Genomic DNA, 288358 nt, shown 5'->3' with positions numbered 1-288358 from the left:
AAGGTGACCCGTTGGCCCGCAAACAAATATGTTTGATGTATCTCTTGCGTTGCATCGAGGTCAAGGAGGTCATACATCTTTAGTTAGAGACAACCCAAGGGATACCACAAACACATTTGTTTCCGGGCCACCGGGTCACCTTGACCCAGAAACCGCACAAGGGTTAAAGAAAAGGTCAGGCAACCATTTACAGCAGAGAACCACCAACCTTACTTTACACCACAGCCAAGTATCATGTAGGCATTATTTTCATGAACTGCCTTCTGATAAAAAATGTAAAAAAGTATGACTTTAAATGAAAAACCATAACGCTGACTCAGCAGGAACCATGAACCGGTTTCTATGCAAAAGGACAGTCACATTTAGAGTTTATTTCTTATTCGCTACAGAATTATTAACCCTTACCGCAAAGAAAGACCACTCAGACAGTAATAATTTGTACAACAAAAATGATTAATTAATCTTTCATTTAGTATCAAATGCCTCACAAACTGGTACCTCTGCTACAGTGGAATCGTATCCATGACACTTTGACTTTGATCCGGAGACCAGAAACGTCTGACTCTACTTGTCAATCAAAATGTTGATTAACTTGTTTTGTCTCGCAGATAAGGCAGCATTAATGAAGCACATGAACAGTTAAAATATATCACAGTGTATATTATATTTACAGTCGATTTATAGACTGGAAAGTCCAAAGTGAGGCAACACAACAAATACATATATCATCTAAAAGAAAGACATGCTACACTATGTTTTAAACACAGTTAAACCCAAACATATAAGGCTGGATTTAGTATGATGTTCTTGTTTTTTTTTGTTTTTTTTTAACATAATGATATAATAATACATTTTATTTTGGGGCGAAAACACTGGCCCCAAAAAGGACAGCGTACAAGACAAGGACGAAAAAACTATATATTAGCCTACATTTGTTTTATAAAGTTATATAAATATAGAATAGAATGGTGAAAAAAAACCCTGATATAGAGTGAACAATTGCTTTTACTTAAGTATCAAGATGTTTTTTTTTTAACATTTCATTCATTGAATTGATTGTTAAGCAGTTTTTATACCAGCTTGACTCACTGTGAAAGGTTTTGTGTGTTTTACTTTTCTTCCCCCATATTCTGTAAGTCTTTTATATGTCGATGACGAACTAAAGACTTTCCTTTTCTCTACGGCCACAGCTTGCAGGCCCGGCTCCTTCAAGGCTTACGCTGGAAACACCAAATGCTCCAAGTGCCCTCCTCTGAGCTCCAGCCACGACCAGGCCGCCACCATCTGTCACTGTGACAAAGGCTTTTATCGAGCCATCAAAGATCCTTCCTCGACAGCTTGTACAAGTTAGTGGAGTTTACTCATCAACCAAACAGAAATCTGCAGGAATAATCATACTTTCTATTACTGTGTATCCTGATTTGCATGATCTCCTGCCCGCCTTTTCTCTCCATCTGTTGTTTTGTTTCCTGTTTCAACAACAGGATACTTTATAAATCACTTCCTTTATTCATCTGCATATATTTGCCACATGCACAAGAGGAAAAGCAACACATGATATCGACGACATTGAGTGACGTGCGATGAGATAAATATCTTTCAGGGCCTCGGATTTAAATCACTTGCAGGAGAAGATTTAGTGGTCCAGGTTTTCTTAAAAAGTCAACCTCCAACGCAGCATCCCACGCTCAGATGCCGATTAAAATGTGTTCACTTGCAGCTGAAGGGCTCGGAGTCGACCCCTGGCTGATCATACACATGCGGTATTGGCCGGTTCTGACGCTTAAATATGCACCACAATCATAAAAGTATCCACGGTTATGAAACAGTTCTTTCATAACAGTTCCAAATATGTATCAGCAACACATTTGGATTTAAATTAAGTAAGTAAGTAAGTAATATTTATTTATATAGCGCTTTTCCAGACCAGGGTCACAAAGCGCTTAAACAATCAAAACAATACTCAAAAAAGTATATACTTTAAAGATCAAGATAATACTGAGAACAACACAGGAGTTCCAGAAAATCAAGGAAAAGCCTGAACAAATAGAAACGTCTTAAGATGTTTCTTAAAGGAGTCAGTAGATCCATCAAGCGCAAAGAGAGAGGAAGATTGTTCCAAAGCTTAGGAGCAAAAGCCTGAAAAGATTTCTCTTCTCTGGTCCTGAGCCGTGTGCGAGGAACCATCAGAAGATTCTGATCCACAGACCTCAGAGTCCGAGCTGGGGTGTAAGGCTGGATCAGATCAGTGATGTAAGGAGGAGCCTGACCATGAATAGCTCTGAAAGTAAGAACCAGAATTTTAAAGTTGATCCTGAAAGAAACTGGAAGCCAGTGAAGAGTTTTAAGGATCGGAGAAATGTGAGTTCTTCTACTAGAGCGGGTTAGAATTCTCGCTGCAGAGTTCTGAATCAACTGCAGGCGAGACAGATCCTTCTTGTTAAGACATGAAAACAAACTGTTACAATAGTCCAGACGAGAAGAAACAAACGCATGGATTACAAGCTCCAGATCATGTTCCGACAACATTTTCCTAAGTTTAGAGATTTTTCTCAGTTGAAGGAAACAGTTTCTGGTCAGTTTTCTAATTAAATTAATTAAATCTTTTTATTTCCATTTCTTCTCCTCCAAGAGTGAGATGTCATCACTAACCTTGTCTTTCTCCCCTCAGGGCCCCCGTCTCCACCCAGGAACCTGGTGTCCCTGGTCAACGACACGGCTCTCTTCCTGCAGTGGATGCCCCCGAGCGACACGGGAGGCAGGAAGGACGTGACTTACAATGTGCTCTGTCAGCGATGCGATGGCGACGGCGTTCTGAGACAGTGCGATCCTTGCGAGCCGGACCTGCGCTTCATCCCGCGGCCGCTCGGCCTCGCCGGGACTTCGGTGGCCGTGCTGGATTTCGCGATGCACGTCAACTACACCTTTCACGTGGAGGCCGTGAACGGCGTGTCGGGTCTCGGAGTCGCTGCTCGCTCGCTGGCAAACGTCACCGTCTACACGCACCAGGCTGGTGAGTTTTCTTAAGACCATATCAATGTGTCTAAACAGTCGGATTAGAAGTTGACAATCTTTTATAATACATGTGACATTTCCTCCACCTTTATATGATTATTCAGATATTTTATTTGGGCTCTGCTACTGTGTTATGGGATGTGTATTCATGATTTACAGGACTGCTATTTATCAGGCTGTTAGTGGACAGATGGCTTCGGTTTGAAAAGTGTTTCTGTGTGAGAAATATGGAGCAGTTTTAACATTTGGTCTTTGTTTTCCATTCCCTTTTATGTAAATCAATGCAATGGATTTTTACTAAACTTTGCTTGCTAGAAAAAGTGCTTGTCAAAAATAAAAAACACAGATTTGTTTCGTGATATCAACATCCATTGGATTTATTGGTTGACGTTAAATGACAATTGACTTAATTGTATTATTTTGAGTTTATTATTAAAGCAACATGAAATGACTTTGCGGTCCAGATTTGAGCTCAGTGGCCTTTGGTTCGCAGTTCATGATTGAATTATGACTTGAAGCTTCTCTTGAACCAGTGGCTTCTTTTCATAACGTGACTTTTTTATCAATTCATATTTTACTCACTACCTGTTTGGCATCGTCATTAAGGCTAGTGAGTGACTAACACTATCACTATCACTAACCCTGACCCTAACCCTTACCCTTACCCTAACCCTAACCCTAACCCTAACCCTAACCCTAACCCTAACCCTAACCCTAACCCTAACCCTAACCCTAACACTAACCCTCACCCTAACCCTAACACTAACCTTAAATCCATCCCTAACCCTAACACTAACTCTAACACTAACACTAACACTAACACTAACACTAACACTAACACTAACACTAACACTAACACTAACACTAACACTAACACTAACCATATACCTCACCCTCACCCTCACCCTCACCCTCACCCTCACCCTCACCCTCACCCTCACCCTCACCCTCACCCTAACCCTCACCCTAACCCTCACCCTCACCTTAAATCCATCCCTAACCCTAACCCTAACCCTAACCCTAACCCTAACCCTAACCCTAACCCTAACCCTATACCTATACCTAACCCTAACCCTAACCCTAACCCTAACCTTAAATCCATCCCTAACACTAACACTAACACTAACACTAACACTAACACTAACACTAACCCTAACACTTAAATCCATCCCTAACCCTAACCCTAACAGGGTAATAACCTTAAATCCATACCTAAACCTAACACTAACACTGACACTAACACTAACACTAACACTAACACTAACACTAACACTAACACTAACACTAACACTAACACTAAAAATCTAAATCACTTATGATTTGACATTAATAGCTATGCCATTGTATTCTTAAAATTAGTGTTTTAGGCTTTCTAGTTTTAGGGAAATGGTCATTTGATGTTCTTGAATTCTGGTTTTAAATACGGAATTGACATGTATTTATAATGAACTGATTTGTTAATAAAAAGTCAAACGAGTGATGAGTGAAGACATTTAAAGTAATGGTTGTCGAGAGAGGCCAAGGAAAGAATGTCAGGCTGAGGTGATAAAAGCGTAAATTATAAACTCCAAAGAACAAACAATCGCTCAACCTCATAGCAGGAGACCTTGGTAAAAAGTGTAATGTGTTCAGGGTATGATTTGAATGCATTTCATGACTTATTTGTTTATGGAAATCCGAGTTACTCACCAATAGATGCAGTAAGGAGGAGGCAAGGGAGAGGGTAGGGGATGGTTCAGGAGGAAAGCAGGCAACATTTCAGGTCGGCGTGAGTCCCTGAGGAATGAAGTGCAATAAGGGAATGGCAGGTGAACAATTGCAAAGATGAAATGCTGAAAATAGTGTCCAAGATGACCTGCAATGTTGCCAACACAAAGAGGCAAAAATATGAAGTGCTCAGTGTCAGCTGGTTTTCTAGCTAGCATGGAACAACACAATGAAGATACACATTTAATTCCATTACATTTTAAGATAAGCATAAATTCTCTACAATTTAATTCAATTAGTTAAAATATGTGTTTTAACGACAACGTTGTCGACAAAGTAGTCGTTCCGTCCTTCAACAGGCTCAGAGCCGGTGACGCTGTATTTCATATTTTCTGGTCGGAGTTTGTGTTAGAGTTAGTCTTAAGCCCGAAGTTCCCAACACAGACACCCAAAGGGGATTTTGGCATCAGAAGCGAATCGGAGATCCGCCAGTGAAGGGGTGTGACAAAGCATATGTAATACATCATAAATAATGAACGCCTGCTGAGCGCTCGGTTGAAGAAATGCCGCATATGAAGATCTATCAATCGTCTGAAACATATGGAAAATATAGAAGTGATGCTGCTTCACATCACTTTCAGTAAATGAACGTCTCTCCGCCGTCGATTTGTTAATAACAAGGATGGTTTCTGGCCCCATATAGTCATATTATAAATGAGTTTTCTTTAAGCCACATTTCTTTTTCTAAGGTATGGAAAGAAAAATCTAAGTAAATCATCAAATAATCGTCGCTTCTTCAGCTATAATGTCTCCATTGTGCTTCTCTGATGTGTGATAACGTTGTATAAAAACAACACTTTAACAGGTTATGAAACACATAATGTCTATTTATATTCCATGTCTTTATGTAAGTTTCACGTTGTGTGCTTATCTATGGCCGTTAATGTGTTTCTCGATGATAATGGTTGACTTGCTTTGCCGAAATCAGAAGGAATTCTCTATTAAATCCTGCTGGAGTCAAGATTAATAAATTAATTTAAACTAATATTCGTTTTCGGACACATATATTACAATTGAAGTGGACAATAAATTAACTTTTTTTTTTTTTTTAATATTTCCTTCATTGAACTATCATTGTAGATGATCTGTGTGCTTAGTTGATTAAATGTTACCTGACATTGTATTGAACTGCGACACATTTTGAATAAATTGTACATTTTATCTTTAAATCCCAGACCAAATTAATATAAATGGTCAATCAGGAATCCCCAATATAAGGCCCGCAGGCATCAGGAAACCCTCAGGGAATGTGAAAGGGCACTTTCCTATACATTTGCTATCTTATAAAATATAATCTATTATTAAAATAAATATAATTTAAAAAGCAGGGTACAAGGTTGCACAGGGGTTAGCTCAGTCGCCTCACAGCAAAAAGGTTGCTGGTCCGATTCCATGCCGAGCCAACCTTTCTCTGTGGAGTTTGTTTGTTCTCCCCGTGTTGCTTGGGTTTACTCCAGGCACTCCGGTTTCCTCCCACAGTCCAAAAACATACAGAGTTTGATTGAGAACTTCGAAAAATTGTCCAAGGTATGAGTGTGTGTGTGAATGGTTGTCTGTCTTTGTGTGCCCTGTGAGAGACTGGCATACTGTCTCTCGCCCTATGATACTGGGATTGGGGTACAGTCTCCCCGCGACCCCCGGTAAGGGATAGAAGCTTCTATCAAACTGTTATTGCTCAGTGTTCCAAAAATGTTGGTCTTTATTTCTATTTAACAGCAACAACAGCATATTTAACTCAATATAATGTAGAGGTACTGTTTGTTTATAATGAGAACCACATGTGTAAATACTGAAGGGTTGCTATACAATTATTATTACGAACACTGCAGTGGCAGAGAGACAATTAGAGATGTAACGCCGGTAAATCTGCAGTCACTTCCGTCAACTCCTCACAGTCTCGTTCTTCATTCAGCTGAAAAAATTCAATCCATTTTCCTCTTAATATGACCTTTCATATGCAGGAACTTCTGCGCTGACAAGAATTATGAACCAATTTAGCCGACCCTGAGGTCAACCAACTAACGGTCCTGAAGGTTATATTGTCATGGGCTCCGATGACGGAAGCAAAAGTTCAAGTGGAGAATGGACCTTATGTTCTCATGCCAGGAATATTGATAGAATAATAGATAGTAAGGAATAAAAAAAGAAGAGAAGCCGGAGAGCTAATTAATAAGTAATAGTGTGGTATATGCAGTGTCGGCAAGATGGATGGATTTAGTGAGGAAACCAGACCTGAGAGATTCATAAATCCATAATACTGAATAAACGAGGAATTCATTGTCTCAATTTGGAAATCAGATCACTTGCGTAGTGGTCAAATATTTGAAATTGTAGTTGTTAAATCTAATTTAGAAAGACTTAGATAGAAATCAAAATCTTGATTAACTGCACTGACCCATTCTTCACAGTCAATAGTTCTTCAGTTACGTTTCAACGTCAACTTGCAGTTTATACACTGACCTTTATAAACACTCAAAGTAAAGCCTAGACAGTTTCTAAAAATCAGTTCATAAAGGGAAAAAATGTAGGTTTAAGAATGTTGTTTCTGGCAACCCTGAGTGTCATAGAAGTGTAACTGGAACGCCATAAAATCTCCAATGCGCCATTGCCAAATACAGCATATATTTGTTCCACATAAATGCTTGTTTACTCTCCTATTTTCTTCCTGTCAATTAAAAAAAAGGTCTTAATATGAAAAAAAACAACTGTCTCTGACTCGCTACGGTGAAGTAGTTTGGTGGTCACATGACACTGGACGGGTCGTCGTCAAGACAAGAACAAAAGCATTGTAGTCTTATCCCAGCTCATTTTCTTGGTGACTCACTTTCTTTTTGTTCCATTCAAGTATGAAAATAGAAGTGAGGCTGACAGGCTGAACTGGTGAAATAAGACGTCAGGGTAAAGTGTGTCTCTAAACCACCATGCTGAGGCTCATGGAAGGAAGTCAGGATGCAAAATCATCCGGGCTAGAGGAAGAGATGCAGCCTGTGGGCATGTTTGTGTGTGCTTGTGCTGGATTAACTTGTCAACCTGTCACTGTTGCTCCGCAGACACACACACACACACACACACACACACACACACACACACACACACACACACACACACACACACACACACACACACACACACACACACACACACACACACACACACACACACACACACACACACACACACACACACACACACACACACCCACACACACACACACACACACACACACAGCTAGAAGTGAATATAAACAAACATGTATGACATTCAGTTCCAGCCTCATATAGATATCCATGCTGTCTAGTCTTTATTGTGTTGTCTTGACGCTGCAGACGAAACCTTTCTGCCGCTTGTCTTAGGTCTTGTTTAATCTTTGAGTTGATGTTTGTTGTATGTCTTTTCATGTTTTACAATCATGATATAATTATATGTTTGTTGGCAGCAAAAGTATATTTTCAGGACTATTTCAGAACAGGATTGAACAGTAATTGGTTGACTTATAGATGATTAGATGTTGATGTTGTTCTGTTGGTTTTGACCATTTTATCATTTTGTTTAGCAGCTCTTTAGAATAAGAACATGATGTAGAAGTATTTCTTGCCCTTCGAAATAAATAGAAAAAAATCAATATATATATACATTTTCTTTATTTTTCTTTATGGCACTCTTCGACATATATGATTAATGTAATGGTCCAACATTTATTTATGATTTATATTGACAACATATTAAAATAAACATAATAAAATGTAACTATTATTGTGAAATATTAAACAAAGAAATTACCATTTCACCTCAGCTTTATAACATAATGTCGTGATTACATTTTTTGATATCCCTACAAATATAAATGACTTTAGAATAAGAACATGATGTAGAAGTACTGGTGATTGCTCCTGATGATAAGGTTCCAGGGTTGAGTCAGTACTTGGGTGACTTAGGTCAGTCTGTCAAACTGAGCCTGAGAAACCTGGGTGTTGTATTTGATAAAGACATGTCTCTTGTTCGACACTGCAGAAAACTGACCAGAACAAGAAGGATCTGTCTCGCCTGCAGTTGATTCAGAACTCTGCAGCGAGAATTCTAAACCGCTCAAGTAGAAGAACTCACATTTCTCCGATCCTTAAAACTCTTCACTGGCTTCCAGTTTCTTTCAGGATCAACTTTAAAATTCTGGTTCTTACTTTCAGATCTATTCATGGTCAGGCTCCTCCTTACATCAGTGATCTGATCCAGACTTACACCACAGCTCGGGCTCTGGGGTCTGTGGATCAGAATCTACTTATGGTTCCTCGCACACGCTTCAGGACCAGAGGAGAGAAATCTTTTCAGGCTGTTGCTCCTTAGCTTTGGAACGATCTTCCTCTCTCTTTGCGCTTGATGGATCTACTGACTCCTTTAAGAAACATCTTAAGACGTTTCTATTTGTTCAGGCTTTTCCTTGATTTTCTGGAACTCCTGTGTTGTTCTCAGTATTATCTTGATCTTTAAAAGTATATACTTGTTTGAGTATTGTTTTGATTGTTAAAGCGCTTTGTGACCCTGGTCTGGAAAAGAGCTATATAAATAAATATTACTTACTTACTTACTTATCTTACTAGCAAAATTTGTTTCTTTTTTTTGCCCATTAAATTTAACCATAATATTTAGGCTATTTTTAACAGCCACTGTATAAACAGTTCCTAGCTCAACTAGGTAAATAATAAAAAGAAACACTAATATATAAAACACAGAATAATGTGAAAATAAAGCCATATGCGATCAATAACTTGATGGACTGAGGTATCTATTGACTTTTCCAGTTTTCGAAACGATTTTAAAATCCCAGACACTCAGATGTGTCTTCACGTTCAAATAACCCATTTATATATCACCTCTTTGGCTGGTGGTTTTTTTACAAGGGAAGGTAAACATCGTCTTTTGTGCGCATCGAATTCCAGATTGAAATAATTGATTTCTAATATTGACCCAACAGTAAAGTGATTGCCAATCAAACAGGGAATTAGTAGTCACTTTTATTTCTATTGTAGAGGAGGCAGACTGTTTGTTTTCCATCACTTCTGTTTATAAATTGCATATTAATACTTCATTAGCTGCGTAATTATGCAAAACTCATTAATCAGGAAGAGCATCTCATTTCAATTGTCTGATTGTCTAACCTTGAAATATTCATCCGTTCATTTAAAGCCATGTGGTCGCGGAGGGACAGAATCAGTGGGATCTTTATATGTTCAAAGTTTCTGTTTATGATTCAACTGTGAATTCAGAGAACAGATTTACTTCGTAATCATTCATTTTGATAAATATCTGATTGTTTACATCATTGAAGCTACTGAGCTGAGCTAGCAGGAAATCAACAAACAGCATATAAACACGTTTATTATGTTTCTATGCTGAATAAGTGAAGCACATTAATAAATTATAGACTAATACATGCTCAGATTTATTTACCCTTGACTCAAAAAACATGAATGGTCAAAAACATTTAGTTGAAACTTAATGAAACCACACACCTTTAATTAAGTAATAAACGTGGAAATGTGAGTGTATACATGTAATTATGATCAACTGATTTCATACCAAGTTTAGACTTATTGTTACCAACATACTTGTATCACCCATTTCACTAGTATTATAGTATTATATGTAGGTCAGCATGATCATTACTTTGATGATCTTTATTTTAACTTTTTAGTAATTACAATGAAACTTAGTCACAAATGTTACTTAGGATTCTTAAAACTGGGCAACTTTTTTCCAGTTTGTTATTTAATAACTCAAATATAAAATAGAAAAAAATCAATATGTTCACGCACTAAATCTATTCTATGCAAAAACAGTATGTTTTTATAAGTAATAGTTTTTTTTTGGAGTAACTGTATATTTCTGAATGACGGATTGATGAGCCAGATGATGAGGTTTCATAATACAGTTCATTACAGTTCTGCTCTATCATTTCTGGCTTTGGAACAATAATTTGAAAAAAATCCAATAATTTCTTAAGCACCAACGATGAAGCTCTGAAAGTTGCATTACTGTATCATGAAACTTCATCAGGCGTATCATGAAACACCATCAACCGTGAGTTGTTCTCTTTTAATCTTTTGACTAAAAAACTGGTAGTTAATAACACAGGTCTAACCTTAATTTTAAAGTATACCTATTTTAAGAAGTGTTATTATTAAGTATTAATAGTATTAATAGTATATTAAGTAGTATGTAGTTATGGGTTGACGAAGCTTCATGAAGCAGTGTCATATTTTTTTCAAGTCATAAAGTGGGAGTCTCATTTTAAAGAAGATGTAAGGGCTCATTAAAACAGCTGTTCAAAACAATAGATTATAGTGTCATCTAGTAAAATAATAATAATGTTTCATGAAGCTTCATGAAGCCATCGCAGCATGTACAGTATTTTTGCTTGCATCCTCTTCCTCTTGAGGCCCTTAAGGGAGATATTATACTGAGAAAAGTTGTGCTTCTATATTCGCCAAGCGAGAGTTAAAGCTGTGTAACACTTGTTCACCCCAAGTAGCTGGGACAGAGGGAATATAATAGTGTTGTTGTGTTCCTGATATCGCACACATCAGTTCAAGCCGCTGTACACAAACACTCTACACAACAATGTGTCAATTATCTTTCCTGATTAACACGTCATACTGTTGTGATGGCCTTATTTCCTCCATTTCCTCTATCTTTACATTTGCAATCCCTCTTTTCCTCTGTGTATCTTTCTTTCTGTCTTCATCTCCCTCGCTGTGGGAACAAGGCTGGCTTCTATTTATAAGCCGGGATGCTGGGGATATGTATCCTCTCGGGACGTCTTTACAGCACTCCATGTTTCCTCCCACCCTCCCGCCTCTCCGCCTCTCAACTCTTTATCTAGCCGAGCATATATTATGGAGGTTAACCTATTTTCCCATGTTTCTCAACATACATGTGGCTTCCGGTGGGATGCGCGGTGAAACGTACTGACAGGTGTGTGTCACCTGCAGATGTGTTCATCTCAGGATGAGTCATAAAGCTGCGCTATTATTTCCCCGACCCCACTTTCTAAAAGACGGATTGTGAAAGATGTAAAACTCCAGTAAAGTGGAAGAAAATATGCAAGCAAGGTGACCGCTGGATGCTGCAACCGAAAGATGAAGACATTTCTAACAACGCACTGGAGCTTGTGCGCACACACAGTTGTGTTAGTGTGGGTTTTTTTCTTCACTAAGTAGGAATCGTGTTGGGGTTAGTTGATCGAAGGTTTCTCACGCTTGCTCAAGGAGTTATGATTGGAAGGTCGATGTTTTCATGCCTTGCTCAAGGGTTCGACAGGGATTTGGAAAATAAACATAATCTGTTTTCTTGTAAGACAATAACATAAATAAAGAGCAGCAGTGTTGCTTCATTGAATTATTAATTCTTGCTTCCTTTCCTCGTACAACATTTATCTCATAATAAAGTCATTTCGTACGACTTTAATCTCGTCTTAAATTCATTTTTGTGCTACTTTGATCTCATAATAAAGTATTTTGGTATGACTTTTATCTCAAAATAAAGTCATCTTGTGTAACTTTAATCTCGTAATAAAGTATTTTCGTATGACTTTAATCTCGTAATAAAGTATTTTTGTACAATTTATCTCGTAATTAAGTAATTTCGTATAACTTTAATCTCATAATCAAGTATTTTCCTACGACATTTATCTCATAATAAAGTAATTCAATTTTACTTTAATCTTGTAATAAAGTATTTTCATACGACTTTTATCTTGTAATAAAGTATTTTCGTATGACTTTTATCTTGTGATAAAGTAATTTCTATCAACTTTAATGTCGTAATAAAGTATTTTCGTATGACTTTTATCTTGTGATAATGTAATTTTGTTTGACTTCAATCTTGTAATAAAGCATTTTCATAAAACTTTTATCTTGTAATAAAGTGATTTCGTAACACTTTAATCTTGTAATAAAGTATTTTCGTATAACTTTAATCTTGTAATAAAGTATTTTCATACGACTTTTATCTTGTAATAAAGTAATTTTGTTTGAATTCAATCTCGTAATAAAGTATTTTCGTAAAACTTTTATCTTGTAATAAAGTATTTTCATACAACGTTTATCTTGTAATAAAGTAATTTCGTACTACGTTAATCTCGTAATCAAATATTTTCCTACAACCTTTATCTTGTGATAAAGTAATTTTGTACGTCTTTAATCTCGTATTAAAGTATTATTTTTTGATCAACAGTTTCTCACACTTGCTCAGGAAGTTATAATAAGAGATAAGTAAGTAAGTCATTTTTATTTGTATAGCTCTTTTCCAGACCAGGGTCACAAAGGGCTTAAACAATCAAAACAATACTCAATAAAGTATATACTTTAAAGATCAAGATAAAACTGATAACACAACAGGAGTTCCAGAAAATCAAGGAAAAGCCTGAACAAATAAAAACGTCTTAAGATGTTTCTTAAAGGAGTCAGTAGATCCATCAAGCGCAAAGAGAGAGGAAGATCGTGATAATAAGAAGGTCAATGGTTTCATGCCTTGCTCAAGGGTTCGACAGGGATTTGGAAAATAAACAGCGTGTTGCCTGTAAGACAATAAGATAAATAAAGAGCAGCAGTGTTGCTTCCATTAAAGTTTATTCAGAAATCCTGTGGTTTATCAGTGTTGGTGCGAGTCCAACTGGAAGTCAATCAAGAAATCACTTCAGTAAATTGTATTTCCAAGCTTTTTCGCGGCGACTTATTGAGTTCACACTGTCTGGGCCGACCACAGACGCTAAGAGGAGATTGAAAAATAAAGAAAAACTCACAAAAAAAATAAAGAAATACTCACAAAATGAAACAGCATGAATAAATTATGATATGACATTTCTGTAAAATACAAATTCACACACTTATAATTAAATCAATATTGACGATTGAGTTTATCTTTGTTCTGTATTAAATAAATCTATTTATTCATGTTGTTTTGCAATGAAAGTGAACAAATATCACAGTCACAAGTTGAAGAAAAAATACACATTTAACTTGATAATAAAGACCTTCTCTTCTTGTCTTTAGCTACAATACATATATAACATTTTAAAGATAAACATTGTTGTTAAATGTATCTTTCTTGTTGGAAACATGTATTTGTCTCATTTCTGAAAGACAATGATGTATAAATAAACTTGCTTGTGGTGCAGTTTGACTACATTTTAATTGTATTCTATTGTTATAGTTTTTTTTCCAGAACTTAAGCGTTTTCTCTTTTGACTTAAAAATACTGAAGACATTTACAGGATTCTGAAATCGAACTCCAAGATCATAAACGCTGTTAATGTCCCAATGGCCTTTTTTTCTTTGAGCTGTGAAAATGTCAACTTAATATTAAATTTAATTGGAGTCTCAGTTGCAGTGGCTTAACAAATTCTAAATATCTGTGCTCACAAACTTTTGTGTGTAGATTAAGTTAAATGCATTTTTGATGTTTCGCATTGAGATGAGTTTATACCTTCTTGTGTTTCCATGTTCTATCAGATGAAATACATGTTTTCCTTTTATTTATCTTCTGTTAATGATGAAACATTAAAAAAACACTCAATATCAAATATTTCTAATGGAAATGTTAACATTATGAGGCTTAAAACGACTTTGCAACATCCCATAATCAGCTCCGGCATCATCCGTTTTGTTTCTTGACAGCCAAAAAGCTCAACAGCCCAAATTGATGTATCTTATTTCAGAGCAGCAGCTTCCAGTAACTGCAGTCTGCTGCAGAGTAAATGTTTGTTTGCCAAATCATAATCTGCTCAACTGAAAGCCTGATTAATAATTAATCACGCACATTCGAATCTCTGTGGGACCGTTTTGTGTCTCGTCAGCAGTCTGTTCACAAGCATTTCCCCAAATTCTTACAAGATGGCATTCATGATTTCGTGAAGCAACTTTTTCATCAGCGGTGTTGCAGAAGTGATGCATTTATTTATGTGCTTTTTTTTTTGTGCAGGTCCTGTCCTGGTCGGACTAGTGAAGATGAACGGGGCCTCTGCCAACAGCATCTCGCTTTCCTGGTCGGAAAAGGAACAAGCACACGCAGAGATACTGGACTATGAAGTTAAATTCTATGAGAAGGTACTTCTATCTTCCAGTTCTTTTAACTCTTCAAACTGTGATTGAATGAACTATTTACGTACAACTTTAATCACAATAGGGTATTTTGGTACGACATTAGTCTCTTAATAAAGTATTTTAGTACCACTTTTACCTTGTTATAAAGTATTTTCATACGACTTTTACGCCGTAAAAAAGTAATTTCGTACAACTTCAATCTCGTAATAAAGTTATTTCATACGACTATAATCTTGTGATAAATACTTTTTTTTTCTACTTTAATCTCCTTATTAATGATTTTCAGACTTCTTTAAGCTTGTAATAAAGTATTTTAGTACCACTTGTACCTTGTTATAAAGTATTTTCATACGACTTTTACCCCGTAAAAAAGTAATTTCGTACAACTTCAATCTCGTAATAAAGTTATTTCATACGACTATAATCTTGTGATAAATACTTTTTTTTTCTACTTTAATCTCCTTATTAATGATTTTCAGACTTCTTTAAGCTTGTAATAAAGTATTTCGGTACGACTTTAATCGCATAATAAAGTATTTTAGTACCACCTTTATCTTGTTTTAAAGTATTTTCATACGACTTTAATCCCGTAATAAAGTGTTTTCATATTACTTTCATATCGTAATAAACTAATTTTGTACAACGTTAATCTCGTAATAAAGTATTTTCGTACGACTTTTATCTCCTAATAAAGTAATTTCATACAACTATAATCTTGTGATAAATACATTTTTGTACAACTTTAATCTAGTAATAAATGATTTTCTGATGTATTTAAGCTTGTAACAAAGTATTTTTGTACGACTTTAGTCTCGTAATAAAGTATTTTAGTATCACCTTTATCTTGTTTTAAAGTATTTTCATACGACTTTAATCCCGTTATAAAGTGTTTTCGTATTACTTTTATCTCGTAATAAACTAATTTCGTAAAACGTTAGTCTCGTAATAAAGTATTTTCGTACGACTTTTATCTCGTAATGTCTACATTTTTGTACTACTTTAATCTCGTAATAAATGATTTTCTGACGTATTTAATCTTGTAACTATGTATTTCAGTACAACTTTAATAAAGTAAGTTTCGTAATAAAATAGTTAAGTACCACTTTTATCTTGATATGAGGTATTTTCATACAACTTTTGTCTCGTTATGAAGTGTTTTCGTACCAGTTTTATCTCATTATAAAGTAGTTTCATACAACCTAACCTTGTAATAAAATATTTTCGTACGAATTTTATCTCGTAATAAAGTAATTTAATCTATAATCTTGTGATAGATACATTTTTGTTCTACTTGTTGTTATTAATGTTTTTTTGACGTCTTTTTGTAAACTTGTTACAAAGTATTTTGTTACGACTTTAATACAGTAATAAAGTAATTTTGTACAACTTTTAGTCTCGTAAAAAAAGTATTTTAGTACCACTTTTATGTTGTTATAAAGTATTTTCATACGACTTTAATGTTGTAATAAAGTGTTTTTCGTATGACTTTTATCGCGTAATAATGTAATTCCGTACGACTTTCATCTTGTAATAAAGTATTTTTGGACAACTTTAATCTTGTTATAAAGTTTTTTCGTACGACTTTCATCTTGTAATAAAGTATTTTTGGACGACTTTAATCTTGTTATAAAGTATTTTCGTATGACTTTCATCTCGTAATAAAACAAAATAAAAATTTAATTTGAGTGTCCCTCATAGTCGTACATTTTTCATTCACTTTTCCAACTAAAATTCGAATTAAAAAAAAATAAAAATTGCAATACTTTTTGGGGACAAGGAAACCTGACAAAATAACTGCAAGCTTACACAATTTTTAAACTAGTAAATGCAACAACAACAACAACTAGTTATGATAACTAGTTTAATCATCTTCTAGATCAGTGTACACATAGATAAAGTAAGGGGCGCAGCACTACCCTGGTGGATGAATGCGTCTCATTATTGTTGAAAAATTCATTATTGAATCATCAATTCTCGCTTTCTTTTTACACTTCTTCTCCAGGAGCAAGAGCAGCTAAGCTATTCATCAACACGGACCAAGAATCGAACGGTAACCGTGACCGGTCTGCAACCCTCCACGGTCTACGTCTTCCACGTGCGCGCCCGCACCACCGCCGGCTTCACGGCCTACAGCCCTTCCTTCCAGTTCGCAACCGTCGCTGAAGGTCTCGGAATGCAGCTTAACTTCTCCTGTTAAATGAAGTCCCATCCAGCTGAAATTAATGGGACCGTTTTGTTCTACAACAATGGAGAAGATAATGGGGAGAGTTTGCAAATTAGAAAGTCGCTGAATCACCTGCGATTGTCAACAGCACCATCAAATTCACAAAGGCATTTAATGGTCATCCTTTTCTTGTGGATCACTGGAAGCCATCAGTGTTTCCTCAGGCGTGAAATATCTATTTTTAATGTTTTATTAGCTCTGCAGTGAACTTTGTCGTCATGCATGAACTAAAGTCATGTACGAATCATCAGTTTTAAACTTGTCTCAAACTTTTATTGTCTTAATAGAATCTAATATTGGACATTTAACATGAAAACAAAATGGAATTGGTAAAAGAAGGGCTACAGAAGGCGACAGTTACTTCAGATGAATATGATCTGTGTTCCCATCGTGCTCCCATAGACACTCACATTTTCTCCCATAGTCCAAAACCATATTTTAGGTGTACTGTATGTTGAGTCTAAATTGTAAAGTTTTTTGTTTTAGGGTCAGGGTTAGGGTTAGGGTTAGGGTTAGGGTTATGGTTGGGGTTGGAATTAGAATTAGAGTTAGAATTAGTGTCATAGTTGGGGTTAGAGTTAGAATTAGGGTTAGGTTAGGGTTAGAGTTAGGGTTAGGGTTAGGGTTAGGGTTAGGGTTGGAATTAGAATTAGGGTTAGGTTAGGGTTAGGGTTAGGGTAAGGGTTAGGGTTGGAATTAGAATTAGGGTTAGGGTCATGGTTGGAATTAGAATTAGGGTGAGGGTAAAGATTAGGGTTAGAATTAGTGTCATGGTTAGGGTTAGGGTTAGAATTAGGGTAATGGTTAGGGTTAGGGTAAGGATTAGGGTTAGAATTAGTGTCATGGTTAGGGTTAGAATTAGGGTAATGGTTAGGGTAAGGATTAGGGTTAGAATTAGGGTCATGGTTAGAATTAGGGTAATGGTTAGAATTAGGGTAATGGTTAGAATTAGGGTAATGATTAGGGTTAGAATTTGGGTCATGGTTAGGGTTAGGGTAAAGTGTTGCCAAAACAGACCAAAATGGTTAAGGAGTTTTTCGCCTCTTTAATGAATTTTGGGTGAATTTTCCACATCAACAAAATAAAAGGTTGAGTCTCACGTATAACACAAATTGCTGAAGCACCCGTTTTTGGGGGAAATTAAAAAAGGTAGAAATGCATGAAAATGATTTTAAAGGAAAAATGCAAAGTCCATGTAATTTAGTAATTTAAACTGTTTTTCCCTATAACATGCTTGTTATAATAACCAATGGCGACAGATTCGGAAAAATGATGCGGAAAATGCAACAGGCTTAAAAGCTTTAATTTATTTAACATTTGAACTACAGAGATATAATTAAGCTTAAAACATTCCCTGGTTTTTACCCCTTTTTTCCTTTGCAGACAAAAAAGGTAAAAAATGAAAAATCAGGCTTAGTCCAAACACAGAGCATGGCAGTCATTTTGAGCTGAAGAACATCTCTGTAGGACCCCTGTAGCCCCCGTGACAGAACCAAACTTAAGTTCTCTTTGTAGATACATATATCAGTTTAATTAAAGCACATTATTTTAAACTCACTCTCCCAACAACCCCTGCTATAAGTTAACCATATACTGTCACGGACACAGAAGTATTTTAACCCACCATTAAACTGTTTGCTACCTAGTTATCACTGGTTTATGTTCTGTTTCATCCGTGCAGACGCTGACGCAGCAGATCAGGGTCAAGTTCTCGTCATGGTCACTGCGTCGGTCGGCGGCTTCTCTTTACTGGTCATTCTCACGCTCTTCCTTCTCATCACGGGCCGGTGAGACTTTTTTACCTTCTTCTTTAAGAGCTCTTCACCATATATAAAGACGGGCCGATAAATCTTCCACCTCTACACAATTGGATCCCTGGCTATATTTTCAGCTAATGGACTCTCCTTCACCACTCAGGAGAAACTATTTTCCAAATGGCTGCACCAATTTTCTGCCTAATTACTCAGCATGTAATGCATGTGTCTGCGGCTCGCTTCCTTCTATTTACGTCTGCAGGTTGGCACCAACTTTTGTCTCTTACAAGTCGTCGGTTCTCAGCGAACGCTCAGGACGACCAGCACTTCATCATAAATAATGTTATGTTATTATTGCTTTGAAGAACCAAGAGATGGGAAACTGACACAAGCTATAATTTCTGTGAGGAAAGGGAGAAAAAAAAAAGAATCAAACATTCATACCTGTACAAAAGGTCGACAATGATTGAAAATGTGTCCTGTAGGTCATCTGTCTGGGTATTGTGTGGTATCTGTTATACAGATGTTGTGTAATACGTGGGTTTCGCTCTTGTCTGCAGGTGTCAGGGTTTCATCAAATCCAGGATGAAGTCTGAAGAAAAGAGGGCACACTTCCGTAGCGGACACGGTAATTCTTGGTTCATTTTAGACTGAAGGGAGGATTTTCCTGATTGGTTTTCGCAACCAAAAAGTGGCAAAAATGTCCATAATAGTTTGTTACTTTCACAGGTTGTTTGTCGATTCACAGTATTGAGTGAGGCAATTAGAAAAGATCCATTAAAAAAGCAAACTCTAAAATAAACTAAACTAAATAATTAAAACCAACATACTGTTCGATAATCAATCATTCAATTCTAAACTTACTGTTTCTAATTCTAATCTTAAAACAAAGCTTCTCCTGTGATTCTGAGCAGTCAGTATCTCTGGGTCGAACGATATTTACTTCCACACAAAGTTGCTCCCGAACCCACGGGAGACGCAGGTAAATCCGAGTCTCTTCAAATATTTTGTAGACAACGCTTCTCGCCACCTACAGCGTGCGCTGACACAGCTCTAAAGTTCAGCTCAAAGCTTGTGTTTCCCCAAGTTGAGGGATTCCATCTGTGCCAGGGATGATGTTAAGTTCTCATTTGTGCCAGCTGTCTCTCCTTGATGCTCTGAGCCCTGCAGCTTCAGTCGGAGAGCCGGAAGCCTGAAGTCTTGCTGTGTGCATTGACTTCCTGAGTTTCTCTGGGCTTTTTTTTTTTACTTCCTCCGCCCTTTGCTGTGATGTTTATTTTTTTCTTTGTCTGAAAAATAAAACAAACGTCTTAAAAACATTTTTTTCATGCCTCAACGAAAGGAATCCGACTGGATGGAGACTCACGACTGTATATAACAGTGACGTTTAAAAATCAACTGAATATTTCAACCGAAACTGTCTCACATTCTACCCACGTAGAGTTGCAGACACATGCTAGGATACCTACTCGGTCACATCTTGAACTGAGATATATATATATTGTACGTTCTGAACTTATTGGTTCATATTATGTGATATGAATCGATACATTTACCACTTACTTTCTGATGAATGTATGACCGATGATGGTGTAATGATCTCAGTAGATGGCGCTCTGATGTGAGGCTTCATGAGAATAATAATAAATAAGTTAATGCATCAAAACTAGTTACAAATATTGTATAGTGATAAATGAAGATTGACTGATGATTTATTTTGGTGTCTCGAATAATCCCTGATTTTTTTTGGAAAATGCAGGCGAAGAAATGTTTTGAAAATCTGCGTATGCTGTGTTTTATATTATAATTCAAACGAATTATTCATGTATTATTATTGTGTGTTTGTATTGTCTGTAGTTTTTTCTCTGGCACAACATTAAAAACGGATTAATATAGGAAATACTGTAGTATTGCTGTATATATTTTAAAAGCCCAATCTGTAGGATTTTAAATAGGGTTTCTGGCTATCCCTAGCGTCAGTATAGCGTAACTACAATGTCTGAAATGCTCTGTTTTGTAGTTTTCATATTTGTTAATGTGTATTTTTTACATTTTTGTGAAAGAGAAAATAAGAAAAAAGCTCTTTTTGTGTTAAGTTTTATCTTCCTGGTGAGTTCTTCTGTAAATAAGTTCTGTGATCCCACTCACAGACATTGTTCAAATAATATCCAGACATGATTTTTCAAACTTGAACTCATCAGCGAGTATAGAATAAAAATGACAAGATTTGACTTAATGTTGCTTTAAGCCAGTAATTGAACGATATTTTGTGTTGTCTTTTCTTTTAGTGCCATTTTCTGGCATTAAGACCTACATCGACCCCGACACATACGAGGACCCCACGCAGGCTGTGGAGGAATTTGCCCTGGAGATTGACCCCTCTAACATCTGCATCGAGAGGGTCATTGGCACTGGTACCTCATTTTTTTAATTGGAAAACCATTAGTTATTTAACTATTCTATTTTTTAACAGTAAAATCAAGATATCAGCTTACTTACGCCTTAATTACACATATTTATCTTGAAAAGTCCATCAAGATGAAATATGAAACAACCCTGCCCTCTGGCGGTCATAGTTTGCTACTGTCTAAACTATAAAATAAATAGTTAACTGCCAGTGTATCCTGTTTTTTTAAATAAAATATCAGCGGTGAAGTATTTTTAAATTGATTGTATTTCTATTTACATTAACATTTGTATAACTACGATACCCGATTGACCCCTAGTGGCCACACTGTGCTATAACTTGGTAAATATCTATAAATAGTGGATAGGTGATCCCAGTAACTAATAGACATGGTTTGATCTTGATGATTGTTTTTAGAGGTTTTGTTTATTCTTTTCTATTTCTCTAGGAGAGTTCGGTGAGGTGTGTCGCGGCAGGTTACGTTTCCCCGGGAGGATGGACATAGCGGTGGCCATCAAGACGCTGAAATGTGGTTACGAGGATCACCAAAAGCGTGAATTTCTGCGTGAAGCCTCCATCATGGGACAGTTTAACAACCCCAACATCATCAGGCTGGAGGGGGTGGTCACCAAAAGTAGGTCACAAGCTAGTGAAAGAGATGTTTTCCTCAGCTTTAACTCTGAACTTTTGGTTTCGTCATCAGGCCGGCCGGCGATGATCGTGTTGGAGTACATGGAGAACGGAGCTTTGGACACGTTCCTACGGGTAAGAAACGAGATGTATTACATCTTTATTATGTATATTTTGATACATACTCGTATGGACATACAGTGGTGATGGGTTTGTGAAGCTTCATGAAACAGTGTCATGTTGTTTAGAGGTCAATAGGTGGCGCCATCAGTTTAAAAAATGTAATATTTCATTAAAAACAAAGGAAAATAGTCCAGAGACCGCCATCTAGTGGACTCTGAAAATAATTGCACTGCTTCATGAAGCTTCATGACACCATCACTGACATACAGTACAGAGCAGGGATAGGCAAGCACAATTCCTCAGGGGCCACTTTGACCATTGTGAGGGGTCTTTAAACCAGAAGAGGGGAAAAAATAAAAATAAAAAATATATAATGCTAAAATGTTATGTAAATATCCATTGGCATAACAAAATAAAACTAAATATCCTAAACTGTAAGTGCGTTGTGTTTTATATACCTTTGACTAAAAGAAACCTCAATATTCATGCTAATTATTTTGAGATCAATACTCAATAAGGAAAGATATAAAAATAAAAAGAAAGGTTGAAACAAAAAATGTTATTATATAAGTTATTAAATAGAGTTGAACTACTTATTATTCGTTTAAAAAAAATCAAATAATAAAAATGACTACATGATTGTTCTGATCAGTTCAAATGTGAATTAAAGAGGCTCCCATTAAATACAGTTTTAGGGCCACATGTGCCCCCTGGGCCAATTCCTCTAGCAGTGATAGTTTGATGAAGCTTCATGAATCCGTGCTGCTATTTTCAGAGTCCACTAGAGGGCGCTTTTTGCTATTTATTCTTTTTGTTTTTAACAGATATTCAAGTAAAACATCTCATGGTTTAAAAAAACTGATAGCGCCACCTACTGACCTCTAAAGAAATAAAACACTGTTTCATGAAGCTTCATCTCCTGCGTCTCTGTGTGTGTGCGTCTATACACGGAGTTGTTGTTTGTCGATTCCTTCCAGACTCGTGACGGTCAGCTGACGGTGCTCCAGCTGGTCGGGATGATGCGTGGCGTGGCAGTGGGCATGACCTACCTCTCAGATATGGGCTTCGTCCACAGAGATCTGGCGGCTCGCAACGTTCTTGTGGACGAAAACCTGGTGTGTAAAGTGTCCGACTTCGAGATGTCCAGAGACCTCGAGGATGACCTTGACGTGACATACAAAGCATCGGTGAGTTTTTTAAAATGACTGATTTTGTTGTAGAAGACTTTGCCTGACTCGGAACATCTGCTTTTAATCAGAGGGGGAAGGTTCCGATCCGATGGACGGCGCCTGAAGCTATAGCTTACGGAAAGTTTTCCTCTTCGTCCGACGTCTGGAGCTTCGGGATAGTCATGTGGGAAGTCATGTCTTACGGTGAAAGGCCTTACTGGGAGATGTCCAATCAAGACGTGAGTTTGCATCTACATCTTACCTTGTAGCGTCTTCACTCCGCCCGTCGTCCGCAGGTCATCTTGTCCATCGAAGAAGGTTATCGTTTACCCGCTCCGATGGGCTGTCCAGTGACGCTGCACCAGCTCATGCTGCACTGCTGGCAGAAAGAACCCGGGCCTCGGCCGCACTTCAGCGACGTGCTGTCGTTCCTGGACAAACTCATCATCAATCCCAGCAACTTGCTCAGCCTGGTGAACGACTTGCAGAGGTGGGTGTTCTGGTGGTGAGGGGGGGGGGGGGGGGGGTCGCAGGTTCCAGTCGCATGACACGGTTTAGTCAGGCTACAGACACAGGAAATAGTCTATCTTATCAATACATCTGTCTGTAGATTTTACTTCACAATACAGTACTCATGATTTCAGAGGATTGTTTTTTTCCCCTTTTACTTTGAATATATATATATTTTTTTTATATCTTTTTTTTCTTTTCCTGGACTTATGTAAAAATGAACAAGGTTTTTACCCTTGATTTGTCTCTGGGTCAATGTGACCTGTGACCTCGAAAACAAACATGTTTGGGGTACATGTTCATCCAAAGAAAACACAAGGGATACCTCAAACACATTTGTTTTCAGGCCACCGAGTCACCTTGTCCCAGAGATTACAGAAGGGTTAAACTAAAATAATACATTAACAATTATAATAACAATACAAAAGTAAACAAAATGTAGTTTTCTGCGGTACATTTAAAAAAATATCATAAATACTCGAAATATTCTGTTTGTATCTTCCTGGTAATTAAAAAAACGTACTCAGTACTTCATATTAAAAAACTGACCCACTAATGTAAAGTAGTTTGTGGTCCAGACAAAGTGTCCAGACAAACACTTTAACAAGACGCTTTATTTACACACTCGCAGATACGACAAAAACACAAACCCTTAACACAAGTTGAACAAAGGTAAATCCACGAGGAACGTATTAAATGATCAAGTGCACGTTTCTGCATACTCGTCCAGGACAGTTCCATCATCTGCAGCTGTCAATCATAGCAATGTAAAAACAATGGAAATGACACGGCAAACTGTGCAGACAAAAAAACACATGTTTAACATATTCATTTTAATTGAATGACTCTCTTCATCCGTTCCGTCAGTTTCACAGAATCCCCTGTTGAGATGCTGGACTATCCACTCTTCATCTCCATCGGCGACTGGCTGGACTCCATCAAGATGAACCAGTACAAGAACAACTTCATCGCAGCAGGATACACCACACTGGACTCTATTTCCACCATGACACTAGAGTAAGTAATTGATGAATAATACTTGTCTTGGCTGCGGATAAAACAAAGAAAGAGGCGATAATTTGATCATCTATAGAACAATAAAGTTTCAGAACCAGGATACAAAATAGAAAAGCTAAAAATTGTTGACTCTCTGGCCACATTAAGCAAAGAATCGACATTTTCAGTGCAAACATGCATGAATATCTACCAAAGACTACTTCAGCGGCGACTAAATACTAGTGATGGTCTGATGAAGCTTCATGAAGCAGTGTCATTATATTCAGTGTCCACTAGATGGCGGTCTCTGCACTATTTTACTTTGTTTCGAACAACTGTTCTAATGAAACATCACATTTTTAAACTGATGGCGCCACCTACTGACCTCTGAACAACATGACACTGCTTCATGAAGCTTCTTCAGATCATCACTACTAAACAATTAAGCAACCATATATATTTATGCAATTTAAAAAACGTTTCATATTTCATAAAAAACAACAGATATTAGTTAGTAGTAACAAGAATAATAAATTATGAATAAACTTAACAATTATTTTCTATATTTTTAAAGAACATATATATAAACAAATCGTTTAGTTTTTTAAACGTATTTGGTCAATAATACATACCAGAAAAGCTCTGGTTTCACAGAAACAAGAAAAAAATATAAAATCTCCAAAATCTGCATGGTAAAAAAAAACATTAAATAGAAATTTGGAAGAAGAACATGAAGTAAATTCTGCAAATCATAAATAAATAATGCTTATGTCATTGCTGCTGAGAAAACACAGCAAATCATTAAATGTCTTTTTTTTTAACGATCTTATGAGATACAGAAGTGGTGTTATATTTTAATTATTTTAATCTCATTGGAGAACAAACAAATAAATAAATTATACTTGTGTCATTGCTGCTGACAAAGCATACTTACACACTTAATTACAAAGAAAATAAGGTACTAATCATCTATTAAAGGTCTTTTTTTAACAATCTTAGGAAATACAGAAGTGGCGTTACATTTCGATAATATATATATATAATATATATATATATATATATATATATATATATATATATATATATATATATATATATATATATATATATATATATATATACATATATATATGTGTGTGTATATAGATGTGTGTGTATATAGATGTGTGTGTGTATACAATATATATACACATATAATGTAAGTGTCTAAATATTCGTGGCTATTCATTCTGCCCAAATTTAAGTGATTTCACAGAATAAGTTTTCTAAGAAGAAATAAAGGGATAAAAGGATTCCTGCTGGTTTGTTGACGTTCCTGCTGCAACATCAGAGTGTTTTTTGTCCTAATACAACGTTCTGATTGCTAAACTCGACCTGCCTCTAAAGAAATACAGCAGACAGATCGACATCGAGTGTGAGAGAACGAGAGAAGCAACATGTTTTTGTCGTTTTAACCCCCTGACCTTATCATCCCCCCCCCGCAGAGACATCAGACGAATTGGAGTGTGTTTGATTGGACACCAGAGGAGAATCATAAGCAGCATACAGTCTCTGCGCCTGCAGTTTCACCACATCCAACAGAACGGATTTCAAGTGTGAAGCAACCGAGCGAGAGAGAGAAAAAAAAAGAAAAAGGGAACCTGTGCTGAACTGGATCAAACCAGAGGGTTTACGTAAACTACTAGAATTTTCTTTCCGCAGGTACAAAACAATCTCTCACGCCGGGAGCTCCGAGACCAAACTGGTCGAAGCAGCCTCACCACAACCACCAACCTCTGTTGTCAGACGTGGAATTATAATAACATTGGCTTGAACGGTTCAGGTGTTCGATCATTACCTCTTTTTCTCGAGTGACAATCTGAGGAGTTCTGCTGCATCCAAAGGGTTCTCAATACCTCGTGACACAGGGAGGTCATGAACGCCACCGTGTGGGAGCAACATCTATCCAGGCTGGACGTGTGTTTGGTTGAATGGTAAATAAAATACAATCATGTTTTTAAGAATCGAAAGACCACTGAATGTCAAGAAAAAAAGACGTTTTTTTTAAAAGATGTGTTCAACCCCCTCAATAATGCAGTATGTCTTGTACTAAAAGTCTTGTGAAAGGTGTTTTACTCAGTAATAAACAAATCTATTTTAAGTGTTGTTTTTGGGGTTTGTTTGACTGACGCTGTCATGAAAACAGAGACCACCGGGTTGAAGGCCTCTTGGAAGAACAGGTGTCACCGACATCGAGAATCTTCAGGCGACAACTTGAGGCCAGAGACATGAGGAAAGACGAGTGAATGTATACAGAGATTTATATGAGAGAGTATCTGGCTCATGTCTTTATGATTTTGTTAAATATTGACTAGTTTAAGCTCATTTCATAATTGTTATCTAAGATTATTATAAAAACTGTTTATATATAGAAACTTAATATTATGTAAATTTTTTTAATACAACAGTCCATTTTCTCAATTAAAATTATTTGCAGTTAATTTTATGTAACTTTATGATTTTATTTTTCCCCAATTTACAGTATGTTAGTGACTTTTTTTGTGAGAATGTTGGATATAATGAGCTATATAATAATATAAAAACAACAGTAATAATTATAATAGTAATAATAATAACAACAACAACAACAATAATAATAAGTTTGACGAAATATAACAGTAATGATAATAATAGTAATAATAACAACAACAATAATAATAATATAACAAAATAATAATAACAACAACAGTAATAATAATACTAATAATAACAATAATAATAATATAGATGAAACTGCTAAAAGGTTTAACTGTCTTTGTGCAGAATTACTCACATCATATTGCAGACTTATGGCTGTATTTTTGTGGCCCTCATGAGGTCAAGATCATGTAGAATTGATTTCTAGTAACCATTACCAGTCTCTAAATATGACTGCAGTTGTTTTGTTTTATGACTGATGACCTCACAATTCCCCTCAAAAATGTTTTAAGTAAATATAACAAAATATTATGGGAAATACTGGCCTTTTATATCAGTTTCAAACCGAATAAGCGGATCAAAATACAATACAATAATCATTTTCAGCATGATTTTATTACTTTATTTTATACTTTTAGCCCCTGTATATAATGTGGCCCCTGAGAAAATGTAATTGCCCACCTCTGTCAAATTTGAGACTAAAGAGTCCATCATGATTCAGGACAAAGGGTTTAGATTGACAGTAACAGTCATAGCCGGTAATTACCGAATTGCATTACTTCGTGTGTCCTCGTGGGGGCAGACGAGAGGCGGCCCCCGGTCACCAAGCAACAGCGTCCATAAGCGTCTACAGACAACACTGAGATTTTCACTCACACAAACTTCCGCAACTTCAACTAGCTCTGGTCACATCGACGACACTAACCCGCAGGTAAAATGGTCCTTTTGTTGGCGCTCTCTGAGGATAAATGTCATGTTAACATTGTTAAGTGTTGCTGTTAGCTTCAGTTAGCTTTCATAGCTAGGATGTGTTAGCTTGTGTCGTCACTCATGGACGTGTTTTTACTTCCACGCGATTCCCTGCGTGTTGATCCGATACACGAGAGACGGAAAATAAAAAAGACAAACTTTTAAATGTCTACTGTCAACTACAACAAGGGTTAGCAAGTTGCTAGTTAGCGAAGCAACAAGAAGAGATTAACTGTAGCTGTTAGCAAGTGTTACACTAAGCGTGTTAGCCTAGCGCAAGATTTAACGGAGTCATTATTAGCTACTTATAGCATTTATCACGCCTTCAAGTTGCACTAAAACAAGACTTAAACATGCTCTTAACACGTTATTTGTATTATAATAGCATGCTTAGCTTCTATGATGTGTTGTTGTCAAAATAGATGTATTAAAAAATATAAATTGTTTTGCATTAGAATGAGGACGTGACGTCACCTGTACAGGGATTTAGTGACAAGTGTGAAAAAGTAAACATACTTATTAAAAAGTCATTCATTATCTTTGTCTTCATACATTCATGCATTCATAAATGATCTCACATGTGATCAATTTACGGCCGTTTATCAATCTTTGTTTTATAAAAACAAACGTGTTAGTGTCCTACATGTGTAACTGTCTGCTTTAATGCTTGAAAATGAAAATCTGAAAAACTTTGACAGACCCGACGACGGCGGATGGTTTTGCTGTCGATGGGGCTGTTCGACAAGTTGGCGGGATGGCTGGGTTTGAAGAAGGAGGTCAACGTTCTGTGCTTGGGTCTGGACAACAGCGGGAAGACCACCATCATCAACCAACTCAAGCCGACCAACGTGAGTCCTTCTCTCTATTCATGAGTTCAACAACTACGTTTATTGACTGAAAAAACCTTATGGTTTTTATTCAGAGTTGTATTTCAAATATTAATGTGATGAAACCTGACTTTGTTGGTTGTCACAGGCTCAGGCTCAAGACATCGTCCCGACCATCGGCTTCAACATAGAGAAGTTTAAAACGTCCAGGTAGATATTCCACCTAATATCTTTTGTATCATATTTATTCAACATTTATTCTCAACTATTAAGCATTCTAAATATATTTAAACTCAATCTACACATTCCTATAGCCACAGTACACTGTCCTTGAAAATAAGTTTTAAAAAATGGTTAAAATCATTGATTGATTGACATGGAAAACATTTATCTTTCTTTTCTAAACTCCTTTACTTCCTCGTTGTGTCCTTCAAACCTCTCTCGTCCTACAGTCTGTCCTTCACAGTGTTCGACATGTCCGGTCAGGGAAGGTACCGAAACCTGTGGGAACATTACTACAAGTGAGTTGAATAACTATCTGTAATTATTCCCAACAGCTGAATTCTTTTCACTCCTTCTGCTCCTTTGTTGGCGTCAGGGAGGGCCAGGCCATCATATTCGTCATCGACAGTGCCGATAAGCTGAGGATGGTCGTAGCCCGGGAAGAACTGGAGACTTTACTGAACCATCCTGGTAAGAACTTCATTTTGTCTGGTTTGTTGAAAAGTGAAATGACTATTTTATTGCCCCACGTTTCCTATTAATATAACATCGGAAGTAAACTCAAGTGTGTTTTCTCTCTCAGACATTAAACACCGGAGAATCCCAATCCTATTTTTTGCCAACAAGATGGATGTCAGGGACGCCCTGTCGTCAGTTAAAGTGTCCCAGCTGCTCTGTTTAGAAAACATCAAGGACAAACCCTGGCACATCTGGTGAGGACACATTCAAACTAGACAAATACAATACAATACATGGACATATACATAGTGTCTTTGACTGAATGTATTTGGACGTCATGGGGTCAAAGATTGTGTATAAAAAACGATTATTTAGTCTTCATTTCTATTACTCATAGCTACTTAAACTCTAAATGTAAAAAAAAACGACAATCCTAATTTTGTTTTAGATTTTTTTTTTTCATTGTTGTGAATATTTATTTCCCCTCAAAAAGTTTAGGTAAATATAAAGACATATTTATAGACATCTTGAAATAATGTAACGATTAAAGAATACACAAAAATATATATATTTGGCTTGATTTTAATTTCATTATTTCATTTATTATTTGTTTTTGTGTTGAAGTCTTTATTTTTTGCTTGAAGGCCCCTGAGGAAATTAAATTGCCCACCACTGGTTAAGAGCGTCTTGAACAAGCCATATTCTAATCTTTCTTGAAAACTAAAACGAATAAACTGGGATTACAAAATAAAAAAGGATGGTAAAATGCACCTTTTATTAACATCCACTAAAATGAGATGAGACTTTATATATTTTAGGTTTTTAAAAAAGGCTCTTTTGTTGCATCAGATAAGACACGGTGTGGTGCGTTCAACAGCGCGGGACAAATACAACTCCCAGAAAAACAAACGTTGACTTAACATCGAGAGACACCTGAAGGCATTCCATGATGAAACCGAGCTGCGACAACAACACGTTTCTTACTTTATATTTGCTCACTTCAACTTTCAAGGTTGTGTTTAATGAGTCATGTGTAGATTTGAACACGATCGTCTTTCAAGTTTGGAATGGAACTGGAGTTGAGTCGACTATACAGGAACAAAAGTAGAAAACATGTAGACATTTCTTGAAGTTATAAAATGGGTTATGCTAATAGAAAGTGGATTGAACTACACATTTGTGTAGCAGTGAAGCTTCATGAAGCAGTTTTGTGGTTTCCATGTCCACTAGATGGTGCCGTTTGCACCAGAATCTATAGTTTAAACGGCTATTCTATTGAAAACTTTCTGTATTATTATTTATTATGAGAGCGCCACCTACTGACCTATAAAAATCATGACACTGTTTCATGAAGCGTCATCAGCACATCACTAGGTAGTATTTTGATTGGTTTACAAACCACTGATCCATATTCCTTTAGTAAAACCATCTTAATATCTGTACGATAACAATTATAGTTTGTTGTGACGTCCTACCATTGTTTATGTGTCAATATTGTGTTTCAGTGATACCAATGCTTTAAGGGGAGAAGGTCTACAGGAGGGCGTAGACTGGTTACAAGGTACACTTTATTTCTGCACAGTCACTCATTCATCTGTTTTTCATTTATATTGTGAATTATAATGAACTTGTTATTCTTTTGTTTTTAGATCAAATCAAAGCCATGAAAACGTGAGATCCTGCTGGAGGAGTTGAACTGGAGCGCTCATAGAATTGTGTGACAAAATAACGTATATTTACGAGGTCATGTTCCAATCAGTTAGTTCAATTGTATCCATATTTATTGCAGGTTTTATGTTAAAGCCATGTGATGAAACAAATGAGCATCAACACAAACGGACTTTTAAAAATTATTATTTCCAAAGTTAAACATAGAATTCAATTCAACCCTTTTTTTTTAACCACATGTTTTATTTTTCAATGCATTTCTCAACATATCATTATTTTATTTATATTTTCAAAGAATGTAAAATATGTTCAGGACTATTCATCTGCTGTATTTTCTTAAATGTTAAAACGATGCTAAATAATGCATAATAATTATTGTAAATATAATGTAAACTAGTTGAATTTTCTGCCTTATTTAGTGCTTGATCAATAGAAAAGAATAACGACCCTTCAACATCTAATACTTTTTTCTAAGGATAGAGCTTGAAGTCGCTGCATAGAATTGTTTAGTATCTTCTGGTTTTAGTTTGTCTCACAACCTTGTGAGCTTCAAACTCATTTAAGAATATATTTTTAACTCCAGAAAATGTTATATTTGAAGCTGTTGAAGGAACAAACACAGAATATGTTGTGTTCAACGTGAGTGATTTAGGAGGTTATATTTCATTATTCTGGTGACGACAACTGTTTTTTTTTTGTTTTCTAACGGGTTGTCATATTTGTGATTTCCATGCGTTCAGTAAATCCTGTAGATCAAAGTACGTGTTTTAATTATTGCAAACAATCAATCGGTGAGTTCTCAAGTAAAATATCGAATTGTTTTGGCTTTATCATGTTGTTTTTACAGTGCGTTTCATGATTTCTAAACAATAAATTCACTGAATTAAAGAAGATTTTGCTCTTTTTTGTCTTAGTAATTATCGTTTTATTGTATTTTACAGTCACGGTCTCTGTGTGTCTCTTCTCTTTATCAGCCGCTGCTGTCAGTGACAGCTGCTCATTAAGTCACGACACCAGACAGGGTTTGACTCGAAACGTCTTCTTACTAAAATAAAACAGTTTTTTTGTTTGTACCGCGATCGCTGAGCCCCAAACCGAACAAGTATTTCTCCGGCAGAACATCTGTGCCATCACTCCAGCTGTCAGCCGGATGAATCCAGAGAAGTCCATGTTGCAGAAAGCAACACCCACCAGATGTCTTCTTCTTCTTCTCTGCTCCTCGTGTATATACTGGCCGTCACAGTGAGCTCCACTAATGAACCATCGCTTAATACATACAGTTATTTACAGACCAGCCGAAGAATCCTAATTCTGACCTTGTTGTGACAACATCATAAGAAGATGGACGTCATCTTATGGCTGCTCGTTGTTTCAAGACGAGGTCTTTCTGTCGACCAGTGATCACTGTCGCCCACAGTCGCCAATGAAAGTGTCGACCAGTGACCTGTCTCACCTTTTTTAGTTGATGTCATCGCCGTCTACAGTTTATGGTTTGCTAAACGCCCCCTCCAATCCTCCACCCCCCCTTTGTTTTCCGTGGTCAATAACATCTGTTTATGTGGAACATTACTAACACTATTAATCATAATTGAGTCTTAATATGAAGCCATTGTCTTCTGTGTTCAGGAAGCTTCTCAAATATGTTTGTATTTTTAACTATATTCAGTCAATTTAAATGGAATTCACCCCCTTTTTATAGTGTGTATATCTTGAAGATTATATTGTTAAATAACACATATTTTTTACATCAATTTGAGGACTTTTATTTTCAGAATAACCTGGGTCAATATAGAAAAAAAGATCCTATTTATATGGGTTTAAATAATGTGAAGTGGAAGTGGCGACCCGAGCATACATCTCAGTGCAGTTCCATAGCAGCTCCATGGACGTGAGAGAGTCTCCAGATCTTGTCCTGCAGTGACGTGCTCGGTACAAAGGCGCTCATTAAGAGGAACACTGACGTGCGCGTCCGGTCCTGTGACGGCACCTGCCCCCCTTAAAAAGACCCCCACTCCACTCCAGAGACCACCAGCACTTCAGCACACTCTGCTCCAGACGCAGGACGCAGGATTCTTGTTTTTTTGTGTGTCTCTCCTTCTGCTGTCCCAGCACATGAATCCAGACACACGCAAGGTAGGTTGAACTATTATTTATTCTTAATAAAGTTATGTCAGATTTTAAACGTATTTCCTGCGCAGTTTGACCTTTACGCACAGAGAAAAAAAGGAGGATGAAAATGTCATTGTGACGTTTAAATTATTTTAATCGTTTTATGTTTAGGTTTCTCAACGAAATTTGTTATATATCTTTGAAATTGAGAAAGTAAAACTATATTCACTTCAAATTGCTTTTTATTTATTTATTTACTAGAATAGGTTTTGTGCTGCATATTGATGTTTTTATAATATTTAACGCGTTAAAATCGTACTATAATTCCGTTTTAAGAATTTTAAAACAAACATGGTTAAAGGTTCGTTAAATTCGACGTATAATAAATTGCAGGGTGAGAATCCCTCATATTGACCAAATATAGATAATTTAAGTTTGCAAAAATAAGAAAATGTTAAGATTAAAAACAAAAAAAAACGTGTTTCAAATCGATTTTTCAGTGCGTAAAAATGTCCAAACCGTGCGTAAAAGCCACTTGGATTCAAAGGAAACTCAACATTATTAGCTCCAAATAAAAAAAGTCTTAGTTTAACATTATTGTGGGGAATAAAAAACGTGTTGATCTCTGGTGGGTCCACCTCGGTGCAGGTCTCCATGCCTCCCCGTTCCTAGCGGCTGACCCGCAGCGACGATGACCATCCATGTGGAGGGACTTGTGGCGATCGCGGTCTTCTACCTGCTCATCCTGGTCGTGGGCATCTGGGCGGCATGGAAGAACAAGCACTCGGGGGAGGCGGAGGGAACCGACCGCAGCGAGACCATCATGGTGGGCGGCAGAGACATCGGACTGTTCGTGGGGGGATTCACCATGACAGGTCTGCTGCTCCTCCACACTTGCAAACAGTCAGAAGTGCAAAGAAAACTGTTCACTTGACGACATATATTTGCTCGTAATAAACATTTATTATCAGAAAACATAATTTTATACTTTTGTTTTTGATTAAATATGTTGATCATGATTAGAAAATTAAGTTATTCTAAATACATTTATTTTCAACTAAAGACTTCTAAATATTTTATTGGCCTATTTTACTTTATGATATGTTGTTCTTTTTATTTATTTCTTACAAGGATTCGATCATATTTTCTATTTTCGCTGCTTTCTTTTGTCTTGCCGGCCCCTAACAACAGTCAGTATATATTGTGGCCCCTGAGGAATTTTATTGCTCACCTCTGGACAATTAAGACAATTTCATGAATTTATTTAAAAATATTTATGTTTTTTTTAAGTCTCATTAAAAGGATCTCAATTTTATAGGAGTAACATGTGAATTAATTTAAAGAATTTGATTTAAATCTTCAAAACACATATTCTTGGGTGGTTGTATATGTTACTTCTAGTAAACAGCAGCTAGCACTGCTACTAACCAGCTAAGCTAGCAGGTCTACTGTTAGTTTCATTCACTTTATATCACCGTTGTGTCATGTGTTGCAGCAGTGTTAAGGCATTGTTAAGATGAAAATACACTTTCTTAATACAAAAATACAAAATATATATTATTATTATTGAGTTTGTGTCATGTTCAGTTTGTGATGTCAATAAAAAGAATAAACCAGCATCAAAATTACACAAAGGGTGAAAATGTATATTTTTATGCAATGATTTTGATATTTTCAAATAAATACATTGTAACATACATATGCAAGGCAAATTAAACACCTAATAATGATAGAATTGAATAATAGACATATATTAATAGTTTGTGATTAAAAATGTTTTGATCCTAAAAATACATTTTGGAAAATGTTAATTTCTTTGAGAGCTCATTAACTGAAACAAAATGTTTTTGTAGAATAAACTTTTTATAATACAGATTAAACAAGAAAAACACTTTTGCATGATGTTAAAAATATATATATTTGTGATGTTTAAATACACAATGAAGCATCTACCTTTATCAACTCAAACGACAACTCAAGCTGCCATGAAAAAAAAAGGTTTAAGATAAGTTTGAATTGTATCTCATTTGTTTCCGTGACAGCTGTGCAACCTTTATTTTCTTTAAGGTTTTGTATTTTGCCCTTTAATCGATTGTTTTCAGCGACGTGGGTTGGAGGAGGCTACATCAATGGCACAGCTGAGTACGTGTACCTGCCAGATTATGGGCTGGCCTGGGCACAAGCTCCATTTGGATACGCTCTCAGTCTTGTCGTTGGTGAGTGCTTTGTGTATTTAAAGTGAGTTTATTGTGTTTAGAATTAAGGCACACACACACCTTTCATGGTTTCCTAACGTCAATGGGGACAAAAACATGAAACAAAATGTATGTTTAACACTTAAAAAAAAGAACGGTGGTGACTATAGAAACTCTTCTGAGGACAATATATTGGGAGACAGATGTTTCAACATCCACATGTGCTCTGGTTGTTATAGGTGGCCTCTTCTTCGCTAAGCCCATGCGCTCACGAGGCTATGTCACCATGCTGGACCCGTTCCAGCAGCTCTATGGGAAGCGCATGGGGGGTCTTCTCTTCATACCGGCGCTGATGGGCGAGATCTTCTGGTCTGCCGCCATCCTTTCTGCTCTGGGTGAGTTTCGGAACTAGAATCTGAAATGACGAGAAACAACATCCCATAATCCATGGTTTTGTCTCCAGGTGCGACCCTGAGTGTGATCGTGGACATCAACATCAAGATTTCAGTGGTCATCTCAGCTCTCATCGCCATCTTCTACACTCTGGTCGGGGGGCTGTACTCGGTGGCCTACACCGACGTGGTGCAGCTCTTCTGCATCTTCGTGGGGCTGGTAGGTGGACGGATCGCCAAAACAAATCTGGTCCATGTTAACCACTCGTCTTTTCCAGTGGATCAGCGTTCCCTTCGCACTCACCAACCCTGCTGTGTCGGACATCGGCGTGACCGCGGTCAAGCAGGTTTACCAGTCACCCTGGAAAGGCAGCATCCAAAGAGAGGACACCTGGGTCTGGTTGGACAATTTCTTCCTCCTGGTACGACGATGACTTATGTTTAACATACTCACACCGACACTGACTTTGTCCCTCTTCAATCTGAACCTCAGATGCTGGGTGGGATCCCCTGGCAGGTCTACTTTCAAAGAGTCCTCTCTTCCTCGTCTGCCACCTACGCTCAGGTCCTCTCCTTCCTGGCTGCTTTTGGGTGCCTCGTCATGGCGGTTCCTTCTGTCCTGATCGGAGCCATTGGAGCCTCCACGGGTGAGATGCGCTTCTCGTGTCCTCAGATCTTAGCGAGTAAATAGCAGATGGTTCACATCATTCATTATGAAAGAGCGATGGGCTTAATAATCAAGCTGCTCGGGTACAAACATGAGCAGGGATCGAGGGAGCAAATTAGGTTTGATCTCCAGATTTGTAGGCATCGCCGTCCTTTGACTACACACCTGCCTCAGCCATGGATGGTCACATCATGAACTTCCAAACAAATATTTGTAGGTTCAGGTATATTGCTTGAGAAGTGGAAGAGTTGCGTTGAATTTTGAAGGCTAACCAAACATGGTACGTTTTGGTTTTATCTAGCTTATTATTGGAGAGAAGGTAAAGAGGAAGAGTGAAGATACATTGTGAGTAAGTAAGTAAGAAAACATTATTTGTAAAGCACCTATCTAGACCAGGGTCACAAAGAGCTTGGACAATCAAAAGCAATATACAGTTAAAAACACCTACAGATTTAAAAAGTCTAAAAGGCAACCATATAAGTCAAACAAAGAAGTCTTAGAAAATCAGGGAAAAGCCTGCACAAATAAACATGTATTAAGATGTTTTCTTGAAGGAGTCAGTAGATCATTAAACAGAGGGAGAGGAAGATCATTCAAAAGCTTACGAGCAACAGACTGGAAGGATTTCTCTCCTCTGGTTCAGAGAACCATCAGTAGATTCTGATCCACAGACCTCAGAGCCCGAGCTGGGGTGTAAGGCTGGATCAGATCACTGATGTAAGGAGGAGTCTGACCATGAATAGATCTGAAAGTAAGAAACAGAATTTTATAATTGATCCTGAAAGAAACTTGCAGCCAGTGAAGAGTTTTAAAGATCGGAGAAATGCAAGTTCTTCTACTAGAGCGGGTCAGAATTTGTATTAACTGCAGGTGAAACAGCTCCTTCTTGTTTAGACACTAAAATAAACTGTTACAATAGTCAAAACGACAAGACGCAAACACATGGATAATAACCTCCAGATCGTGTCGTGAAAGAGAGTGAAGGTGGTTTGGATCAGTATAAAGGAAGGAAATGGTTCCACCTTCCGTCTTCCTTGAAAACTCTCCAAACTGAATTCAAATGTCAAAACCTTTCCCTGGGAGCTTTCCCAATCCATCCTAAAAACGGAATCCACGGAACAGTGCCGATATTCTTCAAATGTTGCTCTGACCACAACTCCTGAACTTGCACTCTTGTATTTCAGTGTTTGTTTCGTAGTTGTTGCCTTCATTTTTGTTCAACTATGACGTGTTCTGCTGCCTTTCTTGGCCAGGTAGCCCTTGTGAAAGAGATCTCAATGGGTTTTTAATCTGCTTATGGTTAAATCAAATACAACTAAACTGTGAACGTATAGTTTCCATTGGGTTTTAATTAGAAGAAAGGAATAAGCAATAAGACCATCAGAGGTAAATCTCATGCAGGAAGAAGTAAAAAAAATAAGTGAACAACCGATGAGATTTATTGCTGCAGTAAAGGAGAGTATGAAGTAGATGAGGTGCTATTCGAGAGGACCTACTGTGGAAAACCCTGATGGTTAATGTCGAAAGGCAATACGATGAAGATTATAAACCAAAGATCAGATGTGTTAAACTCAAGGACAGGTCGACAAGACTTGAGATGCTTATTGATGAAATTGCTTAATACTTAAGGTTCATTGAACAAAACCCGCTTATATTAATGAGAACCAAATCTCCCAAAAGTAAAAAGGTTTTTACCATCATTTATACAAGCAAACTATATTTGAAATAATAAATAAAAATCTACAAAGAGATTCTATACATGTTCTTAGATGTCTATCATGAGTCAGAATTTTGGTCGATCGCGAACTTTTATTTTTACACATTTTTACACCAAACAAAAAAAAGGTACCCAAAAACTGAAGTTGGATGTTTCATGCTGTATAGATAGATATTGATTTAGATTTGGCCCCATGTGTGCTTGAGTTTGACCCCAATGGTATAGGTTGCTGGTAGCTTTAATTCCCTAGAGTGCAGTGAAATGCAACGATCGCAGATTCAAGTAGCTTCTGTGAAGATTAGCGTTCAATACAAATATGACAGAGAAAGAGTTCTTCTAGCGGTCACACGTTTACCAGATCTATACCTTGACGACAAAGTATAAACCTGTGATCTATATAAGTAAGTAAGTAATATTATGTAGCGCTTTTCTAGACCAGGGTCACAAAGCGTTTAAACAATCAAAAAAATACCAAAAAAAATATACTAAAAAATTTAAGATAACACCAAGAAAAGCAAAGGTGTCCCAGAAAATCAGGGAAAAGCCTGCCTGAATAAGAAAGTCTTAAGTTGTTTCTTGAATGCTACTTATTCAACACTGTGGTTCGTCTTTCTTTATCTTCAACCACCAGATTGGAACCAGACCAGCTACGGGGCCATCCCACCTAAAGACCGGGAGCAGGCGGACATGATTCTGCCAATCGTCCTCCAGCACCTCTGTCCACCATTCGTGTCCTTCTTCGGCCTCGGTGCGGTTTCTGCAGCCGTCATGTCGTCGGCTGATTCCTCCATCCTGTCAGCGAGCTCCATGTTTGCCAGGAACATCTACCAGCTGGCCTTCAGGCAGTCGGTGGGTATTCAATTATGTGGAATGTTTTTGTTATCCAAGATGGACCGCGATATCTGATCTCTTGACATCTGCGTCCTCAGGCGTCGGATCGTGAAATCGTTTGGGTGATGCGTATCACAATCTTCGTCTTCGGCGGTCTAGCTACTGTGATGGCCTTGGTGACTGGGACGGTGTACGGCCTCTGGTACCTGAGCTCCGATCTGGTTTACGTCATCATCTTCCCCCAGCTCCTCAGCGTGCTCTTCGTCAAAGGTACCAACACCTACGGCTCGGTCGCTGCCTACCTCTTCGGGTTGGTACTGCGGATCGGAGGAGGGGAGCCTTACCTGCAACTGCCCCCCTTTATTTACTACCCCGGCTGGATCATCGAGCAGAGGAAGCACCACGTAACCGGGGAATTCGAGGATATCGTCATTCAAAAGTTCCCCTTCAAGACAGTGTCGATGGTCGCCTCCTTCCTGGGCAACGTCGCCGTCTCCCACCTGGCCAAGTACCTGTTCGAGAGCGGCAAACTGTCCCACAAGTACGACTTCCTGGACGCCGTGGTGTCCAAGGACAGCGGGGAGATCATGGACAAAACGACGCTGGTGACGCGCGGGAACAACATCGGCCTGTCGGAGATGGCGCCCGTAAAACCGCGGCTGAGTGTGACCTTGGCGGCCGCCTTCACTCGCCGCGACACCCTTCCGAAAGAACGAGTGGAGTTGGAGGAAGAGGAGGAGTCTAGCCCCGACACCTCCCAACATGACGATGAATAACTTGAAAACACCTTCGTGGAAAAAAAAAAGGGGGAACAATTATAGTCACGCCGGACTACGAGCTTTCGCGTTCGCCCAAAGACTCAAACATTCGTGTAGTAAAAACCATGTGTATTCATCAATCTTGGGTAAGACTTTCTATTTCTTGTCACCGAGTTCACGAAAAAAAAAAGGACATCACAAATAATTTCCTGCCAGAACTGTGAGCACAAGCCAAGTTCGCAAGGTGGGAAAAATCTACCTAATCGCCAAAAAGTAAGCAATAACAAACTCTACGGTTAAGAAAGCGCCTGAGAAAACATTCATTTTTGCTCAAATACGACAACGTCTCGTGTCTTGTGCGTCAAGTGTGTAAGTCTCATTTATTTAACACAGTCGACCTCGTACACAGCCATCTTTAAATACAGCTGAGGTGCGACTGAAAATATTTTGCACTGACAAATAGTTGTATAAATAATTGAATATAACTGTGAATCAAGAAGCCATGTTGTCATGCCAAGTAGAACATATACAAGCACTAGTGATCGTAGTTTACTTGAAGCTGATATCGTATTTAACGTGATTTTGTGAGGATCAATAGAAGCGACGCCGCAATAGTTTTAAATCAATCTTGTATTTCACTGCCTTAATAAAAAAGTCATCGAGCAATTTGTTTGTACAGTTGACCGTGATCTGGTCACGTGAACAACGTTTGAACATGAATGTAATCTCTGCAACTCGTCGAGTGGTGTCAACCAGCATCTACTGCTTCAATAGATGTACGTGGTATTTTAGGTCATTTTATGAATTGTATTGTAACGGTTTTGCTTCATGACTCTGTGTTGACCAAGTCCGCCATGTTTGTAAATGAATATAAGAAAACTATAGAACTATAAATGATGCTGTTACATATTATACAAATAAGTGTAAAAAATTTAAATGTTTATTTATTTTTGACGTAAAAAGAGATAAATAAATGAACTGATTCATGAGTGTGTTTAGACACGTCGTTTTTCTTAAGATTTCTTGGATTTTTCTCTTTGAAAAACAACGTCTTTTGTTGCGTTTAACTTTACATTTCCGTTCCGAAAAGATTTCTCGAGATTGTCCTACGAGTCGCTCCATCCCGCCGGCTACCAAAATGGCGGACAAAGAAAGAGAAGATGGCAGAAAAACGTGACTGAAATTACAATCGCATGACTTGCATCTTTGTCTACGTCTTTGGCCGCAGTGAAAGACGAGTTCTTAAAATAGACCCCCCACTTCCCCCCCCCCCGCCCCCTGGTTACGTACATTACCTTAAGTGCTGTTCTCTTGTCTGGGACTTGGGGAGGAGCCATGTCAGGTTGGGTGGGTTGAAGTCGTCGGTGATGATGCACTCGATCGAAGGGGGAGGGTCAGGGCATAGCACGCCGGCGCCTGTTGCCATAAAAACCACCAATGGTGCAAGAATGACGCGGCAGCCCCGCCCATCCCCGGCGCCTCCTCCTTCCATCGCCCTTGGAAACGCCCTTGAGAACTCCGACCAATCCCATAAAAAAAAAAAGAGCAAGAGAGAGAACATCTATATCCATTCATAGAAAGTGCCTGAGAAAGCACTCACCATAATGAACAATTATGAAGGGAAACTGTCGCGTGTCCAACTCAATCCATTTATTTAGGGCCACGCGGTACAAGAACACAGTTGGGGGGGATGGTCTCGCTCACGACTGTTGGATGCAAACCAAAAAAAAAGACCGACCCAGAGTGTCTTGGCCGGTTTAGTTCCTTTGTCTATATGATAATTTCAAACATTATGGGATGTCGAGGAGGGGCAGACCGACTGTTTAATACTGATTGTACTGATTGAGTCTGATTTCTTTTTTTCTTTTTTTTTTTAAAGATGACGTAATTTTAAAGGAATGAACAACGGCACCATTTTCACTTCGTACTTTTTTCTATGGGGACAAACCATGACAACACACCTCAAGACATATCTTTAGACGTCTATGTCGGACCAGACAGTTCATGACATTTGCTGTATGTTCTGGTTTATTCCGCTAAACCATTGCCGTTCCAAATTTTCATAAGACTTAACAATAGGACATTATGTCAGATAAATCCCTGTTAATATTACAATTTTTTTGTTGAAGAATCAAGTTGTGAAGTTGTTTTTCTTTCATTCATTCCAGAATAACTGCCACTATAACTGTTATCAACTAGTGATGGTCTGATGAAGCGAAACTCTGCAGCGACAATTCTGAGCCGCCCTAGTAGGAGAACTCACATTTCCCCGATCCTTACAAATAATACATAGCATTATATCTTTCCTTTCTTCTGTCTTAAAGGGCCCTTACAATGGTCAAAGTGGTCCCTGAGGAATTTTGCTCGCCTATCCCTGCCCTGTACTGTATGTTAGTGATAGTGAGACGAAGCTTAATGAAGCAGCGTAATTCTTTTCAGAGTTCACGAGATGGCGGTCTCTGCACTATTTTCCTTAGCTTCGAAGTCACTGTTAAGTTTTAAAGGACCCCATCTACATAGCAAATCGAATCATAACTATTATTCTATATAATGAACTACTTCAGTACTAGGCTAGAACATACATACAGGTTGGTATAAAAGTATTTATTTCTTTTTTTTTAATAAAACATGGTCAAATTCATATTTTGAATGAATAAAGTAGATGATAATTCTATGAGGGACGTTCCTTATGTGGGAAAATGACCCATGATCTTGGTAAAAATGACTGATATGTAAAGTGTATGTTTTATATGTCCATTGATGGTAAACCTGATTTACAACACATCAACAGGTTCGATGCAAAATACATGTCGATGCACGTTGACGGTTTTAAGAGCTCGTAAAAAATGGAAGACACTGAAAAAAGCACAATTTCATACAACGGCGCTCCCGGTGCCATCCTCCCACTGGATCATCGAGACACCTGGAGGCGAATCACAGACAAAACAAAGGTCCTGAGTGCTGCCATTCCTCAAATCAGTCTCGTCTATCCAGAGCTTTAATGGAAAAAGAAAACATTTTTGGTTTGGGAACATCAAAGGTCACGTGGGAAACCGCTTTCAGTCATGAGATTTAAGTAGTTCCTGCCTCGGAATAAAAGTCTTCCGGGAGCCTGGAACCGTGGATCCTCTTTAGATAAAGTGACATGTAGTGGATCGTATCTCATCTGTGGCCCCGCTATCATGATGACCCACCACTATTCATGTCCTTCTTAGCTAATGTCCTCCATGATTTAATCACACAGAGTCCATTTCAATCATCGCTCATGAGACGACGGGAAAAGAAAAAAGATATATATCAGGGATGCCGAGCGATATGTATGTACGTGACAATGTACACGTGAGCACGGAGTAAACAAGTGTTTTCCCCTCGAATCTCTACGTCACGTCGAGGAGCAGCAGCAGCAGCAGCTGAAGAGCGGCTTCAGCTAAATAAAGGAAGCGGCTTCTCTAATCAAATCAGCCCAGAAAACCTGATTATGGATCCGACTGGAACTGTGCTCGGCTGAAGGTGGAGCGTCTTTAAAGCGCAGGAATGAGACGCGGTACAGTCAGCAGAGCACTAATGAGCCGTGATGATGGAGAGTCCAACAGAACCCATGGATCCATAAACCGCTCCCTTGACTTTTTGACGCCATGTATATACATCAATACTAGGGGCCTGTATTGGCAAGAATCAATACGTATCACGATACATGGGTGACTATAATATATAGAGAGTTATATTGTGTTACTGTAGTTACAAAGATATATTTGTAGTATTGTCGAGTACTTGACTCTGGTTTTGCATAATTTACAGTCCACATGACTCTTCACAAAGTCATAACTGTTTTCATTTGTTTTAAAACCAAAATATGTCCCAGCATCAGCTTCAAAAGCGGCTGGAGTTGAATGTATCCTCTTGTCCTCAGTCATAGCCGGAATTTCATTGTTTTTTTTTCTAGATAGTAGAGGTGTGTATTGTCAAGAACATGCAGGGTCAATGATATGATATAACTTGATACTGTAGGAACAATTATATATTATTTGTAGTATTGTTCGAGTACTTGACTCTGGTGTTGTTGAATTTACAAACCAAATGACTGTTTTTTATTGCTTTTTTGAAACCAAAATGTCCAAACATCAGCTTAAGAAGCTGCTGGAAATCGACTGTATCCTCTCGTCCTCAGTCGTCACACAGGATTTCAGCTGCGGAGGACGTGATGACTGCTGCCATCTATTGGCCGGTAGTTGAGTTGTCACACAAAAATGAACAAACGCTGTAAATATTTGTGTGTTATTTTTTATTATTTTATTTTATACACACGTGACTGAAAAAGTTACCTGTGATAATGAGATAAATTAACAGCAAAATAAACAGTTTATCAAAAAATTAAAAGCCATTCAGCGATTTTAAACATCAATACATTATTGTAAATAAAGTCACTACATATCGTTGTATCGGTTTTACTGTCACCTCAAATGAACGTTGTTTCCTCTCCGTTCGTGATCACGTTTGGTTCCTACAGTGACTTCCTTCGTCCCATTTTTCTCTTATATAAGCCGAAGCCGAGGAAGTCAGTGGGCAAGAACAAAGTCGTGACGACACAAAAAGCAGCGTCGCCCTCAGGGGACCGGTCCACTCTCAAGAGTGACACCGAGGATGGATGGATGGATGGATGGGACCCTCGAGAACCCTTCGCAATCACATGATGATGGCGCTGTTTTTAAGTTAAAGAAATATTATTATTTTGAATTCATGATACGGTCGTGCTGCGTGACTGCGGTGGGATCAATGGGTTGTCGTCACGACGCCAGCCCTTGTAGCGTTTGTGTGTGTGTGTGTGTGTGTGTGTGTGTGCCTGTTGAGTCTGAGCCAGAAGATCCATTAGAGCTGATTGAGGAGCACAAGGGTACAAGCTGAGAGAAGGTGATGGTAACACACACACACACACACACTCACAGACACACACATGCATGCACGCACGCACACACCTACACACACACACACACACACACACACACACTCACAGACACACACATGCATGCACGCACGCACACACCTACACACACACACACACACACACACACACACACTCCAGTCATGGAAAGCATGAATAGGAAACGGCATCAACTCTGTGCTGAAGGTGGACACACCTACATATCCGGAGCTACTTCATTCTCTGCCATTTTGTCGAATCAGCCGAAGATTCCAAGTGTCATTTTGGGGCGGAGCCAAGATAAGACGCTACTTTGCGTCAATGCTGAGGATGAATTACATTCATCGAACAAAAATAGCTGCATTATCAGGCGATCACTTCCTTTCTCAACCGTGCTCAGTGTGTGTGGAAGCTACAGAAATATGTCTCTCTGGTTATATATTTTCAGTAGTGTATTAATACCATATTTCAAAATAAAATGTACTTAAAATTAAATATAACACAACTTATCTTATAATAACAATAATAATAATAATACAAATATATATATAATAACCTTACTTTGAATAGTCAAATGTATAAAAATATATTAAATATATTAAAACTAAATAAAAATAAAATCTATGTACAATCAAATATAGACTTATTTTCTAATGAGTTTTTCCATCATATCAGATTATTTATTTGACCATTAATTCTTATGGCCCCGTCAAACAGTCACAGTATATAATGTGGCCCCAAAGGAAATTTAATAGCTCGGCTTTTTTTTAGCAGCTCCTTAGGATTTAATTACATTTGTATTTACCGATTTTTATTTTTCCTAAATGTATTTACCCACATTTAATATGAGCAAAATGTTCACATCAAATGTATTTTTCTTATACTTTGGGTGAAAAAAGTGCTGCTTCTTGTCTCTCAAAATGAACAGAAAAAAACTATTATATTTATGATTTGCCTGTAGTTATTTAAAAAGTATTAACATTTATATTGAGAATATCCAATTGAAATACAGCCATTATCATTATAATTTACAAGCAAATAACATATTTATCTTAAATTAATGATATAACTTATATATTTATTAATTATTTACTATATTACATTCACTCTGCTGTGTTTTTTAACGGTTGCCAAGCAACGGAATTTCGTTGCCAGTTTCACTGCTGTGTTTTCTGTGCAATGACAATAAAAGAAAGTATATTTGTTTTTACATTTTTCCATCAAATTATCAATGATTTTCTTATTCAGAACTCAGAACTATGCTGTGTCTCAAATCGCATACTTCTCTTAGTATACTAGAAGTTAGTATGCATCAGGATAGTGTACCACTAACTAGTATGCAAATTCTCAACAGATAGTATTTCTCAAATCAAACACTGTTGCAACGCAACTGGAATTGACGCGACAGCTTCTTCTTCTACTTCTATTTAACGATGATTTCAACCAACTGTTGGAACGCTATCGCCGACACCTGCTGGCAGCATGTTTTGCAAGTTTGGAAAAATAAATAAAGAAAAAATATGATAATCGAAATATTCACGAGATATTTAAGCTGGTATCAGCACTGAAGACGTGTCATCCTTCTACTGCTGCTGAAAATACACCTGTAAGTATATGAATATATATGCATATATATATATATATGACGTAACTTCCGTTTACAACGTCACTGAGATGGCGGGGGCATTTTAGTACGCCAATTTAGTGTGCATGGTGCAAGAATTTAGACGCACTTACGCACTAAAAATACTAACTTTGAGTACGCAAGTATGCGATTTGAGACACAGCACTAGTGATGACTTTATTAAGCATCGTTGGCGCCCCCTAGTGAGCACTAAAAAAAGGACAGTGCTTCAAGAAGCTTCATCAACACAGTATATATCGTGCCTCTCTGAAGAATTGCAGCCTCGTTGATGAAGCATTTATTCTCAACACTATGGCCAGACTGTGTTTACATGAAGCAGGAAAAATGGAAAAATGTCTCCGAGTCTCGTCTCTTGGATCAGACAGGAGCGGCGGACATCACGGGGGAGTCGAGGGGGAAAAGGAGAGGAAGGGAAACCGGTGGATGATGGCTGGAGGAAGAGCAGACACGAAGTCCCGCTCCACTAAACTGCAGACTGACAGAGTTTGACTGGCTGTCACAGCAGAGGCCAGAGTCTCTCTCATGCTGGGGTCAAACACACACACACGTTTAAGACGCTCCTGACTCTCGACGCTAGAGGGAGCCAGACGCCCTATAGGTTGAACGAGACAATAAAGGTTCATGTTTATTTATTTCTACCCTCGACGTAGATTTAGGGGTTTTGATCAAAACTGCGAGGCAAGTGTCCACAAAGAATACGTCTAGAGAGAGTATTCTGGTTCCAGCCAATAGTCTTTCTCCAATTATAGTCTAAAATAAGTGACCTTTAACAACAGGGGCTCCAATTCTGAGGCTGGGAAAGATCCAACAGAATATATTAAAACAGAGGGAGAGAAGAAATGAGAGAGAGAGAGAGAGAAAGAGAAAAAAAGAGACTTTGTCTATTTGTTCAGCATATTCGGGTTTTATCTTGTATGTCGTGCTGAATTAAGTACATCGAATAAAATACAATGATTATTAAAATAATATAAAATAATCTACCCTGTTAAATAACTAACAGCATGTTTTTTTAACTCTTTTATTATTTATAATTGTACTGTGTTTTATCTTATGATTTAAACATGTTGTTTTATAATATAAATGGAACATATACTGTATATATTTTTTCATCTTGTTTTACTATTGCGCTGTTTTCAATGTACTGGGTCATTTTTAAATAAGCTGAAGTTTGTTTTTATGTTAAGTACCTTGTGACTATCTTTGTCCTTAAGTGCTTCAGCAATATAGTTATTATAACATACATTACATAAGATATATAATGGAGGATATTGCAGGCAGAAAAAGGTTTGAAATTATTGTGATTTTTATTACAAAGTAAATACATATAAGGGGGTCTTTATCTATTTTTTAACTTGAAATATATACATATTCGAAAATCTGCGTATCATAATTTGTCCACTTGATGTCGCTGTCGACATTTACAAAGACTACAATACGTGTATCTGTGAAATCTGAGGCGGGAAATATGAAATAAAAAAGATGCTATGAACGTTGTTAATAAAGCTATTTTATTATTGTTATTAAAAAGTTCTACCTACCTAAAAAAAAATAGTGATATATTGTGATGGTGGTTTACCACTGATAGACAGCGACATAATGAAGTTTAATATATGGATTATTTATCAACACGAGGGACACTTTCAGTGTATAATGCAAAATCAAAGCAGCTTCAGATGTTCCCATTCAAATGATATTCCCGTGCGTGTGTACATGCACAGTCCTGGCAACACCACAATGCAAAACAAGTCATAAATATCACAACGTCATAGGCTGCAGAATTAAAAATACATTTTTGTTTTTGTGGTATTTTTTTTTATTTTTTTTTACTGCTCAAGCATGCAGCCATGAAACAATTAAATTCTGCTTTGTTCGGTGTTTCATCTCGGAAAGTGTCTTAGAGAGAATAAGAAGAGAAGTGAACATCTGAGGCGAGAGAAGAATCACACCTCCCACTGAGATGAGCAGAGATATTGTCAGCACTGGTGGGTGTGTGTGGCGTGACTGCAGCCAGGAGTGCACTCCAACACAAGATCAAACGGCTCTCTGGTGTTAAGCTGGAATCAATTCACTGTTAGGATTTACGTAGGTTTAATGGAAAGTGCGTCTTCTGGGATTCGAAACGCAACACATGTGAGGCTGCAAAAGCTTCCTTTTACTCTGAAAGAAAAACTCTCTCTCTCTCTCTCTTTGGCGTGTTTTTCTTCTCTGAAGGAAGTAGGGGAAATACTTTAAAAGCAGTCAAGTCTTTTGAAAATCGTTGTTTTTAATTTTTAATGGATCCACTTGTTTTTTTTTTACCAGGAATTAGTTATAAAAAACACAACAAACGTGAAAAGAAAACTTGAGTTCCACTTTATATTTCTGTTACAGTATATATTGTCATTAAATATAGGATCCATATTCAAGGTAGTATAGTGTATTATTAAAAAACAAAATCAAGGTTTGCTTGTTGTAATCTATCTATCTATCTATCTATCTATCTATCTATCTATCTATCTATCTATCTATCTATCTATCTATCTATCTATCTATCTATCTATCTATCTATCTATCTATCTATCTATCTATCTATCTATCTATCTATCTATCTATCTATCTATCTATCTATCTATCCATCCATCCATCCATCCATCCATCCATCCATCCATCCATCCATCCATCCATCCATCCATCCATCCATCCATCCATCCATCCATCCATCCATCCATCCATCCATCCATCCATCCATCCATCCATCCATCCATCCATCCATCCATCCTTCCATCCATCCATCCATCCATCCATCCACCTATCCATCCATCCATCCATCCATCCATCCATCCATCCATCCATCCATCCATCCATCCATCCATCCATCCATCCATCCATCCATCCATCCATCCATCCATCCATCCATCCATCCATCCATCCATCCATCCATCCATCCATCCATCCATCCATCCATCCATCATCCATCCATCCATCCATCCATCCTTCCATCCATCCATCCATCCATCCATCCATCCATCCATCCATCCATCCATCCATCCATCCATCCATCCATCCATCCATCCATCCATCCATCCATCCAGTTTATAAGTTAGTTAGAGTGAAAGTGAAGTTAATAAAAGATAAGTGTCAGCTGTCATATGGTAAAGAAACCATAGATCTGACATGAAGATTACAAGCAGAGATAGAGATTGACAAGAGATTGACAAGATCAAAAATGATTTTCCACATATTAGGTGATTTCTAAGAGTAACCTACAGGACCTTCTCCCTTGTCCCGACACCTTTAGATAGTTGGTGAAGATAGAATTTATTAGATCTTTTACATTTGCTGTTCAAGCTTCATGAAGCTTCGGAGTCCAATAGATGGAACTCTCTTCTCAGCAAGTATAATCTAATAAAGATATTCTAATAAAACGTCACATAGCGCATAACTCATGAAGCTTTAGCAGACCATCACTACTCCTGGTCTTCTGGTCACTTGTAAAAATGATAATTAATTTAAATTATAGGGTTTATTTCATCAGAGAATGTCGTCATCAGTAATTTCCCAGCTAATTTAAAAAATATTAACTGAACTATGTTTTCATTTCACCATACATGGGTAAGTTTTTCCAGATTTTATTATCTTGTTTATTGTGTGAATTACCTGTACCTGAAGAGTATAATTATTATATATTATTTCCTTTATTCCTCATGCAATTAAAATGTATTTTCAATACATTAACAATAATTTACCTTTAATTTATTATAATGGAATTCAAAAGTGAACATGTTCATTATAATTACTAGCCAACAAAATATTAGCAACAAAGAAAAAAAACAATGGATCAAAAACTAAATTAGAAGGTAATATATAGTCTTAGTGATGAAGCTTCATGAACCAGTCTCATTATCTTCAGAGTCCACTAGATGGAGGTCTCTGCACTCTTTTCCTTTGTTTTTAACAACTTTTCTAATGAAACATCACATCATATTTAAACTGGTGGCGCCACCTACTGACCTCTAAACAACATGACACTGTTTCATGAAGCTTCATGAGACCATCACTACTATATAGTAAGGAAACCATATATATTTACACTATTTAAAAAACGTTTTATATGGCATGAAAAACAACACACATTAATTAGTAGTAACACGATTAATAACTTATAAATAAACATAATCATTATTTTGATCACATCACATAATTTCATGGTAATATCATGTTATTACATGATAATAATCCTTTTTATACACCTTTATTCTTTCCACGTTAGAGAAATTTGAGATAAACAAAGCAAATTAAACATAGGGTTACACACATTATATTAAGACATACAGTAATGATGTTAAAAATAAACAAATTAAACATAGGGTTACACACATTATATTAAGACATACACCCCACAGCCGTACACCCCAGCTCGGGCTCTGAGGTCTGTGGATCAGAATCTACTGATGGTTCCTGAACACGGTTCAGGACCAGAGGAGAGAAATCTTTTCAGGCTGCTGCTCCAAAGCTTTGGAACGATCTTCCTCTCTCTTTGCCACTTGATGGATCTACTGACTCCTTTAACAAACACCTTAAGACGTTTCTATTTGTTCAGGCTTTTCCTTGATTTTCTGGAACTCCTGTTGTGTTATCAGTTTTTATCTTGATCTTTTAAGTATATACTTTATTGAATATTGTTTTGATTGTTTAAGTTACTTACTTACTTACATACAGTAATAATGTTAAAAATAAAAACAATGATAAAAAATGAATACTAATGATAATAGAATAATTTAACTAAATAAAATGAACAAAATAATAATTAAAAAAACAATGATACACAGATCAACTACAATAAACAGTACAAACAAACAAGTACACAAATGTATAAACATTATTCTTTTTTTTTTATTAAATAGCATGCAGGGAGCGGTATTTTTATTTTTATTTTTAAACCCATTGTGTGTGAGTGTGTTTTTTCTTATCTGTCAAAGACATGCATGAAGTCGCAGTGACAGACAGTGTGTGAAGTAACAGGATGTCACCACATTTTACAAAAAAAGGGAAACTGAGCCTTACATGGATCGGTTCCCTGGTTCCCCTTCCTTCCACCCACCCACCCACACACACACACACACACACACACACACACACACTCTCTTTATAAACCTCCCTCCTCTCCCCCCCTGGCGAGCATCGGATCCAAGGATGGCTCTCAGCAGCAGCGACGCGCCGGAGATCGTGGAGCTGAACGTGGGCGGCCAGGTGTACGTGACCCGGCGGGAGACCCTCGCCGCGGTGCCCGGGTCCCTCCTGTGGACCCGGTTCTCAAGCAGCTCCGGCGAGGACCTGCTGCAGAGAGACAACAAGGGCCGCTTCTTCTTCGACCGGGACGGGTTCTTGTTCCGCTACATCCTGGACTACCTGCGGGACTCCAGGCTCTACCTGCCGGAGTCCTTCAAGGAGAAGCGGAGGCTCCAGAGGGAGGCGGACTTCTTCCAGCTCCCGGAGCTCTCCAGCCGCCTGGCCGGGCTCGGAGACCCCGACTCCCCCCCGGAGGAGGACCCGCAGGAGGAATCCGGGTCCCCCAGCCCGATCACCTCCTCCTCGGACGGGGGCCCCCCGCGCCCGGGACCCGACGCCGGGTTCATCACGGTGGGGTACCGGGGCAGCTACACCATCGGCAGGGACATCCAGGCGGACGCCAAGTTCCGGAGGGTGGCCCGGATCACCGTGTGCAGCAAGATCTCCCTGGCCAAGGAGGTGTTCGGGGAGACCCTGAACGAGAGCCGGGACCCGGACCGACCCCCGGACAAGTACACGTCCAGGTACTACCTGAAGTACAACTTCCTGGAGCAGGCGTTCGACCGGCTGGCGGACGCCGGGTTCAGCATGGTGGCCTGCAACTCCACCGGGACCTGCTCCGTCAACGACCCGCCCGAGGACAAGCTGTGGACCAGCTACACCGAGTACGTGTTCTGCAGATAGAACTGAGACACCCGGTTACTTTAATTTTGCTTTTTTTTTGTTTTGGTCAGCTGTGAGTTTCTATTGTGTTGCTTCAAGATACACCATAAATACATGTTTTATTGATGTTGTGAATGAAATATAAACAAGAAATACATGTGAAGCATTAATAGACTATTTAATCACTTTTTTTTTTTTTTAATCAAAAATTACATTTATTTTTGCTTTCAACTGAAACATGTATGGTTCCAAATACACTTATTTTTTAAATTGAGTTAATCCTTGATAAGAATTCATACAAGGCTTTTATCGCTGATTCGTAGTACATTTTCCAGCTTTTTCTCCGCTGTATCGCCAGTAAAAAGTAAAATAGTGGATTTGTTTATTCTAGAAAGAAACAAAGAACGCTTCGCTCATTCTAAGACAGGGATGTTTGTACTTGTGTATCTTACTTTTAAGTAAAGTACACTGAAAGTTTCACTGTTATTAAGATTTAAAAATTAAATAAATAGATTAGTCTTATCGTAATATTAGTATTGACTGAAGATGCCTTATCTAGTTTTTGTTTAAAACTATTTCTTAATGAACTTACAATTGTAAAATGATCCCTCCCTTTCTAACAAGTATTGTTTGCCACATGTGCAATGGCAGCTGCTCCCCCGGCTAGCTGGGAAAGCCAGCTTATAATAAATATAAATTAAAAGTAATATCAAAATTTGAGTTTTTCATTAATACATTTTGTTGTGAATTACGATGAAAAATACGTATTTTTAGCTGATGTATGGTTAAGAAGTGTTAATGAGGTTTCATGATACAGCTGACAAGGTTTCATGATACAGTTTATGAAGTTTCATGATACAGCTGATGAGGTTTCATGATACAGTTTATGAAGTTTCATGATACAGCTGGTGAGGTTTCATGATAAAGCTGATGAGGTCTCATGATACAGCTGGTGAGATCTCATGATACAGCTGACAAGGTTTCATGATACAGCTGATGGGGTTTCTTGATACAGCTGATGATGTTTCATGATACAGCTGATGAGGTTTCATGATACAGCTGGTGAGGTTTCATGAAACAGTGTCATTATTTTCAGAACTTGGCAGGAGGTGCTCACAGTTTTTGAGTGTTTCTAAGACAATGAATATAAATCAGAGAGTGCCATCTAGTGGTCTCTGAAAAAGAGAACTGTATCATGAAACCCCAACCTCAAAATCGTAGGATTTTTCTCAGAGAATCTTTAGATGTTAATTATTTTTTTAAATGTTGAAAAAAAGCGTCCTGATCCTGCTATTTCTACTGTAAATGTTGGCAAACCCTAAGAACTTTGGTTAATAAATCTTTCTTACTTCGTCAAAAGGTGAATCAAGTTGTATTTGATGTAGTTTTGTGATATTTTTATTTTTATTCTGAAAGTCCGAAGAGTGCCCGAAGGTTCCTGGTGCCATGACAGAATGTTAAGTTAAACATTGACATCAAATATCATCGATCAGCACGGAATGTTCTAAGAAGAATCTTTTCTGACAAACAAAGGCTACGTTTGTGTCTGAGGGACCGAACTGAGCCCGTTTTGATGAACACACAGCAGTTTGTATTTTCTGAAATCTAACCGTGACAATTCTGTGGCTCAACTCTTCTTCATGTTGTTTTGCTGCCGGCCGTCGCAATGATGTCGTCCAGTGTTTTGACTCTCGTTCTGCTGCCTTGAAAATAAACTGATGGATGTTTTTTACCACATTATAACGTTGTCTAAACTCTCTGTACACAAGTAAACATCAAGTAATAATCTCCATGACTGGATCCAATGAAAGGAGACAATGTGTTTCTAAATATAAGTTAAGTCTTACCTCAAAAGAGTGACTGTTTCTAATCATTTTAGTGTTTGTTGTAAAATCTTGACTTAACAAAAACCCCCTGAGGTCATCGTCAAGGATCATATATGTTTCACTCTATTCATAATTAAATTGATATATTACATTCTATGGTTTATTAATAGGGAATCTTATGCAACATTCCAAGATGGTAGAAAATAATTAATCCAGGAAACCCACGAAGGCTTAACCACAAAATACACACAGTGATAGAGATACTGAGGAATGAAGTACACTTAAAATTACATCATTTCTGAAGTGGACAAACAACAGATGTAGAAAGAGCTTCCCCTCTCTTCTCACACGTTTTAGTTTGTTAAATTAAAAATACTAAAAATATATTTAGAAATAAATATTTAATTTGATGTTCTAACTTCTTACGAAACCCACTATTTAAATACAAAAACAAGCTCAACGACCTTCAAATACTCTTGATCTGTTCACATGGTTCTCAGTTTATATGTTTATTAAAGGTCTTATTATTATTTGTAAACACAACTTGGCGAGTCGTAAACTGTATTTTGGATTCTCCCTGTGCAAACTAAAACACAACTGAATAATATATTTGGAAAAATCTTGGTGAGACACTTAAGAATGTAGTTTCTTATCAAGATAAAAGTTTAACAATGTCCTCCGTCATGTTCAATCTTTTACGGCAGGGTTTATAAAACGATTTCCAGGAGGGAGCGATAACGAGAGTTATTTCATTCAGAATTTCAAAATAAAAGCACCGGCATCTTCATGTAACTCCTGGGCAAAGGCCGTCATGAGGTCAAAGCATGATCACATTTACTTTAATTAGTAATTATGGATTTTATTTTGAATTTATTTGTACTATTAATTTCCTAATATAACAACCCTATAACATTGTTTTAAACACTTTTTGCATTGTTTTCTCTTTTTTTCTTGTGTTTATACAAGAGTTTAGTTCTTAAAGTTTGGGAATAATGATCATTTTTTTTAAGGTTTTGTTCCTTCTTTCTAATGGGTTGACGGTCCCTAACAACAGTATATACAGCAGGGGTCGGGAACCTATGGCTCGCGAGCCAGGTGTGGCTCTTTTGATGATTGCATCTGGCTCGCAGATTTCGGCTTTTCAGATAAAACATCAAATATTATCACTTGTTTCAGGGGTGGACAATACGTCGATCGCGATCGACTGAAGCTGTTGCGAGTAGATCGCGTGATATTATAAAATATGATATAAGAAAATAGTAAAGAGAGCTCTGATTGGCTGCTGTGCATATTAATCAAATGGTTATTGTGCCGATTGGTTGAAAATTTGATTGACATGCACAGCAGCCAATCAGAGCTCCCGCCTCTTCCACTGAACGCACGGAAAAGATCATATGAATCGAGAATAAAAAGAGCAAAACGTGCGACAGTCATTTTACGCAATTCAGAAAAACGATATAGAATTTTAAGCTTGTTTTTTAAAAATAATATATCGAACAAAATAATGCGCGTTTGATCGCTTCAGGTTCTTCTCTAAGAGAGTCACAGAAACATGACGTCAGGTCCATCAAAGTTAAGCTGCAGGTTTCAATGAAAGCGCAACAAATGCTGGTTTTCCTTTTGTGATCGCGTCCTTAAAACACACTTGCATTAATACACCATCACATGATGACTATTTGTAAATTACCTTTATCTCACGAATGTAACAAGAATACGCACAAACACGTTAAACAGGTGCAGGTGAGCCACACATTCTAATGACGTCAGAGACGATCAGACAAAGCGATGATGATGTGAAGTTACTGATGAACAGTTTTATTCTCGTTAAACTTCATCTGAAATTTAATTAATCCACTTGTGTGATTCATATCAGACATGTTTAAAATGAACAAATATAAACTGTTAGTTTGAATTCATGTTTTCATTTGTTTTTGTTTTTTCATGATCACAGAAATGGAGAAATTTTAGTCTTGTGCTTCATTTGAATATGATGGACATATTGAAATGGAGGCATGGAAAGGGATGAACCTGTCTGAATTCTTTGTTGATTTTGATGAACAAAGGAAAAGGGCTTGAATTCGTGTCAAGCACAGATTCTTACATCGGAATATTATTTATATGGCTCTCACTGAAATAAATTTCCAAATATTTTGCTTTCATGGCTCTCTGAGTCAAAAAGGTTCCCGACCCCTGATATACAGTATATAATGTGGCCCCCTGATTCAGCTCAACAGAGACATTTGAAAAACGTTTTTTTTTTTGACAATTGAAATTATTTTTTAATATTCCCTGGTTGAAATACAATTCTAAACAACTGACTCGCGACAGGTATCAGATCTCAATCATGGTTAAAAACGCACTTTCCAGTAAATATTCCCACCGAAGCAAGAGTAGGAAACGGTGGTTTCCTGTCAGCGGCACTTAAAGTTCAGAGTAATCCCAGAGTGTTGAGCAAAAGCCTCTATTTATCCTCTTCACTCACACGGAGAGAGAGTGTCATCTCCGCTGGGCTGGACGTGGCTATGGGCTGTTCACCAACACTGACGGGCAGTTATCCAAGTCTGTGGGATCCTGGCAGAAGAACCAAGACCAGAAATACTTCCTCAAAAAACTCCTTGTTGCATGCAATATAAAATTAAATGATATTTATAGTTTTATAGCCTGACCCCTGGAGCGTTTCTAACCTCCCCTGTACTGCTCAATGTAGACTTTTCTCTCACATGCACTTTCACATGAGTCACTGAAGTGCCCACAAGAGACACTGTATTAGCTGTGGCTGACGAGACCATCTGGACCGGAAAGGAGGGAAGCTTCTGCAACCCGCAGAGTGACACTCTCTCTCTCCGGGTGTCGGACCGAAACTCATGATGATTAAAGTTGTGTTTTCACAGTCGGAACAAGCCTCATGAGGTTCTCCACACTTCACCGAAACTATCGACTCTCGAGTGTCGGAACGAGAAAAAGCACAGCGAGAGCGCATACCTCTGCCAAGAAGCTCTTCATAAATTGTTATAAATATGCACCAAACTCATGATTCATGAACCAGTGACGTGCGGTGAGGTTCATGGTTGGTGAGGCACTGACTCCTTCAGTGTCATATTTACAAGTATACAAACCCAAAAGGGAAACTTTTTCAATTGGCTATTGGTTAATATCTAATCAGCATCATAAATATATGATTTAATTAATAATTTCTTGGGGAATTTACCGTAAAGTTTAGGGAGAACTCTTTAGATTTAAGAGTGATTAAAAAGTGGTGCTGTAATGACACATTGACCAGCCTTTTGTTTCTTCTGGTTGGTTAATATTGCACGGTGTCTTCCGTCATAGACCCGCCTTTTCTTGCTTTTGATTGGTTAATATTGAGTCAGGCCTTCCATAATTGGCTAGATTTACACAAACCGGAACAATGTTTTTTATGGTGAAAAGATAAATATTGAGTATTAAATGGGTGAGTATAAGCATGAGAAAAACAAATAGTATTTTATTTAAAGCCAAAATGTAGTTTTTAAATATTCTATTGTATTTTTCTTATTCTTGTCTATTTTTAACGCATTATATTGGCGATTTTAAGAGATACGGCAACTGGCCTCGAATTGCATGTATCAACGCAATTTGTGATGGATTGCCCATCGAGAGGTGAGGCACTGCCTCCCCTGACTGCACGTCCCTGGTTTTGACTCACAGCAAACTAAATCATTTTTTCTTATTGATGATGCAAAGTTTGGCATTGCAACAGTAATAGTTGGATGAAGCTTCATGAAGTAGCGTCTTCATTTCTGAGCTCAGTAGGTGGCGCCCTTAGTAGAAAACTATCTAAGGTGTCATTATAAGATCTGTTCAAAGCGGTTGATTATGGTGCAGACTGCCACCTAGTGGGCGCTATAAACAAGGTTTTCAGGTGTCTAGCAACCTTGATGAAATTTTGAATGAACAATAATCATTTTATTTTAGTTATAAAATCCTTTACTATCTTTGAAAAAGATAAATACTAGCGGTAAAAATATAATTGAACAACAAAACCATTATAACATATATATATATATACAGTATATATATATATATATATATATATATATAATCCAGATAGAACTTCAGAGTAGTCTTCTCATCCGTTCCTAGTTGAGTGATTACCGTTTCCTGAATATGTTCAGAACCGTTCATGTTGTGTTGCTGAACTGAATTAGCACCAACACAAACATAATCCTCTTGTCAGAGGTAATAAAAAAAACTGTTTTATCTATGCTAGTCGAAGCTAATTTGTTTAGACTTGGCCACAAACATTTACACCATCCACCATGAAAGAAACTACACTGAGCAACTTCCTGTTCTACTGACCATTTCTCATTTTCCCAAATTAACTTTTTCCACTTCCCAAAACTCATTATTTACCCATACGGGGTTCAAGTGTCTCTGAATTCTCATAGGCATTTTTGTGACGACCAAAAAGTCGAAGCAACAAAAATAAACATTTTATTTGCTTAATATTGGAAACAATCACAGCTCCACTACCATCTAGAGACCCTTAGGGAAAGGGCCTTAATAAAAATGTCTTAAGATGTTTCTTAAAGGAGTCAGTAGATCATCAAACACAGAGATGAAGATCGTTCCAAAGCTTAGGAGCAACAGCCTGGAAGGATTTCTCTCCTCTGGTCCTGAACCGTGTGCGAGGAACCATCAGTAGATTCTGATCCACAGACCTCAGAGCCCGAGCTGGGGTGTAAGTCTGGATCAGATCACTGATGTTAGGAGGAGCCTGACCATGAATAGATCTGAAGAGAGAACCAGCATTTTAAATTTGATCCTGAAAGAAACTGGAAGCCAGTGAAGAGTTTTAAGGATCAGGGAAATGTGAGTTCTTCTACTAGAGCGGGTCAGTTTTCTCGCTGCAGAGTTTTGTATTAACTCCAGGCGAGACAGATCCTTCTTTTTTAGACACGGAAATAAACTGCTAGAAACAAGTTATAAGATATAAGTCAATTTGTCACCATCTGGCTGAAGACAAAAGAGTGATAAAACGGCCACATTTGACACTAACAAAGTAATCTAAAGGGTTAATAAAAACACATTTTAGAAAGTACATGGTTCCTTAACTTTGTGTGAAACTGAAAAATACAACTTTAGAGATAAAGGATTCATGCTCACACCATTATCTTACTACCCATGTTTAATAATCATGTCATCGTTACCTCAACTTCTCTTATCTTGTTCCTCATTCAGACAAAAACATGGCAGAATTAATTAGTCTCTCTTCTGGTCTCAGGTTTAAGTAACTAGGAGACGGTTGATAAGTGACAACAGGGAGTGTTTGCTTAATTTAAGGTCTCAAATGCCTCACTAAAACCAACAAGCAGCGTTTCATTAAGCCTGCACGCTTTCCATCTGCACACAACTTTTTACTGCTTTGAGTCTCCGCCGGTCATCAGAGCCTCGACACATTCTTTGGTTTCTCGCCGAGAGGAATTTGTAGAAACCTTTTTAAGACACTTATGGTGGGAAGCATTCCGAGGCTTCTCTAGAAACTCCTGTCCTTCCACAAACAACTGTTGCTGTTGTGATGGGAATCAAAAGTTTAATATCATGGCTCGCCAGAACCAATAAGCTTCATGGGAAAACAAACGACTCATCATATTAAATGTCAAGACGGAGGTCACATGTCTGCGTCTGTCTGAGCTTCGGGGGAAATCAGTTTATTGAAATTTGACTTCTGGGTAAATAATAAACACACAAAGCTGAGAGGAAATTGAGTATTACACGTTCAACCCTTGTGTTGTCTCTGGGGTCAAGTTAAAACTTGACAAAAAAAAACATGATACCACAAACACATTGGTTAAAAACCTGAATCCAACGCATCATTAGACGATTAATTGCCACATAAAAGTTTGCTTCATTTGTAAACAGGAAGTCACTTGAGATGTTTTTATCATGGTTTGATTTGCTTGATGCCCATTGGTCGATCTGCGTCATCTTCAGTCACACGCCGTGGCTGAATTTCAGCACATTGGTGCGAGAACTCTGACTTCGTCGTGCCTTCATGGGTTTCTCTACGAAATCAAGCACCTATTATTTGATCTTCAAAAGCCACTTTGTTTTTAATTCATTTGCCACAGTATTGTGTAATGTTGGTTCTTTGTTTTCTGTATTCTCGCAACTATTTCAAGGCATAGTTATCTAAGGGTCAGGGTGACCCAGAGGAAGAAAAACATGTTTTTGGTACCCCTCGTTTTGTCTCTGGGTCAAGGTGAACGACCTTGAGATAACACAAGGGTTCAAATAAATTCAAAGAGTGTTATAAGAGTAAAAATAAATAAAAACAAGTACAAATACATATATGGCTGTAAAATAAATAAATAACTTCTTTCAATTAGTCAAAAAATTAATAAATTCCTTTCCCAAAATGGAAAAAGTTGTCATTGACAATCCATTGTAAAAGAAAAAAAAGTCTTGTAAATACTACATAAACAATCTGTTTTTCATTGATATTTTCTTCTCCCCTTTAATCTGAGAAACTAATCTGACTCGACCGACCAATTTTCACGGCCACTTAATGTCAAAGAAATAACCTCTTTTTTTTCCCTCTCTGGCCTTCCTAGCCTGACTAGAAATACATTTTGAAAACAGCGGCTTCTTTCATTTATATTCAGCAGCGTAGCTGATAATAGCTCAAGATAACATGTTATGACGAGGATGGGTTTCCAATAAACAGAGCAGAGATCCTCCCACTCGAGCGTCTGCTGTGTTTGGTAGGACGGTTTTAGCACTGCTGGTGTTCTGGACTGTATCGAAGAGCAAGTGCCAGAAATCTGTCTGCACGGTTCGACTTCTGCTTTTCGTTCGAGTCCATTTCCTGTTGTAGATGTCGGACTGACGGTTAAAAAACAACTTGATTGAGGAAGAAACACCCTTGATCTGTTTCTCTTTTTTCCAACGGTTTCTCAAACTGAAGTTTTAATGCAAGAGTTGAAAAATACACACAGATAAGAGACGTGTTTAGACGGAGAGGCCCGGGAATTTTGAGGACGTAAACGTTAAGAGATGAGAATAATCTTCCAACAAAGATCCTCATCTGAACATGAGAGCAGAGCTGCAGAGGGAAACATGCATTTGATCTGTGGTCGCCGCCCGAGGACAGTGTGACATCAACGCTTCTGCTCTTCTTCATCCTCGTAGCGACTGCTGCATCATGTGACACATTTGGTTGACCTTGTGGCATTTAAGTGGGTCATGTGAGAGAGTCACTGGTCAGCGTGTGCAGATGGAACATGTCAGGAGGGTTCTAAAATGATCCGCCTTCAGGGAGATACGCTTCCTCTTCCATAAGAGGGCTCGGTCAAAGACATGTGTCGGAGTGACCAGCGTTCAACTCCTGCTTCTCTGGGATTTATCTGCCAGTGTCGCAGTCAGAGGCGTCTTTATCAGACTCTGCAGCTGCTTCTTCCGCCAGTCATGATGCTGAAGTAAATACACATTCATGAGAATGATTATTGTATTTGCAGACAATATTCAAACCAATATGAAACGTTTTTATATTGACAGTAAATACAATTAAATATATTTACTTAACCGAAGCTTCAGTAAGGACATTTAAAGTAGAAATTAAGCTTATGAAGCCCAATTTTAGAACCCACTAGATGAAAATCAGGAAACCGTTTCATGAAGCTTCACGAGTTCATCACTACTCTCAATACAGTAAATATTTATTTTTGACTCATCTTTGTGGTGTCAGGAGTGACTTAAGCATCAACGATACACATTTTGTTCAGCTTATATCTTTATTCATACTCTAATATATTTATTAAATTAATTCCTTTTTATGATTCTATTGATCCGGGATTACTTTGTTCTTCTGTCTGCAGCTGTGAAGGGACTGGAAGTTTCTATCAATATATTCATTTTTTAGGTTAATTTATAAATATATTCACTTCTGTCACAGAACATGCTTTTGGGCCTAATTTTGCTAACTTTACTAAATAAAGTTGGATCTTCACCAACTTGGATTGTTGATTTTTAATGTAAAAAAAAAAATCCAGTTTTTATTGTTTGGCCTTGAAAATAGCCCTTCACAAAATTAGTTACCACGTGACCTCTTAAAGATAACTCATCCACTCAGTCACCGCGTCATCATCATCATCATCTTAAGAAGCTCCTCATATGCATATGATTGTCAGAAGCATCAAAGACAAATCAAACAATGGCGCCACCATGTGGCAGTCATGAACACAAACCCCCATTAAGGTTTAAATCAGAGCTTTTTATTTTACGTTCTATTGCAGAAGATGTACATTAAAAACAGTATCAACACAATCCCAAAGTGCACCGTGTGAGCAGGAGTAACAACAAAAGTGAGTCGGTGAAACTTTACATTAACTGATAAACCAATCGTTTTGAATCCGTCTAACACACAAGACTTTGACCGATGCTAGAAATACTAACAGAAAATAGTTAAGCTCTACTCTTTACAACTTTATTTCATATTTATTTTAATGTTGTGGCAGCGATTAAAAACAAAACACTTCTTAAACAGACAATACATTATAATGCGGTTATTTTAATTCATTCATGTGGATTAAATCCTTCTGGTGAGGTGCTGGGAATGCCTGGAATAAAAGAGAACAAACCAAGTTAGCGTGACGCTTAAATATTGTCCATTTGCAAAATGTAAAAATTAAGTAAACATTTATATAAAAACAGAATAATTTACGGGGAGATTTAGACAGGAGATGAAAGTACTAGAACAGCGATTAATGTGGTAAAGAGGAGATTTTTAAGAGAAACAAGTGCTCATGTGAATCCTAAACCAGGCGGTGATGAAGAAGACTGAACTGAAAAAACATTGAGGCTAAAGAAAGAAAGATTTTGGAGGAAAGTAAAGGCCATTTTCACACGAGGAGCAGCACTCACACTTGAGCTGGAAATAGCAGGCCTCGCAGTATGGCATCCTGTGTCGGATCCGCACTTGGATTCCTGTTTCTGTTCTTCTGAGAGGTCTGTTGCAGCCCACACACTGTGGGGGGGGGGTGGCAATATTGATGTGTTAAAAATATACACACTGAAGCTTTTGTTAAGTCCTTAAAACCACAGTGGTACATTTTACACCAGCGCCACACAGGGCTCGAGAAAGATGAAGGTGAGGTGGAAAAGTTTTGAAAGTAAGGAATGAATCAACTTCCACGACGACGCGCTAATGACCCGCAGGAGAACTCTGGTCGGCAGTTTGCCTGCTGCTGAGGTTTTCACAATAACGTCCTAAAAGAAAAGATTGCAGCAGAGAACTGGAACTGACTCGGAAGAACGAGTGGGTCAATCCTTCTCTGATGTGTTTGTCTTGATCCACAGGACTTTGTTGAATTTCGGAGTTTAGGTTGTGATTTTTACTTTAATAACTAACATGCTGGTGTGACTTGCATTATTTTATAAATGGAAAAAAAAGATGCATGGACAAGTCATGCTTCAGAGCCGTCAGATTCAACGCTTTAACAAATCGATTGGATTGAATTCAAAACAAATAACTCAGCAACAACTCACTCAGAGGCACAATTTCCAACAGTAGATCTCAACTGAGGCTCACTGAAGCAAGTGGTGAAGAAAGTAGAGCACAGACCACCTGTTGAGTTTTGCAAAATTTAATTTAAAAGTTTGATTTCGATGAGTAAAAATACGGTTGTAAATTTTAGTTTTGGTTCCTTTTGTCACATGTCAAATGTCGAAATAAGGAAATAGGATCAAGTCTAAGACCAAATGTTTCCCTTTCTTTTGAGTTTGACATTCCATCTAACATGGAAATGTGATTAAAACAGACTCCTATTGAGATTATTCACAGAGTTACTATGAAATAGGTTTTATTGATGACATGATTAAAATGTTTCATTTTTATTGTTTATTAGCACCAGATCAAAGATAAATTCAAATAAATGTCAACTATTAAGGTTTTTCAAGTGGTTTGCAACATTTGATACAGGGCTGCAAAAAGATGGTGTTTTATTTTGAAAAATGAACAGATTTTCTCAGAGTTGATATAAGGCCGTTTTTGGTTAGTTTCCTAAAAAATGAATCCTCTTAAATAGTGAAAGTGGGTAAAACAAACTGTATGGATCCATCTTGTAGCTGATAAACCAGTCCAGGGCTTTACTAAAATGCACAACCAGTAAAAAAAAAAACGTTGTTTTAATCTGAAGGTCTGTCTGTGTAAATATATTTACATGTTTCGATCTTGGGTGCAAGAAAAAGGCTGTGGACCACTGGTTCTATTAACTCCCAAAACACCCACCACAGTGAGACAACATGCATCCGGTTATAACCAGTTCCTCCACACCTACGATCAGGAGTCTCTCACCTGGAAACAGTTCACGTGGAAGCAGAGATCAAGAGCCTCAATGACCAGTGACGGCCCACTACCAACGTCACGCTCACACACACTGCAACATCGTCCGCCACTCGCCGCCCTGAGGCGTCACATGTTGACACGTCACAGAAGCAACAACTCATCACACGCTGTGCTCCGAACTACCTGCTCTGCTCCGTGGACGTGGCTCTGGGAGGGAAGGTTCCTCCGATGCTGTAGCGGGAGAAGGAGTTCCTGCTGGGGCCGCAGAAGCCTCCGGCGCCAGAGTGCGGCCGTTGGTAGCTAAACGTGGTCGAGGAGACCGGATGACACGTCGAGTCGATGTTGTCGAGGGACTCGTACCTGCAGAGAATATACACTCAATGATCCCCACATCTAAACGAAACGCGATCCAAATCACCGGGACTCGCCTCTTCAGAGGAACGCCAACGAAAATGGGCTCTTTGTAGAAGGTGCTGCTGCGCTGGCGAATCCAGCTGCTGTCGGTCAGAAGCTGCGTCCGCTTCTTCATCTCCTCCAGAATCCGTTTTCGCTCCTGCTCAGCGTTCGACACGGGGAGTCTTCTTTTCTCATCACCTGAAGGAGTCGGGATGGTTTTTAGAACCAAAACACAAGGGATAAATCCCTGCCAACTGGGCCCGTGGGCATCCCTTCGAGGGAAGACGTAAGAAGGGTTCCTGCAGCTTAAGTTCAAGGACTTTGATTTTCAAGTTGGTCTTAAATTGAATTTAAAAGCCTTCAACTAAATAAAAAAAAAGAAAATGTATTTTTTATATATTTTCAAACTAAATAAGTTTTAGTCAACTGAAAAAAAAACTCACTTGTTTGTTAGCGACTGTCCTGATAATCTGCAAATTATATTCTTTTGATCAATCAAAGTTACCAACATTCTTGAGATTTAAAACAAACCGTCTCACTTTTTTTTTTTTAAACTTTTGGAAAATGGATTTAAGACACTGTAATGACAAGTTAAATGCATTAATGTAATGTATTTTAAGACCATTTAAGAATCCTTGGAACATGTTCAGTCTCTGAAAAGTTCAGCTCCAGTTATTTTCCATCTTAACCAAATAAGAAAATCGATTTACCTCTTGGATGTCTGTGGGGGCCGAGTAACACTGAAGTCGACAACGACTTTGCCCTGCAGAAAACAACCAAACAAACCATGACTTCATCTGTAAATGAATATTTAAATCCGACTTATTTTCCATCTCAAACGCGATCCGTCTGCGACCAAAGGCAGTGGAGGTGCAGACTGAGCAGAATCTGAGCCAAGCATCGTCTGACCTGTGAGCGGGAGACAGCTGAGAGAAACCATAGGAGCCGTCAGCCCTGCAGCATCGGCCGCCACAGGCAACACAAGCAGTGTGAAGAGCAGCCGAGTCGGCAGCAGAGCAGCAGGCAAAAAGAAGATCACAACAAGTCAGATAAACAGGGAGGCGTGTTGAATAAATACAAGTAGCATGTTAGGAAAGATTAACATAATCACCAGTCCTTCGCTTCACTTTTCACTGGTTGGATCTCTGGATGCACTTCTCTGTCAGGACCAGGCTCTTCTTTGATGGGGAGGTTTGTCAGGCCGTTCACATACAGACATGAATCTGTGGCGTCGACACCATTCCTCACATCAATGGTGCTCTGCACACATGCATGAAAAACAAGATCAAAATGAATTATTTATGATACAAAACGTATGTTTATTAATAAACTATGTACAAAGAAGCTATAGAATGACTGCATGAATTAATAGAAATTGTATGTTTATATTTCATTTTTATATTATGTTTTATTGATGAAGCAACTGAAAACTAGCAAAAAAGTAATTTAATAAAAACATTTTGTTTGAAATAGTGTCTTTATTTTGTATTTATTTAATTCTTAAAGCTGATTTGGCTACATCATGTTATATTGGATATATTTTAATGTACTTCAAAGTTTTTTTTTTTAATTACTTAAATTAAACTTGTTTATTTTGGTCTATATAAATATATAAATATATTAATGTTATATAGTTAAAAATATGCGATCTTTATTAACGGAGCAAAACAAGTTTAATTTTGTGCATCTTCGTAGTTATTTATTCAAAGATCAACAATAATAACTTGTATTATCATGAACTTGTAAACCAGTGCCTTCATACCTTAGTTTTTTGATACTCTTCTCTGACACTTGTGTCTTGTTGATCTTTCGCCCACTCTTCCTCCAGTCTCTGCTGGTCCCTCTGGTACTGCTCCTGAAGATGTTACAGGAAATAAAATAAATAAATGTTTTTTCCTCCACATGTTTTCGACTGATTATGTTGACCTGTAGGAGGCGCTCCTGCTCTTCCTGCCACTTCTCCTGCCGCCTGCGGTCCTGCTCATGGTCCCAGGACCAGCTGGAGGAGGAGGGGCTGAGCGAGGGGACCTGGAGCTGGTGAGCAACAAACAAAGTGTGCACTCGAGCAGAACCGCCGATGAACTCTTCACCACAAACAAGCAACAAATAGAGGGAGACTTACGTCTGATATCGCAGATTCAGAACCACCTATAGAAGGAGAAATGGTTCAGGTTTACGAACATCAAATAACCGATTAAAAACACGGCAAACGCACACTTGTTTAAAGGACTTAAATCAACAATCATGTAGCCATCAACATCAACACTTTACAAAAAGATAGTGGGATCAGCATCAATAAAAAGGTTTTATCTAAGTGTAAATGTTGGTTGAAAATTCCTCTCCTAAAAACCTTTTATTTCATCGCTAAAAGATTGATCATTTTAAATGTCATGTATTTGTATGTCATTGTTGAGGTACAGTCAGACACTGACAGTGTTTCACATTAGGCTGCAATTAAACATTTATATTCAACTACAATCTTCTACTCATAATTTCTCTCTAAATTATTGTTTCACACCGATTTAAGTTTTATACACAGGCTTGTATAATACACGATATTTAAACAATTTGAATCCAAACAATTACATTTTAGACAATACTCTAGAGAAAAGGGTTTTTAGTAAAAAAAAAAAAAATCAATATATTGTATATCGAAAAAATGTTTATGTTACAGTATTGATATTCAACAGCACTGTATCTATTTTTTTTTGTATCAGTTAGTTGCTGGTTCATATTTTAAATAAGTGTCAATTGTAACATAAAATATTTACAATTTACACGCCAATATTCACAGCGGTTGTTCATTTTTGTTTTGCATTACTACTTGTTTTACCTCTTCAGCTAAAAGAAAGATCTAATCCTGCAAGATCCCAAAAATGACTGAGAATGAGAGGATACAGTCAACTGCAGCTGCTTTTAAAGCTGATGTTGGGACATATTTTGACTTTTAGTTCCATTAATTTAATCAAAAGAGATCGAATTTTAGTGACATCTTGTTTAATTTTTTTGGAACCATTTTGGCTGGCACTGAAATGTATCGTAATATATGGTATCAAAAACTGAATATATAGTTTCGAGAGATTAGTGTCTTGCTACAGTCCTTGCAGATAGCTTATTCTTATCTTTTAAAAAAAATAAATATATATATACACACAAGTAAAGTGCAAAAGTTGAATGAATCCACTTGAAGAAACAAAAACTTCTCACACCAAACATTTACCACATAAGTAAACCCACGAGCTGATTCCTGTGGAGCCAGAAGACAGAAGTGGAATTAGCAGGAACCGCGATCAAATTAACAAATCAATAACGACTCCCTGAGTGATGCAAGGATTACATCATCCATGAAATGTATTTATGAGGTTCAAATGCTGGTTAGAGACTAGAACATTTCACTGCCGTGTCCACGAGTACTGCTTCAATAGAGTTTAATGTACTTATTGATAATTCTGTACATTTTTAAAACAACAAAACATGTTTCAGTTGATATTGATATAGTTTTCATTCGTAATCATTAATAATAAAGAATATATGTTGATCTTTTTCTACCTTTGGGGCTTGAGTTTGGATTTACTGCATCGTGAAGCAGCTGCAAGAGAAAAAAAAACATAAATATGTATCGACTTGATAACATCTATGATTTTATATTCAGTGCAACAAACGTCATCTTCAAGACGGAAAATGTAATTTCACTTTTAGCCAAATTTAAAGCGGTAAGATGTTCATTCTCTTCATAATAAATGTCATTAAGCAGCAAATGTGTGGTAAACATTATTCTGGCTCACACCAGCAAGAGAGAGAGAGATAGAGAGAGAGAGAGAGAGGACGACTTGCATTGTTCTTCTGCTTGCTGGATTGTTCAACAGTGTCTTCCGTCACAGCAGCAGGTGTAGAACGAGGATCCTGGAGACTTATCAGCGCCGGAGTCACCGCCGTCAGATTCAGGGTCATCCTTGTCTGACCGGATAGGTTGTGAAGATTCTCCTCACCGTTCCTCCAGTCTGATTAAAAACATCAAACACAGCTTTGCACAAGAAACCTCAATGAAAAAAAAAAAAAAAAAAAGGTTGTTTATATATTTTTACCCTTTTTGCCGTATCGCCGAATGTCCATGCTCAGACTGCCAGCTCGGAGGGCAGAGGTCAGTTTTTCCTCCCACTGCTTGTGGCTCAGATGTATCACAGAGACGCCATCGACGGCTACAATCTCATCATCCACGCGGAGCTGGCAGAGTTCTGCTGGACTGCCTGATAATAGCAAAAAGGAGACGTTTTACTCCTCCCGTGTGGTCGGACACTAGTCTGGGTAAAACAAAACTACACTGTGAGTAATTGACACCTCTGTCGAGCCACTTTAAATATTCATGTTTGCCTTTTAAATCACAAGCCTGCGAGTTTCCGCTTTATGACAGAGAGCGAAACCAACACCGTTTGAAAATATTTAATTTTCTGTTGAAGAATTTAAGTTTAACTTGTGTTATCTCTGGGTCAATGTGAACGTCATTCAGGCTGCAGTTAAAGGCTCTTTACGGGCTTCTCTGTGAACGGTGGGATCTGATGTTGTCCCAACTTGAAGTGGAAGTTGTCTGTGACATTCCACTTCCTCAGAACCAATGACCTGGACTTTGCATCCTTGAAGCTGGCAGAGTTAGTTCACCAAATTTGTTTTCGGGTCACTGGGTCACCTTGACCCAGAGACAACACCAGGGTTACTATTTGTGAGCATATATGTAAAAGTTGTATATCAGAATCAGAAGACTTTTATTCTCAGTGTTTCTCTTCCGGTGGTTACAGTTCCGAATAAAACAATGTAATAAAAAATATACAGCAAATAAAATGAGATCAATAAAGTAAGAGGTATTACAATAAAGTAACAAAAAATGCATATAATGCTCATGATTATATGCTCCATGAAACAATGTCCTTACTTTTATAGCTCAGTGGATTGTGCCCTTAATTTCTTTTGTTTTTCATCATTTTACAATTACCCTCACAGATGATCATTTAGTATTTAATTACCAATTTATTGAAAACAATTATATTGAAAAAACATTGACCGTGTTCTCTTCCTATACATGTATAGTTAAAATATATCTGATAAACGTATAGTCACTGATCATGTAGTCTTATTATGAACAATAATAATAATTGTATAAAGTTTTTTTCTAATGAATAATCCCTTAAGACCCATGTTTAATTTCTATTCTTTCATTCTATTTTATGTCATCACATAATCTTTACAACCACACAGCTCTATTATGCAGTTTGTCTTCTTTATACATTTAATTAGCAAATAACAATAATATAAGGAGAAAGTACATTTAAAAAAATGATCCTCCCTCATAAAGTTCTAAAAGGCCATTATATTGTCAAGCTTCCAGACAATCACACAGAAATGTTAGAATCCAAGTCGAGCAAAGCTTAAAGAAAAGACAATAAGTTTAACTCTACCTGGCTGGATGAAGTCGATTCTCACACCAGTAGAGCCCCAGTGTGTGTGGAAACCGAAGTCAGGTCTGCTGTTGGGTTTGAGACTGAGACTCACCCGCATGTCGCACTGACACGCCTGAAACACACACGCAAAGTTGACACCCATTGATCCAATGTCCTGTGCTTCACGGTGGAAACCAGATACACTGGACGGCTGCTCAGATAAGACGCAGCGAGTGATGATGGTGTTCGCCTCGCCGCGGTACATCATCGCTACATGTGTCGGGCAGCGCGGTGGTTTTGAAGCAGCGTTTGGAGTGTTCAATAAAACTATCCAATGATGGAGGTGAAAGTAAAGTTTGACAAGAGAACAATAATTGGCAATAAATTAATTGAAAACTAAATTTTCTTACCGTTTAGAGCTTAGGCTTTGAGAAAATGATTTTTGCTTTGCACTTTTATACACCACCCGATAATTTGTAATAATAATAATAATAATGCTGACATGTTCAGGCTATTCCAAAGACACCGTTTTCTTATGTGACATCACTTAAACATAGAGGTAAAGCAGGCAAGTGTCCACACTATTTTATATTATTTTCTCTTTGGGAATCGTTAAATTAAACTTCACCACCCATTTATGAAAATACAGTAGTTGAGGAGAATGCTAAAAATGTAAAAAAGACAAACTGAAATTTACCTGAACTTATTATTTGTGTTTTCAACCCTGATGTGAAGTGATATTATGTAGGAAATTATTTAAGTAGAACATCCATCAGTTAATGTCAAAGGAAAGTCTGAAATAAATACAGATCAATGCTTGAGGTTGAAAGGTTATGTCATCCATAAGAATAATCTTTTAACATACAACTTGACTTTTATTGGAGGTGAAAAGTGGGCATTTAAAGAGGTTTAAAAACAGATAATGACTGCTTTCTCATATAAAATCATCAACAAGATGATTAAATATCTCTTACTTTGTTTAATTGGATTAATTCAAATAATATACATGTGTAACAGTATAATGCTTCTTTTCTTGCTTGCATGCACAACATTTTATTCCTAATGTTCAACATTTAACAAAGACTTCATACCTGATCAATGGTGACATCATTTGGGGAAGTGTGGTTTTTGACATCAGTCTTCAGAACCTTCTGGATCGGGTGTCGAGCTGGAACGTAGTTCTGATGATGGTTTATCGACGACTGGTCGTCGGACATTGAACCCTTATCGTGGCCATTTTCCTTCAGTTGGTTTGTGTGGTAGAGCCTCTTATGATGGGAACTTTCATCTGGTCTTTTAAACAGCGAGCCTGTGGTGTGGTAATGAGACCCCCCTTTGTCGCTATTCAGACACTGGCTGTCGTCCCCCTACAAATAAAACAACAACAACAACACACTTAAAAAGAGGGCCCTGGAAGGATGGAAAGAAAAACTAACAGGGCAGTAATAGCACAAGGCGACAAAACTGAAACATCAACAAACAGATACACAGAAGTGTGAAACCATTTGCTACGTGTTGACTTTGGTCTGCAGCATCTCTATTTTTAATGAGCCAGCAACTCACAAACAACACACACAAATGTCCTAATTACAGCCACGGCTTATCCGACTTACCTCACCCAATTACACCAAACTGCACTAAGAGATCTTTAGGGAATATGCAAAGCAAAACAAGTAGCTGGGAAATCATTCTTCAGAGAGGGTAAGATGGAATGCTTGCCTCCTCTCCGTTTATATGCACATTAATTACACTAGAGAAAAAAAAATAGAAAAACTAGTACAAGTTCAAATAATTACCTCTGCCAAGGAGGTTATATGGTTGTCAGCATTCATATGTTGGCCTGCTCACAAAATAACTCAATTTAAGATGTCACCAACATATACCTTTTTTACCATCTGGATCCACAAATCTTTTTAATAATTTACCAATCAATGTGCAAGCGTTTTTTGGTGTATAAATGTTGCTAATTATGAATAACATTTTATATGATAAGAAAACAAAAGGAAATGAGAAAAATGAAAAGGGCAATAACATTGCCAAGAAGTTGTATTGTTGTCCGCGTGCATCTTTTTGAATTACCATCTGGATCCACAAATATTTTGAAGAATATGACACTGCTGAAAGCAGACCTTAAGCACATTTCCCTTGTTACTACTGTGAGTGTGTGGTGCAAGCAAGTTCATTGCTAAAAAGTAAATTAAATCAAATATTATTCGAGGTCAGCAATCCAGGATTTTCAAGTTGTCAAATATAAATAATTAACATTTAAAAAGGTATATACTATTCATTGTACTAATTTATTATAAATGTAATGAAACTTTTAAAATGACCTTTTATAGTTAAAGTCATCATTTTGTCTCATCAAAAACAAACGGGTTACAATATCAATCAATATTACACAGAATTTCCACCAAAACTTGTACGTAATTAAGTAAGTAATTCAAGAAAAGGAAAAAAAAAGATTCATCTTACATTAAACAGCCTCGGCATGGACGACCCTCTTGAGATGGTTCCAAACGGTCGTGCCGTTATGACAGAGGTCAGACGAGACGATCCCTCCGATCTGCGGTAACCACGAGGAAGACTGGCGGACGAAGACCAGACTCCAGATTTACATCTACGGCCTCGGTTAGCTTTGAGGTCTTCAATCTGTTGTGCATCAGTTTCCAAAGTCACGCCTCCGCCCTTCGCTTCAGACTTCGCCCGCTTACTGTCCGACAGGAAAACTCTGGGAGCTGCGTCGGTCGGACTTTTGGGCTTCATGTGGAAAGTGAGTTTGTTGTGACCCGACTCGGCGGCTGGGGTGTCGGTGACGGCCGTGCAGTTTGTTTTAATTGACAGCGTAGAGGTTATTAAAGATGGGGTTTGTTCTTGTAACGTGGTCTGGGAAGGAATGCCATCCATCATGGGCGGGAGAGAGGTTGAACTGGCGTGAGCCCTCTCTAGTGTCTGAGAGGTGAAAGGAGAATCCAAAGATGGAGTGGTCGCTTGTTTTCCACTTGAAGCCAAGGAAGGACAAAGGTTCTCCTCCATTGAAAGGTTCCCCTCGGAGGCGGGCGTAATCCCAGACATCAGCGCCTGGAAGCATCACAACATAGTCACGGTTACATTTTATAAAAACACATAAAGGACGCCCACCTACCTTTGGGGAAACTTGCGGGCCGAGAACTTCTACTGCAGTGCCGCGGTCCAGCCGACCTCGAAGGTTTGTCCGCAGTGTTGAGGATTTAGATGGAGGTGAGGAGGAGCTGGAGTGTGTCTGTTCGTGCAGTGACAGCTGGTCCCTGTGGCTTGGTCACGTAAGGGAAGAAGAGGCAATTAAATAAAAAGGAAAACGGGAGCAGAGTTGGATTACATGAAGCGACTACGGCAGGCTGCTAGCCCAGGATGAACCAACCTTGTATCTTTCAGACCAACATTTCTAAAACATTCGGATCATTACCTTTTTTGTTTACCGCCATTTTCAGCGCGAGATAAACCTCCATTGGTCATTTGATTGATAACATGTTCTCTGTCCTGTGACTTGCCGCGGCGATCTGACTTTGTGCTTCTGCGGCGGTTTTTCCACTTGGTTAGGTCCTGAAACGAGTGTGCAAATGTGTTTCATTACAGTTTATTTGACCAGCTGTTTTCCCTCCAACAAGCTGTTCTGAATTTAGGTTTAATCAACTTACATCTTGCCATTGAGCTTCACCGTCTGCATTCTTATCTTCGCTTATATCAAAACTGGCACTTCCTCCGGAAATTCTGCACGCAGGGTAAGCCCTTGGGATGTCACTCAGAGATTTGCTCCTTTTGAAGAATAAAGAAAACAGAAAATTAGTGTTTTAATTTCTATAATAGGTGAAAAAGTGTCTTGAGTTAAGATAAATTATTGTGGAAGTGTTGGCTTTGTACCACATCAAATGATTTATTTTCAAGTTACAAGAAAAAAAAAAAAGGGATCATTTTAAAATCCATTAAGATTCAAAGAAAACTCTTCAGATGATTGTCAACTGAAATGAGTCATTAGCCTTGATGTTGACCATGTGAACTGATCTAGATTTCTCTCCATGGCCGTCCCTGGACTCTTCTGCCCGTCTCTATACTCTTTTTTTCTGTCTTTATTTTCTCCATCTGCGGGTCCGGATTAGAAAGGTTTTGAACTTTTCATCATTCACTAGATCCTTTTCCAAGGCCTGCCAATAACTAGCAAAAATGGATAGACTCAGACTTTATATAACACAGACTTAATAAAATACTATCGACTCAATAAAGTAATTTAAACTTACTTAGTAAATAAATATATTCTACATTTCGATGATGTTTGAGACCTTAAGATATTGGTAAGATTTGAACATAATATGAATGAATATAAATGAACTGTCGATGGTGTAGTTGTTAAGACTAAAGTTGATCAACTATAAGCAGTTTTTTTTTTCCTTCTTTCTTTCTTATTTACTTAATGTAAAGGGAGCTCCTTGGTCAAGCTTTATCATTTTATTTTCGAAAAGAAAATGTTTAATCTAAATATAAATAATAATTTCTGTTGCTCACTGCATTTACTTAAAAAAAAAAAACACACACATTTCCCATTCAAATCCATTAGATTTCAGTTAATATTTGATTTCAGAAGCTTTATAATGTCATGTAACATAGCAAAAGTGATAATCGATGTGTAACTGTAAAGACAACAATTTTTTAGGAAAAATGAAACAACAACTTGGCAAGACAATGTAAAAAAAATTAAAATAAATTGTGTTTCCACAAGTCCACATCCCCATTTTTAGAACGTTATCAGTTTTATAACATCTCACTGGCAGAAGTATGTGAGTATACAAGTTTTTTTGTAGTATAAATCAAAATAAGTATATATTCAAAATCATTCAACCAAATAGATTTTTCTATCATCTATAGCTGCACGAACAAAATTGATGTGTATCCCAGTGTTGATAATATGCAGACTATTTATTGATTAAACATAGCTGCATAAATCAATATATGGCCTTTAGTTGTCAAAGTTAAATGCAATGATATTGCAAAGTGTGGAATGATTGACATGTGAACCACAGATAAACTCTGTTTAGCATCCGTGCCACAGAATTGCCAGTCAAGTGCAAGAGGTGAGTTGCAAGCTCGAGACAGTCTGGAGAAAAACACAATAACTTGTTATAAAATATTGCGCTGCTGAAGGCAGCGGAGCATTCCAGCAGCCTCCAGCAAGGTCTGACAGCCAAACTCATTTAACCACTGTGAAAATGTGAAGAATGAAACAGGCAGTAGGTGTCGTACATCTCTGACGCTAATGGAAGATCGTCGTCTCTCAGGGAGGAGAGGTAACGGTGACATGTTCTAACATGTAACATTTTCATAATTTCATTATTATTAACTTAATCAAATTGTGGAGAATTATCCGAAGAAAGTTTGTTGGCTCCTCATAAATGTACATTTGTATAGTTTGAATCAAATATTGAGACTTAACAGCATTTTTTTTGCTTAAATTAACAGAATTTAGTGAAAGTCTGAGTTGGATTTGCCAAAGAAAATATTTAGTTTTAAGACAAATTTGCTGTTTGCCAGATATTTTCAATTACAATATGGAAATCTGAATATTTGCAAATACAAGAAAGAAAAAGAAGAGGGGAAGAGACAATGAATAATAAAAAGAATCCCATCAGAGTTAAACAAGTTGGTATTCAGAAACAAAAACATTAAAAGCAGAATACAAAGCATGGACCAATTTCTGATAATTCATATTTTATTGAGCTCCAACAATGTTTGGTCAGCCGCAGCATGAGTCATCATCTTAAAACTATTGCGGTCAAGCCGAAAACCTCATTTCCAAAGCTAAATGAAAGGTGCAAATCCTGCATTTCAAAATGTAAAACATTAATTAGAAGCAATATATCGAGTCAGACTGGAGTCAGGGGTGAAGATTTTCAGAAGTAGCCACTTCCAAGAGGCGTTTAAAGCTCTTCAGATACAGCAGATGTTTACTTCTGCAGACGTGTCAACCCATTAGAGGAGGTCAAACATGACTCTTCAGTGGAGCATGAAGCTTGACACTGCGAAGGAGAGAGGGAATAAAAGGTGAACTTGGGTCAATATCAGATAAAGAAAACAAGCTAGATAGGTGAGTAAAGCATGCTCGGTTATGTTTTATCAAGCAATTTAAGATCACGTCAATAATCAAAATATTGTTCACTCCAATGCAGGAGTTAATAAAGGTTTGCGTTAAGTTCAAGCTAAGCAGAGTTTAGTGATGTGGGGCTGGTGAAGCTTCATGAAGCAGTGTCTTAATCTTAAGAAATCAGTAGGTGGTGCCGTCAGTTTTACATGTCAAATAAGCAAGTGCCTTAAACATAAACAAGCGTCAAATAAAGTGCCTTAAACTTAATACCATCACAAGTGTTAAGTCATGATTAATAGACATCAAATAAAGTTTAGCGAAACTTTAAGCCATAAGAGGAGCCAGAAAGACAACAAACCTTACTCGCAGCATTTTACGATACCACGGACGCTTCTGGGAGCCCAGGTAAATGGTGCGCACGTGAATCTCCTCCTCCGGCGTCCAAAATTTTGGCAGAAAGCGATCAAAGTTGACATTGGGGGAAGTCTGGCGGAGGGTCTGCTGAATACGACGAGCGTACCAATCGTCACATACGGGGTCAGCCTCGGCGCCGGAGTCGGAGTCTTCATCACAGAGCGCGTGAAGGAAGAGCTCTTCATCGAATTGAGGAAAGCGAACGCTTTTGCTGCAGTGAATTTAGAGTCACTTTATCGATGGCGATGGTTGAAAAGAGCGAGACAACGGTGTGTAAAGGCAGAACACAGACATGTTCGCATGCTTTCATACACGTGTACAAATTCAAATACATGTTCATTAAAAACCTGGGTTTAAGCAAAGCAGTCCATGCACACAACAACACAAATAAGCTATTGGACTCCAAACCAACACTAGATTTAATCATGCTGATCCATCTTCTGACTGAGCCGCGTTTGACCTTTTTAGGAAAAGCTGCCAAACATGTTCAATACCTTGAGAAAGGGCTGGTTTCGCCCTCCTTCCCCGCGCATCTCCTCCTCAGCAGAGGCGTCTGGATGCAACCTTTGGTCTGCTGGGATGACTGTTGGGTGGTCTGCATCCTAAACACCTGCTCAGCCTCGGCGTCACTCCCACAACCTACAGAAAAAAAAAAAAGCCCGACAATCAAACCAGAAGAATTAAACAGCACAGGGAAAAAAAAGGTATCAGGAGAGAAAAAGAGGAAAAACTTTTGCCGGAACCTTTTAGCAGACACACTTGACTCCTCATGCAGCTCGGGCTTAATGGATCATGGAGCCACTAATACAACCCTCTCAGGCCACAGCATTTCATTACCGCTGTGTGAAACTTGCAACAATCCATCAATGACGTCTGCAGCATGGCAGGGAGATGACAAGATGAGAAATGGATGCCAGTTGATAGAAAGTCTTGTTTTGCCTTATCGAGACATGTGATTATGGAAAAATAACACCGGTATTTATTAAGTGTTTAAAACAAGCTGGATATTGTGTTTTTGAAACCAGAAATGAGACAACAAGTAAGTAATCTATATTTTTTTCTAGTCTGAACTCACGTCGCACATGAACCCACAGAACAGGCAACGTTCAATCCAGGTATTAAGCTGGTAAGTAATGACACAAACTTCTAAAGAATGTAAACATTTTCATGTCCATCTGTGTAAAACATTTTTTAACAAGTGTTACACTTAAGCTCATAATAGAAAAACCATTAATTTACATTTTTAAAAAACACGCATATATAGAAGTATATCAGTACTTTTAGCATATTAAATGGTTCAACTTTTTGAATGAAATAATTTTTTAAGCACTGAAATTTGTCTCAAATAATTGGATTCAATAATTTATATATTGAAATGGTTGAATAGTTGGTTTATTTTCAATTATTTTATCGAATAGAAAATGTATTTGTGAATTATCTGGATTAGAAAAATCAAACAATGTGTAAAAATATATTTTTATATAAATTAAAAAAAAAAAAGAATATAGAATTTTGTGAATTATTAAAAACAATTATTCAATGCTTAAAAAACCCAAACAACATTTTAATACATTTAAAAAAAGTTTTAACACTGGAAACCTTAAATTCAATCATTTAAATTTCCAATTAAACTGATGTACTTCCATTCACATCATAGCAAGAATTAATGGCTTGTGATTTAGTTTGAAAAGAAGCTCAAACAGCTGACAATAATAATTTAAATATTATAATAGAATTGATAACAAAAAAATCTACCAATTACATTAATAGTGAAGCAGTGAGGATGATTTGCAGTCAAATTGATTTTTGAATGCAAAAATCAATCCTTCTACCACTTAACCAATGTCAAGTCCCGGGGGCAGCACCGAGAGCAAAGAGGCCCAGAAAAATAATCCTCAAGGCGGGAGACCCTGTCTCTCTTAAATGGCCTGGGTTTTCTCCGAGGTCTCTTCCCAGTTGGATATATGCCCGAAAAAGACGAACAAAAAGTCCAATTAGTGCAAGATTGACACGCCAGATCTGAGCAACACAAGAGTTAGATCCATTTATATTGCTAAATGCAAGCGAGCTGATGTGGGATCAGCACATACTATTGGCTGGTCATCAAACGGCTGCTTGTATTCTGTTGTTAAACTGTATAGGGTTCCCGTGTGCCAAGATTGAGGCATAAATTAAAATGCCTCACTGCTGATGAATAAAAGTCACAAACAGACCAGAATAATCGGTTGAAACTCAATAATGACAAGATTAAAAAATGCCTCTTAGAAATATTGATCTTAAAAAAAAGAAAAAAAAGGATCACTTGTTTACCAAATCATCAAACAAATCAATATTTGAAAATAACCTTCACTGTTGTTGTGGGGGAGCCGGAGCTCCACAGATTCAACGCTGTCCACAGAATTTTCCCTGGTAAAGCTCAGTGTCCGCCGCGAATCCTCAGTCTTTATAAACACATTACTGCTCTCGTCCAGGACCTAGAGTAAGATACAGAGGCAAATAAACTTGTGGAGAGCCGCAAACATTTGTTAATGAAGATGTAAATAAACAAATTACTAAAAGTAAAAAGTAGCAAACCTTCGACAACGCCAACCCAAGGAGCCCTTCGAAGGCCCTGAAGTTGAGCTGAGGACCATTATAGAACACGTCCAGGTGAGCTTTACGACCCAGCCAGTAGATTGTGATGAGAACCTGAAAGTTCAGGAAACAAACATGTATCATTTCATAAGATATGATGACTGATAAAAAATTAACACTAAAGCTCTTGACTAAACATCCATTGCTTCTTCTGATTTAAACTGGTTCAAAATAGATCACATGTAATCACCAAATGGATTAAAACCACATCACCAATACTAAAATAGGAACAGAAACAAGAAGAACTCAACATGCATCAACTTTTTTTGGAATATACAGGAAAGTAGGTACATGCAATATTATTCTTTAAAGCTCATTTTTAATGGAGTTTTGTCGGGATTCTACAGAATGATTCATTAGCAATGTTGTGTAAATGTTTTTTTTTGCCATGATTCCAAAGACTTCTGTCACAATTTTCTGAATTTCTCTGGACACCATATTTGACCCCGGTTGGTTTGTGGAAAAAAAAAAAAAAAAAAAGAAATCTCCAGTCCAGAGGAAGAGGAGATATGCAGCCTCATTACTGGCTCTAAATTGTCTGCTTTGTGTGATTCAAATGAGGCTTCCCATGATAATCGTACAACAACCTCCACTTGAATAGCATGTAAAATACCAGGGGGGCACACAAGCATGTGCAGCATAGGCTCATGCTCTCTAAAGCCCTCACCTCGTTCTGGTACACTAGGTAGGATAATGAGCGGTTTTAGCAAAGCATGATGGGAAAAATAACACTTGTAGTTCAGGATGTTAGCTTGTAAAGGTAGAAACATTGATTTCATACATGCTTTTTTCTTTAGTTAGGCTAGTACCCTTAAAGAGAAGAAGATTCTACCAACATTGTTAGTGGTCAATACTAGCAAATTAGAGCAAAACTGCTTAAAAAGAAGTTAGAGAACTGTGAAAATTGAATAAAACCCAAAACATACTACTTACGTTTTTCAGTCTTCGATTACTTTCATCTCTTCTGTGAATAAAAACAGTCTTTCATCAATGTGATTCTACAACTTGTTGCTCATGTCAATCTTAAGGAAAAAGATAAGATTAATTTGTGAAGTGACCAGTCTTGACAAGGCACTATAGTAAATCCATTGAGTACGTAACATGTAAAATTGAGTTTTTGGAAACCTAAGAAATGCCACAAAAACAGCACCTGAGAGTGACACGAGTGGACAAGTCCTGCAGGTCACCAGGGTGGAACAGTTGGGACTCGTTGAGTCCAAGTTTGTCGCACGCTTTTAAGAAAACACTTACATTGTCCTGTGAGAGAGACAGAGAGATTGATCACCTGGAGGACATCTGGAGGTCACTGAACACATTAATGAAATGTACTTTTGTTTGACTTTGACTGATGTAGCTTAAGAAAGATCGGATTGTCTCCAAGGTCAAGATCATGATGACTAACCCAATCAAAGGAATGATCCATCTATATAACTTTTTCCCCTTCATTTTACCTTTTATATTGCTACAGAAATATGCTCCAAAATGGATATATAAAACTTAAAACCGAACAAGTTTATTTTATGATCAGGTGAAATACCATAAAAACAAACAAAAAAACAAAAAACTTTGGTCTCAAGTCGGAAAACTCATTTCAAAAACAGGACGTTCAATTTAGAAGCTCTTTGTACCTTTTCAGAATGTCAACCTAAATCTGAGAAACAAATCGGTTGCAAACTTTAAAAGGTGCATTTCTTACATTTGTCCGATAAATGTTTGTTCTAGGCAGGATTTACATTCCAAGTAGATTCTCCCTGCCATTTATTTTACTTTTGACAAGTCAATTCAGCACTGAAATACGTTGCTCAGATGTACAGTAAAAACGTACACACAGTATCTCCAATAGACCAATGTCTGTTTGAATAATAAATCATGTTGTATGAGATTTTTGAGTCAGAATTTAACCAATTGTGTTCCTGAAAACTAGTGATGTCCGATAAAGTTTCATGAAGCAGTGTCATTACTTTCACAGCCCACTAGAGGGCGGTCTCTGCCCTATTTTTCATCAACATCGCATCATTTTCAAACTGAAAAACAACCTTTTTGGAAAGGAATGAACACTTGTACTCACCAGTCCTGCAATAGGTGTAGAAAGTCTGTTGACTCTTTTGATAATTCCAGGTTTCAATTGGTTGATCAGGCTTTAACACACAAATAAATTAGTTTTGTTCTTTTTTTTTTCTGTTTTGTTAGGCAACTCAGATAACGAGACTTACTTGCAAAGTAGAACTCCATTCTCTAGAGCAGCGCGGAAATCCCTGCACCCAAAAGATTTGCCAGTCACCTCCTAAAATTGAAAAACAAAACGAGTCTCAAGTGGGTTTTACCTTCTCACGCTGCTGTGCTATAATTGTCAGTTCACAACTTGAGCAGCTCGTTTCAAGTCGCACTTGTGTGGCCTATCAACACAAAAGTTTAATTTAATTAAAACCGACTAGAGAAAGGAATATCATTTTAATAAACTATATATAACCATTTGTGACGTGTAGATATTCAAGTCATAACACTGCTGACCAATGACGGAAGTATGGAGACGGCAGGGTTTGTAACGAGGGCATACAAACGGGCCTATTAAAGGTTGGGCTGTGCGACCAACAACGGGGCCTCATCTATTCTTCTCTCTAATTAGTCCCTCCAGGAATCTGCCGCCACAATACGTTTTTGGTAGAGTTGGCAATCAGGCTTCCTCTCAGTGGAATTATACAAACATTGCATTATGAGGACGTCCGAGTGGTTTAGATACTCTGAATGTCCGTGCTGTGGAACCTAATTATAATTGGTCATTTTATAAATAATCGTCCCCGTGAATCACGGAGGACTTTCGCCTCTTCCCTTTAAATTCTACCCAAACTTTGACAGATCTATTTTGGTATGTAATGAGATTGACTTTGGCATAAGTACACAATAACATGCAGGCATCATCTCTGGATACTAGCTTTGTGCATTGGCAAGAATCGATGAGTATCACGATACAGGGTCAACAACACCATATATAATGATTCTGTGGGAACAAGGTTGCATTTGTTGTACTGTCCGAGTACTTGACGCTGGTGTTGCAGAATTTAACAACTTATGACTCTTAATGAATTTGTAACCGCTTTCACTCGTTTTGAAACCAAAGCTGACTGTATCCTCTTGTTCTCAGAAAATTGCCGGGATTTCAATGTTCATTTAGCTGGGAGGGACGTAGTGACTGTGGCCATCTAATGGCCAAGTGTTGCACATTGCGATTTGTTCTTTTATTTGCACTTTGTTCTTATATTAAAGAAACTATCGTCTGCTTTGTACTAGAAATCCAGTTTCCCGAAAAAGAAATGCAATTACAAATTGCAACAGAATTAATTTCACACACATTATTGTACTATAAACCTCAAAAACAGTATGATTGTACAAAATATTATTTGCAAGCGAAAAAAGGAAACAAACATACATTCTAATCGAATATCGATACTGTATTGTGGAAAAGAATATCATGATATATCAATATTTTCTAACACCCCTACTAGATACCAGTAGAAATATCCAGCTACACAGGTCGTGACTCCATCACAGAACCCATTAAGGAAAGCAGTCTTACACCTGTGGACAACAATGAGCCATCAATCAACTGTTGTACGGTAGTGAGAGGAAACCAACAAGCACTAGGTAAACAAAAACACAGACATGACCCAGGTTTTCTAAAGGTGCATCAACTTGGAATTGAACTGGCTGCGCATCTGTGTGTGTGTCATTTTGATAAAGGTCGTTAAAATGTGCAAAACATTTTATTTTTCCTTCGGCTTATATAAAAAAAAACATAACCCTCCTATATCACAACAGCTGAAAGAACATTTGGATTTAATAGGCCATCAATGAAACCACTGCCTTTTATGTCCAGCCCATTAAAGAGCTCATCAAAAATGTCAAATTAAGTAGAATATTTTTTGCTAGCTTAGTTAGTTGAGGACAATTTATACCCCCTTAAGATTCTTAATACCCTAAATGTTTAATAAAATGACAAATCTATATTTTCTTATATGAGAGACAGGAAAACAAAGAATGTTTTGACATAATTTAATGAGGATTATTTCTGGAATTGAATGACTGAATTCATCTTCTGAAAGACAAATGGTTCAAATTAAAAAGGAGTTATGGCTGCGACTTTTGTTTATCGAAGGTCTTAAAATAGATCGTCTTTGCTCATCTTTTGGGGATTTTATGTTTTAAAATGCACCCGTTTTATAAAAAGAATGAATGGATTCATTAATTAAGCAGTGTTGTTTAAACCAAAAGTGAATATGTAAAAAAAAAAAAAAAACTGCCTTGAGTTTCTCTAACAGCAGGTTTATGGGAGAAGCATCAAAAGGATCCTCAAACCAGTTTTATCATTCACAGTACTAGTACAAAGTGTTTCATTAACACCTTAGAAATACTCGATGATCCTTTTTATAGTAACGATTTACTGAAAGAAATTAAAGATTTACTCATTCAAGGAAAGTGGTGTTTGTGTACTTTGTGAAGCTTATATCTTATTTATTCTAATTTGATCAAATGGAAATGGGCAAATATTGTTCAATATTAAAAATTTCCAATACTCCTGGTAAAACAATAGGCAACAGGTGACATTATCTTCATTTGCCATAATAAAGCTAAATAAAGAGACCAATAAATCCAAACACTGCACTTTAAGATAAATATTTTGTAAATTATTATCCAAATTACACAAAACTAAGAGATGATAGTGGGACGAGTAGATTATTGGCCTTCAATTAAATTAAAGGAAAAAAATTATATTATATTCTGTCTCGTTTATTTTATACATTTCATTGGACATTGGATTTGTATTTCCTCCTGCCTCCCTTTGAGCCATATTACAATGAACAAAATTGCTCAAATTCAACTTTGTTATAGTGACACAAAGTTTCCTTTGTATCACCTTCAATGAGCAGTCAGTTTTCTACGTGCTAATTTTCAAACAATTTAGTCAAGCAGTTCAGAAGTCGGTAAGACATGGTATAGTCGATATTATATAAAATGAATACAATATTATATACAAATATATACCCATCATTCAACATGTCCTTTAAAGTCCTCAATTACGCCAATATTAAATAAATATTTGATTCCACAAGAATACTTTTTTTTTCTATGATAACTATTGGAAGGGCTTTTCCGTTATTGAATTAGGAGGTGTTCGAAGAGAGACAGAATCATGTAGTGGTTATAAAGCACAAGGATGCATAACCAGTTTCAACCCTAGACTACACGTGTAGAAAAATATTGCACAAGTCGTCACCATCAGTGACAAATTTTTAGTGAGTTGGGATAATTCTTAATAAATGAGGCGATTGGATTGTTCGGGAGGAACCATCCAAGTAGCCTACAGAAAACCATACAAAATTCAAAAAGGCTCAACGAAAACTTCTTGGTAGAGTTCTTCTGAAATCATGCGTCAACTCAAGAATGCATGGACAGTTTCGTTATAACATTTGACTTACAACCTGAGGGATCAAAGAAGAGAAATCACTGAAAATTAGTCAGTTTTGCGCAAAATGGGAACTTGAAAAAGGAGTGCTTTTTATTCCACAGTCAAATATAGCATTTTATTATGCGAGACATGAGGAAGCATAACAATGAAACAATAGTAACTAAACTTGCCAGAGAGAAAAATAGTCCCCAAGTGTGACGACATGAATAAAACATAATCATATCACATATGCAAGTGTGTGCATATTCCTATTGCCTGTTGCTACTGGGTACTGTTCAAATCATTTGCCCAAATGCGCTGCGGATCACATCTCCGCTGCCATGTACGGACACGTCTATTCCCACATTTGGCAGGGAGGGAAGATGGATGGGCAAAATTGGAATGGGCCCACTGCCAAAAGAATTCTCATAATGATCCATTCAGGCACAATTGACATTAATGGGCCCATTTACAGTTGGCCAACATTGAGCGCTCACATTCTACAACTATTGTTCCCGGGTTATGATTTAAGGATTACAATTTGCTGCAGACGATAACGACCACAATTTATTCATTTTTATTTCCTTTACAACAACATCCTCCACAATTGCAGCAGGACAAAACCTCATAGCCGCTTCACATTAAGCAGTCGACGAGAGCCAACAGACGACTTCAACAAAGAAACGTGAAAATAAATGAGCCCTAGATTGCCAAGCTAAAGTGCTGCATTCACCCTGTTTTTACAGGCATTTATTTCTGTTAGGGACTCCAACATTTATGCCGTATAGATTCCAGCAGATACATTTTTCACCTCATCGTTAAAAAGTAAAATCTCTGAAAACTCTACACCGAGTGAGCGTTTCGAAAAACCTTTGCTCTAGCTATTGACACAGTTTAAAAGTCTATCTGTAAATACAACATGACCCTTCCGAGGATGCACAACTCTCAAACCACCACACGGACATTTTAAGCCGGTCAGAGGCTGTTAAAGGTTCTGAGACGTAACGACCCTCTTGTTGAGGTCTGTGCGAATGGATTTGAAAGCAGTGGCTGGTAAACAGGAATTGAAAGTGATACACAGCCATTATGTTGTTATGATTGAGTTTAATTTATAGTTTCATTATCACGGCAGAGTTGCTGATACAGCAACCAAAACATCATTTAGAGTCTGTGCTCAAGCAGCGCAAGATTGAAGCTTTGTTGTGCATTTTGAATTAATAACGGCAGATCAGGCTGGCGTACTTCTGAATTCTTATTTGCAGAGGTATTTTACGGCGCCCTTTCACTGAAAAAGGCAAAAAAGAAGATAACACAAAATAAGCGATAGAAAAACAGAACCAAGCACAAAGAAAACATTTCAGCGGCGCCAATGAAAGCACGTCCAGGGTTCCAATATCTAATGGCAAATTAAATACCTTTCAAGTAAGTAAGTAAGTAAGTAATATTTATTTATATAGCGCTTTTCTAGACCAGGGTCACAAAGCGCTTAAACAATCAAAACAATACTCAAAAAAGTAATGATTTAATTCTAAAATTAAATATAAGACTAAAAAAAAACATTTAGAAGAATTCTAGCAGAAAATATATGGTGCCTCATAAACGTTGTCTGGTACAACTTTAATCCTCATAGAATATGTTGATTGGAAGGCAAATCTCCATCACTGTTTTGTTAGTCCACTATTGGGATTGAGGGAAGTTGACATTAGAGTAAACCTGTAAATGATTTAAGGGAAAAAAAAAGTATAGTTATACAAAAACTAATTTTGAAAATAAATTAGATATAACTTTTTGATCCCTTCTAGATCTATAGTTACATATCCCTGATAGTTCAATTTGAACCCAATATCTTATTTATGTTTTCACATATTGAAAACTTAATTTAACCTTTGCTTAAATCTTCTTTACCATAACCACACCCATTCTGCTGTGATTGGTCAAACATTGAAGTTTGCCACCATGAATAATCGATCCAAGAATTCTTCACCTCCAGGGGACTCATTGTATCAAACAAAGTGGATGCGATAACAGCTGGCTGAAGGAGGAGTGAAGCCCTAATGGGATGCACTCTCGTAACCTCTCATTTGCCTTGATTTATGATGGAAAAGTTTATAAAGCAATAACTTAAAGATGCAGAATGTTCCTCATCGTGACGCATGTTTCAAGTCTTCCTCTCTAAAACATCGAGTATTTTAGGAAAGTGGAGTTTCCACTTTAGTTGTCCTTTAAGAAATATATAAATATACCTTTAAGAGAACCCTTTTGGGAAATTTTAAATGCGTATCAATTCTTACTTGTGTGTTCAGATTTTTTAAATCTTTTGAAACAAAATTGAAGAGATTTCCATGAGAATTAAGGCCTTGATTTTAGATTCATAAATTTAATGCCCTTTAATACTTTAAGGATCCAATGGAACCCTGATGACTTGTATCCCTCTTTCAGCTTTATCCAAGAAATCTTTTTTTTTTTTTTTAAAACGTCTGATGATTTTAATTGCGTACACAAGACTGTTTGGTCTGCAACAAGCCAACTGAAGTCAGTGTGTATTGTCCAGTGCCGTTCGGTGATGCAGCCGTCCTGATGTGGAAAGACAGCCGCCCCTCTCCACAGGCAATTATTTTCACTCCAGTCAACAATTCCAAAAGTTTTGATTGTTGTTTGTCTAGATCGTGGCTGGAGGCAGCGGAAGCGAATGAACCGCTGAGGTCTTCCACTCTTCACTGAAACTAATATTCTGCAGCCATTTGATGCAGCGCATCAAAAACTCTCAACACAAGCCAGTCCATTTGAAGATTAAAACTTGCGTAAAAAAATAGGATTCACATTTTTGTTGACACAAATGGCTTGTGCAGGGTGCATGTTGCTGAGGTTTTCTGTAAAACTCATTTAAATATGACATTTTCCACAGGAGTCGTTTATTTGACAAGTAAATAAAAGTTTCTTTGCATCTCCAAAATGTTGACTTTACCTCCTTTGAACCTCTTAATTCAGTGGCATCCTTTACAGTTCATCGGTCAGATCAATTTAAAAACATTCAGTGAGGTCCCCCCTGTGCCTCACTGACCTCTTCCACCTCCACATTCCTTAAAATATTTTTTTTCTGACAGAAACCATCAAGAAGCAAGCAAAGAACTTGGGTTGACAGAGAGTCCTCTGGTGTTGACCTCCAAAATTAACTACCTGTACAACCCCGTCAGTGCACTCGACTGTTCTCCTTCAGGGCGGGCTAAACACGAATACAGATTTTAAATGGGTAAGATCAACTGGGAGTGTATGAATGTCCGCCGCTGGACACACACACAGCTACACACTTACAAGGGTCAGCTCAAAACTACCAGGGGCCTCAGCATTATATTGACGGATCTTGTAATGTGGTGCCAGCGAACCTATTTAAATGTGAAAATCTGGTCATGGCACAGGTTATGAAAATATGTAATGAATAAATTGGAAAAGGGCATTTTAAGAATCTAAATATAATAACATGAATATAAAGTTGCTTTAAAGTAATTTAAAATATGAATTTATGAAATGCGTACTAATAAAAATAAAGAAGAACAGTCACTTTATCCAAAATAATATAGATTAATTCATAAACAAAGTAAATCTGCATATAAATCATTTGCCAAAATAATAAATTCATAAACTAAATTTGGTCTCATGAGGCATCCGTTTTTTACGACAATAAGCAAACATGTTTTGTGATGCTAAATGCTTGTACATATATGATGCTCTTTAAGACAAAAACTGAAATAACTGGCGATTTAAATGGTTCCGTCAAGAGTTTATAAGTTTGTTTACACCTCAAGCTTAGTTTTAGGATCATTTATCCATGATATTTGGGGAAATATAGTTGTTAGGAGCCGTCAATCCAAAAAAGAGGAGTGAAGAGCAAAACTATGTTGAAAAACTTTAGAAAACAAAGCAAGTAAGAATAGTAAATAAGTAAATATATCAACATAAAATAAACCTTACTATGGCAGAAATATATTTATTATAATTTTGTGTAAGAAAATTACCGAAAAATAACCCTTTATTCTAAATGATGTTAATATTGTATTTATTTATTTTGGGGGGCAAGACATTTTCACAAGTTACAAAAAGTTAAATAAATCTGAAAAAAAAATGTTTTAATAAAAATAAATACATTTGGTCTCATGTGGCTTCCGTTAGTTATGACAATTAGCAAACATGTTTAGTGATGCTAAATCCTTTACATATGACGCTCTTTAGGACAAAAACTGAAATACCCTGCGATTTAAATTGTTCCGTGAAGAGTTTATAAGTTCGTTTACACCTCAAGCTTAGTTTTAGGATCATTTATCCATGATATTTGGGGAAATATAGTTGTTAGGAGCCGTCAATCCAAAAAAGAGGAGTGAAGAGCAAAACTATGTTGAAAAACTTTAGAAAACAAAGCAAGTAAGAATAGTAAATAAGGAAATATCAACATAAAATAAACCTTACTATGGCAGAAATATATTTATTATAATTTTGTGTAAGAAAATTACCGAAAAATAACCCTTTATTCTAAATGATGTTAATATTTTATTTATTTATTTTGAGGGGCAAGACATTTTCACAAAAGTTACAAAAAGTTAAATAAATCTGAAAAATAATATAAAAAAATAAAAAAATAAATTTGGTCTCATGTGGCTTCCGTTATTTACGACAATTAGCAAACATGTTTTGTGATGCTAAATCCTTTACATATATGACGCTCTTTAAGACAAAAACTGAAATAACCGGCGATTTAAATTGTTCCGTGAAGAGTTTATAAGTTCGTTTACACCTCAAGCTTAGTTTTAGGATAATTTATCCATGATATTTGGGGAAATATAGTTGTTAGAAGCCGTCAATCCAAAAAAGAGGAGTGAAGAGCAAAACTATGTTGAAAAACCTTAGAAAACAAGGCAAGTTAGAATAGTAAATAAGGAAATATCAACATAAAATAAACCTTACTATGGCAGAAATGTATTCATTATCCTTTTGTGTAAAACATTGACCGATAAATGACCCTTTATTCTAAATATGATGTCAATATTATCTCCATTTATTTTGAGGTGCAAGACATTTTCACAAAAGTTACAAGAAGTTAAATAAATCTGAAAAATAAAAATAAATTTGGTCTCATGTGGCTTCCGTTATTTACGACAATTAGCAAACATGTTTTGTGATGCTAAATGCTTGTACATATATGACGCTCTTTAAGACAAAAACTGAAATAACCGGCGATTTAAATTGTTCCGTGAAGAGTTTATAAGTTCGTTTACACCTCAAGCTTAGTTTTAGAATCATTTATCCATGATATTTGGACACAAACACCGAGTTAGCAAACTCTTAAGTCTGTACCTCAATCCAGCGTCGCGCCTCGTTAAAAGCCTCCGCACAGCTGAACCTCGTCTTCTGGCGCCACTCCATACTTTCACAACTCTCTCTAATCCAGAACAAACAAACAAAAAAAAAATTCACTTCTTCTGCACCTGCAAGTGAACTTTCGTCCGTCTGTGACTCACCGTCGTGTGGCTGCAGATCTCCCACCTGTAGCGTTGACCTCCCTGTGGACCTCTGGAGCTCCTGCAGAAGCGCTCAAGTCAACAGGTCTCTGTCCACCCATTGGTCGGATCACAGCGTGACGCGTCCGCCCACCTGACGGAGGGATGAAGATCTGAAGGTGAGAGGAAGGGATCGTGACTCGAGAAGACCCACTGGTGGTCGGTCCGTCTTGGGAAGAGAGTCGTTCAGGAAGAAAAAACTAAATACATAAATTGATGTTTTTTTTTGTGGGGAAAACGTATTTTTAAAAGGAAAAAAGGGGGAAATACAGTTTATACCAATTATCTCTATTCATTTATTTTTGTCTTTTTATTATTAGTTTCAATTCTAAAAGATGTTCAAGAGTTCAGAAGTTTTAATTCTGTTTACTGGCTTAACTTATTGTTAATTATTCAAAGTAGAAATAATGACTAATCTTAACTTCTTAAGATCTTTATTAACTTCTCAAGATTGTTTTTAACTTCTCGAGATTGTGTTTAACTTCTTCAGATTGTTTTTAACTTCTCAATTTTTTTTTTTTACTTATCAAGATCTTTATTAACTTCTCAAGATTGTTTTTAACTTCTTAAGATTGTTTTCAACTTCTCAAGATTGTTTTTAACTTCTCAAGATTGTTTTTAACTTCTTAAGATCTTTATTAACTTCTCAAGATTGTTTTTAACTTCTCAAGATTGTTTTTAACTTCTTAAGATCTTTATTAACTTCTCAAGATTGTTTTTAACTTCTCGAGATTGTTTTTTAACTTCTTGAGATTGTTTTTAATTTCTCGAGATTGTTTTTAACTTCTTAAGATTACTTTACTTTACTGGCTTAATGTATTGTTAATTATTTAAAGTAGAAATAATGACTAATCTGGTCTCTTTTTCTCACTGTAAATATTATTTTCAATTTTTTTTTTTTTTTAAATGTATTCCTTTCACAGACTCAGCAGCCATTAATGTAAAGATCTTGAGAACCTCTGCCAAAAACATTTTTGAGAAGTCCACTTCTCAAGGTCTTTTTAACTTCTCAAGATGTTTGTAAACTTCTCAAGATTTCTTTTAACCTCTAAAGATTGTTTTTAACTTCTCGAGATGTTTTAATACTTCTCAGATTGTTTTGAACTTTTTAAGACCTTTATCAACTTCTCAAGATTGTTTTTAACTTCTTAAGATCTTTATTAACTTCTCAAGATTGTTTTTAACTTCTCAAGATGTTTTTAAACTTCTCAGATTGTTTTTAACTTCTCAAGATCTTTATTAACTCGTCAAGATTGTTTTTAACTTCTTAATATTGTTTTTAACTTCTCAAGATTGTTTTTAACTTCTTAAGATCTTTATTAACTTCTCAAGATTGTTTTTTAACTTCTTGAGATTGTTTTTAACTTCTCAAGATTGTTTTTTACTTCTCGAGATTGTTTTTAACTTCTTAAGATTGTTTTTTACTTCTCGAGATTGTTTTTAACTTCTTAAGATTGTTTTTAACTTCTCAAGATTGTTTTTAACTTCTCAAGATTGTTTTTAACTTCTTAAGATTGTTTTTAACTTCTCAAGATCTTTATTAGCTTCTCGAAATTGTTTTTAACTTCTTAAGATTGTTTTTAACTTCTCAAGATTGTTTTTAACTTCTCAAGATTGTTTTTAACTTCTCGAGATGTTTTTAAACTGTGCTGTGTTTTATATATTTATATATTGTATTTTAATATATTTATATTAAAAAATGTATGTCCTGGCAGATGTTAGTAAAGTAATTTCTAACTTACTAAATAAGGTTCAGAGGAGCAGTTTTAAATTATTGTAAGTAAGTAATATTTAGTAAGTAAGTAATATTTATTTATATAGCGCTTTTCGAGACCAGGGTCACAAAGCGCTTAGACAATCAAAACAATACTCAAAAAAGTACATACTTTAAAGATCAAGATAATACTGAGAACAACACAGGAGTTCGAGAAATTCAAGGAAAAGCCTGAACAAATAGAAACGTCTTAAGGTGTTTCTTAAAGGAGTCAGTAGACTCCATCAAGCGCAAAGAGAGAGGAAGATCGTTCCAAAGCTTAGGAGCAACAGCCTGAAAAGATTTCTCTCCTCTGGTCCTGAGCCGTGTGCGAGGAACCATCAGTAGATTCTGATCCACAGACCTCAGAGCCCGAGCTGGGGTGTAAGGCTGGATCAGATCAGTGATGTAAGGAGGAGCCTGACCATGAATAGCTCTGAAAGTAAGAACCAGAATTTTAAAGTTGATCCTGAAAGAAACTGGAAGCCAGTGAAGAGTTTTAAGGATCGGAGAAATGTGAGTTCTTCTACTTGAGCGGGTCAGAATTCTCGCTGCAGAGTTCTGAATCAACTGCAGGCGAGACAGCTCCTTCTTGTTAAGACATGAAAACAAACTGTTACAATAGTCCAGACGAGAAGAAACAAACGCATGGATTACAAGCTCCAGATCATGTTCCGACAACATTTTCCTAAGTTTAGAGATTTTTCTCAGTTGAAGGAAACAGTTTCTGGTCAGTTTTCTGCAGTGTTGAACAAGAGACATGTCTTTATCAAATACAACACCCAGGTTTCTCAGGCTCAGTTTGACAGACTGACCTAAGTCACGCAAGTACTGACTCAACCCTGGAATCTTATCATCAGGAGCAATCACCAGAGTTTCAGTTTTGTCCACATCTAGCTGTAAAGTGTTTTCACTCAGCCATTGTTTGATTTCTAGCAAACAATTGACTAAGCTGTTCAGCCTTTGGGGCTCAGTTGGGTCAAAAGAGCAGTAGAGCTGGATGTCATCAGCAAAAATGTGATACAATGTAAATGTGTAAATTAATTTAATGAATGTTAACATTAAACAGAGCAATTATCTTTGGCTTTTTTCATTCTAAAAAAAAGGGTGTGTTAGTGTTAATAACTAAATTAGATAAATGTTCTCTTCTTATATTAATTAAATATCAATTCAAGAACACTGATTACATTTCAATGTAATAATCCCATCAAATCTTTCATTAAGATTTTCATTGCCAGGATTAAATTGAATCAATTCATTTTGAAATTCCCAAAATGTCAATCAAAATAAAGGCTTAAAGAAAAGTAAAGAAAAGTATTTTGAATCCAAAAAGTGTGGGAGAAAAGTGCAGAAAGAGAGACAGAACAGTAGGAGGGAAAGCCTGTCCAAAACAGAGACCATTACCACAACTGGGTCCAATGATGCTGAAAACCAAAGCCTGTCATCCAAACTTCCACTGTATTATAGCAAATTCCTAAAAAAATGAATTCCTTAATGTGTGTTTGCATTACAGATGGGGCACTACAAAAAAAAATTCCCATGATTCAAAATTACTGCCATTCAAGCCATGTTTTTGCTTCTTCAACTGTGAAAAGAACATCCTTCTCCAGCTAATTGGTCCGTCCACTGGTGCTCCAACCACAGAGCTAGTCATGGTCAGTTATCTCAGCTTTTACTTTACTATGACTTTTTGTTAGCAAACATTCAGCAGCTTAAAACAGACAAAAGAAAACCCACAAGAGGAGTGGTGGAGAAACAAAAAAGATGCAGATGGACAATATATACAGTAATACAGCTGAACATTTTGTCAGGTGTTTTGTCAAGTGATGTTGAAAACATGGGTTTTGAGAATACAAGTTCAAGAATGAATCTACAAAATTTGAGAACTGCAATCTACATGTAATGTGATGTCAACCTGAAATGGAGATTATCTAGCTTTTGGTGTTTAATGTGTATTCACAATTTGTATTCCTGTATATACATTTACATCTCTCAGGCCACATTAAATTCGTTAGTGTGCCAGTTTAGTCCCCTAGGCCATGAGTTTGTCACACGTATGATTCATTACTACCAAGGCAGTAACAAAATAAGTTGATTGCTTCAGAATGCTAGCCATTATAAACAATGTTATTGTTACTTCCTGTAAACTTTTATTCACATTTTTAAGTATAACTGAGCCCACTTCAAGAGGTTCTGTTCCAGTGCCAGTCCGTGAGCCATTTGATACCGGGCCACAAAGAAAAAAATAAAATAAATAATAATTGATTGATTAATTCTGCAAGCAAGGGGTTTTATTTTGAAAGAAAAACAGATTTTCTCTAAAATAACATTAGCATGTAATCTAAAAATGAGTAAAATAACAAATATTTAGACACAAAACTTAATTAATTCCATATACATAAAACACAAACTCACATATTGGCACAAATAATTTAAAAGCAAGGAGACACACACATATAAAACACCATCATCAGCATACAATCAAATATACATAGATGCAAATACACAAACGTCTTGTCATAACCGGTCCAGAACCCTTGCTGAATCAGCGTTATGGTGAGATGTTTTTATTTTTTCATGCACTTAATTGTAGTTTTTTTGCAGGTCATGCTTTTGTATTTTTTCACTTTTTTATATCTTAATGTCGAATATAAACTTGACATGTAACCGGTCCTGCTCTAGACGTGGACCATTAAATACAGTCCTGTTGTCTGAAGCATGTGTGCAGCTCAATCCTTCAGAGCACGTCATAGTCAAAGTCAGTTTCTACGCACAGGAAGTTGTCAAATGTGCTTAAAAAGCACACAGCAATCAATCAATCAATCAATCCACCCCCCCTGTGGCCTCCTAGGGTGTATGTGCAGTCTTTGTAAAGTAAGTTTGTGATTGTGGCGCTCTCCATGTGTCCCCTGATGCCAACTGAAGTCGATCCATGCAGTCGTGGAGCGGCCTGTGAGACTTCAAGGTGAACCTTTCAAAGCTTGTCATGGTGTGAGTTCCAGGAGCTTTAGGACACGTCAGGTCTAGAAATGAAATTGTAGCTCAAGGGTTGCTCAAAGTTAAATTCCAGATAAAATGTTTTCTATTACAGTTTTCCTTTTAAATAATATAAATAAATAGAAGTATAAAAGATAATAAGCAGCATTCTTATCTGAGCCAATGCATTGGTTCAACACTGCCAGTAGATGCTGCTGCAACTCTGCATCTTCAAAGATTATTCAGTCACAAGGGGGGGGGACGCCGGGGGGGAGGCTGAAGGGAGGGGTGTTGAACAGGTTAGGGAGTCAAATGGATAGTGGCGACAATCTGCTCTGCAGCACTGAAGTGATGAGATCTGAATAAGATGTTTCCTATATTTCCCATTTGTCTGTTCCCCCGAGTCAGCTCTTATGGGATGATGTGATGCCGCTCAGAATGCTCTCTTTTCAATTACATTCTTCTCCATTGCTATTAGAGGCGTCAGTGGCTGTACTTGAGATCACAAGGCCAAATGAAAAGAGGACTTATCTTATGTGTCTTTTCAGTGAAATCCGTCTGCCTGAGTTTGTTGTTTTATTTTTTCTCTCATGCCAAGGTCTTATGCCTGTTCATATTTACATACTTAAAGTAGTTTTGCAGCAAGTTCATTCATCTTGGATTTAAATAAATACAAATTTAAAGAGATTTTTAGAACAGGAACATTTTTTTAAAAAGGGGACATGCATGCAATGATGCATTATGAAAATACAAGGAAAACAACATGAAAATGTATATTACAATTAAGTAAAATATGCAATTTAAAGGTAAGAAATCAAATGAAAGATGAATTTAATGTGTTTGAAATTGAGTGTGGCTGGTGCTCTTTTAAAAAAAATGCAACACTGCATAAAATCCCCTTATCACCCTGAAAGTAAAGAAATATTTTAAACAAAAATGAAAAGGTTTCGTCCTTTGTATTGTTTTAGTCCTCAATTATTTCAGCAGGGTGTTTAAAATGATTGCCTAATAACTATCAAACCCAATGCAAGAGTCATCAGTGTATGAGTGTATGTATTACTAAATATGTATTTTTATTGTTTAAATTCTCATGTGGATTTATCTGATGAACTATTATGGAAATGATGGTAAACTATTTCCCTAACACCGTCTTTTAGGAGAGAGTTTGGTCCACACGGCAACATTGACTGGATTTAATGTCAACATTGACACCGTATTAAGGCTTATTATCTTCTCTGGACACTGAAGTTGAGCTACTGATGAAACGTAATACTTACTGCAGAGACTGCATTAGTGAATCGTTAGGGTCATGGTACTCAAGATCATTAGCTGCCGGGTTTTCCCTCCAGTCCCCTGTGAACCGTGAAGAAAAACACTCGCCTCGAACCAAACCATGACTATTTTGTTAGGACACCATAGACCATATAGATTGGAATAATTAGTCATAGTTTTTACCAAAAATTGTATTGTATAATTAGACTCATTAACAAGATTAATGATAGAAACAAATCAAGATAATATGTATTTAAAATGAAACCTAAAATGTGTCTGTGTTATTGTGTTTTGATATAAGCAAAACTATAAATATATTTTAAGAGCCACATTTGCAGCTTCATTTGTGCTCTTTCTTTTTTGATATTATTCATCAAACTAATGTGGCAGTATGTGGAACAATAATGTTGACAAATGCTGCCGATATCTAGTTGAATTACGACTAGAAAATACTGTGTTAAAATATACTTCATCTCAACATACGCAGGAAAATATCCCCGTGTTGGGCTGTGAAATCACCCACGGGGGAAATATAGATTAATTATCTTGAATAAATGCCAGTGAGATAGCGTATTAATCCATTTTAGGAGGCACTGATATACATATTTTTGTTGCAGGGAAACACATTAATTATAACAAAATATTTACAATGATTTGCCTACCTCAGAGGTTTGGGATAGAACTGCATTTGGAGCTGAAGTGAAACTTCCATTGTTTGTTAAATACATTCATCATTTTTAATTTAAGATGATCAAGAAAGTGAAGGAAAACAGAGAAGTTAAATATTCATAACCATGTTTGCTCAATGTTTTTATTAGTGTTTGTATTTTTTTATGTGTAATAAATATCATTGTTTGTCTCTTATTTAACAACGGTGTAGTGAGGAAAACATGTATGAGATCAATAGGGACAAATAATGGTTGATTAGAATAGCATTCGGTGTCGTCTCACTTTAATAAAGAGCTGTAATTGAACAGATGGCAGCGATAATAAAATAGGTCTCTTCAGTTTCACACCTTTGCTACTTAATTAACACAATTTTTACGAATTCACCTTTAACTTAGTGATGCGCGGCAAAAAAAAGAAAAAAGTTCACAAGGCACAGGTTTACTTTTGAACGGACTCCACACAGATTAGTATGTGTGTGACATTTTGCAAAACCAGGGAAGTTGAAGACACTCAAATAAACTCTATTTAGCCTCGAGCTGAACCTGAAGTGGTGTTTTTTTATTTTTAAGGTAGAGGGGGTTAATGATGCATCCCACCTTGACTTACATCAAAGAGAAAAAACGACAGTAATAATTAAACATTTAAAATCCAACACCCTCATTTATTCAGTAGAATTATTCATTTGAAGTTTTCATTTCTTCTAATTCAGAACCTGCTCTTTCTTGATACCAACTTTCTTTGAAACAGGTTTGTGTAACACTACCATTTAAAAAATGACATTATATCATAAAATGTGTTGGTGACGAGTTCAAGACACTTAAGTAGTGATGGTGAAGATGAAGCTTCATGAAACAGTGTCGTTATCTTCAGAATCCACTAGATGGCGTTTTCCTTTTGTATTAACTGTTCTAATGAAACATCACATCATTTTTAAACTAGTGGCGCCACCTACTGACCTTTTAACAACATGACGCTGTTTCACCAGCCCATCACAATTGAAGTGTCATGCTTGTTGTCAAAGCATATGGACACTCGCCTCATTTTTTAAATGAGAGCGCCACCTGCTGAGCTTTTAAATGATGATCATGAAGCTTCATCAACCTGTCAAATGTTTTTTAGAGATGACCGGGGAAAAAAGACGTTCTCACTACTCTTAAGGTGCAACTGAGACGGTTGGATCTTCATGTGTGGAAGAGTCAACACACTAGTAAACACACAACATATGCACTGAGACGTAGTCACACACTGAGAAACAGCTGGCTTGAGTTTGTAAAGTTTTCTTCTAATGTGTGTTTTCTTCAATTAAATCTTCATTCAACTTTCTCTCAATGAAGCACATCTAACACCAGAATACCATAGAACGCAAAATATGTTTGCAGAGAGTAGAATGTGTGATATATATGATTGACAACATGATAAGAACATTGTCTAACAGGGCTGTTCGCAGCTGACATTACTGTCATCGTTCATATCGCCTAGTCATATGGCCCAGCAGGTTCCTGCTGCACCTCCTAGTTGTTCCAGAACGCTGTCTTCTACTTGCGACATTTCTGTAAGGACAATTCAGCTTCTCAAGTCAACTACAGACCTGCACAAAAAAAACAGTATTTGTTTCATGTTTCAGTTGGAATGATGGTTAAATCAGTTTTTTTTTCATCGACCAGGGATTAAAAATGAAAAAATTAAGCACTAAGACAGACCTGGGCAAAGTGCGGCCCTTTGACTGTATTTATGCGGCCCTCGTAATGTCAAAGTATGATCATGTATAAACGGTTCTAATGCATTAACAATTGTTTTTTGTATTTATTATTCATTTACATTTTCACATAACACTTCCCTCCTTTTTGTGTATATATTAATCCCCCAAAACATATACAAGAATAAAATTACATTTTATTTATCTTACGAAATGTCATGGCCTTATGACGCATGTCCTTTTTTTTTTTAGGGATTTTTTCGTCTTTCTTTTTGCTTGACGGCCCCTAACAACATTCACAGAATTTCATGTGGCCCTTGAAGAATTTTAATTTCCCACCCCTGCACTAAGATCACATTGATCAACTGCCGAGGTACAAGCGGAAGTTCAGCGGGGACAGAGCTTTTTCTGTTGCTGCTCCCGGTCTCTGGAATAACTCGCCCTTGGGTGCTAGAGAATTACCCTCTATGTCCATTTTTAAAACTTGTCTTAAAACCCAAGCTTTACAAATAACCTTTACTTTACTTTTACTCCCTGGCTTTAAACACACCATGAGCTGCCTTTTACTTGTTTTATTCGCTCTTATTGCATTATCCTAGTGTTTTTAAATGTACTTATATTAGGCTATATTTTATGTTCTTGTACAGGACTTTGTACCAACTGTTTGAACTGCTATATAAATAAAGTTGTGTCGAGCTGAGTTCCTTATGATCCACTCCAAAATTAAGTATTACTGTTTGAAGGAATTGCACTGGATAGGAGTGTATATTCAGAATATTGATGTATTTTTAAAATAAATTTGAAAAAAAGTAACTGCCTAACAGCAAGAAGGTTACCGGTTGGCTTCCAGGTCGGGAGGGAGCCAACCTGTGACCTTTCTATGTGGAGTTTCTTTGTTGCTTGGGTTTACTCCGGGCACTCTGGTTTTCTCCCACAGCCCGAAAACATACAGAGGTTGATTGGTATGTTGGTAAAATTGTCTTTAGTAAATGGTTGTTTGTCTTTTTGTGTCCTGCTAAAATGGTTTTAGGGTTTCCCCCGCCTCTCGCCCGAAGAAACTGGGATCGACCTCAGCCCCAGTAAAATGAATGAATGAACCCTATACAAATTGATAAGAATAAATATAAACATTTAAGATAAATAATTGAATGAAATCTTACAAGTCTGAGATAGTGACATGTAAAGAGGATAGTAGGTAACTGAAAATAAAACTCCCTTTCTAGGTGGTTTTCAATAATACAACTACTATTATTCTCTCTTTAGAACAAACTTGCGCATTCAAATTGATTGAATATCAATACCAACTCATTTTTTATTGAAGATCCAAACAAGATATTCATCCAGTTAGGACCAGTTCAAATGCAAAAAAATATAATATTACTGAACCACTTGAAACGAAGCGAGGTCGCTGGGCCAAGAGGAGCATCTCCCTGTGAGAGTGCACCAGTTGAATAGCAACAAAGGCCTTCAGCCTCAAGACAGTGAGAACCAGTTGATGTAAATTCAATATGATAATGACGACCTGGGAGAAGGAGAAGATGAGGCATTAAGATGCGTCAGCAAATTCGCCCGCGTCCTACAGACGAGGCAGGTCGTGCGGTTTACATAAATCCTCATTTATTTCACCTGCACGATGAAGTTTTGAAGACGGATGACAAATGTGCCTCTAATGAACAGCCAAATACTGTGTATCGTGGCATTTATGAACCCCTGGAACATAGGCTTGGAAGGAAAATGTGACACAAACGGTTGATTCATTTAAAAACATGATAGAATTTTCAATACATGAAGTAAAAAAATATATATATAAATAAAACCTTTGTGTCGATCACGCTCCAGCACACGGATGGAAAAGATAAAAGTGATAATGAAACAGGTTACACAGGTTCAGTCAGGCACCTTTGCGATAAATAACAGGAAATCTGCTCCTTCACATTTCACTTGCTAAAGACGGAATAAAAACAGAGACAGATGCAAGCAAGAATGTTAGAAGTTTAATCGCCTCAAGTAGAATCTGATTGTTTGAAAGTTCTTTGAAAAAAGTATTCATACCCAAGTCACTTCACAACTGAGACTTAAATATAATTTATTTAGATTTGATGTGTTAACCAGCAAAAAGTAACACATTATTATTATAAAATGGAACAAAGATTATTTACGGTTTTCCAAAAAGTTAGAATCTAAAAAATCTAAAAAGTGTGGCATGCATTAGTATTCAGCCTTTAGTTTTCAAAATTAAATGCACTGCAGTAATTTGCCTTCAACAGTCATCTAAGTGGTTTGTGAATTACTATCAGTACGGTGTATAAAACAACTGCTCTTTGAAACCCTCAGAGCTTTTTTGTAAGAGAACGCAAGTCAACCAACAGCAGAATGGAGACCAAAAAACTTGTAGAGGTGTTCAAAGTATGGTTCGGTTATAAAACAATATCTTTAAAAATGTCAAGGAGCATTTCATCATTAAAAAATGGAAGAAGTATGGAGCAACTACTATCATACAGAGATCTGGTCATACACTTAAACTGACAAACATGAGAGCACTGGTGAAGGAAGCAGCCAAGCAGCACATCATCACTCTAGAAGACTCGCAGGAATCCACGATTAGGCGGGAAAATCCGTTCATAGGAACACGATAATTATGTTTGAAACAAACCTGGCCTTTAAGGAAGAGTGGCAAGAAGAAAGACAGTGTTTAAAGAAGTTTGATGAACGGGACACATGTGGAAGAAGGTCTTTTGTTCAGATGCAAAGTGTAATCAAAAGTTTCCCCGAGTTCTTATTCATGTCACGTTTACTATGGAAATGAGGGGGAAAATGCACAAAATAAAAGTGGAAGTGCAACCGCTGTGTTTACCTACCTGCACACAGGAGAAGTTAATAAACAGAAAGTGCTCGCGGAACTCACTTCTAAATTTATGACTTCCAGAGATTCAGACGGATCAACAGAGGATTATATAATATTTGTCGGATCAGAAATATTCCACGGGTGCAAATGAGTCAGAAACCTGTGGAAAAAAGACAAACAATAATATCTTTTGATAACACAAAATATAAAGAACGTTTGATAAATTCCACTCACGTGCCACTAATGTTTTGATAATAATGACATTACTTGAATGACTCTCCATTCAAACCAGTGATACAAAGTCCGTGATAAGGTTTAATGGTTTAGAAACATTTTTTAGATGTTTACGAGTCAAAAAAAAAAAAATCACTTCGAGTTTGTGTTTCGCTCATTTTCAATTGTTCACAGGTTAATTATTTTGAGTAGAAACATTTATTATATGTAAATTGGAAACCGATGGTGGTTCCTGGACCGTGGGGTTGGGGACCACTTCATAAAAAAAAAATACAACATTGTATATAAGCAAACAAGTCACGGAAACTAGAGAAAAAAACATTTAATTAAGAGCAAATGGCAAAATTGAATCAATGGGCATCGTTCTCAGGATTGTGACGGGCGAGGTAACAGGGGAGCATTAAGGTCTAATTCTTAATTAGGGAGCGTATTGACAGGAAAGCACAGAGGACTCCACGAATTTAAGTCAAGGGTGCACAAACAAATGGCTCAAATGCATTCATCTGGTTCTTTAGTAAACAATTAAACATGTTTACGGTCAGTTCAGGACATCTATACAAATCAAATGAGGACATTTTGAGTTTTTTATGAACCAGGAGAGTATTTCTTGATTTATTTAAAAAGTAAGATTCATCTAGCAACTAAAGTTACTCATATCATGAGTAATATAATCATTGTATTTTGAACTTTGATTTTTTATTTTGTAATTGACCACACAAATGCTTTTTTGTTATTTTATGGATTAACATTTGAGTCATTTTTATATTTGCAAAGCAATAGACCCCTGAATGATGGATTTTATACATGATTATCACTGCAGAGGTGGTTACAGAGGTTGTCCATCTCTCCGTTTGTTTACAAAAATTACTTCAAAAGCTATAAACAGATGTCAGTGTAATTTTCAGGAAATGTTCATAATGAGAAAAAGAATGGATGATTATGTTAGGGGGGTGTTTCAGGATTACCATCTGGAGTCTTTTGAATGATTTTTCTCTATCGAAGTAGGGAGAGATACAAACATTTTCCTGTGTTCATTGTGAAACAAACATCAAATATGACGAAAACAATGATAGTAAATCAAGTAGCTGTGGTATAAAATGTTGTATATATATAGACATATCTCAAAGTACAGATTGGAATCCAGTAGGATCTTGAGTCTTACTACTACTCCTACTACTAGTACAGATTGGAATTCCAATCTGTATTAGTAGGATTCCATATCCTATTAGTAGAGATTGGAATACTACTGAACTGGAATCTGAATATTGGAATTCAAATGCAGTTGCAAGTTGTCACACCATCCTACGACTTGGGTGTTAGGAAGTGTTATCCAATCTGTCCTAGTAGGATTCCAGATTCTACTAGTGAATGCCAATCTCTACTAGGAGAGATTGGAATCCTACTACTGTATTGGGATCTGAATTTTGGAATTCAAATGCAGTTGCAAGTTGTCACACCCTCCTACGACTTGGGTGTTAGGAAGTGTTATCCAATCTGTCCTAGTAGGATTCCAGATTCTACTAGTGAATTCCAATCTCTACTAGGAGAGATTGGAATCCTACGATCTGAATATTGGACTTCCAATCTGTCCTAGGACAGATGGGAATTCTGTATATTGGGATTCCAGGTCCTACTGGATTCCAATCTGTACTGTATATATATATATATATATATATATATATATATATATATATATATTCAAAATTGTTTCTGGGTTGCTAAAGAAGAATACTTTTCTATTTATAATATTCTTATTTCTACATGCTATTCCCTTACGGTATTACACTAATTAAAACATGAGAAAAGTAGTGAGAAACAAATTCATTTTTACAGTGAAAATGTCTAACGAATCATAGATAAAACGAAAAATATTCCGTGTTATAACCTCACACGTGTCCAGGTTACTGATTATTGAAGCCGATCGGCTTCCAGAAAACAAACAGCTGCTCACAAGACCATCAAAGTAGCGAAATAGACACCGTCACCCTAAAGTCCGCCTCTCCATCATTCCACCACATGGTACTTCTGGCACAGGTTCTGTGTTTAAGGCTCGCATTACAAGGAAAAACATGACAACATCATAAGTGCAGAGCATTCGTCTATTTTTAGCCTTAACACTGCAACCTAAGACACAGACGTAACAATTCTCGAAGGAGATAGAAAGAAGTTATTTGAGATAAACATTGAGGGATTTTTCTGTTGTTTGTTTGGTGAGAAAATACCACAATATGTCACTGAAAATGTACAATCATACCCCAGCTTTTATGGCCAACAGTCACTCATATACAACCTTCATTATTCATGAAACATTGTGGCCATTTTCAATAAAAATGATCAATAAATTGCTCATTGATCTTTCATTTTAAAACGTCTTTGTTTGTGGTAAACAGAGCTGTAAAATCAAGCATACTCTTTGACACAATATTATTTAAGAACTGCAGAAGTTCAGTATCGATGAAAGTTTGTGAATTAAGTCTTTCCAAGTTGGCTTTGTTGTAAATCATCTGATCCAGACTCTCTTGTTGTGGAATGCTGAAGTCACACCCACATCTCTGGAGGAAACAAACTTGTAAATGAAGCCTATAAAGTGTTGTTTTCATTTTCGGCAATCACGAATCTAGTCTAGAGCAATCACGCGCTCACGAACTACAAATGGAAGCACTCACACCTACGCACAATTTAGGTTCATGAATTAACCTTCCATTATTTTATTTATTTCTTTTGGACCGTGGGAGGAGACTGGAGTGCCTGGAGAAAACCCACGCAGCCAAGCACGGAGAGAAGACATTTCAACACAAAAAGCGTGAATATATTTCAATGTTTTAGTTTTGTAAAACAAAGAACTTATAATTATTATAATTAGATATTGATACTGTTCTGGTCTACCGCCCCCGATGCACAAATCTTTTTAAAGAATCAGTCTCTTTCTCACAGACTCTAGTCTAGTCAGTGTTAGCCAGTTTTATAATATATGTATTTTTAATACTTACTAGAAATCAATGGAACGACTGTTTTCACTTCATGAGGCAGTATAGCTCTTTTGATGACTGATGTCTTGAATCCTTTTCTCTCGTACAGCTAATCCAATGAAATCTCACATAATGTAAAAACTGAGAGCGCCACCTACCGATTACTGTAAAGTAAAACACAGTTTCACGAAGCTCCATCAGCCCATTACAGCTGTAATCACGTCAGATAGTTCAGATAAAAAAAAACGTGAAACTTGTATCTCATCGTTTAGAAGTAAAAACAATAGAGAAATAGTACTTTTTTGATTTTAGAAATGGCTGCAAATAATTATCTAATGATCTAGACAATTAAATGGTTAAAAAGATCATAAATTGAAGCTTATTCCTAGATATTTTGCATTCCATTCCAATCAAATGTCTTTAATGATAGTCTAGTTATACAAAATGCTGTTTTTATTTAAATAGTTCATGTTTTCTTTTCTGTATGTAAGTCACATGATTCACACTGGAGTTAATACTTGATGGCAGCTCACACAGTTACAAGGCAGCTCTTATAATATTCTCCATGACAGTAGATGCAAAATAATTCAGAAGGGTTAGTTACTTATGCATTAGAATAATTGAATTTGTGGCTGTCATTTTTTTCTGAATACGGTCATTCTCGTGGTTTCCTTTTAAACCAACAATACTTCAAACGGTGGCCTCCAAGCTTAGATAACCCAATGAATATATATTCAATATTTAATTTCTTCTTTATATGCATCTGACAACTCAGGTTTTCTTCAAGCGTGCACTTAATTATTGATTAAGAATTATGATTCCATTGTGATCTGGGGTGAAAAACAGGAAATAAATGAGCACCATAATAAGAACCTGGATATAGGATTATGAATGATCATGAACCTTTTTGGGCGACAGTCAGACGCCATTAGTTACAGCTTTGAGTGAAAAATACAATATATCTGCAGTGTAATATTTTACCAGACAGGAGGTATTTAATACTAGATGACATTTATAATGTCGAGGAAATACCTTTAGGCATTAAATTAATAGTTAATTAGGCTTATAAATGTTTTATTCCATAGTAGCATTGAACATATTTTGATAATTATATATATCAACATGAAGGCAAAGTCAGGTGTCCATAACAGATGGTCAGGTTATTAGTCATCAATCACAGAAGTGTTGAATCCAGAACCGTGAGGCTATTTATATCTGAGCATAACTGCGTCATCAATTTTTATTCAGATTGAAAAGGACAAGTGTAGAGAACAAATATTATTTTTAGCTCCTAATTCTTTAAAAGCTGTAAAACAAGTTGAACATTTAACAATTTTGCAAACTTAAGAGCACGAGGGGCCCAAGATTTAAAAGATTGTCTTAAACGCTGTCTAAACAAAATCCAAATTTACTAAACAAAATTATTTATAATTTAATCAGAAAAGTATTTCAGTTTTAAATGTTGAAAGCTAAATTAGCCAAGAAAAATTATATTAAAGGATTCTATTACAACTTAATTTAACAGAATCAGAATCAACCTTTATTGCCAGTGTTTAACACAACTCTGCAATTGTTTGTGGTGGCAACAATTACATAAATATATATATATATATATATATATATATATATATAAATGAATACAAATAAAAGACAAAATAAATTGAGTTAATCAAAGGATATTCATGATCCGGACAGAAGTTCTTCAACTGTGATGTTCTGGTCCATATAGATCTCAGTCTCCTGCCTCCTGTTCACATTTTAACTAGTACAAAAAAGCCTTTTCAAAGATAATAATCATAATTTTTGATCGTTTCTTCTTATTTGTTTTAAACATGCGTTTCTATTTTTCTTTATAGTCTTGTTTTTTTTCTCAGTACACGATTTAACAGTCAATTATTTCAGATACAAACACAGATTGTGAAGGAGAAATTCAAAAAAGGTTCTGAATCATAGAGAAAACAAAGCACTTTAAACCATAACAAGACAAAAAAAACTCTGGCAACAGATGGTGTTCCACTGAGATGTTGCTCATCACATAAATATAGCAAATATGTTTTATCTGGCCAATCTGTTGTCTGTCTGTTGCGGTAAATTGGTCTCCATTATAACTCACCGTACTTGTGAAGTCTGTTCGTAATCGACAAGCATGCGTACCGTGCTGTGCGGAAATTTGCTTTTCAAATGTGATTAGAGTTTCAATGTTTTGCACGAGGACCTTTATCCCCGAGGAACACATGATCAATGCAGTCACCTTCCCGCAGCCTGCACCGAGCACGGCAAAAATCATCACAAGTTCTCGACGTAGAACTGACATGGAAGGCTGTTTCTGTCCAGAGGCGAGAAAAGAATCAAAGCAAAAGCCTAACAAGAGAACCACTGACAAACAACAGAGCTGCTCAAATTAACCTTCATTCTGTGTCTGACTTTTTTCTCCATGGAGAATTTTTCTCATTAGGAAAACCATGATTTAGAGATAATACATTCTTCTGTAAATACCAGTCTTGCTCATCCAATTGGATATATTTTAATTTATGATGTATTTATTACAAAGCCAGAGGCAACATGATCCATTTTCTTTTATACCACGAAGAAAAAAACTGTACACGTACTCATTAGAATAAAAAGGGGAACCTTTAAACACATACAGCCAATTTATATCCTGATGTTTTCTAGATTAAACTGGGCTGATAAAGCTTCATGAAGTGTCCTAATTATGAGAGAATTTTGAAAGAGATGTGAGTTCCCATTAGTTTTGAAGCGACATGTTCAAAACTTCAAAACAGTCTGCATTTCCATCATGCAGCTCAGCTCTCATCCCCCAATTTGTGTCTCTCCAACAAAACATTCTATATTTCTTCAAAAGAAGCGCATTCAACAAAACACAATGATATTTTCTTGCTTTTCTAGTTTCAAGTTTTGAATACCAAGTAAGAATTTAGTTTTCTTACAAAACTCTGAAGTGAGAATTCTGACCCGCTCTAGTAGAAGAACTCACATTTCTCCGATCCTTAAAACTCTTCACTGGCTGCCAGTTTCTTTCAGGATCAATTTTAAAATTCTGGTTCTTACTTTCAGATCTATTCATGGTCAGGCTCCCCCTTACATCAGTGATCTGATCCAGCCTTACACCCCAGCTCAGGCTCTGATGTCTGTGGATCAGAATCTACTGATGGTTCCTGAACACGCTTCCGGACCAGAGGAGAGAAATCCTTCCAGGCTGTTGCTCCTAAGCTTTGGAACGATCTTCCTCTCACTTTGTGTTTGATGATCTACTGACTCCTTCAAGAAACATCTTGAGACATTTTTATTTTTGCAGTCTTTTTTCTAATTTTCTTGGAGTTGCTATGTTTGTTTCTTTTTCATCTCTGTCTTTTAAAGTGTATATTTTAACTGTGTATTGTTTTTAATTTTAATTTTAAATTTTTAAAGTGCTTTGTGACCCTGGTCTAGAAAGGCGCTTTAAAAATAACCTTTACTTACTTACTTACTTACTTACTTACCTACTTACTTGCTTGCTTAATTACTTACTTTGGAAACACAAACAATCCCTCTAAGTAAAGATTCCACTTAAAAAAACACATGAATAATGTGATATTCAGACCCTGTCATCTGCTTTTGGCCGCATTTTCTTATTCGTACTATTTATTTTAAGGTCAATCATTTGATGCAATTTTTATTACTGTTTTTTTTTGTCACTTAGCTTTGAGTGTTTTAACTGTTTTTAACAAAATGTGTTGTTAAGGCAAGCTGTTTTGCAGGCGTCAACTATTTAATGATATTTCTGTGACTGTTGTCTCTCAATGCGTGTCTCTCGTCTGAAAGGAATGAAAATTAGTTGCTTTGAGTTGAGTGAGGCATTTTGAAAATTAAAAAGAGATTGTTATCTAGACGGCTTTAAACTAAGAACTTGAAGCTTCATGAAGCTTTATGACTTTGACGTTGCTCTAACGCTGTTGTTCAATTCTACTGGACTCACTATTTTGCTGTAAAGCATTTGATTGGTTCAGAATGATTATTTCGATACAATACAAGTAAAATCAGAAACTAAAACACATCATCTATATTGATGCTAATAAAGCTAATATTTACTATTATTATAATTTATGTATTTTTACAATTATAATTGTTGTGATCACTTATTTATATATATTTTTTTATAATTTGGAAATACAAGTTAAGTGGAAAAACACAACGCAGAAACAACTAAATAAATAAAAATAAATGCAAAAATATATTAAAAAATGTCTAAAATATTGGAGTTCAATTGTTTTTTCTTAGCAGACCGACTTATTCTCGTTGAAAACAAGGTAGAAGCGTTTTTTTCAATGGTTTTTTAAAGCAAGAAGTGATGAGTTTCCACTATTCAAGTGGAAAGATCACGTGAAAAAGTTCGTCAGTTCCATCTGTTGTACATCGGACGGCTGCTGAGCAAAGGGCAAACATGATAGATTCCTTCCTGTCACACCCTAATCCCTTCAGACTGCTGTAATGAGTGAATTTTCCTGAGAGCCCTCACACTCCGTTTCACACCCTCTTTCTCTCCCTCTGACATACAAACGCACACACACCATTACAGATGCACACTCAAATGAAGGCCGGGCTAAATGTGGCTCTCCATCAACTCTGACACCTTACAGGTCCCCGGGTTTCAGAGCTGGCACCGAGTCCGCTCCCTTGAGCGCAGTAAGAGGCCCTCTCAGAATCAACAATGTCAACAGAATGCCACAGTGAGCCCACACACTTTCACCGAGGCGCAGAAGTTTACTTTGCTGCAGATGTTGTTGTAACTAACTCAGGAGCTCTCACTGTGCTCATCCTAAATCGGACCAAGGTGACCCTTTGGATGATGTTCTTGCAGAACCTCATAAAGAATATCTATGTTTGGTTAGAGAGATAATTTTAAAACCACATACATTTATTTAAATGTTCACTCTATCCATTGAAACGGTCAATTTACTAGTGATGCCATGATAAAGCTTCATGATATACTGTCCTTACTTTTAGAGCTCTGTAGGTGGCGCCACCGTCAGTTTAAACATCAATTTTTTATTAGCAGCTCAATGGAGGATTAAATAGAGCGTCATCTAGAGGGCTCTGAAAATAAGGACATTGCTTAGGGAAGCCAATAAGTTAAAATAATAAAAGGAAACAATAATAATACATTTATAATAAATCAAACTAAAATAACAACGTAAAAATAGTACATATTATGATAATTAATAACATATTTTAAATTAAAAAAATATGTCTACAATAAACATTTTAGCAAGACAATAACTACTATTACTAGTTTTTTTTTTCTTTAAATGCTCACACTAAAGAAGTACAGAAAAGGGTACATGTTTTCATTTACCCTTGTGTTTTCTCAGGGTCAAGGTGACCCGAAGGCCCGAAAACAAATGTGTTTGTGGTGTCCCTTGTGTAGCCCTGACTCATTCAACACACGGGATACTACAAACACATTTGTCTTCAGGCCTCCGGGTCACCTTGACCCAGAGACAACACAAGGGATACCACAAACACATTTGTCTTCAGGCCTCCGTGTCACCTTGAACCAGAGACAACACAAGGGATACCAGAAACACATTTGTTTTCAGGCCTCCCTGTCACCTTGACCCAGAGACAACACAAGGGATACCACAAACACATTTGTTTCCAGGCCTTCGGGTCACCTTGACCCAGAGACAACACAAGGGTAAAAAGCCCTGGACAGTAGTTGCAGAACCTCTCCTTCCTGCAGCCGAGATATTTGACAGTCGTGTTCTTTTCTCTCAAAATAATGACAAGGACATTTTTAAATTCAAAAATCTGGAAATATTGTCGAAAGGATAACACGTTCTTTTGTTTATTTGTTGGTAAAAGGTTTTTGTCCTTGACTGGAATGGTCTGTAACGAATTCTGCTCACAGACTCTGGACAGTAAAAAACAAAAAAACAAAAAAAACAATGACTTTTAACCTCATAAAACAGAGCATGAATTGAATCACCAAAATAAATCGAAATCTATTTATAGATTTATAGAAATAATCAATATCGTTTTAGCATTATGGAATGTTGCTAAGCTAATGTTATTGATGGCTTATAGGTTAGGACTTTCACCTGAAGCCTAGATAATTAATTATTGATCATGGAGATGTTCTTATTGATTCAATATAATGTTTTGGTTTCATAGAATCATTTGTAACTCTCACTTAAAAATACTTCTACAAAGGCAACCATGTTATTTTTGTTATTGTGTGAAGCCTGTTAAAACCAAATGGACCACATGAATGAATAGTTAGCTGTGAAAAATGAATGAAAACATGTGTTTCCTGTGAGATATAGGATGGATTACTAGATGTCGTGTTTAGAAAATCCCATGCACTAAACAAAAAGTGATTCCAGATGTATAAAAATCTATAAAAATAGAACACATTTTACGGACATTGACCCAACCTTGCATTCCAGGGAACAAACACTTTGACATCTGCCATGGACGCTCCCTCTCCGAGTCTTTCCCCCCGTGAGCCGCTCGTCCTGACCTGATCTTAAATTAGTTGCTCAACAAACTCGGATTGTTTCTCTCCAGTGTGAAGGTTGTTGTTTTTTTTTACTCCATTGTGTTCAAGCTCTTTCTACACAAATGAGAAAAAAAAGAGTAACAATGTGCCTGTATTTCACATTCATGGCTCAACAGAGAAGACAAGACGTCTTTGTTCCGCCCAGTTAATCAGAAGCCTCGACAAGTGCAATAACCCAATAAAACATTTGTGTGGAGCAAATAACACGGCGGATGGAAGTCTCATCAGAGAGAAGCTGCTCTGTTTGCAGTGTTTTAGCTCATGGAGTGTGTATCTTTTATTTAAATCAGCGACAAGATCCCTCTTCATATCCATAACAAGTATGTGAAAATATCAACAACTCTCTACTTTTAGAATGAGCTTCTTGAATCTGCTCTGCTAACCTCAACCAGCTCCTCTGTGAGAGCAGCTCCAGAGCCTCCTGCACCCACACAGCTGCCGGAGTGCCCACACACACACACACACTTATACACACACACTCACACACACACATGGACGCACACCAACTAACAGCTCACTTGCCTTTACAGCACTGAGGGCACTTTGTTATTACTGCAACATTAGAAACTGTCAGCATACATTGCAGTGATGTGCTGGCGAAGCTTCATGAAGCAGCGTCCTTATATTCACCGCCCACTAGATGGCGCTCTATGCTCTACGATCCTTTGTTTTGTACAGCAAGTTTGGTGAAAATACATTTTAAAACTGAGGTCATCACCTACTAAAATTCGGACATAGTTTCATGAAGCTTCATGAAGCTTCATCAGCACATTAGTAGTGTATCACCATCGTATCACAGTTTTATTGCCTGTTTAATTAAATATTTTTTTAGGTCCTTCCTTTAGGTAACACGAGAGCTAGTGTGGACTAAGGGCCACATTTGCCTGTAGTAATACGGCCCTCAGAGTTAGGGCCACATATTCATGTTTTTTTTTACTGTTAAAATTGTAACTATTTTTGTCAATTGACCTTTTCATGAGAGTATTAAATAGCAATAAAAAATATATATAAATATAAAAACAATATTTAGCATTTTATTCATCTTCATTTTTATTCTTAAATAAATATGTATTACCTGAAAATAAAACCTTCACATTTTTTTTTGAGCTATAGCTGAACTTAGTTATTATTATTCTTATTCTTATTTGACCCTTGTGTTGTCTCAGGGTCAAGGTGACCCAGGGGCCTGAAACCTCACTGGTTTCTAGAAATACATATGCAGTGGTGGAGGATGTTCACTTTGGCCCTAGAAGCAACACCCGTGATACTACAAACACATTTGTTTTTTGGGCCTCGGGTCACCTTGACCCAGCGATAACAAAAGGGTTAAAGAATATGAATAAATATTCTATTATTTGCTTATTTCTTCCCACATATTAAGTATGGGTGTGTATTGGCCAGAACCTGGCGATACAATACATATCGTGACACAGAATCCCAATATATATATTTTTTTTTTAACTGCACTAGCTTTGTCTGTTAACTTTTTTTTCTCAATCCTTTTGTATTGGGGTCAATACACAATATTTTATTAACGTCCTTCTATAAAGGTGTAAAACCCCAGAGGTTTCCCTCGGAAAAACACATTCTTGATCAGTAATAAGTCCTCATTAATATTACTGTAAGGATTATTCATTTTAATTTCAATAAAAATATTTTAACATGGAAATATTTTCCCTTAATATTGCAATGATGTTCAGCCATTACCATCTTAAGAAGAGTGTTATAATGTAAGACCGTTAGTTTGAAAGACGAGTATAAAAGGAAGTAAATTACGGTGACGAACCACAATTACGAGAAGAAAAGAGCAGTTACATATGAACGTAAGTGCATATTCACGAAGCTAAAAGGACATTTACAATACTAGGCTCACTTTAACAAAATTCAAAGCATATTTATAAAATCAGATTTTCCAATTTCAAAACACATTTACAAAACAAAAAAAATTCAAAGCGCATTAACTGAGCTAAAACCAAGTGTAGAAAAGTAAATTGACATTTACAAAATCAAGGGCAATTAACAAAATTAAAAGTGCTTTAACAAAATTCAAAACAGATTTAGACACATAATACTAAACACACATTTACAAAGTTAGTTACAAAACTAAATACATATTCATAAAATTCAAAGCACTTTTACTTAACTTAAATAAAATGTAACTGACATTTACAAAACTAAAAATCCATTTACAAAACTGAATGAATATTTACAAAATAAAAAATACATTTACAATATAAACACACGTTAAAATAGCACAAATTGAAAAAAAAAAAAAAAACATAATTTAAATAAATGTAAAAAACTAAACACACATTTACAAAACTAAAAGCGCATTTACAAAACGTAAAGCACATTCACAAAATTTAAACGCATTTACAAAGCTAAAAGCACATTACCAAACCCACATTTACAAGACTAATTCTAATTTACGAAACTAAATGCACATTTACAAAAGTAAAAAAATATTTACAAACTTCAAAACACATTTACAAATGTAAACACACAGCACAAAAAGCACATTTTCAAAGCGAAATGCGATTTACAAAAGTAAAGCACATTTACAAAATTCAAAAACACATTTGCAAACAAAAAGCACATTTACACAAAGGAAAATGTGAGGGGGTCTGTCTATTGTACAAGCGATGATGCAAAATGCCTTTATTTTGACAGGCAATGTGTTCATAAACCAAGGTTATGGGGTAAATTTGTCACTAGGCACCTCCTGGGTCGTGTGGGTAAGATCCAGTACCTGAGCAGGAAGAGGATTTTAGTGTGTGGAAGATATAGATGACATCTGAGAGTGTTTTAATACCCACAGCAAAATGAACTGATCAACCAAACCTACATTCGATTCAGGTTAGGAACAGACGTGATACGAGCTTTCAATTGACCAAAGCTTGCCTTTGGTCTGATGTAGCTCAGGTGGTGCTCAGCAGGCTCTCTGTGGAGATAATTTTATCCATGTTTGAACCTGGACTCCAACTCATTTAGGATCAAGTAGTACTCGGCTTAACCTCATGTTTGGAAATGAGCACTCAGTCCACATAGCAAAGCCGTCTCTTGAAAGGTAAAGTGCAGGATAAAATCAGCTGCAGGTTTTTTTTTCGAAAAGTAGGACTCCAGATTCATTTGCTGGATTTTACCGACTTTAAAAAAAATGTTTCAAACACAGTTTCTGTGACGGTAATGGTCGATCTTAAGTAGTAGAAGCTTGTTACAAGTTAAGATTAACAACACATTGATTGTTTTAAGTTCAGACGCACACGTGCATGCACAATCACACACACAGGTGCACAAGCAGACACACAAACAACAAAGATAAGCTTGAACATAGGACACACACACACAGACCCACTAAAACATACACACAGACAGATGGACGCACAATCGTAAAAGAAGACACACAAATATCCGCTAACGCATAGACACAGAACCACTTACACACACACAAACAAAGACAGTCACAGACCCACTTACACAGGCCAACTAATACACAATCATAGACCCACTAACACACACACAGACCCACTTACACACACAGAGCCACTAACACACACACAAACAAAGGCAGACACAGACCCACTTACACACGGACACAGGCCAACTAATATACACACAGACCCATTAACACACACACAGACCCACTAACACACACACACAGACCCACTTACACACACACAGACCCACTAACATACACACAAACCCACTAACACACACAGACCCACTAACACACACACAGACCCACTTACACACCCACACAGATCCACCAACGCACACACAGACCCACTAACACACACACAGACCAACACACACAAATAGACTCACTAGCAGAAAAATATACACACGAACAGATGCACGCAAAATCAAACAAGAAGACACAAAAACCTGCTAACACATAAACAGACACAGACCTACTAACACACACACAGACGCACACACACAGACAATTAAAAAGTCTCAAGTAGGATTTAAATCTTTACTTCAAAAGGCGAAAGTTGTTTCTAAATCTTCTCCTCAATCAAATGATGTAAACTGTGACACAAGAAGCGCTGGTGTGTGTTCGCTGACAATGTGCAAGTCATTTAAAAGCTATTAAAGGCCGGTGTTTTCAACACGTTTTTGCACAGTAGCATGAAGCCGGGAACTAATTGGAAGTCAAACTCCATGTCCTTGATAGAAGCCCTTTGGCTAAATAACAAGCAAAGATGAGTCAGTGGGGAAGTGCCTCGATGAAGAACCGGTCTGCTGGAAATGTTGCAAACATGCCATAACTAATGAAAAGGATGTGACGACGCTCGTCTTGAGAGCTGCGAAGACACAATTTTCATGTTACAGGAGGACGGAGGAGCATCAGTGCTAGTGATGCTAGTTTATGTTATTTTCAATGATGAAATCAACACTTTGTTGGAAAATATTCAAGAGAAAATCAAACTCCATGTTTTAAAAGTTTGTCACATGCAGGCACAAATACACACACACACACATGCACAAACTTCCACACAAACAAAACTAATAAGCTATCACATAACACGCACAAAAACATACAGACGAGCATACACAAACACACATGTGCACAAATGTATGCACACAATCACACAAAATCATCCAGAAACAACCACACAGACACACACAAGGATCCACTAACACATGCATGCAGAAACGCACACATAGAATCGCATACACATGGAAAAACACGCAAAAAAATGTTGTGTTCATGCACAAACACACAAACAACTCACACACAACAGAGAAATGCCATCGCATAACAAGCGCAAACACACACCAACATGTACACTTACACACAATACAAACAACCACACACAAAGAGACACACATGCAAAAACAAACAAACAAGTACATTCACATAACTCAGATAGATTCATGCATAACACACACACATATCTGGTGTCCAAACACACACATGTATATTTGCATACACACACTGTCACACAACAAACACTCATGCACAAACAACTCACACACATAATCACACACACACTCAAAACAGATTGTCAAACACACACATAAAACAGATATACAAACATACGCACAACACCATATTGACAAACAGACACAAACACACGTGCATAATTGCATACACACACTGTCACACAACAAACGTTCATGCACAAACACACAAACATCTCACACACAAACAACTCACACACACAAACAGATTGTCAAACACACACATAAAACAGATATACAAACAAAGGGACAAAAACAGATTGAGAACCAGACACAAACACACACGTGCATATTTGCATACACACAATGTCACACAACAAACGCTCATGCACAAACACACAAACATCTCACACACAACAGAGAAACGCCATCGCATAACACGCACAAACACACACCAACACGTGCAAAAATACATTCGTACACTTAAACACAATACAAACAACCACACACAAAGAGACACACATGCAAAAACAAACAAACAAGTACATTCACAACTCAGATAGATTCATGCATAACACACACACATATCTGGTGTCCAAACACACACATGCATATTTGCATACACACACTGTCACACAACAAACGCTCATGCACAAACACCTCACACACATAATCACACACACACTCAAAATAGATTGTCAAACACACACATCAAACGTATATACAAACATACCCACAACACCAGATTGACAAACAGACACAAACGCACGCATGTGCATATTTGCATACACACAATGTCACTCAACAAATGCTCATGCACAAACACACAAACATTTCACATACAAACAACTCACACACACAAAACAGATTGTCAAACACACACATAAAACAGATATACAAACAAAGGGACAAAAACAGCTTGAGAACCAGACACAAACACACACGTGCGTTTTTGCATACACACAATGTCACACAACAAACGCTCATGCACAAACACACAAACATCTCACACACAACAGAGAAACGCCATTGCATAACACACGCAAACACACACCAACACGTGCAAAAATACATTCATACACTTACACACAATACAAACAACCACACACAAAGGGACACACATGCACAAACAAACAAACGAGTACATTCACAACTCAGATAGATGCATGCATAACACACACTGGTGTCCAAACACACACATACATATTTGCATACACACACTGTCACACAACAAATGCTCATGCATAAACAACTCACACACATAATCACACACACACTCAAAGCAGATTGTCAAACACACACATCAAACGTATATACAAAGATACGTACAAAAACAGATTGACAAACAGACACAAACACACACATGTGCATATTTGCATACACACACTGTCACACAACAAACGGTCATGCACAAACACACAAACAACTCACACACAGAATCACACAAACACACACAAAACAGATTGTCAAACACACACATCAAACGGATATACAAAGATACGTACAAAAACAGATTGACAAACAGACACAAACACACACATGTGCATACACAACAAACGTTCATGCACAAACACACAAACAACTCACACACACAAAACAGATTGTCAAACACACACATAAAACAGACATACAAACATAGGCACAAACACACACCAGGGAAACGAGAGACTCCAACGTCAAAGTGTGTTTTCGGAGCGTGAGGGAAGCCAGAGTTCGTGGCTTGATACGTTCGTTGCATCAAGCTTGACTCACATCGGGGACCTTCGTGCTCTGAGGCTCAGACACTCACTGCCGTTGTTCGATGAACCTGTCCAGAGAATGTGTTTAGTGTATATTGAATATTGTTACTTTATTAACAACGTACACTAGAGTATAGAGTTGAAAAAATAATTGAATTCCAAGTGCTACTTAACGTTGACGTGAGGATCTGTTTTATCTTGGGCTATCATATGTGTGATTGGTTTGCAAAACCAGCGGGCTACAAAAGGTTTTAATTTAAATGTAAATCAGAAGAGTAACAAATCCATTAGGGAAGAGAGACAGCTCCCCTCTTTTACCTTCTGGCATTTCATTGACATGGCACAGCGGCCCAGGTCTTTCCACTACTTCTTATTCTGAACGAGACGTCGGAAATCTGCCGCGGCGACGAACTACACCCGAGCAAGACAATCGAGCTTCTGAAGACTCACAGTCTTGGTACAACGATGCTGTGAAAACTGATGACTAGATAGAAAATGAGCTAAGTTTTATTTGAAGTTGTTCATCCTGGTGGACGCATGGAGATGGTTACAATAAGAGGGTTTGACATCTTGTCATGTTGGCTGCTAATGTTGGAGGAGCAATTAAAAACTTAAAATAATTGGCTAATATGATATCAAAAAAATAACCACTGCTAACCATCCCAATGTGTAATCTGTATTTTTTTTTAATTGTTCTATATATGCTGGAATATAAAATAAAGTGTAAGACCTTTTTTACTAGAAAACGTTTAAAATTAAATGAATTAATAGGAAGGAATAAATTATACACATAATAAATAATTATAAAGTAATTCTAAAAAGTGAAATAAATACAATAAAATAACAATTAAAACCATATAAAAAATAAAAAATTCTACCTTATTTTTTCATCTCAGCTGTTTAGGGGACACCCTGGACAGGAAACTGGCCCTTAAAAGGTCAACAAGATAGAAACAATCATTAAAACGTTCACAATATGGATCAATTTACTTCAGAAAGTTTATTGAATGTAAGGTAAGGTAAGGTAAGGTAGAACTTTATTGATTCCAAATTATCCACAGCAAATACAGCAATTTTTTCATTAAAAAAAACCCAATATAAAATAAGAAACAAGAACAAAGAGAAATAAAGAGAAAGAACAAGATGATAGATAAAGAGAAAGAACAAGATGATAATGATGTATTGAGGTAACTGGTGTCCTATGAGTAAACCTAAAACTCCACATAGTAGGAACGTTCGTTTCCTCAAGCTGGAAGTGAACCTACAACCTTTTTGCTGTGAGGCAGGACAAATGATAAAAATAATAAAAATTGAGATAAAATATATTATTATTATCTTTATAATTAATACAAATAATTATTAATTCACTGTTAAATAAATAGTAATATTATTATTATTATTATCATTATTAATAACATTTCTAAATTCAAAAGAAATAGGATTGTTATTCACAGAGACTGTACTTCCCACATCAAGTGCTCTGACTGCAGACTAAGGAGATCGGAGGAGCCGCCTGAAGGTGTTTGGAGAGTGTGTTTTTCTTTGCTTCTTCTAATGGGCTTATTGATCATTTTGCAGACTCCAACATTTCTATAAACCAAATGAAAGCTCTGTCCAAAAGTGTGCTGTGTCAGTGAAGAAATGCATTTAGATTGCTTTATTCCAGAGGAGGCCCTCAGAGACTTCTATCTCCTCACCTTTTGGAGGATCTCTGCTGAGTGATTGTGCGAGACGCGATGTTTTCGGAGAGAAAAATAAAGACTCTCCCTCACCAAACACTGCTTGACTGGCCATCAAACTGCTATAAGAATGGAAAGTGTTCTCACGTGCAGCTATGTTACAGTGGAATACTCAACTTTGTGCTCAATGATTACATTCACTTTTATTCCTAATGTATCTGGAACCAAAGCCACAAGACTAAAAAATCCATTGTCAAGAATAGAATATCAGGGAAATGACGTCCACGATGCAGCTCAGTTACATTTGTTAGCTGAGCAGCAGCAGCAACAACAATTACATTGACGTCCATTAACAGTCATTAAAATGTTTGCAGAGTGAAACTCAGCAAGCACTTTGTACAATAACACATCTAAATGTGTTTTTCATGTTGGTTATTCCTCTGTGGAAGTTTTGTTTACCATATGTACAGTATCTCTCTCATCTCTCTCTCTCTCTCTCTCTCTCTCTCTCTCTCTGTCTCTCTGTTTCTCTCCATTTTATTTTTCTGTTGATTTTGTTGTTTGCCTGGAGCAGGATCTGCTAATGACGCATTGCTGCAATCTGCAATCATTCAGCCTTCATATACACTGGATTTACTAGGAACCGGCGTTAGCTCGTTTCACAGTTCTGCCTGTAGTTGGTGAGTCTTGTCACCACTGCGCTCTGGATTATTGCTTTTTTGCTGGATCTAATTGTACATTTGAAACTCAAACTGAGAGAAATGACACATTTGGGGCCATCTTGAGGACCTTTTCTAGTATAGAACATGGTTTGGACTCCTATTAGTTCTTTTATGTATTCAATTATATTTGATAATGTCACCTTGTCTTCTTGTGAATTGACTTGGTTTCCTTGTCCCTGGAGCTCTAAGGAGAGCATAAAAAAAATACATCAAAATGGGGTTACCTTTCAATGGAAAACACTGACGACAGCAGGAGTGTCCAAATAATCAAACAGTAGGAACATCTACAAGAGTGATCCAAGACGGAGGTCAAAATAACAACGTTAGCAGGTCAGGCGCTAAGATTTTCTCGCTGAGTTCAGGAACCCTCGTTCGTAAAAGCGTCACTCAGTGCTGATTGTGAGATGGCCTGCAGCTGGCTCTCCACAACCTCTGTCAACAGAAAAGAAAAATGATAAAAGCTATCTTTAAAACAAAACACTAAGTGTACACAAAAGTGTAAACTTTACTTTGTTCTTGATATCTTAACACTTGTTACAGAATGTTCCTTAGAAAAATTGAACATATTGTGTTAAAAATACCTTTTCCTTGCTTTGTGTAAACAGAGTTTACGATGTCACTGTATTTTCCTAACGTTTTGGAAATTCTCGTAAACATTTTACCAGTGTATTACAATGAATACAAATTTAGTAATTCAATTTTTTGGTGAAGTTTGCCTTTTTATTCAAAAATAAGTTTAGTTAGCTACAATGGTATTGGTATCCCCGGTACTCAAAGCCCAGGTATTGGTACAGGTATCAGGACCATTAAATATAAAACTTTTATGTTATGGATAAAAGTTATTAAAGGCATGGGATGGAAAAGAGCATTTTGGCAAATAAAATGAAACTTTAAAATGACAGTCGCTTTAATTTTTCAGTGGAAACCTACAAAAAAACATTGTGGCGAGTCGACCAAAAGAATAGACCTGCAGTCTTTTAATGACGTAAACGTATCATTAACTGTTATTACAGTCAGACACCTGAATGGCGTCATGTTTCCTACAACAGGAAGAGGAAGCTGGAAACCGGAAGCGAAACGTGATCTCGCCTGGCTCTGGAGGTGTCATCCAGCTCTGGTCCATTCGGCAGACGCGAGGGCTGGTCCTGGCTCAGGACCTGCACTGTAAAAGATGTCCGCCAGACACATTGGCAGCAGGAGAGACACAAATCGATTAGCGGCGAGCAGGCACAGAAAGCCTGAGTGGAGGAGGGCCTCTTTAGCGCAGCTCTCATTAATTAATAGCCTCTCAGGAGGGGATTACATGATATGATCCTGCTTCTTCATCACAGCACAGCAACTAATGATATCTAAGGGAGCTCTTAGTTCTACACACGTCTGCCCAGCATCGTATATTAGCATTACAGAGCCGTCAGCAGCTCCAAGTGTGCCTTTTCACAGCTTCATCACTCGTATCAGGTGATCACAAATCCTGACTTTAAGTATTGAACGCTTATTCCTGTTTAAAAACAACTTTTTATTCATTTTTAGTGGAGATTTCTTTAGAAAAAATCAGCAGTTTGAAGAAAAACAATAGATTTTATTCATCAAGTTATTTATCGGTTGATTGTTGGACTTCTTAGTTAAATGCACTTCATGGTTTGCAAGAAATAATATTCTTCCTGTATATGTTGGATTTGTTTCTAGTTCTCAAGTGTGAGAGAAAAAATGTAAATATGAAATAAACCTCGCTCAGAAGATCTGGTGAGTCACCCTGGAAACAGTCTTGTGTAAGATGTATTCCTGTTTTATTTTGACATAAAATGTGTCAATATTACAATAAATAAAGAATAGTTGCATAACATTTTTTGGTGCATATACATGGTTTGAAGATCATTTCACAGAATCTCCTCAGTTAGTAAAATGTTACTCTTAAATAAATGTGTTGTTAAATAAACCAAAACATCACAATTCATCAAGATTGCGTTCATTGTATGAACATGAACATAATTACGTCGGCAATATTTATTAATTAAAAATCTTTAAACAAATCAAAACTAGTTTGCCCATTTCTATCATCCACACACATCCACCTGGGTTTGCCGCTGCGGCTCATTCCAATCCGAAGCCACTGTTGCACCGCTAAATTCACACTCCAGATTGTGTGACTGCAAAAATAATGTGTCAACGTGTCCATGTTGGGGCTCCCCCGGGTGCCAAGCCCATCTCACGTCTCAATGTTGCAGTGAAGATGAACTCAAACACGTTTGTTAGCTCGTTTCATGGTCCTGGCTTTGGTTAGCGCTTCTTGTCACCTCTCTGCTCTGGATTATTGCTCTTTTGCTGGATCTAGTTTTACATTTGAAACTTAAACTAATAGAGAAATGTCACATTTTGATACTTTTTCAAAGTACAGAGCATGTTTTGGACTCCCTATTTCTTCTTTTTTATATTATATTATATTTGATAATTTAAAAAACGATAACTTACAATGGAAAACACTGATGATATCATCATCATCATCATCATCATCATCACATCCACCTGGGTTTGCAGCTGCAGCTCATTCCAATCCATTTCACTGCTAAATTCACACTCCAGATTGTGTGACGGCAAAAATAAGGTGTCAACGTTTATATTCCGTCTCCACCAAGTGCCAAGCCTGTTTCACGTGTCAATGTTGCAATGAAGATGAACTCAAACAAATTCCTACATCTTATTGAAATGTTACTCTTTTGATGTGTCTTATATTAAGTATAATGCGATATACTACCTGCTGACAATCTGCAATCCTTCAGCCTTGATATACACTGGATTCACTAGGAACCAGCGTAAGCTCGTTTCACAGTTCTGCCTGTGCTCAGTGCGTCTTGTCACCACTGTACCTCTGGATTATTGCTCTTTTGCTGCATATAATTTTACATTTGAAACTGATGATGCCATCATCATCAACATCATCATAATCATCAACATCATCAGCATCACCAGCACATCCACCTGGGTTTGCAGCTGCAGATCATTCTAATCCGAGCCACTAAAATTCACACTCCAGTATGTGCGACTACAAAAATAAGGTGTCAACGTTGATGTTGCGGCTCCTCCGGGTGCCAAGCCCGTCTCACGTCTCGATGCTGCAAAGTTTCCCTTGAGTCACAGATGCTTGATATGACTTTGCACACTCTCACCTCAGTGACAAAAAAATAATTATAAAATAACTTAAACTAAGGTGGTTACGAAATGGTGTTTGAAAATTGTCCTTTTATGTATTTTTATATTGTTGACATATTTATTGTATAATAATGTATTGACATTATTTAATTCATATTCATAACGTTCTCTGTTTTTGCTTGTAATAATTAAAAAGTGATGATTCAATTTAATCAAGATGAAATATATCAAGTTCCTATATCTCACTGAAATGTTACTCTTTTAAATTGTCTTTTATTAGGTATAATGCGATATTCCGACTAGAAGTAAGAAACATATACAGCTAGATTTAATGTGTTTCACAGCTGTAATAGTTAGTATTTTTATGAAAAAAAAGATGAAATCACAAGAATGACGATTATTATTTATCAGTAGATTGATTATTAAAATAATGAAATATATTGGAACAAAAATGCACACTAGCATCATCTTTTGCAGCCTTTATTATTTGAGTTTAGTCTAGATTCGTTTCTAGCAAATAATAATCTTAAAAGCTCTTATATAATTATATAATTTAACAACCACCTCATCTATTAATAGTTTTAGAAAATAGTTTAAATATGTTCATAAATCAATGTAACTTTTTGAATTCCTTAAGATATCCATCGATGTTTCTTGTTTGCTTAGTTGCATTCAGTCAATCTTTTTCTTTCTGTGAATTGTATTCGTCCCACGCTATTGAATGCAACATAGTCCCTCTTCCTATGCTATTGAACGCACCACTACTATGTTGGTCAATACAAGGATACATGTCATTGTTTAAAGCGGAAAAATAATCAAGGTTCAGAGAACAAGACCATAGTCGTGAGACCGAGGCCGCAAATGAAACAAAAATGGTCGTGAGACCTTGAACACTAAATATAAGACTATTAAAAAACAAAGAAAAAAAAGAAGCAAATAAGCGGCGTCAGACTTGAACTGCAGTGCTGGAAGCGTAATTGGCTAAATATCCGCGGTGTTGAGGTTGTGTAGTTACTTGTGAGTCTGTGGCATCGATTGAGTACACTGGACAAGGACTGCGCTGAATTAGCATTCGAATGCTGCACCATAGGTCAAGAGTTTGATGAAAAAAGCCTCATCTATGATTCACAGGATGAAAACCGAATAAGATGTGTTTCATAATCGTTAAAAAAAAAAAAAAAAAAAAATCATCAATAAACGACCTTAAACAGATTTTTAAAAAGAACATGGTACCATTTAATAGAACCAGGCAATTATCTGATCACAGACCGTCAGATGTCTCTCTCTTTCCCTCAATCTGAATAGCCGAGAAGAAGATTAATCGTCATTGATTAAACACCCGCTGACGTCTACGTGTCCCTTCTCCAGATTAGTTGACCATTGATCTGTGACAGCAATTTCACGCCGGCGATCAACCAATCGACCTGGTCATAAAAGTCTGGCCTCTGCCTTGACCCGCTCGTTCATCAGGCTGCCACCTGCAGAAAATATTTACACCTCTTCTGTCCTGCGTTATGAATTATGTATTCCTTCATCACCCGTTTCACAACGTGGGAAGATATCGCCGTATTTTTGGAGCTCAATTGTGGATCAATTGTTTTGTTTTTTTAAATGTCCAGAGGGGTTTGACATCCCAGTCTAATAGTGATATACGGTGATCTAAAATGTGTCGGACATCGTCTTGAATGAGTTGAATTTCAGATGAGAGTTAAAATCTTCGGTTGTCACAGTCTGCCCAGTACACAATAAGAAAATGACGCTTTTTCTTATCTAGGGTTCAGAGTTAAAGCGATAGTCTAAGCAAAATTCAAACTTCACCCAGTTTTTTTTTCCACCTTTGTGTCGACTAAGGGTTGGGATTCATTTCAGAGCAGTAGGAGTTGAAGATGAATTTCTCTGTGAGATGAATAAAGTATCTATCTATCTATGAAGCAGACGTAGCAGCTAGCCTAGCAGCGTCGGCTAAAAACAGGCTTGAAATATAGACTTGCTAAATTATTCCGGAACATTTCCTTTTGTCAAGGCTTCAAACAAGAGTCTTTTTGAAAGGAAGTTGAAGATGAAGACAACCAAGCTCCAGTCGCTACATTAAAATGAACAAACATTTTTGCCTTTTACTCTAAAAAGCAACAGATTACTCAACAAAGAATCTTAATCATTAAATTGACATGAGGGTGAGAAGAAAATGAGTTTGAATTTTGGTTGAACATACCATTTAGAGTTGAATTATGAGGAGCCAGGAAATGAAGACTTGAGAATTTCGTAAACATCATTAGCAACTATTAGTCCTGTTGAAAAAATCTTCCTCAAGCATTTTAATTCCTGGATCTAATCCTGGGCATCTGCGATTGGTTTCCTGAACACATGTTTACTCTGTATACTTGTTTGGTTTATCTGCGTTTTCCTTCATGAATATATGTATTTACGGTTTCCTGGCATTAGCGTTTCACATTATTTATTTAAAAAGTAAAGGGATGACGCAGTAAACGTGAAGTCAAATGTATTTGAAATGAGAGAAATCCTGGAGGGAAAGAAAAAAAGCTTTTGAGTGCAAAGACATCGGCTAAAATCTATCAATAATTACAAAGTGATCCCAGCCTGTCAGTGCGAGTTAATATCAGCTGGTTCGGTAATACTGGACGACCCACAAATGGTTGTCACCAAGTGCCATGTGGGAACATCTGATGGCAAAAGCAAAGAGGGACATTTGATATAACATTTGGTGTCTGCTCTTTTCTTTTTAAGCTCTTAAAAAAGTAAAAATTGAAAATAATGTTAAATGTTATGAAGTATATCACTTATTTTTTAATACTCAGAAAATCCCACACAAAGTACCAAAAATGAAAATTTAAAAGAATCGTATTTTAAATTAAACCATCCTTTCAATACAAATCAAATAAAAAAACCTTACATGAGCCAGGGTCTCAAGTATACAAATATTTTGATGATTTATTAGCTGCTTTCCGTATAGGGTACAATTTAGATTTAGATATAGATTTAAATAATCTGTGGTCACTACGTAAAGATTATCCTCTGTCGTCACAAACTTCACCTCAGACTCTTGGCATTAAATTATATTTAAACTCCAACACATTTTCAGTTTCCACCCTCTGGAAAAGCAAAGCTCAAACTTTGAGTTATGATATCAGCATGCATTGGAGGTGACCTCTTTTTTGATGCACTTTAAATTACCATTTCAATATTTGTAGCCCAAACTATATATATTTAAATGTTGAAATCTTCCTCTCCAAGATGCAGTAAGTCCGTCATCATGACCATGTTTTGAACTTATTACTTTATAAAGTACTCCCCTGTCTGAAATCTGGGCAAACGAGAGGTTACGAGAGCAGTACATTACGACATAATCACTCCTCCTCCAGACAGCTATAATCACGCCCAGCTTTGTTTATACAACGAGTACTACTTTGGAGGTGGAGACTTCCTGGATTAATGATGGGCAGGGAAAAACCTTGATGCTTTACCAATCATAGCCGAGTGGGTGTGGTTATAGTAAACAAGATTTTATCTCCAGAAAAACAAATCATTTTTTAATGCAATTTTTTTATTTAAAAGATAGTTTTGTAAAAAAAAGACACATACTGATGATACAATAGATGCCCAACATCTATTTAAGACACACTTCAACACTTTAGTTGACCTTTAAATGTCACTCAAGATAGGATTGTTATTATTGATGAATACTTTTAATGACTGGTAGACATCCAGAATGGAACCTTTTCAGCCCACATATTTAAAGAACAACCCCTCAGATCAATTCCCCTGCGTTTGGAGGAAGACTAGCCAGAACCCCCCGCTATGCTGTCTGTCAGCTCTGCATTCACTTCACTCACACACACACACACACACACACACAGACACACACACACACACACACACACACACACACACACACACACACACACACACCCCCACACACACACACACACACACACACACACACACACACACACACACACACACACCAACCTTCAGTCCCCAATGTGGGATCAATAAAACACAACTCAAACTTCATAGACATGCAAAACTGTCGGGACACAATGAAAAAAAACACTGAGGTATTTAAAAGTAGGGTTTGTTTTTTTGTTGGATATTTGTCAGAAACCTCAAGACAACAAAACATGTACGGCTGAGTCACTTCTGTTTTTAGAATCAATCTGCAGGAATTATTTTGGGGTAAAAGTGAGAATACATATTATATAAAAGTCCATTAACGAGGACCTTTTTTCAAAAGATGTTAGACATCAATTTTAGACGTTGGAACCTGGAGTTTACTCTATGCATGTTATCTTATCTACTATGACAAAAAGCGAGCTACTCAGCAGGTAACCCACTTTTAAAAATCTGACTTTTCCCTGCAGTGTGAGATGGCAGACACTGAGCCGGCTGCTTATCACCTGCCTCTCTCTCCATATTCTGTTGCGTGAGGTGCTACTTTGGTACAGGGCGGTGTGCGGTGCGGTATTAAGCGGCTCAGTAAGCCAGCTGTCTCGCCATAATGAAGCTCCTGTTCCAGTCGTCCTCGTGGCGTTTCTCTTATCTCATTTGAATGAGTCGAGGACGAGTTGACAAAGCTTCTTAGCTCAGCCTTGTTCAAGAAAAATAAAAAATAAAAACACGACCACAACCTTGCTTTTATATCGCTGTGACCTGGATGTGCAGACTTGCCATTGTCGGCATATTTCATAAATATCCATCTTCATTCCTGAAGAAAAAAAACAACATTATTTATGAGAACCAATGACATGCAGGGACCGCCGGGTCATCTCTATGATGAACAGCTCCTCTCCTCACGGACCTGGCGGTTTCAATCAACGTTTGCATTAGTTGTGAAAAATCTGAAACTCTTAAGAGACAATAAATCCACACTTGAAAAAGTTCATTTAATTACTTGACTAAGATTGCGACCCTCGATGTGTTATCGTGTTAACTTATTCCTTACATTCTATTCAACATCTTATAGTGAGAACCAAAGGTATTGTGTGCGATCTTTTATTTATATATGAATATACTTCATTCTACAGTGACTATTATCTTATAAAAATCTAAGATCGTATGAAAAAAACAGATGATTTTTCTTTGCATTATGACTGATGTTGCATTAATATTGGTAACATTGTTCTACAATGTTCGCTGCATTTTACTTGCTACAAAATGTTTTCGCTTCTATTCATGGTAGAATCTTTACTTTGGTCACAAAAGTGAAGTTGACCTACAAGAACCTAACAAAATACAACTCTAACACTGCTGTTTAAACAATGTAAATCATTTGAAAATAAAGAACTGTTGATCTCACAAGTTTTGATTGTAATCAGAATTACAAACATTTATGTGAATGAAATAAAGAGATGAATAAAATGCAAATATTATAATAAAATCAATGAGATACATTACCACAAAATAGCATATGAATAAATAATGCCATTTAAAGAATAATACCTCATTTACATTTTAACAAATACTGTCGTAAGTTTTATCCGGCTTATGTATTTTTCATTCATTTGCACATTATTAACTCGTTGTTTTATTCTTTTGATTGTATTTCTATGTGACTATTTAGTATTTGATTTGATTGACAATTTATATTTGTATTTTAATAAATAGGTTTTTACATCTGGAAGATATATTTTATTTTTTAAATTTTGTATATCCTTGGTGTATCTAAAACCTTCTTGGTCTCCTTGTCGAGTTTTTGCAATTTACTTCTTTGACGGTCTTTTAAACCAATGATCCAAATGATTCAAAGTATCCTTAGTTGGAAAAAGTTCTTAATTTACCTCATTCGCCGGGAGTCAAACATCTGTTTCGGATCGTCTCTGATCACCAACTATTAGCATGGTGCTTTTAGTTTGGTGCTAATAGCATGGTGCTATTAGTTTGGTGCTAATAGCATGGTGCTATTAGTTTGGTGTTAATAGCATGGTGCTATCAAGAGGTGCAGCAAACGGTCTTAAGAGATCATATAACCACAAATAGTTTGAATGAATCTATGTGTGTTCATCAGGGAAAAAGGCAGTAGTCGGACTAAAACCGAGGCTCAATTAAGCCTCAGAGTGAAATAAGTATATGCTTGTAAACATGGTCAGTAATGCATTTTCTTTTCATTAAGTGTACAATGCTGTCCTTCTTTATATGACATCATGTAACGCGCCTCGTTTTCCTTACATCCTTGTTTTATGCGTTTGTCGCTGTTAACATTTTCCAATCACCAAATCTGATTTCCATACATACGAGGATGGCATGTCGTTGAAGTGCTGTCAGCTGTGCTGGTGGATAGTAATCAAAAAGATTGGGTTGGTTGAGAGGTTGGGGGGGGGGGTTTGAACGCAAACGGAAGACAATATTTCAAAGCTAAGCAAAGCAGCTCCTCGCACCTGCCAACACGCCCTACCCGTGTTAACCATGCTAATTTAAACATGATGTATGGATCCAAGACGAGATAATAATGGAAGGTGGTAAAAATACGATATTGACTCTCAGCTGATGTTCTTCCTTCTCTGGCCAACAACTTTAAATGAATCTTGAAATCAAGTGACTCATCAGTATCTCTATTGCCTGCACCACCGCTCCACTGCCGGTGATTAACCCGTTTAGTTCATTTAGTTTTTTATTTTACGAAAATAACCTTTAATACCAATCCTTATTTTTTACCATTTAGTACCATTTAGTAATTTGATAATTGTTGCACATAAATAGAAAACAGTTTCAGCTTAAGACTGTTTTTCAGCTATTCTGAAAAGAGTATTACACATTATTGGAGCTAATAAGAGTGTCTCCTGGTTTGCAACAGGGTAGGTTCGGAAATACACAAGCGCATAAAGCCACATAACACCTTTGTGTGTGTAAGCTTTTCTTTTCATTTCTTTTGGAAAATGGAACATGGCTGAAACCGATCTACAATCAGCACTACTGCTGCAGCAACATAAAGCTTCACGTTCCAGTCTGTTGTGTCAGATCCTCCTCATTCATAGTCATTCTGGTGACTTTGGCCTCCATTTTGACCTTTAATTATCTATTTTCTCCCCAGTGTTTCTGAACTTTTCTAGATGTTTTCAACGTGTGTGATTTTGATCATTGTGGTTTAAAAATTCCTCTTCCCTTGTTTTATTTAAAGGGTTACTAATGTGTTAATGCAAATGTGTCTTTAATAGATGTTGGATTCTATTGTATCATCAGTATGTTTCTGTTTGTACAAAACTGTCTTTTCAGTCAAATATTTATATTACAAAATATGCTTAAGCCCCGCCCCCTTAAACTTTTTTTCTTGAGATTAATTCTTGTTTACCATGAACACGCCCACTCTGCTGTGATTGGTCAAAAGTTTGTTCTCACCCAACATCAATCCAAGAAGTCTCCACCTCCAAGGGAGTCATTGTATTGAGATGTATTGCGATAATGGTCTCCGCTCTTGTAGCCCCTCGTTCGCTGAGATTTCAGAAGGGGTAGAACTTTAAAAAGCAATGACTTCAAAACATGGTCACGATGAGGGGATTTCAACATTTGTAGCTGTTCAGTAGTAATAGATAGATAGATAAAACTTGTAGGAGACAAAGTGAACACAAGACAGGGACGACCATTTTAGCACTTTGTTGTCACAAGAGTACACTGTTTATTCAAAATATAAATTAACAAAATGGGGGGTAAAAATAGCCGGGAACGGCTGACAAGCATCAAAGTAATTTAAAACTATTAATTTAAATTGCAGGAGCAGACGACAACTCGTGAAGCATGTGGCTACTTTACATGTGTGCAGTGACACATGAAGCCACCATTTTATATAGTGTACCTGTCAAATAAATGTCACTTCAGGCTTTTGTATGCATCGTTGCACTCCTCGTTCAAGTGAGGCCCTCTCTTCTTATAGACGCTAGAATCACAGCCCAACATATATGAATAAGTGAAGATTACATATATGAGTGGTTTGTTCCTACGAAAAAGCAACATCTGTTCTTCCTCTCGTTTCCTTATGTGCACTTATCTGTATGATAAACTATTATATCATTGGCTTTTTAATACTGTGCGGGAACAATTCCATGTTAAAAAGGTTCTCCACGTGAACGCAAACCGTATCTATATATGCGTATTTAGTATATAAACCCTGGCTTTAATCTTTTGAGCAGATTTCCTTTTATATTGTCTCCCTTTCATCAAGAAATCTGCGTGTCGCCCTTTGTGTTTATTGATGTTTGACAGATAAAAATTCATTGCCTCGGCTTGGCTCATCACTCTTCTGAAACAGTTAAATGGTTCCCATTGATTGAGCCTAGTCGGGTTCTATTGTCAGAAGACGTAAATGTTTACGGAGTGCTGCTTCCAATCACACAGAAGACCCAGGGTCTCGCAAGCAGATGGAATTTTTAATTAACGCAACACAACCGATTCAGCAGAAACAACAGGGAGGCACTAGGGAAGATGGATAAAAAAAAATAAAAAAAACTTCTCAAATAACTCAGGGTGACCAATATGCAGTGGAGTCTGAGGATCACAGAGAGCTGCACTAAATAGCTGATTAAGTTTAAATTCCTTTCAGTTTTGCATCCCAAAAGCAAATTCATGTTTGTTTATTTCGGCATTCTTCTTGGCGGCAGTGGTGTCATCGTGTTAGGGGTAACATTTTAAACTCAAAACAAGTTGTAGGGGATAGAAAAATAAACAAAAAAAATGATCAGCTAATTTTAAGTCGAATTAAAAATAAACTCATTGTTTAACACATTTTTTATCTCGGGGTCACGGTGACCCGAAGGTCCTAAAACAAATATGTTATGTCAAACCCCTTTTGTTGTTTCTGGTTCAAGGTGAACGACCTCTCTGGCTTCCAGAAATAGATATGCTGTGGTGGAGGTCGTTCAACTTGACCCAGAGACAACACAAGGGATACCACAAACACATCAGTTTTCAGGCCTTTGGGTCAGCTTGACACTGAGATAACACAAGGGTTAAGGCTGAAAATGTGAAAATAAGTTACAAAAACAATATTTTTCTCTTCTGGAAACAAAAGCATCAATTCCAGATTTACATTTACTCTGCATATTCGCATTTTACATGGTCCTGTAACCACTGGCCTTGGATTCCTTAAGACCATATTCTGTCCATCATTGTGACCACATCTGTTCATAAACCAAACAAAAAGATGGTATTAAAACAGTGGATCCAGTTAATAAAACACATCAAAATATATGTTATATAATTTCTTATGTTAGCTTTGACATATACTGTAGTTCTAACATTCTTAAAATACTTTTATTTCTCCAGTATTCCGTGTGATATCAATTTTTATTCACCTCTACAGAAGTCCTTCAAGGACAAATTGTGTTGTCCTCATAAGCCTGGGTTTTAATCGGTGGCAAGCTATTGTCTAAGGTATTGACCCGCGCTCGCTAAATGTTTCCTCAAGAATTCACCGGGACCTCAAACAAATCAATAAAGAACAATAAAAAAGGGAATACTATCTTTAAAACAATCGATATGTCTGTCTTTATTGTTCCCCTTGTAATTGAAAGAATCAATTAATGTGTCCTTATGAACTACAAGTTATTCAGAAGACTTCCAGCGACAGCACAGTTAATCTGACATTGAAGAAGAGAGTTTATCACTATTGAAACACCTGGTTGAAAGGTCAGGAGCTAACTATCAATGGGTCTCATCTGGTTTTCTCTCTCATTCTTACTCTCTTTTCTTTTCCCTCTCTCCGCACTTCACAACAGTGATGATGAAGCGTCATGAAACAGTCCTTATTTTCCATCCATCCATTAGATGACTGCTTTATAATCCTTTCTTTTATTATTCTATATATTGTTTTATTATTCCATTATTATTCTTATTAACACCTACTGAGCTACTAAAATAATAACAATACTTCATGAAACTTCATCACTTCTTTGCCACACACACTTTTTTAGTGTCTTCAGTTACACACACAAAGCTTTATTGAATCCGTGAACAGCCTTTGCCACTCACAGCGCACAAAACCCACTGCAGATTCTTGATAAGACCAGATATATGAGTTATATTATCCATAAACCTTGAGACAGAAAGCTCACGGGAGGATTTCTGATGACCTCAGGTGCAAAGCTGAGATGGAGGACATTAAGTTGTTGTGAGGCTGAGCCTTGAGAAGTGCACAGAGAAAAATCAAACGTATAGACAATCCACCTGTGTGACAATGAGAAAACATTCAAGTATCGTTGGGTTTAGAACATTAAAGCATTATTAAAATTATGTCTGTTCTGTTTGATGCTGCATATCTGTTAAATTCTGCAGTTATGAACCAACCTTGACCTTTAAAGCCAATTATAGTTTAAAACGAAACTACATATTTGGTTATTTTTTGAAACATTCTTTAACAAATTGTCATTTGATTCCTGTTTTCTCAGTCGTAGAAACTATTTCCTCTTTGTTTCTACCTCCTGGGAATTGTATCTAGTTGATTACAGGTTTTACAGACATTTATTTTTTTGAACTCTTGGATGCTTCACAGTTATGAGTAGATTTTTCGTAGCTTAAGAAAGATTTAAAAACCTGTAGTTGAAGCTTATTGCATTGGGATCAGGGGAACTATCAAAGTGGGTTATCTGCATGCAAACAAGAAACATCAAAGTCATGTTACATAACTTAAAATATATATATACAGTATATCAGCAGATAAAAATGCCGATAAAGAGTTACAAGTATAGACCCCACTCTTGCTTCAGATGATATATATATACTAAAGGGTCACGGTCACTAAGAAAGGAGCCACTTCTTTCCCTCTTTTCATGTTGTCCCTGCACTCTCGCTCTCTGGAGGATTTTCATCTCTTAGAAAAAAAGGAAAAAGAAAAGACCTCACAGCGGGAACATCGGCAGATAGAGAGGTTGAATCCTCCAATGGCTTGTTCGTTAGAATCCTCGGAGTACGAGTATCTGAAGTGGCCTGTGAAAAGGATGTTTTGGTTTTCCGAGCAAAGCACACTCGTATCTTCCACAAGAACTATGCAGAGACTCAAAGTCAAGACCTGAAAGATGTCATGATTTTGGATTGATGAAGATGCACATATCTGCATTGATATGTGCAGATGGAAGCACAATAAGATTAAAATATTTGTTATCTATTATTAACGGTTTCCGTTTCTAAAGAAAAAAATAAAATTAATTCCTTGATGATCCATTTTTCAAGGAAGACCTTGAATAAAGACTAGGTATTGTTGGGATATCCTAGTTTGCCCTGAAGCTAATTTACTCGTCACTCTGCAAAGAAATATTGTTGAAACACTTGTGCCTTTAAGCAACACCACGGATGACCGACATGAAAGTGACTATTCTATACTTTTTTCAAAGGAGAGTGGACGACACAAGGATGGGCATATCAGGGAGTTTCTGTGAAATAAAGATCTTGATTTATTCTGATGCATAATTCAAGTGTTTTACTGATCATCTAATCATATAGTGTGAATTAACATAGTGTAGCCACAGTCCTACCGTCTCTGTCTTTGGTTGAAAATATTTGAAAATATGTTTTTATTACCTCTGTTAAATAGACTCAGTCCAGTGTTGCCCCTTCAAACTTCAAATCTACTGTATTGGCATTACTTTCTACTTGGGCACTTTTTTAGGATATTAAAAAAAGAAGGAACTTCATATGAGTTTTTTTATTTGTGTGTGGGACGAGATTTGAGTTACAATGCTGTTAATATGCTAAATACACTTGCTTATCCTTCCCCGAGGTACAATTAATCTTCCTCTAAACATCACAAAACACTAAATTATAGAAAAGATGTGATAAAATGATAATTAAATACAAAAACAACCTCAAAATACAGAGAAGAACAGTGAAAGAGCGCAGCTCCTCACAATACACTTCTTTCAAGTTTGCTAACAAAGAGATGAATGTCGACGATCACGTAACCACCTTGGCAGATGTAATAGCAAAGCCCAGAGCATGAACAACCAGGGATATTGTCGGTGAAAATGGGGCAAGTTGTCATCATGACGTACTCTCAGCTGGATGCCACTCTCATCATCTAGAAAAGAATCGAATTGGTTGAATTAGTCCGAGGTCTTACAGAGGGATGTAGACAAGCACTTATGGTGCCTCCGGAAGAAGAACAGTTTAGCAAGTCTCTTGAAAAGGCTCAAGGAAGGGCTTATTCCAGCACCACGACACGGAGAATGAATCGGGAGGCAGAGGATAAAGAAGCTAATCGTGTCAGCCCAAAGCCTTTTCCTCCTTCTGAATAACACTGCAGTTTGCTTTTCTTTGTCCTGGCCATTTAAATTGAAATATTATGAGACGCGGGCCTGTTGAGGAACATTTCACAGCTGTCTCTGCCCTGAGAGAAGGCAGACAATTTCACATTAAGCTCTCTGCAAATGTGCTGCATGTGTTTATCTCTTCTAATGACCTTAAAAGCAGGGTTATTACCAGCATACTAATCACCTGGATGTGCTGCTGTCGTGCATCCAAATGGAAGTTCAGAGGGAAAAATAAATCCAAGCCCCCCTTTTTTTTTCTCCAAATAATCGCCAGGCTAATAAATGAAACTAAACTATATTAAAGTAAATGAATCAAGTGAGTACAATAAAAACACATTTCAAGTTTCAAGTCTCCAAGCATTCATTTTAAAAATAAAGATTGCGTAGAGTGGTTGCAAATAAAAACAAATTGAAATGGATGTATTAACCAGTTGAGCGAGAGCGTCGAGAGAGAGAGAGAGTGGGTTGTGTGAGAACACTGACGGCGTACAGACCATCTGTCAGACACAAAATTGCCGATTATTCTATTTCTGTGAAACATCCTGAGTGACATCTAAGAATGTAAATGCATTCACAGCGAGTCATTATTCTGTGCAATGGAGCGGTACTAGGCCTCCTGGACATTATTTGGCGACCACTTGAAAACATTAAATGCTGTGTGGACCTCCATTCGTCTGAGGCTGCTGAGGGACAGACTTTAACTTAAAACCAGTTCACCTGTACAAAGATAAAAATAGTGACTGACGGAAATTTTCTTTTGTTTTTCACTCAGTTGACTTGACTCTTTCTTTGATGGGGTCCAATAAATTGACCCTGAATTCATCCACAAATTGAGTCGCAGGCAGGTTACAGAATACAAATTCACTGTTCTGGTTCTCTTGGATCTGTCGTCAGCCTTTGACACAGTTGATCACCAGATCCTGCTGAGAAGACTAAGGGATGAAGTGGGACTGTCTGGGTCTGTGTTAGAATGGTTCTCATCTTACCTTTCTGGGCGCAGTTTTAGTGTATCTGCCAATCAAATGAGGTCTGAATCGGCAGATCTGTTGTGTGGAGTCCCTCAAGGTTCTGTTCTGGGTCCTTTATTGTTTTTGCTGTACTTGATTCCCCTTGGTAAAATCATTCAGAGATTTCCAGATGTTTCTTATCACATTTTTGCTGATGACATCCAGCTCTACTGCTCTTTTGACCCAACTGAGCCCCAAAGGCTGAACAGCTTAGTCAATTGTTTGCTAGAAATCAAACAATGGCTGAGTGATAACACTTTACAGCTTAATGTGGACAAAACTGAAACTCTGGTGATTGCTCCTGATGATACGATTCCAGGGTTGAGTCAGTACTTGGGTGACTTAGGTCAGTCTGTCAAACTGAGCCTGAGAAACCTGGGTGTTGTATTTGATAAAGACATGTCTCTTGTTCAACACTGTAGAAAACTGACCAGAAACTGTTTCCTTCAACTGAGAAAAATCTCTAAACTTAGGAAAATGCTGTCACAACATGATCTGGAGCTTGTAATCCATGCGTTTGTTTCTTCTCGTCTGGACTATTGTAACAGTTTGTTTTCATGTCTTAACAAGAAGGAGCTGTCTCGCCTGCAGTTGATTCAGAACTCTGCAGCGAGAATTCTGACCCGCTCTAGTAGAAGAACTCACATTTCTCCGGTCCTTAAAACTCTTCACTGGCTTCCAGTTTCTTTCAGGATCAACTTTAAAATTCTGGTTCTTACTTTCAGATCTATTCATGGTCAGGCTCCTCCTTACATCACTGATCTGATCCAGCCTTACACCCCAGCTCGGGCTCTGAGGTCTGTGGATCAGAATCTACTTATGGTTCCACGCACACGGCTCAGGACCAGAGGAGAGAAATCTTTTCAGGCTGTTGCTCCTAAGCTTTGGAACAATCTTCCTCTCTCTTTGCGCTTGATGGAGTCTACTGACTCCTTTAAGAAACATCTTAAGACGTTTCTATTTGTGCAGGCTTTTCCTTGAATTTCTCGAACTCCTGTGTTGTTCTCGGTGTTGTCTTGATCTTTGAAGTATGTACTGTTTTGAGTATTGTTTTGATTGTTAAAGCGCTTTGTGACCCTGGTCTCGAAAAGCGCTATATAAATATATATTACTTACTTACTTACTTACTTACTTACAAGTCTTGTTTAATCATTATCTGAGGGTGGCCCAAAAAAAAGTATCCCTTATGATGTCTCTGGGTCAAGGTGAACCACCTCCACCACTGCATATGTATTAATGAAAGCCAGGGAGGTCACCCAGAGCCAACAGAAGCTGAAGTAAAATGAATCGCTCAGGTATGTGCCTCACTCTTAAAGAAGAGTTATGCTTTTTAACTTCTGTATGTGATAACAGGACTTAAGTCATTCATTTTAGACCCCTTTTCAATTTTAATTAAATAAATCAGTCAGAGGCTTTTGCCATGTCGTGAAATGGGAAACTCTGCTAACCAAGTGTGTTTATGAAGCCAAGAGAAGGATTTCTGTTTGGTCTTAAGGGTTACATTTTGTTAGCTTGCACAGGAAAAAGCCATTTGCTAATTAAAGCTGAACAAAAAAAAATCCAATTTTATCTGCAAATGGTTTGTTGTGAAGTAGTTGCATAACAAAAAACCACTTTAAACATTATCAGCTGGTTAAGCCTTGTGTACTTTTAAATTCACACTTACATCATTCCCAGAAAATCAAACGCACTGTAGCAACAGAAGGTAAGTAAAATAATTTAGGTCCGCAATTCATGCTTGGCTGCCAGGTTTTCAGGTAAATTTAATTGGGTTCAGTAATGAATCTAAAATAAGAAGTAATAATATATATATATATATATATGTCAGAATATTTTCCTAACTGTTGTTGATGTTGATGTTTTTTAAACTGTTTTTAAATTGTATTATTTGTTTTCAAGAAATCAATTAGTTAAACTAAGAAGAATTGATATTAGGAAACTTGAATTATTGAATGAAAAGTGCTCTTTAAAATGTGGTTTTATCGACAATATGGTTGATGTTGTTTTACAGTGTGAGGGTCCTGATCTTTTTTTTTTCAATATTGAGTGTCATTCCAAGTTTAATCTTCTTAGGTGAAGTCCAATTAGAAATATTGGTTTAAGGAGCAGCTCCAGAGATTTTTGTTTGCCAGGGATGTTTGGCCTCTCAGAGCCTGTGTCGATAAATCAGGTGTTTCTTATTTTGCTGTCGAGATGAACACAAACACAGGAGTTCAACAGTTCAAGGTTTGCACTTTACATCTGATGTCGTGACTCATTCTCCTCGGTCGAGATCAAATATTAAAATCACGTATAATACTTAACAAGAACATGATTTATAAATAGGCTACTGTCTGCTCCAATTAACAAATAAATATATAATCAGCTCTCATGTTGCTGTGCAACTCAAACTTTGGATTCATTATTTTAATATTTGTCCGGATACAACTTTTGTTTTTGATTTTTTTTGTTTCCTGGAACCAAAAAACGGAGTGCACTTGCTTCAATGAATGGGCTCATTCTCATGTATTATTCATTGACTTTAGTAGCACGATAATCAATTTGTAGGTTTCATGCTGCCAATCATTGGAATTATTTAAGTGGTACGGCCAACGTTGAGTGGGGGGGAATACACATGGGTGGGTGTTCTATCTTGCATCTTTCTCTTCTAAAAGGCTCTGACATTTCTCCCTGGAGTCCTTGAGTCAGCCTTCTACTCGCTGTACACAGTTTAATGGCGCCTATCACTACACAACTCATCCACTCAGCACTCTACACAATTACCAGTCTTTTTTTGGACGGTTTTGATACACGTGGAACTTCGGAATACCATTTGAAAATCCAAACGTTTTCACAATAGATAGTCAATGTTGTTCTTAGTGGGCTCAAGAATCTGTTGATCATTCCTGGACCCGAGGGTTTGTATTCCGAAACAATTCAATGGACCCTGTGTGAAAAGTGTGAAATGGACCTCAACGTTGAAAGCGTTCAATACGATAAAAACTGTGCCCTCAAAAATATTTAATTCCTAATGTGCTGAAGATAATCATCTATGAATGTCTACATGATTTGGCGGCAGAGAGCGAAGGCTGAAAAATAAATAAGTGAGCTTTTGAACAACGTCTCATAAATACGTTTGCTGTGGTGAATGAACAGAGCCTCGGGTTCTGGTTGTTTCCGACACAATTGTGTGTGTGTGTGTGTCATGTATGACTGGGTGAGAAAGACAAATGACAGGACTGAGGCGGAAACAAGCTCAATACAAGAACACACTCAAGGAAATACATAATAGTAGTATTAAAAAAAAAGAGTTGACATGAAACACTCGTCAATTACTGCCCCAGTCGTTATATATATAAGTGTTGATTTTCACATATTTCAAAGACAACTGGTGCTGACTGTGACTCAATATTCGTTACATAAATACTATTAATCATCTTAGACGGAACTTGATGGTGTAATAAGGTGTGATGCAGAACCTGTGGTGAGTAACACAAATGCTGCTGCACTTCGGGAAACACATTTCAGATTTTCTTGTCATTATGACACAAAACTAAAATGTTCCTGTGACAAATACATCTGGTAGTTATAAGCTTACCTCATCAACCATAAATGACTGTTAAATGAAGAATATGAGGCTTTATAAACGCACCATCTTTCACTGTTAACCATAAATATCAGGATCAGAAAATAAACTGCCACTATTGTAAAGAAAAAACAGAATCATTTCTTGTGGTGTGGATGCATTTAATACAAAAGAATGCCATAAAATAAATAAATAATATAAAATGTACCACACATCAAAGTGGGAATCTATACAAATAAATAATTATATGACATAAAAAATAAATGACCAATAAAATATAAATCAACTGAAGTTTTTTTGATTCGGACAGACAATACAATACACTTATTAATTGCCAGTTCATGATAAATACACTTTGAGTTTGGAACTATGTTTTGAACTTAATCTACAATTATTTAAGACAGTGAAAATAAATCAGGCAAAAGTTTTTCAAACCACATTTGCGCCTCATTCAATCAGGTCCTTCTGAGATAAGACAAGTTAAAAGAAAAGAAAACAAATTATACGTATTGTGTCTTTACCAGTTCATGGTAAATCGTAATTGCTTATTTTGTAACTTTGGTTAAAAAATGCAACATTGAACATTTGCTGTGTATCTAATGTAGTGTCGTGATGCAACACTTACAACCTGAAAAATATATGATTTAAAGGAACAAGTCTTAAGTTAAGAGAGTGGGCTCTGAAAATAAAGACACTGCTTCACGAAGCTTCATGAAGTTTCAACAACCCATCAAAATGCAAAAGACATCAATTGGGTCACAGCTTGTTTGCCAAAGACTGAAGCTTCTGCCTACTGAGTGAGTGAACTGTCATCCATGAATGATAATTAATGCAAATATGTTTGTTTGTTTACCCTCGAGGAGTTATTGTAATTAAAAACTTTTAAATATGCTGAGTTATTTTAAATGAAACTGATGGAGAATGTCATTCATGTTAAGGTGATTTGACCTGAAGTGAAGTCAGTTGTAGCTGCCAAATCAGCTGCATCATTTATCAGTCTTTTAATATGTTATTCACAGATCATTTCACGTCCATATTCAGTTTTTAGCAATGACTACATACATTCGGTAAATCAAAGTATATCCAAAGAAATTGAATATTAACCTCAGAATATCCGGCCATATTCAAATATATTCGTACCATTTAAATGGCTGACTTGAGACCCCCTCGGCACAAAATCAATATTCAGTTCATTCAAGGCCACACTTTTCAGCCGCAGCTTACATTCAGTCCTGCTTTTTGGATGGATGGCTGCGATGAGGGCGAACACCTCTTGATGCAGAGAGTCTGCCGCATTTCATTGGTTTGAATCTCCCGATGTTTTCTCTTTCATGACAATATCTTGAGCAGCAACAATTCTTAACCTTGATGTGCTGAGCTCTTCAATCCTGTATTTCTTATGCCCTTTTGTGAACATCCCAGTTTTCAATCTAAAAAGGTGAGCACTCCCGAGCATGGTACGGTCGTAACCGTTTCATCAATGATGACAAGAAGAAGTTGGACATGATGAAATTATATTCATTGAATCACATCCAAGTCAAATAATCTCTGACAACGGTACTGCTCTGTATTTTAACACATATATAGGGATGGATTTCTTCTTGTTGTTTGCAAAATATTGGGCACCCCTCACTGTTCCCAATATTTTTATTTATACATCATTGACTGTTGGAATCAGCTATTTTATTTTGATAAATCAAATACTTGTGGCCGTCCAAATTAGTAATTTCAGAAGATAGAATATGTGAAATATGCTAAAGGTTTTCAATACATTTGGGCTCCCCAATGGAAAAAACAAATCAATACTTACCAAAGCTTCCTTTGAATGAATATGAATCCAATCATTTAAATGCGTCCTGGATGAAGATGATTTTAACATTCCTCTTTGGAAAACCTAGTTCGGACTGGTCGGATGTTTGCCGAGCATGGGCAGCTAGCTTCAAATCCTCCACAGATGTTCCTCTGCATGAATACCTTTGTGGATTTTGAGCTGTGTCTTTGTCTTCTTGAACATTATTCTCAGGTATGAGCTGATATTAAGTAGAATCTACCCTCAACTTAAAACAAGATTCCCAGTACCAGCACTGGCCACACTGCATCATTGACCCTCCACCAAACTGAACTGTAACTAGTAAGTCTTCTTCAAATCATACATAACCGACACCCTTTTTTTTAAACAACTGTATCTTTGTTTTATCAGTCCACAGCACCTTGTTCCAAAAGAAAGCTAGCGTTTCCAATTGTGCTGTTTGTTGCTGATATGTTTCTCATTCTTCCACTTCTGGCCTTAACAACCACTTTACCTTCCATTACTTCACTATAAACCGACGGCTGAAATCTCTGAGATAGCCTTGTGTAGCCATTCGCCAACTCATAATGTGAGCGACAGATCTTTGGTCATTAGAGAGTTGTTTTGACTTCTGCATGTTGCAACTCTTCAGAAAAACGACTTGCAATCGGCAATCCAAGAGTAATAGTTCACTCAAAATACTCACCTCATTTTCTCCTTTTTTGGAGTTCTAGGCAAAGACGTATGTTCATGCTAATGAAGCGACAGATTTGTTTAATTTTATTCAAGACACAAATCTGTGTCGAGGCTTTAAAACAAGAGGGGCTTTACATATAAGCAGCTTCTAGGTATTTGGATGTTTTGATGTGAAAAAATGAACTCTGGTTACAATAGCATGGATATACATGTTTGCCTATGAATCCAAAAAGGAACAAATTCCTCTGAAAATAATCCCGTGGGCGAGTGAGAATGAGTGAGATTTTGCACAGAAATTTGATTTTCAATCGATGGACACTTTCCATACTAATCTCAGTATATCAACGCCAAGAGGAAAAAATAAGTCACTGACAACGCGTTTTCGGAGCAAATATCGGCATAAATGTCTTGAGAAAATACTAATTTTACCATGAAACAACACAACAACAGTAATAACACAATAAAAAACAATTTAATAACTTGCTATAGGATTCCAACAGCTGGTTGCGATCAGCGTTAAAAAGTAGGAAAATAAGCTGTTGAGACAGTTCCGACAGTACTACCCTGTTGAAAATGTGTGCACTCACTAACACAGAACTAACCTTGTGTTCCAATAAATCAGTGCTCAGTAGTTACAGGTATTCAAGTCAATAAATCAATCTTTTTTACATTTGATTTATCTTTTATACATTGTAATACTTCCTCACTTTAAATCTTTAGAAAATGAACAGCAGGCCACTAATGATCATTCGCTGTGAAGACAGAGACAATTACTATGAAGTCTCAGAAGATTCCCCAAATGTTTGCAAAACCACTGTATATGACGCAACCTCTGATGAAATCAGTAACCATGAACCGATTCCAATGGACATTTATTCCCAATTTAAACCTAAGGTTATAACTTAACCGGATAAACACTACAGTGATTTAAAATAAATCTTAATAAATATTAGTAAAATCAATAAATAAAAGCAAGGAGTGATTCTCAACTGGTGGGTTGTGACCCTGAAAGACGGAATTTAAGGTCTTTGTTTGAGCAAAAGAAAACGAACATGCTTGTCTTCAGGTGAGGAGGATTGTGGGTCTGAAAACCAAGCTAGAGCTTGTTGCTGCTTGTCCAGCCTTCCTGTCTGTTATAACCAGATAAATTAGATTAAGTTGTTTTTTTAATAGCTGTTGGGGCAAGAGAGGGCAAATTGGCACCAGTTGCTGTAAACAGTTTATCAAGAGAAACCATAAGTCTGGGCACACCCCAACCTGCATTTGGGGTAGGCTGAATTATGATCGGGCAATGGAATAAAGACATTTAATTGAGGCTAATATGTTATTTATTGTTACTATTTAATTCAAGAATACTACTGAATGGGGACATATGAAAAAGAATAACATTTTAAATAATAAATAACACAGTTGGTGTGTCAGAAAAGTGCTGTCAGGTGTCGGCGATAGGGGTTCGAACGGCTGGTTGCCATCAGTGTTAAAAAGTAGTAGAAGAAGAAGCTGTTGAGTCATTTTTGGTTAGTGTGTTAGTGTTCGATTTGAGACAGTACTACCCTGTTGAAATTTGCCACACTGCGCAAGTAGGTACACTGTCTTACAGCGTACTGTAAAGCAGTGCACTGTCAAAATTATAGTCTAAGATTCAACCAGTTTTTTTAAACCAGGTAGTTCATATGTTTTAAAATTCTGTAAAACTGCAGATTCTTGCACTTGGTCTAAAAGTTTTCCGGCGATCATTCACGATATATTCCGAGGTCCACTATCTTGGAGGATTATGATGGTTTTTTTATCAAGCGATGTCCTGCTGCAGCTGCACTGCGGGTGTAAACACGAACGCCCTCCTATTATCTGGAGCTGGTGGCTGCTTGTCCAGAGTGCTGCCCTCCTGTCTGTTAACCCCAGATATATTAGATTAACGTATTTCTGCTTCCTGCTCAGTGTTTGTTTGCCCCCCCTCGCCCCCCCACCTAGATACAGTTTAGTGATGGTGCCTTCTGATAAATGCGGGGACATGCCAAACATTAAACCAAGAGGAAATTGAATTAACCAGCCAGTGAATGATGCTTACCGAGCCTGATGTCCTCTATTAAGGTTCTCGGAGGCAATCCTGTGTTACTAATTCTCTTGGGACCTTTTCCAGCAGGCATTTTTTTTTACTGATATCATTAGTTTTGGGGAAAGTAAAGTGACTACTTTTCCTGCAATATATTTTCTACAAGGAAGAAAATTGTCTTGGCTGAACTGTCTCCACTTAATCCTCCTCCCCGGCATCCATTGTGTTTACATTTCTCACTGAAGCACAGAGATAGTTGCTGCTGTGATGTAGGTTTTGATGGAATTTCTGTTATGCTTAGCAATGTTCTTGCATGATAAAAAAAAAAAAGAACAACACAGAAAATATCTGTCTTCTTGTTTAATCCGTAGTCATATGATGTTGGTGGAAATTTAAGCTGTTAAGACCCTTATCTTTCATGGTCAGACTCTTTTCATTGCCTCGCTAGAACCTACATTTGTTCACAGTCTCGTTTAGAAATACTTAAAAAAAATAAGTTTTTAGATTCATCACGTTTTGAACGTATATGAGGGAAAATGGCTCACTGTTCATCGCCATAGTACTTATGTTTAATACATTTCAAATCTAGAAATACATCAATCCATTAACTGAAGTTAAAGGCATTTTTTTACATATAAAAAGATCGATTATATGTTTTAGGATTTATCATCTATTTAAGTACTTTTATCTTCCTTCTTAAAGTGTTTAACGGAAGTTAAACATTTTTTTTTTAGAATAAGGATTTAAAGGTGAGCTTTGAAACCAGATTTATTGGATTTATATAATGTTTTTTTCAGAATACCCACATAGAGTACAAAAGTTTGAGTCAGGTTTATATAAAAAAGCTGTTACCAAGTATGCGTAAAATATAAATAACAATAGATTTTCTTTTCAATATACAAAATGACTCAATCAAATCAAAATGTTTGTGTTACTTTCTTTCAGTCAGTCAAGGGAACTTGCAGCTGTTGAAAAAACACATTAAACTTTTTAGCCTTTATATTCAGAAGATTTTCAGCTCTGTGTTGCAGGGAAATGGCAGCAGATGCTCAGGACTGAATTTGAAATATTTGGCTACAGCAGAAGGCAGTTTGTTTGTCGACGGACTGGGGAGATAATGAGTGTCTGCAGGCAACAATGAAGCACGGTGGAGGTTCCTTCAGTGTTTGGGGCTTCATTCATGCAAATTGAGATCTGGTCAGGATTACCCGTGTTCTCAATGACAGGCAGATACTTATCCAACAATGCCACCAGGAAGGTGTGTGATTGCACTCGGGGGTAATATTTGAAGGAAAAAAAATGTATGTTTGAGGGAGGTTATTGAAAAATGTTCGTAGAACCTGTAAGAAAATGTACAGACTTCAATGATGAATCCTACGACAGCTTGACTATAGAATGATTTTTGAATTACTTCAGGATGAAATCAGAAGTTGATCTTAAAGACAATGTTATTGATTTAATTCAAAATAGAAATGTATTATGGTCATCAGCCATGAAAGAAAATAAAGCAGCATTTTTCTCATAATGAAACTATTTTATTGGATTAAATTATACTTGATTAATCAGTGTATTATTTGTAATTAGATTCTTTCTATTCTATTATTATTCTATTTTACATTTTCTATACAATTTCGACAATATGAATTTTCTTTTGGTGGAGAAAGGCAGCTCTATATAAAATTGTGTAGCAGGCAGGTTCAGAGACAAAAAAAGGTGAAAGTAAAAAAAAAATGTTTAAAATGATCTTTTGGTGCTTTTCGAAGGGCTGGCCATAGTGGTAAATATAACTGTATTTGTACAAACAACGTGTGAATCAAGCCAGAGACCAGCATCAACCTAATTTTGGGGAAGACTCCTTTTTATTCAGAGTACAATAATCATTCAAAATATCCTCCTTCCTTAATCACAGCATGAGAATCATGTAAACTACTCTCACGCACACCTGACGTCAAAATACATGACATAGTAGCTAACATTTAGACATTTTAGACTAAGCGACATAATTTACCTCCCCCGCCAAAGGTGGTAGCACCCAATGACCTCACAGATGACATCATCCAGGTGTTAAAAACAGGAAATGAAATTATTTTAATCCTTTTGCCCCTGGACCACATGTGAGTAAATGATCCCTCCTTCAATATTAACAATATGAATTAAATGAACAATAAAATATCAAGGAGTGCATAGGATGTTACTTGAGGCAAAACTATCATTGACTCCTTATGTCTCTCTTTAGTTTTTTAAAGTTCACTTCACAAAGTTGAATGGATGTCGAGTCATATAAACGATTAAAGTTATCATGAGTTTGATCTCAATGTGGGTTGTCACATGGCACACCAAGTTCAGATAATGACACACAGAAGGAAAGATATTTACAGATTCTTCCACAAATACAATTGTCAGTTTCTAAAATATCCCCGCCCCGTGTTCTGGTGATACAATTTCTAGATTTGAGAAATTGGGCCAGCAACACCACTCACATGCTCAGCAGGCGGCGAGTGATTGTTTGTCCAAAATAAGATTTGTGAATTGTAATCGGTAAGACGTGAAAAATAAACGGAATGGTTTGACAAATAAACATAAATATTTATCCGGAACACTGATCCTGATTTCAGCCATTATCCCCTAACTCAAAACCTTTTTTTTTTTTTAATTCTGCTCTAGTGGTTCTTGTTAAACTAAACGGGTTCATTTTAGCAATTATTGATTTGGGATAAAACTAATACGGTGAATTTGTCTGGAGATCTTTCAAATATGAACAAAGGTATTTTGTCTTTTCAAAGCGACACGCCAGTAGACATGATGGCTACAGCCATTTTTCCCCCCCCTCTCTGTGTCGACGACAAAATGAGCGAGTGAGATGGGAAGTTGAGTTATGACTGTCTGGGGTTTGGTTCAGTGTAAAATCCCCAGGTGATTATATCAGGATGATGTAAAAGGAGAATCTTTCCAGGAAACGAATCAAACGCCTAAGCCTTAACTGGATCTGACATGGCCTTCTTCTCTTCCTGGAAGCCTGCACGGACCCAGAGGATCAGTGTTGGGTGTTTTAATAAAAGTCACATTACCAAAGTAAATGTTTCCAGAGGTTGCACGTCTAAAACATTGGATAATCTTTCATTGCAACTTGTTGCCATTGGGGGAGGAGTTGTGGCCTTTTTCAGTACGTTCAATACTTTCTTTCTTCTTTTGAAAGAGTTAATCGGTGTTATCTCTGGGTCAAGGTGACCCAGTGGCCAAGATCAACCATAAAGCAGTCGTGAAGCTTGACTCAGAGGAAACACAAGGGATACCACAAACGCGTTTGTTGTTTTCAAATTTTTGGGTCACCTTGACTCTGAGATAACGAGGGTTAAAGGTACAACTAATATTTTTTGAATGTGACACCTTGGATATTGACACAAATTTACAAAACGATGAAGGCATACTATGTTTAATGACATTTAAAGAGGTACAGATCCTATGCCTACTAGCAGTTGGTAGAAGATTTGTACATATTTAACTTTCACACCCATAATGTGATTATTAAGACGGGACTGGAAAGTCTGAAACGATTATTGTGAACACCTGGTTGCAGTCTAGAAAAAAGTAAATAAACACCCATGTTTATAATAATATTTAAGGTCGATTGTTACATCGATGACTGATTAATAAAGTCAATCTTATCTACTCTAATGATACACTAGGATCAGAGACAAAGTTGTAGTGTATGTTTGGAGTGCTGTCCGTCTCTGGCATGAATTACAAAGATTTTGAACCATTTTTCCATGTTGTCGTAAGGGGAAAAGAAAAGTAATGAAATTACCAAACTTTGTATGGAGTCCCTTGGAGCTGTATAGGTCTGTGATTGATGACACGTGGTGACACACCTTGATGCTTGACCAATCACAGCAGAGTGGGTGTGGTAATGGGAAACACAGTTTATTCTCTAGAGAATTTACAGTTTTCAGTGGGCGGGGCTTAAGTGTATTTTCTAATGTAAATATTTCAATAAGGAGTTTTGTACAAACAGACACATACTGATGATCCAAGATCCATTTAAGAGACACTTACATCAACACATTAGTAGACAGTCCATCAGAAGAGGCAGTTCATCAACAGCGGAATGTGATGTCTTCTTATTTATGACTTTTTATTGTGTTGAGTTTATGCAATTTAAGTCGTGTTGTCGGAGATCTTTGACGCCTTTTGTACCGTTTTCTGGCTGAACTTCATTCCTCATTCCAGGCCGAACTGCAGCGAGTAGATTTACCACAGAGGTAGATATCTCAAGCAGACAAACATGCCCTAATCCATTATTAAAACACATAAATAAAGCTACAGACAGAAAATCATTTTTTGATGAATTACCCCAGTTAAGCTCTGCGGTGTTGATGAACATTTACGCTGCACTTCCCAGAGTTTATGCGGCTTTCAACTGCACCACAGATTCATTTATCTACCTGGGCTTTTAGTATGACCAGATGTTGGTGCTACTTTGTAAACTACTTGAAACTCATGATGTTTCTATCCTGTCTCCAGTGCAGCTGCTGATTCTTATCCGCGTGAATAATGCGTGTGATTTATATTTGCTATTAAAAACCGTAAAAGTTGAAACAATATAAGCTATTATATTTGTGTTAATGCCTATGTAATGGAGAATAAATGGAATACATGTACATCATTTAAAGTTCATTGTGTTTTAATTCACGATATATTATGTAGAAGACTGAATCAATTGCCTATACTTATGTATTATATAGTTTATTTAAATGTATACTTACTTAAATATCGCTTAGAGAATCCACAGGAAGGTTTTTAGTCATGCCGTCTTGTCCTCCCACGACATTTATTCAATCTCTGATCTAATAATAGGCTCCCTGGTTGAGTCAAACATATTAAGGACAATTAGATTCATTTTTCCCAGATGCATGTTTCTTCTGCACTAGCTTGTCGGCTGTTTGAGTTCCTCCACATACCCGTCGTACATGTTGATGGGATAGCGACTTTGAAATAGTTTCCACCTGAAGGCGGTTTACAAAGCAAGAATCAGAGGAAGCTGTGCAAAGAAAGAACATTTGCTTTTACCGGCTATTCTGCGACAACTTGAAATACTTTTTCTCTCCTTGAACATAAAGCAGTTAAGTAGAAAAGTGTGTTCGTGGTAACAACTCTCGGACAAGTCGTCGGTCTCCTACGTGGTCCCGGTGCTAAGCTCTCAGCGTGGTACTGGAAACCTGTGGTTCAGACAAGCGTGCAAAGGTCAGGCAGGTCTGCCTGTTTATACCAATAGCACTTGTCAACAACGGATTGACTTCTCTGACGTGACCTTTTCTGACTTCTGTGGAAAATGATTAAGGAACAGGCGTACTGTGAATTAGCATTTGAACCAGCAGGCGCTCTATTGATCATGTCTTTACATCTGAAATCATTAGAAACCACAACCATTCCTTCAATATTCTTGATCCGTTGCCACCCAGCTGGAATATTTCCTGCTCATTGTACTATTGAACATGCAACTATCGAGTGTGATGAATGATTGTAATGATAGTCTTTCCTAATGGTGCGTGACATGCTGGAGTTTAGGAGGGTGTATTGGTTAGAATCTATAAATTACATATTATAATGCAGCGACCATGATGCAGTGTAATCAGATATATTGAGATGCTGTATTTGTAGTGTTGTCCCACTACTTTATTCTGGTGTTGCAGAATTTACAGACTACATGACTCCTGATGAAGTCGTAACTTTTTCATCTGTTTCGAAACAATATTATGTCCAAAACTCGGCTTTAAAGCCTACTGGATTTGACTGTATCCTCTCATCCTCAGATCGACAAACACGGTTTGCCTGTAAAAAAAAAAGTTTGAAAGGATAAAACTAGGCTAAAGAAAGTATTGTTGTTTAAATATAGTCCATTTTGAGTTCTTTATCTTAAAGTATTTTAAACTCAAGATAAATATGTACTCAATTTCAAACACGTTTTTAAATAAAGTACATGATATTGCAAGCTGACATGAATCTGTAGTTTAACTTTGACCTCATGAGGCCCATATGAATATTTCAAAGGGCTGTAATAATGGGTATGATTTGGCCCACAAGCCAGGACTTTGCCCTATTATATTGTCTTTATTTGGCAAATAAAACGATTGAAATTAAAAAGTACAATTTTTTTAACAAAACTGGCAAAGACAAATCGAGGGGCGACACATTTTATTTGTATTTCTTTTCAAAATATACATTCATTTCACGTTTTTTTCTTAAAAGGTTTTCAGAAGTTAGACTTGAAGACTCACTTATAGCCTTTTGTTTATTAACTTTAACAGTGCTTAGTCAAACATTCCATTAGTAGCGTTTGTTTAAAGGTGCAGAAGAAAAGGTGAGGAAGTTCGCCGTAATCGTTCACCAAGCAGGGATTCACACATTGAAAAGTGTTTTTCAGTAATTGTCGGCATTTGTGCTAAACACCCATGCATCATGTATGCGTCTTCAATAATTAATGGCTTCGCTAATGTGGACCAGTGACCTTATTTTTGAGCTGCTCGTACTTCCCTGTTTTGTTTACCATTAGCGAGAGATGCAATGTTTGCTCTGTATGGTAATAAAGGTTGGGATGTTTTTATTTACAATCCTAAAGAAAGAAGTTTTTGTCAGAATATCATGGACTCTTGTTTCTTGGTCGTCATTGATTCATTTAAAGAACATATTAATGGATATAAGGTGAAGATTTGTTGAGATCATTGCTCTGCAATAATGTTAATCAGTGTGTATAGAAGTCTCTCCGCGGATCAATCGCTCTATTTATAGATCTCTTTACGCCGGTCTGCCCTTCCGGCTTGACATTTTCACTGTAAGTTATTATAAAGCGCTGAAGAATTAATGCGCTATTGGAAACGGTGACATCAAATATTTGACAATTAGCAGTGTTTTGGGAAGCAACTGTTCAGCCAGTGGAAGCTAGCATTTCCCTGTGGTGCCGATGAGTCATGATGAACCTTGTGCTGACTTCAAGTGGTGAGCTATTGATTCACTGGTGGGATCACCTTCTCGCCATCATCCCCGGGCCTCATTAGAAAGCCTTATTAGCTGCAAACGTGTGCGTCGGCTGCCGCACAAATGAAGCTGACAGTCACCAAAGAAAACACATCATAGTGGACTCATGACATATTATATATGACGGGACATAAAGGGGGAGAAAAAACAAAAGAAATCATTTTTATTGTGGAAAAAAAACGTTTTCTTCTGATATAAATGTATCTAGAATGATTTTTTCTGGCTTTCACAGACGTGTTACTTCTTCACGAAGAAGCAATTCTATCCTCCGCTCATTTAAGACCTGGCTCTGTAATCTCTCAACCCTGGTCCAGACTCTGAGAACACCGGGGACAAGATTATCCACCTGGAGACAAGACTCGGGTGAGAATATCTACGACAGTCCAACAGCTTTTGTGAGAAGGCAACAACTGTTATAAGAAACCCATTTTAAGTGGAACAACTTACGGACCCGTTTGTTCAATACACGTTATGGAAATTTATATTTTCCAGTGTTAGAGACAAAGATGACGCGCATACCAGTCAACAGATGTTGATGGTTTTAACAATTTATTTTACTTGGTTTTATTTTGAAAAAAACATTGATTATATACCTTTTTTTTAAACTAGAAGTCATTCATTTAGTTTATTTTTTTCAGCTGTGAATTGTAGAGAAAGTACGTATTGTTTTCTCTTATTCCTAAAACGTTATTGACACAAATGTATCTGATCAAAAAACATATTTATTTATTTTTGCCATCGATGATTTTTGTACTTGTGCACCGAATTTTATTGTACTACTGTATACTGTATAATATTATTTGACCAAAGGTTGTTCCTTTTTAAACTTTTAACTACAATTCAAAAGCTCAAGTAAGAAAGTTTTTCTTCATCCAGACAAGAAAATATACAGTTTGTTTAATCTAGTTCCGCCTCTTTATTATTATACTTTAGTATCTCTACAAAATAAAGCACATTTGGGCAGTTACATGTCTTAGCAGGTCAAGTTATATAATGTTAATAAAAGTGTGTTATGAAGGGCCATCGGACTAAATGAACATCAATGTTATAAAGTAAACTTAGGGGAAAAATAAAATGTGGATAATAGATCTTCATTTTAAACGGTTTTCCTTTTATTTTTTTACTATGAAATTTTCTTTTAAAGATCTTTTAAATACTTAAATACTTGATAATTGAGTTTAGACAATTCAAAGAAAAATAAATCAAGTTAAGTTGTATACAATTTGTATTAAGAGTTGAACCATTAAAACATTATAAATTAAGTATATGTAGTATTATAGCTAGCTATGTGTAAAGTTTTATACTCTAAGTGTACTTGTACTTATACTTTACCCTGTTTTCATAAGGGCCACAAAGTTCTGCCCCCAGGCAACCCTTTCTACAAACGTCGGAGATGATCTTCTTCAAGACAGCCATGAACTTACAGACCCTGTAACTTTAAAAACGTCAGATTTGTTCCTCATGGTTTGTACGTGTGACACGGATATTTAACCTACACCTCCAGGTACAAGTGCTTTAATAAGGCACTTTACCAGGTAATTATTTTGTACGGCTCACACTTTCAGCGACTGTTGCTGTAATTGGTTGCTCTGACAGACAGCGCTGTAGCTCGATCTGTCAGAAGAGAGCAGTCATGTTGCATCACTGGACAACAATAAAGGGAAAAAACACATCAGAAGTCAAGCGGGAGTGCCTCAGAGCCGAGGATTCTCTTGATGCTCGTGAGCCCGTGAGGAAGTCAAGTGTCCATCAGACTTGGAGTCTTAGCGTTTGGATCGGAGGAAGATTTGATTACAGAAAAGAAGTGAAATAAAATGGTCGATCTTGAGTTCGGAGACTAATGGGTTGTTTAGCGCTGAGACCTCACACTATGTGTGTCTGTGCGTGTGTGAGACAATGTTCTCGGCTTCAACACATGCTTTCAAGCCATAGTGACGCCCCTTAAACAAGCAAACTCCTCATTATCTATTTTTAATCATTATTTTTTTATTTAATACTCAAGAGGATTTTAAATGTGACTTTTATTCATGGTTCTGTACAACAAAAACTCCTATGAAGATAAAGTCTCTAAATAAATACCTCATTGCAATATGTATTTATCGTTAAGAATCCTACGAATACTTTTGAAAGTATTATAAATTCATCTCAGGAACTCAAATATCAATACTGAAGCAGCTCGTTTGGTTCTGCCCTGCGAGTTCACAGTCCTGTCCTTGATAAAACTTTATTTATTGACAAGAAGAGAAGTCGGTTCTCCTTCAATATGCTCTTCCTTCAGCGGCACTTTAAAGTTCTGAAAACTTTCCGTAAAATGTATATTTTTTCGGGTAAGATAACAAAAATAAAAGTTGCTAATAAAGGTAATTTTATTTGACTCAAAAAGAGGTGATCAGCCCACCAGCTTTGTTTGAGAGGAAGTAGCTTTTGGTTTCATGATTTAGGATTTTAAAAAAAGAATTCATTTTCTGATCAAGCTCCTCCAATAACTGATGGTAAATACTACGTAAAAATATTAATTTAAATCATAGCTTTATTCAATGTATCACTGTCAATTTACTTAATACAATAATTTGTAAAAATCTACCATAAAAATCAAATTAAACCCAACTTTTTCAAACTTTTTATTTCTCTGTATGGCAGTAATGGGTTGAAACGTCATTATGTTCTTTTTAGCCCACTAGATGGCACTGTTTTCACTTTAATCTATCGCTTAGTTTCAACTGTCGGTGACATCTAGTGGCTTTAAATATGAGGACACTGCTTCGTGAGAGATAATCTATTCTCACACCTTTGGTCCTCAATTTAATAACAGGAAGTACATTTCTAAGATATAATGAGATATTTACGTGAATAATAAAACTTTTTATTTTTTAAAAGGTGTTTTATTATGGGATGGATTCCAACTCTAAATGTCTTGAGTTAGCACTGTTAGCTTAGCTAGCAAGAACATGAACACTTCGGTAAGTAATGCTTTCCTGCTTAAGACCTTGGCTCCTGAAAGGGTTTGAATTATGTTATGTACTATTATTTATGTCACTTAACCGAATCATGTCTTTTGTTTGAGCCAGAAAATAAGAAATATTTTAAATATCAAACCAAATTTGGTAAAAATAAATGAGGTGTTAATTCAAAGTAGGATTGATCGAATCTGATAAAACCATCCAAAAACTTTAGTATTTTTTACATTTTAATTAAATTTATTGAAACGGGCATATCGAAAGGCATCCCTTGCGCAGATTTAATTTGGCCCGCCGTCTCGTTATTAACTGCATTCTTCATCGAATGCTAATTTCCTCGTCTATAGAAAAAGGTAGCCATCTTTTGTCTGTCTTAAATGAAGAACTTTTATTCTTTTAAAAAAAATGTTTGACACAAATGAACTCTGATACCAAACAACTAAAAAGGTGAAGAATTCTTTTTCTAAATAATACTGAAATATTTACTATGTACTCTTGAATTTAAAGCGATAATTTAGCTTCCAGAGCGCATACAATCTGCCATCTACACCAGAAGCATTTGCGATAATTACCCAGAGTACTTCCTGTCTGCTTTGCTTGTTATTCTTCAAACTTCTGCGACAAACAACCTTCAAATACCGACTTATTTAAGTTTTTCCGGAACAATTCTTCTCTTTGAGGCTTCAATACTTGAGGGACGTTACAGACGACAGTATGGAGGTACAGTATTTGCATCTTTTGAAGCGTCTTTTTGGAATTAAAACGACTGAGCTCCAGTCGTTACATTAAAATGAACAAACACTTAGCCTATAACTAAAGAAACGGATTACTCTGAAAATAATCCCAACCCTTAGTCGACATGAGGGCGAGTAGAAAATGAGTGAAGTTTGAATTTTGGTTGAACTATCACTTTAACACCAATGAACTCTGATACCATGATTCAACTTTATTTATTGACAAAAAGACGAGTCAGTTCTCTTTCAATGTGCTCATCCTTCAGCGGCATATTCAAACTTTCAAGTTAATTTTGGATCTGAAAAGTTTCTGTTAAATGTAAAATGTTTCAGTGGTTTAGATGACAAAAATAAAAGTTGCTAATAAAGGAAATATCTTAGATCCTTTTATCTGACTCAAAATTACACGATCAGGCCACCTGCTTATTTGGAGAGAAAGTAGATTTTAGTTTCATGATTTAGGATTTTTTATTATGTAATTTTCTGATCAAGATCCTTCAATATCTGATGGCAAATACTGTGTAAAAATAGCAATTTAAATCATAGCGTTATTCAATGTATTACTCTCAACTATCCTAATACAATCATTAGCAAAAACATACCATTAAAATGTAATCAAACCCAACTTTTTCAAACGTTTTATTCTCTGTGTGGCAGTAATGGGTTGAAACTTCATGAAGCATTATCTCTTTTTATCCCACTAGATGGCACTCTTTTCAAAATAATATATCGCTTAATTTACAACTGAGGGTGACATCTAGTGGCTATAGAAAATAGGACATGCTTCGTGAAGCTGTGTCATCCCATCAGTATATACCACGATTAAAACGTAGTATGATATTCCTTTTTTTTTTTTTAATTTTACTGAAATATCCATCATGTAACAGCTTTTTATCAATTAAAAAAAAACATTTGAACACAAATAAACTCAGATACCAAATGTCTGTCATTTTTGATTGATGTACATTTTAAGTTCTCACTGATATACATTTTCCTCTCAAGAGGTGATTCATAAATGTGTGTGTCCTGGGCTGACTTCCTCACGCTTGCGTCTGCCGTGTGTGTGTCTGCCGTGTGTGTGTGTGTCTGCCGTGTGTGTGTCTACCGTGTGTGTGTGTGTGTGTGTGTGTGCGTGGTGCTGCTGCTGTGCGCACTAATGATGCGCTGTAGGAGCGGACAGTGCGTGGATGAGAGCAGCTCCACTCCATGTTCCGCCCTGCCCTTGCGCGCTCCTCTTGTTGTCTCTCTCAGCTCCTCTCCTTCTTCTTCTTCTTCTTTTTTTTTCTGTTGCTCCCCTCGTACCTGACGAGGAGCATTTGTGAGAAAGAAGTTGCTCACACACAAGATCGTCCACCTGGTAAGTCTCTCTCTCTCTCTCTCCATCCTCGAGCTGGGAATATGAAGTGGACCAAGTGAAGGGAGGTCTGCGTGTCTCCGTCCCTTTTGGATGAACCCCCGGACTCTCTGTGGATTTTCTCATCTTTCATCCGCCGGATCTCCTCATTGACCCGAAGCCCCCCTTCCAGGATTCGCCTGAGGATGTGGAGACTGCAGGTCTTCTTCTTCTGGACTCTTCTGTCGCTGCTCTCGTCTCTGGCATGTGCGGCTGAAGGCAAAGCGCGCAGCTGTAGCGAAGTTCGACAAGCTTACCACGCCAAAGGGTTCTCGCTCATCGATGTGCCGCATCAGGAGCTGTCAGGTGGGTCCCTGGACGAGCTTCTTTCTCCACGTGGGAGATTTTTTGTTTGTTTGTTGTTTTTTGTGTTTTTTTTTTCATTCACGACATGTGACCCCGACATGGAACCAACACCCTTAGAATAAAACGCCATATAAAGTCTTATTTATAGGACAGAATGGAATCATATTTGCTTACAAATGCAAAAAAAACACTGCTGTTTTCAAATATAATAGATGTATAATAGTCATTTTAAGACGTTTACATCATTTTTAAAAAAGTGTGCTGGCATTTGTAAACTGAAAATGACACTAGTTGAATTTCAGATTTAAAATGTACACATTTTATGAATTATATTTGTATTTCCTTTGTTCATTTTTAAGTTATTTTACAGATTGTACTTACATCTTGTTCTTATTCACAAAAAGAACAATAAAAACACTTATTTAATACAAATGTGAAGATAGAGCTTGGCTTAAAGGCATTTCAACCCCACATTCTTTGCCTTTTTTTACTTAACTATATAGTTCTTGTCGAGGAATTGTGTTTTAATTCTACTTCTAATAAATAAGTTTACAAGCTAAAAGCATCAATTTGTTGTTCACACACTTTTCTGCAAATGAGTAAAATATGAATAATAAAACGCTAGAAGGCAAACGCACAACACAACAACCCCCAAAAATAGGCAGAAAAGTGTCTCACATTAAAGATAAGATAAGGGTTTGGCACTGAGGGTTCCAACCTGTTGCTCACATTCAACAGAAGATCGTCCAACTCCTGCAGCTCCATCACCAACACTACCCTCTCTCCGCCAGTAGGGGGCTGTATGCACACAGCTGCAGATGTGTGTGTGTGTGTTTTCGTGAGTGGATTTGTCTTCCTCCCCTCAGGGCTACAGCGGGCGTGCGAGGGTTTTATCATATCTGTGCGGTGGCAATCTGTGGTCAGAGCAGGAGGAGAGATGGATTGGTAAATATGATGCGAGAGAAGACCTCGAGCTGCATGAACTTCATCACTGGCTTGACAAGAGCAGAGCTGCTGAATTGATAATTGGAGGCGTCAGACAGTAATGATCATTGGAGGAGATGGAGCTCTCAGCAGCTTCTTAGCAAGACTTTTAAACCTCCCTTGTTGAAAATATCATTTACCTGTGCGTGATCATGCCTTACCTCATCCCAGGAATGTTCAGAGATATGGACAGGTTAAGAGTGAGACTGTTACACATTTTTAAAAGTTTCTCTTTCAATTTTTGTTTTAAAAAAATATATCTGTATTGTTCCCAGAGCTTCTTATTGATAGGTAGATTTTCAGGTGCAGGGTTATGGAATGTTATGTTATCCAAGTTCACTAAAATCGACACCTGAGCCTGTATTTTGATTCCAAATGAACGTACCAAGTCCACATAGTCAGATTATTAATGCAATTAATGTTTTATAAACATCATTATCTTTCTGTGTACAACTACATTGTTCTATGGTACTACTTTATTGCTGCTGTTAGGTTAAAATGGAGAAAATAAATTAAAAACATTAAGCTTTTTTTTTATGGGAAAACAACATTACAATAATGTTATATTGGAAAAAAAGATCAAATGCTGCAAATAATCATATGAAGAAGTCAATATAAATCAGAAGTATTTTTTATTGTCACTATCAGTGAAGGTTTCCACCAATTGGGAAATTATTTTTCCATGTTTTACTTTGCAAAACTTTTACCTAAACAAACTCTTAAACATGAAAAGAAACACAGTTACACCATTCATATAGTGCAGATACTAACTTGAAACTGTGGACAGTTACTACTTAACAATGTTAATCAATTGGAATCAATTATCAAGTAAGATTTAAGTTTAAATAACCCTTATCTGGTTTATCAGATTCACTTTGAAACTTAACAATTGTATGCATTTTTGCATATGGATATTTTAAATATAGATACAGTATTTAAAAAAAATGTTTTTGTAATTATTATGTTAATGAGAAACCTTTTTTCACTTAAATGTAAATTGTTTTTAAAAGGTTTTTATAACGACAGGAAATGTGACAGAATATGAAGGACAAATAAAATATATAGAAAAAGTAAAAAAAAAAGAAGACATTCTTGCAACTGAAAGAGAACAGATAAAAATTAGATGGTTGGATAGAGAGATGGATAGATGGATAGTAGTGATGGGCTGATGAAGCTTCATGAAACAGTGTTATGTTGTGTAGAGTTATGTATACATAACATAATTCATATGTTACGTATTTCTAGGTTGGGCCATCAGTTTAAATATTATGTGACGTTTCATTAGAACAATTTTTCAAAATAGTGTAGAGACCGCCATCTAGTGGGCTCTTAAAATAATGACACTGCTTCATGAAGCTTCATCAGACCGTCACTAATGGATAGATCTTCAACATATTCTTCTATTTATTACAATTCCATCTTAATTTTGGTTATTTGTGAGTTGTTATTCCATCGTACACTTTGAATCGTACCCATTTATGTTTTTGGAAAATTCTAAGATTGAACATCAATTATGTTCAAACCAAAATCAAACATTTTCAACTATAATTAAACATTTTTAACTATAATCAAGCAATTTTCTTCTGAAATCCAATCATTGTCGGCAGATTAAACAAGGTTTTTTTTAGCTTGAAAAGAAGTGGAGAAAAAAACTGTAATTATTTCTTCCCGTTATTCAACCTTTTCTATTTCACGGAACAGAATATAAACTTCATTCTTTATGTTATTTGGTTGATGTGTTATTGATGTTAAATAATTCTCACTTGGATCATTTGTGTGTGTCATGGAAATATTATGTTTAACATATGAATAGCATGAATGTCACGTGATCATTTATCCTTCCATCCAAACATCATGTTCTCAGAAGATTTGTGGTACAGATCTACTGGGGGAACATCACAGACGTCAGATACTCGATACAAATGGACTTTATTTGATTTATTTCAATGTGTTTACTTCACTAATTGAACGAAAGTAACATCCGAAAGACAACTTTTTAATTTTCCCATCACGTCGCTTTGTTTGACCTGATTAAATCAAGACAAGAACTTAGTTACATAACCCAGAAATTGATGAGGTATTAACAGTGGAGTCACGATCATGTTCGTTTTATAATCACTGCCACTTCTCTACTAAATACAATGTTTCGTTTTATCAGACTGGACGTGACATGTTTTTAAACGTTTTTGTTTTGTAATTGCAAATGGTTTGTGTCGCCACAAATGAATGTATTTCATAAATATTGATATTATTTGGTCAGAGTTAATGAAGCAAGATCATTGCATGATCACAGATCGGTATAAAGGTGTTGTCTAAGCAACAGAATTTGAAGCAGCTAAGAAATGAGAAAACCTCAATATTGCTTGGAGATATATTGAATTAGCTGGATTAAAATTGGATGTGACCAGAACTCCTCAAGGTATTGTAATATAGCATCATTGAGGTAAAACTTAATGTTATTTGCTGAAATAAAAATCCAAACGAAAGGCAGATACACATCGTTGTGTATTTAAATCTGTAATTAAACCACATTCTTGACCTTTAAAGTATATATTTTATTGAATATTGTTTTGATTGTTTAAGCGCTTTGTGACCCTGGTCTGGAAAAGCGCTATTTAAATCCAAAGAATGATCTGTCTCGCCTGCATTTAATACCAAACTCTGCAGCAAGAATTCTGACCCGCTCTAGTAGAAGAACTCACATTTCTCCAATCCTTCAAACTCTTCACTGGCTTCCAGTTTCTTTAAGGATAAACTTTAAAATTCTGGTTCTTACTTTCAGATCTATTTATGGTCAGACTCCTCCTTACATCAGTGATCTGATCCAGCCTTACACCCCAGCTCGGGCTCTGAGGTCTGTGGATCAGAATCTACTGATGGTTCTGGAACTCCTGTTGTGTTATCAGTTTTATCTTGACCTTTAAAGTATATACTTTATTGAGTGTTGTTTTGATTGTTTAAGCGCTTTGTGACCCTGGTCTGGAAAAGCGCTATACAAATAAAAATTACTTACTTACTTACAGTTAATTTTCTAAAGAGCATTTTAAAACAAATATAAGTAACATTTTGAGATTATTTTATTCATGCTTTTAAAATGTTATAATAGAAGTTGAATTTTTTCATATTTTCTGTAATGATTGGTTTCATTTTGAATAGTAAGTAGAACTTGTTTTGAAAAGAAGACTGTCCAGTTACAAAGGAGATAAAACCAGAAACTAACCAAACGAAAACCTTTACTTTGTTAAAATGTACGCCTGGAAAATTGGCACAAAGAGACTTAACAGTTATTTTGCAAAGTTTCAACGATGAAAGTAATTCCCTTTAGATTTATTCAGTGCCGTTGAAGGGTCAAACAATTGCGAAGAAGGCATTAAAAATCTCTATTTTTCTAAAGAACACATGGAAACTAGGAGCAAAAATCAAAGATCAATTGTTTAATTTAGAATAACTTAGAATAAAAAGTTTTTAACAAGAATGTTGCAAAGAAACTCAAAGTTTTTTCTGCTCCTACCTGTTCGGTCATTTGAGTTTTTTTCAATTTCGCTCTACACAATGTTTATCCAAGTTAATGTTTCTTTTTTCTTCTTTAACTAAACCATCGCGGATGAAAGCAAACATCAAGAACAATTGAAGATTCTTTGTCGGTTGTTTGATTGCGACTACAAGACATTTCTTCTAGAGTGATTCACTCAGGATTGATTTCATAAACTAGTATAAAATATCTTTTCGCTGCAGTGTTTGGAATCCACAGTATAGAAAACAAGTGTATCATCTACAAACACGGGCGAGGCATCAGACACAAGGTGTTTTTAAGGCGACGTATCTTTCTGGATCGATGATATCCTTATTAAAGTAACCTGCAGACGTCGTGCTATTGTGTCGTCTCCAGATAACCTTTTGTGTTAACGCTGCCGAGGAGAGATAGGATTGTCGGCTGCGCTCAATTACGGATAATTAACCAAGCAAATGCTAATGTGCAGACGGCGTATGTTTTGTGTTTGTGTCGTCGTCGACACCATTTGTTCTGTCGCGCCACAGCAGCAACGGACACGGATAAATAAAACACAAACTGCAGCTTTAAAGGTTTTTTTTAAACATACTTTTTCGATCATTTAAAAGTTCCGAAAAATATTGAATATAGTTTATGTTTATAGTTGGTGCTGTTTCTGATAGAAAAATAGGACGTACATGAATTTTGGTCTATTTTAAAATGTTTATTTTTCAGTCGCACGCTCTGGTCCGACCGACAGAAATCGGCATCAATGCGTGAAGTTGACTAAAATCTGAGTGAGATTAAACTTTCCTTTGAGTTGGTGATGATGAAACAAGACGTGATGATGATCGGCGAGATCTGCAGCTGAACTGAAATGAACTCTATATGGATCTGAGTCGTGATGAGAATCTGACTCACTCTACGGCAGAGAAATGTTTTTGTAATCTTCATAAATGATTTCTTTGGAATACTACACACTCAAGATGAAAACGCATTTAAATGTTTTTTTGTTTTATTTGCTACGGTTCTTACTGTTATCATACTCCATTGATATGATTGACATGTAGAGGAATATTATATAAAAATATAATCATAAATGTAACCACTATAACTCATAGTCAGAAACCATTGCTTCATTGACTAATATTGAAAATAACGGAAAATAAAAGTGAACATCTCCCCGACTAAAGTAACCATCAAACGTGCTTAGCTATGTGTATTATTATCACTAACCCTTGAAAACAGAAGGTTTCCTTGAACTTAAGGGTGATGTCAAAATGGAGTTTAGAGCGAAGACGTTTGCTGAGTTTATAGCAGAACTGCTGAACAAACTCACGTATAACAACATAAATGATATGAACACCTGATACCGAATGAAAAATCCCAGACTTCTAATATCATGACCGTTGTGCAGCGGAAATTGCAACAAATCTGGGAATTCCTGAAGCGAGAGAGATTCTCAGAATCTTTCATAAATTTCTTCAGAGAATCGTCCGAAGTTCATATCCTCATGTGAACGAAAACATAACCAGCTGCTCTTTTTTTCTGCTGGAGATTAAAGCCGTCTATGGTCCTTGACAATACTTTATGTTTAAAGGTTCAAACCTCGCTTATTTCCTACTCGCCCTCATGTCGACTAAAGGGATGGGAGTATTTTCAGAGTAATCTGTTCCTTTTTTTAGAGTTATAGACAAAAATGTTTGTTCATTTTGATGTAGCAACTGGATCTCAGTTGTTGTCGTCTTTATCTTTGTCCAAAATGACACTTCAAAACATCCGTGGTGCTCCTCTGTATTGGGAAAAACTCAAACGAGTCTATTTTAATCTGTTTTGTAGCAGAAGTTGAAAGTCAACATGCAACACAGACAGGAAGTACTTAGCGTAAATATTGCTTTCAGTGTAGTGCAGCAGAGCTAGTTGGATGCTTTTACTCTCACACTAAAAAGGAACAGATTACTCTGAAAATAATCCCAACCTTTATTCAACATGAGGGTGAACTAACCGTTTAATATAGTTGCTATCAATTCCCCTTCTGAAGGTTCGTATGATCTTTATTAACAAATCGCACATGCTTTTGACGTCATTCCTATAAGTGAATATTTCGTGGTCGTGATTAAAATAATCAGATTTAAGATCCAGCTGTGTGAAGTCACTAGAGTCGGCTGAACTCCATCATATCTTCTTCGTTTTTAAATCATCCATTTTCGATATTCCTGGTCCTGTCGTAAAGGTCGAGTTCTATTTGAGCAGAATAAACTCCTGACAGTCTAATTGAAAATGAGTACAGAATAGGTTTTCTTGGAGAATTTCTTCACGTGTTTGCCTGACGTCTGCTAGCTGAAGAAAGAGAGGCGAGACTTGAGACAAATTATCACTTAAGATTTAGGAGGATTGCAATTAAAAGGAAAAAACACAACTCTTGTGGAAATAAAGCAATTATTTGGTTCAAAGTCGCATCAACTACTTTAATATGTCGCCATAGGCTGAGGCTCAGGTTAGGTTGGTTTCATTGCCCGCCGGCTAATCACAGTTTGGTCACGTTTCATTATGAAACGAACCCTCTTTTATTGTCTATATTTATGTGTCAGTCGTACAATTACCTACATTTATGAGGGTTCCCGATTCTTCGCCGGTGATGAGTATTTCAAGCGTGGCTCTTTGAATAAGCGTGTTTATACAGCAGCGATCTAAATGTGGCAGGCCATACATTATTGAAATATCACAGCAGCGTTTGGGCCTCGTGCTGCTGAATCATAAAACTCATTACCGGAGTAAACAGCTTGAGAAAAGTGCCTCAATGAACGGGGTCAGATCGTTCGTTTTGGGGCGTCTAGTTATCTTTCTGATGACTCTCGTAAATTAATGTTTGATAATAAAACTGGAAACCTCACTTTTTTGTCCAAGAATTGTTGCAGGAAAATACGGTTTTGTATGGTTTTAGCTTTGGACAAAAGCGGAAATGAAGTCAGTAAAAAAAGTTATTTTCCAAAGACTCACAAGTGCATCCGTGGTGACAAAGTTGTTGACAGTAAAGTGTGCCAAATAAAAATAAAAAAATCAAACAAACAGATGTTTGAGACGAAGAGTTGTCGAACAGATTTGTGTGTCAGGCACAGTTGTGTAAGATACAAGTGCCTCCCTGAAGTGACACTCTAGATATTTAAACATGGCCGTTTGAAAAGCTTCATCTCCGGCAGGAAGGATATCTCCATTGTTCTCCTGTACACGTTGTCAATGTGGCGTTGCCTGGATGTGCAACACAGCAATCAGCCAACAAAACAGCTTGCCTGAGTGAATCCCCCATGTGAGCATGTGTCAGATGTTAGTTGCTGCTTGATTATCACAGCTTTTGTTCTTAAACACAAGGGCTTGTGAAAGCTTCTGTCAAGGCCCTGCCATGGAGCTTCTGCTCCGGCGCCGCTTCTATCTCGGGAATCTCATGGGTCGGCTCTTTGCTTCGGCTTTGAAACTAAATTACTTGATGTGATGCGGCTCCTGGTAATGGTGCCTCTTTTGTTTCCTTTTTATTTTTTCCCTCGTGAGATTCTCCTACAGGGTTCATCTATGTATAGCAAGTTTTTTTTAAGATGTATTATTAGATTCATCTTAATCGACCGTTTATTCCTTTTATTCACTCATGTTTTACAAATGTGCGTCTATTATTATCCCATGGATTTTTTTTTCTTCTGGTACAACTTGACATTTATAAACTGTACAAACTGTCTATATTTATATACTATTTAAAAAATCTTTGCATGACCACTAACTTTATGATTGAAAAGACATCTGTGTGTATTATCCTCTAGTTTTCTGTATCTGAACAAACCTGAAATTATGCAATAAGCTTGTGTTCTTGTTGGTAAACCATACGTGTCATGAAACATTAGTATTGCAGATCAAAAGGTAAAACTACATTCATACTAGGGACGCAGCGATCCCACTTTCATGGTCCCGATACTGATACCGATATTTGGGCTCTGTGTATCGTCCGATACTAGTGTTAAAATATTAACTTTCTTTGCTATTGTGAAATAATTATCCCAACTGGTGTCAGGATATTTAACTCTCTACTTTAAATATCCTGATGCTAATCCGTAGTGTTTTTCTTTTTCTTCTCGTGTGTTTTTATTTTATTTTATTTTATTTTATTTTATTTTATTTTATTTTATTTTATTTTATTTTAATTTTATTTTTATTATATTTTATTTTGTTAATAGTGTTAAATTTCTAATATTGTAAATAATTTGTATATTTTTAAGATCGTTTTATTAATTTTTTTTTATTATCTCTTTTATTATTTTCTTTTTTCCTTGCACTTTCTTTTTTTCAACTGTGCTGTTGTAAAAGTGTGTTTGCCCTCTGGGGATGAATAAACATTTTCTATTCTATTCTATTCTAAAACTGCTGATTCTTTTAATAAAAATCAGATACTACTTCATATAGAATCAGAGAGTTGGTATTTAGTCAAATAAAGAGTTTAAAACAAAATACTAAAAGTGGTAATCGATACCAGTATAGAATCGGTGCATCCCTAATTCATTTTTGATAGTTTAGCATCACAATGAATATCATAGTGCTGTTCTTGTATCGATGTATTATTTTCTAGACTTATCTATTTTCGAAGTAATGGAAAGCAGGCTGGTCAACCACTTTTCCAAACTAAAGCCCTGCTGAAAAACTGTACATTCCATCTGTAAAGTCTGGACCGTTAGTAGGAATGCGTGCGGTTACTATTTATCTGAAGGGCAGATTGATTCAGAGAGTAGATCGGAGCTATCAAGGAGTGGTAGAAACAGCAGGTCAGGAACGCGATTAATTGTCCTCTGTTTACTTCCATCGTAAAAGCTGGAAAAAATAAATAAAATACAAGTCACTCTCGGTAGCATTATTAATGGAAAAGCACTGAAATGGTTAGACACATTTGTTTGTCTATTTTTTATTCACTTTTCCTATTCTAAGAAATATCAAGAAATTAAACAGCGCAATATGTGATCATACGTATTTATATTTATTTCATTTTATACTGTCATTGTCGCAAACAATTCCTGTGTTGGCTCATAATATTGAACATATTGGATTCTGGCTCACCCCAGTGTTAGGATAAGGTATTGCAATAAGCATGTGCGTTTGAATACAAAATAAGGAATATTTTTGTGTTGGTTTCACGTTTTTGCGTCTTGGAATCGTCGAAAAGTATCTCAATACTTCCGCCATGAATAGCTCTACATGTATTTATTGTTACAGTTTCAATACAGTTAATATTATTATTGGAACTGAGCTGCAGGTCAGATGGTAGTAGAGCCCAATAACTCGTTGGCACATCACGCACAGTAGATGTGAGGAAGAAGGGGAGCTCTGACAAATCTTTACACTGGATCCAGATGGTAATTCCGAACTCCACCAAAATATGATCTATTCATCCTGTCTCAAGACCAGCATTTCCTTCAAATGTCATATAAATCTTTTCCTCAATTCTTTTTTTAGGTGTTTTACCCACTCAGACAATCATACAACCTCTTAAGTGGAGGTGATAAAAATAAACTATCCATTAAGGCAAATTAAAATTAAATTGGATTGGAGGTGCGAGAGGTAGTTATTTAGATGAATAGCCAAGAGATGACTTTGTCATTGATTGCTTTGAAGATCTGCACTTCAAGCTAGATTTAATACCTTCAAGAATATAAAGACTCCTAATATATTTCAATAATAATTGTCAATCATATTTTTTTTATGTGGTAACATAAATGCGTTTGACTAAGCCAGGTAGATTGAAGAATATTTGGATGAATTAATCAATGCTTCATGTTTGACAGCAAATCAGATGATACGATTATTGTGATTCATTTAGATCGATCGATCGAAAGATGGATGTGTTAGGACAGTTTCAGAAGCTACTCTTAATCATGATCACTTGACGTCAGTCAGTAACATACCAACCCTGAAACTGTCATTTTACAAAGTACTAAATTGTAATAAAATGTTTCTTTAATGGCAACTAATGTGAAAACCCAACTCTCTTGACTCACTTACATGTTTCAAATGTTGAAGTCTTTCTCCCAAACATACAGTAAGTCTGTCATCAGGATGATGTTTTGAAATTATTACTTTATAAAGTTCTCCCCCTTCTGAAATCTCGACAAAAGAGAGGTTACGAGAGCGAACATAATAATGGTCTTCACTCCTCCTGTAGTCAGCTGTAATCACCCCCTGCTTTGTTTATACAATAACTCCCTTGGAGTTGGCAAACCTTGTTGTTTGACCAATTACAGTAGAGTGGGCGTGGTTATGGTAATCAAGATTGAATCTCCAGAAAATCGAATCTTATTCAGTGGCCGGGCTTAAGCACATTTTAAAGTAAATATTTCAATGAAAAGAGAGTTTTGTACAAACAGACTCATACTGATGAGTACAATAGAGTACAACATCTATTTAAGACACACTTTAATCAACACATTAGTTGCCCTTTAAAGTTATTGCAATAAAACACTTAGATTTTGGTGTTTAAATGTGGGATAAATTGTTCACAACATTGCAACATTATATCTTTCTACTGGAGATTTATTTTTCTAATCCATGCCTTGTTTTTATTTTTTCTACAATATAATATGCATTTAGTTAACAAATTGTATCATTAAGAATAACAAGATTCGAATCCTGTTTACAAACCATATTGTTGTCGGAAAAATTCCCTTTTCTAATCATTAGGAGACAACATTGTAGGCAAAACAAAAAACGACACAAATCAGACTTACTAAAGGTGACAAATACAACTTTTATCTAAGAATTCCACTTAACTGTGCTTGATTTAAATAAAAAATAAGTTGATTAAAAACAATCTTTCCTTTCTGAAAGGATTTCCTAATAATGCCTTTGTTTTCTTTTCTCAACACTTCATGTACGTTTATCATAAATAGTTGCAAACAAACAAAAAGGAAGTGAGGATTTGAAGTCAAGATCCACCAAAGACCTTAACACATTTGAAATAAACAATTATCTAGAGATATTTCTGAGTATAAATGATTTTATTACAGTAAAAAAACGTCCTGAATCAGTGGCTATGAAAGAGAAGCGTGAGGTAAAAAGGGACACAGCGATAGGTTGAGCAAATTAAAAAGCCACTTGACGGCAACGCATTGAAATCTTGAAGATTGCCAAGACCTTCTTAACTCTTAATTAAAGCCGAAGTCGAACCATTAGGTGTCCAACATACCTCCTGATTATAGCAGGGCAGCTCAACTTAATCGTTTTTTTTGAACCGACAATTTTGTTTTTCACGAAGCGACAATCCTTAGAGTTGTTGACCAAACGTACGAACCAGATTCATCCACTTAACCGCTCAGCCCTTCAAGCTGCTGCGCTATAATCAGGAGGCAGCTTGAACACCTAATGGTTCGACTTCAGGTTTAATTAAGCAAGTGTTTAGTCGGCGGGTTTTTCCGTCTGGATTGCAACGTGCTGCTGTCAAGTAGCTTTTTAATTTGCTCACCGCTGTGTTTGCCTCGCGCGTTATCTTTGATAGCCACAGACTCGGGGTGTTTGATATTATAATAACTTTAATTATACTCAGAGTTATGTCCTGATAATGTCCTGATGGAATGTGGGTCTTATTAGAACTTTATTTAAAATCCTCACCTGTTCGTTTACCACCTTTTAACATCTTCGTACTAAGTATGGGTTTTTTTTGCGTGTAGAAAAAAGATAATTTGAAAGTCCTTTTTTTAAGGTATGATTGCTTGTTTCTATTAACTAAAATTATTTGATTAACACTTGTTATCTGAGGGTCGAAGGCCTAAAAAAAACAAATGTGTTTGTGGTATCCCTTATTTTGTCTCTGGGTCAAGGTGTACGACCTCAACCACTGCATATGTATTTATGGAAGCCGGGGAGTTCGTTCACCTTCACCTAGAGACGACACAGGGGATAAAGCAAATATATTTGTTTTCCAAGCCTTTGGGTCACCTTGACCCTGAGATAAGACAAGGGTTAAAAGACATGAAATAAAAGGAACAAGTTGTTAGACACCATTAGTAAGTCGGATTTTTGTTGCACTTTTTGTTAATAAGGAGTTTTTCTACTCGTGAAAAAATGGGAATTTGTCTACAAAAAGTTGCCCTTTAATTTACCTATTTTTTGTAAATCGATCAAAATCAGGTTCAAAAAGTAAAAATATTGAATATTAAATCATAAATTTAACTCAATTTTTTATAAAACATATTGAGTTGATAGATTCGGAAAAACGCAGGAGTTTTAATCTGTTCCTGTTTAAAAAAAATCGCAATTTGGTTAACAATAGTAATCTTTTCATGGGCACCAGCTTATTATTCCCCAACCAAAATATTTCGATGACGCTCCACCATCGTGCCTGAAGTGCGCCGTCGACAAGCCTTCCTCGGCGAGACGTTTCTCTCCGGCTCATGAAAAGACTGTGTTGCCGGCGACTGTAAAGCACTTTTGCTCTGGTTCTCAATCAACTGCAGTAATTAAGGGCGCTGAGTGATCTGCTGCCTCAAGCCATGACAGGAGCTAAAAAAAATTACAGCAATAAGCTCAGGAAAGGTTAACAATGGTACATTTGGAACAGCGTTGTATATACCCAGGAGTGGAAGGAAGTCTTGCGGCATTAAGCAAAGTATTTTATAAAAATAAGAGAACACTTTATAAGGTATTAAAACACCCGCCGTCAGAAGGAATAAGTTGATGAGAGAGTATACGATTTTACCGCTTTAGATACCTTAAGATAGAGTCCTGGATTTCTTTCAGTAACAGTCCTATGCATGGCTCCGTCATGCCTTTAGATGTTCAAGGAATCATGCAAGCTCTGGTGTATCAATGAAGCTTCATGAGGCACCCCTAGTTTAAAACTGATATGAGGTTTCAACTGGGAGGAGTACTATTATTGATGTCTAAAATGAAATATAAGGCTTCAAGAAGCTTCATCAGCCCATCACCAGTTTGGTGGGCTCCTTGGAAAGTCCTTCAAAAAGTACCTTTGGCGAAAATTTCCAGGGTTATACAAGTAAATGAGTATTGTTTATAGTGCGAGTTCCACCATCGACTTAGATATACATCCTGGTATCGGAGAAGGAACGGCAAGTCAGACACGACGTTATAGATCAAGAAAGAAAAAGCTGTGGTTAAACATCTTGTACGACAGCAGAAGAATCTCACATGAGCAATTAGATTCACTGGCCAAGTAGCAGCAGAGAATATGTTTGGCATCAAACTACAACTTTGTGAACAATTTTTGCTTCTGTGATAATAGAGCTTTGTTAATCTCAAGATGATTTAATCGCATCACTTACAGAATCAGTTTAAGGAAGTTCCTGCAACATATTTTAAATTCTCACTATAAAAATCAAGATCCACTTGATATAATCACACATTCTAATCCCTGTGAAAGAAACTATCAACGCGTGTTGCTGTAATTCAAACACAAAAATATATGTCCATTTTAATAATGTCACACTGCGTCTTCCAAAAAGACACACTTGAGATACACTTTGTCTTACAAAAAGACATACTTAAGACACACTTCGTCTTCCAAAAAGACACATTTAAGACACACTTCGTCTTCCAAAAAGACACATTTGAGACACACTTCGTCTTCCAAAAAGACACATTTAAGACACACTTCGTCTTCCAAAAAGACACATTTAAGACACACTTCGTCTTCCAAAAAGACACATTTGAGACACACTTCGTCTTCCAAAAAGACACATTTAAGACACACTTCGTCTTCCAAAAAGACACATTTGAGACACACTTCGTCTTCCAAAAAGACACATTTGAGACACACTTCGTCTTCCAAAAAGACACATTTAAGACACACTTCGTCTTCCAAAAAGACACATTTGAGACACACTTCGTCTTCCAAAAAAACACCCTTAAGACAAATTTCGTCTTCAAAAAAGCCACACTTAAAAACATCCAAATATCTCCATGGTGAACGTCTGTAATGTCTGAAAAAATGTAACAAGTGTATATTTTAAGCTTGTTTTAAGCGGACGCCGCTTGGCCATCAGACTAAATCTTGTGCAGTGACACAGCAAACATTTTTGAATGAGGAAAGAGATCAGGCAGGAGCTGAGACTCATGACTTTTGCTACAAACAAACTCAAAATGTATAGACGTTTATTTTTTTTTTAACAATTCTTCTTGTTGAGTCTTCAATACAAGATGTATGTTACAGATGTATGGAAATATTTGTATGTTTTTAAGTGTCTTTTTGGATGAAGATGAAGAAAACTGAGCTCCAGCTGCTACATTAAAATGAACAAACATTTTTATCTATAACTCTAAAAAGCAACAGATTACTCAGAAAATAAACTCAACTCTTAGTCGACATGAGGCTGAGAAGAAAATGAGTCAAGTTTGAATTTTGGGTGAACTATGTCTTTTATATTTCACACTGATGGCTTTAAAAAAACATTTTGACAAGGATTTCATGAAAGTGATTTAATAATCCAAGGAATTTTGATCTTTTTGTTCCTCCGTGGCAAACATATTGTGTTTCCTGAGTGATTCACTGAGGTATGAGCAAACAAAACTAACAAACATTGTGATTTTTAAACCTTCAAAAAGCAAGTTTCCTGCAGTTTTTAGGGATGTAAGAGTGACAGATGATCTCAAAGGAGAAGGAAGTGCGAGAGAAAAAGGGATAGATTGTGTGGACTTGTGTGAAGGGAAGGTTTTTAGATCCACAGGGAGCAGGATTCAAAGGGAGGAACTGCCAGTAAAGCTAAAAGAGGAAGGCCAAAGCAGAGGTTAATGGACACGGTGATGGAGGGTCTGCAGGTGATCAGTAGAGATGGGAAAAGGTTTTGAACAAAAGTGGACCCAATTGTGGAGAGCAGGAATTGAAGATTCCATAAAAAAAGAAGATAGAATTGTTGAATGTTGAAGCCAAATGCTATAATTTCAAAATCAGTTTTTTATTAATTTTTGCATTAATAGATCTGCTTGAACCATTATTTTGTTGGCATTTTCTTAATGTCACATCAGTAAAATATTTCTTATGATTTGTGTGGACAAATCCTACTCTGCGCTCCATATGGTGACATTTGTGGGGGAAGAGTCTCTCTTATTATTCACGCCGTAATGGAAATAGTGGGGCAGGGTTTCACAGATAATCGTTGACACGGGAGCCTTATTTATGGATGTTTTAATTATTGGATGTTGTTTATCAGTCTGTTGTCTGTGTGAAGTAGACCCCGAGGATTGACCCGCAGACATTTAAAGCAGAGCACTAACCACTCCGACAGAAGTAATCACCTTTATTTTTCAGCCTGTGGTGCATGGACTCCTCGTGCTTTTTTTTTTCTTCTTTTTTTCTTGCATCACTCGTTATTGTGTTACTTAACAAGGTGTTCTTTTTTGTTTATGGTCTGCCCGCTGGAGCCTTATTTTCCTCGGGGGGGTCGTCTCTGAATAGAAACTCCAAACATGACACCGACAATAAGACGGGAGAGAGACGAGAGACGCACTGTGGGGAAAAGCCACCAGGGTCTCCCACACCGAGCTGTCATGGATGCAAATACACTTATTTTTCACACGTGGGACTTCTTATTTTTGTTTTCACACACATGGCTGAGGTGATTTGCTACATAAATCACTCCATAGGGGTTTGAGAGTAAACAAGCATTAAACACAGATAAACAGAGTGTGCAGACGTTGTCATGGAAACCTTGGATGCTGTCAAAAACGTTGACACTAGTGGAAGATTTTAAAAAAAAAAATGTCATTGATGTGCCTGTTAAGATTGTTGTACGAGTTTAAAGTCCTCACTGGTGAATTTGGTTTGACAGAACAGAAAGATTGCTTTATATAAATCCGCATCTGGCTCTTTTGTCCTCTTAATTCAAATTGTTGGTTTTAAACTACTTACAGATTAAAGTATTGGGCCCTCTATGTTACTCAAAAATAAGAAATGAAATAGAGTAAAACACAATTACTCTTAATCTTGTCGCAGATAAACCAGCCATGGGCTTCTGCTGATTCATCGTTTACTTTTTCATTTCATTTTTCATGCAATAATCATCAATAATACCTGCACATTGTGGATGTGTTTGTGTTTAAGCTTGACTTTTTCATGAGTAAAATAGTACTTTGTCATTAGGACTCATTGGCTTCTGCAGTTTAAAGATGTTCCATTTGTGTAAATGTGATAAAAGATACATTTTGTTTTGTTTATTATTAAAATTAGCTTCTTCAGTGACATTGAAATGGATCGGAATCCTTAGGTCCAAAAATAAAGCATAGACGACACTAATAAACAAGTATATAATGGGACATTTTAATCCTGCAATGTTTATGATTCGATTTCATTTAAAAAGAAGCATACACTAAGTTCATTTTAAACTTAAACCACGGATGGATGGATGGATGGATGGATGGATGGATGGATGGATGGATGGATGGATGGATGGATGGATGGATGGATGGATGGATGGATGGATACTTTATTAATCCCCTTAAGAAGAAGCAGAAATAACACATCAATCTATACAAACCAAACCAAACCAAAATACATAAATACAATAATTACATACAAACAAAAAACGTATAAACACACAACAATACATAATCCAAAAGTTGTTAGCAAAAAGCAAAAGTTAAACATGAGAGAGAAAGAAAGATCTGTTGTAGCACCTTATGGCAGATGGAACAATGATACTTTGGTGCTTTGAATGTAAAGAAAAGAGTATTTCCATTCTCTTTTATCCAATTGTTTTCACAAAAATAACTCTATATTACTGAAATATTAGCTATGGATTATAGCATCATAAGGTTCAAAATAATTATGTTGCTCAAAATTAGAAAAAAAAAATCTGTTCTATTGAATATTACTGCGTGGAAGGTGTTTTATCGAAAATAAAAAAGGCAAGATTTTTTTCTTAAATGACATTAGCATGTGACTCTTAAATAGTGGAAATTAGTAAAACGCAACATATTTAGAAAATAGACTCTGTGTCCACATTCAATATACACTATAAAGAGTTCGAATAAGTGGAATTAGTAGTAGAAAAATAAAAGTAGTGGTAGAATTGGTAGTAAAAGTAGAAATAGTAGTAGTATTAGTAGAAGAAGTAGTTGTGGAATTATTAGTGAAATTAGTAGTTAAAGTAGAAGCAGTAGAAAATTAAAAGTAGTCGTAGACTTAGTAGTAAACATAGAAGTAGTATTAGTAGTGGAACATTTGAACACAACACAACTCACTGCTGGTATATTTTGTGAGGCAGCATCACTTGCAAAGCCTGTGGAGGCTTTTTTTAAATTGGTTCATGAAACTCCTCGGTCAGAATAATGCTGGGATGATGCCAAGTATGTCATCAGTCAGTCACACACAGACTGAAGCCGACACGTGTCACATGTTTGGATCGGAAAAGGACATATTAATGGACTGGTTGCCGACTTGACTCATATCGTGAAACCAGATGGACTTCGGTGCCTCAGACACACTCGGGATGTATCAGTAGAGACTCACTTATTTAGACCTTGACTCACTTTGAGAAAAACAAAAATATAACATTCACTACATCACTCTATTGCTCTGCCTTTTCAAGGTTAGCAACTTGCTTTGAGTCTTGTTGTAGATTTGAAACTCCATTCAGATTCAAGTGTAATGAAGGTATTTAACCACCAGTCGGCACAAAAACAATCATTTATCATTTTATTTAGGGAAAAACCAACATGACTTAAAGTAGAAACTGACTCTTGACAATTCAGACGCTCTCATTGATTAAGTTTACTCAAAACTTTAAGCCTGTAAACTAGTTAAATTCAGTGTTTAGTTTATTACTGTCAATAATAGCGGCACGTTTAAGGTGGATTTATATTTTAACTTGTCTTGTTCATTAGTGAATTGAGGAGGTCGTACTGACTAAGTAGACATTGGAATTCATTAAAATATTGAAGGGAAACTAATACTTAATGTGATTTAAGTGCGTCTTAAATAGATGTTGGACTCTATTGTACTTATCAGTATGTGTTTGTTTGTACAAAAACTCTCTTTTCATTCAAATATTTACATTACAAAATGTGCTTAAGCCCCGTCCACTGAAAACAAGTTTTTTTCTGGAGATTAAATCTTGTTTATCATAACCAACCCCTCTTCTGTGATTGTATATACATCAAGGTTTGTCACCACACGTCATCAATCCAGGACGTATCCACCTGAAAGGGACTCGTTGTGTAAACAAAGTGTGATTACAGCTGACTGGAGAAGGAGTGAAGCCATTATTATATCATTATCGACTCCACTCTCGTAACCTTTTGTTCGCTGAGATTTCAGCCCGCGGAGAACTTTATAAAGTAATCTTCATGGTCATGATGAGGAACTTACTACATCTTGGAGAGGAAGAGTTCAACATTCTAAACTTTTGAGTGAGTCGGGAGAGTTATAAATTAAAGCGCCAATTGGTGGGAGGGACCTGCACACTGATCCTAAAACGGTCCCACCCAGAATGCACTGTCAAAAGAAACTACTTAAAAACATGTGTTTGGCTAAACTTCCAAGAGTTAAGCACTGGAGTTAACCCAGTGATCGTGGGTGATTATCTCGGAGAGTACGATCAATTAAAATGGGGCGAACGTGTCGGAGAAATGCCTACTTAAATGTGCGTTCACGCTTGAGTTCCGAGAGACGGAAGAAGACGGCGTGGTGAAGACCCGGCTGCGAGGACCTTCGAGAATGCCAAAGCAGGATTATTGACCCGACTCTAAAGCATCGCTGCCTGTCTTTGAGATGAAAACGTGTTCTTGAAATCGTCTGCATGTACCGTCCGCACGCATGAATAACCACAAACATTACCGAGTGTTAGGAAATCCGATAGAGGATTATAAATATTGTAATTTTTTCTACTCGCTAAATATGCTTAACTCTGAGTAAACACGGTACATTTCTAATTCATTGCGGCAAACACGCTATTTTGTTTCAGATAAATCACTTATTAGTTGTTAGAAAAGCAATAAAGATATGGCATAGGGTTGACCTGACGTAGCTTTATGTTATGTACCTACATTTAGAGATTAAAATGACATTTATTTAATTGTTTCAGTTAAAAAAAAAAGATCAACAGAAGCCACTGTTAAACATCTCCATGTGTCAAATAGCACCCGATAGAGCCGAGGCTACTTGGCACAGCTGTGTTGTTGTTGCTCCTGGAGGGCGCCGGAACTCTATCTGCTCCCAGAGTCCCGCTGTTCCTCGTCCCCTGCGTAAGCTGGCGGTAAATGAGTGGGCCGGTCATCTCCCACCCTCAGGCTTCCCCACAGGCTCTCCAGACCACCAGCTGTTATGTTTAGGCCAGTGTTGTGCACCAGCCGGCAGAATTACTCCAGAGCTTAACTTGCATGGCTTAGTTCCCCACCTTTGCCTCACCTTTAATTCTTGCTCAATTTTAAATGGCATTTATTAAAAAAAAAATGTTGGATAATAAAAAACACAATTTTTCTGCTTCTCTATGCAACCATGCATTTTTTACCGGAAAGAAAAGTACCTCGGAGTTTAAATTAATTATAAATATATATGTATGTACATTATATATACTCTTCTTGCATTTTATATTGCATTTTAATTTAGATTGTTGTTGCGTGAGCAAGATCTAAACGACCTAAGAGTAGAGTTTTAAACTGTATCAACACCCTGGAGAAATTACATTCCAGCCATTCTACTGGAACTGAGAACAATTTCCATAAAAAGGCCTAACCTTGAATCGTCAGGGAGGCAAACCTGTGCTTTTCTTCTGCTCAACATGTAAAGAAAGCCTGAAATATTCACTCAAACTCTTATTTTCTCTCTGAATTCAGGTGAAGGCTGATGTTTTTATTGTATTCAATCGAGGAATCTCTATCAAAAGTCAAGTTTTTGTTTGTTTTAATTCAACCATCTTGTCGGTACTTGCTGTAAAGCCCCGTGAGTTGAAGCGTCGTCGCTGCTTAGAGACCGACTGATGCCAGTCTGAGCCCGAGATGCATCAAACTCGTGGAACTTGTTAAAAAGTTACTGAAACCCCACGGAGCGTCACCATGTGTGGCGACATATGGCCGGGGCAAGCGTGGGAATTCTTGTGTCATCTTTTTTTTTTTTTTTTTTTTGGGACAGGTTCAATGTGGGTCTCAAGCCTCTGTGGAATTGGCTGGAAGTAGGTGATTTGGGTGTTGAAGGAGCAGATCCAGATGGCAAAGCAGCAGAAAGATCAATCAGGCCTGATGTATTTCCCGCTCTTCAACGAGTAGACAGATGTCAATAAGTGCACTAATTAGTTTTACTTTTACTTTTAGAATTTGTTTACGGGGAGAAACTCATGAAAGGAAATTGGACAACCTTTTCAATACTTTGAAAGTTTGATTACTTTTTATCCATGCTGGATATATATGCCGCAATATATATATATTTTTGATTCAACTTAATTTGATTTCTCCTAAAAGTGCACTTTCATGTAAAGATCAAAACATTAATACAAAATCTTATAAATATGTATGTATAAATATTATGGGTTTATATTATCCATTTCCATCAAAATATTGAACTGTTGAATTTAATATCTTTTTTTTAATGTTTTTTAGCCTTGAATAAACTGAATGTAAAAAAAAACTAAAAAAACAGATTTATTATTATTATTGGAACTAAAATATCAAACTCATTGTGTGAATTTCTTATTAGTTCATAAACAAAATATATAATTTGTTTATTAAATTATAATATAAAAAGATATCCAGCCTTTCAATATTCAAATTATTGAATTACGTTTTTTTAATAATTCAACATAAAAAAAAAAAAGAGCAATTTTAAGTCAACCATTCAATAATGACTGAGGACGAGAGGCTACAGTTGACTCTAGCAGCTTTTGAAGCTGATAATATCATATTCATATTTTGGTTTCAAAATAAATGTAAGCAGTTAAGACTTCGTAAAGAGTCATGTGGTCCGTAAATTCACCAATAAAACTTCTTACAATAATGCTAATGCAAACAATATTTCGAATAGGGGTGTAAGAATATCAAAATAATTTCTTTTTCATGAAACTGTATCGATTTTTGTATTCAAATCACATTGTATTTTCAATCATAGTTCTTTTATTTATTTTTAAATAGAGTTTGTTTAAAATTAAACAGATCGATTTTTCCTTTGACTGTGTGTGCTCATTTTTGTGTTGAAATTAAACTCCCTGCCGCTAGATGGCAGCAGTCATGACATCCTTAGCCCGCTTAAGTCATTACGTCCTCCGCAGCGTAAAGAACAATAAATCTCAGCCGGATGACTGAGGACGAGAGGATACAGTCGACTCCAACAGCTTTTACAGCCGATGTTCTGACATATTTAAAACAAATAAAAAGGGTTACGACTTCATCAAGTGGTCTGTAAATTCTGCAACATCAGAGTCAAGTACTCGGAAAATACTACAAATATAAACTTGTTACTACAGTATGGCAATATCCATCGTATCGGCAGATTCTTACCAATACACGCCCTAATATATGCATGTATGTACTTCCAGGCTTTTCACTTGGTTTTAATACTGCAGCTCAAGTGAGAAAGCGAAGCTATTTTTAGACTTATCAGTGAGATCTTGGCAACAGGAAAAGGAGCAGGTTTCATATAAGCAGTCAATCATTCATCAGGTCTTCATCCTCTCAGACTAAATGATTGAACTATGTTTGAGCGGTGAACAAAAGTCTCTTGCTGCCGTGGAACCCACACAAAGAAAGGGCAGCGTTGAACCAAAAGAGGGCTAAGCTGCTAAGCTGATAACTGATGATAGATGTTTTAACCTTTCACCGTGCAGAAGCAGACGGCTCTTCTGATCCAAACTTGGATCAAACCCGGTTTGAGCAGGAAATATGTGCATCGGACTCGTTTTAAGTAGCAGTTTTTGGTGCTGTCAAGTAGCTGGGTTAACAATGTCTGTGGTGTCAAGAGCGAAGAAGCAAATACACTCAGGTGTTCGTCTCTTTTTTCTCATTTGGCGTTGTAGAAATGTAGACTATAAAAAGATATTTTAGAAAATCTATCAAAGTGTATCTTAATGTAGTGTCTCATTATGTTGGATTAAGTTAAAATCTTGCATGATGAATGATTACTGTTGAATTTTACGGATGTGAATCTATGTGTGTCTCACATTTTTATGGAAGTTTATTCTTCAGATCTCAATTTGATATAAATTTGATCATTTGTTCCAAGAGTCATATAGTTTACATTATAATGATGACCAAAATGATGGCATCAAAATGATTAGGGTTTAGGGTAGGATGACTAGGGATGGGTATAATATTGGTTTTATCTCTTTTGTTCAAAACATAAAGAATGAATGACATTTTTTTTAAATATAATAGTTTTGAATGTGTATTCAAACTATTACACTTTACCTGAGTTATGTTCTCTTAGTGCTGTTTTGAGTTAGATTTCTATCAGTATTATTTGGGGGATAAATTGTGTTTGAGGGAGTTTGCCAGGTGGGTAAGTACGGTACGAGAGTGTGTGGTTTGAAAAAAATCAATACAAAAAATCACGTAATTTGATAGAAAATATATATATATTGGTCAGTTTGAAGTAGTTGTTGTGCTTTTGCTGCTGATTTAGATTTTTTTAAATTCATCATCAGATCCTCTAATGACACAAAAAAACCTTTTAATGCAGAAATATTTTAAACTCCAAATGTTAAATTAAAAAGTATTGAAGCTATTTAACAGTAAAACATTGTGAAAGCCAGGCAAGATTCCGCGGCAAACATTTTCACATCATTTAAGAGAAACGATTTGTCAACAAATCCTTATAACCATATAATGTGTTCCATTAAGCTGTTCACCTATACATGCGTTGACATTTAAATCAGAGTGCTCACAAATAAGCTGAAAGGTTGCACTGTAAGTTATAAATGCATCATTACATATAGGTAAGTCGCAGATGAATTAAAACCTTTTTTTTCCAGGAAATCTCGGTCACTAAAATAAAATGTTGAGAGAAGTGACCTTTACTTCAGATTCCTGGCCTGATTCAAGCAGTGGGTTTTTACACATTTGAGCTTTAGAACCTCTTATCCCTCAGCTTGAGATGCAATATTCCACAGGCGCTTATGAAAGAGACTGCTGTACAGATCCGCTGGATCAATGGTAATAAATGTGATCCATTCGACACTACGCTCTCTCGCTTTATTTGGCTCAGCAACGCTAAAATCAACAAATAAATCAACATTATTGTGATCCAGAATAGGTTCCTATTATAGTAACTCGCTTTTTTCTTAGAGAATTGAAGCAGATATAATTTATTTTCCAACACAAGCAAGGGACTAGTACATTTTCTGACTTGATTCAAAACGCTTTTTCAGGCTTATACAACAAAGAAATGAGCAAATACTTTCTCTAATCAAAGTTGAAAGTGCCTGTAGGAAAGTGCTTCTCTAAATATTAACAAAAAATTATATTAACAACGCACAATGAAGTGCATTAACAGTCTCAAATAACCTGGAGTAACATGAAAATTCCAGTAAGTTTTGAACTCAAGATATTTGAGAAGGAAGACATATCAGGGAAATGTTGTCGGTAAAGGATGGTGTAGAACTACATATCACGAAACCCCCATTGTTCGCAATACTCAGAGGGCGCATATCTTTGCAAATAGAATTTTGTGAATAATCACATTAGCCTGCTACGTCGCCATGGTGTCCCGCTACATGCTACCGCAAATTAATCGTATTTCCAGAGTACTTCACTCTGACGTTGCACAGTTTACAGATCGCATGGTTCCTACCGACGTCACAACTTTCTTTCTTTGTTTTAAATCCAAAATAAGTACAAACCTCAGCTTTATAAGCTACTGGAGCCTGGTTTGTCCTTTCTTTATTGCTGCCATTTCACCGGTTTTGTTGTTACTTTGGCGGAAATGACGAATGTTGCCAACTAGTGGTCAGAGGTTTAATTACAGCACAAAAAATGAATAAACGCTGTGAGTGTGAGCAATAATTATAATGTGGCAACAATCGAATGATTGTCTTTTTTACACGCTTTTGAAATAGAAATCATAAACTAACTATTAACAAAAATAAAATGTCACACTTAAGAGGAGAAAAATGATGTTGTTTTTTTTCTTTAATATCGATACAGTGCAATTGAATATTGGAACAGAACAACATCGCAATGTATCGTTAAATCGATATTTTCTCACACCCCTAGTCCTGCAACACAGACCATGTAAATAAGAAGGTTCAGAGCAGAGTGTACTTTCTGAGGAGGCTTCGATCATTTAACATCTGCAATAAGCTCCTCTGCATGTTCTACCATTCTGTGGTGGCCAGTGTTATGTTCTATGCTGTGGTGTGTTGGGGTGGGAATGTGTCCAAGAGGAGTGTCAACAGGTTGGACAGGTTGATCAGGAGGGCTGGCTCTGTGGTTGGAATGAAGCTGGACTCACTGGTGACAGTTGCTGAGAGGAGATCACTGAACAAACTACTGTCCATCATGGATGATGATAGTCATCCTCTGAGCACTGTCATCAGTGAGCAGAGAAGCAGATGGAGCACGAATTCTCCTACCCAGGTGCAAAACAAATAGACTCAGGGACTCATTCATTCCTGGGGCTATTAAATTGTACATTCTGAGTTCGGGGGCAGGAGTGGAGTGAGAGTATCTGGATGTTCTGTTCTATGTTAGTCTTTGTATCCTTTGTCTTTGTTGTTTTTCTTTGACCTATGTTCTTTGTCTTTATCTTTAGACTTCTTTCTCTTTATGTTCTTCTTCTTATTTTATTTTTTATTGTTTATGAAAAATTGATGGCTATTGGAAAAAAACAATTTATAATCAATAAAGTTTTACCTTTCCTTACCTTAGTAAAATGTATTTCTTGAGTAGAAAAATGGAGTGCTGGTTATGAGAAAAAGTAGTTTTTCAGATGCACCAAAAACAACATTATGGTAAACACAAACGTGCAACAGAAAATAAAGTAAAAGAGGGGTGATCAAAATCACAAACCAAAGCTCAACGCACCATGGAAAACACAAGACAATACAAGATACAGTAGGGATGTCAACGTTACCAGCATAGGAGTTTGGACACTACTGCTGGTTCCAGCAGGTTGTCATTATCTATCAAGGGAAAACGCATAGAGGAAGGGGCACGGAAGACGCACCAAAAAATACATTAACATGGCCATTAACATAACATAACACTAGAGTTTGTTTGTTAAAAAAAAAGGTAATTTAATTTTACTTTTCTATCAAATGCTGCTGGGTAAAGACAAAAAACTTGAAAACTAAAAAAGGTGGAGATACTAGCCCTCACCTAAAATACAGAACTTAAATACATTATCGTTATATCTTTGTCTGCAATTTTCCTTTGTTCCGGTATTCTAAAGATCTAAAGAGACCTTGTGGAATTGAACCCATCTAGTTGGCATGTCTTTCTTTTCAGAGCTTGTTATCGGCACAGCTGCCCCATCAGCACAACATATGTTTTACTAGACATTACTGCATATTTTTCCTGATGATTTACAGTGTTACTTCAGCCTTTATTCATCCGGATTCAAACATGTTAACACAGAATTGTTAAGACAGCGTAGAAAGCTCTTTCATGTGTAACTGTCCATCAAGGCTTTTTACTTTCAGACATTTTGAAATGCCAATTAGGAAGACTTCACTCATCCTTGTTTCTTTAATGCAGCTACTGTCGTTGTGTTTGACGGACATGCTATCTTTGGATTGCTTTCATTATTCTCCTCATACAAAGACCTGCTGGATGTGGAAGTTTTGAAAGAGTTGTCTCTGCTATGCCAGTATTTATTTTGCAGTGTAAATATACATATTAATGTTATAAAATAATTGTTGAGATTCTGTTTTTTTTTTAAAGGGGAGTCTGTAGTTTGTTTACATGGATGTAAGTAAGTGTAATCCAACACGAGAATAAACATTATACATGTTTATAACTTAAAAATCGTGTTGATGAAGCGACTATAAAGAAAACTTTGTGGAACATGTCGGTGTGAAAATATCCGTCACAAATACTTGTAAATATACCAAAACATGTGATTCATTTTGAGTTACTGAGGCAAGAAATGGCCACTGACTCCTTGAGTGAGTTTAAATTTTAAATAAACTATTGTTTTAGGATAATTCTCTATGTGTTTGGTTTTGTTGTTTTCCAGACAATATGCAGTACAAAACTATATTTATCGTAGCTACAAGGTTGTGTTTAGCAGTTAAGTTATGATAAATAATTTTAGTTTAATGTATTTTAACACTAGAAGTCCCAGAGAAGAGTCATTTGGCTTAAGGGCCTAGAATGCCCAAACCTGAGCCCCTTGGCTTAAACCCCCTGTAGACATTCATTTTGTTACATAAATGATGTGATTGTCGCACCACAGGAGGGAACAGGGTAAGAGAGAGTGGGTAGGGGAGTGGGCCCAGAGAGCTTATTGGGGAGGGGTGGGTGTTCAACTAACCTGCAAAGTTTGGGCCGGATTGAGACTCGGACCTCCAACCCAACATCCCTGGGTTACATCCCAAATGTTTTTTTTTTTTTAATATGCATTCATTATTCGATTACCAACAACATAAAAATATATAAATACAATAACTTCAAGTTTTCAATCATTTATATCTTCAGTGAATTATAAAATTCAGAAAAAAAAGAACTGAATAGAAATGTCAGTAAATGTCTTCATTAGTGCCAAGAGTATATGAATTTATAATGAATGCATTTGTTAAAGGAAATGCATTAACATTTTAAATAATCTATAATTAATAAGATATTTTCATCTCATCTCATCTGGGATTAGCCATAAAGAGCATCTGCTTTGATTGTCCAGTTTATTATGACACACACTTAAATGTTTTAAAGGTGTTTATTGACCTCTTAACCCTTGTGCTATCTTAGGGTCAAAGTGACCGGACTCTACCAATGCATATGTATTCATGGGAGCCAGGGATGTTTTTTCACTAGGACCCAGAGACTACACAAGGGATACCACAAACACATTCATTTCCAGGCCTTTGGGTCACCTTGACCCTGAGATAAGGGTTAAGGACATGTTGGTGGCAGCCATTCATACATTTTGTAAAGAGTATTTTCTAGTAATTTTTTTTCAGTTTTATGTCTTATTTTCTGTTGTTGAATGTACAATTTCTGTGTCTGTGGACTGCAGCCAAGACGCAGCAACATCAGGCTTGAGGCGAGAGACTCTGTGGACATCTGGACGGATCGGGGCGAGGCACATGTAGACGAACAGCCACACACGCTTTCACACTCCACCAAAATGCAGTTCCACCAATATGCTCCACGCTCACTCTTCTATCATGTAATTTCGCTCCCAGAATGTTTCGAAAACATCGTAACGACTCAAAAAGTGGTGACCCACTTGTGGAAAAAAGTGTGAAAATCTCCATCACCACTGAGCAATGTTGTTGTACTTCTGGTTTGGCTGAGAGTTTCGGCAGATGCTATCTCTGTGCTTTGGGACTGCTCCCAAGTTTCCACTGTCCCTCTTCATCTGCTGCCATTTGTAACGTTAACCAAGGAGGCGTCACTCATCAACGCTCACCAGCTCCCCTTGCAAATGTTCCTCTTTCACTTTCCACCAGTATAAAAAAGAGAGATCATGTATTCAGCTCATTCCTTTATTGCCCATTCTGTGTTTATAACAGATGGAAGCTCAACAGATTGCAGACCTGATGACATTCACAGCAAACAGTCTGTTAATTAATTATTTCCTATATTTGAGTAAATGTACTGCAGATATCTCTGGCTCTTGTTCAAAAGTATGGGTATTATATGTACATATTATTCCACACTGCTGTCAAACTGTTACTTTAGAAAAGGCGTCAGATTTTGTCAGATTAAGCTCTCTTTGTAGACATTTTGACGTCGCCGTCAGATTTTGCCAAAAACTAGCCTGTGGCTACATCACAGAAGGAAAAGACACATAAACAAGTTTGTAGGCAGAAACAATATATTGGTTGTCAAAGTTAACAGTTTATGACACACGACATATCGTTAACAAACTATTAAATTGTCTTGTTAAATTGCTTTAAAAATGTAGTAAACGTTGTTGGTTGGTGAACGACGGAAGTGCAAAACCGGTGCTTAAATGGTACTTTTAATGGTGCCTGATGGGATGCATAAAAACAAAGAGTAAATTTTAGTAAAGCGTTTCATCTAAAATATTTTTTTTTTACATTTGCATATTAATCGTCAATCGTCGTTAAATTTTGTTATTTGTATTTCAGAAATTTAGCAAGGAAAATTAGATCAAAACTTGTAATTATGGTACTGAAACATTAGTGTTTATGTCAACAGTACAGTATATCTATTCAATTCAATTTTATTCAAAGTGTCTTATCATAACAAAGTTATCTCAAGACACTATACAGTTGAAATAAGACTATAGTTGATTAAAAAATATTAAACTCTATTAAAAATAGATCCCAGCAATTCAACAAAGAGCAAGAAGCAAAACACTGTACAGTGAGCTATGGCGAGGAAAAACTTCCTTTTAGAAGGCAGAAACCTTGAGCGGAACCTGACTCATTGTTGACGGCCTGCGGCTTTGACCAGCTGGGAGGAAGGATGGGGGGGTAGACAGATGGATAAGGAGAGGAGTGAGGGAAATTATAGTGAGAAAAAAAAGAGGAGAGTGTAGGAGAGTCCACGGAGGTGCTGGAGAGAACTCGGGATCTGATGACGTGGTGAAGATCCTGGATCAGCAGCAGCTCTGGAGGTGGAGCCCTGGGGCTCCGGGAGAGAAATAAAAAGGTGTGGGTTTAAACTGCATCACCTATGAATGTACTGCAGAAAAGAAGGATATACAGAGCTCGGTGTCTAAAACTCCTCCAGCATTCTCAGCCTATAGCAGCTAAGATAAACAGTTAAGTTAGTTATAGCAGCTAAAGATAAACAGTTAAGTTAGTTATAGGCTTTATCGAAAAGTAAGGTTTTAAGATTGTTTTTAAACATAGAGAGGGTGTCTGCCCTCCGGACTGAAGCCGGTAGTTGGTTCCACAGCAGAGGGGCTTAAAAATTGAAGGCCCTGGCTCCAAATCTACATTTAGAGATTTGTGGTATAACTAATAGATCAGAGTTTAAGGATCGTAAGGTCCTAGAGGGTTGGTAAGTTTGGATTAAATCTTTAATGTATGTTGGTGCTAGACCATGTTTGGCTTTATAGGTTATTAGAAGGATTATAAATTGTATTTTAAATTCTACAGGCCAATGTAGGGAAGACAGCACAGGGGAAATGTATCTACTCATGAGTATAATATGAACAGGTGGATATGTTGGACACACCATCATACTTCATCACGGTCCATTCAGATTCATATTCTAAGCTATACAAGCTAAGACTTTTGACCAAATGAAGGAAATTAAAGATACAGGATATTTAAAAAAGGCACAGTAAAGTAAAGTAATAGTTTGTAAGATAAGCAACAAGCTTCGGTGTCATCGACAACTGTAACAATGAAAACATATATGTTATTAATCAACTATTTACAGAGAAACAAAACATGTCAATGCAAAAAACACAGTCCTGGTATCGTCTTGGTTTTTGTCAAGAGGTAGTTTCTGGTTCCCACAGGTTTTTATTTGTTTCTGTGAAGTCTTCCATCTCTGGCTGATCTCAACACAACTGTGGTCCAGCAAGCGTGAAGTGTATTGACAGCAGGGTCTTAAATGATGTCTCGGGAACAGCCGACTATATCCAGACAGATATGGTCTACAGATAAACTAGATGAAGGCTTTTTTTTCATTACTATATATTTGTTTTCATTCATACCTTTTGTTAGATATTACCTTCTTTGATTTAATTAATATCTTTATTATACGCAATACCAGCCACGCAGTGTATTTATACATGTTTGAATGTCATTCATTCATTTCTGTCCTCTTTTTCACTTGAAATCTAAAAACCTGAAGGGATTTATCATACATTTATCAAGGTTGAATCTTATTTTTCAGTATTTATTTTTTGCGTAATTATAGAGTTTACGATGATGAAGGCCAGAAATGAGAGAATGGATGAAGCAGGATAACGTAAAATTAACGCTTGATGGAACAGAACAGATTTTTTCATGGCTTTTCATCCTGGAACTGCAATCTCTTTCATTGCCGTTTCTTAATAGAACTTGTCAGATCAGATCATCAAACGTGGACTGGTTGTGTCAAGAACAGGATTTTATTTATTTATTCTTTCTTTTTTAACAAATACAAGAGTTTTTAAGAGCTATGTGACTTTTTTGGAACATTTTCAAATCAAATTTGTTTTAATAATCACATGTATTTTTGTTTACAAATTAAATGAAGTATTTCTCTTGTGGAAATTTGGATTGAAATCCTTCTAACAGTAGTACATTCATTCTCTTCAAGAGGGATTTTCCTCTACTTTTTTCAAGCACTTTAAATTGTGGTCGGTCATGTACTCTCACTCAGGTTGAGGCACTCATGGCCTCGGGGTAAACATGGGTACTTCTCTGTGGAGTCTACTCCCAGAGCATGCCAGTGTCCCCTCCTGGGACTCCGGTTTCCTCCCAGAGAGAGTCATTATTCAAAGGGTTAGTTAGTGACTCTTAACTTTTACTTCGGAATATCGTGGCTTCAAACGATCCTCCATAAAACTTTCCAGCATTGACGAAACTTAACCCGAGCTCAGTACTTCTAGTTTCCTCCTGGCATCACGACTCTCGCTCGACTCTGGAGGCAACTGGTTTGCGTCAAACTGTTGATGGTGCAACTCTATACTGCTGCTCGGCGTCTCTCTGAGGGCTGATTAAGGCTCAAGCACATTTGAGAGCGTCAGCACATACGCGTCCTTTATGTTCGGCTATGAACGCCAGACCGCTTCATCTGGTCTGTTTATGGAGGCGAAGCCGCCGACTGTGGTCCTCAGACTCAGGCGGCATCAGTAGAGGTGATGATACGTGACTATATCTTACTGATACAAATTCTCTGTGTAGATTAAAGCGACAAAAAGTCGTCAATTTTGTGACATTTAAGTTCATGTTTCACCGAATCAGGATATTTTCTATTAAAAAATGTGAAAGCCGGGGTTTGACTTTTTTGGACAACCTGTGCGATGAAGCTCGTACACGCCGGCAACATCTTCCGGCAGCAAGGTCACGGGCTCCAATCCTTCCACTTTTTTCCTTTTTCTTAAATCTCGTCACACCGAAACACAATTAGTTCTTCCATCACCTTGCTCTTGGGGAAAAGTCTCGCTCGAGTGCTTTCTGGGTTGAGATCGGCTGTTATTGCCGGAGTAGTTTCTCCACAGTAATATGCACACGGTGATGGTGGTGCAGCTGCCCATCAACGGCCCGGTCATGGCTCGACGCCTGCTCAAGGACAGGGTTGCACCTGCGGGGGGGGAAGTCACGGCACCGCGGCCACAGTAGTCGCGTGACGCTTGCGACCGTGGATGATTGACGTATTGTAATATGTTTAGCGACCCCCCTTTATGACCTGCCATTGATCATGTCTGTCAAGACATCCTTTTTTTTATGCTCAAGTTCCATTTTTTTGGAGGAACCATAGACAATCAAATCAATCTTAAAAGTCATTAAGAATTTCCAAAAAAAGAATCCAGAAACTGTTTCCTTCAACTGAGAAAAATCTCTAAATTTAGGAAAATGTTGTCGGAACATGATCTGGAGCTTGTAATCCATGCGTTTGTTTCTTCTCGTCTGGACTATTGTAACAGTTTGTTTTCATGTCTTAACAAGAAGGAGTTGTCTCGTCTGCAGTTGATTCAGAACTCTGCAGCGAGAATTCTAACCCGCTCAAGTAGAAGAACTCACATTTCTCCGATCCTTAAAACTCTTCACTGGCTTCCAGTTTCTTTCAGGATCAACTTTAAAATTCTGGTTCTTACTTTCAGAGCTATTCATGGTCAGGCTCCTCCTTACATCAGTGATCTGATCCAGCTTTACACCCCAGCTCGGGCTCTGAGGTCTGTGGATCAGAATCTACTTATGGTTCCACGCACACGGCTCAGGACCAGAGGAGAGAAATCTTTTCAGGCTGTTGCTCCTAAGCTTTGGAACGATCTTCCTCTCTCTTTGCGCTTGATGGATCTACTGACTCCTTTAAGAAACATCTTAAGACGTTTCTATTTGTTCAGGCTTTTCCTTGATTTTCTGGAACTCCTGTGTTGTTCTCAGTATTATCTTGATCTTTAAAGTATATACTTTTTTGAGTATTGTTTTGATTGTTAAAGCGCTTTGTGACCCTGGTCTGAAAAAGCGCTATATAAATAAATATTACTTACTTACTTACTTACTATTAATAGTCAAAATCTATAATAGAAAACATAGCAAACTTAAGTGGCATTTTCTTTTAAAAATCACATTTTAAATTTGTACCTTTTCATCTCCTGTTGCGATAAAGTCTGCAGGTCCATATAAATATTATATAATCTAATTATGACTGGCTGGTGTGTGTGTGTATAATGGTTCAGTGAAATACAAGATTGAAAATAACTGAAAACCTAAAGGCAAGTTTAACAGCAATAGATGAAATCATGAAACACTTAATTATATCTATTGCAAAGGAGATTTGTGTCCAAGAAATGTTATTATATTTGAATATATTTCTGTCTTCTGATCCTCTGAGTTCCTCCATGTAAAAGGTTTTAATGCTTTATGTAATGAGAGTCGGAAAAACAATCCGTAACCAAAGTTTTAATTTGCAATTTAACCACCGTCTCCACCGTCAAGCAAAAGAGCCACTGATTTTTCCTCCTCAAACTATAAACCTAAGATTACTATTGACTTCCATTTAAGCCACTATATAAATGTAAAGCTCTTAAGGGGTAAATAAAATAAAGTGGGGGACCAATTTAACTCAAATTTGGTTATTCATGCGGGACTTTTGGCATTATTATAGTTCAAATTTTCTGTCATGCTTAGTTTAACTTTGCACAACTTGTGAAGCAGAACTCTCTTGCTCTTATTTGAAGGTTTTTTTCAACTAAATGTTTCCATAACGTAACAGCTGGTCAAAGAAGTAGATTATAGTATAGAGAGTGCCACCTAGTGGATTCTAAAGGATAAGTATGGTGCTTGACATTGGACAGTATTTTTTAGTAATACGCGATATAAAAAACATTTTTACCGATAGAATAACAGATATATTCATATTTTTACATTCAATAACAATGCATATAATCTGCAGTTTGTACAGGTTTGGAGATCAAAAACTTCATTTCTTTAATGTCATTAGACAAACATATTTTCTGTCGGTAAATCACGATATAATAGACAGCAAAAAAAGAGACTCGTCCAAGAAGAGGAGAAGTTTGGGAAACAAATGTGCTTATAACTTACAAAAACCTGCGTTCTCGATGACAGAAATATGGTTGTCGGGCTCTATGAATTTATTACTTTTTCATTGTTTGTTGTTTTCAAACGCTAGCTGAATGTAGTCGTCTGCAGTCTGGTGTGTTGTTGTTGGCGTACAATTCCACGTTTGATGACGACTTTTAAGATTCTACTATACGTCTCTCTAAATCCTCGCTGAAAAAGTTTTGCAGGCAGCAATGCTGTTGACACCCTGGTGAGGACCTAGTCATTTTAAGTCAGGCAGTGACAGGGCCCGGATTGGGTCCTTCTGATAAGATGCTACTTGACCAGCGAAAGATTTCACAAATTGAATACATTTATCGGATATTCTTATCGGTTAAAAACATATCGGGTTGATAAAAGGTGATGTGATAATTCCACAGATGAGACGATGTTTTACTGGTTCAAAATTACCAGGATTTTCATATGAATGTAGTAATCAGATGCTTCTGAGTTTAGGAAGATAAAACGAGAAAAAATAAACAATAAAAGCCTTTATCACATTTGCTATCGTATGTCGTAGATAATCTACATGCCTGTAGATCTGTTCTGACACTAGGGGGTGCCAGAATTAGTATTGTCAATTTCACATATTAGGGCTTTAATAAGAAGCTCAACACTAACATAAGTCTGAAAAGAACATGCTAAAATAACAAAAAATGTTGTTTTTTTTTTATATAAACTTTCAAGAGACACAATTGTAATACATTCTCATTATGATTAAAAATGCCTCTTTAATAAAAGCATAGTTCCTTCGATTCAAATCGTTTTCCTCTCGCAACATTTTCAGCATTCACCATTTGCTGTTTCCTCCCCACAGGTGAGCACCTGCGAGTCTGTTCTCAGGGACACACCTGCTGCACGGCCGACATGGAGGACAAACTCAGCCAGCAGAGCAAAGTGGAGTTTGAGAAAATTGTGGAGGAGAGCAGCCACAATATGAGGACAACGTTTGTCTCAAGACATAAAATGTTTGACGGTAAGAAGACAATTTCTGCTTTTCGCTAATACGCCGTCACATTTATTATTGAACAGTGGCACGTTAATCTATTTTCTGTCGAGTCTCTCCCCGTCAACTCAAGTGCAACCCTGAGATGAATTATTTGTGTTTCTGTCATTAAAAAGTGGAAGCGGGAAGTAGTTTGAGAAGTTGGGTAGCTTTGCAGTTTCCAGTGAAAACTGAAATCTTGATAACACATGATAATGTTTTATTCTTAAGCCCTATTCGTTAAATTAATATATTAATTAAATTAAATAGGGCGTTAGACCTGTTTGATACTTACACTAACTTGACACCACTTTATAATTGGCTGTTTCAGGCAAAGCTATGAATAACACTTTTTAAATCACATCTTATTTGATCTCTTTACTGTTTTTGTTTTTTATTTGTAAAGGGTTTTCCTTCTTATGTGTGTGGATCTTGTTCTCGAGTTACTACAGTTTCAGCAATGGTATGGGAGTAGATCAGCGCCATCAGAATATTGAACATTTGAATTTAAAATGTTATATGTTATAATATTGAATACGTTTTTTGTATTAATTGAATTCAATCATTTTTATATAGAAAGATAGATTCCTGGTGTATTTTATGTGCTTCTAACTAGGTTGCGGGCACCACTCAAATACAGCAATATGTAAATTACTACAGTAACATTTGTTCAAGTATGAAAATAATATGCTTTATAAAGACCCTTGTTTTATTCAACCATTGATCTGCCAACTTGAGGACTCAACAGTGTGATATTTTCAAAGATGAATTAAGCCATTAATTACATCAATTAATTACACATCATAATGAAGTAATCTCTCTTTTTTTAAATCTTTTGACAACACTAATTATAATGTTAAGATGGATTAATGAACACAAAGCGTGTCCAATTTGTTAAAGTTTCTTTACTTTCCACTTCTCAAGTGCCAGTTTTCTTACTGACAAGCGCTCTACAAATAATTAATAATTTCTTACTTACTTACATACAATGAGCTTTTCCCCACCTTACAAGCTTTAAATATCCTCTCTTTATTCCATCATACTATCACTATTTTTAGAGGGCTATTATAAAACTTTTTTTTTTATTTAATACCACTTCCTTCAGAGACTTGAGGGTTCTCCTGCCGTGACTCGTGTACAGTCAGATTTCAAGTTTTTGGCATTTTTGATTGCCCTATCTCCACGCAGTCCGCTCTCCCAGCGCGAAACTTATATTGAAGTCATAGTGATGCACTGCGAGGAAAAAGGAAACCGTATTACTTTTGGCTCAGTGTGGAGGAAACTCCCAAAAGGGTTTGTCTTATTACGTTCCTACACTATCAGCGCTCGCTGCTGAGTTCTGGAGGATTTTTTTTTCGGCTTGGGAAACTTGAATCTTGAAGGGATTAATTAGGTGCGATAAGAATAAAAGAATGACACGGAAATTCACATTTGATTTTATTCATTGTTGTTTTTGTAATTAAGCAGAGGTTGGAATGAGATGTGAGACATAAGATTTGTGATAACACAAACAACATTTTTCATGATTATACAGATTTTCTGATAACTTCAAATATGTTCATGAATAGCTTCCAATATGTTGTACATTTATTGGCTCAGACATTCATGCTGAAGAAAAATATTTGACCTATCTCCAGTTTGTGCATGAGTAATAAACACTAGAATTGTTCCAAGTTAAGTGACTTAAAATTATGTTTGAACTGTAAAAAATGCCAGAAATTAAGATAGAATCTCTTATCCCTCATGTTATATCAGGGTCAAGGTGACCCAAAGGCCATATAAAAAATGTGTTTGAGGTATCCCTTGTGTTGTCACATCTGTTTTGGGGCCTTCAGGGCACCTTGACCTTGAGATAACACCAGGATTATATTAAATAAAGGTGTTTTATCAAAAGTAAAGTTCTGCTTCTCTATTGTTTTAGTGGATGATATTCACATCAAGTTGCTTACATAGCTGTCTCTGTTGTGATGCCACGGTGGATGAAAGTCTGGCTGGTGTAAAAATCCATCTTTCTCTCTTCTCAGACGAACTCCACAGGCCAGAGATTAGTGCGTGTGGCTGGTTGACTAAAGTCTGAGTTGAGCAGCAGCTTTGGTTGAGTGTGTTCTTTTGATGCTGCCCCAGCAGAGCTTCTGAGAGCTGTGGCTCCCCCTCACTCACTCCAACAATCCCTCTTCAAATCCTGATTTAAACCAAGAATGAGGCACCCACAACAGCCCATTTTCTCTAATCTGTGGTTTTGACAAATTCTCAGACTCCTTATGGAGCATGTAAGCCGGCCAATACAGAGAGAGAAGAAAAAAAAAAAAACCTCTGGCATTTGATGGTGTTTCTCTGCAGCCAGGCTGAAGAGTGAGAAGATAAAATGAAAATGTTGCTTGTGAAATATCTTGTAAAATAAGAAAGTGTTTTATGTAGCCCTCATGAGGTCGCAGTAAAACTATAAAGATAATCACAAGGTATTTTAATCATTATATACTGTGAGCCATATTTTTAAATGTAACTGCCCATTGTCCTTTTAAATAAACTGAATCTGAATCTGATGCAATTTTTTTTTAAGTCTTTTATCATTGTTTCTAGAGTTTTCTTTTTTTCTTATTATGGTATTTTATTTGTCCTTTTTTCGGTATGAATTTTTTTTTTTTAAATAGTGTCTTTATAGACAATTTCCAAATGAAAGATATTTCCTTTAAAATATTTCACTACAAATGAACTACTTTAGCTTGTTAAGCTTGAGTTAAGTGTTTTCATGCCACAACTTCACTCGATCTTTTGCGCTTGATCTTCTTCTTCTTTTGTTACAAAACATATAAAATATTTAAAAAGTCTTCCTTTTCTCAAGGATCCAAACATCAAGTCCATGAAAAATGTTATACAATAGGCTTCAGCTTTAATTCTTTAGCATATTATAACATCCTTTTTGTTCTTTTTTAAAAAGTTTTACCGTCTTATTAAAGCTCCTTTTATTCAAACCTTCTTTCTTTTGCCTTGACAGCCCCTTACAACGGTCGTAGTATATAATGTGGCCCCTGAGGAAATCTAAAAGTCCTTGTTTAAGAGGATGTTTTGCATTTTGCTTCCTATAAGTAATGTTAAGACGAACTCCGCCGAGATTAGTTTAAAGTTAAGATGGCTTGTAAGCCTTCTTACACATATTAATTGTTACTTTGTTTCTTTTGAGAATGACCTTCAACCAACTTAAAACTGTCTTCACTTATATTTGGTTGTGTATTTGTTATTCAGGATTAGTGAGAGACCCTTAACAAGACAGTTACATTCTCCTCACAGCCACCATCTGAAAGCCAGTGAAAGAATCCAGATTGACATTGTGTTCTCCGAAGATGTTTTGGATCTAGTGCACAAGTCGCTGACACAAGAGAAGACGGCCGCTATCAGTCATGGCAGCCCTCCTGGCAGCCTCATAAGAATGGTGGAAGGGAATTGTAGACGACTGCCTGTGGTTCCTTAGGGCTGATCTGGTGACAAACAGCTCTTCATGAGGTGTCATCTGCTTGAGTCACCCAATTTGCTGCTTGTCTGGGACATCTCGCGCGATGTTGGGCGCAGTGAGGAGAAGGCACGGAAAATACAGACTCGCCGCTTTTGAAGATGATCGTACGATGGCACCATGAATGCAAACAAAAAGTTCAGTTATTTTCAGGATGAGACGACGGCCCTTTTTAGATCTAGTTTCCCAGTTAATAGTTAAAAAAAATGTGGATATGACAATATTTCATTATTCTCTGGGCTTAATTGGACAGCAGGTGGAAGGCCACTCCAAAACTAACTAACACACACATTTTCTTTATTGAGAATAAAATCTCAATAGAGAGTGACACATAATGCAAAATATTTGAGGATCCAGATGTTGATTTGGAGCAAAACAAAATGCAGAAAGCGAGTTAAATTCTGACAGTAACAAGTAGCAAAGTTCATTGTTTTCAGACTTTGATAATGACATGAATATGATATAGGTGTATACACAGAGCATCACACTATCTATTTGTTTTTGTTAAAAATATAATGAATTAGTTATTTGTCAATTAATCTCTTTTTCATTTTTCTTATTAGTACACAAACTATGTTTATTATTAGTTATTATTATTATAACTCCCTTATTATTAGTGTGCACAGTACCATGAATAGGCTCATTTTTCTTCCTCTTATTCCAGGTAAGGTTTTAGAGCTCTGTGGCTCAGATAAATTACAGCATTCTAAAAGTCGCAAGTCCATCAACTGTCCAAACCTGTAGGTTTTCTTTTCGCCCTCGGAAACTTCCTTTGAATTTTTCCTAATGTTATACGATCTTTGGAAAAATGAAACAAGTCTCAAGTCAATGCAGGCATGTTCAAGGGACAATTTTTTGTAAATTTAGGTTTGTTTTGTGATATTCAAGTGAAAGTTAACCCAAAATTCTAATACTAAGGGTTGGGATTATTTCCAGAGTAATCTGTTCCTTTTTGGAGTTATAGGGGAAAATGTATGCTCATTTTAATGTAGCAACTGGTGCTCAGTTGTCTTCGTCTTCATCCGTAGAAGTTGACTTACTTATTCAAGTTTCTTTGGAAAAAGGCTTCAATACAAGATGAGCATTACAGACCAGCATTATTCAGTATTTAGATGTATTTAAGTGTCTTTTTGGACTAAGATGATTGAGCATCAGTCGCTATAGCTGTCTATAACTCTAAAAAGGAGCAGATTTCTCTGAAAAACTCACAATCTTTAGTCGACATGAGGGTGACTACAAAATTGGTGAAACTTGAATTTTGGATGAACCATCTCTCAAAATATCTTACAAAATTCCTGCTTATATTCTCAAGGTTTGTGAATATGCGTTGAGTACAGCAAGAACATCCTAAGCCTATACAGTAATTAATGTAAGTCGTAAAAGTCCTTCAAAGTTGGAGTCTTCAAAGCCATAGGTCAAGCACGGACGTGTACCATCTCTTCTAACTTCCTAAGACATCACCATCAAGTTCACATCAATGCTGGACCCTCATTGAAGTACTTACACGGAGAAAATGCCAACAATTCATAGTGCTAACATCAAATGGCGACGTCAAGCCCAAATCTCAGAGGTCCTCATTATATTACACTTGCCCTAGTTTGAGTCTGAAGTCATGAACCGGAATCTTAATTACCCATTTCATTATAAGAAAGACAATAACACTTAAAATAAGTCGCCAAATTGGCCATTTTCAATTTACATTGTCCATTAATTTCATTCCCTGAATCATACCTTTTTCCTGCGCCACTGCAAATCTCCGTGAAGGGGTTGTGTAGGTTTTATTGTGCTGATGAATGAGCTCCACCGTCTCTGACGGAGTTTGTGGTCTGATCTATAATTCCTATTATCCTTTGTGCATAATATAAAAGCCGGCATTATTAATTTATGCATAGAATGAATCAGTTTAATAAAGAGGTTAGGCTGAATATGCGGTGCAAGAATATGACAAAATTAGACTTCACTTGGTTTCAGTTTGTCAGTGTCGCTTTAATAAGTATTGAGTTGTTTTCGGTGTCTAATGATCTTCCTTCATAGCAGAGTTAATCAGGTCAAGTCAATAATGTAATGCAACATATGGGCTTTCGTGCAGACTGTCACACATCACACATGGCAAGGCTAGGAATGACATTACGGGCCATGGAAAACATGTGATGACAAAAATTCTTATTTTAGTTTAAAATTTCAGTCAGCCCAACAGACCAAGATGAAACCTCCGTGACAGTCTCTATCATTTCTGATGAAACTTAAAACCATGTGGACGCAGAGTTCCGGGACGTATTCATGAATAAATAACCTCTGTTTTGGTGTCCATGTGTTATACTAAGTGAATGTCAGGAAGACTGTGATTCCCCGAGGATGGAAGGAATGGGGGTTTGTCCGGCAGTGCTTTAGTGCAGAGTCGGTGGCAGCCTCCATCATCTGGCACCGGCTGCAGCCTCATGTCACTTTTGTACTTCAGGATGGATGGCTCTGCAAGGCCCCGGACTCTGTTAACTTTGTCCCACTGGTGAGCTTCAGAAGAAGGTTACACAAAATATACCACCCTCACAATTCAAGGGCGCGGTGACACAGTATTCTTCTTCATAATGGGGTTTTCTTTGTTAATGTTCATCGAGAAAGTAAACGTAGTTTATGCTCATTGCTTCACTGATTATAAACAAGGAAACCAATTAAATAAGATGGTTGTATCTATTTTACAAGACATTTAATTTACTTTAAGTCATGAACACTATTTTATGGAAGTTCTTAGGCGGCACAAACCTTCTTCCAAGGGCCTTATTTCACGGGACTTGTAAAGTTTTAGGCTTGAACTGCTTGGTTTTAACCTTTTCTCCAACCATTGACTGTTAGCGCAGCACAACTCCAGATTTTTTATACCAGGGTTTGGTGTCTCTAAGCAATGTTAAGAGACCATAAGGAAGACATTCTGTTATCCTAGTCAAATAAAAGTAGCTTTTATTTTATTTATCGTGTTTCATCTCTTTGTTTCTTCTGTTTCTAGCAGAGCATAAACATCCGTGCAGTAGAAACTATACAGGTGGAAATTTTAACTTAAATACGTTTGTGAATCCAGCTGAAAAAACTCAACAACACGACAATCCAATAGCACCCCAACAATCTTGATAGCTTATTGCAGTTATTATGTTTCTTTGGTTGACTTAAGGAGGATAGCTTTAGCCATTCGCATGCATTTGCAGTCTAGAGTTTCGGGGACGTTTAATGGCGTAGTCGACTGGTCAGACTTTGTGATAGTCTGTATAAAATATGGACGTAGTTTTTTGCGACTTCTTACCATCTGGATACTGAATCAGGGTCTTGAAGTCAATTCCCAGTCGTGGCCAAAATGAATATACAGTCTTCCTGTATAGGCTGTGGCTTTAGTATGATTTGACGAAAACACCATTTAGTCAAGTCTACTGAGGTTAATTCTCCCTTACGTCTAAGTCAAGTCAACCACATCCTGTGTTTTGAAAATTCCGTAAAACATATTAAAGGGATAATAGTTGCTTTTGAGAAAAGCTGCTTTTCGAACCAGGCTTTAAAAATATGTGATATCGTCTTTGGTAGACACACAATTTGAAGGACAAATCACTAAGTAAGTACACCATCATAGTATCTTTTATTTCCCGTTATTTTTCCCAGTTTTTTCATGATATTCTGTCAAAACCTGCAACAAAGAAAAAGGCAGAGCTCTTCGAAACATTCTTGCATTTCATCTCCGATATCGTAATTGTGGCACACACCATGTTTTTACAAGAGGACAAATGGTCGGCGCACATAAAACTAAATGACCAACTGAGCTGGGGAATGGGAAGAGGCTCTTTATACGCCCGGTGATGGGAGAGAGTGCACCATGAATCACCCATCAATCACTCTGACAAAGCACTTAGAAAAAAATTGGCTCATAGAACAGCAAGAAGACATTGCACAGATTATATGAATAAGGAAGAGGAGAAGGCCACAAGTCCTATTCCACGGCCATTTGTTGATGCAGGCTTGTGAAAGATGAAATTCCTCATGCGGAATAGACAATGATGCTTTCTGAGGGGAAACAGCCCCAAAGAGTGATACGTCTGGGAAACAGCCTCACACCGCCATTGTGACAGGCGTCGCACTGACAACCAAGTTTGTCCCTGTAGATCAGATAGAGCTGCAGTGAAGCCTCAAACAGAATGTGGCACGGCAGTTGAGAGAGACATCAGGTCTGAGAGGAAAAAAAAGAAACGCTTCCAAGCAAGCAAATGCTTTTGTTGATGCTGATTATTCGCTACACAAATAACTGTGTAATGATCATCATTTTTCTTGGACTCATAGACCATCAACACTGATCACTGATAAGAATTTAGTTGGCAGGTATCGTAAATTCTTGAGTCTGGGCGAGTAGCTGTGAAACAATTTATTGACAAATTGGTCATTTTAGGCAGTTCTGTTCTTCTGAATGTTTCTCCCTGTTAGCATCCCGGCTTCAATATACCTCCTACTGGTTGATAGGGAGACCATATGGGTTGCATCACTGGTCTGGGCCACCATCCAGTTTCTCTCTCTTCTCCTCAGGCTCCTACTCCATCAGCAACAAATATTCTTTGTCAGTGAATGTCCACATTTCAACGAAAAGCCTGAACAACATCAAGTCACATATTTCCTTCAGAGAAGGTCTACTTTTTCCGGATAATTTTCTGGAAGCATGAGTCAGACAGTAACCTATCCTGGTTTGACAGCTGACAGCCACCTCTCCCCTTACTGCCACCATTGTCATAATAACTTAATAGTGAAGAAAATTGAATAAAATAAACGAAAAAATATCCCTTCCCCCGGCACAGTGACTTGGGAAAAAAATAGTATATTGTAAATTCTGAAAATCCAACATCCATCTATGGGAGTTTTCTCAAGCCAAACCATTTTCACTGGCTCTGATACATTTTGAATATTGGCATAGACACATAAAAAACGTTTACGAAGCAGTAGTGTCTGGTCTTCCTCTGGACACACGTAGTGTATTATAGTAGTACTGACTCAGGATTTGGTAGTTGACTACTACTACCTTAGAAATCTCCTATGAACCATCTTTACACCATATGAGTCGGCGTGGACGGGTCAGAGAAAAGATATATGCCCAATGATTTCATGTTGCCTACAAGCTCCACTGCCTCCTGTGACAGCGAATCCTGGACCTTCTGTCCCAGAGAATGACTTTCCTTAAATTGATAATTCACTCATTTTCGACTCATCCTCATGTCAACTAAAGTGTAGGATTATTTTCAGAGTAATCAGTTTCTTTTTAGAGTTTTAGGCAAAAATGCATGTCCATTTTAACGTCTTCATCTTCATCCAAAAAGACCAAATAGCTTCATATGCTCGTCTTTAACATCCATCTTGTATTCAAGCCTCGACATGAGGCATTGTACCGGAAAAAAAACATAATATTAGTCTATATTTTAAGCTTGTTTGTAGCAGAATCTTAAAGGCAAACATGCTACACAGACAATAAGTACTCTGGATAAATATCTTGGTCACTTTAAGTCTACTGTCTACACTTAAAGCGTAGAAAGTAGACTTTTGGGTGAACAAACCCTTTAAATACCCCTTGTTGGTACTCAAAAGAATCAATCAGCAAGGACTTGTACTTCCAAGGATTCTGCAATTTGAGATTTATACTTGCTTCGGTATAAGGAGTGAGACAGTATGCAAGACATCTGACGCACAGCACCAAATGTTGCAGTTTGACTTTTTGTTAACATGAACAACAAATTCTTCCACATTACAGACTCTCAATCCGCCTGCTTTGTTGGTTACCTGTACATCAACCAGCAGGTTCAACACTTTGCCCATGATAAACAACCTTCCACTAAAACTGGGAATTGAGTAAAATAAGCTTTTAAACTCCGTGGTAAGACTTTATTTTTGTTCAGTATAGGTTTCCCTTGCGGTCACTAACAACTTCCAATGCAATGGTTATTATGATATAGTGTCTTATGGGATGTAAAGGTCAGCAAACTGCTCGCCATCTGCTCCATATATCTGCGACAAGCGTCTATCGAACCATCCCCTGGTTTCTGAACGAGCGAAGCATCCAAGTCACATAACCGATGCTCTTGAAATGCATTAAGAAGATGAGCAGAAGTGGAATATCATCAACTGGCTATTTCATGCTCAGCGCCAGACGATGCACTCGCCAACTCAGTCTGCATATCCATCATGACTGCGATGATGCCGGCGCTCTAAAAAAACTTGTTGGATGTGTCATTACTCGATCGCAGTAGGCCAGACAAGTCGGTTCATAGTTATAATAATCCGCTGTTTATTGTTTTCGCAATAACACTCCAGATGTATGAGGAAGTAGGTGTTGAATATGAAGCAGGGAAAGAAGAAGTGCACTTTTCAAACAGTCTGTTTCAACCCCTGACTGTGCCACTTCACACCTCCTGATCTCAAGTGGATCAATATTTTTTTCAAGGGTGATTCAAACTAAAGGGTAAAAAAAACATTTTTTCATCCATAAGTTACACTTCTTTTAACTCCACGGACGTTTTTTTCCACATGACAGACACTCTTGTTCAATCTTGAGTGCAAACTCCACCAACTTAACTTTCCTCACTGTTTCAGTCCAAGTGTGGGCTGAAGGGAATGGGTTCCACTGCAATGGCTTCAAAAATAATTATTCCTTAAGCAATTAAAGATCCGCTGTGTGTGGCCCGGACTGTTCAGTGAACCGGGGAAATTCTGCTTACTTGTGACTCCAACCTCGCCGAGCCGGAGCCAATAATGGAAAATTATACTTGGTGTAGATTATGGAAATGGAGAAAGTTCGTAATTAAATTATTTTTGACAAGAGCGAAACCGGTGCGTATCAAATTTATCATCCGTTTAGTAGATCTGTGTGCGTTTGTTCCTCACCCATTTTTGTAGTCTGTGTTATCGCTTCAATTCAGAACTCTTTCCTTGACTGCTGACAATAATTCATCCCCCCAACTGCGATAAACAAGAGCAGTGCTCGAGCAATCTCATTCGAACAGACAGACAGCAGGCTCATAAAGTCTCCCTCTCAGCAGGCCCTACCATTTGTCGAACTGGAAATATTTTCGAAGAGTATCCAGCAAACATGCATGTAAAACATTCTTAAGAAAGAACCATTCTTTTTCCTTTTTGCTCGTCATCTGAATGAAACCCGACTAAGATGAATCATCTTTGCATCCCATGCAGGAGAGACTCTAGAGCTGCTTATATTGCCAAGAAGCCAGAAATGTAATATGGAAGGAAACATCAGTCAGTATGGATAACACGGAAGAAAAATGAATAACACGAAAGGTTAAACAGACCAAAGAAATGTCATCAAAATGTCACTTATAAAAGAGATTTTGGCCTTTTGAATTCTATCATCACATTCTACTTTCCTTTGACATCTCGACGCCTGTGATATGAGGTAGGATTTCCAGAGGTCTTTTTAAAGGTAAGGCAGGATCTTTTAGGGGAGAAAATACTTCAGGAGAGATGTGAGAATATATTACATTAGTAAAATCTGTTTGTAGAGTTGTTTGGTATTTAAACCATTTTAGGAAATTGTAGTTATGTAATAGTTATATATGTGTATGTTGTATGCTCAATCATACAAGTAAATTTGACTTTGAACATGCTGGAAGGAAATCCCTTATATTCATATTCATAAAAGTACACATTTATTAATCTAAAAATACTTATATAAATATATATATATTAATTAATTCCTGTTGGTACTAGTTCATCTTCCAAGTGTGTTTTTCCTGATGTTTGATGTATATTTTAGTGACATTTTCAGTAAGAAATGAATAAGGCACATTTGGTGGTGGTCGGATTTGAATCGATCTTCATTCACTTGAATGGCTTCTAGCTGCTGCAGTTGCTCACGTGCCCAGCAACGTTCAGAACCAGCAGAGACCGAAATCCCTTAATTATGGAACCCAATTTCGTTCAATTTCACTTGAAGAAAATGAACTTTAAATGAGAAAAATGTGTTATCTTTGTTGTACTTTAGTAGGAAAAACTTAGTAGAACACCGGAGCTTGTTGTGGTCACAAGTGGTGCAGCTTCTACTTTCCTTTGCTACTATCCGGAGGTTAAATTCCTGGTATGTAAGATACTTTTCTACAGTGGGAGGATATGATTTTTGAATTTTCAACACTGTTTCATTTATTATACTTTATACTGTGTTTTAAAAAGTGAGGAGAAATTCTGTTCTTGGTGGATGTTCTCTCTTTTTAGTCATAAGTCATTTCAGAGTTGACTTCTGGTACCTACCTCATTATTCTCACCTTCTACTTTCATATTCTTTTAAAGCCTTCTGTTCCATTTCAACTGTGAAATCCCTTTTTGATCCATTGACCTTAAGTCGTAAAAAAAAAGATTGCCATCCTTTTCTAGTGTAAGAGTAGAGTTTAATATCAGGACAATGAATACAAACCATTATTGAGTCACAATGGTTCCTAGAGAAGACTCGCTCATGTAGCTTGTGTGCCCTACAGACATGTCTTGACCCATTTTCAAAGACTCCATGACCATGTCGTAATCCACTTAAGGTCCTGTAGGTGAAACTTTTCACTTGAATCACAATGTGTGTGATTTGCGGTCCTTTGTGTGGACATTATAGAAAATCACATTACAATGAATTGCTTCTTGTTAGTAAGAGAACATCAATTGATCTGAGGAGACTGATACAAAAGGTAACATTTTAGAATAACCTTCCATTAAAACTAGTTAATAGATCGTTGATTGAATTATTAATTAGTAGATTACTTGCGACTATTCTTTATTTACAAACTGTTAGTAAACTAAGAATATTTGCAACTTTAAAATAATGACCCAATAACCTATATAAACTATTAACTGATGCTTAGTAAGTTATTAGTCATTAATTTAAAATTGTTTGTACTTGAAACTATTAGTCATGTATAAAGTATATCAATAACATTTAGTAGACAAGTCATTTATCACTTGTAAACACATTTCTTTTAAGTTATCTATTAGTTATGTATAATACACAGCTATGTTCTGTTACTTAACAAGTCATTTAAAAGTATTTAACTAACTGCTCTGCTAACTATCAATACATCTGTACAGTTGTGAAAAATATACACAGAAATACTTAACAAGACATAAATAACTCTCAAATTAACAGTTTAGAATAACTGTTTTATAACTAGTTAATAGATTAGTAGTAAACTGAGTTATTCATTAGAGACTATTATTAACAGTTGCAACTTTATAATAACGTCCCTGAACTATTAACTGATTCTTGCTAAGTCATTAGTTAGTAATGTACTATCATTTTTTCATTAACTATTACTAATTGATTAAGTAGTTATAAATCCAAAACTTGCAGTAAACAAGGTATTTATAACTTGTAAACTAACAGCTTGTATTTTGTCTATTGGCTTCTTATAAATTACTATTTTAAACTCTTTAACTAACAGTTTATTAATGCTCTTCTAACTAGCAATACAACTGTACAGTTACAAATAATTAACAACTTGTTAACAAATACTTTACAAGTCAATATGAACTATTAATGAAATAACAAACATTCTAACCATTATTGTTAAATGTTTTTATGAACAAATTTGACTGTTCTGGATCTTTTCCTCAAAGATGTGCTACTTTCTTTCAGCCCACCATCATTAGTCAAAGCCTATCATGGCACACTTTGGCAAAAAACCACCTTCATTCCCTCTTAGATCTGAACACAAGGGGTAAAAGAGGAGGATTTCATCCCTTCATGCTTGAGCCTCGGGCTGAATGGCCCTATTCACAACAAATAAGAGGATCAACCTGCAGAGCTTTGCTGCACTGCAGTCGCTGAGTACACAAGTGGGGGAAGAAAGAAAAAAAAGAAAATCTAGTTCCCTTAAGTCTTTTATCTGTAAAGTTAATTTCCTCAAGACGTATTTCATCGTTAAAAATAGCCGCTTTATCATGTAACCTTCACTTAAAAGATCTTTCCGATGTATGACGAGCTCTTCTGTGTCTTTTGATGAGTCCGCCTGATGCGTCTCATGGTTTTTCCTGCTAATCGCTGCCGTCGTGGTTATGTAACGGGAGACGTAGACAGAAACTTCAGCGTTGAACTTGCTCATCAGATGCTTTGAAACGTGATGCCACCTCATTTTCTCAATTATCTTGACAGATTATCTGGTTTGAAGTGTTCATTGACACATCTGCCAGGATTTTAATCCACCTTTTGAAGTCTGGTGTAATTAGCACGTCACTGAATACTTTAAAATATATATATTTTAAGGGTCGAAATACACAAAAGTTTGGGCGCTTCGTGAGGATATATCCTTGTGTCGGACAAACGCGGTTCCCCGCGAGCGATTGGACGGCTCCACAAGTGACTTATTAGGCTGAAAAATGAGAGACAACCGAGGAGATGACAGTATTTCAGCTTTCATTAGCGGTAAATCACTTCCTACACAAGTGCAACAGCGTACGACGGTAATTAATTTCCTCAAGGACGATCATATTTGGAGGCGTCGGATCAAGACAAGAACTCCGAAAAGTTCACTCCTCGTTGATAGCAGCGATAGATTTGATGGAAATGTGTCACAAAAAAACAACACTTTGATTATGTGTTTTAATTGCAATTAAGATGGCAAACATTTGTGTAAGTGTGCGTATATATATGTGTGTATTTGTTGTGTGAGAGAGATTCTGTGATCTAGTCATAACCTGAAGCTAGTATACAAAGCTACAAACCTCCATCATTTTCCGGAGAGAACACGATCCGGATTCCGTCTCGGTAATTTACTGTTGACCCTGAAGTCTGCATGGCCTTTTGTGATAATATCTGATTACTTATTTTCCAAGACTAATGCCGGTCTACTACCAGTAATGGCTTGAAAGGGGGAGAGCAGAAGAGAAACACGGCTCTGACTCGAGGGGACAGAATGACACATACGGATTAGTTCGCCTCATTAGAGGGCGTTTTAAAGAGAGCAGCGATAAATAATTGTTGAATCTTCACTTGCTTCTCACAGACAACCATCCGAGTCCTCTCAAATCAGTGCATTTTCAATTTCATAACGTTGCCATTCTTACATAAAGAATACGGACTGATGAAGCTTCATAATACGCTGTCATTATTGTGAGAGCCCACTAGGTGGCACTCGTCGCTATATGAACTCTATATTTGAACTCCTATTCTAAAGATCATCTAACTGCTGCTTTGCTGTGTATTATTCAAGCATTTATCTTGCTTTTTATTCTAGTTATATTACTTGTGGCTCAGGATATGGAGTCACACACTTGTAATTTCTGTTTATCTGTTATTTTATGTAGTTTTCCTTTCATCATTGCTTTACGTTTACTATCATCTTTATTATATTTTTCATGTTATCTTGTGCTTGATAACACTGTTATATTAATATTATGAGCCCACCATGTTTTTTTGACTCTGGCTGCACTGTTTTAATATCTGTTTGATTTATCTTGTATTGTTCTAAACCAGCGGTGCTCACACTTTTTCAGTTTGCGAGCTACTTTTCTAATGATCAAGTTCAAAAGATCTACCTTCATCAAATTTGCTCAACGTAAGTAATTACATACTTCACTCAGATGACTTGCACTGAATGAAGTGAATGGACTGATAATCAGTCATGATGGAAGGATGTGTGGAATTAATCATCTTCATAGAAATACTGATTTACATAAATAACTAGAGTCAGTCAGTGAGGAGCATATTTCCTCATAAGAAGATACTTTTCCTCTGAGAGTAACTTCCAAAAATGTCCATGAGATCCACGAGACCTGGTCTTAAGCTGAGTGTCAGCCTGTATTAAATCTCATCCTCCACTGCAGACAAGTTCAGACTCGTATGTACTAAGAATTGCATTGATTTCCTACTAAAAATGGTCATTCATTCGAACCCAAATGGTGCACAAAAAAAATCATGTGTAAGAATCTGTGCTTGACACGAATTCAAGCCCTTTTCCTTTGTTCATCAAAATCAACAAAGAATTCAGACGGGTTCATCCCTTTCCATGATTCCGTTTCAATACGTCCATCATATTTAAATGAAGCACAAGACTTAAATTTCTCCATTTCTGTGATCATGAAAAAACAAAAACAAATGAAAACATGAATTAAAACTAACAGTTTATATTTGTTAATTTTAAACATGTCTGATATGAATCACACAAGTGGATTATTTAAATTTTAAAACATCTTCAGATGAAGTTTAACGAGAATAGAAACTGTTAACCAGTAACTTATCATCATAATCGCTTTGTCTGATCGTCTCTGACGTCATTAGAATGTGTGGCTCACATGCACCTGTTTAACGTGTTTGGGTTTCTGCGTATTCTTATTATATTCGTGAGATAAAGGTAATTTACAAATAGTCATCATGTGATGTTGTATTAATACAAGTGTGTTTTAAGGACGCGATCACCAAAGGTTGGAACCTGCAGCTTGGCTTTGATGTGACTGACGTCATGTTTCTGTGACTCTCGTAGCGATCAAACGCGCATTATTTTGTTCGATATATACAGTATATATATTTTTTAAACAAGCTTATAATTCTATATCGTTTTACTGAATTGCGTAAAATGACTGTTGCAAGTTTTGCTCTTTTTATTCTTGATTCATATGAACTTTGCCATGCGTTCAGTGGAAGAGGCAGGAGCTCTAATTGGCTGCTGTGCATGTCAATCAAATTGTCAACCAATCGGCGCAATAACCATTTGATTGACATGCACAGCAGTGAATCAGAGCTCTCTTTACTATTTTCGTATATCATATTTTATTAAATCACACGATCGACTCGCAACAGCTTCGCGATCGACCAGTAGATCGCGATCGACGCATTGCCCACACCTGTTCTAAACTGTACAAAATACTTAAAACATGAAAAAAGTGAAATCACATTGTTTTTTTCAACTGAGAGCGCCACCTACTGACCTCTAAAATTTAGGACACTGCTTCGTGAAGCTTCATTAGTACATTGCTAATGAAAAGTACATTAAAAGGTATTTTTGGTCTGTATTGTCATTTGTCTGTACCTCAAGTGTAAGTACGTAAGCAAGTAAGTAAGTAATGGTTATTTGTAAAGCACCTTTCTAGACCAGGGTCACAAAGTGCTTTAACAATCAAAACAATACACAGTTAAAATATATACTTTAAAAGGCCAAGACACATAAGACAAAAACAGGAGTCCCGGAAATTAAGGAAGTGTCCGCCATCTTTACTACAGTCATTTAGAGGCGTCCATTCAGAAGAAGAATAACTGGGGAATCAATTTTCTCCTTGTATTCTTTCTTAAATAACCTTTCTAAAACACCGCAAACAATCAAATCTTTGGGCTCAAAGGCCAAACAGAGATTTTCATGTCGTCCAATACTTTATAAAAATTGTACTTGAACAATTGCCCTTTTAGGTTAATGGCTTGTAGATACTGTCAAAGAAAAGTGGACCGCAACAGCTATTTTTCAGGTTTGAGTGTGTTAAAAAAAATCTTTTGTAATGTATTTTCAATTAACTTCTTCAACAGTGCATTCGAAGTAAATGGATGCTAGAATCGATGCCTCTTTTATGGAAGTGTGTTCTCTTTTACTGAGGAAGGGAATGATACTTACAACGGCCATCCTGGCTATAGTTCATTGATTTTAATATGCCTGTTATCATTATTTATTTCTTTAAATGCTACTGTCACTGCTCGTGGATATGTTTGGTTCTGCAGTAGGAAGCTATATGTAGGTTAAGTGTATTGAATAAAAAAGTCAAGCTGCCAATAGGAAGAGTCCTTGTGTAGCTAACTCATAATGGAATAAAAGTTCAGACAGCAGGCGTGCGAACCGAGATAAAATGCTTTAAACACAAGGCTTTACACTTTTTTTCTCCCAATAAAATATTCAGCTGTAAAATAGGTGAAACTCCGAAGGTTATGAAAGACGTGAATTGGGTTAATTAGGGTGGACTAATGGGCTCAGGTGCATAAAGAGGACATGAAGAGAAGTCGTGTGACGAGGGAGGAGGCGCGAAGTAGGCGAAGGTGAAGGTGGTCGACCTTCTGCGGGAAGCGTTGATAGGAAATGCCAAAAGACCAAGATTATTATATTTTAAAAGGGTACTTACAGTGGGGTGGACACAAATGTATGGTTTAAATCTGCAACTCGGGAAATGTAATTTATACAATCAAATGGACACATCTAATTAAGTTGTGTTTTTAAATTTAAGTGTTTCTCAAGTGAAAACATAGATCCTCTAATCATCCAAATGGTTCACAAACACACATTTTCTTTTGTTTTATTTTTGGGTACGAAACATTTTTTACATGAAAACGATCACTTCAATGTTGTAATCGAGCCCGTAAATATTAATTATTGGTAACATATGTGTTCCAAATAGACACCGCCTTTCATACATTTATTTAAAGGTTTGATTTTTCAAATACCTTTGACTTAAATCAGTTTGAAATACAACAGTTGTGTTGCTTGTTAAATACGTCACCCTTTGGTCGACAATAAAAACTAAATTGTCTCATTTGAAATCCTGTATTTATAAACAATGCCGAATATAGACTCCATTTATGAGAAGGGCAAAATTAAGATTTGACTTAAATTGAAGGTTTTATCAAAAGGAAACATATGTCCTTGATAAGGAAATGAATATTTCAATTCTTGGATAATTGAAGTGAGCATTTTTGTGCTTTATTTTTGGTTACGAAAGATATTTTTATTTGAAAAGGTTCACTTTAATGTTAGATTTGAGCTAAAATATTTGCTGTTGGTCATATATGTATTCCAAGTATATGTTACAAATATATATTCCAAATATTTGTTACAAATACATGTTCAAAATGTATGTTTGAAATATATGGCTCGAATATGTCCCAAATATATATTACAAATATATGTTTCCAATATATATTACAAATATATATTACAAATATATGTTTAAAATATATTTTCCAATGGATTTTTCAAATATATTTTCCAATGGATTTTCCAAATACACACTGCCATTCATATATTTATTTAAAGGTGGAATTTTTTAAATACATTTGACTTGACTCAGTGACAAATACAACAGTTGTGTTACTTATTAAATATGTCAACCTTTGGTTGACAATAAAATTCATAAAGTCTCATTTGAAATCCTATATTCATTAAAAAGTAATATCGTCTGTATACAGTCAACTATTCCTTCATCTCATGACCTTTCTCTGCATTAAAAGTTTATAATTATTCAAATTCTTTGAAAGGTTTCCTTTATAATAAAAAATGAGATATTTAAAAATAATAATCGATAACGAATAATGTATTCAGTGAGTGTCATGGTGAGAAAAAATTACGAAAACTGAAAGTCTGCTGCAAATGTATGAAACACAATTTTACTTTTTTCTTCTGTGGCGTCTCTGTTGACATCGCGCTTACAACAAGTTCAATGGAATCAGCGGCTAAATGACTAATTGAATTCCGCTCTTCGGCCTCTTCTGTCAGTGACTGTGCTAATCTTCGTGTCCCTGACTACATCTCTTCAGCGTATTTTTGTTAATCGTGACACTTTGTACTTTCACCATATCAACCGTTCTGCTTTAGAAGACTCCATGTTTATTTATGAGGCAGATTTCATTTGAGGAAAAAAATTTCAAAGTGCTTTGCAGGCAAATAGATTGCTGATCTGTTGGACTGTTTGACAGTAACTGGTGGTGTTTTAGAAAGGATTGCAAAATGTGCTCACAGCGGGAAACACAAGATCTATTGAAGCATTATCAAGAAAAGAAGGATGGTGTTCCGTGTGCGATATTTTCGCTCTAGTATTCTGCTTCTTATGATTTATCAGGCACCTTCTGCTCACGTGCGAATGAACATCACAGCTCTAAGATACAAACACAGTCGTGAATATGATCAAATTGTATTTATCGTCACTTTTTATTCTCAGTTTTTGAGATGTGGATTATTTAGTAAAGTCTGTGATTATCCAGTTTTTTTTTTTCTTTAATCATTCAGCACCGACACTCTCATCATTTTCTCTCCATCAGCCTCCGTCTGTTTGGTTTTCGCACTGAGAAATGAGGAAATAATCTCCGTCAAGAATCATCAGCCAACATCCAATCCACATCCCTCTGTCACAAACTTTACTTTGCATTAATTCCGCTAATGACGAACACACAGTGAGCTGCTCATCTCCAGAACCTTCTCCTGTCACGACCGTGAACCTGCCGAGGAAAAAAAATAAATTCACTGTCGAGATTTGGATGTTTCGACGGTGCAGCTCGTTCAGGAGCAGTGCGGCAGATTTTATCAGAAAAAAAAAAAAAAACCTTCCTCTGCTTTTCCTCGCGAATTACAAAGTAAAGCGCACATATCACCATTTTTTTCCCTTCTTGGCATTTGAATTGTCGCCCGGGCGTATGTATCTATTCCTGTGCGGAGATTAATGCAGTCAGAGTGTGTAATTTTAAATTGAGTGCACACAGTGTAAGGCTTTAATAACAGCGCTGAAAGTATATACGTGCTTCTTCTCAGGGAATAAAAAAATCCCTCTATTGTGTGTCAGTGCATGTGAGTGTGTGTGAGTGAGTCTCCAAATTATATGGTGAAATAATTCAGATTGATGGTGTCGTGAACTCTCATTAAACATTGGTGTAAATGAATCTATAATTTGGGGCAGAAATGTGTTGCATTCCAAAATGTTCTGCCAGTAGTTTCTCATTCATCAACGTCGTGGTTATCAATTGGGTTCCAAAAGCGAAGCGACTGACTGGACTGAGTAGAGTTTTGGGACGACTTTTCACTCCTCATCCAAAATGCTTCTTCATTAGTCACTTTTTTTTTCTTTGAAATAAAAAAAAAAAGAAGAAGCAGAAACAAGCTGAATAGATTCATGTCCAACGTCGTGAAAGTTCAAGATGAGGTAAATTCTTTGTGATAGAGTTCTTTTCACAAGGTTAAAACATTATTTTTTCTCATCTTTATATCTATTATTGTGTGTCCTTTCGTATGAATCTCAATGCAATACATGCAGCATTAACTCACTCATATTCAAAACCCTTTACCGTACATGTTGGACTATAAAGTGCATCTGAAAAACTGCTGTTACATTCTATTACAAGATATTGAAACCTTAACCGTCATGTTATCTCGGGGTCAAGGTGAAGGGATACCTCAAACACATTTGTTTTCGGGCCTTCGGGTCACCTTGACCCTGAGATTACACAAGGGTTAAAAAAAAATATGGTAACCCTAAAATGACTAGCCTATCATTACAGTCACCGTCATGTATGTATCTTTCTTTATAGCTTGTATTCCCTCTGAAAGTTTTTGACGTCTCAATGCATTAAGTCCGTTCTTTACGCTGCCGTCTCTTCAGCATCTCCATATTGATTCATTGATACGTCAATCATCCCCTTTCAACGGCCGGATTGATTACCTTTGACTCAAGAGCTGCATCTGATGCATTCATCATGTGTATGATGCAAAACTGTATTGTTCAAAATCAAAACAAAATGCACTAGCGCCCCCTATTGTTCCGTAGAAATAGCGTCTTGCACCTGTGGATGTTCTTTTTCTGCTAGAGTGCCTCCTAGTGGTTGTTAAAAATGGTGCAATTGGTAGCAGAAATGACAGTACCTTCATCCATTTTTCATCACTTAAATATCACAGCTAACATCCAACACTTGCACTGGCAGAACTGATTCTACCTGATTGTGATCTTTCACCTCGTAACGCGGCACAACAGCACAATTCCTCACCGATCCGCGTGTTGACACCCTGATGACATCACCTGCCACAGCTGCCAGTCAGCGACTCACCTCACACAGTTCACAGAAATCCTGCTCTGCCCTCTGACAGCCTCATCACTCTTTCTCTGTGGACCCTCCACCCCTCACACCCCCCTGCACCCTCCTGCACCAACCCTTTCGTCACTCTTTTTGTTACCCACAGTTGCAGTTCTAGAAATGTTTCACTGCAGGGGATCAAAGTGGGGTCACTAAAAGTGAGCCTCACAACATAGAATGATTCCATATTTCATTAATTATATGACAACAAAATGTCTCTAAAATATTGTTTTGTTTTTTTAGGGGGGGGGGTTCCTTTTATTTGAGGGGGGGTGCAGTGTTGTAACCTCAGACATGGTCATCCAAACTTCGGGGTGTCAAACTATGTCACACAAAGGGGCCAAAATATTTTCAGAATTTTAGTCAAAGGCAGAAAAAATTTGTACATTTACCAAAAGTTCGATGCTATTTTTTATCTTTTCATTTTCGGAGCATCGACCGATCTTGCTTTGCTCTATGTTCGTCAGCCTTCACCAAAGAAGGATTTTTCTTCATCAGTTTCACTCTTGAAAAGTCTCTATATCGGACCTGGGCAAAGTTTGGCCCTTTCACTGTATTTATGTGGCTCTCATGAGGCCCGAGATCATTTAGAAACTCACATTTCTGTTTTGAATTTATTTATATTACTCATTTTAAGTTCTGTTTTTGTCGTATCTTTAGGAATTTTATTGCTACTCATAAAAGGTGAATAAAAAAAAGAATATGTGGATCAGAATATCACAAAAAAGTTATATGTTCCAATATAACAATAACTTTATGTTGTTTAGCTTGATTTTTATGACTTTATTTTTTTAACTTTAAGCTCCTTTATTTTTGCTTAATGGCTCCAACAACAACCACTTTATAAAATTTGTGGCAAACAATTGTTTGTTCTTTTTTTTATTTTGATCCGACCATCTGGCAGAAGAAATAAAACAAGTTGGCGGGGTGGGTTTGCCTCTCTAGGCTTAAAGTTTAATACATTAGATTAGATTAATTAGACTTTATTAATCCCTCTGGAGATCTCCTTCTGGAAATTTCCAGTTCACAGCAGAAGATAGAAGGTGCTTGATGGATTCCACTCACTCTTTCAAGAAACATCTTCAGACATTTTTATTTGTTCAGGCTTTTCCTTGATTTTCTGGAACTCCTGTGTTGTCATCGGTTTATCTTGAACTTTAAAGTATATATTTTATCGAGTATTGTTTTGATTGTTTAAGCGCTTTGTGACCCTGGTCTGGAAATGCGTTATATAAATACTAATTACTTACTTACTTACAGAAGTTTCATACAAGCAAGAACAAAGTGCAAATAAAAAGAGTAAAGTGCAAAGATAAAGAGCATATGTCAAAGGAAATACACAAAGATCTGAAAAAGGATACAAAGGTTTACATAAACAACATCATCCCTTCTCTCTGAAACAGTAAATGGAGCACAAATGCTCCTCCCCAAATGCAACACTAATAGACTCAGGGACTCATGCATTCCTCTTGCTATTAGATTGTATAATTCTGAGTTTGGGGGCAGTATTGAAAGGATGATGTTATTCTTTGTTAATCTTTGCATCATTTTCTTTGTGTTATTTCCTTTGATTCACGTCTTTTGTAGTCTGTCTGTCTGTCCGTCTGTCTGAAGGAGCCCCTTAGAGCCCCTAAACTTAGATCTTTTTGTGTTACAACCTTATTATCAAATCATGATTGGATCGAGACATTTCAGTGCCAGACGGACAATAATGTCGACAAACATTCCGACCTCCTAATATAACCGACGTCCTTATGACTCACGGCCGATTATGTGAGTCTCCCTCCCCTCGTCTCTTCCTCCGTCCTGCAAACATCGAGCTTCAGCCGAAGCCAAAGTGATGTGTTTTTAAGAGCAGGCTCCTTTTAAATTCCCTTTGTCAGCTCGCCCTCATAAAAGTCCGGCACACTCAACCTCTCGCCCAGACATCTCTGCAGAGATTCACTCTGGCTGTCAGAAAACAATTGTTGGTGGTAAGAGGCTGTGGCTGGTGCAACTTTAATTTTAAAGATGTTTTAAATGAGCTGCCACTCTGTGATGATTGATGGCCGCCGAGAAATCCCCCTCCCTTTGCTCTGTATCCTTCAGCGGGCACATTTAATTATGAGAGCCTGGTATTGATGTTGTCAGCCGAGCTGTGATATACATCATATGTGAGAGGAGGATGGATCTCGTAAGCCTGTACAGTATCAATGTCATCCTGAGAAGACGCACTGTCATCAAAGTTCAGAGAACGCTTCAGTCTCTTGATATTGAAAAAGGAAAACGAACAAATAATCCACATTTTTAGAGTCAAAGTTTTGTGAAGTTCCATCACATTTCATTACATTTTAAAGATTAGAAGTAACAATTGTTTAGTCATTGTTCATTTAAGACACGTACATGCATCTTAATTTGCAAAACCATTCCACGATTACTTAAACTCCCCTAAAACCCCTTCCCTCCCTTATAATAATAAACACTTATAATAACAATCATTAAAATTATTATTGTTGTTGTTTTTATAGTTATAAGAATAGTATAAGAATGTAGAAAAAGTGTATTGCATGTGTTGTATTTGCAGGATTTTTGCAAAGATAAACAGCATCACTGTGGTGATGACAAATAAAACACATGAATAAAAATACATTTAATTGAGATGGAATTAGATGAATAAAATCAAATAATGAAATCAAATAAAAATAAGAGACATCACAATAAATTGTCGTTTTTTATTACAATTATAATTATTATAATATTTTTGCTTTTGGTACATACGGACATAAACAATATTGTAACAATAGATTTTTTTAAACGTTTGTATGATATTAAACAAACTCATAATATGAACCGTGTTAAACAAATTTTCACTTCTGCATATGTTTTAACAATTTGCTTTTAAACTATAGGATGGATGTTCAATAAGGATTCAAGATATATTTTAACTGGTCAGTATTTTGTTCAAACACTATTAAATATATTTATCAGATTAAAAAAAGGATCCCATCGTAAAGATGAATTAAATAAATTAATAAAAATACAGTTCATATCATCCGTACAACCTTGACTCTCACTGACAGAATGTATGACAGTTAGCTAATGATAAAATAAAAGTATAATTAATTTTGTATGAATTTGTGGCTGTAAAAACTGTAAAATAATAGAAGCCTGTGTCCCTCATGGTCAAGTGTATCTTGCACTAAAATTAAAATATAATATATAATATAAAATATTTTTTAAAGGATTGCAATGAAGTTTCCACATGTAAATGTTCTTAAACTTAGAATGGACTGAGTATGAATTAATTATTGCATTTATTCAATTTTGCTGAACTAATTAAATGAAAAATAATTTGCTAAATATCTCCTCAAACTGCTCTTATTAGGGTCATGTTGCAGATCTATAGCTGCACTTAACTATGTTCCATTTATAAATCTTTGGTTGTGTAACAGATAAGTGAACATTTTTACCACGATCTGATTTAGTGTTCACTTAATCTGTAATTAGAGGCTCAGTCCCAAATGATTGGAATTAATTTCATGAGGCGTAAAAGAGATCCAGCCCACATTCTGTCCTGGTTTTTCCCCCCTGAGATGACATGATGATGAGCAGAGCAGGATCTAAGACTATTTTTCCCATGCTGGGAATTATCTCCTTATTAGTGCTGCTCCAAGGTAGGACATTCTCTCCTCAGTTTTAATACATATTGTAACGCGAAGAGAATTCTTTCTTTGTCTCTTTATAAACCCAAATTGGCTGCAAAGGGATTAAGACTTAATTCATTGTTGTATGGAATATTTTAATCACAATTTCACACGCATACATATATAGTTGCCAGTTTGTAATTTGGTAAGATCACAGTATTACAAGTATTTATTAATGATCAAAAATATATATGTATTGCGACATATGTCATGTAAAGGTCAGGGTATTAACCAGATGTTTGTATTTCTAAAAAAATAAAAAAAATAAAAGTAAAACTATAAAAGCACTAAAACATTAAATGTTTATGTAAAGAAGTTACTCGAGAAATGTGCCTTCTCATGAATAAAAAGGAAGTTTACTAATTAGGAATTTAACTCAACATGAAAACTACTAACCACCAGGCCACCGATGACACTAGCTTGGCAGCAAGACGAAGTAAGTAAGCAAGTAAGTAATTATTTGTAAAGCGCCTTATCTCAGACGAGGGTCAAAAAGCGCTTTAACAATCAAAAACAATAAACAGTTAGAGTTATGTACTTTGAAAGATCAAGACACATAAGACAAACACAGGAGTCTCAGAAAATCAAGGAAAAGCCTGCACAAATAAGATTGTCTTAAGATGTTTCTTGAAGGAGTCAGTAGATCATCAAACACAGAGAGAGAGGAAGATCGTTCCAAAGCTTAGGAGCAACAGCCTGGAAGGATTTCTCTCCTCTGGTCGGGAACCGTGTTCAGGAACCATCAGTAGATTCTGATCCACAGACCTCAGAGCCAGAGCTGGAGTAGTAAGGCTGGATCAGATCAGTGATGTAAGGAAGATCATGACGATGAATAGATCTGAAAGTAAAAGACAGAATTTTAAAATATATCCTGAAAGAAACTGGCAGCTAGTTTCGGATCGGAGAAATGTGAGTTCTTCTACTAGAGCTGGGCAGAATTCTCGCTGAAGAGTTTTGTATTAACTGCAGGCGAGACAGATCCTTCTTGTTTTTTTTTGTCATTTCTTTTCCGAGTTCTATAAACACAAGGGTGTGTAAGCAGCAGTTCTACTTCATGATGCAAGGCCCTCCAGCCTGACTTCAGTTATGGTTTATCTCTCAGGGCTCTGCCCCGACTTGGTCTAAACCATAAGCGAAGGAAGTCTGGAGGGCCTTGTATCATGAAGCAGAACCCTGGTTTACAGGCCATACAAATAAAATATTTATTATTTTAAAAAAACTTACAAAATCCAGATGGAACTCCCGAATATTGTAATAATAACTGTTGCTTGTCCCATTTTCAGCATTTCCTGAAATTATCTGAGCGTTTTTATACCATTACTTGTTGGTGAACATGCAGCTCCTTAATGATAGGTACCTGGTTTAAATTAAACTCATATAAACTGGTCTTCTTTTTCTAAAGTTTAGTGTGTTGTCTGTCAGTTTAGAGGTTCATTGTCATATCAAGGGGAAGAGTGCGTCAGTTTGTGAACATATACGTTGTTGATTATCATTATTAAACTTGTTAAAAGAAAAAAATGATGAAGCTGAAAATGTAGATTTTTACAGCAGGGCTAGATTAACCTCGCCTGTGCCATAAACCATAATAAAGAAGCTGCTGCAACATTTTCATGCTTTTGGCATTTCTTTAACAAGTTTGTTTGGCAAGACAGAAACATGTGAAAAGTGAAGCCGAGGTGCTGGTCTGATGCCTGCTATCCAAGGTCAGGAACACTCGCACATATTTCTTTAGGCGAACATGGATTTTGCTCTTTTTGTTAGTTAGCCGCCTGCGAGAAGAACACATGTGCAATATTGAGGAGTCGACCGTTGCACAAGTATGAAATCATTCCTGCGCTCTCCTACGATGCTTGAAATATGGAACGAATTAGTCAAGAATGTTCTTAATAGATAAACAACTTTTGTTTTTTGGGGATTTATCGAGTTTCTACAAGACATAAGGACAAAGATTAAAACCAAATCTTGATCTTGTATTTGAGAGGTTTAGATGAACCACTTTATACTGTATATACAACTAAATATTATTTCTGGGGCGAAAGAAAATAGCTACCTTTTACACAAACTGTTCAAATAGGATGCCAAAGTTAACTTTTTATGTTGAAATTGTCTTGATGTTTAAATTAAAAAAAACAAAGATTTCGCTAAGATGTTTTGCTTTTTATGGAGTTTATAAATCTTGATCTCAAGTGCCCTTACACTATAAATATTCAGTCCAACATTTTTTTTTTGGCTCAAAAATTCCAAGTAAATCACAATAAAATCACTATGGAAACCTGTTGAGATTTTATAAAGATCAGATTCAGAGAAAAATAAAATCAATAGACAGTGAATAATATATTCATTCATTCACTTCACTTTCATACATAAGTTATTCACACTTCACTATATTATTATGTTTTCTCGCTCAAGTCTAAATCCTCTGCAACAGATGATATTAACTCTCGGTTCATGGCTCGAGGTAGACACACAGTAACATGAACATCCGACAGCGCCAACGATTGAGACAAATCTGTGGGGGTGGATGACTGAACTCCCAAATGAGTGGAAGAACGTGAACAAATAGACGAGCTGAGAAATATCAATCAGTCTTTAAAATGTTATCCAGCTGAAGACGCAACAATTTTTTTCATAATCTTTAACAAGTATCCATTCATTAAATGTAAAACAAATTATCTACAAACTGTTTGGAGACACACACACACAAAGAAGATTAGGCTATTTGTTAAGATCTGTAATTAATGGATGGATGGATGGATGGATGGATGGATGGATGGATGGATGGATGGATGGATGGATGGATGGATGGATGGATGAATCACAGCAGACAATAGAAGGTACAGAAATGTCTTAAAAGTAAGAATAAGAACAAAGTTCAGATAAAAATAACAAAGTGCAAAGAGGTAACAAAGTGCAAACCAAAATTAATTTCAATAGCAGATCAATAGCGTGATAAATAAGTAAAAAGCATCTTCATAAAGTTTTTGTTTTTTTTACAGACCTGAACAGATGCCGTTATAGAAATGTTATTGCCTTCAACTTTTAGTTTCCACCAGCTGAATGAAATAACAATAAAACATCTGGTCTATATGAAGTGCTGTAAGTTAACACTCAATTGACGAATAAATTTCACTTCAACTTTAATTTTCTCCCCCGACACCACAGACACAAGAAAACCTACTTGCAATTTAAGACCCTTAACCCTTGTGCTATCTCAGGGTCAAGGTGACCCAAAGGCCGACAAACAAACGTGTTTGTGTAATCCCTTGTATTGTCTCATATTGACCCAGAAACAACATGAGGGTCAACAGTCATAAGAAGAAGAAGAAGAAATCAAAAGGTTTCTTTATAAAGACAAATCGGTTTCATCTCGGAAGGTTCACGAACTTCCACAAATGCATAAATAATAAACATCAAAGTAAAAACTGAACTGAAAAGGCAGCATTTTAACAAAAGACTTTTGAATGGACCGCAGCTGCAAATACACATCACATGGCAGCGGCTCACATAAAAACAAGTGTGATCATAAGACGACATCAGAGAGAAGCCAATTTAAAAGAACATCAGCCCGTCTCATATTTTTGTAACGAAATCGAGGCAACTTGATTGCAAGTTCTCCGTCCCCTTTGATATGTTCATCCACAAGTGATCTTGAGATCTGAGACTGTGGTTTGATACAGGATGAACAAAACTAGCGATGCTCTGATGAAGCTTCATGAAGCAGTGTCATTATTTTCAGAGTCCACTAGATGGCGGTCTCTGCACTAATATACCAACTGTTCTAATTCTAAAACATCCAATTTTCATTTTATGTCATTTTGAAACGGATGGCGCCACCTACTGACCTCCTAAACAACATGACAGTGTTTCATGAAAGCTTTACCAGCCCATCACAAATTAAAAGCATTGTTTGGAGGCTGATGACACAAATGGATCCGGGTCGTTTGGAGAGAAAGGGATGAGCCTCGGTTTGATTAAAAAGAAATGGATTTTCTTCTTTGTGTCAAAAAGGTGAAGTCAAAGATAACTATGATAAAACTGACTAATACCAATTCGAGACAGGTTTTCCACCGTTCATTTATCTCAAGTTATCTATTGGCCGTTTCTACTTCTCCACACGACAACTTTCCCTCTGTGTCATCTGCAGGAAAAAAGAAAAAAAAAACACATGACCCATTTATTTTCCTTCAAATTATCACCCGATCCTCATTTTGCAGCTCTTAAAGTAAATTAATTGGATTAACAAATGCAAGTGGGAATAGTTGGAATGTTCCTTTTTTTAGACTTTTGCCTCAATCTCAACTCAACTTATGAATAAAAGAGGTTTTAATGTTTGGACACTTTTAATTAGAAAAATGACAAGTCTTTTAAAGTGCTTATGTACAAATGCAATTCCATATGCTCCCAATTAAAGCTGGAAATGTGGGCAGTTTCCGGGTATCATATTTGAATGGAATTCTCTCGTCTGATATCTTTTATATCATGTTCCTTTTCATATGAAACTTTGTCCTCCTCTGTATGGCAGCAAATTGTTCAAAGATATAACTCCGGGTGGGATATCCACTTGGGGGTTACATGTCCTTGGGCCTAATTGGAAAAATGGAATGAAAAGGGCCCTGAAGGCTTTCAATATTTAAACAAATGTAGGTGTAATGGCAGGTCATTCAGCAGCACGGAACTAGAATGAGTGACTAGGGACCAGTTTTCTACCTGTTTTTCACTGCCGACTCCATTTCCGTGGCGTGATGGAGAGTTTTGGCTGAACAAGTTGTTAAAACTAATGAGGACTGAAGGAAATCTGGACTCCAGAGTCCGACCACTTGTAAAGTATGGTTGAGTGTCGGGGGTTACGATACGATACAAATGGTACAAACGTGCCTTCTAGACTTTTTTTTTTTGTTTTAAACAGCAACAGTGATTTGAATTGGTCAAATCAGTCGGTCGCAACAGCTTGAATGGAAAATGACGTTATTATTTTTACGGCCCATCATCAAAGCTTGTACAGATGCACCATGCTGCGATCATCAAAGAAAAAAAAAGCAGAATGTGGTTTTATTTGAAGCCTTGAAATGCTGCTTAAAAAAAAAAACATCTTGATTTGGTCACAAAATTGAAGGAGTAGTATTTGAAATCTGTGCACTACGAGACATCTTATGATCTTTACAGCATGGATTCATGAAACAATTATTTATTTAACAATTACCGATTATTGATGCTTCAGTGATCTTCTACCATGCCGTGTCTGTTCTATGATTTCAACGACATTCTCCTCCTGCAACATCAATATAAAGAATGATATTAATGAACTTGATGGACTTGGTTATCAAGATCAAAAGAGTGTGTTTAAACCAGTACAAAGTCATTCGCCCTGAAACAAAAAACTGTCATTTTATATTTTTCGTCCCACATTGATTCTGTGGCAGCCAAGAGATAATGTATGAATTTATATTCATGGGTCAAAGTATAATATCAATTTTTCTACCCTTTCTCTCTACAACATCACTGACAGTTATACTAGATGGAGATAAATCAGTCTGACCAATAATACATCTCTATGCTTGTAAAATCTTCACAATTCAATTTTTTCTAATTGCCTTAAGCACTTTATTACTATCCATTATTACTTGATCTTTTTGTTTAAAAATGCAGAGGTTTCGGTGAAGTAACAACAGCAAATGAGCGCAAGCATTCGCTAATAAACAGGAGCTCAAAAGGTGTTGTTCTCTACCCTCCTATCTTTTAATAGAATTTCAGACGTCAAGCTTAATATTCTTTACTTTTTTTTTCCTGCTGAAGTCAGTCCTTCAGATCAATCATTTTTATTCCCTGTCATCTCAGGGTTGTAGCACTTCCTGTGGAGCACAGGAAGTTGATGGGTGGTCTAAAATCTGTTTTTATAATCAATATTATTATTAGTTTTAGAAATTACTAATGTCAAGAAATGTTGGTTAAATCGTGTATTTGAATAGTTTTCAATACATTCTTTTTACATATAACATATAAATATTTTCTTCTATCTATTCATTATGTATATTGTTCTTGCTGGAAGTTTTTTTTATGTAGTCTTTGTAGTTTCTTTAGTTTTTACAAAAATAAGATGCCTTAAAATTCATCTAAATTAATTAATCCTTTCTTTTTGTTCCAAGTTTCTTCTCAAAGAGCTGAATTTAAAGTAAGATTAGCTTGTCTTCGATAAGAATCACTGGTTTTGATGCAGGCCACGGACAAATGATTTTTTACCACAATGTTCATGCAGTTTCGCACCAATTGTTTCAGACTCTAACACGGTTATTAAATGTGACTGTAGCAGACTTGACTTTTGCTTCATACGTACCGAAACGTAATGTTAATTAGGCTTTTCCCATTTTTGTTTCCCACCTCCACACAGAGTATTTCTTGGAGCTGCTGGACCATTCCGAGAAGTCTTTCACCAGCATTTTTAAAAAGGTCTATGGGAAACTGTACAAGCACAACTCAGCGATGTTCCAGGACTTGTTCACCGAGCTGAAGCGCTACTACACGGGGGGCAACGTTAACCTGGAGGAGACATTCAACGACTTCTGGTCCCGGCTTCTGGAGCGTCTGTTTCAAATGCTCAACTCCCAGTACCACTTCACAGATGATTACTTGGAGTGCGTCAGTAAATACTCGGATCAACTAAAGCCCTTTGGAGATATTCCCAGAAGACTCAACGCCCAGGTCACCAGGGCCTTTATTTCTGCACGGACATTTGTCCAAGGACTTATGGTCGGTCGGGAGGTCGCCAACAGAGTCGCCAGGGTGAGATTCATTTTTAACACCTTTGCTGTTGTTTTGTGCAGCTGAGAGTATATGTTTTATATCGACACTGCCCTTGTAGCTCTAGCTTTGCAGCACAGTGGAGTGCAGGTTAGTGCTGCAAAAAGGTTGATGCTTATCTTCACGCTGTGTTTACCTGCATGGTTGTGTTAATGGTTGTCTCAATATTTGTGTGTAGGAATATTTGAGATTCAGAATCTCTTTTGGAAGAAGGTCTTTGTCTAGTGAGCAGTGAAGTAGGTCCACAAAAAAATACACAAAACACACATAAGAAGAGAAACACATTGGTAAATTGCATCAGTTTGTGTGAGGACGAGAGGATGTGAATGCAGTGGTCGAACAGTCCTTGACCTTGTTTTAAACAAGTAGTCCAGTTCAAAATGACCAGTATTTACCAGGGCTAAAGTGTTATTTCATCCAATATTCAAACTTCACTCATTTTCTACTCACCCTCATGTCGACTAAGGGTTAGGATTATTTTCAGTGTATTCAGAGTTTGAGGCCCGTTTGTAGCAGAAGTTTACAGAATAGCAAGCGATACAGACAGGAAGTACTCCGGGGAAATATCGCGAGCGCTTCCAGTGTAGACAGCAGACTGTATGCGCTGTGGAAGTGCCCCTCATATTTACCCTCCTACTTCCTGTCTTTATCGTTTGTTATTCTTTTAACTTCTGCTACAAATGATCTTAAATTTAAGACCTGTTTCAGTTTTCCCTTTACAGGAGAGCGACAGGGAGGTATTTGGATGTTTTGAATATGAAGACGAAGACAACTGAGCTCCACTCATCCATTTTAAAATGGACTTTAATTTTGGCTATAACTCTGAAAAGAAACAGATAATCCCAACCCTTAGTCGACATGAGGGTGAGTAGAAAATAAGTGATGTTTACCCTTAAGGTTTGAATGTTTTGATAGCATTATCCTATCACTCTGTGCGTAAAAGGGATAGCATAGATTATCAATCTATCTACACATTTTGGTGTTGCCTTTAGAAACATGGTATGGCCTATTAAAAAAAAAACAATACCAGTGATCCCATCTATGATAGCGCATGATTGAGACGAGCCAACACTCTTATGAAGCATAAGTTGATGAGTACTAAAAGCTGAATTAGTAACAATTCTTAATGCTGCACAATACACTGAATTCAGAGTTTTCAGAAAAAAATGAGATTTGCACGTATAAGATGTCACTGTAATCAATCAAATCAATCAACTTGTAAGTCAAGACTACCTCAGCTGAGAACAAAACACTACCAAGACCAAGACCAAAACGGACATATTCAAAACCGGAACCAATAAGAATAAGTGTTGAAGATTGCAAATGTATTAAGATAATATTGTAGTTGATTTTAAAATTCTCTGCTGTCAGTTTATCCCTGTAAAGCGAGCTGTAAGTTCGAGGATAGCGGCCATAATGGTGGCCACTATAATAGCACGGTCTAGAGGGAGAGAACCTGAGACTAATGTCCGATTCGCACGGGATAAGTATTACCTGTGGACCTCTGATAATTTGTAATAATTACCGAGGATGTCTGAGTTTTAATCCTGTATGAATGCGCCATGTCTGTGATTTGTAATGTAAAAATTCCGCAGCAAATTACCTACTGTAATACAGCAAACACAGATGTCGGGTGATAATACTAATCCTGTGTGAATCCGAATGTCTGTTTTTGTAATTGTTAATGCTGTATATATGCCACTGTAATGGACTTCTAGGCACTCGCCATTGTGTTAATATTTACTTCCGCTGTTTTATTTTGAATGAATTGAAAAGGAAGTAGATCGAGTTCATTGTTGTTGGGGGTGTGTTACACATGACGAAAGTAAAGAAGACGTGCGCGCTGCACAGCTACAAACTAAGTTTCAGCCTCGTTGTTTCCAACACGAATACACTCTATATACATACAAATTACTTACTTACTTACTTACTTTGTTACACTACTGTAACAGACTGTGTCACTTCTGTAAGAAGGGCAGGGCAGTGCTCACGCTGTTGTGAGTCAGAAAATAAAATGTTGTGAACTTTATCTTCTCTAAACGAAGAGTGTTTGGTTACACTAAAATTCTCTTTCAGTAATTGCCTTCCTATTTCGATCTGTATCTCTAGGTAATGTCAGTAAAAATTACTATTTTACAGACCCTTACCAAACCTACTCCCGAGGTGGTTTTTGCTCAACCGGTCAAAACCCTTAAAAAACGGTTAACTTGCTTCATACTAGGGTTATTTCATCCGGTTAAGCACCTCTAGACTATTCAAACGGTTACTATAGTCTTAGTATGAATCGGGTCTAAGTCATGTTGAGACCAGTTTTAACTAGAAAACTTGAACAATTGCACTATGGTGGAGTCGGCTACATGATCAAATATAAAGTAATAATATAAGTTCAGTTACTTTGTTGGTACATTATTGAAATCCAACTCTATATGAGAATATTTAATGTTCTGTGTCACATATATAGAGCCTAAGAACTGTAATGACAATACAAGATGTGAGGCCCCGTTGTTTGAACAAACAGTGATGAAACCAAAGGCAATAAGATCAAGAAAGATATGAATAAAGTTGAATACATTTCGGTGCCACTTCTAAGGCAGCAAACAACAGGACAGTATCAATGATTCCGTTGTATATTTAGTCTTCAGTAATGTCTATTGATCCATATATGATGTCATGCTTCTCATACTTCGGATCATGTGACACATGTTTTTAATTCTCTTTTAATAGTTGAATTGTTTAGTCTTCGTGAGGCTCTTTGCACCTTTTTTTAGTCCGTGGATTATCACGTCAAGCTGGAACGACAGATAATCTTTTCAATCAATTATTGAAAACAAAAAACAAATATTTTTTTATTTCAAACGATTATTCTTTCGTATCCACTGATCCACGGATGTACAGAGCGCCGCAGACTTTCTCTAACATGAATCAAACGTTTGAGAAAAGAATCACCCACAGAGAGCCGAGCTCGCCAAAAGAGAGAAGATTAAAGAGCGTTTCTCCAGAGGTTGGCGCTGACAGTGAGTCTGCAGACGCTTTAATATTCTCATTGTGTTTCTCTTTTCAACGTTGTCCATTGAGAAAATGAGTTGCATTCATTGTGCGTTAATTAGAAGTCGTCAATAGTTAATTTGTTTATTGTGATTCGCTCGGATAAGATGATTCATCTGATTTCAAAAGGCGGCGAGGAGAAATAGATAAATACGCTTTGGACATCACCAGATAATTGCAGTGAAGAAGCAACAGAGTGAAATGTTTTCACACTCGGAGGGACAAAAAAAAAAACAATTTCAATTTTTTCAGTTTGTTGTGGTTCAGGTCTTTCATGTTTCAACCGATACTCTATGAACACAAAGAAATCCGTCATGCATTTTTAAATCAAATTTTTAATTTCAAACTAAATAAACAAATTTCCTCTTTGCATATCATTTTAACTTTTGATATATATATATATATATATATTTATTTATTTCTCTGCTCCAACTCAAGCCAGTCCATTCAAACTAAATCAAGCTACATTATATACCATCGTCTAGAGCAAGGGGTCCCCAAACTTTTCTGCACACCAGGCCGGTGTAATGTCAACATCATTTTCACGGAGAGATAAACAACAAATAAAATGGCACGACCTGCAAAAACCAAATATATATATTATATATATATATCATAAAAATACATCACCATAATGCTGACTCAGAAAGAGCCTTGGACTGGTTTCTCTGCAAAAAGATGGTCACATGAGAGTTTTGTTTTAGTATTTTTTTTACTATTTGACTTATTTGTATGGAGTAAACTTGAATGTAACAGCGCTAAAAGTTACTTGCTGATATGACTAGGAAAATACTTTATTTGTACCCTAAATAAAACACCTTTCAGAGGTTTTAATCTACAGAACAATTCTTGTATAATGTATCCTCTTTGCGGGCCGGTGTCTCGCGGACCAGTACTGGTACCCAGCCCAGTGATTAGGGACCACAACAATAGGACACACCTTTTTTTTTTTTTTTTTACATATTTAACGACAAAGGCACATACAGAAACATCAGACATATATAAACATCTGCGTCGACGACCCAACCACCCAATTTTGCCAAAGCGATAACTGGCTGCAATACTTGAAAAGTAAAAATAAAATAAAAATAATAATAGTTATCAAAATGATAAAACAAATACACATTCATTTAAACATATACATCAATATGCATGATTGGAAGTAATCAAATAAAACACAGTATTATTTAATTGCGATCATTTTTTAAATAAATTCAATTTTCCAGATGTTTGAAGTACAGATGGGTGGGTAGGACAAAAAACATTGTTACAGTAAAAGTGTTCAAAATAATAATAATAAGTACCTGTTAAAAAGATTTATGTATTCAACATTCATATGTCCTCCTCTAGCTATTTTCATTACCTCGACTATATGACCAGGAAACGTAAAATAGTCCCCAAACAGGATATACTGTAACTCGGGTGTTTTCTTTTTAATATCATCTGTAAGCTTCTCTAGAGCTAGAGTTACATTTCTCAACCAGAAATGAAGAGAAGGGCTACATTTTCCCAACGAAGGGCACTTGAACGTCGAGCTTGTAACAGACACAGGTCAACCATCTTTCTTTCTTTTTTCGCGCACAATTGTCTGGATACAGACTCGGTAAACAACCTCTAGGACACACATTAATATTAGCAACACCAACTAAATGAATAATTGAAAATTAAAAAAAAAAAATCCATATAAAGCCCACACCCGTCCATGTTGTCACGCTACTAACACAATAAAACATTTTCTTCACAGTGCCTGTAAAACGACAGTGAGACAACTAGATAAACAAAACAGGCTACAAGGAAAGTTATTGTCAACTTCACAGCACCTTCTTTCATTTCACTCTAAAAGCTTTTGTTGTCTTTTTGCATTGAGTCACTTTTGTCTGCAACAGTCAAATCATTCACCTTTAAAAGCTGCAATACGTGTTGTACTTTGTGTATTTTCCATCATGAAAGAAAGTCAAACCATCTTTTCCTTTTTTTTTTTTAACAGCTGTTGACGTTGAGTTTTTGCTGCATTATCGCCACCTCTTGACCACAAATCGTGTTTTATCTCTTCCTCATGTCTGCCCTGCTCTTGAGTTCCTGGACACTGTTAACCAGTAAAAAATCCACTGACAGGCCACATGGTTGTATAAACTGGTGGTTCAGTACATGTTTAAAGCTGCTTCTAGTCCGGAAATCCCTTGATCTTTGCTCAAACTTGACTGTGTCCTGAACTTAAATAAAGAGTGGATTTGACAGTTGCGACTCGGCCGTTAACCCCTCGCTCTGGATCAAATCCCTTATTTCCTGCTTCCTCATCAATTATGGAGTGAAGGCAGGAAACAAGGTGACGTTGCTGAGCACTGTCAGGCTGCATCATGAAACCGCCGAACGAAAGTTTCCTCAACATGACACGGTGACCTTGAGCGAGTCTCAGGTTTGTCGGCAACAGAGAAACGACTGAATCATCTTTAAATGTGATTTTTGGAACGTCTGCATTGCAACAAATACTAACCATTTTATGAGCAGCTGTGATTACATTGTGTGTGTCTATTACTACGACAAAACGTACTATTACTAGTACATGTTTAGGTCTGTATTAAAAAGTATGGATCTTTTTTCTACTTATTCTCTTCACAAACAATTGAACAAGTGCTTCAGATACATTGGAACAGAATGAGCAACGATCCTTCTTTCATTTTTCAATATCTTTCTTATTTCTCACATTAAAAAGAAGTTTAAAAGCTATAAATGTAATAAATGAATGAAATAAACCCCGGAACTTTTCAACTTCAAATATTATAGGAAACAAGAGGAATGGCAGGCACAAATCGATATCTGCCTCTGGTACATTAACTTTTCTTACTCGCCCTGGAAACTGTAAAAGGCTGTTTGTCGTTCTCCAGAAAAAGAAAAATTGTGGCCTGGATCGCAACATTATTGAACACAATTTAATGAGCGGTGAAGCTTTGAGGCCATTCCTGAATTCCATGGCGAAGTAAATCAAAGAATTATTACATAAAAAAAGAAAAAAAAAAGCGATACCCATGAAATACTGTGAAGATTCTGAACCGTCATCCCGTTGCAGGACAGACAAGATGAGCCACACATAATTACTGCTCACCAAAAGCTTTGGTCGTGTCCGACCGGGAAAGATATCGCCAGGGAAAATGGGATTTCATTTGACTTGTACTGAACAGTGTTCTGGATTATAAGCGGAATCTCTTTGGATTACAGTTTATGATGACCATTAAGGGTTTTATCTCGGGGCACTTAAAACACAGTCCAGCCTCGGTAAAAACCTGCTCAGAGAAGATTGCAGGGATTTAGAGCATTTGAATGGTTTAAAGTTGAGGATTTGGAGCACTTATCACTCACTCGGAGGCAGCATGTGTGGCAGGTCCGGTCCTCAGAAGATACTTAGTCATGATGATGGAAGGAAGTAGGGTATTTTAGACGGAGGGATTTGCGCCGGGTTTAATGTGGCTTAACATGTCATTTTGAGCTTGTTAAACAACGAAACTGTATGGTGGAAATCAGTCTTTAACATGATTCTGTAGCAGCAGGAAAATAGTCACATTCATTGACACACGGAAGGGATGAAAATCTGGTTGAGGCCGGACCGGTTCACAAGATCTATTGACGATTTCAATGAGCTGACAATTGAACAACCCTTTTATCGACATCTAGACAAAATGTTAAGCTCTAGTAAAACGTTTTTTTGCTTCTGCCGTGGATAACAGAGTGAGCTTTCAAGGAAAGAAAAGACTGGGCAGAAGCACATGGTATCGCTTTGGATAATGCAGAGAGTTTGCTTTGTGCTTTGCTTTATCTCGCTGATGTATTAACTCACAGGTTAGAGAGAAAAACAACATAAATACAAGGTGATGAAAATTCATGACGTTGTTCTGTTATGTCCCAAAAATGTATCTCCGAACATAGATTTTTGTCAGGTTAGGAATCCTACTTAAGGCTCTGAACTTGGACAAAGGATAGATCAGGATTGAGTTCAAGTCATCACAATTTTACTTGCAAGGAGAGTTTAATACAGAACCTTCTTATCGAATGTCCCATTTTCACTTTGAAGAAAGAACCATATCGGTCACAACTTGTCGCCTTTCGTATGTATTGATTATAACAGAGACAGGAACAAAGTTAAATCACAGGAAACACAAAACAGATGGTGTTACATGAAGAGAACGAAGATAAGCATTATCTGATTATCTGAGTCAACATGTGTCGCAGAAGCCAGAAAAAAACTAAGCAGTGATTTGAAACACAAGCAATGACTAACATGTGAATAGCTGTTTTATAACACTTTTGCTTAGTATTTATCCATCAGTTATGAATTCATCTCTTTTGGAAAATTCGCTTTTTCTACATGTTGTAATGTATTAAAGTAAAGATAATCTTCTGAGGAGATAAAATGAATTGGACTTACGTTAACAGGGGAAAATCAAATTATAGTGTGCAGAGCAAACATGGATTCAAACCATCATGTGGGGCTCATTTAGTTCGATGAAGAGTGAGACAAAGACATTTTTCCTTCTCTGTCACTGATTTTCTTTCTTTGTTTAATTTATCAACGTATCATTAATTTTCTTTTGAAAAGAAAATGTGCTAATTTGATGACGTGAGGATGGTTAACTATAGCTATCGTCATTTCATAATGTCATATGTTGGAACTGGAATAAAATAATAATAAATGTATTAAAAAACATTTAAAGTACTTAAATATACATCAGAAAGAATAAATGTATTACTGTCAATAATAATAAGTACTACTAATAAAACTACTACGACTACTAGTTCTACTACTATTTTTATAATAATAATATCGTAATAAAATAATTGTAAACATAATAATACTAATAACAATCTATTTTATTTTGTTTGGTCTGTATGTTTGTTTTAGTTTAAATTAATAAACACTTGCAGATAGTATATAATCTGCCCTAACCTTTATTTGTGTGGTTTATTTTTATATAAAAGTAATTTAAATACCCAAAAATATCAACTAATGGTACCAATGTGTGATTTGCACATCTATTTTTCTGTGTTCATTGATTTATTATTATTGTTTTTTCACTCTTAATGAAGACATGATCCATTTAATAAGATACATTGTGATTGTGATTTAAGGTTTTTGATTTTACACCTCTGCATGTCAGTAAACTAATAATGAAACTCTTTTTTTTATCTCTTGTGTTGAGACATACAGGAAATACAAAAGCTTTAAAGCAGCTACAATATGAATGTGGTTTGCAAAATTAGCTGAAACAGTCATAAGTTTACATTTAATGTTAAAAAAATACATTTCAAACTAATACTTGTGAACATAAAAATACTACCCAATATGAAGGTTTTCCGAGCTTTAAATGTTTAAAAGCCTTTTTTTGTCCAATTAAATTATATTGTTGTTACCTATTTGTAGCTATTTTTCCACCGACCAATATCCAATTAAGTTTTCTTTATTTTTCCTCACATATCAAACGCTGTCAGTGGCAATAATCTAAATGTATTCTTCATGACAAGACATTAATAAACTTTAGCCCTTTCATGCTCTCACTCAATGTAAATAATACATTTAGATAAATGAAGCAATAGTTGTGTATTCACTGCATAATACAATACACAAGTCCTGTGAAACGCACTGATGGAGAATAAATATATATCTTTACAAAGGCGCGCACAAGTCTGCAATATTAAAGAAAATCAGTAAAAGTCTGAGGGGATTAACTTCTGCAGCTGCGTCCTATGAACCTCCCTCCTCCTCCTCCTCCTCCTCCACCTTCTCCTCCTCCTGCTCCTCGTCCTCCTGCATATCAGCTCCGTCTCTGGCACGAGTCTCACACAGCTTGCAGAGGATAAGGCCTCGACACAGCGCAGTGACGGCAGATGGCAACTGGCTCCGAAAGGTTGGCACGTCATGGTGAAATGTGCTGCGCTAAACATGTCTCTTTTAATTAAAAGATTTCTATCTGCGGCTGAACATAGACTGTAGGAGAAAAAAATGAGAGTCGGTCGCGTGGCCTGAAGGACATCAGCCGAGAAGACCAAAGAGACACGAACCATAATCATTCTTTGAAAATAAAGGTGAAAACCGACATGATATATTTAGATTTTTTTTTTCACCTTCATTTTATAGGCTCCAGATTTATTTTTATTTTATATTTTTGGATGCACTTAGTGTTGGTTGTCAGATGTAATGTTGTGACATTTGCCCAAGGGTTACTCGTCAGCCAAAGTAAACCTGTTTGTGGCTGACATCTGTAGTGGAGTGCAGACCTCTAACAGCAGGGACGTGGGACGACATCATCGCGTATGCATGATTGAATGAGGTGAATGTCAACGCTCGGATGTGCTGTCTCGTGGCTCTCCAGCATGGAAAAGGGGGCTTTTAAAAACTAGAACTTGTCTTAAAGAATCAAGGAAACGGTGGCGACAAGGTATCGTGCGACACGTAACGTAGACAATTTCGAAGTATTTCAGGAGACGTTATTATGTGTTGTGTGTCACAAGGGCCCACTGAACTGTGTTGTTTTACACGTGTGTGTGTCGCTGATAGTTAGACTCAAATGTTCATTGATTTCACTGATTTCAACACGGCATCAGCGCCAGGATTCTCTTTGTCTTCATCCGATTGAAGACATGCTGAGTTAAGAGAATCTTAGTGAGTTTCCTAGAGAAATTTAAAAAGAAATCAAATGTTGAATCGTTGATAATTGTCGTGAACATAGTTTGTTTATACAGTGTTTTAATCTTTTGTTCACCGTCAGAAACTTAAAAAAACAAAACCATTTCTTATTGAATTATTAGAAACAAAACATTTGTATGATATTATGTTATTTTTTAGAATACATTTTTTTTTAGATAACCTCAAATCTAGATTAACAATAAAATAGCATAAATCATGGAAAAAGTTTAAATAGAACATACATATGTAAATATCTTGTCTTATCTAATAAATCTACATTAAAAACGTTAATAAATACAAGGAAACTAAACACTATTCATCTATTTATTATTATATAAGATTGTAAACAAGTTAATCACATTTGTAGACCAACCAATAGTGAATTATACAATATCTATAATTGGATTTGTATTTGGTATTTGCTGGAAATATTTATCACTTTTATTCTATTTGTATTCTACGTTTTACGTCAAGATGATCTTTCAGTGTAATCCTAACCATGTATTGAACGTTTCTTGGACATAATACAAATGCAGGAGTTCCACAAACTCGCTCAAAATCACAGCAAAAAGTATTTATTTAATTCACATCACTAATAATTGCGCAACATCAACAAAGGGAGTGTGAATATAACTAATTACACTTTACTAAAAACAAATTAAATTTGATGAACAGGTCAATGGAGTAGCCAAAAATTCAGACATGATCATGCATGACCATTGAACAGGTAGTATTGATGCCTTAATGGAGCTTAATGAAGCAGTGTTTCAGTAGGTGATGGCCTCAGTTTTATTAACAATGTCATAAGTATAGCTGTTCAAAACAAATGATTACAGAACAGAGAGGTGCTATCATGCAATTTCAGACAATAAAGACTCTTGAATCGTATCATTTTTCTACCACAACTCATGCGACTAAATGAAAAAAAGGTTGTAAAAAAGGAACATTTGTTCTCTCTAAGTAAATTCCTTTGATACAATGTGTGCATTTGGACGGTAAATTAAATTCACATCTTTAACTAGCAGCCAACTGGAAACTGTTTCAGCTGCTATTTTGTCTTTTTCACTGTTCTGACTTAGTCTTTTTCATCTATTTCATCTTTGAAATGTACTTTAAAATTGAGAGTTTGAAGCATCATTGCAGAAGATACATTACATAGTAAGTTTTAATAAAGTATTTATACATAAAATAAGCACTTTATCAACATTTAATTCATACAATAATATAATAAAAATGGTTTGGAAATACTGTTGCATGCACAAATGAGATTTGGGAATTTGACTGTGTTTTAATTGTTGAGGCAAGTGATCAACCAGACGAGAGTCTATTAAAGCACACGTCAATGCCAAGTCTCGTAGCAAGAACGCCGTAAATGTCTCACCCCATGGGTCTGGTTCAGGCACTTCAGCTTTATGACTCCATTGACTCATGGATCCTAATTAACCCAGAACCAGAGTTCAGGACATCTAATGCTTACTGTGAGTCAATATCGACTCAGTTAAGATTTATTTAGAAATATAATGTTCCATTATTTTACTTCGCCTGTTTTGTTTATGTCAGTATATCAGTTTCATGTTTCATAATTACTTATGATGAGCTGATGAAGCTTCATGAAACCTTATTTTCAGAGGCCACTAGTTGGCGTAGAAATTAAATGCAGGTTTGCCATCATGTTAGTAAGTCGTTACAAAGAATCATATTCATTTCATCATCAGTTTGGACAGTGCAGTGCACCTTAAAATTCATTGCATTTCATGTGGTTCTTTATTAGATAAAAATTTCCCCATTAAAAATGTGTTCACTATTGACACTGTGTTGTCGAACTGTGATACTTCTGGAGCCTGGAACAGGCACTGACTTAGAGCAAGTTTAAGTTTTAAAATCCCACTTTTGTGGAGGAAATAAACTTCTCATGTAAAGAAAGCATTCTTATGATAGTGTTTTACATTTAAATTAAATATAGACGTGGTTGTTTAGGCATGATGACACTTAATCTACAAAAAATGGGTCATGATCTGAATAAAAGGGGAACCCAAGGTTGAGTGAGAGTCTCAATCATAACACATGAGCAGTTAAAATATACAATAATATAGAGTCCAAAATATCATTACAATAAAGAATCAAAAATCACACACGAAATTTGCAACTCAAACAGGAAATGAAAAGCAGAAAAAGCAAAACCCTTGGACCAATAAACAATAAATGATTCACAAATTTAAAAAAAAATGCAAAATACCAAAATACATAGAACACCAGAGGAAGAATCAAAGCCAATAACAAACAAATAAAAAAGTTGGTCTGGATCCAGGTGATTACATCACTTCCTGTTTACTCGGAAAACAGGAAGTTACAAACCAAAGTAAAACCAAATTAAAAGGAAAACATTACGACATGTACAGTCAATCTCTTTGTGTAGCGTCAAAACGAGCAGACCTTAAAGCACACCAACATATCTACTCTCTTCTATGGATTCCATGACACTATAAATATGGTTTCGTGAGCACAGGCGTCGTGGAGACTCTCTGTAGAAGACAGTGGAGGATGACTTATATTCTCATCAACGCTAATGGCGATAGAATTGAGTTGGGACATTGGGGCGAGACACGGAGTCTTACATCTGTGCCCAATCATGGTGAAACATTTCCCACTGTCGTCATAATTATGATGGAACTATTGCAACAACTTTTGGGGCGAGACTGTCGATGTCCCTCTCGTGTTCCCCTTGATTGGCCTTGGTCGCTTTACAAAGTCGTCGCCATTACTCACCACTTCATTACTTGTTGGCACAAAGCAATTTCCAGTCGTCTGTGCGCTCACGGCTCCGTTCCCCCTGAAGGGAGTTCACGCCATATGTGCATGACAACACCCTGTATGATGCCGGTTTTTTGAGTGTCCTTTAAATGCGTCTCTCGTTACGAAAAGAGAAGTGATTCGTCTTTTATGGGACGATTTGTCTTGTTTAATGGTGTTTTTCCGAAGCTCGCACCGGGGCCCTCGTGAGTGTGCGGTTCACATCTCGATAATAATCTTTAAAAGCAGCAAATTAATGAGTCCCGCGGTGTTAATGCCTTATCCTGCTGTCCTGCCTAAGCCTGTCCTGTATGATACACATGTAGCGACACTTAGCTCGCTGCTATCACAGCACTTTAATGTCGGGTAGAGGATTAGACTGTTGATCTGGATCAGAGGCATCGTACGCCAGAGTCCTGCCGTCAGCCTGCTGCGTTATCTCCTTTTCGCCGACCTGTAAATAAATACTAACAACATAATCAGATTCCCAGTCGTTCAGGGCACCAGGCGAGTCAGAGGTATCATCAGTTCCATGGTGGTGAATACAGGAAACACAGTTTGGTTCCCATTATAAGTCCAGCTGCAAATGGAATTGATTGCCTCGACCACAGAGCTGCTTCTGATGACACTGGAATATTTTTCGAATAAACAACGGGGACGGAAGTCTTAGCAAGCTGTTTGGGGAGGAAAAAATGGGAAAGAAAAATATCAAATAAAAAAACAATGCAGCAGTTAAGCAGAGTCAGGAAAACAAAGATTGCTGCTTTTTCCATAAAACACAAAATCATCCAATGATTGTTGTTTTCTTTTTCTATTTTTCTATTTCTTGAGGTCTTAAGAAGAATGTGAATTACAAGTAAATTGCTTATTTATTGCTTATCAGGAAGCCACAGTCGCTGACTTAGAGGCGGTATTTTTAAGTTTTATGGTTAGAATTGTCTAGAGTAAATACACGATTTTTGGGGGAAATTACATGTAAAAATGTTGACTCTTGTTTTTTTATGAAGTAAACTGATTTTTTTGGCTGAGAGATGAAAAACACAGAATACGTAAAAAGGGTTTAGTTGTGTATAGGTACATGAAATATAGCAACAAATATGTAAGAACAAAAACATTGAACTGAACTGGATTATGTGCTAGTGTGTTTGAAATCAATCTAAACCTGGAAGTGTTTTTTGCAGACATAAAAACACAGGAAAAATTAATAAAGTAAAGTACAATACACAATTTAAGATAATCAACAAGAGTCCAAAATAATTACTAAACAAATGAATAGTCCAAAATGTTAATAGGAACTCTCCAAAAACCCAAACAAACAACTAAAAAATTCCACTGCACTTGGAAAAAAAAGACTAATCTTTCATATACTAGTTTGCTTGAATTTTAATTAAACCCAGAAGTGTTGGTTCAGGCATGAAGACAAAGGAAAAGTAAATATATTAACATAGACAATAAAGAGTCCAGTATCTCATAAACAAAATCACACCAAAAAATAAAACTTCAACCAACTCTAAGGAAAATACAGGAGATGATAAGCCTCTAAAAGGACTCAAAGAACAAAAAATAAGGATGTCTAAACTCTTGCAAACAATAAACAATAACTCAAACACTGGCAAGAAAGGCTTAATACAGAAGTCCAATCGAATCCTAGAAGGAATGAGGAAGAATCCCAGCCAATTACCAATGCATGGAACACTTTTTGGTTGGGCACACTGGTCTGCAGGTGGTAGAAATACTGCAGGTGATAGACAAAGATGAAATAAAAACATGGCAGTAGCAGAGTCAGGGACATGTTGGAAGAGGACCACAGGGTTTCTGCTTCTTCCCTGGAATCCAGTGATTGTTTGTTCTTTCTCCTATTTTTATATTTCTGGAGGACTTGTTTTCACATGTTCTGAGAGGAGCTGGGGAACCACTGACCTAGAACAAGAGAAAATAGGAATCATCTTTGTTGCCATAAGGATGTAGACAATGCATTTATCTTCAGTCACAATCACTCTTTATGCAACAGTATTGAGAGTAAGGTGATCAGGTTTGGTCTCGATCAAACCTTCACCCGAACTTTAGCCTGGGAGAAGAAGCTGTTCAGCCTGGAGGTGTTGACGCTCCATTCTTTGTCATGAGAAAGGGGAAAGATAATGGCATCATCTTAAAGAACCTTAAGGATCTTGATCCGGGCAGAAGTTTGGAGTGCGCTAAGGAGAGCAAACTTCCCTGCAGTGCACTGCAGTTGAAGGTGCTCAAGTTTTCTCATGTTACCTGCCGCCTTCACAAAGAGAATCCTTGCTCAGGTCCTCAGGCAGGTGACATAGGACGTGATGCAGCTTCAGGTTGACAGCATTGTCTACTCGCTATGATAAATAAACAATAGAAAAAAACCAACAACTCAAGGCTAAGCACAGGGAAACATGTTGTTGGTATTGTTTACTGCAGACGAATCTGTTAATATATTCTTATTTCTGAATCACTGGCAGGTAAACAACACGGGCATAAACACCTTTGTTAGGTTTAATACAATGATGTCCTCAACCAACATTTACTTTTCTACAAATGAAAAATAAACATTCTTAGCTGTGCTTAAAGCTCTTCTATTTATCCAATTTTCTGCGACATCCATGAAACAAACTGTTTTTAAATATCTTTACTTTCTGGTTTCAAGATATGATTATTCATTATTGTCGATTTGCTGCCTAATGTTTGGAAGATATGAAGATAAAAGTGTGAACGATCATGTATATTCCCCCAAGCAGATGGCTGTAATCTTCAAATGAATGCATCTTAGAAGACATCTGTGTTTAAAAAAACCCATCATGAAGCGCCATCATTTGCCTCTTGATATGACTCTTCATTATTTTAACACAATAATATAAATGTGTCTGTCTGACATGTCTACTCTGACAAATGTAATTATAAAAATGTCACATGTTATTCATTTCTTCAGTGATGTTTAACAATCAACGAGAACACTCATTTGACAGGTGAAAACAAATTGACAGTTAACATATCAATTCAATATATCCGTCTTGAGAAATCTTGTCAGATGTTGGCGGCACATCCTGGATAACAATAAACAGTTAGTACAAGCGTTTCAGATTCTTACCCTTTTCCCTTCCGAGTACATTTTGAAATGAGTAGTACATACGACTTGACTACTGCTTCTTGAAGCTTCATCACCCATCACTAATTCTTCTCTAGGTTTTGTTTCCTATCATCTTCACAATATTAAACAATCAAGATCAGTTAAGATCACCAATTGGAGAACTTACAAAAAACACTAAAACATAATTTAAACACACTAAAATATCCCAAACAGCAGCAAAGGAAATTGATAAACCAGCAGAAAATGTAGAGATAGTGACATCAGATGCAATGGTCAGTTTGGTTATTAATATTATTATTGTTATTATTATCATTATCATTTTTATATTTTAATAAAGTCCATGCTTATATAAATAAAAAACAAACACATTTTCTTTTTGGAGAAAAAAATAAATAATTGTGTGTTATTATTATAGTATTCAAAAATACACAGCAGTTATACATTTGTACTCAGCAAGGGAGCAACATTTCTCCAAAGTCAATTTTTCTAATTTGTTACACTATTTTCCTCTCCAAAAATTGACAGGATTCAGGACTAGCTTCTTTTCTTACATCAGTCAGACATCTGGAAACTGTTCTTGCTCAGTAGACACCATTAACTTGTCTTGTATTGTATTGTTTTATCCTTCCTAACTGTTTAATGTGCTAATATATATATTTATATATTCAATTTGGGCAAAATTATTATCCCTCCATCAGGCCACAGTGACAAATTTCGTCCCATTCTTGCTGATCGTGGCAGTCCTGGAAGCAGATGCTGGACAAAATCTAAAGTCAAGCATGAATACAGAGGCTGACAGGCCAATTATCAGATGCACTCCTTCTGCATCCGTACCTCTGACGGGAAGCAGATGTGAGAATCCTGTCGCTTTCACTCAAGCCTGCAGAGCAACGTGGCTGAACAACAAAAGCCACTGCCTTCACAGAGAAGGATGGACAGAGATGTAAACCCTGTCTTGTCATGCACTTTTATCCACTGCGATTTCCAATTACAGGGTTAGTGTGACATGTATAGATTGGCAGCTGATATTCATGTGATAATAATCACATTCCCGACAATTGCTTATTTGTTGTCAGATGCTTTGATCTGTGTGGTCTGAACCTTGTAAGTGGATCCTAAGGAAGAGGAATAAAACTTTATAGGCACAAAATTAACGTATATGCATTCAGTAAAATATTTTCTACAAAGTGACAGTATGTATCTGTTGGTACAAAGCTCTCTTTTAAGTGAAGTATTTACATTAGAAATTGTGCTTTAGCCCCACCCACTAAACCACTTCAATTTCATGAGATGAAATCTTGTTTACCAAAACCAAAGCCACTCTGCTGTGATTGGTCGTGCATTGAGGTTTGTCACCGCGCATCATCAATCATGGAAGTCTCCACCTCCAAGGGACTTGTAGTATAAACAAAGCAGGGTGTGATTACAGCTGGCTGGAGGAGGAGTGAAGCCATTATTACGTCCTAATCGACTCTGCTCTCGTAACCTCTAGTTTGCTGAGATTTCGGACATGGTAAATAAAACTTTATAGTAAATAAAAAGTTCAAATCATGGTCGTGATGAGGGACTGACTGCATCTTGGAGAGGAAGGCTTCAAACTTGATGTGAGTAAGTCAGGAGAGTTGGGTTTTCACGTTAGTTCCCCTTTAAGAAATTGCTGATAAGTTCTAGGAAATGTGGTGCTCCTTAAAGAGTTGGGTCTTCAATAGTTTCTTAAAGACAGTCAGGGACAATACTGTTCTGACAGTGCTCCACAAGTGTAGGCCCAAAGGAAGATCCTTGTTTGTCTAGTGTTGGTTCACATATCGGGAATACAAGGTTGTGCAAGCTTTAAAGTCTCAATACCTACTTGTGATGTCCCAGTCAAACAAAATAACTGTAACTCATTGGTGTCGCCCACAGGTAAATGTAGTTCCGGCATGTGTGCGGGCTCTGACCAGGATGCTGTACTGTCCGTACTGTCGGAGTCTGCCAGCACTGAAGCCGTGTTCGAACTACTGTTTCAACGTCATGAGAGGCTGTTTGGCGAACCAGGCGGACCTTGACACGGAATGGAATCTCTTCATTGGTGAGTTTTTATTGTTGAATATCAAAGTCAGTTCAGTTTGTTTTTCAAAATTAACTTCCCAACTGAGATCAAAACTTTGCGCATATTAGTGATTACTTTTAGAAGTGTTGTTACTGTCAAGACTCCTCTATTGCACCGTTGCCACGTAAAACATGTACATTTGATGACAAATCCCTACCAAGGTTTTTCGTTATATCTTCCGGGTTACTTCAAGAAGTCTCTCAGTACTTCAGCCATTCAACAGGAATCTTGTCTCTAAATAACTGTTATGAATAGAAAAAGTCTCCTAAGTGTTCAAAAGCTGTAACACAATATTTACTTCCCCCCTGAATCTTTTCACAAAATAACGCAGCAGTTTAAAAATCCTATTTCTAAATCTAGAAAGTAACTTCTGGCACGTTTGGACCTCACCTGTTATATTCTGTCCTCTGGGTTTTTTGAACGACCGTATTGAAGTCCGCATGCAACTTCTTAAAGGCACCTTTTTTTTATCGGGCTAGTGGGGCTTCAGTTCAATGCAGCTCCAAAGGATTTTTCGGAGACAAAACCGAAATCGTATTTGTGCCACCCTCCTCTCTTTTATCCCCAATTTCAAATGTTGTTTTCTATTGCTGGGAGCCTGACGTATAGCGCTCCGAGCTTTGGTCCCTGCTGTTCGGGTTTGATAGAGGAGAGCTGATCTTAGGCAAACACATTTTCTATGGCGTTTCCCGCTGAGCATGGTGAGTAATAAAGAGCTCCAGTTAGACGTCAAGTAGCTTGTAGCGGTAAGACCCTCCTGCTAAACGGAACCCAGGAAGGCGGATAGATTGTTCCCTCTGTAGCTTCTGTAGGCCGGCGCTTCATTCATCCATTTATTTATTTATTATCACGTCGCTGAGGCTCGCTTTTTGAAATGGGACAAGTCGGTTTAAAAGGACATTTTCGAGGAGTGAACTCTGGTGAGCTTTCGCTGATGTGCCTGTCACTGGGAGCCACGGACGCCTCTGGTTTGAAGTCTCAGATCAACCGAGGCCTCCGTGTGCTGAATGAGATGTCTCAGCTTTATGACACGTGTTAAAAAGTTAGTGTCTTCTAGAGTTGTGAACGAGAAAACCGCTGCGAAGGGAGGTTGAGGTTGACAGTAATGGGAGAATCAAAACACAGAGATGAATCTATGTAAAAACAACAAAAGCCCTGGAGGTGAAGAAAATATGACTGTTTTTCCTCAGCTTGTATTCCCAGTATAATGAGAGTATTATAATTATACCTGGTGATGCCTTAGGATATATATTTATTTTTAGGGCTCATTTCGGATTTTTCCTGACGTCCTGGTTTTAATATCTGTTGCTAAAGAACATCGCTTACTATGCAGCCTGCGAGAAATATCGATTTGCCTTTCAGAGAGAACCTTTAAAAAGTACCACAGCTCAATTCTCACCACTGAAGCACATCTTCGCTGCATTGAAATTTATAGATTAGCCCGCACAAAGTCACTGTCATCCCTTCACATCAGCCGGGTGCAGGAATGTGCCTGGCTAGAAGCTTCAGCTTCCATTTTCAACATTGCTCAGTGGTATTGCTATGGGAGTCGGTCCATGCTTTAAATGTCAACATCAATACTATTGAATTCAAGACCACAGGAGAAAACAGATGGCATTTTGTTTGAAACCTTGACATCGTTGGCAAGTACAGTGTATGCTGAATACACATAGCTCATTGAGCAGTAGCCGTGCAATGTAAATAAATGGTAAATAAAAATTAACTTTATGTTCTCTTTCTATCGACAGTTGTTGGAACAGATTTGGGACTTTGATGACCCACTTTACAATCCGTAAACATACTATTCTTAGATTATATAATTAAATACTATTTAAAAATTGATTTGATTCCCCCTTTTTAAATTATAATTGATTTCTTAATCTCTAAAGAAAACAATGGGTAACAAAAGGGTTTAGTCTTAATCAAACCAAGTCTTACTGTGGAAAAAAAAAATAAGAATGATGAGCATATTTTTTGTAAATCAAAATAATATAGTAAAAGTGTAAAAATGTGATGACGGTTAACATGTCATATGGAATAGTTAGGGTTAGGATACACTTAAAAAAACATGTTAAATGAAAAACAATGGTTGAAGAAGTGAAAAACCATTTCAAACTATTTAAAGAGAGCTAGGGACATAGCTATTAATAATTTAAATAAAGCTATACTTTTGAGATAAAAAGACTTAAAAACAAATAAACAATATTATAATAAAGAAACACTTTCTCAGTTCTGCCATAGAGCGTCTCATTGACCAACAACAATGCACCTCCAGGAACATCATTACTTTCTCTACAAGAACAAGTCAGTTATGGAGACTGATGTCATGGAACATTAATATGCACAGCATATGTACGCAGGGATACTTTTAGAATCTTAAACACTGGAGCTGCTGACATGCTTGAAGACAATTACTTTGGGCAACAGAAACAATGGCTGAAGCAAAAGCGAGAACTTTCTTTCTTTCTCCCCGCGACAACACGCTCACATCACACTTGTTTTCCGTTGTGTGTTGGAAGTGGTGATAAAAGATCACGCTGGCTGTCATCCTTGTGGCTTTAAAAATAATCCCTGTGATGAAACAGCCGTGACAACATGGAGACAGCATGTGTTTTTGCCTCAGACGAGGAGAGTCAAGCTACAACAGCGGGGTCGCTTGTTCAAGTTCATTGTCGGTTTAAATGAACAAAGAATTGTTTGTTCATTTAAACTTCCTTTTTCTTGCTGTCATCTCTCTAAAAAAAACCTTGAAAAAATAATAATATCAACGCCGTTGATGACCTCTGCTATATCGAACCTGATAATTTTATTATAATGTTGATCTGTCACACGAGCAAAATGATAATCATTGCTTTCCTAATGAAAAATATAATGAAACAAAAGCATATCAGTGTGAGAGATAAATGATGAAATAAGGTTTGGATCGGAGTGTGTGTAGCTGTTGATTCAATGTTTTACCTTTTTTATAATTGAGCGTTTTATTGAAGATCACAGTCTCCGTTACAAAGTTTCTACATTGATAAGATGCTTCATAGACTCGACGTCATCAGTAACATCCTTTATTCATACATTCAAGCGTAACTTACCGAAATCATTCAACAGAAATTAACTTGGTTCTGAAAATTACATGGAAATCCAGTACTATATTTCAATTATCTAAACAGTTGTTAAAGTTTTTTTAATTATATAAATCCTTTCATAAAGGTACATTATTGCATATAATAGAATGTGTTCAGGAACCATCAATCACTCACTCACTCATCCTCTTGCACGTAGCGCTGACTAGCTTGACCTCGCCATCTTCCTCTGTCTTCAGTCAGCTGCGGTGCCTGGGAAACTGGGATGTTGAGATACCTCAGGTCACGTCCCACAACATCCAGTCAACGGGTATCGGGAGCCCCCCGAGGCTGCCGCCAACCTGCCTGTTTGGGATCAAAGTCCAGAATAGCTCGGGTGGAGTGCTCTGGTGGGAGGCAGATAACATGGCTGTACCAGTGTTACCGACGCATTGCTGCTAGGAGGGAAGCAGGAGGTCGCTTGGTCAGGTCACAGAGTTCGCTGTTGCTGACATGCTCGTGCCATTGGATGCCATCAAGTCGGGTTTCTAGTGTGTTGTTAAGTGACCTGGTTTCGGAGCCGTACAGTACTGGTATGACAGACTTGGAGATTTCTGAGCTAAGGTACTAAAACGAGGAGACAAAGTTTACTGTACATGAGTTGAAAACATAGTGGTTCAGGGTCTTGGCCTTCTCTGATGTGCATGAGTTCTGATTGATGCTGAGGCCAAGCTTCTTAGCTTCCTCGCCGTACACCATGAGTCCTTCTTGGAGTCGTTCCTGATCGTCAGCAAGCAAGGTGGGGTCGTCGGCGTACTCCGGATCCGCCAGGTTGTACTGACTAAAGGACACCCCGGGAACTCAAACACAGACCTTAGATTAGATAGTCAATGACGCAGTTGAAGAGATGCAGCCACACAGCCTTGACGAACCCCGCTGTTGATGGTGAACCATTCCGACTCCTTTCATCTGCTGGAAGAGGGTGATTGTCATCTGGGATGCTCCTAGCAATCTCAGGATCTTCCAATCAATAAAGGCAATGTAGAGATGCCGGTTCTTTCTGTACTGTAATGGCAAGGCGTAGTGCAGAGATGTGATCCGTGGTGGAGTGGTTCGGCATGAAGCCTGCTTGTTGTGGGCGACGTCTACTCCTGATGGCAGGAACATCTCTTGTGAGTAGGATACGAGTGAACAGCTTACACGGGAAGGACAGTAAGGTGATACCTCTGTGATTGCTGCATACTAGCTGGTCTCCAGCTTGTCAGTACTGCTGTTTTTTTGGTACAATATCTAAGGTTTTGATGCAAACATGTTTGGTTTAACCAGGCATTCAAAAGAGCAGTAAATGGATGAGCAAGTTGATGAAAAGGATGATTTTCATTACTGTTTATTTCACCAAAAGTTGACAAATCAATTATGAATATAAAGTGAAACCGTTTTTATTTTGTATGGAATATTAAATATATTAGAACAAGATAGCACCATGAAATCTGTCTTTTTTATTATTTATTTAATTGTATCTTGTTTTGGAAAATCACTCTTTATAGTAACAACAAATGCCACTGCGAAACCTCTGCCAACTAACTTCCATCCAAATTGGGATCCATCCATCTATCTTATAATCTTAATTACAGAGTAAAAAAACAGTACAGGTTGGGCACGGTCGACTCTTCAGCAGTGGTCTTTACCCACATAAAGTTAAAACAATTAATGTATTTATAACATTTCTGTTGTATTGATTATTACTGTGTGATGAATGTTTTATTTTTAAAAAAAGCAGTGTTTTCTGCAAAGTATCATTAGCCTGTAAGTCTTGACAAGTCATTCCCTTAGTTGGAGTCAACTTTTGTCAATAAAAAGCCTCTAAACTTGGGTAATTATTCGCTGATTCAGTGTTTTGGTGAGTTGTTCTGTTCATGCACTTAACATTGTATTATCCCTTCATAATTAATTTGAGTTATTTATATCTGAAATCCAGTCCGTGAAAATGATGCCTACATTTAACCATTCTGTGGTGCAATCCACCAAATGTTTGTTTGTACAGGATCAAGATTAAAATCCAGAATCAAAAATGTGCTCCCTAAAAACATGACAATTTGTTCAAATATTTTTTAATTATTTTACTAACATACAGACAAAACAGAGAAGACAGGCAGGTGCCTGATAAAAAACCTAACTTCCCTAATGCGTTCTAAAGTTTAGCTGTATAGAGTTATTTAAAGTATAGACGTGTCCTCTAACGTAAGTAGAACATTAATGTCTGTCTACGTGTGTGTGTGTGTGTGTGTGTGTGTGTCCCTTTGAATATGCACATAAAGAGAACACCACCAAGGATGGAGTGACGTTCACCATCAGTCACCGGCTATTGTGACAAATTTAGCCAGCTCCACATCATGACACACACATCATTATCATCTTTCTTGTCAGCACCTTGTTAAGATGTTTCACCACATACGTCTCTATACTCTCTCTCTGCCTCGGCTCTGCGATAGCACGGTCACACACACCGAAAAACAAATATATACTTTCAGACAATACAAATAAACAGATAAATTAAATGTGCCGATGACACTAGATTAAATCAAAGCCACGCTGGTCCAATTAAACAGCATGATAACGACTGAAGTAAGTGATCAGGAACCATTTGTTCTATCAACTGAGGATGTTGTCAAATGGAAGAAGCGCTAATGTGTTTTTTCTGTTTTTAAATCTGTTACAAAATGTATATATTGTCATAGCCCTTATTTATTTATTAGCATCTTTCAGGCTACAAATTTCCCAAGGGTCGCACGTTCAAATACCCTGCCTTAGTCCATGATAGCCACATCTGTTTTTCCAATATTGCCATATTAATAATTTAATTTAATGAGCATTTTGAGCCTTTCTTTTGTTCTATAAAAATACAATAAGATTCTGGATCAGTCAACTATGGATTTATTATATATTTATATTATTCTTCAGATGTAGACTACAATGTTTAATGTAAACAAACCTACATTAATAATGAATGATATTTGACTTAAACAGTAATAAAAAATCCTGCTACTTTTTATCTTAAAGGCTGATCCTGTGGATTGCTGCTCTGCTGGGAGTAATTTGAACTTTCTTGTTAAAGCGCACTGCTTTCAATTGAGCTTCAGCAGTTCAGACTTTGGCCTCCATCATAGTTTCACACATTTCAAATACCATTCTCACATCCTTTCATAGATTGTCCTTTATTTTTTTCTTTTACTTGACGTGCTACTGGGGGAAAAAATGAACCTGAGTGATGAGAAATGAGTCATATGTCCAACTCTTTCTTTCAGTCGCAAGGAAGTCTAAAATTTTTCGTTTATTTCTTTCAGATGTCTGGCTAAACGTCGAGCCTAGCTTGACTATGACAGCATTTAAAACATTTTTTAAATCTATTTGAATCTTCTTTTCATCCTACATATAATCACATTTTGGCACAATCGATATCAGATTTAGCTTATACGTGATATTCACTCTAAGTGTCACATTATCAAAAAAGGAACGGTGTACGGTGACATTACACCATTACCTGAAATCTATACGACAACAGCTGATGAAGCCCATTAAGATCTAATAATATCTGGAACAGATGCTTTTAATGAGGAGTCATTTACCATTGTGTTTCCTTCACTTCGAGAATATTTCCACATCTTTGTATACAGATTATTTATCATAATTAAGATATAAGCTCCTCCGGCCCACAGCTGAGTTCTTTGACACTACAGTGTAAGTGATCCTCATTGATTTCATTCGCTCATTTCTTTTTAATTGCATGGATTCTGTCCCAGTGTAATTCAACCTCGACACCCCCCGTCCCCTGTCCCCCCTTCTCCCCTCCGTCATGAGAACTGAAGCCAGGTTTTTCTCTTTTTTTTTCCCCTTTTCACCAACAGGGATGAAGAATTATGAGGACAAATATGCCTGCCAAACCTTTCATTTAAATGATATAGATAGCTTGGCGCAAAAGTCAATTTGCAATCTGTCATTCTGGATCGTTGCGTCTTCACAGATGATGTGTTTTATAATGAGTATTGTTTAAATTTTTAAGAATTCTTACACACTGCTTTTCTTAAAAACAACCCATTTTGATCTATTATTTCTTGTGCAACTTTGGTTAAAATTTTTATTGTTACCATTTTTATTGGTTTATTTATTTTCTCTCGTTACAGGAATTTCATTACTTGACAATATTTTTAATAACAAGTAATTACTTGCATCTCCACTTAGCTTTGCTAATGATAGCTGCTTAATTGAAAACATTTTTCCATTTTAATTATGGTGAAATTGGTTCCTTTCCTTTATTTTTCTATTATTGTAAATCTTTCTTTTTTTTTTCCTGTTTAATTCTTATTAGTAGACTAACCAACATTTTTCTCACTACTTACTTATAAATCAAAGTCAAGCTTTACTTTATGTTAGGGATGGGATGATGACGCTGCATGAAGCAGTGTCGTTATTTTAAAGCCCATATATTGCTCTTGTTTATTTTTCGGTCCGCTTCTTGTTGGTGCTAGTGCCCATTTGATTAGAAAGATATAAAAATGGTATTGAAACACATCCAACCTACCACAGCACAGAACTATTGATGGGTTGATGATACTTCATGAAGCAGTGATATTATTTAAAAACCCACTAGATGTTACCCTTTGCCCTGTAATCCTTTGTTTTGAGCATCTATTCCTAGAAAACATCCATTTTAATCTGAGGGCGCCACCTACTGATCTCTTAAAAAGTGTTTCATGAAGCTTCATGAACCCATAGCGACACAGTAACTGCTTTAGAAACCGACTGCCCCATCAGGTACTGAGTAAACAATTAAACCTTATGATAAGAATAACTTAACAGCAGGTTAACCCTGGAATTCAAAAAAGTAAGTTTATAGAAAATATCTTATTGAAGAATGTACTTTGGGGGAAATAATAAAACTCTAAGAAACCTTCTTGTCATGTACTAAAAAAGTACTGGACGCAATAATCTTTTTCAAAGAGACATCATTAAAAGGTTTCTGTTAGTAACTTAACCTAAATATATATACAATTGCAGACTCTTACACACAATACTTATCTAGAAGAAAATCAAGCAGGTGGATATTGTGTCTTTATTCATAAACTTCCAAAGGTATGATTCGATGTTCACGACTGGGTTCAGCCAATAAAGTAAAGTCGTAAAGTCTTAAGTAATACAAAATAAATATCATACAAAAGCTCAAGTATTCTTCTTTACAAGAGTTATATGTGTAAAAATATGTAATTTTAATGACTTTAAGTAATATAAATTTACCATTTTTGTTGGTCTTGGTGGGTGTGTCTGGAACACTTGGCACCTGCTTTAGACGCCGGCTCAGTAAATCAGAAAGAAAACGTCGCTTCACTTCGTGCCAAACATCACACGGTATTCCGAACAAGCAAACAGAGTCCTTAATGAATCCCTGTATTGAGACCGACTTGTGTTGTGGAGGTTCGCAGGAACATTTGAGTAGAAATGTTGCGAACGAGCTGAGATCTACAAACAGTACTTAATATTCAGCTTGATGTTATTGAGGAACAGCTTTGAGCACTTGAGAGTTTCTGCTCACATAATTCTTCCACAAAGAGCGTGTTGACACTCTGAGTATTTGACTTATTGTTGCAGCTGCAAACTCAAATGTGTTTCTGAGGCGTGTTTAACTTGTGCTCGAGCACTTGTGTGAGACGTTTGAAGCGACTGCATCGTTTAAACAGGATCACGGAGAGTCGAGAAGGCAATGCACGCCTATACTTGATTTCACAGCGATCCGCAATAGTTCGAGCAAAATGTGATCATGGAAACATCTGCGAGCCATTGTGTGTGGACGGTGACATCACGGCTCTGCAGATGCGAAGACACATGTTTGTAATCTTTTATTGCATGTCTCTGAGCCTCATTGTGTCGGGCCTCTGGGATCTTTAGAGAAGGTCAACGAACTCACAGGACTGTCGAGAGAGAAGGAAAAAAAAAAAGCTAATCCACAGCTTTTCCAGTGAGTGTCCTCGGGGCATTCTCAGAGCATGAAATGATTACAAAAAGCACCCGTCATTGACCATGTGAATTTGTTAGATCAGCTATGAGCTTTTATGAAACGGCGCCGCAGATGCTTCACTCACCCGGAGCTAGAGTTCCGTCACAGGGTCAGAATTGAATTAACGTCCAAGTTAAACACAATTTAAAAGATATTTTCCAACCATCTAATCGCGTCTAAAGGTAACTTTAATATAATGACTTTTCAATTCACTTTAATGATTATAATGAGAAAAAGAAAACAAGATTTGCTATCAAAATATCATTTAATTTCTGGGGAAACTAAAAACATGATTACGCTGAAGTAATGATAATAAGGCAGTACAATAATACGATTTAAAAGATGCTGACATAACACAATTGGTTAATTATATACATATTATTAGTATTGAAGCAAATGACTTGAACACTTGCTCAAGAATAATAAAAACTGTAGCTGGAGGTAAAAACTCATTCCATCACCTCTTTGTTTGTCCTCTTTACCTTTCAGCCGCTACTTCCTTTTCCCAACATCCCTCGCCTACTTATTCCAGCTTCAGTTTGACATCCCATAAACACCTACTGAGTCTCTTTAGGTTTTATGTCTTCCCCTTTATTGATACTTCAACTCGACCGTTCCCCAAACATATCATGTTTAAAGGGAAATATCGTTCTTACTATCCTTCTATCTTGTGTCATCCCAGCAGTATTCGAAGTAAAATTTTAATATTTCATCCACAATAAATAGTGTAACATGATAATAGGGAATAAGTCTTCAACATAGTTTTAGTGATGGTTTGTTAATTAATCTGGAAGCACTTTTTTTGTCAGTGGATATTAAAAAATGTATGAAATCCAACGCCAAAACAGCGCAGATGGCAATTATTTTTTAATTCAACATTTGTTTTCTTTTTGAATGTTTACCTAAAGAAAGATAAAAAAAATATTCTTTTTTTTTTTCTTTTTTTTAATGGTCTGTACATGATTTTCTGATGACAATTATAATGCATTATTCAACTTTAAGGATAACTGCAATTGTAGTAAATAATTAAAAATTTTAGAATACGCTTCTCGCAAGACGTATTCACGATTTCATTGAATTGAACTGAAATTAAGTAAATTAGTAAATAAGTAATGGTTATTTCTTAAGGGCCTTTCTAGCCCAGTGTCACAAAGCGCTTTAACAATCAAAAATAATACACAGTTAAAATATATACTTTAAATGGTCAAGACAAAGAAGACAAACACAGGAGAAAATCAGGGAAAAGCACAAATAAAAATGTCTTAAGATGTTTCTTGAAGGAGTCAGTAGATCATCAAACACAGAGGGAGAAGAAGATCGTTCCAAAGCTTAGGAGCAACAGCCTGGAAGGATTTCTCTCCTCTGGTCCGGAAGCGTGTTCAGGAACCATCAGTAGATTCAGATCTTTAATTAGACCTCAGAACCCGAGCTGGGGTGTAAGGCTGGATCAGATCACTGATGTAAGGAGGAGCCTGACCATGAATAAATCTGAAAGCAAGAACCAGAATTTTAAAATTGATCCTGAAAGAAACTGGCAGCCAGTGAAGAGTTTTAAGAATCGGAGAAATGTGAGTTCTTCTACTAGAGCAGGTCAGAATTCTCAGAAAAGTTTTGATTAACTGCAGGCAAAACAGCTCCTTCTTGTTTAGAAACGAAAATAAACTGTTACAATAGTCTAAACAAAGACAAAAACGCATGGATTATAAATTGGAGGATGTGTCTGACATTATTTTCCTAAATGTAAAGATTTTTCTCAGTTTTCTCCTCGATGTCTATCAGTGTCTTTCCCCTAGTGTATCCAGAATAAAAATAAATAAATGCGAGTTCACTTTGGATAAGATCTAGTGACAAAATACCTAAATTTACAGTCAGTCTTGAGTCGTATTTTAACCTCGGATTGTATTAATAGGAAAGATTCATCAGCCCACCGATTGCGACGTGCAGTATCTCACACAATTTGAGCAACTCAACTGCAGATTACAGACAGGGTGATTTATGAAATCGAAAACTCAAAATTAAAACTAAAATGCAACGTACAACACAGCCTGGGGTGTTGGGCTAGTTAGAAACACTGCTCCATTTATCTCTCATGAAGATGTTTTCTGAGAAAAACCAGAGGGAATTGAAATTCCCAAGTGACTCTCCAGGTAGTTGGACGGATTTCTAAATCCTCGTGGAAGAAAGGAAATGTTTTTTTTATCGGGAAGCAACACACGTGACGCCTGAAGAAAAACTGGCGGAGGAGCCAGGACTAGATCGTGTTGGAAATCCATCCAAAGTTCTTCACACGCTGCGGATGAATAATGAAAAATATGAATGCGGAATTGTTTTATTTTATTTAGTGATACAAATCTCTGAATCATTATTGTCAGCTAATTTACAAAAGGTTACATCATGCAGCTCTTGTGTTTGATCTTTCATTCAGCATCTCACACTCAACATGGTCATGTATTTGTTACGGTTTTTTTTCATCAGAAAACGAAGCTTGTGAAGCCCAAAACTGACCCAAAGGTTGCCGTTTACAGACCTGCTTCCTGACTGTGATTCAATTTAGATTTCTCCATGACGTGATTATACAAATCTAGTTAGTATTAATCACCCCCAATGAATCATTCAAAGTTCCATCTTCCGACAGGAGCTGTTCATTCCATGAGTCATGATGGAACGCAACACAAACAAATCACCTCCTTCACAAAGTAGATTAAAAAAGATAAATGAATATTTTTATACATGGTGTCAAATGTTGCTGATATCCACAAAGGCTTTTTTTTATTTTATTTGGATGGCAGCATTAGAGCGGGTACGCTTTAAACTCAGACAGCCAGAGACATCACAGGGCCGGGGTCGGCCTCCCGCGATGACCTCCAGTGAGCTCCTGATGGAAATCTAACCAAGCAGCACGTCCAATTTGAGACTCTGGGGCAAACAAACAAGAGTGTTCTTCAAAGACACGGACTGGGGTGGCAGGTCTGGAGCTGTTGAGTCTCATGACGCGGGAATACATTTGGCGTTACTTCATTAAACAAGGTGTTAGTAGCAAATTTGCTTAACCTCACAAGGTGAGATGCTATTAAATGTACTTTTTTCAACTTCAGAAGCAGTTTCACAGTTTTAATGCGTAAACATTATGGTGCTAATTGCCCTCTAAAATGTTACCACTTAGACTATTTATTTTATATTGAGGTGTAACAGTGTTTTGACTCAATATAAATGATTTAAAAACAGGCTCTTTGTTTTTGAAATGTTACTATAAGCACCAAATGAGGATGCAGGTCATCACATATGATCTTGTACTGAACTGTTCTTTATTAGAGGGACTCTAATGTGTTGATTTAAGTGTGTCCTAAACTGATCTTGGACCACTATTGTATCATCAGTATGTGTATGTTTGTGCAAAGCTATCTTTTCATTAAAATATTTACCTTAGAAAATGTGCTTAAGCCTCGCCCATTGAGAACGCTTGTTTATTCTCAAGCTAATATCTTGTTTACAATAACCACACCCATTCCGCCGTGATTAGTCAGCATCGCAGTTTGTCATCCATCCAGGAAGTCTCCAACTTCACGGGACACATTGTATAAACAAAGCAGGGGTGATTACAGTTGGTTGGAGGAGGAGTGAAGACATTATTCTACTGACTCCTTTAAGAAACATCTTAAGATGTTTCTATTTTTTCAGGCTTTTCCTTGATTTTCTGGAACTCCTGTTGTGTTATCAGTTTTATCTTGATCTTTAAAGTACATACTTTATTGAATATTGTTTTGATTGTTTAAGCGCTTTGTGACCCTGGTCTTGAAAAGCGCTATACAAATAAAAATTACTTACTTACTTACTTACTTACTTACTTATTATTTCGTAATGGACTTCGCTCTCGTAACCTCTCGTTCGCTGAGATTTCAGACGAGGGAGAACTTTATAAAGTAATAACTTCAAAACATCGTCATGATGAGTGACTTACTATATCTTGGAGAACAACATTTGAAACATGTGAGCTGGTGAAGAGAGTTGGGTTTTCACATTATTTGCCCTTTAAACTTAATAAAAAACCTTCCACGAGATCATGCAGTCTGGATCAGGTGTCACTTTTGTTGTCTGCCTGTGCGGATTAGGATCTGCCAGAGGCAAAATAATTCAATTACACAATGTTATTTACTGACTCAGTGACCATCCTTTCCTCCTACCGCGCTTGGAGAATGAAACATTGTGACAAACTGAATGGACAAATGAACAGAGGATTTGATCAGGTATTGGTAAGAGAACAGCACGTGCAGCCACTGACTCTACGGATGGACTTTTTTAGAAATTTGCAGACTTGGTAATGACATTTCTAGTTGTTTATTTTGTATTTTATAGTCAAGCTTACAATATGGTATACAATAGTTGTTAAAGGGGGCATAAAATCTGTATCAACAGGAAACATGAACTGAAATGTGTGTTTAAAGATTTTCATTTTCATGATGACTTTGTAACCAGACATGCAATTATTGAGTCGTTCTTCATCCTTCATGTAAACTGTGACATATCACAATAAGTGGTGGAGGAGGAAATTGGAGCCAAGACAGCCGTTTCTGGTTTCTTTTGTCCAGTTAATTTCTCATTTTCATCATCGCTCCTGTCCGTTTGTCGCCGTGCCGGAGTTCATATGGGGTTGGAAGCCGGAAATTGACATTAAATAACAGACAAGAGCCCCGCCATTGTTCGCGACCTCTCCTCCAATTCTACCCTTTCACTCAAACGGGCTAGCTTAACACCGGGGCATGTCAATATCCGCTGAAAGGAGGTGGACTTGGCTTCCGCGGTCTCATGACAGTCGGCGTGAGAGATCTGCCGGAGGGCAGGAGCTCAAACTCGCTTCGGTCTGGACAGCATTCAATGGTATTGGTTTTCCTTAGTGGCTGCTGTTACAGTAATTCTGAAAGCAATACCTGACTCGACCCAATGATCGTATTTGTCAATGTTAGGAAGCTGCAAAGCTTTTCTCCTTGTGACAAAGTTTCTCTCCTCTCACTTAACACAAAATCACTGGCTGTTTGTTTCAGGCTTTCATGGCCGTTCAATAAAGATGTTGTTGTCTACACTCATGGGTCTTGGCTAAATAAAAAACATTTATCAAACGGGCTGTTTAAAGTATTTTTTAATAGCGACAGATTATTGTAAAATAGATTGTATCAAATGTAACACTTTATCTATCTATGTTTATTCACTGAATCTTCATGAAACACTATACTTATTTAAACTGGCTGTTACTATTTGCACCAGAATCCATCACTTTGAGAATATAATCTTCACTTCAATTTAACACTCAAGTCGCCACCTTGTGACATTAAAAATATAAGACACTTTTCGTGAGGCTTCATCAGCCCAGCAATACCTAGAAGGTCAGTCCATAAAGTTGTAATTTTGTAATCTTTGTTTTATTGGGAATTTAATTAGGGCATCTTTTTATTTGTAATATCCATTACAGGAACCATAAGACATTGAAACAGGAATGTATAAACTGTTTATTGTCACATAAACACTCATGCTAAGAAGATGAAAGGAAGGTATTGAAAATGTGTATGCATGCATTTGTGTGTCATTTTTCAAAGATGATGTTGAAATGCTTCTTGCATTAGGGAATATCTTTGGAGCATTGTTTCCATGAAAATGATCCAACTGAAGTTTTTCTACTGATTTCAGACATTTTCTTGAATCAAATCCACTTGAATATTCTCTAAATTGAGCTCAAACATTCAATTAAAAGAAGTGAGTGCAAACTACACTGTCCAAAAACTCTAGATCTGTCTTGAGATAACTTTTTTAGGATATGACACTTTAAATTAAATTGAATTGAATTGAGTTATTGCTAACTATGTACAAATTTACACGTGAACACACATTAGTAACATTTTAAAAATTGTTGAACTGAAAATGATGAAGAAGTTCCAGAGCCATCCATGTTGTAATCTATGAAATATTAACAGCTTTAAAAGTTGATCTTTGTTGGTCTTGAGTTGAGCGGTGAAGATCAGAACTGAATATTTTGCCTGCTAATTCCTTCTTTACCTCTTGTGTTTTACAGATGCCATGTTGTTGGTGGCAGACAGACTCGATGGACCCTTTAATATAGATTCTGTGGTTGTGCCAATGGATATTAAGATTTCCGACGCAATTATGAACATGCAAGAAAACAGCGTGCAAGTCTCTGCCAAGGTATTTTCTCACTTATTTTTCCCCTCATTCCTATTTTTTGGTTGTTTCAACATGCTCCACCGTCTAAGCGGTCTTCGCTAAAAGGTTTTGCCTCAGAGGATTGAGCCTTGGCAAAGCCAGAATGGAGCACTTATTCGTAGAAACTCAAATTCAATTATTGTCATTTTCGCTCACTTTAAACATTTGTCAAATTGATCATATTAAAAAGACAACTTACATCAAATAAAAAGACATATTGAAAATACTTAAAAAATGTCTTCATTAAAAAAAATAATGTATTTTTAATGACCAATTCCCATTACAGTTGCTGCAGTTCAAACTGTAAAATATTGAATAAGAATCAACATTATCATTTCTGCGTCTTAACCCATCAACATATAGTTGATGTGTCGATGAAGCTTCATGAAGCAGTGTCTTGTTTTAGAGCTCAGTAGGTGGTCACATGCTCAGTTAAAATAATATGTGAGGTTTCATTACAATAACTGCTCAAAATAAATCATTGTAGTTATAATCACATAGTGGAAATAAAAATAATGATACTGCTTCATGAAGCTTCATCAGGCCATCACTTTTACCAAAGTTACAACCAGAAAACTCATTTTTTTGTATTTGACCACAAAGAGAACAATGTTGTTTTGCATTAAAAAAAAATAGAAAATAGTTGACAGACTTCTCGTGTAGAACACTTTAAAGTCGTGAAACTGGGTGAGAGGGGAAGAGAACCCGAAGTTCAAGATCATACAACATTGAGCGTAAGACAATTTGTTATTATTTTTGATTAGGAGTTTCCACAATTTTTGTTCATGTCTTAAGAAAAATTACAACCAACCCAAGTTGTATCAAAACAAATTTTGACTGTTCATTATATTGTTTTATATTGTAAATTATTCAGAAGATAAATTCGAAACACAAAAGTCTGTCAACAAGAGAAAAAAAACAATTTTTCTTTGTGAAAAAGTCTCATTTAAACTTTTTGTTTCGTAGTTCTCTGTGTGATAAGATTACAAAGGTCAGCATGAATTAGATGTCGCATTCTTTCACCAAATGGAACACACCACAATCTGCCACCTCAGTCATTGTCTATGCGGCGGATGCTCCGTCCCTGAAAAGGTTGTGTTTGGACCAAAGATTGCTTTGAGATTACAATCGTTCTCCAACATTCACATTTTTAACCATATTCATTCTTCACTCCGTCATAAAGCTTCAGGGAATATGTTGCTTTGTGTCTCATTCCCAGCTGCACATACAGAATCAGTCTGCCGGCACAGACACAAGGAAATGGGAATCGTAATGAAGAATTGATAAATATCCAAGGAAAGACAGCCCCTTGTCAAGACCGAGACACAGCACCAAAGGATAGTTGATCACATCCTGAGGCGAGGCGAGGGCCAGCACATGAGGACCACAGAGGAATGTTAACTCAGTTTGGAGTTTAGAGTTAGTCTGAAGGCCCTCAGAGATTCCATTGAAGAGACAATTTATTCTCTTAATGGACCTGTAGAACTGACACATTGATCGATCCTGAGATCAAAGAACTGTGGATAATTTCCTGAGCGTGCCTTTCTTCCTGTGTCACCGTTTTGTGTGTCTGTGTGACTTTCATTTAGAAAATCTGGATTTGGTCATGCTTCTTTCTCTTGTTTTATAGAGTGAACTATTCTCAAGTAAACTCTAAGATAATTTCAGAGATGTAAACTTGATATTCTATGCCTATAATGAATGAAAATCACCAATTTTCACAAATCAGAATTGGCGATTCCCATTGCTAATTTTTTTCTATTTGGTGTTTTTACAATATTATGACCAGAAATTCGAAACTGTTTCTAAGGAGCTTTCAAAACTTGAATTACAGAAAAAATGCCTTCATTTTTTTTATCATGTAAGAAATAAGATCACATTTGATCAAAAGGCAGCAACTTGTGAATTTGTTGTTTAAAGAATTAGAGGCTAAATACAGTATGTTAAAGTAATGTGTAATATGTCAAATTGAAATAGTATTAGTTGCATAAACAGAAGCTGTGAAGGGCCAAAGAGAAGAGGTTTTGTCTCTTCATGTTTGATACTGACATAAGTGCTGGGCATCTGAAGAGTAATAGAATCGATCAGATATATGTAGAAGTACTACACTTGAGAAGGGCTTCCTCTTTATTCTGAGTAAAGAACCAGCATCAATTGTAATGTGTTTTTAAAAGAGAATTAAATTATAGTAAAGCTCTTTATATAGCATGTGAAGCAGTTTTATATGAACAGCAACAAATATACACAAACAATGGAGGGAGGCCGCTGTAGAAATACGGAAAAAATAGTCCCAGAAGTCTTGGTTTTGGGAAAGAAAAATCGGATGCTATCAATATCTATTATAAAGATCAACAACGTTTTGTGGTTCAAGTTCAACTCTCCCATGAGGATTGTACTTTTTTTTCTTTTCAGCGAAGCACTCAGAGGCAGCATTGGTTCCACTCAAATTCCACTCAGGATTGTTTTTCGATCAGAGAGAAGGACAAGTGCTGTGATGGAAGTGTCTGGCTCTTACGGACACAAAATGTCGATAAACTGTCCCAACTTTAGGAGCAAAACTAACGACGTCAACAAATATATGAGGATTAGCTATCCAAAATGAATTCAATGATTTTTTATTACCGTTCTCTTGTTGTAGGTTTTCCAGGAATGCGGGCAACCGAAACCAAAAACAGTCGGCAGATCAACGCGTGGGATATCGGATGTATTCAGCAGTCGGTACCGACCGTACACGCCCGAGGAAAGACCAACAGCGGCCGCGGGCACCAGCTTGCTTAGACTGGTATGTTGAGCAAGATAAAACTGATTCTTGTTTCTTTTAAAAGACTAATAAACCAGCAACAAATCGATTCATGACTTGGACTCAACGCTCCTACCTCTTATCATAAGCTGGACATTAAATGTCAGCGCAGTCATTAAATAGATTTTCATATGCAATGATTAAACGTTGTAGCCGGGTTGTTTTTATTTGATTTCTATTTAAAAAACTAGCATGAAGGTTAGAGGAAGCTTCTGTAGCTATAAAATTGATTGCATCCCTTTGTCCATTTTTTTTTCTTATCGCTCAATGATCCAGCCTCATGATATTTTAATATAACAAATATTAAGAGAGAAATTGTGTTAAAATGTATTCTCATGTATATATATATGTATCTATTAATCATTATTCATATTGCATTATTAACTTAAATACATTATTATACACTTAAAAAATGAAAAGGGAAACATTATTTTAAACATCCATCCAAACAAGAATGACCAAACAGAAAAGTTAAATATTCTACCTTTTTTTTTGTTTTCTATAAATATGAATGAGATAGTGCCTAGAAGATTTTAAAATGTATTGTTTAAACTAAAACTCTAGCTTCGTGGAAACAAAGTCACTACAAAGAAACAATAGCGACAACTGATTCACAAGGACAAAGTCTCGGACAAAAGAAGACGTAACGATCCGGCACAGAACAATGGGAAACTCACTGAAAGTGGAAGAAAATCTATGGAAATGCTTGAACCCTATCAAGATAACTAACACTACAGTAGCGGGATTTCAACATAAAAACTGAAAAAACAAAGAAACTTTAAGAACGTGGCGACAACGAATCTCATTATTCCAACTCATTAAGATCCAAAAATTCTCCAAATTCTCTTAAAAGTGAGGATAAGACAGTTTCTTAAAAAAAACTTGAACTATTTCACAAGAAAATCAATAAAGTGAATTCTTTCTTTTCTCTGTCATACCAAATGTCAGGGTGTACTGTGGAATTTGTCAAAGCAGACGACAACAACAGTCCTGCAAGTCCTTTCTTGTTTGTCTTGCACATCTTCAAGGAGATCTGCAAAATCTAACACGACGAGTTACAAACCATTTTTCTTTGGCTTTGAAGCATATGCCGGTAGAGAATAATGGCCTAATGACCTTCATTTCAACATGATTAATATTTTAGTGGATCTATTAACATATTTGCATAAGTAGATCAGAGAAGTATAGAGCAATTGTCCTAAAAAAATATATAAGGTTGTGCGTCTTTTCTTTTCTTAAATGTTTTTAAACCCTTGATTTGGATCATGTTTTCTGCATGAATATTTGTAGTGTATGATGTTATTTGATACAAAATGTTTCTTTACTTAGAAGCGGAAAAATCCATATTTGGAGTTCAAAGTTCAAATAAGATCTCTAACGTAATACACGAGTCAAAGATGACTAACAGTGAACCAACACATGTGTTGTTTTCTGTGTATATCAGGGGTCCTAAACTCAACTAATTGAAACTCTCCTGACTCACTCACATGTTTTAAATGTTGAAGTCTTCCTCTCCAAGATGCAGTAAGTCTCTCATCATGACCATGTTTTGAACTTATTTCTTTATAAAGTTCTCCCCCGACTGAAATCTCAAGGAACGAGAGTCCATTATGACGTAATAATGCCTTCACTCCTCTTGTAATTCCCCTTTGTTTGTATAATGAGTCCCTTTGAGGTGGAGACTTCAGTAATTTATGACACGCAGTGACAAACCTTGATGCTTGACCAATCACAGCAGAGTGGGTGTGGTTATGGTAAACAAGATTTCATCGTGCGGGGCTTAAGCAAATTTTCTAATGTAAATATTTAAATGAAAAGAGAGTTTTTTACAAACAGACACAGACTGATGAGAACAATATTCATACCATTTCATGTTATTTATATATAATTTATAGGAAACTTGTACATCTTAAGTATATGATATAAGTTTTAATATGTATTTGATATAGTTGATATACATGACCTGGGCTGATTTCATAGAACAAGCTTGTGTAACCTCTGCATTGTTGTATCGACTAAAGTATTATTTATGTACATAAAAAAAAGTCCTGAGAAGATTCTTACGCTTTTAATACTTGTTACTGCTCACCATATCTGTGTCTTGTTTTCTCCAATTTCTGCTTTTTTTCTATGTCTTGCTTGTCCAATTAATCTGTTTCTTCCTCGTTTCTCTGCTGCTCCCAGAGGGTTGTCTGGAGGACAATGCAACAAAGTGTAAGCTTTCCATTTTTCACTTAACAACTCATCTGTGTTGCTCCAATGAACCGAGTCCATCTGCTGCTTTATTCAATGTTGATATTTGTCCCCCGTCGGACTGTTGCTGTTTGTGTTGGATTTAAGTTGAATATCGAGTCATTTGACTTGTATCAAAGTAAACAAGCTCCGGTGTCAGTAATTGCCTGGTTTCAATGCAAGGACATTTATAGGTTGGATTTAAACCTCTTGAGATGGGGAGGTTTGTGATTCCCTGTAATCCTCAGAGACGATGAGACAAGACGGGCATAACAATACGTCAATGAAAAACAGAAAAGTCTTATCATTCTAAAAGGAGAACTTCAAAGCCTCTGAGAGGATAATTTTGTCATTCATTTAAGTGTGATTAATGTATTAATTTTTAGGTTGTATTTATTGTTTTGGATTTAAATTATAAGATTACATTTTTGTATCTCACATTTCCTTTGTTGTCTTGTGGCTACACTCGATATGTTGTGTTATTGTTGGTTGTCCAGATGATACATATTAGTATTATATAATTACGAGTTAAAATACACAGCATTGTCTTGGTAATAATATTGCAATTTAAAAGAAAATCACCCAAACAACAAAGAAAGAAATCAGACAATTGATAAACTCCACATAATTATCTTCGATCCAACATTAATTGTAAGTTACACGTTGTCCCGTCAAAAGATTTCACAACAAAAAGAAGTTTCTCACACACAGTTTAATAAGCAGGCGAAGGTATGGTCGTTGCAATATGTTGATGAGAAGGTCTCAGAGCAAACACAGATGCACTTGTTGCCTAACGCAGGCTGCACTGTTGAGAGAACAAATACCCAAATGTCTCTACTTCCTGTCGTCTTTATTCTTTCATTGAGCGACAGACTGTCCAGAAGTGAAGGAGGTTAAAACCAGAGCAGTTCTGTCTCCACTGCTTCTTGACCTTGACTCTGGAACAGAGAAACTTTCAACAACTTCAAGCATCTTTTATGCAGCAGCTTTAATGACACATAAAAACAGTATAAGAAGTGGCTTCCAAGAACACATTCAAACCCATCGAGTGACGTGCACAGATTATGGAAAATTCAAACCATTTATTGCATTAGAAAAAAAGTATTCATGCTTCAACCGTTGCTTTAAAATGTTGTCTTTTCATAGAATCTTTAACAGATAATATGAGATACTGGTGATGGAGAAAAATAAGTTAAAATTCTTCATCACGAATGATGACAGAAATTGACAAGTTTATTTTCACATAATTATGTCTTGTTGTCATCAGACAACTGACTGTTAGGCTTAATTCTCTTCATCATCTTCATCATACAATAAATTGTGAACCTCAAAGGACTTGAACCCAAATCCAACTTCATCAGTTTATCAACAAGGTCAAGGTCAAAAACCAACAAGTCAATGCTCCAGGCAAACAACTAACAGCGAGAAAATAAGTTTAAGATCCAGGTCAAGGGCAAAAGGGTCAACAATACCAGATACTAGACCGAACTGGTAAAGGATTCCAGACGAGGGTGAGGTATAAAACGGGCCCCAAGGTCACAGGCGAGATTCTAGATTTGGGCAGGAAGGCGGAGAATGTTATAGGTAAGCTGATGGCAACTAGATAATCTAGCAAATTCAAGGGTAAGGATATAGAAAAAAAGGCTTGAATTAATGAAATAAGCAAACAATAAAAAGGTGTGGGATGAGTATATCAAGATTTTGAAAAAAAAAGTTGTGACAAAAACCACAAGAACCATTAAAAACCCAAATACAGTGATTCACTTTTAAAACAAAAAAACTTGTTTAGTTTGGATGTTAAATTAATCCAACACACTATGAAATATGGATGTTAACTATTGTGTGGTGTCTCGGTCAAGGTGACCTGGTTCCAGAAATACAAATACAGTGTTAGAGGTCGTTCACCTTGACCGAGACACAGCACAAGGGATAGCATCAACACATTTGTTTTCGAGCCACCGAGTCACCTTGACCCAGGGATAACACAAGGGTAAAATGTTCCACCAGAGCAATCAACCATTTATTGTAATTCGCTACAGAACGCTGTAACTTTGTTACTCGTAGATTTTGTGAATATACTCAACAAAAATGAACATCTCCTTGAACTACATTATATAAGGACAAGAACTGTACATCATCTCTGGTGGGAGATGTTCACCTCAACCCTTCTCCGCTTCCAAATATTCTCAAGGAAAACAAAATGATTGTATGTCTTTATTTGAAAAGTTGTCTGCCGTACGCCCATAAGTGACTAACTGGAGTGTTTACTTTCGATGTGGGAGGATGTCAGAACATCGGCTGACATGTTTTCAATGTTCCCCCAATTAGTCTGCGATCTTTGCTTGCATGTACTTTGGATGCAACATTAGGAAGATTCATTATAAATACAGTCTTAGGTTGAAAGTTGAGCTGCTGCGTCGAGGAAAGAGCAGAGTGAGAGAGCGTGTATCGTATTTCTTGAAATCTGTTGTTTACTCTTGGGATTGGCTACATCCATCTGAGCTGACATTAGTCAAGGCACGGTTTGTTTACCATGAATATGTCGAGCTAAAACGAAGGGCGTCCCGCAGAGAATCGTCTGCTTTGTTGGATTATTCTCTGATGTCTTTTTAGAGCTGGGAAATTAATTGATGGGCATTACAATCCAAGTGCAATGTCATTTCCTGCCCTTAAATACTACATCAATACAAACATTGCCTACAAGCTGTATACTATGACATCATCGTTGGGTGTAATCAAATGTTAACAGCACATTTACTTTGCTTGAACGCCTTGCTTTTATAGTAAATTGTAAAGAACTGATCGCTAATTCAATTGTTTATTTATCAGGAAAAACAAACCCAGTCTAAGATCGTATTCTTTGTGGCGACCGCTGTGGGATGAATCTCAAGTTCTGTAGCAGATGTTCTCCGTTGTGTACCTCAAGGGTCAGTTTTAGGTCACATTTTCTAGTGACAGGCCCCCCACCCTTGGAAAGATTTCAGTAGTTATGAGGTCATTCTATGCAGATGACAAACAGATCTACACATACACACACATGGATATATAGCATGGTTGCGTTAGCTTGTCCGGACAATTTGACAAATTGGATCGCCATGAACTCTCCACGACTCGAACAGCTTCATGCAAACACATAATCCACAACTTGGTGTCCTACATCAGGGGCCATCAACCTTTTTTGAACTGAGGACCAGTTTAATATTTATTCACCAACTGACCTTCAGATAAAAATGAAAAAATACATTTAATTCAGCTTGACTGATTTAAATTAGTTTACAGAAACCAGTGTTTTAATGTGGCAAGAACATAAATATATATACAATTATTAATTGATTAATTATTAAAAATGTATATATTTCTGTGTGGCCGGTAACAAATTCCTCATGGACCTGTTGGTAGTACATCTAATAATACACAGATACATTCTATAACTTGGGATTTATTGGTTTCAGAGTATAAATGTTGCATGTGTAAAACAGACATAATTCAACCTTCATTCCAACCTTTAAACACTGTTTAAAACAGATGAATAGTTTCCCACAAAAGGGAGATATATTGTCTATATCTACTCAGAAAAAAAGTGTGACGAACTTTAAAAGCGATTCACTGTGAAAGACAATCCACAGCGAAAGCAACGCATGACGTCAATCCAGCAGTGTTATCTTTCAGCTACAAGTCTTTAATGCAGGCGTTTTGTCTCCGTGACACAGTTTATCGTTTCATTATTTCAAAGCACATCTTTGGTCTTAATCAGATTTCCAACCCAACTGTTATTGTTGACCTTCTGTTTTTCATCATTGATTTCCGGCCCTAATAGTATATGGAGCTTTGCGGTGCGGTGCAGGTTGTACATTATGAAAAGAGATTAGCAGGAAGTCCACTAATCTCCAGGTTGGCAGTTCAATCTACTGCACTACCCTCGTCCTCACTGCAGCCACCAGCGGTGTGATTAGGAGGAGATAGGTGGGTGGATAAACCATTTCCATTGACTATAACGTCAACTAGAGGAGGACTGAAATGGAGAGAGTTACATGGAATATGCGGCTCTTGATAACAGTGGAGTTATTTATAATAAAGTTAGAAAGTTGCAACTTGTATCCATGCTTTTTGGCTGTTTTGTGTTCGGATTTATGTTGTGGTATTAAGGCTATTGTAAATTATACTTTTTTTTTTATTTCTGTTTCAGATGCACTTTTTAAATATTCTGTTCTCTATAAATATTTTAATTACCCATTTAATTTTTTGATGATTTTTTTTACAGTTTTTCTCAGTCGCTTTGGTGCTTTTCTCACATCACTATTACATTTGCACAGCAGTTAGTCCTTTTCTCAAAACAGTTGCAGTGCAAACTGTAAAACCTAGTTGATAACCTGCAAAAGTACGTCACTTGCCCAAAATGGATAGTCTGTTCCTCAAAAGCAAGTATTCATGTCAATGAACCTGCCAGTGTCATCAAAATGAGAAGTCTTGACACCATCGTTTATGAACAAGATGGTCAAATCGCTTTGTCATGTTTTCATTATGACAGTTTATTCTCTCAGTGTCAAAAAAAAGGTCAAAACTCGGTGACACTTCCTGTACAGACAGCACTATACACTTCTTGTACAGCCATTTGAAAACTACAGTAAAGTTACACATTGCTGTAGTTAGAGGAGTTAGTTAGTCCAAGACACTGAATATGTATGTTTCACATTTTTACTGTATATGCTCTTTGCAAATCTACAAAATTGCTAGTGTACTGCATGAAACTACACCTACTTAAACAGTTTGAACAGTTTGAAGTGCTGAACATTAGAGTATACATAGAAGTTTTACCTGTACATAGTGGTGGCGGATCTCCTTCACTCTTTCACTGTTCCGTTCAAATGGCACTTTGTGCAATTGTTTCATGCGCATTTCATTTCTCTTGAGCACTCTGTCAATTGTTGCAATTGACACTGATTTAATATTGCCAAATACAATTTTATCTTCTATGACAGCGTTTTGAATGTCTTTCAACCTTATTGCATTGTTTGCAATCACCATTGCACAAATGGCTTCCTCTTGTTGCGGTAAAAAGTGGCCTCTTCCACCTCTGCGAGGTTGTCTTTCAATCCTATGTGGTGCAGAGTAAAATTACAGTAATATACAGTAAACATGAGATATGCTGAGATGTTGGATTACTGTCCAATACTATACATACCTGTTCTTCCTACAAAATGTTTGAATGATTGAATTCAGGGTGGTTCTTCAAACATTTTGTTTTCACCCTCCGACCAGGCTCAGCCATAGTGAGGCCATGATTGACAACATGTTCCACAATTGTAGCCCTAAGTTCATTAGGAATCTGCCTATGTATTTGGCCTCTTCTCCCTCTTCCCCTGTTTCGTCCCCTTCCCCTTCTTCCTTGCAGCCTCAATCCTCTTCCGTGATGCCGACCTTCCATTTCTGTGTCACAGAATTGTAGAAATGGTACACACTATGTCCTGCTCGCTTCATATATGTTGCCAAGTGAGGGTTCATGGGATTCATCCCTGAGTGACTGTGAACAAGTGGCTTGTCATTGGTTACAACTAATACTTCATACTACTCCTCGTGAGTGAAAGATGAAGTCCACCTGAGAGCAATTGTTCAATTAAGGAGACATTTCCAGGAAAAAATGATAAAGAAAGGTATACAACTTGCTTGACAGAATTTGATTATTAGTTCAACAATGTTGTATGTAATGACTCAAGCAATGAACTTAAGACTATTTGTTTTATTGGGAACAAATAGCATCCATAAGTATAGTTCATTTTGACTGACATGACATTAGCAAATGACAATGTTATAAAACAGCAGAGAATTGTATGAAAGCAACTGATACATGGTCCAAAAGCATTTGCAATTTGTTCATAGGAAGGACAAATTGCTACTATGATGTGCTCAAATTAGTAAATGTTGCGGAGGTTGAACTAATAGTTATGAGAATTTTCATTCTGATCTAAGAAAAGCACCAAAGCGACTAAGAAAAACTGTAAATATACTCATATACATACACAAGTTTAAAAATTGTTGTTTGTTGTGTTTCTGGAGGTTCTTTTAACTGCAATGTCGTAAAACCTCTGATGCAGTATTGCCAAGTACAGTATTTGCATTCGTTTTTTTTTAGACAAGAAAAAGGCTCTCCATGTATCTGCTCCATGTTTTACCTTCCAGGTAACTTCAGTAAATTCAAAAATACTGTCTCTCATGTCAAAGACGGAGAGTGACGTAGTGAAGAGCATTATTCAAATAATAGCTAGATTTACTCGTAATTGCTCAAAGCTAAACAATAACAAAATGGTATATGTTAGATAAATATTGCAAATAAAAGTCTTATGATACAGTTTTTCTCAGTTGCTTTGGTGCTTTTCTCAGAACTATAGTTCAACCTCTGCAGCATTTAGTCATTTTTTTGCATTGGAAAACACTGAGAGGATAGATAGATGGATGGATGGATGGATGGTTGGATGGATGGATGGATGGATGGATGGATGGATGGATGGATGGATGGATGGATGGATGGATGGATGGATGGATGGATGGATGGATGGATGGATGGATGGATGGATGGATGGATGGATGGATGGATGGATGGATGGATGGATGGATGGATGGATGGATGGATGGATGGATGGATGGATGGATGGATGGATGGATGGATGGATGGATGGATGGATGGATGGATGGATGGATGGATGGATGGATGGATGGATGGATGGATGGATGGATGGATGGATGGATGGATGGATGGATGGATGGATGGATGGATGGATGGATGGATGGATGGATGGATGGATGGATGGATGGATGGATGGATGGATGGATGGATGGATGGATGGATGGATGGATGGATGGATGGATGGATGGATGGATGGATGGATGGATGGATGGATGGATGGATGGATGGATGGTTGGATGGTTGGATAGATAGATAGATAACTTAGATATAAGTTATTATCTTGTTATCTTGAGAAATATGTAATTCCCTGCTTTTTATATCTTTATTTATTCATATTTTTATGAATGCATTAACATATACTCAATTCATTGTGGCATATATTTCATGCCATACATACAGCAACATCAACATCAACATGAAGTCTCTAACGTCCTAATGATTCTCCCGGTGTATGTTCATAATCGTGTTTCAGTTTGTGGTCAGTAAAGCCTGTCAGTCTCAGTAGCGCATCAGCAGAAATGAGCTTAACTCACCCGCTGTTTCTCTCATCCGCACACATCCGACTTCAAAACATGTTTAATATTCTCAATATTACTTGCTGGTATTTCCTGCTCCGAGGCAGGAGAATATTTCTGTGCGGATATTTACCTTGACCCTCCTCGCCAACCTGAGAAGCACCGGCCTGGATTCTTGATGGCGCTTTCTCAGTTTTGGTGAAGAGATTTTATTTTCCGGATGAAATCACATCTTTTTACTTATTTGTAATAATTTTGCTTTTTCAATGTCCGCCTGCCTGAAAGATAACTAAATATTTGCTTTAAATGATTGACTTATTCTACACAATCAATTGATTTAGCTGCTGGTGTCCGACTGAACCACTGATTATAAAATATCTCGATAGCAAAATATGCCCTTGTTGGTAGCATTACCTCCAGACCTCCATGTTCTAATGACAAATGACAAAAGTGCTCGTGAATGACCACAAAATCACTGTTATTAACAGAGTCTTAATGAACGGCCCTGGGAGGACAAATGAAAAGATTTACTCAATGGTTCAATGAGACATAACAGTTCTTTACACCCTGAACATTAGCAGCAGCAGACGAAACGATTATGTTCTTTTATTTCATTTTTTAAAAGGGAGCTTGAAAATGTTTGTCCTTAGGAGAGGATTACATTCATTAACAACATTGTCGACTGCTTTAAAATGTATCACTTGAAATTTGTAGTTTAGAGATAGTACTATAATACTAAAAAATTAAAAAGTGTATTTGTTGTAAGTTGAAAATGTAGGTGTTTACAAAGAATATATATATATTTTTTCATTTGGGTCTTCAGTAATGAGTACGCCAACTCAAAGTCAGTTAGGATTTGCATGCTGTCGTTTAGTCACAGAAATATTTGAAAAACAGGAAAAAAAAGGAACTCAAAATATTCTGCTTTGACTGGCTTGTTTCACTCCCCAAGGATGTACCTACTTAAAAACTTTGGCCATTTTAGCCGACCTTGAAATGGTTTGAAATTTGAAAAATCCTTCCTACAATTGACTAACTATTACATTAGACATACTCCGACTGTTTGTGGGGCTATTTGGCCGCAAAACGACCACAAGGGTTACGTTTCCAAATCTTGATTTCCACTCAACTTGGAAATTTTCTGCAAATTTTTGTGCCATCTGTGACCAAATTTGGGCAGCCTCAGTTCGGCCACAACCTTTTGGCTTCGACAGCGACTTCCACTTGTCACTTTTCTTGCCTCCCCCCCCCCTCCTAATTTGGGGTTGGGAAAGATTTTCGACACTTGACCAGAGGCTCTATCTTGACTCCTTATAATCATAGTCATAATTTAAAACGAGCCGTGCGAGCGCCTGCGCCGTCAACCCTCCAACTTACTCACATTTTTTATCCGACGCCCTAGGAGAATAAGGCATTTTCTGCGTGACGGACATTGTTTTTTTGCTGCAATAAAGATGAAACCTTTCTGTTCTTTTGCGTTCAACATTGTTCATTTTTGTCCTGAACTATTGACGTTAAATATCAGAATGATTTGCCATTTAGAGGCTTTGATAGACTAAACTTACCTGCGCAAAATAGTCATTTTTACCCCCCAAAGAACTACAGGAGTCTGGTTAAAATCCATATTTCTCTTGAGGACATCTCGTCTGAGGATGATCTCCATCCAGTGTGTGTCTAAGCTTTTCTGTCTGCGTGACACAATCACCACTTCAAATGTAAGTCCAGCGGTGGCCTCCTGTTGGGACCGGCCCTTTCATGTCTTGTAAAGACCTGAGGCCCCGCTGTATGCTTTCACACAGCGTTGGTGTGTGTTTGTGTAACACAACTATGCCCATTTTCATGTTTTTTTTATTAATATCTATGTCTTTTTGTCAGCTGATTTAAAGAAAAAAAGATCAGAATTTTAAAAAAGGAGCAAAGACAGTGAGTGCCCAGTGAAAATTAAACACTAAAACAGGCTTTTTTTTATATTTAATTAAGATGCTTTTGCTTCTTTGATCTATTTTCGTCTTCTTTACAGACACCTAGAGAGTCCTTTATCCCTCCTTTATATTTCTAAGACCGCAGCCATCTTCAGAAGACTAAAATAATGAGGCTCAGTAGTGGAAGAGAGTTCAGATTCGCAGGGAAAACGCCGATAAATAGTTAATGTCAAGATGTAATTTAAACATTTGAGAGCGCCGAGATGTGTGTGTTCCCCAAACCCCATCGGGTCATTAAAAAATTACAGATCAAACGTCCAACACTGAACTTTTATTTTGGATTTTCAAACCATGGACTTCTGTGGACCTGTTAAAGCTGAGTCCAGTATGGCTTAGAATTAAATGTAGTTCCTAACTAGCAAGTCTGAGGATTGTACAAGAATGCATGTCATGGGAAATGTGTGTCAGATCAAAGAAAAATAGATGAACTATTTTTTTATTCATGGAAGTCGTTATGGTTCACTCACACACAGAATTTATAATTGTGTTTTATCTGAAAGCAAATCAATGAAAATTTAGCAACACAGCTTTTTTCGTGTTCAACTTTCAACTGAAATCATAAGATGAATCGTTTCTGTTATTTGACGAACTATAATTGCACTAAATATTTGTAATTCCAATTTTAAAAATAAAAATTAAATTCATCACATGCTCACACAATAGATCTTGACCATGGGAGATTTTAGCTTCGGCTCTGGTGGAGAGAAATTAAAAAATACTCAAAACTCTGCGAGCGTTAAAAAAGCAAATATTCTGGAGAGGGAAATGAAAAAACTATCCAGCTGTGAAGTGAGTGTGAAAAATAACTGCTGACTAGAAATTCAAAATAACACTTAAAGAGCAAATATTTGATAAATTTATCGGGATGAAAAATATAAAATACATCTTTGATACGAATATCAGAAATATACTGAATTCATAGCAAATAGAAGTTTAAATCTTTATCTCTTTTTTTACAATTACCAGCAGAACGCCAGGCTGTTAATGCAGTAGAATAATTTGAGTATTATAATTTCCATTAAATAATCTCGGTGCTAACCAAGATATGGGACGATAAAAATAAAAAAAATTGTCAATGAGAAAAAATAATAAAATAAAACCACTTTAATGATAATGTGTTTTTATTTATATGTTTTTCTCTTGAGGTTCTTATTTCTTATTTTATCTTACAGTATATTTAAGCCTTTAAATGCATAGGATGTTGTTGAAAGATGTGCAGTGATTTTTTAACGGCTATTGGTTAAATAGCTGCTTTCCTTCGCACCTGGCAAGCCTCAACTTCACCCGTATGCATGTTCACACCAGAGGCAGCTGAACCACTAGAACCAATTGAGGTGAAGGGCTCTCTAGCATCTGAGATACACTTCGCCTCCAGACTTCTTCATGAGAACCGGCTGTTGCCTGTTTAGTCTGCAACGGCAAAAATAAAAGTCTCCATATAAGTGGAAAATGTTATTGATGCCAAAATTCAACCCCACAAGAAAAAGTAGATTAAAAATTAAAGTAAATAAAAAAATGTTTTTATATTATTATTCTTTACAATTAAAAAGTAGAAACTGTTTCAATGATTCTAGTCTGTATATAATATTAGACAGAAATGGACTAAATTCACAGTGAAAACAGCTGAAAGACATTATGTAGTCTCGCCCCCGCACCTACCATTACAACTGTGGCTAGAGTCCAACTACATGAAGACGCCGAAGACATTTTGTGAAGAAGATCGTTTTTTTTGTATTTAAGACCTTCTTTCTAGCAGGTTTTTTGAAGCCTTTTGAAGCCCTTTTGAAGCACAGTGACTGTCACCTGAAATATTTGGATTTCAATCTTTGTTCTGCCATTCTTTGGTCAGCTGAGGCTGTTTCTGTGTGGTTTTTGATAGATTAAAGTCAATGTTTTAACCAATTATTTTCCAGTTTTCTTATTTAAATTTTATTTAAGCTTCATATTTTATCTTTAAAATAAATGTAATCGAAGACCCTGGTCAAAGGACTGAGGCTTGGTGTGTGTCATCATATTCCCTCTTCTCCCTACTGGATTCCTACTCAGACTCCCCGCTGTGTCCAGATGGAATCAGTCAGTGGTAATATCACATGCATGGTTCTCAGACAAACAAAACAGGAGACAATATGGTAAACTTGATGAACCAGCAAATTCCAAAGTGCGTCTGTGTTCTTGGATAAGAAAGAATGACTTTATTATTTATCAGAGAATGATGATGCAACTGTTTTTGGGGTTTTTGTTTGAGCGACTGTAGGAGGTCTGATGGATGAGAGAGAGGGCACGAGGGGATTTGTTTGTCAGTCAAGGGATTTTTAGATTCTGGACTTGATTATGACCCAATGAAGATGATGTGGAAACAAGGTGAGGGTCACGCACAGCAGCTGGATTCTGTCAGAGGCTTTGGTTGGTTGGTTTTTCAACAGACTTTCTGTTTACAAATATTCATTGAATACAAAAGAATATGCTGTGCAGGTTTTTTTGTCTTTTTGAAACAGAAGTAGATAAATACATAGATGGACAGACATAGATAAATACATACATGGACAGACATAGATAAATACATAGATGGACAGACAGATGGAAATAGATAAATACATAGATGGACAAATGGACAGATAAATACATAGATGGACAGATGGACGAAAATAGATAAATACATAGATGGATGAACATGTATAAATAAATGGATGGGCCGAAATAGATAAATACATGGATGGACAGACTTAGATAAGTACATAGATGGACAGACAGGCGGGAATAGACGAATACATAGATTGACAAATGGACATAGATAAATACATTGGTAGCTGGATGGACAGATTGACAGACATAGATTAATACATAGATGGACAGACAGACGGAAATAGATAAATACATAGATGGACAGATGGACGAAAATGGATAAAGACATAGATGGATGAACATAGATAAATACATGGATGGACCAACATAGATAAATACATAGATGGACAAACATAGATAAATAAGTAGATGGCCAAATGTACAGATAAATACATAGATGGACAGATGGACGAAAATAGATAAATAGATAGATGGATGAACATAGATAAATACATGGATGGACCAAAATGGATAAATACATAAATGGAAGGACATCGACAAATACATAGATGGACAGACAGGCGGAAATAGATAAATACATAGATGGACAAATGGACACAGATAAATACATAGGTAGCTGGAAGGACAGATGGATGAACATAGATAATACATAGATGGACAGATGGACGGACATAGATATGCATAGATGAACAGACGGACGGACATAGAAAAATACATAGAAAAATACATAGAAAAATACATAGATGGACAAATGGACATAGATAAATACAGAGGTGGCTGGATGGACAGACGGGCGGACATAGATAAATACATAGGCAACTGCACATTGTCCTTTTAAAATAAACTGAAACTGAAACCGACAGACGGATGGACATAGATAAATACTAGATGGACGTAGATAAATACATGGATGGAGAGATGGAGGGACAAAGATAAATACATGGATGGATAGATGGACGGACATAGAAAAATACTTTGATGGACAAATGGACATAGATAAAAAAAAATGGACAGACGAACGGACAAAGATAAATACATGGATGGACAGATGGACGGACAAAGATAAACACATGGATGGACAAATGTACATAGATAAATAAATTGATGGAAAAAAGGACATAGATAAATACATTGGTGAAGGGATAAAGTGCTGGATAAAAGGACACACTCAAGTGAAATAGGTCGGGGAGTAAAAATGTCAAACTGGAAATGAAAAATAAAAATGTTGGAGCTTGAATTACTCTCACCCTACAGGCATTTAAATACATATCATGTCTCTAATATATATTCTGTCTTTCCCCTGTTTTGGCTTCCGGCAGGTGATGGAGATCAGAGGGAAACTGAAGGAGTCCAAGAGGTTCTGGACCAACTTGCCAGATGATATTTGCTCCAAGGGGGAGCTGGCAGAGTCAGACGAGGAGCAGTGCTGGAACAGCCACACGAAGGGCAGGTAGGAGCTTTAGCCACCCTATAACCAGCACATGTGGTTATCTAGTAGCCAGGATTAAAATAACCCCACTGTGTTCCCAGATTAACACCCTCCATGTGAGTACAATGGCGGGTGCTTGTATGGAAAATGACTTCTTAAGCCTGAGGACTTTAATACCCAGAGGACTGTAAAGTTTTTCCACCACCCCTTATCACGATAGCAGCGAGTCAAGTATCTCGCAGCCGCACATGCGATTGTACAGAAAGTCGTCCTCGTTTTGACAGCGAACCAGAGACGCTGGCAGAGGAGACGCACCATGCCGTCACTTCCCTCCTCTCCAAGTAACAGAGTGACCAGATGGTGCAATAAAAGATATGTTAATCATCGTGTTTATGCCAGCGAGGACTTTAGACATCCTTCTAAATCTACTTGGTGAATGAAGTTCCGGGAGATAATAAAACACGGAGATGTTGTTACAGCGAGTTAAATCATTCCCTCACGTGATTCTGAGGCAATGTGTGGATCTAACTATCCGCATTAGAGAAGAAACAGAATACAACTGCTAATCTCAGAACTGACTTAAGATAAAGGTCTTTTAAAAGCCTTTATATTTAGCTTTTCTGATTTATACATCTTTTATTTAGGTGATTTCTATTGCGTTTGTTGTCGAAAATGTCCTCACACGCCCTTACTTTCCTCCTGCCACTGCGTGTCTTCTGGTTGACCGCAACTGTCACAGCCAGTGCAGATAAAGACACCAACTCTTTCTTCCTGCCTTGTACTTCTGTCTTCTCAGGCCCTTGTAGCCCGGCTCCACTCGATCACCAGCACACACCTTTGCCTTGTTGAAGCTCTGCTGGAGTTTCCACAGAATAATTGGAAACATCGAAAACAGCCATGGATAATTGTATTAGATTAAGTAAAGACAATCATCATTACCATCATTATCATTTACCCAGACGGAAAAACGTTTTGATTTTAGTTAGTCTTCAATTGCATACTTCGATTTTAGTCTTACACATTGAGGGAAATTTAAAAAACAAAGTACAAGTTGATATGGTCATCTACCACGTTGCCAGTGTTAAAAATAAGTTAAGGAACAGATTCAGGCGCCATTCTTTTTCTTCTGCACTGCTATGCTGTGTTTACAACACTGGCAATACAAGTTTCAGATTATAGAGGGACCTCCTATAAGAATGAAACTGAAGACAAAATTAATTAATTACGGAAGTGCTTGGTGAAGGTCAAACACAGACTGAAAAAAAGACTAATATAAGACGAAGATAATTTTGGCCCCTCGTGTGAATGATTTTGAAGCACATATTTTAAACCTTAAGCTTTTTTTCAAGAGAGTGGAATCCAGTTCAGTGACACAAAAAATGTCTAATTGAGATTGGGTCAGGAAAAGCCAGTGAGGTTTCCAGAGATGAATGTGGTGAAAACAGTTCAAGTATACTGATTGTCTGTCATCAGGGAACAGAGAGGCAGATGGAGTGCACGAATGCTCCTCCCTTGATGCAACACTAAAAGACTCAGGGACTCATTCATTCCTCATGTTATTAATGCTTAATTATTATAATTATGAGTTTAGGGGCAGGAGCGGAGTGAAAGTATTTTTTTTTCTATTCTAATCTTTGTTTTCTTTTCTTTGTGTTATTTCATTTGTTGTTCTTTATTTTGATCTATTTCTTTATTTTGATCTATGTTCTTTGTAGTTGAACTTTGTTCTTTTGTTTTGAATTTTGTTCGTGTTCTTGTTTCTATTAAACTTGCTGTGAACTGGAAACCCAGGGATTAATAAAGTCAATCTATCTATCTATGAGATCATAAATCCCTGAGTTATGGACAGACATCAAAGGAGATGAAGAGAGTGCTGGTAGGGTGGAAATGGCGGAGACTATCTGTTACAGAAGAAGCTTTATAAGACAGGTGAAAATAAAACAATAGTTAAAATACAGTTTCTCAAAAATGACATGGAGAAAAAGTCAGTGTTGAAGAATTTCATCGGGAGTGCAAGATCAGATATGAGTCAATTAGAGTGAGAGCTCATGTCAAAAAGTTCGTAGACCAAATTAGAGAGGACAGAGTCAGATGGTTTGGTCCCGGGCAGGAAGTGCCAGGGGACATGTTGCAAGATGAATATTAGAAATGGAAGTACCAGGCAAATTGGTGGAGTAAAGGAGGACAGGAAGTGGATAGATGTGTCCAGACAGGCAAGAGCTTAAAGTGGAGACGTGGTCTGGAAACCTCTAATTATGAAAGAAGTTTTCAGAAGCTTAAGATGGTTGAAAAACATCCTTCGTTGTTGTTTTTCTGCTGGAACACAAGTTGTATTTTGTGCAAATTCACACTTTTAGTCAACTGGAGTTGAAAACCTTTGTCTAAAAGGTTGCACATTTTTTCATTTTCTCTTACCCTTCTAATTTGTTCAAATTCTTCCCCTGACCCAGAAGCAACCAGAGGTGTTGGGGCACATGATTCATACACTGAACCCCTCAAGCGTAACTGCTTCACTGTGAATGATTATTCTTGTGGGGTTTTCTTTAAACTTTTATTTTCCTGCAGATATTTCCCTGAGGTGGTTAAAGAGGGACTGACCAACCAAGTGAACAACCCAGAAGTGGAAGTGGACATCACCCGGCCGGACACTCTCATACGACAGCAGATCATGGCGTTGCGTGTGATGACGAACAAGCTGAAGAACGCGTACAACGGAAACGACATCCACTTCCAAGATTCAAGTGAGTATAGTTCCATGTGTGTGTGTCAGCCTGAGCGCAGTGTGTGGCACAGAAAGATCGAATCTCATGCAAAACAAATGATCAAACTCTTGAATTTGAATCAGAGTCAGAATTAATCCAGAGTGACATTATTAGGATATTGGGTTTTTTCTTCTTCTGGTGAAACAATGATTGACAAGAGACTTGTGTTTTGGCAGACAAATTGTCACAGTCTGCTTTAGCTGACAAGCTGTCTCACTTCTACAAATGAAATGTGTCTCAGTGTCACTATTGTCTCCGCATTTTCGTGCCTCATTTGAATTTTGTTGTCGCTTTTCACATTTTCGCGGAGATAGCTTGTCCTCTGATTGACCCTGAGTAATAAAACAAAACTTGTGTATGAAACTAACTTCCATCTTGTGAACATATTTAGTTTTATCATAGGAATATATTTCTATAGTTAGTATCAACTGTCGTTTATTAGTAATTGTCCGTTTGTCATGGATCAATTGCGATGCATTTATAGAGGTCCTGTTTCTTAATTGTGAGTATAACACCAGACTCACAACAAAAGTGATCGTGGTAGTCTTACATTTAAGCGACTCACGCTATACGCAGGTTGAAGTCTGGTGAGATATGACCCAAATTCAGAGTGGAATCACCAAGCAACAGGAGCCTGAGTTTATTAAAAAAAATAACTATTCCAAAATAAAGAGTGCCATGAAGTAGTGTCGTGAATCGTAGGTGTCCATATCACCTATTCCCACAAGATAAGTATTAACTGGGGACTTGTGTTTTTTAAATGATCCCCCTCCTCTGTGTTATTTTAAGTGCATTTGCACGGGATAAGCGTTGTCTGTAAAATAGTCATTTTTACTGACATTACGTAGAGATACAGATCTAAAAAGGAGCGCAATTACTGAAAGAGAAAGTTAGTGTAACCAAACGTTCTTCGTTTAGAGACGATAAAGTGGACAACCGTTTATTTTCTTTCATTTCTCTCCCCAATTTGTGAAGTTGTAACAGTAGTGTAACCGAGTGTATTCGTGTGGGAAACAACGAGGCTGGAATTTAGTTTGTATCTGTGCAGCGCGCACATCTTCTTTACTTTCGTCATGTGGAACACACCACCAACAACAATGAAATCGTTCTACTTCTTTTTCAACCCCTTCAAAATAAAACAGTGGAAGTAAATATTAACACAATGACGAGTGCCTAGTAGTCCGTTACAGTGACATATGTGCGCCATTCAGAATTACAAACACAGACGTCCGGATTCACACAGGATTAGTATTATCACCCGATGTCTGTGTTAACAAATTACCAGAGGTCCCCAGGTAATACTTATCAGACATAAGATAAACTTTGAAATCTCATATGCTAATAAACAAACTAGGCGACCGCGAACAACAAAAAAGAAGTAATCCAGAAAGTCAAAAAGGAGAGGAATTCAAACGTGACGCACCATGTAGCGAAGATTACAATCTGGCGCCTGCTGCTGGGTAAGGCGTGGCTTTAATCTCTCCATCTGATGGACTAATTGCGTGAGGAGCCACAGCTGCTGCCGCAACAGGTGCAGAGGTTATCAACAAACTCAGGAGAGGACAAGTAGAACAAACAAGAAGTGTGTCACAATAAAATCAGGAGACAGCGATAGTTAAGAGGCTGCACATGTTTATTCTGTTAGTAGTAGTAGTACATTTACAACTTTTTCTTGATGCCGAAAGGTCCCGATATTTGTGAAGATCTAGCCTTGATTGGACCAGACAACTTCTAGTTAGAATACTTGTCATAAGTAAATAAATGCTGTGAATTAAAACAGATGATTTGGTGTTTGCTGGATTAAACTATTGATAACCTGATATGGATCAACACAAATGTGAGACATATGATCAGTACAGTTCAGTGTCGAACTAAATTGGGGACTCATTGTGTTGCTAAATAAGTGTAGCAAGACTTTGGTTGTTTATGAGGTAACACTGGAAGTTAAAAGTCTGCAAATACTGTTTTATTTTATAAATGTACCAGATGGACTTCACTTTTATCACTGATTTCATGACTCAGCGAACCTATCAACATCAGTGACAACACGGATGAAACAGAAACCAATCTAATTTTAGTAGCACGGCACAGAGGTCATGGAAAAAGCAGCAAAAAAACATCTCCACAAACATGTCATTTAGTTCAGACTCTGATATTTTCCCCTCATTTATCTCACTCCAACCAGCGTTTATGTCCCGGGATTCTAGCTCATAATCTGACATTGATAGTAAGGACCAAAAATAAAGGATGGAGGTCCCACTCACTTTGCAGGGATTATTGTACCATCTGTTCTTTCCATGACGGTGAGGATAGAAGCCAAACCAACTTTTGTTTCGGCTTCTCAGCAACTCCACGAGCACAGTGTGAGTCGCATTTTGGGCTCGATGTTGTTCAAGGCTAAACAAAAACTCAAAGGTCATGCTGGAAGACACCTGCTGTGTGTCATTCCTATTAGTTAGATGGAGATCGTGATGTTGTGTTATGCCCGTTTTTTCTTTAGTTTTATCATACACAGTGGGTATCCAGGAAGATATTGATCTTTTCTTCATTGGTGCAATATTAAAAACAAGATATGAACCAGTCGGCATCATTATAAATGTGTATTTTAAAAACACATTCTTGAAGACTTTTTGTCGCATTAATTTGAGACACTTTGATTTGGCAGGTGATGAAGGAAGCGCGTCCGGCAGTGGCAGCGGCTGCACTGAAGGCTGCACCACAGAGTTGGTTTACGTCGGAACAGAAGCTCCCATGATCGGAGAAGACAACAGCGCTGCAGCGGCGTCCGCCCCGGGATCATCGGCGCTGCTCCTTCTCACCCTTATGCTATTAGCGACGCAGCTCGGATGGAGATAATACATAAGTGCGCTGTGATCACTCGTTTTTCTTTTTTTTATATACCGCTGCATACAGTATGGTCTATGTAGAACCTTCTGAAAAACCTTGTTAACAATGGCTGACTGTGTTGTTGGACTGGAACTGCTGCATCCTGCTCGCCCCCCAAAGAATGCTCGGCGCCGTCACTGATCCAGCTGCCACAGCTCGGGAAAAGAAAAGTAGCGCTTTCTCATGATTTGGACGTTGGTTTTTAAACATGTGTCCTATTATTTCGGTGGTTCAATAATTGGTTTTCTTGCCAAAAGATAAAGCAGGTCAAAGTGGTTATTGTCTCCCCATCAGTGGAAAAGGTGTGCATGAATGGAAATTCCTGTTTTGTTTTCCAGCTAAATTTCAGGTTAAATGATTCTTCTCTTTTCCCCCTGGTTTACAGAATGATCATATCAACGTGGCTTCAAGAAGAAACTTTCTCAAAAGCCAACTAAGGATTGCACATTTGCTTATCTCTTAAAGGTGCCGTCATACTGCGCTCCGAGAGGATTCTTTGCACAGGTTTTCCATTTATTTTTAACTTCATGAACTCATAAATCTACAGTTTAAAAAAAACAACAACATTGCTTACAGAATAAAGATCTATATTTTCAGATAATTTACCTGATTGTATTTGATTGTTTGACTCATTCAGACTTTCAGAGTTTGTTTGTTTTTGTTGGTTGATTTTGTAGCTAATCACCTAAAAAAAAAGAAGAATAAGAAGCCATTATGTTGTTCTGCTTGTTGAGTTAGTCAAACTACGATCTCATGCGCGTCAAGACGAATAAGATTTGTATCTATTTTAGTAATATTATGATTGAATTATTTAACAGAAAATGATATATCACTCAGTAATACTACAATAATCTTTGTTATATAAAGTCAGCCTTTAAGTCTGTCTGACGAAAACTAGCAGGCTTTAGGTCATATAGAGTTTGGTAGTCATAGTTGTTTCGGAAAAAACATACAGAGAAACCTCAAATCACATTTCAGCATGAGAAGTGTATTCGTGACCCAAATCCACGGAACCTGCAGGCGTTATCCTCGTACTATTTTTGGCTGCTGTGTGTTGGGAAACAAACTTTACTTGACAATGTAAATAAGTAATATTCTGCACACAAAAGACAAGCCGTCAGAATAAACTATTTATTTCACATGAATTATTGTCGGACAAATTATCAAACTGAGGAGGATAAAAAAAAAAAAAAAAGGCTCGGATTTTGGATGAAGGTGGTTCATCGTTTTCACAAACACCCACAGGATGTGAGTCAACAGACTATAACACGCTTGTTATTTTGAGTCGTAGAAGCTTAACTCAATTAGCATCACATTATGTCCTCTTTCGTCTTTTGAAGACAATGTTTGATGCGTTTTAATTGTTATGCTTTGACTGAGGTTACTGTCTAAAGCTGCTGCGCATCCATGAATGTAAAACATTTCCCCCTTTAGTTATCACAAAATAAGATTTTTTTTTTTTGGGTTTCTATTCTGAGTCAAATATGTTTCTTATTTTTCCTGCTTTATTTCTGTTGAGATGTTCGACTCTATAGGCGCGATGGCATCGAGTGAATTTCCCATTCAATCCAAGTAGGCTTTGAAAACTGAGATGGACTCAATTATGAATGACAATCAGATCGGAAAAAAAGACGCTTTCTCGGAGAAAACATTGTTTCAGCGTCGCAGACCGGAAACCCGTACGAAGAACATACAAACATTTGCATCTGTTTGAAAAGCCTGGATGAGATTACATTAAGGAAAGCTATGAAGATTAAAATCCTGTGAATTGATTTGGGTGTAATGTTTACGCAGCCACCAGTGCTGACTTGAACATTTGTGGTACGCTTTTTTTCTTCCATGTGTGTCCGAGATCACCGTTGATAATCCGACCATCTTGTGAAGGAAATCATGGAACAATCCTGGCCTCTGAATATTGAATGAACCACTATGAGAGTCAGTCAGTTTCTATAAGCTCTGATGTGCAGCAACCTTTGAAAGTCGGAACTGCTCCGTCTCACCCCCGCCAGGGATTCGGTCCTGAATATTAGATAATTGCAACGAAAGAGGTTTCATATAAAAATCATGGCCTGCTAGGATGGGAACTAGAATGGATTCTGAAGGATTTTTTTTTATTTTTTGCCGAGAGGAAAGTAGCACACTTACGGTCTTATTTACTAACATTTAGTCATCATAAACGAAGACTTGGATTAAGTCAGAGCTGTTATTATCAGAGTTATAAGAGCATAATGTTCGACATTTACCGGATGTGAACGTAAATCTAGTGAATGACAGCGATATAAAAAAATCATGCAAGATGTGATTAAAAGCTTGGAGGAGTAGATCATTCGATTCGCTAGTTATTCATAATGTTTTAACAATTTTCAGCCGCATATTTCAAATACCCGCCAAAACTCTGTTGACAGTTAAACCTGATTAACCCGTCAACTGAATTTTTCATGTGCAAACTGTATTGAGAAGATTCAAACAGCTTAAAAAAAGAAAGTTTATATAATTAATAAAAACATATTTAGGTATCAAGAGCAAAAAAGAAAGAGGATATAGAGAGATCATTTATTTGACATGTTTGGGTTTTTTTAAATCATGAAATCAACCATTGTGTTATTTCAGGGTCAAGGTGAGCTGAAAGTCCGAAAAACAAATGTGTTTGTAGTATCCCTTGTGTTGTTTTGGAGTCAAGGTGAGCAAGCATCTTGCCTACACACACAAGGGATACCACAATGATTCTTCTTTGGGAGTTTAGGTCACCTTGACCATAAGATAACACAAGGGTTAAGGAGTTCAATTGTCTTTGTTTGTCTTCTGTATCAAGATGTTTTTTTACTGGTCCCGTCTGAGATGCTCTGGCTCTCAAAACAATTTGTCTTTTTCCCCCTTTTTTCTGTTGTTTTTTTTTGCTGTGAAATAAAAAAGGAAAAGTCTATAATCATTGTTGAATACCATCGATGGGGTTTTCTAAGAATGTTTTCAAGGAAAATGTGTTATGCAAGAACTTGGACATTTCGATGTTATTCGTGTGCTGCACTTTTGCTAACAAAAAAAAAAACAAACAACAACAACGCTGTGAGTGTGGTACAGTTGTGATTAGCTTATCGGACTTCTGATGAGCGTACAGAGATTTCTGTTGTTTTTCCTGCTGTCAGTGCACGCCGCCGTCTAACGCGTGTTTGGGGAACAGACGCCGAGGGTTGAACAAGAAGACATGCCTTACTGTTTTTTAAAGAAAAACAACAAATTAATGGATTGCTTATTTGGCTTTTGTTACACATTCTTGTATACAGAAAAAAAATAATACAAAAGATGATAATAAACATTTTATTACAACGTTGCTTCATGTGCTCATTTTAAATAAAGATCATTTATTATTGTGGGTTTTTTCATCAGGTATAAAGTTTGTTTTATTTTTTCTTTCATTAGCTAGATTATATTTTTTAATTTCAGAAAGTGTTATATTTGAGCATTTTCTAGGGGAATATGATACAAAAACAATTATTACTTCATGTATTTGCAGTTGATCTGAAAGTCAAGAAGTTGCTCTTGTTTATTCTGCAGCGGCTATTACGTGATTCATTCTAAATTGAAATGACCTTTTCTAACTTTCCAGTTCAATCCAGAGCTCTATAAACAATCACCAAAATGTTATCACAATTCTCAAGTTCTCACGAAAAGTCTTCTGACGTCTCTACAGCGAACATTTTATTTATTAGTTAAACCCATTACACAGTAGAATTCTAGGAAAAAATCATATATCAAGTCGTGAATGAATGATTTCAAGACCCTTAAGTAAAACCTGAAATTTTTCAAAACTGACTAAATACTTGTGTCTGCTATGTTTAAGAATTTAAAGAAAATAAAACAAATGAATATGTCTGCACAAGACTTATGAAGATATCCAAATAAATATAATGACCTAATTGAATTATTATTCTTTTTTTTTAAAACTATGTTAGATCCATGGTCTTTTATTAACGGTTAAATTTTGATATTTCAATTAATGTCTCTATTGTGTTGATGAGTTTTATGACATTTAACTGAAATTAATTATATTAGTTTGGGTTTTTTAATTATTTATTTATTTTAATCAGCGTTAATTCAGTACGGTCACGAAAACAAGACTAGCCTCCATCACCTATTAAAACACCAGTAAAACTTGTCAGTGTTCTCATTTTACTTTATGTATTCTAAAATACCTGCCGTATAAACCTTTGTGGAAGCATAACCCCAACAAATATACTCCCGGAGTGGACCTGACAGGAGAACCTGTGTCTTTTAATTGTCCTCCGCCCCTTGTAAAAGACCGTGTTGCCTGAAAGTAGGATGGTGGCTGTAAATATTGAGGTCTGAAAATGTCGTTAATGGATTCTCTGATGACACATTTCACTCTGGCACCGATGGTAATTGGTTTTTACATGACACGTAATGGTGTTAGGGCTTTGGAGACGTCAAAGAGTCCCTTGAAAATAGAGACCCATGAAATAAACCTGGCTTTTCAATTTTCCCTCCCACAAGAGTCGGGCAATTAAATGGATTTAACCCACTACTTGATAATAGAGACATAAATATGGTTCAAAGTGGTGACAAGCCTCGGTTGTACGTCACTGGAACATATGCTTTAAGTGGGAAGTAGATTTTCTTCTTCCTCCTGAAACAAAACAACACATTTTCTGTCCAAAATCATTAAAAATTCAAATGATTATTCATAATTACGTCACTGGGAAGCATCACCATCAAACAGTATCAGGGAAATTGACTTTTACCTGAGGCTAAGCTTCACATCACCCATGTTTATAGTCAACGTGTTAATTGTACACCTTCATTAGCGAGCCTGCCTCGTGTCACGAGACACACTTTATTTACACCTTGTAGCACAAACATGTGTTCACTTCCTCATCTGTCATTCATGTGTCTGAGCTATGCCCAATTGTTTTTTCGTCAATTTGAGATTAATCACATCATCTCAATGTCTATCATAAATATAAATTAAACAATAAATTAAATAAAAAATACATTGTCTAAAACCTGTATCTTATTTTAAGATGATGATAAGCATTTTAAACTTTGATAGGCAACACAGAATTGCTGATTTGGCTCTTGTTGATTGAATTATGTAAAATTTTTTTTCCAGGTCTGTCTATCCGTCTATATATCCATTAATCAGTCCATTTATATCTCTATCTATTAATTAATACATTAGTAGATTTTTATTACCTCAGTTTCCCTCTTTATTCCACACTGAATATTCATAACTTAAATCCAATTTTCTTGGCCTGGTGTAATGACTTATTTGTTGTTTTTCAGCAGCCGATCTCTTAATTAGTTATTGATTCCATTCATTCAGTTCCTTAAAGTGTCCAATAACCCTCGCAGGGAGAGAGCAACACTACAACTTAAATGAATAGTTCACCCCAAATTCCAATTTCACCAGTTTTCTCCTCGCACACATGTCGACTGAGAGTTGGGATTATTTTGAAATTAGTCTCTTTTTGGAGTTACAGGCATAAATGTAAATCCATGTGACTGCTGCAAACGGGTCCCAAAAGTCTATCTTTTTATATTTCATTTAAATACATTTTTTATTGTAATTTACTTTTATATAATTATCAGCATTGATCATTTTGTATGTTTGTTTCTCGTCACATTGATAAACTATATCTGTATTGATTAGCTTTCTCGTTATAATCTTGGTTTCTGTCGTCATTCGTCATATCTGGGGTTTGCTTTTTCAAGAGCCCGTCATTGACGCCATGTTTCTGTAGCTCATACACGCCGGTAAAAGCAACAGAGAAGCGTTGTCTCTGAACATGATTTCGGGGCGCTGGAAAAAGCGACCCTGGTATTTGCAATACTTAATTATAAACTTTTGCGCGTTGTCAATAGCTGTGTTAGCTCACATGGTAACCTGCACTGTTTTTCTGTTATTTTTACTTCGAAGGATGAAGGGTTTTGCCGGTTCGATCCGAAATTTTAATTTTATGATTGAAAAAATATTTTCTTTGTTATTCGCGGTGTCTTTGTTTCTGTTTGTGATGAGTGTGAAGAACATATATCTGATTTCCTGGTGCCGAGGACAGGTTGTTAACAGTTTCCCTTTACATTTTAAATAATAAGGTTTATTCTATATGATGTATGTTATAGTATAATTAAAATGTGTTTTCATTTGTATATGAACAAGGAGCATAATTAACATTTATTAGCTGTCAAGTCTTTATTTCCATATGTTATTAATATTGTCTAATTTAATATAACACTATTTTTGACTGATTCTTCAAATGGTATGGGCCGGGAAATGTCCTGGAAAAGATCCCCAACTAGAATATTGAAAAGTCAGCTCCGGTCACGACCAACAAAAGGACATACAGTACATTTCTGCCTGTAAAAATACACAGATTACTCTTAAACCTCTCCCAATCCTTAGTCGACATAATTAGTGATTAAAATAAAGATTTTGGTTCAACTATCCACTTGAATATAACCTCTTATTTCTAAACTTTTTTTTTTTTGCCCCAGAAAATGTCAGATTTCATTTATTTTCTTTTATATGCTGCATTTTTATTAGTTTTGAATTTCAACATAATCCATCATCTTCTTTGACTCGACAATGGTATATCTGCACTCCTTCAAATCACCAGTACGCCTTGAATGTACTCAAGATAAGATTCATGGAAACTAGATAAATATCACATTAATGTTTCTTGAAATTGCATTTTCAGAAAACCTTTTTTTTCTGATTTAGCCAATCATACTCTTTATTCATAACATCGTTCTGTCCTCTTTCTTCCCTTTATCTCCCTCTGTCCAGATTCAGGATGAATAGTGAATTAAACAGAACTGTCCTCGTACAAGAAGAAGAAGATACCCAAGTCGATCACGCTACAGACAAGAAACAGTCAATTGCGGAACCTTTTCCCGAGGGTTTCCTCGCTCCTGACAGCCGGCGAGTTAGGATGCATCAGAGAAATGCCTGGTTTTATCCCGTCTGACCAGCCCCCCCCCCACTCTAGCGGCACTGTCACCACACTGAGAAGAATTAATACACGACTCCAAACCCCGGCTTTGTCAGAGAGTTGGTATGATTTCAGGGCCAACAAGCCCGACATGCTCTCTTGCTTTAACCAGACACGAAACATTTTAAAAGGTTTAGCTCTCACAAAGAGATTTAAGAACTTTTTGCTACGATCTGTCCTTGAGTTGAAGAATATATATATTTTTTAAACCAGATATCGCCTTGAGACTTTATTATTACTTTATTTTTACTGTGGTTATTAGTCTTTTATAAAAATGTTATTCCGATAAAGTGGCTTTTCAAATGTTAGACTTTTTTGTTCTCTCTTCTTTCGTTTCCTCATCCGTCCTTCAAACTTTTTGAAA

The 288358-nt window shown here is 36.8% G+C and overlaps 6 protein-coding genes and 1 long non-coding RNA gene across 10 annotated transcripts in view; 5 read left to right on the top strand and 2 right to left on the bottom strand.

Annotated features, from left to right (window-relative positions):
* Positions 1-26832, top strand: part of LOC148076603 (ephrin type-A receptor 6-like) — a 54148-nt gene extending 27316 nt beyond the window's left edge. The window contains exons 7-20 of one of the 2 annotated variants that reach the window (XM_087794007.1): positions 1191-1346; positions 2672-3013; positions 14758-14882; positions 16882-17044; positions 18785-18890; positions 19418-19485; positions 21146-21271; positions 21713-21898; positions 21968-22029; positions 22995-23204; positions 23276-23425; positions 23483-23676; positions 24564-24713; positions 26177-26832. In XM_087794007.1, coding sequence (XP_087650133.1) covers positions 1191-1346; positions 2672-3013; positions 14758-14882; positions 16882-17044; positions 18785-18890; positions 19418-19485; positions 21146-21271; positions 21713-21898; positions 21968-22029; positions 22995-23204; positions 23276-23425; positions 23483-23676; positions 24564-24713; positions 26177-26291 — 2153 coding nt within the window. In that variant the 3' untranslated portion in view covers positions 26292-26832. Of the gene's footprint in view, positions 1-1190; positions 1347-2671; positions 3014-14757; positions 14883-16881; positions 17045-18784; positions 18891-19417; positions 19486-21145; positions 21272-21712; positions 22030-22994; positions 23205-23275; positions 23426-23482; positions 23677-24563; positions 24714-26176 lie in introns of both variants that reach the window. The other variant, XM_087794006.1, reaches the window with a different exon arrangement.
* The window catches only part of LOC148076600 (uncharacterized), a 201489-nt gene extending 149845 nt beyond the window's left edge, over positions 1-51644 (bottom strand). Inside the window, exon 1 of the long non-coding RNA XR_015711461.1 lies at positions 51603-51644. This is a non-coding gene — a long non-coding RNA (uncharacterized LOC148076600). The remainder of the gene's footprint in view (positions 1-51602) is intronic.
* Positions 27966-32177, top strand: arl6 (ARF like GTPase 6). The gene is made up of 8 exons (XM_087793137.1): positions 27966-28080; positions 28817-28966; positions 29094-29155; positions 29398-29466; positions 29544-29638; positions 29751-29880; positions 31132-31187; positions 31276-32177. The coding sequence occupies exons 2-8, from the start codon at positions 28832-28834 to the stop codon at positions 31299-31301; spliced, it is 573 nt and encodes a 190-aa protein (XP_087649263.1). The 5' UTR covers positions 27966-28080; positions 28817-28831; the 3' UTR covers positions 31302-32177.
* On the top strand, positions 33339-40801 carry slc5a7a (solute carrier family 5 member 7a). Its single transcript, XM_087793110.1, has 9 exons — positions 33339-33427; positions 34052-34278; positions 35506-35619; positions 35838-35993; positions 36062-36210; positions 36269-36412; positions 36484-36637; positions 39006-39223; positions 39304-40801. Exons 2-9 carry the CDS (start codon positions 34095-34097, stop codon positions 39979-39981), a joined length of 1797 nt encoding a protein of 598 aa, XP_087649236.1. The 5' UTR covers positions 33339-33427; positions 34052-34094; the 3' UTR covers positions 39982-40801.
* Positions 51645-51667: 23 nt separating the features above from the next.
* On the top strand, positions 51668-54200 carry LOC148076599 (BTB/POZ domain-containing protein KCTD12-like). The gene has a single exon (XM_087794019.1). The coding sequence runs from the start codon at positions 51699-51701 to the stop codon at positions 52476-52478; it is 780 nt and encodes a 259-aa protein (XP_087650145.1). The 5' UTR covers positions 51668-51698; the 3' UTR covers positions 52479-54200.
* Positions 54201-62626: 8426 nt separating this feature from the next.
* Positions 62627-90461, bottom strand: LOC148076598 (uncharacterized). The gene is made up of 27 exons (XM_087793192.1): positions 90382-90461; positions 81806-81876; positions 81661-81730; positions 80743-80849; positions 80526-80556; positions 79533-79646; positions 79303-79432; positions 77453-77597; positions 74110-74227; positions 73878-74014; positions 73578-73725; positions 72908-73513; positions 71527-71802; positions 70454-70568; positions 69089-69250; positions 68838-69004; positions 68553-68592; positions 67126-67151; positions 66930-67037; positions 66766-66858; positions 66115-66263; positions 65913-65957; positions 65714-65766; positions 65036-65201; positions 64791-64967; positions 63185-63287; positions 62627-62880 (listed from the first exon to the last, which is right to left on the bottom strand). The coding sequence occupies exons 1-27, from the start codon at positions 90448-90450 to the stop codon at positions 62827-62829; spliced, it is 3480 nt and encodes a 1159-aa protein (XP_087649318.1). The 5' UTR covers positions 90451-90461; the 3' UTR covers positions 62627-62826.
* Positions 90462-156951: 66490 nt separating this feature from the next.
* On the top strand, positions 156952-282056 carry gpc6a (glypican 6a). Of its 3 annotated transcripts, XM_087794004.1 has the most exons (11): positions 156952-157190; positions 157360-157532; positions 192145-192303; positions 223695-224086; positions 241618-241783; positions 256971-257101; positions 259758-259901; positions 262104-262133; positions 275233-275363; positions 277908-278083; positions 280770-282056. In XM_087794004.1, the coding sequence occupies exons 2-11, from the start codon at positions 157373-157375 to the stop codon at positions 280958-280960; spliced, it is 1680 nt and encodes a 559-aa protein (XP_087650130.1). In that variant the 5' UTR covers positions 156952-157190; positions 157360-157372; the 3' UTR covers positions 280961-282056. The 3 variants fall into 3 exon arrangements, with proteins under 3 accessions (XP_087650130.1, XP_087650129.1, XP_087650131.1); XM_087794003.1 differs by having other exon boundaries at positions 156952-157532; XM_087794005.1 differs by lacking the exon at positions 262104-262133 and having other exon boundaries at positions 156952-157532.
* Positions 282057-288358: the final 6302 nt, after the last annotated feature.

The sequence above is a fragment of the Callionymus lyra genome, chromosome 6, assembly GCF_982586985.1.
Source record: "Callionymus lyra chromosome 6, fCalLyr1.hap1.1, whole genome shotgun sequence".
Lineage (NCBI taxonomy): Eukaryota > Metazoa > Chordata > Actinopteri > Syngnathiformes > Callionymidae > Callionymus > Callionymus lyra.
This window is presented reverse-complemented; position numbering and strand designations above follow the sequence as displayed.

What these genes read in the sequence shown, in the direction of transcription:
- gpc6a (XM_087794004.1), top strand. Translation starts at nt 157,373, where the DNA reads ATGTGGAGACTGCAGGTCTTCTTCTTCTGGACTCTTCTGTCGCTGCTC. An exon ending in GGAATGGAATCTCTTCATTG is followed by an intron (nt 241,784 to 256,970) that starts GTGAGTTTTTAT and finishes TGTGTTTTACAG; the next exon opens with ATGCCATGTTGTTGGTGGCA. An exon ending in GCACCAGCTTGCTTAGACTG is followed by an intron (nt 259,902 to 262,103) that starts GTATGTTGAGCA and finishes TGCTGCTCCCAG; the next exon opens with AGGGTTGTCTGGAGGACAAT.
- LOC148076599 (XM_087794019.1), top strand. Translation starts at nt 51,699, where the DNA reads ATGGCTCTCAGCAGCAGCGACGCGCCGGAGATCGTGGAGCTGAACGTG.
- LOC148076598 (XM_087793192.1), bottom strand. Translation starts at nt 90,450, where the DNA reads ATGGAGTGGCGCCAGAAGACGAGGTTCAGCTGTGCGGAGGCTTTTAAC. An exon ending in CCAGCAAGCAGAAGAACAAT is followed by an intron (nt 68,593 to 68,837) that starts GCAAGTCGTCCT and finishes TTTCTCTTGCAG; the next exon opens with CTGCTTCACGATGCAGTAAA. An exon ending in GTTGGCGTTCCTCTGAAGAG is followed by an intron (nt 64,968 to 65,035) that starts GCGAGTCCCGGT and finishes TATTCTCTGCAG; the next exon opens with GTACGAGTCCCTCGACAACA.
- slc5a7a (XM_087793110.1), top strand. Translation starts at nt 34,095, where the DNA reads ATGACCATCCATGTGGAGGGACTTGTGGCGATCGCGGTCTTCTACCTG. An exon ending in CGCCATCCTTTCTGCTCTGG is followed by an intron (nt 35,994 to 36,061) that starts GTGAGTTTCGGA and finishes TTTTGTCTCCAG; the next exon opens with GTGCGACCCTGAGTGTGATC. An exon ending in TCTGCATCTTCGTGGGGCTG is followed by an intron (nt 36,211 to 36,268) that starts GTAGGTGGACGG and finishes CGTCTTTTCCAG; the next exon opens with TGGATCAGCGTTCCCTTCGC.
- arl6 (XM_087793137.1), top strand. Translation starts at nt 28,832, where the DNA reads ATGGTTTTGCTGTCGATGGGGCTGTTCGACAAGTTGGCGGGATGGCTG. An exon ending in GAGAAGTTTAAAACGTCCAG is followed by an intron (nt 29,156 to 29,397) that starts GTAGATATTCCA and finishes CTCGTCCTACAG; the next exon opens with TCTGTCCTTCACAGTGTTCG. An exon ending in GACTTTACTGAACCATCCTG is followed by an intron (nt 29,639 to 29,750) that starts GTAAGAACTTCA and finishes TTTCTCTCTCAG; the next exon opens with ACATTAAACACCGGAGAATC.